At 34.2% G+C, this 288,358-nt stretch overlaps 9 protein-coding genes, 3 long non-coding RNA genes and 2 pseudogenes across 18 annotated transcripts; 7 read left to right on the top strand and 7 right to left on the bottom strand.

Moving 5' to 3' along the window:
- Positions 1-2,949: 2,949 nt before the first annotated feature.
- On the bottom strand, positions 2,950-4,420 carry LOC143573391 (peroxidase 16-like). Its single transcript, XM_077058283.1, has 4 exons — positions 4,036-4,420; positions 3,760-3,951; positions 3,419-3,584; positions 2,950-3,347 (listed from the first exon to the last, which is right to left on the bottom strand). Exons 1-4 carry the CDS (start codon positions 4,234-4,236, stop codon positions 2,950-2,952), a joined length of 957 nt encoding a protein of 318 aa, XP_076914398.1. The 5' UTR covers positions 4,237-4,420.
- Positions 4,421-7,358: 2,938 nt separating this feature from the next.
- On the bottom strand, positions 7,359-9,701 carry LOC143573390 (peroxidase 45-like). Its single transcript, XM_077058282.1, has 4 exons — positions 9,483-9,701; positions 9,206-9,397; positions 7,921-8,086; positions 7,359-7,829 (listed from the first exon to the last, which is right to left on the bottom strand). Exons 1-4 carry the CDS (start codon positions 9,681-9,683, stop codon positions 7,432-7,434), a joined length of 957 nt encoding a protein of 318 aa, XP_076914397.1. The 5' UTR covers positions 9,684-9,701; the 3' UTR covers positions 7,359-7,431.
- A 3,167-nt stretch (positions 9,702-12,868) lies between these two features.
- Positions 12,869-24,876, bottom strand: LOC143573389 (villin-5-like). The gene is made up of 22 exons (XM_077058281.1): positions 24,821-24,876; positions 24,606-24,705; positions 24,244-24,312; positions 23,892-24,101; positions 23,369-23,546; positions 23,141-23,276; positions 19,546-19,708; positions 19,300-19,447; positions 18,675-18,784; positions 17,908-18,063; positions 17,337-17,405; positions 17,187-17,255; positions 16,953-17,090; positions 16,466-16,594; positions 16,202-16,349; positions 16,075-16,085; positions 15,860-16,000; positions 14,876-15,001; positions 14,345-14,413; positions 13,899-14,220; positions 13,307-13,506; positions 12,869-13,136 (listed from the first exon to the last, which is right to left on the bottom strand). The coding sequence occupies exons 1-22, from the start codon at positions 24,874-24,876 to the stop codon at positions 13,023-13,025; spliced, it is 2,862 nt and encodes a 953-aa protein (XP_076914396.1). The 3' UTR covers positions 12,869-13,022.
- A 5,509-nt stretch (positions 24,877-30,385) lies between these two features.
- Positions 30,386-32,201, bottom strand: LOC143573388 (putative WRKY transcription factor 11). Its single transcript, XM_077058280.1, has 3 exons — positions 31,431-32,201; positions 30,909-31,037; positions 30,386-30,685 (listed from the first exon to the last, which is right to left on the bottom strand). Exons 1-3 carry the CDS (start codon positions 32,159-32,161, stop codon positions 30,520-30,522), a joined length of 1,026 nt encoding a protein of 341 aa, XP_076914395.1. The 5' UTR covers positions 32,162-32,201; the 3' UTR covers positions 30,386-30,519.
- Positions 32,202-64,268: 32,067 nt separating this feature from the next.
- Positions 64,269-65,146, top strand: LOC143573384 (uncharacterized). Its single transcript, XR_013142422.1, has 3 exons — positions 64,269-64,487; positions 64,678-64,770; positions 64,858-65,146. It is a non-coding gene; the product is annotated as an uncharacterized LOC143573384 (long non-coding RNA).
- A 6,432-nt stretch (positions 65,147-71,578) lies between these two features.
- LOC143573385 (protein LOL2-like) lies at positions 71,579-75,313 on the top strand. 4 transcript variants are annotated; one of them, XM_077058279.1, is made up of 6 exons: positions 71,579-71,836; positions 73,652-73,762; positions 74,123-74,229; positions 74,344-74,427; positions 74,856-74,927; positions 75,019-75,313. In XM_077058279.1, the coding sequence occupies exons 1-5, from the start codon at positions 71,719-71,721 to the stop codon at positions 74,904-74,906; spliced, it is 471 nt and encodes a 156-aa protein (XP_076914394.1). In that variant the 5' UTR covers positions 71,579-71,718; the 3' UTR covers positions 74,907-74,927; positions 75,019-75,313. The 4 variants fall into 4 exon arrangements, with proteins under 4 accessions (XP_076914394.1, XP_076914393.1, XP_076914392.1 ...); XM_077058278.1 differs by having other exon boundaries at positions 74,123-74,235; XM_077058277.1 differs by having other exon boundaries at positions 74,123-74,255; positions 74,358-74,427; positions 74,856-74,902.
- On the bottom strand, positions 74,111-74,417 carry LOC143573387 (uncharacterized). Its single transcript, XR_013142423.1, has 2 exons — positions 74,300-74,417; positions 74,111-74,260 (listed from the first exon to the last, which is right to left on the bottom strand). It is a non-coding gene; the product is annotated as an uncharacterized LOC143573387 (long non-coding RNA).
- A 1,054-nt stretch (positions 75,314-76,367) lies between the features above and the next one.
- On the top strand, positions 76,368-81,564 carry LOC143573383 (lipoyl synthase, chloroplastic-like). Its single transcript, XM_077058275.1, has 7 exons — positions 76,368-76,829; positions 78,504-78,667; positions 79,512-79,602; positions 79,711-79,868; positions 80,518-80,688; positions 81,248-81,362; positions 81,472-81,564. Exons 1-7 carry the CDS (start codon positions 76,449-76,451, stop codon positions 81,547-81,549), a joined length of 1,158 nt encoding a protein of 385 aa, XP_076914390.1. The 5' UTR covers positions 76,368-76,448; the 3' UTR covers positions 81,550-81,564.
- An 82,874-nt stretch (positions 81,565-164,438) lies between these two features.
- Positions 164,439-164,722, top strand: LOC143573382 (uncharacterized). The gene is made up of 2 exons (XR_013142421.1): positions 164,439-164,552; positions 164,668-164,722. It is a non-coding gene; the product is annotated as an uncharacterized LOC143573382 (long non-coding RNA).
- Positions 164,723-194,701: 29,979 nt separating this feature from the next.
- On the top strand, positions 194,702-196,821 carry LOC143573395 (protein MANNAN SYNTHESIS-RELATED 1-like). The gene is made up of 5 exons (XM_077058285.1): positions 194,702-194,800; positions 195,319-195,481; positions 195,568-195,641; positions 195,722-195,804; positions 196,134-196,821. The coding sequence occupies exons 1-5, from the start codon at positions 194,702-194,704 to the stop codon at positions 196,750-196,752; spliced, it is 1,038 nt and encodes a 345-aa protein (XP_076914400.1). The 3' UTR covers positions 196,753-196,821.
- Positions 196,822-203,259: 6,438 nt separating this feature from the next.
- LOC143573392 (uncharacterized) lies at positions 203,260-207,593 on the bottom strand (annotated as a pseudogene). Its single transcript, XR_013142424.1, has 7 exons — positions 207,482-207,593; positions 206,309-206,373; positions 205,573-206,232; positions 205,454-205,528; positions 204,433-204,522; positions 204,233-204,294; positions 203,260-203,373 (listed from the first exon to the last, which is right to left on the bottom strand). The product of XR_013142424.1 is annotated as an uncharacterized LOC143573392 (transcript).
- Positions 207,594-243,778: 36,185 nt separating this feature from the next.
- LOC143573381 (transcription factor bHLH35-like) lies at positions 243,779-248,390 on the top strand. 2 transcript variants are annotated; one of them, XM_077058274.1, is made up of 5 exons: positions 243,779-243,959; positions 244,084-244,270; positions 244,814-245,047; positions 245,132-245,302; positions 248,039-248,390. In XM_077058274.1, the coding sequence occupies exons 1-5, from the start codon at positions 243,865-243,867 to the stop codon at positions 248,126-248,128; spliced, it is 777 nt and encodes a 258-aa protein (XP_076914389.1). In that variant the 5' UTR covers positions 243,779-243,864; the 3' UTR covers positions 248,129-248,390. The 2 variants fall into 2 exon arrangements, with proteins under 2 accessions (XP_076914389.1, XP_076914388.1); XM_077058273.1 differs by having other exon boundaries at positions 243,780-243,959; positions 244,069-244,270.
- A 25,440-nt stretch (positions 248,391-273,830) lies between these two features.
- LOC143573393 (protein CHLOROPLAST IMPORT APPARATUS 2-like) lies at positions 273,831-276,402 on the top strand. Its single transcript, XM_077058284.1, has 3 exons — positions 273,831-275,419; positions 275,704-275,859; positions 276,219-276,402. Exons 1-3 carry the CDS (start codon positions 274,514-274,516, stop codon positions 276,264-276,266), a joined length of 1,110 nt encoding a protein of 369 aa, XP_076914399.1. The 5' UTR covers positions 273,831-274,513; the 3' UTR covers positions 276,267-276,402.
- Positions 276,403-276,442: 40 nt separating this feature from the next.
- LOC143573380 (uncharacterized) lies at positions 276,443-282,702 on the bottom strand (annotated as a pseudogene). The gene is made up of 5 exons (XR_013142420.1): positions 282,259-282,702; positions 279,786-279,889; positions 279,519-279,695; positions 276,809-278,459; positions 276,443-276,719 (listed from the first exon to the last, which is right to left on the bottom strand). The product of XR_013142420.1 is annotated as an uncharacterized LOC143573380 (transcript).
- Positions 282,703-288,358: the final 5,656 nt, after the last annotated feature.

The following is a 288,358-nucleotide window of genomic DNA, read 5'->3' as shown; positions in this document are numbered from 1 at the left end:
AAGTCATTCCCACTGTTAATGGCCTCTTTTTATCTCAACATGCTAATATTCAGAATTTGCTTACAAAGTTCCGAATGAATGGTGCGAAATCCGTGGCTACACCACTTAGCTCCACCGAGACACTAGCTCTTGTTGACGGCTCGTCAAAATTGATCCTACACCATATCGCCAACTTGTAGATTCTCTTCAATACCTTGCGTTTACAAGACCCGACGTGTCTTTCGCTGTTAACAGGCTATCACGATACATGCATGCTCCCATCGAACTTCATTGGCAAGCATTAAAACGAGTCCTTCGGTATCTCAAACGTACAATCCATCATGGCTTGTTTCTGAACCGTGGCTCTCGGCTTGATCTTCAGGCCTTCACCGACTCTGATTGGGGTGGTATTGCAGATGGGGGGAGATCCACTACTGCATACATCATCTATCTAGGGTCAAACATCATCTCATGGCGTTCATCACGCCAAAAGTCTGTCTCTCGTTCCTCCACCGAAGCCGAGTATAAGGCATTAGCAAATGGTGCGGCTGAACTATCTTGGGTCCAAAACCTACTATTGGAACTTGGTTTCTCTATGCCTAAATCACCTACACTTTTTTGTGACAATGCGGGGGCTACATATTTGTGTGCAAATCCGGTCTTACATTCGCGTATGAAACATGTGGCACTAGACTATCATTTTGTTCGCGAGAAAATTGCAAATGGATCATTACGTGTCCAACACATCCACTCTGAAGATCAACTAGCCGATGTCCTAACAAAACCTCTAGGCCGTGGCCCGTTTCTTTGTTTAAGATCTAAGATTGGAGTATCCGATGGCTCCTCCATCTTGCGGGGGCATATTAAAGAGAATATTATTGAAAATAATATGCATGTAAATTAGTAGTTTTCTTTTTATATTATGTGTATTTTTAGATAGGATTTGTGATGATTATTGACCACCGTATTATTTGCCTTGACTCTCTCAATCATCGGTCAAGGTTGTTGTAATTTGGCTTATTTAAGCTATTGTAAATTGTGAATACAATAACACTTTTAATCATTCAATCAATCTCTCATAGTAATAACCCTAATATGACGTCTCCAAAAACTCATAACCTCGAGTATGTCCATTGAGATGTGATAGTCTAGCAAACCATGTGTGATCTAATCATAAAAGTAAAGAGAAAAGAGCTTAAACCATCTCTAAATTAAGTTCTTATTCTAGGCCCAAAAGCGAGCTAGCTTAATCCAACTATGCTCCCTCAAGCCCCATTGTGGCATCGCAGTTGACTTATTGACTTCTCACCCAAATTATCACTGAACCAATAGTCCATTCATCCAATGAAATGAGTGTTGAAGTCAAAAAGAGGAGACGGGTACGGGACGACATGCCCTAAGCCCAACCCATTTGAGATTTTCTTGTTTAGTAAGTTACAAACCATTGTTTAGTCTCTATTTTGTATCACGATATCTTCTTGTAATCGTTGTCTAGACCGAACCACGTCAAATCATGTTCGTTTATTGCTCTTGTGTTTGGTTCATATGTGTGCAGATCCTAACAATGAGGGCCCCTCATTTTTTCACCAAAGTACCCAAAAAATTGTCAAATTAGCAGGGGTGGTGTTCCATGACTCCATCTATATCAAACAAAACAAATGTATTCCAACCAATCACGCGCACACACACACACACGTCATTCATTCATCTTTTGGAGATTTGGGTTAATGAATCCGTTTTCTAGATGTCCTTCACCAATTTGCTAGGGGCACTTTTAGGCGTTGGAGATGAAACCGATGGGGAACCCGAAAGGTGCCCTAGTATCCTTATTTGTATGTGTGAATGGGCTATCATTTAACAAATCGAATCGTATACGTATATAGTTATGAAAAATATATGTTTGGTTAGTATTTATATATGTAAAAAAAACAACTCAAATGAACTCATAGAGCTTACCTAATCTGATATTGTTCTCAAGCAACAGTCTGTCACTATCATTAGTTCACATCAAAACTCAAGTTAATTACCATAGAACATTAAAATACACAAACTTTTCTACTATCTATTTTATTGAATTATTAATGCATTATACGAAAAATACTGAAGTAAATGTTAATTATTAGTATATTTATATATCTTGCTGGGATTTATACATTAATAAAATGTGTATTAACTCTTTAATTGGTATATCTTCGCGAAAATGTTTTGACTAGCAAGTATGGTTAACAAAACGAGTTGTCATAGGATGAGAAGATCGAGAAAATGAAATAAGAAGAGTATGAGAATCGAGAAGTGGCATAATCTTAACTACGTGACAATAGGTTTTTTTTTTTTGGCAAATATTACTATTGCTCTACTTTACAGTTTACACCAACATGTCTAAATTAAATCATTGCCCATGTTTGAACCGAGGAGTAACATCTCCCCTCTAAGAGGCACGTGCTTCTATCAAGTGGACTAGCCTATTTAAAAAAAAATTTGAATGGCAAATTCACGCATTCTCTTACATTATTTCTAAATTACACATATTTTGACAATCACGAGATTTGAATCACTACCCCTTAGCTAGACAAAGCCTCATCCACCCCGTTGCTACAATAGGCCAAAGGTCTGGTAACTACTTGACAATAGGAGTTATGACGTATGAGATTAACAGAAAGAGGTCAACAGTTGAACAATGTCTAATAATAAAGTAAAAGTGATGGTCAGTTTGATTTTAGAAACTTATTGCAAGTTTGACTGGCAAGAAAATATTAGCATGTGATGTTATATCATTGACAACTTAAACCACCATTTACAACCTCAAGAACAAATATTACAATATATATAAAAAAAAAACTAAAACCAAATCAACATAACTGCCCTTCAAAAGCTACATGCATGTGAACATGAATTGTAGCTACTTATTTTAAAAATTAAATCAACATTTGGAATATAATTCACTAACAAATGGAAACAATATAATCCTTTTTAGTTAACTCGTGTGCAATCACGTCTGATCTCACCCTTGTTACCAGTCAAAACCCCAACACGACCAAGCTTAGTAATGGCGGACACAAAAGCTTGGTTAAACACATTGTTGTTAGACGCAAATTGATTGACTGTTGGCCTTGACCGAGTGTCCGTGAATAGAATTTGATCAGAGGTAAACAACCCCTTTCCTTGTTGAAGGTTCTTAAAATACGCGTTGTCAAAAGTTCGAGGGGTGGTGGGGTCCATGTTAATCGCTATCCTGGGGTCTACTTTTAATGGACACATTTGCCTTAGCTGAAGTGCATATTGACGGTTTAGTGTCTTGTCTATTCCCTTCTTTGAATAAATACGTGACGAGAATTTGCTACAATGTGAGAATCCAAGTGTATGTGCACCTATGAAAGGTTCAAACATAATTAAAATAAAAAACATGTTTGCAAAGAAATTTTTTAACCATAATATTTACCTGAAAGTGCAATCATGTCAGTTTGAGATAAACCATGCTTTGCAAACATGGAGTTAAGTTGGTCCAACTTAAAATCTGGATGTGGAAGACTATGTTGCACACTTGACTTTGTAGATATTCTTCCATCTCTTCTTCCCAACTCTACACTATATGATGGCCCACCTGCCTGTTTATTTAAACAATAAAAATATATAAAAGTATAAGCATAACCATAGTATGTAACAAAACATATATACATAAAAAAAACATTTTGTGTCCATATCTTTATGACATTTATTTTGAGGCACAAAATCAACTTTCACATCATAAAATGTAACAGAATATATGTGCATAGTTCATACCAAACCAATGACATCTCTAGTGGCAAGAGCCAATATATCCGCACAAGAAACTTTATTTCGGCAATTGGGATTGCTGTCAAGGGCACCTTTTGCTTTAATGACGGTGTCAAATCCGTCTCCTGCGAGTGATATGTCGTCAGGATGGTCCTTTTCGGCATTTGCATGTCCTAGAAGAACCGAAGCATCACATCCCTATAAATATATAAACATAGCATTAAAAATGATTATATTAACGTCTCACAATTACGTTAGAAGGTATGAGGGAATGAAACAAACCCGAACAAAACAGTCATGAAAGAAGAGGCGGAGAGTGCCCGGGATAGTGACAAAAGTTTGCTGGAATTTTTTGGTGACGGCTGATTTTACGATGGATTCGACATTTGGGCAAGTGTTTTTATAGAAGTTTTGTCTAAGTTGGGCATATGATGAGGCTATAAACAAAGAGAGGAACAACAAAGTTAGCATTTGCTTCTTCATTTTGCTTTATTTTGATTTTCTCTTTGTTGTATGATTATGGAGTGATGAAGATGTTTATATAGATACCCAACAAATATTATTATAATTGGTCTTGATTTAAAATATAGATACATATATGAGTATGCTTACTTTTGTTGATCATTGCCTCATTCAACCATGGAACAAGTTTGTTATGCTATAATTTAATCATCATTGGTTTATATGATTGGTTTACTTGTCAAAAGTAACATGTAAATATATTACATATACTTTTAATTTATAATGGGTTAACTAGTCAAAATCCATTAAATTTGATAGTTAAAGTTATGTGTATTTAAGATGCTAAACTATTATTAGATTTTCTTCTTAAAAAAAGAATGTTGTTTCAATATCATTAATAATAATATTTTTTAGTTTTGACAAGAATTTTGTAAAACCTCTTGAGTATCACGATTCGATTTTAACAAGTGTATGTCACAAATAGGAAAGAATAACATTGTTTTATGCTTTTAACTCAGGTAAGATAAGTTATATATATGTGGTAAGTCTTTCGAAATCTCTTCACATCTAGTTACACTAAAGTTGTTCAAAAAAATAGTAAAATATGATACAAGCACAATATATGCCAAGTTACCTTTTAGTTCAAGTTATAAATGGTACAAGAAACAGGAGTTCTAAAGGTGACATTTATCATTGCTAATATATCTCGTTGTCGCTGTTAGAGGCGTCGCTAATTCCTCGCTGATGATGCTCATATTGTCGTAGCTAATGCTTAGATGTCGACGCTACTTCATTTTTGTCGTCGCTAAAACTTCCTTTTAGCGGCGACACGTGTTTTATTACTAAAATTCTAAATTTTTATGTCTATAACATATAAGACCGTATCAATTTTCAATTAATATATTTGATTATGATTGTTTTTATATTCTATACATAATAATATGATTCAATTTCAAATATTTTACTAAAATTTATACTCTTAAAATATTTGAAACAGTTGAGAAAGCAAGTAGTTTAGCATGTTACTTTATGTTCTATCCGTTGAAATTACATTGTTTATTAGTTTTATTACTTGACACGTATTTCATAATTTTTATTAGAAACATTATCTTTTTTTCTTATAATGTATACAATTTTTTTATATCGGTAGCTATTTAAAATATGGTTGTATAAATCTCGACTAGGCGTGATTAATCACTAGACTCCACCCTATCGCCTGATTAGTTACTACAATCAGAGTATTTAAATAGTTTTTCTGATATTTCTTGCAAATATTTTCTTGATGTTTTAAGTGTAGAACACACAACTTAATGATTAAAAATATAAAAACTTATAAGAGAAATTCTAAAATTTAAAACTCTAATCAGTTGAATTAACTTCGATAAAAGGATATAATATAATAATATATTAAATAATATGATGGCTGAAATGTGAATGAAAGGTGGGTACATCAATGTCATAAAAAAACATTTTACTTTTGAGTTAGTGATTTTTATTTTATTTTTTAAAATTGGGGAAGGCTGGCATGAAAGTGATAGTAGGATTAGGCTGGACATTGATTGATTAACTCATGTGAGCCGATTTTCATATTTAAGATTGAGGTTGAGACGTTGAGTTATTGGCAATTTGCTACATATTATCCACAAATAAAAAATATATGTTGCTAGCAATTTGTAGAAATAATAATCTATGCTAATATAAATATAAATATAGACTATTACAAAACAAACTTTTATTAACAAAAAGCACCCCGGTGTCAAAATTTGTCTTTGATCACCGACGACAAAAATTGTTCGGTGATCACCAACAATATAAGCAATATACTAAAAAATCAAAATCCCAATCCTCAAAAGAAAACATACAATGCTAATTTTAAAATTATACTGTGATCTGTTGTAAAGCAAAGACGAATTTCTAATGATGGCCTACTAACATAAAAAGTGATATTTCTTGGTCTCGTAGATGATCGGTCGGTGATTTAGGGATCACCAGTGGAGATCTACGAATATGATTTCGTATAAGATAGAACATTAATGGGTAAGGGAAATTTTAAAAAAATGCTACACATATTAGTAAACGTATTAGATCAAATCTATTTGAGAAAAATTGTACTACAAATATAAAGTTCTCTTGACCATTCATATGAACCATTACATTATAAGTTATACCGTTAGTCTAGACATTAAACTCGGTCAAAGTAATCAACATAATAACTAAGACATGAATTAAATAAAATGCCTTGACCAAAACATTAACTTCGATCAAATTCCTTCGAGCCTACTTATTGTTTTTGCCTATTTTGGTTAGTTTTCAACATCATGACTATTTTAGATAAAATACTGGTAAGACATACCTATATTGGTAATTTCCCTTTCGTTTATCGATATCATATGCCTTATAATTGAACCAAAGCCCAATGCAGTAGGCCTAATCCATGTTAGTCCAATCTTAGTAGGCCTAAGCTGAAGTTGGTCCACTAAGGTTAGGCCCACCAGCCTCTTATATACAAGGCTCTTCTATAATATAGCACACGGTTATGAGTCATAACCGTGTGTTATATTATAGAACAACACTTATGAGGCCCTGACTATATTGATTATCGGAGTACCCGCTGAGTTGGAACTACAACCCTAGCCCTCTAACAAGAATTTTCAGTGGAGGGAAGCCGGCATAACATCACCATCATAATTGATCTGAACAAAAGCATATTGGCGAACCTCCTTCACCAGATATCTGTGGAGCATCTACCCAAAACTTCGAGTTACCGGAACATGTTTAACAATAATATAATTATAACTCTTAATTAAATAATGGTGTGACAACTTAGTTTAATTAATAATACTTAGAGAAGTTTAAAATACCCAACAAGAAGTAAAAGATATATGAGAGACCTTTTGCTACACCATAAAAGTTAACACACAAGACAACTAACAAGTAACAACAATCACATAAACTTTATGCGTCATATATATACCTAAAACTACAAATATAAATGTATACTTTTAACAGCCAGTCACTAGCTAAATATTTCAATAATATGCAACCAAAATGATAAATAGTTTGCAACTTATAAATAATATCACAAGTCACAAGAATCATTCATTATTCAATATATCATGAATTACAATCAACATTATTTTTTAAATAATTCGTCAAAAACTACTTGAATTTGAACAATTGTAGCTAGTTATTCAAGAATAAACATATTTAACTGTTCTAGTTAACTCTAGCACAATCACGTCTGATTTCACCCTGGTTACCAGTCAAGACCCCAACACGACCAAGCTTGATCATGGCGTTCACAAATGCTTGATTGAATGTGTTTCTATTTGAAGCAAAAAGATTAACTGTTGGCCTTGATCGGGTGTCCGTGTACAAGACTTGGTCAGAGGTAAACAAACCCTTCCCTTGTTGGAGGTTGCTATAATACACATTGTCGAAAGTTTGTGGGGTGGTGGGGTCCATGTTAATAGCAATCCTAGGATCCACATTAACTGGACACATTTGTCTTAGCTGAAGAGCATACCGTCGATTTAGTGATTGGTCTATTCCAGCCTTTGAATAAATACGCTTTGAAATGTGATTGCAATGAGAGAATCCTAGTGTATGTGCACCTAGAATACAATAGTTTAAATAAGTATGACTATTAAAGGCAAACTCGCACAACTTGATACCTTAATCATGATTATCAATTAATTAGTTTACCTGAAAGTGCAATCATATCGGTTTGAGATAGACCATGAGAAGCGAACATAGTGTTAAGTTGGTCTAGATTAAAATCTGGATGTGGGAGTTTATGTTGTACACTTTTTTTGGTAGAAATTCTGCCGTCTCTCCTTCCTAATTCTACCTTGTAAGATGGCCCACCTGTCTATATTTTTTAAAAAGTTAAAAAATATATTTTTTTAAAAATTAAAATAATGTCTAGAACAACAAAAAGCATCATAAAATATTAGAGTTGCAGATTTTGAGCAATTTTTTTTTTGTGAAGCATAAACTTCATTAACCCAAAAACGTCACTAGCAACTCCTCAACTAAAGGACCCCTAGAGAAAAGCAAGGTTACATCATGCCAAACGAGTATATATTTACACCAATCACAATTTAATCACAATTAATTTACAATTAAACTTTTTAATACGAAAAGAAAATCACTCAAGTTACAATATATGTAGCAATTTATGAAATTCTTATATAAATATTAAATTAACTTTAAAAAAGTTGAAGTAACATAAAGGAAACATATAAAGATAGTATTGGTTACTATTTAGTGATAATGTTTTTTTAAAATTTGACTTAAAGTAAACAATTGAGAAACTTGTCTATTATTTATTTATATATTGTTTTTTTTTTCATTAAGTTCAATTTAATTTGAAATATTTAGTGAAACATTTATTAAACTCTGCTACTGATCTGTATTTTACTATTTTATTTACATAAAACCTGTTGAGTTATTTTATCTACAAATTTAATTACGTCAACTGTCCATATTTTTATCATACATTTTTATGTCAACATTCAATATCTCAAAATATATATATATATAATATTTGAAAGTGTTTTAAGTAACAACCGATCCAGTGGCGAAGCTTGGACTGAGGAACTGAGGGGGCCGAGCTCAAAATGTATACAAAATTTCACAAACGAGGGGGGCCGGGCTCAAATTTTCGCCCGAAAAAGACTAAACTTACCTTGCGTATAAAAAATTTCGGCCGAAAACGGGTAAATTTACACTACTGTGCAAAAAAATAGGGGAGGCCGGGGCCACCCCGGGCCTCAATGAAGCTTCGCCCTTGAACCGATCCATTTTAAATCTCAAAAAAAAAAAAGCAAGCGAAACAAAAGAAGAAGAATACTTTTTGCTGTTGCCCACCACTCATTTTAATGTTTTATAATTAAAAAAAATGTTTTATACCTTTTAAAATCATTAAATTTGTTCAAGGTAAAAACTAAGTTTTAGAAATAACCAAAAGTCATGAACAAATACTCACCAAGGCTACAACATCTCTAGTGGCAAGAGCTAATATATCCGCACAAGAAACTTTATTCCGGCAATTGTGATTGCTATCAACAGCAGCCTTTGCTTTGATCACGGTGTCGAATCCGTCTCCAGCCAATGACAAATCATCATGATGGTCTTTCTCCGCGTTTGCATTTGCCAGAAGAACTGAAGCATCACATCCCTACATAACATAACATAAGTAATTTATAATATTATCGAGACAGAACTAACCAAAGTTCATAAGTGAATATAAAGGATGGACAAACCCGGACAAAACAATCGTGGAAGAAGAGGCGGAGAGTGGCTGGAGCGGTGGTAAACGTCTGCTGGAATTTTTTGGTGACGGCGGATTTGACGATTGATTCGACATTTGGGCAAGTGTTTTGATAGAACTTTTGTCTAAGTTGAGCATATGATGAAGCTAAAAGAAAAGAGAAGAACAGGAGACATAGCATATGCTTCTTCATTTTGCTTTTAGTTTTCTATGTTTTAATATATAAGATTGTGGGCTATGAAGATGATTAATATATAAGTACTAAGTGAAGTAGTACACAACTACACATAGATGCCTAATTATTATTCAATATAAAGATAGGAGAGAGATTTATACATATATGATATATCAATAATTGCGATAACATGAAAATAAAATTAATCCATATTTTTTATTTCAAAGTTTTTTAACAAAGAAATGATAAAATCACTATGTATTTTTTTTTCTTTTGTATATTCTGAAATTAAAAAGTTATGAACAAATTTTGTTATGTATATATAATGTATATGGATTGGTATCATTTAAGAACTCTAAAAAAGTTAAGAACTCTTAGGAACTCTATACAACCAAATATTTTTAAATATTTTTTTATATATTAACATTATTTAAGAGTAGTTTTATCATATTTTATATAAAAAAATTTGATTACATATATTAATCACAAGTTTACATATGTGTAAAATTTATGTACTAACAAATCTACATATGTGTAAAACAAAACATAATATGTATAAAAACTAATTTTCAAAATTGTAATCGTAAATATAGATATACAAAATGATAAAACTACACTCAAATAATATTAACATACAAAATATTTTATAAAAAACGTTAGTTTTCAAGGGTTTCTTCAAGTTCTTAAATAATTTATCAGTTCTGTAATGATACTCATCATAATGTGGGTTGGTATCATTTAAGAACTCTAAAAAAGTTAAGAAATCTTAGAAACTCTACACAACCAAATATTTTTAATTTTTTTTATATATTAACATTATTTAAGAGTAGTTTTATCATATTTTATATAAAAAAATTTGATTACATATATTAATCACAAGTTTACATATGTGTAAAATTTATGTACTAACAAATCTACATATGTGTAAAATGTAAAAAAAATAAAAAATGTAAGCCTTTAGATAAAAAGAAAAACTAAACGATTAAGTATTTTTTTATTAACATTTCCTTTTTGTTTTAGCAACCCTACAACTTAATCAATGACACATTTCTTAGATATCCTGTTTTTATTTTTTATATGATTTTATCATGTGTTTAATCTCCTTTTGAACACATCAATAACCTGTAAATTAATTTACTACACATACAAATAAGTCTGTAATCTCTATGTTAATTTACCATAGATACAAATAAGTTCTCATGTTATTTTATTATGAACCGTCAGGTTTATAAACACGAAGTAAGAGATATAAAGATACATAAATGTAAAAAAACAAGTGTAAAAAAACTTGAAACAGTACCGAGATACTGAGATTCCATCTCTTTTGATTTTAATATTTATGCATTATAGTAAGAATTCTTATTCAAGTATTCAACATGATTGCAATATAATATTTTAAAGTTGTTTTTATAATTGGTATAAGTTTAGTTTCACTAAAAGCAAATAAATGTGTTCGTAATGCACTAATACTTTGTTGAATATATATCTGGGTGCGGAATTATGTGGTTTCCTATATAAAAAGTTAAATTTGTATAGAGTTATATATAACTGGCTGCAGGCTTAAACTTTTTTTTGTAAAGAATCTCAAAAGTAATTCAAAAGTGCAAAAAGAGCATTTTAGTTCCTTTGGCAATTATTGATGTAACAATATTTTAACCTTGATATAGTTGGCAATGACATATTGACATAAAGGACAACACTTGTGGACAATTATTGATCAACTTATACATTCAAATTATATTAAATAATATTTTAAAAGTAAATATGAATATTTGTCGGATAAATAATTTCCCATTATATACTTAATTACTTGTTAGTAGAATGAAAACATAAATATTGTTGGTGTTCTTTAAAGGTATTTATTTGTGAATATCACATAATTTAAACAAATACTTTTTTTTTCTTTTGGAAATATATCCTTATAAAACATGAGTTTGGTTACTTGGTAGATAAATGACAAGACACTTGGATTTTCTAGTGGTTACTGATCTACCTAACATTCTCTCGGTATGTACGACCTTTATAAAGTTTTGCTTTTATTTATAACTATAAAAATATTATGTTTAACCATATTTCAATTAGTTTTACTTACGTGCAGTAATTCGTTTAATCAAATAAACAAACGAATAAACAATATTATAGTTATTAATATATGTGTTATTAACGTTTGAAATGCATAAATATTCCTTATTTTTTTAGAGTGAAAACAAATATTTATTGGGATAAAAGAAAATAAATGTTTCGTTTAACGGGTCAAGATACTAATAATTGATTTATTCAAAGTATTATTGACTTATGATTTAATAATTATAAAGATTCACTATTATCATTACAATAAAGATTAGTAAAATTAGTTTGGAATATTGTAAGAAGGGGTCACATTGGATGCTTGATATAGAAAGTTGTATATAATTATAGCTAGGTTTTAAATTTTAATGTGGTGCATGTTATGTTAAATAGGAATTAAACCAAGATTATTATTATATACATATGTAGTAATAATAATTTCTTTGTAAACTCTCTTTTCGTCACGTACGGTTCGACTATACAAAAAGAAAAATCTCAAGCGTGCTACTATTTTCGAATCGATTCTTTTAGGGGTAGACTATGTTTGAATCGGTTCTTTTAGGGATAGACTATGTTTGAATTGGTTCTTTCTTCCCGGCCATACCTCTCCCTATTGAGCTCTCAATCTCTCAGCTTCGTGTTGAATTGTATATATGCAAGAACAATGTGTCATTAGATTCCCACATGATAATATCCCAACCAGTTTTTTTTTATCAACGAAGACTTCTTGATTTTGTAGTACTTTTTTATTTTATAATTATTAGTCTGAATGGCAGTTTGTGCATTATTCAGACGGTTGTTCTAACCATAGTAAGTCAAACTTTGAAAATTATTAGTCAGACCGATAGTTTGACCAATATCCATACAACCTTTCTGACCATAGGCAGACAAACATTAAAATTTTTGATCCATTCGGTCGTCTGACTTTTATCCAGACAACCACTTGGAATGATGTGTGATTAGATGTCAAATTGTGTACGTATGGATAACCCGGCCCATTAATAAAAAGTTTTGATATCCCCTCATAATATGTTGTTGCACACATATCAACTTAGCCATGAGACAAATTACCAATGTATAAGTAAGCCTAATATACAAAAATGGGAGCAATTAACTCCTAGAAGAATGGAAAGCTATATAGCAAAGTAAGCAAACTAATACATTTGAATTATACACCTCTGCAACAGACATAAAATCTTTAGTTGGATTAATATATGGATTTTATGTATAGACTATAGACTAAAGTATTTTGTTGATTAATTTATGAACTTTTCTTTATATGTAGGAAGCTTAGAACAACTTGAGTGAAGTTTTCATCTTAATTTGTCTCCATTTTGGCATCTTGGAGAAAGCTTCTTTCGTCATATTAAATTTCTCCCTGAACTCGCTTTTCGATAGATACATCTGCATATAACATTCGAAAACGAAATTATTATGCAAATCTAAAACAGAAAATCAAGTTTATTCTATGTTACATGTTATTACTTAAATAACATAAATCTTGTAATCAGTTATGACACACTAATAATTTATGACACCATCAATCCGACCCAAATGGTTTTTAAAAAACGTACCTCTCGTCTGGTTACATCAATATCAGGAGCAGGGTTAGTTGATGATATCGTTAAACGATCATAAGGGTATATTGTGACCCCTTCATCAGCTTCAGCCTCGCTATCTTTCGAATCTTCCTTTATTGTTGGTGAATATCTTCTACTACTCATTGGGTTTACCCTAGGAGTTGACTCAAACTTTGGTGTTGGATCAGTGTTCACTGATAACATAACAAAATCATAGTATTAACAAAAAAAATATATAGAAAACCGAAGGCAATTAGCCAATGCGCATGGACGGAACTTTAAAGGGGCGAGGAGAGGTTGCTGCCCCTCCTATTTTTAGGCTCAGAACTTCTAAATATAGCTCATATATTTTCAATAATAATTTTGGACTCAAAAGCGGTAATATATGATTTTTTTGATAGCCCAAACTAAACCAACTAAAAAAATGGTTATCTTTTTTATGATTTATGATCTTTGTTTGGTGAAAATTATTGTTTTTTTAATGTGTAAGAACATAATATTAAATTCTAATATTTTTGACTCCTCTTATTTAAAAGTTCAAGTTCTGCCACTGCTAACGTGGGGCATTTAACGAAGAATATATTACCTTTTACCGAACGAGGCAAAAGTTTTTCTCGTATTGGTTTGTCAAAAGAGGCAGTTAGTGATGCTATAGCTTTAGACTTGGATATAGCTTTGGAGCTACCAAGACTGCCACCACCACTGCTACTACTAAGCTTACTACTTAGAAGTAGTGGTGGAGTTGAGAGATTCCTAACTCCACCTGGATTGTCAAACTTGGAAGCAAGAGCATTGAATGCTGGAGATCTGCCTCGGGCACGTGGTCGGTCAGAAAATGACACACTCCTTGACCGTGTTGGTTTTTCTGACGCTGATCTACCTCCAAATACAGGTCCCCTCTTTTTTCGCTTCTGTTGATGTAGTAGTATCACATTAGGAAAAATAAGTATGAACTAAAATGCAATGAATCAATATGAGTTGGATAAAAAATTATTTTTGTTTGAAGGAAATTTAAATAAACTGTCTCGCTACCAGATTCATGGTCGAACGACCTCCGTCTTTTATAAGAGACAACCTTCTTTTGAAAGAGTTCCCTTGCAACTGTAAACATATTAACATGTTAGGAATATGTTTAGCACATTAGGATATTGAAATTATGTTGTGTAACAGCTAGTGTAAAAAAGATAAGTTGAAGCTTGTGCACCCGATATTTTAAGGGCCAATTTTATTTAAGATTTGACTATGTTTGATTGGCATTCTATTTTTTCTTTCTGGTTACAACTCTCTTACATTTCAATGTCTCAAATCTTATGTTGATTCAACATTTTTTTAGAACAAAAATCATTTATCTGTAAAAGATTCTTTATTCACTATAATTATAAAAGTGTGAATATGTGCCTTTTAGAAATTGTATACAAAATATTTGTGTGATCATATTCCCATATTGTTAGGATTATAATTTTTTTTCTTTTTACGAAATTTGCCCCGATTTTTATAATCCGATTTAGGCTTCTAGAAAGGTCGAGCTGACTCTAATGCGATGTACTCCAAGTTATAACTTACTGAAGATTTCGTCGAATCCCACTTGAAGAAACGTGTGAAGAATGGTGGCTCGCTTCCTTCCGTTATGATAAATATTGGGGTTTGAAGATATAATCCAACAAGAAGAACATCACATTCCAGATATTTCTGTCAAATTCAATGTATAAAACAAACAAGAAACCTTTGTCAACAAGTGATACAGCTATTCTAATGTTTTAAGATATATTTACTTCAGTTTCTAGGGATGTTTTAGCTTGTCATTGAAATTCTTCTAGAATTCTTTTTTTTTCTTGAAGAACTTTGTAAATTGTAATAACCATTTTTTTGCTAACTGAGTGTCATTCTTATTAGACTATGCTATAAACGATAGTTATCTCGTAAATATTTTGTATACAAATTAGTGATCAGTATTGCTCCGATACCATGATAATTGGTATTGTAATTCGCTTCCCATTCTCAATAATCTCAAAACATATATATAATGCAATGTGATCAAATCCATATTAGGATATGATCACTAATTTTCCCTGTATGTAGCATTATGTAATTAGGTTTTCTCTTTGTTATAGAAGCATGAATTTCATCGGAAAACAAAAACAATTCTACGTGTCAAGTACGCTTTTTGTGTCCTTCACTCATAGTAAGAGCACCCACAACAGCGGGTCTAAACAACGTGGTCACGAAATCACTTGCTCATCTTGCCCGGGCTTTGCCCCTCCCAACCAAAATGTTTTTAGAAAGTTTTCTTTATCTACTTTTATGCAAAAAAATATATATATGTTTTTTTAATGTTTAAACCCAATTATCAACTCATATAAAGCCTATTTATATATATATATATAATTCACAACCCAAAACAAAACCAAGAAAGCTTATTTAAAAATTTAATTGTTTAAACCTAACAAGAAACTCTTTGACTTAAAGCCCAAAAAATGTAACGATTCTCGGTGACGGCCCTGATTAAATTAATCAATTATATATAGTACTTCAAAGAAAAGATCATACCTGGCCAATAGTTAGTGCTTGTGTCTTGTCTTTTGAATTAACCTCTTGTCCTACCCAAAGAAATAATTCTGTATGGCAATCAAGAATATACATATCTTCTGCCATCAAATCACCTTGACTAAAGTTGTATATCTCATACACCTGCATCAACAAATCCTAATCAACTTTTAAAAGCCAAAAAGAATTTATTCCTAACGTTCAAAGTTAATACTTACTCGCAGACCTTCTCCTGAACAAGCGGCGGTTTCATCAAAAGCAAAGACCGAAAACTTTTCGAGTTAGTAATTTTTTAAGCAAGTGCACTTAAAAATATGGTAAAGTTCATCTTAAAGCCGGTTAAACCTTTGGAATATGTGCATGAGAATAAATGAGGATCTCTTTCAGCGTCCCTTGGAATTTTTTGGTTTCCATATTCGGTTTTTCCACCTAAAATTTCCCAAAATTCGTCAGACTCGGCTCGTTCTTTAAACACTCTCGTTTGCAATTCAGGCTGCAACCATCGCGACGAAAAGTTGAATATTTTATTAATTATGATCAGTCACTTGTATGAAATAAGATTCATACTTTTATATATATGTTTAATTACAATATTGTTAAGAAGCATACTTTTATGACATCGAGATGCCTATCGGCAAGTTCATGGTCCTCTACTGATGTTTGGCTGCCCTTCCAAGTGAAGACAAGTGAATCTTTGTGTAATAAATAACAATAAGAGGAGTTCAAGGATGAAGCAACCTGAGCCAATTCAATAAATATATATAATGTCTTATGGGAAATTAAATGACAAACAAGTAAGATGGCTTCAAAGAAAATGAAAAAAAATTGTTACAAGAACAAAAAAAATTAAAAATGAATAATTCATTTTTTCAATACTAAGAAATTTAAAAATAAAAGAAAATGGTATACATGCGATGATTATTCTTTCTCGCTCCTCTCCTAAAATTTGATAAGAAAATATAATTATAAACAAATTAGCTTGATTGTTCGTTTATGTATATAACTTATACATGTGTAGGTATGTGAAAATACGGACCTAGTGATCAAAGTATTACACAATATAGTTGTCATTAGTGTTTTTAACGATCTCACTTACGGCTTCAACTTGAATCGATTGCATATTTTCTGGTCCATAGCCTTGAACTCGAAACAATGCAATTCCATCCTCTTTATAAGTCTCATCTGGTATTCCCTTTTCTGATATGTAATTCTTGTATCCATTACTGAGACCACCCTGAGAATATATTAAATATACTAAATTTTATAATATGAATGAAAAGAAAATTACAATGTTTTAATGTATTCTCCTCCTTCCTTAGTTGAAGCACACCTTGAGAACCACAAAGCTCTGAAATATTGCATAGAAAAGGAACGGTTCATTCCCTTCGTATACACGAGCCTATAAATTTATAAAATCAGATCATCAGTATATATAAACACATGCTAAAACCGTTAAAACAAGGTTACAACATTGACTTACCTGAGTAGCTAGAAACTTGACCGACTCGAGCATTTTGTACGCTTGTGCGAGAGCTGATTCCCTATCTTCCTACAAAACATGTTTTGTTAGATAAGTACATTAGTTACATACGGTTTTATTTTGAGTAAACTGCGGTTTTCGTCCATGTGGGTTGTCAAAATCTGCGGTTTTAGTCCAATAGTTTCAAATTTGCAATTTTCATCCCTGCAATTAAACCCGAATTCATTAACCTCGTTAAGTCTGGTTTTTAAACCCATCGGCATACCCTTCACGTGAGGGGCAATTTTGTCATGTTTTCCCCAAATACACCCAGCCCCTCACGTGAGGAGCCTTGCGAATTACGACTGAGGTTTATTGGGGAGAAAAAAAGACAAAAGGTTTAATGACCAGACTTAACGAGGTTAATGAATTTGGGTTTAACTGCAAGTGAAATGAAACCACAGGGACGAAAATCGCAAATTTTAAAGTATTTGACTAAAACCGCAGATTTGGACAAACCACAGGGACGAAAACCTCACTTTTTTATTTTTTAAACTCATGAAGCATTACAACATTTCCATAAAGTTATTACCTTAACACTTTGCTTTCCAAACCATGTCCCTAAAAGACATTCCTCTTGACCTTCGCCGGTATACGTATACTGAAAGATATAACAATCTCCGGTGTAGAATTTGCACTGATCAATGTCTGATAAAAGAGTCTTTTCTTTACCATTCACAAGCCACACCTACATAATCATGTTTAGAAGATATATTATAAAAATAAGGTCTATTGGGCTATTGGTCGTTGTCGGTCTCAACTAACGAATTGGTTGATAGCGATCCCACCTTTTATCATATTTGTTCTCAACGGTACGCAACTAACAAGATGTTAAGGCCGCTAGTTGCAGGTCCCGGAAAAACGTTTTTGAACGGAAAACTCGCATTTTTTCGAAAAACTCAGCATTTTCATCCCAAACATCTTTGTAACCTTATATTGGACCTTTAGAATCTTTTTTTCAGTACGTAAAACACCTAATTATTGGGACACTAGAATCCTAGAGCCATCTCGGTTGGTGGTGCTCAAGTGGTGGTGGTGGTGATGGTATTCAGGTTGAGTTTTCCGGTAAAAAATGTTACTTTTCTAGTCAAAAGAGTTTTCCGGCGACCTGCAACTAACAACGTTAGCATTCTGTTAGCCGCGGACAATTGGGAACAAATATGATAAAAGATGGAATCGTTATCAGCCAATTCGTTAGTTGGGACTAACAACGACCAAAAATGATAGTTGGGATTAATAAAAACCAATACACCTAAACATAACTATTGACCGAATCAAAGATAAAAATTATATAAAAACCTCCAAAGCTCCACTGCAATCAATATATGGTTGAGGTTCCTCCTCTTCTTCCTCTTTCGGAGCATTTTTAATCAGACCCTTAATATCGAGCCCTTGTCGTTTTAGAAGCGCTGCAAATCATTAATAACAAATAGTCAATAACTAGGCTTGTACCCGCCGTGTTGCGGCGTTACATTAAGATGCATTCGGTTAGTAGAAGTTCGTTATGATACCGACATTAAGAGGGTGTTCGCGAAACTAAAAAACAATAAAATATTTAAGACGTGTCACAAGTTGGTGCCGCCACTTGGACCAATGATGTTTGTTACCGTTGTAGAACAAAAGAAAAACAACGATCAGTAAAACCCAACCATTACGACGGAGTGTTGATCCCAATTTGGTTAGTTTCGGTTACGTTCGTTACGATATATGAACTGAAATTATAAAAAGTAAATAAATAAAACTGAATGATATGTCATCTGGTGCCGCACGTGGACCAATTACAGTCTTGCGGCACCAAACTTCTCAAATATTATATATAAATATAAAAATAATAAATAATAATTGCAAAACTAATTAACAAAGCTAAATAACAAGCTTAACTAATTAGCATAATTTTAGACTGAAAGAGTATGGTATAACTAACCAGCCACCTTGCCTCTACCATCCTGGGATGCTAGGACATCACTCGGTTGAGGCCAAAAATTAAACTTTGACCGAAAAGACACCGTTTCATAAAACTCAACTATGCGGATTATTTTGGATCTTGGTCTGTCTTGGTCACGTAGATATTCCTGTATGTTAAGATTAAAAAGGATAAGTTGATCCATATGTGATATCATCATAATAACAACCATGAAAATACATAATCATATTATATGTAGCAATGTACTTCTGCGGCTTTGCTTGCGGATTTTCTTAGTTCTATAGAGGTGCCGCGTCCCATCCACAGATATAGTTCTGATCCACAATCAAGAAGATAACAGTTGCTGTTTTCTAGTAACTTCTTTGTCAAGGAACCCGCAGCAACACGTTCTGGTTGCCCGTCCTTGAAGCTGGAATACCAAACAAAGGTTTTATCAGAACTGCTAATTAAATTATTGAACCAAGAGATCATTTGATAGAACCCCAAAACTTAAACAAGAAATTAAAGGATAGTTGACCCGATTCGAGATGGGCTAGTCTCCGGTTAGCCGATTCAAGATGGCAATTCTCCAAATACAAGGATATCAACCCCAATATTTTTATATTATAAACATGGATATCCATTAACTTAAAACATGAACACTTATATAGACACAATTTATTAATAAATGATGCGGTTACTTAGACCCTTCAGTGTCCTCAACCGTTTATCTTCCTTGACCCTTCAGCTTATGACGGGTTCGTATTAATACTTCCCAGCCGCTTAAACGACTTGTCCTCAATTCGATCCAATAGTTGTAGTGCCACGCGATCAACCATTCAATCATGGCCTGACCCGCTTCCTCTTCCTGAACCCCATAGCCATCTTGAACTAAACAAGGCTGATGTCGAACATGGACTAGATTGAACATTGAAGCATAAGGGAACGGATGGGGGCGAGAGTCTGTTAGGAGGGCAGGCTAACAAGTCACATGGACGACCCTACTGATGGTAAGAGGCATCCCTGGCAGTGGCTTATCATTGGCCATATCAAATACCAGGTTTTTCTCCAAATCTCCGTTCGTTGTATATAGGGGCAATACAATGATGTTCTGATTTGAAAATTCCTGATGGGAACCTTGTGTCCATTATTTAACACCTACCACCTGCTCAGATTGATCTTCACCATTGCTAGGGTTATCATCTAGGTCTTCCTCTTTAACCAGACCCGGTTGTGGGTCGTGAGGTTCCTCCTGGATTTTGAGAATGGATTGTGATGTCTGAGGTTTGGCAGGTGAATCAAATTTATATGATTTAATTTCCAGAATCTGATCGTGACCCTTCCAGCTATCAGAATTGACCATCTCATCCTTTTTGTCGGACATTAAACTGTCCTCTGCCACTGTGTTCTTCCGATCCTCAGTTTTTTCACGGTAACTGCCATCTCCGATCATCTGAGTCTTGATTGCTGCAATATCATCCTTCATATTTGCTAGGATGGAGTCTAATCGTGACACAATGGCTGATAATTGGGTAGCGATAACCAAATCCTGGGTTGTATGTGCCATTCGAATTTCCCGGCAATGGAACCAAATGATAGAACCCCAAAACTTAAACAAGAAATTAAAGGATAGTTGGCCCGATTCGAGATGGGTTAGTCTCCGGTTAGCCGATTCGAGATGGCAATTCTCCTAATACAAGGTTAACAAACCTCAATATTTTTAATATATTAAACATGGATATCCATTAACTTAAAACATGAACACTTATATAGACACAATTTATTCATAAATGATGCGGTTACTTAGACCCTTCAGGGTCCTCAACCACTTATCTTCCTTGATCCTTCAGCTTATGACGGGTTCGTATCAATACTTCCCAGCCGCTTAAACGACTTCGATCCAGTAGTTGTAGTGCCACGCGATCAACCATTCAATCATGGCCTGACCCGTTCCTCTTCCTGAACCCCATAGCCATCTTGAACTAAACAAGGCTGATGTCGAACATGAACCAGATTAAACATTGAAGCATAAGGGAACAGATGAGGGAGAGAGTCTATTAGGAGGCTAGGCTCACAAGTCACATGGGTGACCCTACTGATGGTAAGAGGCAGCCCATGCAATGGCTTATCCTCAAGGGGATTGGCCAAATCAAATGCTAGGCTTTTCTCCAAATCTATGTTCTTTGTATTTAGGGGCAATACAATCAGATTCAATTGATCACCCAAAATGCTTCGCTTTGATAATTCCTGATGGGGCCTGGTGCCCATTGTTTAAAACTTACCACCTGCTCAGATTGATCTTCACCGTTGCTAGGGTTATCGTCTAGGTCTTCCTCTTTAGCCAGGTCCGGTTGTGGGTCATGAGGTTCCTCCTGGATTTTGAGAATGGATTGTGATGACTGAGGTTTGGCAGATGAATCAAATTTATGGGATTTAATTTCCAGAATCTGGTCGTGACCTTTCCAGCTATCTGAATTGACCATCTCATCTTTTTTGTCGGACATTAAAATGTTCGATACTGTGTTATTCCGATCCTTAGTTTTTTCACGGTAACTGCCATTTCCGATCATCTGAGTCTTGATTGCTGCAATATCATCCTTCATATTTGCTAGGTCGATGTAGTCTAATCGTGACGCAATGGCTGATAATTGGGTAGCGATAACCGAATCCTGGGTTGTAAGTGCCATTCGAGTTTCCCGGCAATGGAACCAAATGATAGAACCCCAAAACTTAAACAAGAAATTAAAGGATAGTTGACCCAATTCGAGATTGGCTAGTCTCTGGTTAGCCGATTCGAGATGACAATTCTCCAAATACAAGGATATCAGCCCTAATATTTTTATATTATAAACATGGATATCCATTAACTTAAAACATGAACACTTATATAGACACAATTTATTAATAAATGATGCGGTTACTTGGACCCTTTAGTGTCCTCAACCATTTATCTTCCTTGACCCTTCAGCTTATGACAGGTTCGTATCATCATTTTAATGAACATGATCTAAAAGTATTAAGTGTTTTTTGACTTTTTTGTTTTTGGTAATCATGACAACCGTGGTCCGAAAACTCAAGGACAGCGTCAATACCCTGCTAACCATTGAGACCAGGTGAATCACAGCTTGCGTTGGACAAGTGGTTTTTAAGAGGTTATTGTAGGAAACAGTGGCAACAAGATTCAAACTTAAGAACTCTAGCTAGATGGGAATCAGGTGCAATTTATTGAATCAAGAGATCCTTCGAATGGACAGGATTTAAAAGTTTTTTTATTTTACGTTTTGGTAATCGTGAGAACCCAAGGACGACTTTGAAGGAGGGCTGGGTGGTCGACGGCCCCCAGCCCGATCACCCTGGGAAGCCCAAATATTTTTTTTTAACTTTATATATATATTTAAAGAAATATATGTATTTTTAATGTTTAAACCCAATTACTCAACTTATTTAAGCTCAAATAAAAAAAAATGTTTGCACAATCCAAATCATAATAAGCCCATTTAAACATATAATTGTTTAAGCCCAATAATATTTTTACTAAAGGTTTAAAATTTTTCTCGCCTTCAGCCCAAAATTTTAACGATTCTCGAGGACACCCGTGTGAGGAACTTTACCGGAAAATTCAAAGGACCCGCCAAGACCCAACTAACCAACGAGATTAGATAAATCGCAGGTTGTGCTGGGAAGGGGGCCTTCAAGAAGAGGTTATGGTCGAAAACTAGGAATATGGTTAAAGCAAGATTCGAATATGAGACCTCTCGTAAAAAGGAATCACTCAAATCAATTAAGTATCTAGCACTTTAGCTTATATAACATAACATTCGGCTAGTTTCAAGTAATAACATGATTTAGATGATCATATTACCAAAATAGTTGAGTAGGTACATCCTGATGACTAATTTGAGCCTCTTTTATGTTCGTTTTTCGTGGAAGCGGAGCAAATCCACCAAAGAACGTCCAGAATTCTCCAGCTTCAGGATCCGCCATCAGCCTCCCATCCTCTAAATAAAACCAGAAACAAAACTTCAGCTTTATTATCTCTATCATTTATTTTAATTTCAGTCTTTTAAATACTAAACTAATGTTTACTTACCAATGGCAGCTATATCACACTTTGAATCATGGTATGTATCACTTATATACTTCACAACATCTATTGCTCTAGCCCTTTCTTGTATTGAAGTATTTGATCCATTAAACTGGAATATCTTATTTTTAGTGTCCAATATAAAAATTGCATCATGATTGAGTGAGGATCGAGCACAAGGAACCTGCGTTCGATTAATTACTTAAGACTCAGAAAACATAAAAGACCCTCTTACTATATACTCCCTACGTCCCATTAGAAGTGTCATGGTTTGAAAAACACAAAGTTTAAGATGGATTGAATGATTACTTTTTTTTACTACTAAATGACAATAATGCCCTTGAAAAGTGTGTCCATTAATATTGTTTATTAATGTTAATTGGTGTGTTTAAGGGTAAATTTAGAAATTGACAAATAAATTTTAAAAGTGGACATTTGTAATGGTACAAAAAAAATATTGACACTTTTAATGGGACGTAGGGAGTAATATGTAGAAATGAAGCAGCAAAACATTGATTTAATTAATCACCTCTTCTACGCGCACAACTTGTTTTCCTTTGCAAACAAACATGCAGTTTTTGTGTTCTCGAGATTCGGCTTCTTCTGGCATAATGCATGGCTTAAAACAAGAAAGGAACCTTTCTGATTCATATCCTTGTAACTCTCGATACTGAACAGATCGCCCTCCAAGTGCTGCGTCAAGTTCGAGTGTTTTTGTGGCTGCAATGTCAGCTTCATCCTGTAATTATATGATATATGGAATTAAATGACTAAAGAAAACTAAATACATATTTGGTAACATATATATAACTTGTTACCCGTTACATGTATATCAGAAAATAAAATAAGTAACGAAGATAACGCGTTTGTGAGAAACTCACCTCACTTGAATCTTTACCTATCCAATAATGCATGTCGTAGCGAAAAGTGCCACCCTTTGAAGCATTTGTCTGTAAAAAAAATAAGTTAAGATTTAGGTATATTTCACACTTTTATTCTTTTGTGGAGCATCTTTGTGTAAATGTAACATTTTTTTTAACCATGAAAACCCGTAAGTAAAAACTCATGGCCCACCGATACCCTTGTTATGTTAGCCGGTACACGTAAAGTACAGCTTACGCTGAGCAGGTGGCCTTAATACAGAATACTAGTGAAAGTGAAAGTTGGATCAATGCCTAAATCTACTTTATTATATACATGACACACATACATGAAGCAATTGTAGTATGATTAGAGAACACACCTTTAAAACGATATAACAATCTGCTCTTTTAAATTTACCATGAGTAAACTCGGGAAGAGCCACGAGCTTTGAATTCTGAATTCGCCATACCTCGATTCCTCTAGAAATTGTTAAGGAAGATGTAAAGATTAACATCTATAAAAAAAAATAAAAAATAAAAAATAAAATAAAATAAAATAAAACTTTTCAAAAAATATATTTAAGATAAAGGATACACTTTATGTCCAACTCCTATAAAGGCTGGATCAATATCTCTCTTTTTAAAAGACATGGTGTTGTATGCTTCAGTGAACTCGGTTCTTTAATTAGCCCCAGGATCAAAATATTAGGATGGAATACCTAGAAACCACATATATATGCATCAGAAATCAGTATAATATGTAACTATAAGTTACTCTAGGTGAATGTTTTGTATCTTTAGGTGGTTTTGCTAAGGGGGCTACTAATACGACGTACGTCCAGCTCAATTATTCAGGCACCCTTTATACGACTCATATAGCTTATATGATTCGTACAAAAATTCAAATTTATCTCGTATAATCCATCTTGGAAAACGTGGTCAAAGGGAATCTGACAAAAAGTTGTCACCTCGAATGGCCATATACTATATTATGGCCTCAACTCGTATATGAAAACTCAACTTTATCTCGTATGGCTCAATACAACCGGTTTGCTTCAAAGTCGTATGGATCTTGTATAGCCCCCCCATACTACTCATATGGAGCTTGGTCGTTTAGACTGTCTCGTATAATGTGGTCAACAGAAACCTGACAAAAAGCTGCTACCTATATGAGTAGTATGAGTCTATACGACTCATATAGGCGGCTTTGGGTGTTTGAACAGCAAAATGTGCGTCCGGATAGCCAAATTAAGCCTTTGCTAATTACATGTAGAATTAGGTAAGTCTCGGTGTGGGAGTGACTTTGAAAAATCTTTGCTAAAAACAACTTCGCGGAGAAGTGAGACTTTGAGCTTCTAACTCGCTACCCCCGTTGCAACTTACCTAGTTCTATGTGTAATTAGCAAAATCGCGTAGAAATTAATCAAGATGGCGTTGCTAAACCGCCTAAAGATACCCAAAAAAAAATCTACCCCGGGGCATTGTCATACCTTGTATAATTATACTACCTTTTTATAAATAGATATTAACATTCATCGGAAGGCCGAAAATGCTTGAAAAACCTGCCTCCAAATTTCACATCTTCAATGTTCCAAGAATCAAAAATAAAAAGAATCAGACAAATGCATAACAAATAAAACCAAATCAAAACAATCTGAATATTACACATGCATTATATCCTGGACATGAAATAATAATATGTTATGATGAAACTAATATAAAACCTGTAATTCTGAACGTAAGGATCTCATGAATACGTGCAAAATACAGATGATCAAGCTTCTAATTGAGAAACAATAAAATAAAGATGACATTTGAAGATGATGAAAGAGAGAAAGAAACTTTCATAGAAAATTAGGCGACAAATAGGGGGGTGTTGAAGGAAACTATGAATTGCCATATAAATCGTTGGGTTTTCGTTTTTTATTATTAAACAACAAAAATTCATATGTTTATGTAAGTATGCATGCAAGCCCATGTTTTAGTCTTTTAGAACTTGGATTGCTGCAAGCCCATGCATTGTTTTTTTTTTTTTTTCATTTGGAAATTTCATATGTATTAGTGAATTACTATTTACACCATTTGTAAACTTAATAGTTTTAATTATATATTTTAATACTTACGCTATTTGGGAGAAGTAATGTAGAATAGTAGTTTATGTTTTTAATATGTATTTTAAAGGCGTTATCCAGTTCTTAAATTGGGTCTGGTCTGTTAGTGAACCGGTAAGACGTATGGTGGTTAGCTTGCTGGTCTGGTTATGAAGACATTAGTTTTTTATCATTCGTTAGTTCTCGCGGGAACAACAAAAACCACAATCTCGCTCTTTTCCTTTCTTCGGTACTACCTTTTCTTTCTAAGCGATGGGTTTGGGGTGTTTAGTAAAAAAGGGGGATGGGGCACTTAAAACTAAAGAATGATGGGAGGTTTTTATGTATGGATAATAATAGATAATGAATGATTATTGATTAGTGGGGGTTCTAATGCTCTAATAATAACCAAAGAATGATTGGAAGGATTTTTAATGTTTGGGTAATAACTAAGGTTAGCATTTTGGCATGGAAAACCGAGATGGATCAAGTGATGCTAACGGAGGAGGTCACCGAACATTGTTTCGTGACTTGCGGTTTGGCACAATCGATGTGGCAAGCGATCTCAATATGGTGTAAGATTCACAATATCTATGCTTTAGCTTTATGGACCAATATATTAAATCTTCATTTGTTCACTAGGTTTCCAAAGAAAAAGGCTAAGGACTTCCTTGCAGTTTGTCTTATCTCGTTATATTGTTTGTGAAATGCAAGAAATGATTTGATGTTCAATGACAAACCAACTACGGTGGTAGGTATTATGTGGGATATTAGAGCCTTTAGCTATCTTTGGATTAAAAATAGGTTAAATAAAACTCGGGCTTGTCATGGGAAGAAGATTGGATGGGTATTAATTTGTAATTGGGTGGGGTGGTGGTCTGCCGTATTCTGGTGGGTGGTGCCGGGGTTGTGGCTATCCGCTCGCTGGGCCCACCTTTTATCTCGTGTAATTTTGTAATATTGTTAATAAAATTTCTTGCAAGCAGTTGATGCGGTTATAGTCAAACCTAACAAATAAACTGTAGTAGATGCGGTTTTAGTCAAACCTAACTAACAAAATGAACATAGTCAAATCTATGTTAACATGTTTATAAAACGGTTCAAGTACATCTTCATTTATGATCTGTTATCCCACTTTTTTGACGAGACAAAAGGATGTTTCACCTTTAATAAGACTCCTTTACAATGTTTTAAAAAACTGTCGGTTAGACTTGTGGAAGTACAAAACACCTATTATTACATACAATTCTAGGTTACAAGTATTTGTAAGGTATCATAATACAAACTAATATAACAAATAAAATTTCTTTCTCTCTTATTTAAGTCTAAAATATGATATACTTTTATAAATGTACGTAACTATTATCAAAGCTAGATTCATACAATATGTGACACTGAAAGCAAGCTTTTGTCATTGTAACATGACAAATATATACAAGGACTATTATATGAATATAAACTATATAAAGTGGCCACCCCTGGCAACCACTATGTTCTCCACTTGCTTCTTCTGAAAGTCAAAGGGATCCTCTTTTAAAGTTTAAATTGCCAATGATGAGAACGTCACAAGACACAAGTTGCAAAAGTCGCATCAAAAGGATAACCTCATTAAAATTCCAATCCATCATATCATAGGGTTCAAAAACTCATTTTTTATATATCAAAAGGGACTACAGACGTCCGTGATTACATAGAGCACCGGCTATTTAAAACCGTATATTAGTAGATATCTAAATATACATATAATTACTGTAACACATCACTTAGGAAGTTTATTATTAAATATACAAATAATCATAAACATACCAAACGACTTTGAAATGGAAATCGTCAACACAACCAGTTAAATACTTTGAACTATCTTTATTTGAGCCAAATGGTTAACAATCCAATTGTTTGAATAACAAGTTGAATCATTGGTTGACAATCCAATTGAAGTCTGGCGGATATGTTACAGGATGCATTCGGGAGCGGCATATATAGTTTCTAAAGCATAGACAAAAGCATGGTTTAGGGTGATTTATACTACATGTTGGTTGATATGGAGAAGCATAAACGATATGATAATATTTAATAGGTTTAAGAAGTCGGGTGACAGGTATTCGGAGACATTAAAGAGATCACTTTTAATTAGGTGCTACATTAGTCGAATTAGATGTCCATTCGATGAAAAACGTAGTGTGAGAACCCATTTATTGCTTTTAATATATGTAATTATGAGTTAATGGGTTTTGTTGTTGGGAAAATGGCCATTTTGACACATTGAATTCCCTTTACTAGCCAACTAATTATAAAAATTCTAAAAATGACTATTTTCTATTATGTCAGATCTTGATTGGTGGGTAAACAACAACAATAATAATAATATGCAGCAGCGGTACCCTCAGGGGTTGTTTGGGATTCCTTATTTTTCCTGTTTATAATTTTTTATTAAATTAATAAGTTACAAAAGTGTAACTTAATTTGGAACTTTTCCTCTCACAATATAAGCAATCTCAAACACCTTATTACTTTTCAAAGTTTATAAGTTATAACTTATAAGTTGGTGAAAATAAGCAATCTCAAACAAAACCCCATTTGTTTCAAAGAACTACATCTTTATCTCCTCATGTCGAAGAACTTCATCTTCTCCAATCGACTCACCGTTGTCAGCCTCTTCGCCACCCTAACTACCACCCCACCGTCACTGTCTTCCACCACATTCTCCGCCCCTCCACCACCCTAACTACCACCCAAATCCCCCAAACTCATCGCAACCTCCTTAACTCACCTAACGTCTTCGCCAACTCATCATTCGACTCACCGAACACCTTCGCCTCCACCTCCATCTTCACCACCCGAACTTCCACCTCGCGCACCACCGCTTCCCTCTCCGCCTTTCCAGCCATCGACACCACAGGGCTGAGTGACGGCGATGGCGTCGTAGTTAGTGAAGCCACTTCTGTGTAGAATTTGAGAGAGTTGAGTGATTTGCTTGAACCGGTTTCTCTGATCACTACGACGACCGGATTCTAATTCACAGTGTTCTGTATCTTCTCTTCGAATTGTAGAATTGGAAGTTGTTTCGCCATTCAATTTAAAATCAGTTGACTCAAATTCGAAGTAGACCTTAATGATGATGATGATAATGGTTTGGATTTGAAACTTAGGAAAACATTATTGAAATTGGGAAAGATGAAGTTATAAAGTTTTAAATAAGTTGAGTAATTGGGGTAAAATGGTCATTTCACATTTTCTTTAACTGTCAACACAGAGTCAACTAACGGCAGTGATCATACTAAGCCCACCAAGAAACTATGTGAGTTTAGTACACGCAATTTAAAAATCAATAGTCTAAGGGTCTCCCAATTCACAAGGATGCAAAACATATTCTTTCCTATCTATTTGGTCACCTTGTATTTCTTGAACATCCACCTGATCAAAATTATCGCCCCTATCAACTTTAATTTAAGTTTACCTATAAGGCTATCCATAATAGGCGGCAATTTTGAGGCGACAAGAGCAACGTATATGCTCTCTCTCTCTCTCTCTTTCGGCTATGCGTATAAACTTTAATTTAAGTTTACCTATAAGGCTATGCATAATTTAAGTTTACCTATGTGCTCTCTGTCTCTCTCTCTCTCTCTTTCTTTCGCAAGTCGTCATCAGGACAACCAGTCACTACCTCCTGCCCGACACCACCCTTAGCCCTCGTCTCACGTCGATCTAGCCCTCCATCGTCGTCTACAGTTCCAACAAGCATATACCATTAATTAGGATGAAACACCACTCTTCTAAGATTCGAATAAATAATTATAGACGAATGATTAGCTTATCTGATTTTTCGACAAACGATTGCACTAAAACGTGACAACACTACAAGTAAGAAAAACATATTAAACTCCTAAATTATATTTTATTTAGGAATAAAGAGTGTATGTATTCCTATGTTCTCCAATAAAGTACGCAACTATCCTGAAACCATTGACTTTTGTCATCCCAACAAACACCTTTTACTTTTTTTAATTAAGTTTCTATAGAATATAATACTTTAAAAAAATAAATAAAGGAAGCAAAAGAAGAACAAAATTAATAATTTCAACAAAATCGAATCTTTCAGATATGAAGACTTCTTTCTTCTCATTTCTCTTTACACTTTAGTCCCTTCTACTTTAATTAATTACATAACACACCCTCAACTTTTCACATCTCATACTTATTGAATCTATAACTTGTTCAAACTAGACGGAAGGGGCGTCGGTGTGTGACGATGATGGTGGTGACGGTGTTCCCCGTCGTATGTAACAATAAGCATCTTTGAATTCGTTAGGGCTACCTCTACACACTTTCTCGCTCGACATCCTTTTACGGAATTGCACTTGTAGTATACTCTGCAAAATAAAAAATAAATTTCAATCTCCGCAATATTTAAAATAACAAACATTAATTAGGGTAATAAACTGTAACGTCCAACAACTCATGTACAGTAATGTAATAATCTAAATATTTATGATACTTTATTTATTTTCGATATAAACACTATTTTTTTAATATGAATTTAATTAATATTTAAAAAACAATAATAATAGATCGACTATATTTCCGGTTAATTACCTTGGAAACGGTGAACCGTCGGCCTTCTTCTCACCGTATTTCTTCCACGAGTAATCGTCCGCCGGAATACTTTCTACTTTCGATCCGATTATCGGAATCCTTCTAACTTCACGTTTAGATCCAGTTTTCCTGAACAAACAAAAATCGAACATTATTCAGTTATTTCAATGAGGCTAATAAAACACGTGTTTGCTAACGTGCGCCAGGTAACAGAAAATTATACATTTATTTTATACGGCTAGATCAACATATAAAAAATGAAACTGAAGCGTACGATAGACAAATAGAGCATGCATTGGCTAACATGCGCCAAATAACAGAAAATGATTTTGTTGCATCAACATATCAAAATGAAACTGAAGCGTACGATAGAAAAATAAAGCATGTGTTTGCTAACGTGCCCTAAATAACAGAAAAGTATTCTGTTACATCAACAGGTCAAATACGAAACTGAAGCGTACGATAGGCAAATAAAACATCCATTTGCTAACGTGCACTCTGTAAAGTGTAAACTGCTAATACCTTTTCTTACAGCAATGGCAGGCAGTACGAGATCCAGATCCTTGCAACGAAGCTGACGGCGTATCCGTACCTAACCGTTTCCGGTGAGACGACGGCAACGGCGGCTTCCTTGAAGAAAACGACGGCTCCGGAACCACCATACCTAACGCCGACAACTGCCTACCGTTCGAAACACTTCCTTCTACACTTCCTCCAACAAACGACGAGTTCATCGACTGATACGACACCGTTTTATTATTATTATTAATATTATTATTAGTTTCCGCATCCGCCTTAACAGCCGCAACTGATTTCACCGTACAGCATTCATTAAAAGCCGCCGGAGACTCAATTTTCGCTATATTCATCGACTGAAACGACGCCGTTGCATTCAAATTAACAGCCGTAACTGATTTCACCGTACTGAATTCATTAACCGCCTCTAGCGACTCATTCTTCATCAAATTCATCCACTGAAACGACGCCGTTGCATGCGTATTATGCGCATCTGCATCCGCCTTAACATCCGTAATAGATTTGTCCGTACAACGTTCCGGTGACTCATTTTCCGTCAAATTACCTTCCGATGGCTTAGAAACCGACGGTCCACGGCGGAACCGAGCGTGTCCGCTGCGTTTGAAGGCGGAAACAGCGTGTTTGAAGCTATCCGAAACGGCAAACTCGTGGTTGTTGAGGTTGAAGATGCGATTGAGGTGCTCTACAGCCTGAATTCCGACGAAATCAACCGCCATTGATGGATTAATTAAGAGGTTGAATGAATTTGGGAATTAGGGTTTGAAGTTGAAGATTTGGGGATGGAGACGGGTTATTAATAATGGAGTAAAGTCAAAGATGGGGAGAGTGATCGGACGGTGGAGATTGGTTTGACTTTCTAAGATTTATTAAAGAAAGAAAGACAAATGAGCAGAAGTATTATTTCTCATAAAGTCTAACAAGGACTATATTATTGTTATATTAAATATTGTATATTGTAAATATTAAAATGAAATATAATATATTATTGAGAATAAGGAAAAAAGTTGGAAAGCATATGTTAATATTAAATCTTGATTTCACAAATCTTGGTTGATATGTTTATGATTTTATTCATTGATTTGGAAAAATATTTGTTATTATGTGGTTTTAACAACGTTTTATATGTGAAGTTATTTTAATTTTTAACTGTCTAATGGAAAATTCTTAAAATAACTTATATGAAGAAAGAACTTCTTAAAATGGACTTTTTTTTTTAAGTTTTAATATATTCAGTCCTAACTCCATTTTCACGTTTAAATATGAAAGTGAACTAACACATTCAAACGACCCAATTAGAAATTGACATGTGGTTCCCGATGAGATTGAGGAGCTACGTGTCAATTTTTAATTGGGTCATTTGAGTCTAATCGTTGGCTTTCGAATTTATGCGTGAAGATATAGTTGGGATGGATTATTTTGGAAAATTTTCAAATAATGAGTCATTTTGAGAACTTCTCACTCCAAATAGATTATTTTGGGAATTTTTCAAATTTTAATCAATGAATCACTCAATCATCTTCATTTTATCATCAAGAAGAAACTCATCATTGGTGAGAATAGGGTTATCCAAACTGTTCGCCGCCCGTTTTCGTTCGCTCGAAAAATGCTCGTTCGATTTCGGCTCTGTTTGGAAGTGAGACGTTCGGCTTGGTTCGGTTTAAAAAAAACCCAAGCACAAGCAAAGCCTCGCTCGATTTGGTTCGGTTCGTTTGCTCGAATTATTTTTTATTTATTAGTTTTATATATAAACTTTATGTATATTTATAAAAGTATACTATTTTTTTTAAAAATTGGTAACTAAATAATAGATTATTCCTAATATAACAACTATATCAATATAAGCGGGATTAGTTATCACCGTTATCTCTGGTTTTTTAAGCTTGCTATAATAGTAGAATCCTGAGAATGCTGAAATATCAGATTCCGCATCAGCCAACTCAGAATCGAATTCTTTTGTGAGTATATCTGAAATATGAAAATTGAAAACATACTTACCACAATCAATTTGATCTTTGATTTTATGATATTCTTCCTCAGTGATTAAGATTCCTAGTTTTTAAAATGTCCCTTTTTCGTGTTGAATTCAAAGTTCAAATTTAAACCATAGTCGCTCGTTTTATATATGTTTCGTTGTTAATTTTGAGTTTTATACATTTTAAAGGTGAAAGTTTAGACAATTTAGAGTTGAAAGTCTTGAATTAATGATATTTTGAAATTTTAGAAATTTAAAATTGGAAATTTTGTACGAAATCAAGCAAAACCAAACCGAACCAAGCCGCGCGGTTTCAAAACCAAACCAAGTTCAAGCATAAAGATATTGCTCGTTTCTTTAAATTCAATCCGCTCGGTTCGGCTTGCTTTCAAACCAAACCAAGTATGAGCATGCCCGCGCTCAGTTTGATTCGGTTCGTGAACAGCCCTAGGTGAGAAAAAAGCCATAGCCAAACTTGGAACCCTCTATTTTTTTTGTCATAAGTGGGACTTGAACCAAAATCTCTTTTTTTTAAATGAAGTTTTTGAGTGGCTCATTTCAACCAATTGAGTTTTAAATATAAAGTGTGAATTTATAATTTTAATCAATTTTTATAAAACAATAAGAAGAGAGAAAAAATGGCATTTGATAGGTGAACTAACTTTAATTATGTGGAATTTGGTTTTAAGTAAATTGTATAGTTAATGATATCTAAATAAGAGTGTGAGTTGCTAAACCTCTCAACTATCAACTTATTAGTGTTTCCCACATCATTATTATCTTTTAGGCCACTTAACAAATATTGATTTAACTTAACTAATATTTTTAAGCTATAAATTTATTTTGAATTTACAACTAATGCATTGTACTCACCAACTGTGTAAAGTCTCTTGTGGACTGAATCCCAGTCGGACCAGTTCGACCGGCCGGTCCGGTCCAGTTTTAACAACACTGGTTTTAAGTTTTACTTAGGTTCGATTGTAGCAAGAGACATTCTCTAAGTTTAAGGCACGACAACACATATTAAATTGACTACAATGATTAGCCAAATTTTAATGGTTTAACTAAAAAGAAAAAAACGTCTCATCACACTACATCAGGTATACATGAGGGCTCTAGGGCTCCCAATAACTTTTCACTAAAAAAACGTTAAAATGTGATTGATAGGATCAGAATTATGGCCCCAACTTCTGAGCCCCCTTGCTCGTTAACAGTGTAGCCCCCAAAGGGGCTCCGTACATGGGCGTAATGGTTTAGCGGAGGTTTGGAAAAGCAAAATGTAAGGCCTCGTTACCGTGCCTCACTTTTGACGTTGGATTTACTCATTAACACAGTTCGAATATCATAATTAATTAAAAACTTTACGCGGAATATAAAACTTCAACCATAAAACATTACATAACCTTCAAATCTTGTCTTAGCAAACATTCATAGACATTTAAAACAAACATAGTCTTTTAAAACATCATAACATTTCCTTGAGATGCTAGTATCTTCAATTCCATGCCATGTGTCCTCATTAAGCGAGTTGCCTCATTCTACTCACCTGCGTGCATACTAAAAGTCAGCTACGCTGAGTGAGTTCTAGTTAATTAAGTAACATACAATACGTCCATACACATTCACATATACACAACAGAAGGTACGTATACATACATAGTTCTTTACTTTCCTTCGTACAATCATACTATCATACCTTCCTTCTTGTCTTTCATACGTACACATATACATATACCTCGTCCTAATATATTCGCAGATATTGTTAGGGTCTGTTCCCTACATTCGCGGATATTCTTAGGGTCCGTTCCCTACATTCGCGGATATTATTAAGGTCCGTTCCCTACATCCGCGGATACTGTTAGGGTCCGTCCCCTTTCTAATCATACCTTCCATACCTCTCTATACATCCGTATACATAACTTCCATACATACCTACATACATCATTTATATTTCATACATACATATCATTCATATCCTTAAACTATCCCTTGATGGTACATGCAATATACGAAGATCGTTCATGCATTGTCAAGCATTCATTCATATATAATCATATAAGACATACACTTACCACTTAAGGTAAGTGTATTAACAAATCACATCAAGTATGCACACAGCCCCGAAAACATAACAAGGAAGTGGGGCTAGAAACTCACCTGGATCCTGTTTGCGTTCGTCGTTAATTGTTATTCCCTTCTTTAATTGAGCACGACTAACTGTATATCAATTACACATATCAATTTAACTATCACTACTTATATCGTATTTCTATCTTTGCATAACCTACAACGAACGGGGGTCCGGGGGCAGCGCCCCTGGCAGCGGGGTTCTAGGGGCGGCAGCCCCTAGCGGGGTCCAAGGGGCAGAGCCCCTGGCTGGGGTTAAGCTGCCAGGTCAGTTTGGAAAAATTTTATTTTCATTAACTGTCTTAACACATTTTCCATTAGCATTTTAATTTGTTTTCTACGTTGGGCTTATTTGTTGAGGTAGATTATGGGCTTAGGTCAGGCCCAACTGTCCATTAAAGTACTTAGGCCCAACTATATTTAGGCCCAATCCCAACATAATGGGGTGGCCGAGAACTCCAAGCGGAGAACCCTGATGGGCGAAAACCTGTTCTTGCCGAGAACTCGGGTTTGACCGAGAACCTTGGTTGACCGAGAACCTTTGTTCCTGACCGAGATCCCTCCTGGCCGAGAACCCTCTGGTTTGACCGAGAGCTCTCAGTTTTGGCCGAGAACCCTCAGGTCAGGTGTTTTCAGCTCATCAGCCTATTTTCTCGTTTCTTTCCTTAGTCTAGTTAGCTGCTACAGGTCCATATCAAGGATTTTAACCACTCTTGTTCATTGTTCTCAACCGTTTAACCGCCCAATATCATCCCACTATCAAGATTTACTCGTTTATAGCATAAAGCTTTGACCTTTATCATAAAACGTTCTTTACGCTAGACCTAGGGTTTCCTTCATGAACCGTATCTAGCCATGAGTATATTACGTCCATTTTTAATCATCAAGTTGTTAACTTTATGTTTTATCTAGGCCCGATCTAGTCTATGTTCAAGTTTCATGGCTATCCGTTCATAAAAACGTAGGCTTTAGGATCAAGAACATACCTTTAATCGTTTGCTAGGTCACGGCTAGCTTGATACGTGGTCTTGGACTTGTTATCTTGCTTGTATAATCAAAGGTCTATCGTTGCTATGATCGGTTTAAGGTTTGGATGGCGGCCGACGGCTATGGGAGGTGTTTTAGGCTTAAGTGTGTGTTTTATGGTGTAGGCAAGAGTGTAGAATGGATGGAAATTGAAAGATTTAGGGTTTAAGGGGTATTTATACTCCCTTAAGCCCATGGACCTAAGGCTCATCTTTCCTTTTTAGTCCATAATTAACTCCATCTATTTAGCCTACTTATCTATCTTTCTTTATTATTTTATAATTCTCGCAATAACTCAAGTAAACATTTTCGTCATGACAATTAAATATAAAATATTATTATTATTCGAAATTTCAGGATGTTACAAGTATTCCCTCCTTAAAGAGGTTTCGTCCATGAAACCTAACTATTACCCAAACAGACTCGGGTAAAACTTGCGCATCTCTTCCTCGACTTCCCATGTAGCATCTGATCCCTTATGATGTTTCCATATCACCTTCACTAAGGGTATAACCTTGTGGTGAAGCTGCTTCTCCTTGCGATCAACAATTTCTATTGGCTGCTCGATGTAGTTCAGCTGCTCATCAACCTCGATGTCCATCAATAGCACGTGAGACGTGTCATCAGCTAGACACTTCCTCAGATGAGAAACATGGAAGGTTGAATGAATTCCTTCTAACTCATCGGGTAAATCTAGTTTATAAGCTACTTCACTCACACGATCTAAAATCTTAAACGGTTCGATGTACCTCGGACTCAACTTTACTCTTTTCCTAAAACGGATAATCCCTTTCCAAGGCGAGACCTTGAGCATCACATTGTCACCAACGTTAAACTCATTCGGCCGTCGCCGCTTATCAGCATACGACTTCTGTCTGTCTTGAGCGGCTTTCATTCTTGCTTTGATTTGATCAAACTTTGATGAGGTTTCTTGAACAAACTCTAGATTTCCCATCTCCTTCTGACCAATCTCCCCCCAACACACCGGTGTTCTACACCGTCTACCATAAAGCATTTCAAATGGTGGCATACCAATGCTTGAATGGTAACTATTGTTATAGGAGAACTCTGCTAGATGCAGGTGATCATCCCAACTTCCACCAAAATCTAACACACAAGCACGTAGCATGTCCTCAAGGGTTTGGATCGTCCTTTCAGACTGTCCATCTGTTTGAGGATGATACACTGTACTGATTTTTAGTCTCGTTCCCATGGCTTCATGGAACTTCCTCCAAAACCTCGAAGTAAACCGTGTATCTCTATCAGACACGATCGATAACGGTACTCTATGCTTAGATACAACCTCTTTGATGAACAAACTTGCTAACGTTTCTGACGGGATGGCCTCTGGTATAGGCAGAAAGTGAGCACTTTTGGTTAAACGGTCCACAATCACCCATATGGTATCATGATGCTTAGCTGTACGAGGTAGCTTAGTTATGAAATCCATAGTGGTGTGTTCCCATTTCCATTCTGGTATCTCCAAAGGTTTCATCTTCCCATAAGGCTTCTAGTTCTCTACTTTGACTTGCAAGCAGGTTAAAAACTTACTGACATAACCTACTACATCATTCTTAATTCCTGGCCACCAGTAATCTCTTTTCAAATCTTGGTACATCTTTGTAGCTCCTGGATGAATCGAATATCTTAACTTATGAGCTTCATCTATGATTCAACCTCTGAGATCTCCATGGCGTGGAATCCACATACGGTCAAATCTAGTCTTAACACCATGAGTGTTTTCCATCAACTCATCTTGTTGGCCGTAAATTCTTTCTTTCTTCACCAACCCTTCATCTACTAACACCTCTGACTGCACTTTGATGATTTCTTCAAAAAGACTTGAATTCATAATCAGCTGGTATGACTTCACTGTTGCAATGACTTCTTCATTCTTACGACTTAACGCGTCGGCGACCACATTAGCTTTACCGGGATAGTACTTAATATCACAGTCGTAATCCTTTATCAACTCTAACCATCTTCTTTGCCTCATGTTCAGCTCTTTCTGCTCGAAGAAGTATTTTAAACTCTTATGATCTGTGTAGATGGTACACTTAGTACCATACAGATAATGTCTCCATATCTAAGAGCATGCACTACAGATGCTAGTTCTAAATCATGCGTCGGATAGGTACTTTCGTGAACCTTCAACTGTCTGGATGCATAAGCTATAACCTTCCCTCGCTGAATCAACACACAGCCTAGCCCTTGATGAGAAGCGTTAGCACAAACCACCAGATCCTCGTCACAATTGGGTAAAGCAAGGATTGGAGCTTGCGTGAGTCTCTTCTTTAATTCTTCAAAAGCTTCCTCCTGAAACTTACCCCAACTGAATACTACCGACTTTCGGGTCATACCGGTCAACGGTGCGGCTATCTTGGAGAAACCTTCGATGAATCTCCTATAGTAGCCGGCTAACCCTAAGAAGCTTCGTTTATCAGTCGGATTCTGCGGGGTTTTCTAGTTTGTTATTGCCTCAATTTTAGTTGGGTCTACGGTAATCCCTTCAGGATTGATTACGTGACCTAGAAACTGCACTTCTCTTAACCAGAACACGCATTTCGAAAATTTAGCATACAACTTTTCTTCTTTCAACTTTTCTAATACTTCTCTTAGATGCTCAACATGATCAGACTCACTCTTAGAATAAATAAATATATCGTCAATGAAAACGATAACTGACTTGTCCAACATCGGCCGACATACCCTATTCATCATGTCCATAAATGTTGCAGGAGCATTTGTTAGACCGAAAGACATCACGAGAAACTCGTAGTGTCCATACCGCGTCCGAAACGCTGTCTTAGGGATGTCCGCCTCTTTCACTTTCAATTGATGATAGCCTGATCTGAGGTCTATTCATGAGAACCAATTTGAACCTTGAAGTTGGTCAAACAGATCGTCAATCCTTGGCAAGGGATATCTATTCTTTACCGTAAGCTTGTTCAACTCGCGATAGTCTATGCACATTCTCATGCTTCCATCATTCTTCTTCACGAACAACACCGGTGCGCCCCACAAGGAAACACTCGGCCTTACAAAACCTTTGTCGAGGAGTTCTTGCAGTTGGGATATCAATTCTTTAATCTCGGACGGTGCTAGACGGTAAGGCGCTTTCGCGACGGGTTGGGCTCCTGGTACTAGGTCTATCTGAAATTCTATATCTCGCTCCGGTGGCAACCCCTGAAGATCCTCAGGGAATACTTCTGGGTAGTCACACACGATAGGAACATCTTTCATTTCTTTCATCTCGGACATAGCGTTGACAACATACGCCAGGTAGGCACCGCACCCTCGCCTTAACAAACCCTTGACTTTTATCATCGAAATGACATTAAGCCCAGAACTTTCCTTATCACCATAAACCGTCACTACACTACCATCTAAGGATTTTAACCTTATCATCCTACTCTTACACACTATCTGAGCTTCGTACTCAGGCAACCAATCCATTCCAAAAACCACATCGAACCCTCCTAAGGTCATTACGTACAAGGTAACAGGGAACTCATGTCCCTCTAACTCTATCTTAGCGTCCTTAACCATTTTCATTATTTTAACCGAAGTGTCACTAGCGGTTTCTACTATAAAGGTTTTAGACACTCGGCATACTTTCATTTTAGCTAATTTACTAAATGGCGTAGCTACGAAATTTTTGTTCGCACCTGAATCTAATAATACAGAAGCAGAATTACCGTTTACTAGAAACGTACCTATCACGACATCCGGGATCTTCTTGGCTTGCTCTTGAGTCAGCATGTAGGCTCTAGTTCTTGGTCTGGCCTGATCAACATCCTTCTTTTCACCTCCTCCAGTTTCACCGCCCGTGCAAGCCCTCACTAGGTGGCCAGTCTGACCGCACCTATAACATGCGGGCTTTGCATGGCAGTCTTGAGCAAAATGTCCCACCTTTCCACACTTATAGCATGCATTTGACCCTAACCGGCATTCCCCACCATGGGATTTCCCACACTTATGGCACACATCAGAACCAGTGCCCCACTTACACTCGCCTCTGTGCATCTTACCGCAAGTCTTGCATGACTTCTTTTCCCACACCTTCTATCTTTTGTCTTTGGAGTTCCATAACTGAGTACCGGGTCGTTTGACATTGAACCACTTCTTATCTTTCTTCTCTTCATCTACCACAATATCGTCCACAGCCAGGTCTGCATAAACCATCTCTGCGAGCTCGACATCAGAGTCAAAGATAGCAGGTTTACTCGTCCTGACTAGCGTGCGGACTCTCTGTGGCAATCCTCTCACATAGCACTTGATCCTTTTAGCCTCAGTGTTAACCATATCGGGTACCAACCTAGGCATTCGGTTGAACTCGGTGGTATACTCACGATGTGTCATCGTTCCAGCTTTCAGGTTCAGGAACTTCATCTCCGCCCTTTCAACTTCGGCGTCAACACAGAACCTCTTTATCACTAACTCTTTCAGATCCTCTCACTTTAGAGCTTTAATCTCATCCCGGGTCTTTCTCTGCTCCACACTTTCCCACCAATACATCGCCTCATCACCAAAGGATTGGGTGGCATAACCGACAGCTTGGTCAGGACGACACTCGCTGATTCGGATAATTTTATCCATGGTAGTTATCCATTGAAGAGTAGCGATGGCGTCCCCCAAACCAGATAGCTTCGGCGGGTCACAGCTCTTAAAGGACTTATAGTTGCACCCACCTCGGCCTCTTTTCCTGTCATTGGCCTTCACTAACTTAACCACACTCGAAGCCTCCCTCTCACCTTCATCGTCTCTCCTACCATCTCCTTCCGCCCTTTCAGCAGTTCTTTCACAGTCTCCAGCAGACCTATCCGGGTTCATGTTCTTCACGGCAGTGGCTACAGCTTGAACGATAGCTGCTTGAATTAAGGGATCTAGTTGAACCCCTTCGTTGTTGTCAAGGTTTCTTCCAGCTGCGCTTCCTTCAGCTCCGGTGTTGGAAGCTGTTTCGTGCGGCCACGACGTCCCACGCGGCCTCCTGCTCCAACAACTGCCCTAGATCCAGCCATCGTATTCTGGAAAGGAAAACACAAACATCATCATTCAAGGAACTATTTAGTACAAGGATAGTAAGGCTAACAGGTAATGACAGTGGTCAGCTGAGATTAGCTGATCACGTTACTTTCCGTGTCCTATACACTTCCTCTTATGAGTCTATTTGTGCTAGTTCTACTTCTAAATAGTCAATCAATCAAAACAATTGATTAATCCTATCCCTAACGTTCACATATCCTTTCTTTAGCAATTAAGCTAACATTAACATACATTATTTAACCATACACTTTACCTCTACTGAGCTTGCTTGAGTGACACATAGCATTCTTGAACTGGCATCTTCTTTCTTTTCTTACTAAAATCCCATTCTCTGTTCGAGTCTAAGCATGTAGGATGCTTAAATCTCTCGAACTTTGCTCTGATACCAACTTGTAAGGCCCCGTTACCGGTGCCTTACTTTTGACGTTGGATTTACTCATAAACACAGTTCGAATATCAGAGTTAATTAAAAACTTTACGCGGAATATAAAACTTCAACCATAAAACATTACATAACCTTCAGATCTTGTCTTAGCAAACATTCATAGACATTTAAAACAAACATAGTCTTTTAAAACATCATAACATTTCCTTGAGATGCCAGTATCTTCAATTCCATGCCATGTGTCCTCATCAAGCGAGTTGCCTCATCCTACTCACCTGCGTGCATACTAAAACTCAGGAGTTGGAATTAGTCATAGAATTTCATGAAAAGTGGCTAAGTGCATATTACTTGATTGTTGTTAAAGTTGTGACTAGGAACATAATATAAACATTCTAAGTCTAACGAATTGGTCAAAAGTCATCAACGGGCTGTCGGTCACCATTTTGGTCAAAGGTCAACATTTTGGTCAAACGGTTAACAAAACTCAATTTTTAGTCTTCGGTCATCGAGACTTGGACTTTTTAGTCAACGGTTAACAACTTGGACCTTTTGGTCAAAAGTCAAACGAAAAGTCAAACTTTGGTCAAAGTCAACAAAAAAAGTCAAACTTTGGTCAAACTTCAAATAAACAAGAGAATTGTTTGGATACTAAGGATTCCAGGAATCGCTTAGCAAGTACTTATAGTGCTTGTGTGATTTAGGCACTAGAACAACATTGATTTAAGAAGTTGACTTTCAGTTTGAACTGCATTCGAGGTGAGTTTCACTACCCCACTTTTTACTTACTTCTTTTGGGGGGAAAGCATGCAACACACAAAACTGTTTTAGATATTGTAGACTTTTTAATACCTCATGGGTACATGGTGCACTTAAAACTGAAGTCCCCCATGCACATTGGACCGTTAATAATTGTACATTGGCTCGGTAATGAAAGGTAGTACTACTGGGTTTGACGAACCCCCTCTGGGCTCTCGATTGAGGGATTCGCCAGGCGTTTCATCTACTAGGAACGCAATATGCACTAGTCTTATATTAGACTCCGTGGGTGGCAAACAAAAATAACATGTCAGCCTCGGTCACAATGGAAAACACACTAATGTAACATGATTGCTAGCGTAATTAACTAGCGGTATTACTAATGCATACATTATCCGTACAATATCCATGTTTACTACTACACTGTTTACTTACTAAATGGTTGTTTGACAAACTTGTTTTTAAACTCAAACTGTGAACTCACCAACCGTTGTGTTGACCCGTTTTAGCATGTCTTTCTCAGGTCGCCGATAGTGCAAGGATAGGAGTTGCATTCATGATCACCAATAGACATTGCATCTTAAGCTGGAAACTTTTATTTAATAATGTTATGGCTTGCGCATGTTTTGGGCACCTTATACTATTTGGTTTTGTTTAGGGATGTTTCCTGTTATGTTACGCTTCTGCATATTAAAACCTTAAGACATTAACTCTGAATGATATCCCAAATATGGGGCAATAAAGTTTATTTAAAATATTTAGACGTTGGTTGTTGTAACTAATGATTGAGATCCTGGTTTGTCATGCGCCTCGCGGTAAAACCCCGCATGTGGAAATTGAGGGTGTGACAGATTGGTATCAGAGCCATTAGTTATAGTGAACCAGGTTGCATTCTAGTTAGTGATAAGTGAACTAGGTTGCATTCCTAACTATGACTGTACTTGTGAAGATAGTTACAACACACATATTGGGTACTTATTCGTGCACCCGCCTATGTTGCAGTATGTCATCATCCAACCCCGATCGTGCTCATGGAAAGGAACCTGTCACCGAAAACGACGAACCATTGTCACCAACTCATCCTTCATCGCCTTTGTCAGTAGGGAGGAAGAGGCACCGTACCGAATTACCGGAGGGAGCAACGTCTTTAGGTGAATCATCTCTCGAACGCTCACTTAGGAGACAGATGACATGGGACTGGTACCCAAACTATGTTTCTAGTCTCGTCTTGAAGGAGCATGTCCCACCTATGCCTAGTTTTACTAACCCTTCGTTACCTAATGATCCGACTGTCGAGCCTACTCTTCCTGTACTTCCGTGTCATGAATTGCAAGTTATGGCTGATGTGGTGTCTTTGTCGGAACGCCAGCGTAGTCAAATGGAAGAAAACAGTTTAGGGATATATTACTTGAGGAAAGACTTAGATATGGCTAAGATCAGGATTTCAGAACTGACAGATAGGAACAGACAACTTGGGGAATACCATCGTGGGATGGTACGAGCTTTTCACAAGGTGAGAACTGAGGTTGCTGAACTAGTTGGTAGAGTGCAGCATTTGACAGGCCATGTGGGTCTGGCAGTTGATCGGATTAGAGAGTTGGAGGAGCAGCATGGACCTGAAGAGGACCCTGAAGAGGAACCGGAGGAGGACCCTGAAGAAGGACCAACTGATAGTGCTGGGTCTGGGGTGACTCACTGATGATGGAAGGATTTTTTTTCTCTTATGCTTAGTTTTCATAAACCTAGATGGGGAGGCAACTAATACTTTTTGGATTTTGGTATTTGAACTTAAGTACTTTGTAAACGGTTTATACAAGTTATTTATTCAAGTATTATTGTCTGAATTTATTATGTTGTGGTTATATGATTGCATGCCATTTACTTTATACTAGAATAATGGTTGGGATTAGAGGTACTAACATTATTGTATTATGTGAATGTGAAGAATTATGTCTAGTCGTGGCAGACGTGGTAGTGGAAACCTTAACTTGACCCCAGCCGAGTTGGCAGCGCTAATTAATGAGCATGTTACGGCTGCGATGGCCGCGGCTCAGGCTCAAGGACAGCCACAGGGAGGTCAAGCCGGTTGTACTTTTAAAAACTTCATTGACTATAAGCCGCATGCTTTTTCTGGTTTGGAATGAGCAGTTGGGTTGCTACATTGGATAGAGAAAGCAGAGTCTATGTTCTCTATGAGCAACTGCCCGAACGAGAGTAAAGTAAAGTTTGCCACTGGGACTTTAGAAAAAGCAGCCCTTACTTGGTGGAGTTCCCAGGTGCAAACAATGGGACTTGATGCGGCCAACGCTTTGACTTGGGCTGAGTTTACTGAATTGCTGAAAGAGGAGTATAGCCCGAGAGATGAAGTGCAGAAGCTAGAACAGGAATTTTGGAATCTTCGCATGGATGGTTCAGAAGTTGAAACTTATACGAACCGATCGCATGAACTTGCTGTTTTGTGCCCACAAATGGTGAATCCTGCCTACAAGAGGATTGAGAAGTATATTGATGGTCTAGTACCACAGATCCAGGGGATGGTAACTTCATCTAGGCCGACTACGATTCAAGAAGCTATTCATCTAGCTCATAAACTAACCGAACAAGCTATCAAGCAAGGGGCATGACCAGCAAAGAAATCGACTGAAGGATCAAGTGAATACAAACGTAAGTGGGAGAACAACAACAACCACAGTTATGCGAACAAAGCACCATATTCAAACAACACTCAACCTCGTCAGAACAAACGATTCGAACCTACCCGAAACAACAATCAATTTAACCCTAACCAGAATCATGGGGGTTATCAGGGCCGACACCCTAGATGTAACAAGTGCAATCTGCATCACGTTGGACAGTGTGAAAAAGCAGTTTGTCAGCGTTGTGGAAAGCCGGTCATGAAGCGAGAGTTTGTCAGGGAGAATTTAAGAATAAGCAACCACAAGCTCAAGAGAAATCAAAGAAATGTTACGAGTGTGGACAAGAAGGACATTTCAGGACAGATTGTCCGAAGCTCAAGAATAAGAACTATGGTGTGAACAACAACACTGGTAAAGACAACAATGGTGGAAATGGCAACTCCGGTGGAGAAGGAAGAGGAAGGGCATTTGTGATCGGATCAGGTCAGGCTCTATCCGATTCTACTACTGTTAATGGTAAATTTATGTTGAATGGGCGTCCTGCTTTAACCTTATTTGACACCTGGGCAGATAAAAGTTTTATTTCTACTAATTTTGTAAACTAATAGAACACAACCCATCAAGTTTAGAGTCGAACTATTTAATTGAACTCGCCAACGGGAAAACCGTTGAGGTATCCCAGATTCTTAAGGAATGAAAATTAGTATTGTATACTCATACGTTCGACATTGACCTTATACCAATTGAACTCGGTAGTTTTGATGTGGTCATTGGTATGGATTGGTTGTCCGCGCATCAAGCAACAGTAGGTTGTCATGAGAAAGTAGTTCGTATCCCAGTCGCTAATGGAGAAGTTCTAACTGTTCAAGGAGAAGAAGGCGGTACTGCCATAGGTGTTATCTCGATGTTAAGAGCTCAAAAGTTGTTACGTAAGGGACACTTAGCAGTTTTGGCGATGGTGTCAGATACAAGGACGGAAGAGAAGCGAATCGAGGATATTCCTATCGTCAGGGATTTTTCTGAGGTATTTCCTGAAGACCTACCTGGTCTTCCGCCTCACAGACAGGTCGAGTTTCAGATCGAATTAACCCCGGAAGCAACTCCTATTGCTCGCGCACCCTATCGACTCGCTCCTAGTGAGTTGGAGGAATTGTCGAAACAATTGAAGGACTTGTTAGACAAGGGTTTTATTCGTCCGAGTTCATCACCATGGGGAGCTCCTGTTCTATTCATAAAGAAGAAGGATGGAACTTTCCGGATGTGTATCGACTACAGAGAGCTTAACAAGGTTACGATCAAGAACCGATACCCTTTACCCCGTATTGATGATCTCTTTGACCAATTGCAAGGATCTGGTTATTATTCGAAAATCGATCTTAGATCGGGTTATCATCAACTCAGAGTTCGGGAGGAGGACATATTAAAGACGGCATTTTGCACTCGTTATGGTCACTATGAGTTTGCGGTTATGCCATTTGGGTTAACGAACGCACCCGCAGTATTCATGGATCTCATGAATCGCGTTTGTAAACCGTATCTAGATAAGTTTGTCATTGTGTTTATTGACGATATCTTGATATTCTCAAAGACTAAGGAGGATCATGAACGACACTTACGGTTGATTTTGGAACTTCTGAGGAAAGAGCAAATGTTCGCAAAGTTTTCGAAATGTGAGTTTTGGATCCGAGAGGTTCAATTCTTTGGTCATGTGGTTAACGAGAAGGGCATTCATGTTGACCTAGCTAAGATTGAGTCCATTAAGGATTGGCCGATCCCAAGAACGCCGACCGATATTCGCCAATTTCTTGGTTTGGCTGGTTATTATCGGAGATTCATTGAAGGATTCTCAAAGATCGCACAACCACTCACTGCTCTGACCCAAAAAGGCATTTCGTACAAGTGGGGAGAGGAGCAGGAAGCAGCATTTCAAACGCTTAAGCAAAAACTTTGTAGCGCTCCGATTCTATCTTTACCAGATGGAGTCGATGATTTTGTTGTATTTTGTGACGCTTCCATCCAAGGTCTTGGATGTGTACTTATGCAACGCGAGAAAGTTATAGCGTATGCTTCTAGACAATTGAAAGTCCACGAGCGAAATTATACGACTCACGATTTGGAATTAGTAGCTGTTGTCTTCGCACTAAAGATTTGGAGACATTATTTCTATGGAACAAAGTGTACCATCTACACTGACCATAAGAGTTTCAGCATATATTCGAGCAAGAAAGAGCTCAATATGAGGCAAAGGAGATGGGTCGAACTTCTCAACGACTATGAGTGTGCTATTAAGTATCATCCGGGAAAAGCTAATGTGGTAGCTGACGCTTTAAGTCGTAAGGAAAACCCAAAGCCTCGAAGAGTTCGAGCATTGCAGTTAACTATACATACAGGATTGCCGGACAGAATTCGAGAGGCTCATATTGAAGCCTTAAAAGCAGAGAATTTTGATTTCGAAGCCTTGCATGGAATCAATGGAAAGTCCGAAGTCGAATCCGATGGAATTCGGTATTACAACGGCCGGATTTGGGTACCTCGCTACGGGAATTTGCGTGAATTGGTCATGGACGAGGCACGCAAATCTCGGTATTCTGTACACCCAGGTTCAGATAAGATGTACCAGGACTTACGAGAACTCTACTGGTGGCCTGGCATGAAAGAAGAAATTGCTAACTATGTAGCAAGGTGCTTGACATGTGCTATGGTAAAGGTTGAGTATAGGAAACCATCTGGTTTGCTTCAGCAACCAGTAATCCCAATGGGTAAATGGGAACAAATATCCATGGATTTCATAACTAAATTACCTAAGACTCCTAGTGGATACGATACTATTTGGGTAATAGTGGATCGCCTGACAAAGTCAGCACATTTTCTAACTATCCGCGAGACCGATAAGATAGATAGGTTAGCTCGGATATATATTAAGGAAATTGTCGCTCGTCATGGAGTACCAATTTCGATTATATCCGACCGAGATGCTAGATTTACTTCAAATTTTGGCAGTCATTACAAAAGGCATTGGGAACACGCCTAGATATGAGTACAGCTTACCATCCGCAGACTGATGGTCAAAGTGAACGAACGATACAAACCTTGGAGGATATGCTTAGAGCTTGCGTTATCGATTTCGGTAAGAACTGGGAAACTCACTTACCTTTAGTTGAGTTCTCCTGTAATAATAGTAACCATACGACTATAAAAGCGGCACCTTTCGAAGCTCTGTATGGGCAAAAGTGTCGATCACCACTCTGCTGGGCAGGAGTCGGTGAAAGTCAGCTAACCGGACCCAAGATAGTCCATGAAACGAATGAACGAATTGTGCAAATCAGAAATCGTATGGCAGCAGCCCGAGATCGACAAAAGAGCTACGCTGATAAACGTAGGAAACCTTTAGAATTTGAAGTTGGAGACAGAGTACTTTTGAAAGTGTCACCTTGGAAAGGTGTTATACGTTTTGGGAAACGTGGAAAACTAAATCCGTGCTATGTAGGACCATTCGAAATTATTAAACGAATTAGCCCTGATGCATACAAATTGGAATTACCAGATGAACTTAGTGGAGTACACAACGTTTTCCATGTGTCGAATTTTAAGAAGTGTTTGGCAGACGAAACTCTCATAGTTCATTTAGAGGAATTATAGATTGATAAAAAGTTACACTTCGTGGAGGAACCTGTTGAGATTATGGATAGGGAAGTAAAAACCCGAAGACACAACAAAACCCCTATTGTTCGTGTTCGTTGGAACTCGAGACGTGGACCGGAGTTCACGTGGGAGCGCGAGGATCAAATGAAAGAAAAGTATCCTCACTTATTCAAACCCAATGATAAACCTTAGGTACGATCTAAATTTCGAGTCGAAATTTATTTTAACAAGGGGATGATGTGAAAATCTGAAATTTTTTTTATTTTATTTTCCTCTCTTTCCTTTCCAGTCCTTGAGCGACATTTTTCAATTTTCGGGACGAAAATTCTTTTAACAAGGGGATGATGTGACAACTGCCAAATTTCAGGTTAACTTCATTAACTAAACACAGTTAAATCTTGTTGACTATGTCTGTAAACTCAGTTAGTTCTGTTAACTATGTTAATGAACTCTTATACATGTGGGGTCATGTATATGAACTCTTGTACATGTGGTGTCATGTATGCGTACATTTAAGTTAATGTGTCATTGGTGACTTAAACAAGAATAAGTGGCTAATTATAACTAGAATTATAAACTCGTCATACATGTTATGATAAACGTGTTATGAAGCATGTACTGTATATGATAAGTATAATGTGCTATGTGATTAATATGTTATATTATGGTTGATACATAATTATGTGATTTGTAAGTATGCTAGGTGATTAAACAAGTTACATTATATGTCATGTTATATGTTGGTTATTTATATGGAACCTTAGATTATAATACATAGAAAATGTTTATAAATTATGTAACATGTCACATATGGATTAATAAAAATAACTTAAGGTGTTATTATTCCATTAAATCATTAGTAAAGGATTTTTAATAACAATGAGGTTACAAACTATTGGATTTCAAAGCCTTTCTCTTTCCTTTCTCTCTCTCTTTGGCCGTGAACCACACACCCACACACACACACTCTCATTTTGTTTTGCAAACACTCTCTTTCAATATCATTTTCATACACAAAAGGTTTGGTGATTATTGGGAAGCAAGGGAAGTAAACATTTGGATCAATCAAGAGGGTAGGTATTTATGTTTTGTGTATAGATATGAACCTTGTATCCAAATGATTTGGATCATAAAAGGGGATGATCAAAGTTTGATGAGTCAAAAGAATTTGTATGTATTTTGGTCTAGTATTTTGAGTCTTTTATAAATATAATTGTTTTTACTTTTCTTATGAAATCAAATGGATAATAGTAAGACATGAAAATTGATTGAGTAAGAATGTTCTTTGATGATTTAGAATCATAAAGATGTAAAAATTATGATTTTTAGTGGATTGTGGTTTGAATCTGCTTGCTGGCAGACTTTGTGTCTTGGATTGTATGGTGAATAACTTGATGATACGTTTGTGTTTTTGATCGATTTTTGATTCTATGAACATTTATTTGAATCTAGTTTTCAGAAAGTCAGGAATCTTAATTTTTGGACTTTGTTTGAGTACTTTTTATTAATTTATAAAAACAGGATGCAAATCTGATTTAGAGGTAAAGTTTCTGAGTTGTGTTATAAATTGCATAACTTGATGTTGAAAATAGATATGGAGATAATTCCACTTCTGGAATGTTGTAAATTGAAATAGAAATCTAGTCCAATTGGTCTTGCATCAATTGGACAAGTATGGAATTTTTGACAAATATTTGTTTACTGCTGTGTTGAGATAGAGTTAAAAAGTTAGATTGATGTAGTGTGTGAATAATCTGTATGTTTTGGTAAATTATAAAATTATGAGAAAAATATATGTTATACCTAATACATGTGATATACGTGTGATTTATTTGGTAATTTAATTCCAAGTTTTGATTGATTAGAAAAATCGGTTTTTGAATGATTGAAATGTGTTAAGGGTGATCAATATATTGATTAGTTAAAATGTTTATAAATTGTAGTATATTGACTATGCTAATTGGAATTTTGACTTTGTGAGTCAACTTGGAACTACTTGACTAAGTGGTTAGTCTTACTTGTGAAATATTGAAAGTATTAGGAGTTGGAATTAGTCATAGAATTTCATGAAAAGTGGCTAAGTGCATATTACTTGATTGTTGTTGAAGTTGTGACTAGGAACATAATAAAAACATTCTAAGTCTAACGAATTGGTCAAAAGTCATCAACGGGCCGTCGGTCAACATTTTGGTCAAAGGTCAACATTTTGGTCAAACGGTCAACAAAACTCAATTTTTAGTCTTCGGTCATCGAGACTTGGACTTTTTAGTCAACGGTCAACAACTTGGACCTTTTGGTCAAAAGGCAAACGAAAAGTCAAACTTTGGTCAAAGTCAACAAAAAAGTCAAACTTTGGTCAAACTTCAAATAAACAAGAGAATTGTTTGGATACTAAGGATTCTAGGAATCGCTTAGCAAATACTTATAGTGCTTGTGTGATTTAGGCACTAGAACAACATTGATTTAAGAAGTTGACTTTCAGTTTGAACCGCATTCGAGGTGAGTTTCACTACCCCACTTTTTACTTACTTCTTTTGGGGGGAAAGCATGCAACACACAAAATTGTTTTAGATATTGTAGACTTTTTAATACCTCATGGGTACATGGTGCACTTAAAACTAAAGTCCCCCATGCACATTGGACCGTAACAATTGTACATTGGCTCGGTAATGAAAGTTAGTACTACTGGGTTTGACGAACCCCCTCGGGGCTCTCGGTTGAGGGAGTCGCCGGGCGTTTCATCTACTAGGAACGCAATATGCACTAGTCTTATATTAGACTCCGTGGGTGGCAAACAAAACTTACATGTCAGCCTCAGTCACAATGGAAAACACACTAATGTAACATGATTGCTAGCGTAATTAACTAGCGGTATTACTAATGCATACATTATCCGTATGTAAGGCCCCGTTACCGGTAGCCCTACTTTCGTGTTGGATTTACTCATAAACGCAGTTCTAAATATCAGAGTTAATTAAAACATTCGCGGAATATAAAAGCTTTCATAAAACATTTCATAACAAAACACATCTTGTCTTAAAACATCATATTGTCTTTCAAAATAAACGAAACATTAAACTTAAACGTCCTGAGTCTTCCGATGCCAGCCTCTTATTCAGTGCCACGTGTCTCCTCAAGCGAGCTGCCTCATCCTACTCACCTGCGTGCATACTAAAAGTCAGCTACGCTGAGTGAGTTCTAGTTAATCATACATTATACAATACACACAAACTTATACTCTTTCATTCATACTTTCATACTTTCATACTTTCTTTTGTATTAACTTGCTTTCATATCTTACGTTATAAAGAGCATTACGCCCTACATTCCTCGAGTATTATTAGGGCTCGGTACCCTCCTTCCTCGAGTATTATTTGGGCTCGGTACCCTCTTTCCTCGAGTATTATTAGGGCTCGGTACCCTCTTTCCTCGAATATTAGTAGGGTTCGGTTCCCTAGTTCTCGAATGTTAGTAAGGTTCGATTCCCTCTTCGTTACCATACAACCATACATCATACCTCGAGTATTATTAAGGCTCCGTACCCACTTCGTAACCATACAACCATCCTTTCCTTCTTTTATTAACTTTATCACATTCATACACATAAGCATACATATCATACTTACCTTATACATAGCGTTACAACCTGACAGTACGTGCAATATCCGAAGATCGTTCACGTACCATCAGGCAATCATTCATACATTTCACATTATTCACATAAGGCATACACTTATCTCTTAGGATAAGCATATTAACAAACATATTGAGTATGCACACAGCCCCGAAAACATAACACATAAATGGGGCTAGAAACTCACCTGAATCCTGTTACGCTCTCCGTTAATCGTTATTCCCTTCTTGAGCGGTGCACGGCTAACTGTATAATATTTACATGTATCAATTAACTACTACTACTACTCATGTTGTATTTCTATCTTTATCTAACCCACAACGAACGGGGGTCCGGGGGCAGCGCCCCTGGCAGCGGAGTTCTAGGGGCGGCAGCCCCTAGCAGAGTCCAAGGGGCAGAGCCCCTGGCTGGGGTCGAGCTGCCAGGTCAGCTTGGAAAAATTTTATTTCCATTAACTGTCTTAACACATTTTTCATTTGGTTTTTAATTTATTTTCTAATTTGCTAACTCCAGCGAACTTATCATTAAGCGAACTTAACAATAAGCGAACTTAACATTAAGCGAACTTAAGCATAGGCGAAGTTAGTGATCGGCGAAGTTAACCCTAGGCGAACATATGCCAGGCGAAGTTATCATGGGCGAACTTATCACCAGGCGAAGTTATCAGTTAGGCGAACTTGGCCTTAGGCGAAGTTATCAGTTAGGCGAACTTGGCCTTAGGCGAAGTTATCAGCTAGGCGAACTTGCATGAAGGCAAAGTTATGGCTTGCAGGCGAAGTTGCCCAGCTGCCGTCTCTGTTCAAACTAAATCACCAAAATCACCCTTATTTCATCGAGAATTTCTTGGATATTACGTTAACTAACTCCGCGATCATTCCCATGGCCTAGTTCGGGTAAAACTTAGCCCGGAAAGACATAAAGTTTGGAGCTTTATGGTAAAAACGTTCAATACTAATGTTAAGGGTTCATTAATCGAGACGTTTCCATTTTCGGGTTCATTACACTCGTATTTATCATCAAGTTTACAACTTTATGTTTCGTTTATACCCGATCTACTCTCGTTCTAAGTTTCAAGACTAAACGTTTATAAAAACGAAATCTTTAGGATCAAAACATACCTTTTATACGTTCGGTGTGGTCGTGGTTTGCTTGGTTATCTCGTATATTGAAGATCTAATAATGGTCGGCTTGATTTTTGGACTCGAATCCGCTCTCTCTCTCTCTCTCTCTCGGCCGTAGGAGGTGTAGTGTATGTGTGTGTTTTTGAGTGTGTAGAGGTTTATGAAATATGGAAATGATAGTTAGGGTTTTAGGATGGTTTAAGGGGATATTTATATCCCTTAAAGCCCATGGACCTAAGGCCCATTACCCTTAATCCATCTTAATTAATCTAAGTCCATGATCTTTTCCATATTAGACGTTAGTTAATATTATTAAACGCACGACAATTTAACGCAACTTTCTTTATTTATTAGAATATTTAGGATGTTACAACGTACAATATCCATGTTTACTACTACACTGTTTACTTACTAAATGGTTGTTTGACAAACTTGTTTTTAAACTCAAACTGTGAACTCACCAACCGTTGTGTTGACCCGTTTTAGCATGTCTTTCTCAGGTCGCCGATAGTGCAAGGATAGGAGTTGCATTCATGATCACCAATAGACATTGCATCTTAAGCTGGAAACTTTTATTTAATAATGTTATGGCTTGCGCATGTTTTGGGCGCCTTATACTATTTGGTTTTGTTTAGGGATGTTTCCTGTTATGTTACGCTTCCGCATATGAAAACCTTAAGACATTAACTCTGAATGATATCCCAAATATGGGGCAATAAAGTTTATTTAAAATATTTAGACGTTGGTTGTTGTAACTAATGATTGAGATCCTGGTTTGTATTAACAAATCACATCGAGTATGCACACATCCCCGAAAACATAACAAGGAGGTGGGGCTAGAAACTCACCTGAATCCTGTTGCGTTCGCCGTTAATTGGTATTCCCTTCTTTAATTGAGCACGACTAACTGTATATCAATTACACATATCAATTTAACTATCACTACTTATATCGTATTTTTATCTTTGCATAACCCACAACGAACGGGGGTCCGGGGGCAGCGCCCCTGGCAGCGGGGTTCTAGGGGCGGCAGCCCCTAGCGGGGTCCAAGGGGCAGAGCCCCTGGCTGGAGTTAAGCTGCCAGGTTAGTTTGGAAAAATTTTATTTTCATTAACTGTCTTAACACATTTTCCATTAGCATTTTAATTTGTTTTCTACGTTGGGCTGATTTGTTGAGGTGGATTATGGGCTTAGGTCAGGCCCAACTGTCCATTAAATTACTTAGGCCCAACTAGATTTAGGCCCAATCCCAACAGAATGGGGTGGCCGAGAACTCCAAGCGGAGAACCCTGATGGCCGAAAACCTGTTCTGGCCGAGAACTCGGGTTTGACCGAGAACCTTGGTTGACCGAGAACCTTTGTTCCTGACCGAGATCTCTCATGGCCGAGAACCCTCTCGTTTGATCGAGAACCCTCAGGTCAGGTGTTTTCAGCTCATCAGCCTATTTTCTCGTTTCTTTCCTTAGTCTAGTTAGCTGCTACAGGTCCATATCAAGGATTTTAACCACTCTTGTTCATCGTTCTCAACCGTATAACCGCCCAATATCATCCCACTATCAGGATTTACTCGTTTATAGCATAAAGCTTGGACCTTTATCGTAAAACGTTCTTTACGCTAGACCTAGGGTTTCCTTCATGAACCGTATCTAGCCATGAGTATATTACGTCCATTTTTAATCATCAAGTTGTTAACTTTATGTTTTATCTAGGTCCGATATAGTCTATGTTCAAGTTTCATGGCCATCCGTTCATAAAAACGTAGGCTTTAGGATCAAGAACATACATTTAATCGTTTGCTAGGTCACGGCTAGCTTGATACGGGGTCTTGGACTTGTTATCTTGCTTGTATGATCAAAGGTCTAACGTTGCTATGATCGGTTTAAGGATTGGATGGCGGCCGGCGGCTATGGGAGGTGTTTTAGGCTTAAGTGTGTGTTTTATGGTGTAGGCAAGAGTGTAGAATGGATGGAAATTGAAAGATTTAGGGTTTAAGAGGTATTTATACTCCCTTAAGCCCATGGACCTAAGGCCCATCTTTCCTTTTTAGTCCATAATTAACTCCATCTATTTAGCCTACTTATCTCTCTTTCTTTATTATTTTATAATTCTCGCAATAACTCAAGTAAACATTTCCGTCATGAATTAAATATAAAATATTATTATTTAAAATTTCAGGATGTTACACAAAAGATGGTGAGGTGGTTTAGGGCACCACCTCACTACACCCCGCCTAATATGTGAAATTGAAAAACATATACGTTATTGTTCTGAGTGAAAAGGGTAACCCAAGCATCTATGTGTTTACTATCTAGGGATCTGCCTTAGGAATTCTTTAACCTCCGGTGACGGATAGTTGAATCAAAGGACAACAATGACAATTTTGTGAGTAGGTTCTAGCGGATATGACAGCGGAGTCAGAGAAGAATATACTAGGGTTTCGACTTGCATGTTAGTTTTTCGATGGGTAAGGTAAGAGACAACTTTGTAACTATTTATGGCCGCCCTTTCATTTTCCAATGACTTATAATGTTTCAGGTGCTAGTTCCGGTAACATTTGGGTTGTGCAGATATGATATTGTCCATATATGTCTTAAAAAGAGATGCAGGTGGTGGTTAGCAGTAACGACAACTGGTTGAGGTAGACTCGACGGCCGAAAATGCTCGTCATTGACAGAGCAAACCAACAACCATGGAACATAGTGGTCGTGTTCTAGTATTATTTATTTATATTTTTGGAGTGATTTGAATATAAAGTCCCTTTATTATAAGAACAAAATAAATAACAGCTTCTAGGGCTATATAGTATACATTCACGTTTATAGTTAGCTCCACGTATGTACCACATCACTTACTTTATTCCCATTTTACTCCATCTCACCATAAGGTCATTGGATACACATTCACACTCCTTAACTCCACGTAGGCACCATATCACCTATTTTACCGCATTTCACTCAATCTCACCTTAAGGAAATTGTTTAGCCCCCGTTTACCTCTCTTTATTTAATGGAAATTTGATTATTGAATTATTGTGTGTAAAATATTATAAAGTTCGTTAATATTTTTAACTCACTTTGCATTTAACACCCCTTAACCCATGAAGGGAGTGATATACGACTTGTAAAATGTATAGGATCTGATGAATGGATTGTCTGCCTACCTGGTTATGCCTCTTTGAACCGTCTCCATTTGAATCGGTCAGTTACTAGTCGTGTGCGAGCCAGAGATTTTACCACGGTGGGCCTTTGGACGATGGATTTCCCCTGAAATTAGTGACATGCCAAGTCATCAATGTTGTATTCAATCGTGGGCGTGGTTGCCTTTTACCAATAAATATATCCGGGTTATATTGCTCGTTAAAATAATGTTAAAATTAAAAATACAAATATGTATATCTTTATTTTTTTTCATTATAATTCATAACTGGAAAAGTAAAGAATAGAAACTTCTAATAGAACTTGTCATTTTAATTTTTAGCTTCCCAATTTATATGTAGTCACGTTTGAAACTCACAATATTTTTATTGTTCTCATTTCTAATTTTCTAATAAAAAATTACAACATTTGAATGAGGGTCATATATAAAGAAACCCCGTTTAAGTGGGTATTAATATTTAATTGATGAAGAACTGAATACTATATAAAAAAACAAAAATGTATCTAAGTTTTGACAGTTTATTTTGATGATATTTTCAATTCAATACTCTAAACGTGTAATGTGTAAAAGTAAAAGAAAAGGCTACAAAATTAGTCATTTTATTTTTCTTAGATGCATTTTCTATGTAGTGATGAAAGAACAAAAATTGTATGTTGTCATAACATGTATCATATGTGTATTCGTGGTTGTGTATTTTCTTGGGTGTTGCTAAACAAACCCCCCCTTTCACCATTTTTACTAAATATACACCCTCCTTAACTTATTAGATAAATTAATATTACCCTTTAACATTATTTATATACATATTAGTCCCTACAACGTATTTTTCACTTAATAATCTTCACTACATATATCAAATTAAAAACTATCAGGTATTACTATTAATTTATTTTTTTAGTATTAATATTGTAAATATTTATAATATTTTTTTTAATTTTAATAGTATATATATTTATAATATCCTTATTTTACCTCTTTATCTTTTACAAAATAAACCCGAAACTCAAAAACCTAAAACCCTAAACCCGAAGCCTAAACCCTAAACCCTAAACTCTAAACCCAAAACCGGAAACCCGAAAACCTAAACCCTAAACCCGAAACCTAAACCCTAAACCCGAAACCTAAACCCTAAACCCGAAACCCAAAACCCTAAACTCGAAATCATAAAAAAAGCAACTTGTAAAAAAAACATGAAATCCTTGTTTTTGTGCTAATTTGGTAATTATATAATTTCAAGGGGTAATATTAAAGTTGGTTTTTCCAGGAGGTGGGTATGACAAGCAATCAGGAGGTACATTTAGCCTGACCCATTTTCTTTCACGCAAGAGACTTAATCCGGTATGTTATATCATTCGGTAATCACATTCTATATATCATGTTAATCATGTACAAACAGTTAGAAATGTATGGTGTGTTGGAGTGTTGTTAATATGTCATTATGGTGACATAGTGCAACTTAAGACTACCTTCTATATTCTCTCCCTGTAATGTAGTTATTAAGTTCATTAAAACGGTAATATAATTCAACCCTTTGTAAACGAGCCCTATATCTAAAGACACGTCCTTTTGGAGCATTGTGTCATGAACACTTACCGGCCACTACGACACGACGGTAGTTGTTACTACAAAAAAAGTCACCATTAGAAACTAAACTTTTAGGGACTGATTTTTTTATTGACTGATGTTAGGAACTGATAATCAGTCGCTTAAATTATTTGAGACTGAATTTTAGTCACAAATATGTATAGACAATATAAGGATTTTGTGAGCAACTTATTGGAAACTGTAATTCAGTCTCAAATAGATAACGAAAAATGGCGCATAAGTTTGGTAACTGATCTTCAGTCTCTAACAAGGGACGACGCATTAGAGACCGGAAATTAGTTTTTAATATTTCCAACAAATGTCGAATTAGGGATTGATATTCAGTTTTTAATGTATTTTGTATATAAAAAGATCAAAGAATGATTCTTAGTCTCTATTTGTTTGGAGCAAATTTTACATTTTAAGAAAACAAATATTAGGGGCAAAGAATCAGTCTTAGAAATTATGTAATATACATTTTCTAAGAATGATTTTCAATCTCTAAATATATTTGTTGATAAAATAATTAAGGACTAATATATAGTCTCCAACAACCGACACATGTAATAAACCTTTTCTAGGACTGATCTACAGTCGCTAAATATATTTGTTGATAAAGTAATTAGAGACTAACATATAGTCTCAAATAACCGACGCATATGTCCGAATTAGAGACTAAAAGCCATTCTTTGGAGACTAATAGTGAGTCTCAAAGGTAATGTAACTTTTCCAAGACTGATTTTTAGTCTCTGAATATTTTTGTTGATGAAGTTACTAGGGACTAATACATAGTCTCCAACAAACGACAAATATTATACTATTTCGAGGTAATTTACCAAAGACTTAAATTCGTTCTCTCATTTTTTTTTGAATTTAAATAATTATTTTAGCAAGAAAAACATATTTTGTTAAAAACGAAAGAAAACACGTACGACTATGAGAAGTAAACAATTTATGTTATGAATCGATCTTTGATTATTTGATATAGGGATAATTATTTCACATTGTGCCAATTTAATTTTAACATATAAGATTAATTTATAATTTCTTGTTAATTAATTAATTTTTTTACAATATATCATATGATGTTGTAAATAAAATTTATTTTTATAGCTGTCGTTTTTAGGGATGTGGACGAATCAAACGTTCAGCGAACAATTCATAAACTATTTGGTGAAAAGTTCGTTTACGTTCGTTCACTTTATAAAGAATCGAACACAAACAATAAATTTTTTTAGTTTAGCGAACAATTCGTGAACCGTTCATCGCTAATCGTTTCTTTTTTAAAATCCTTAAATATAAACAGAGGGTCTTACTCTTTTATATATAAGATTAGGCTTGGTTATTATTTAAGTTAAAATATGTTAAATAAATACACATAAAAGTTATGATACGAAAATTGAGGGTCTACTCATATTTTTTCGTTAATGAAATAATTATTGAAATAAGAAAACGTATATTAAATCTGTTATATATATTCCCTTAATTAGTTTATTTTTTTTTAATTGTTTATTTGTATATTAAAATTTACATAATTTTATAGCCATTAGTAAATAGCAACACCGTCCTTTCCAATATGGTGTAATGGTAACTAGTAGGAAGCATGGGTTTTTAAGTGAGACCCAAGTTTAATCCTCACTTACAACATTTTTGGGGGACATGGGTGGTTCAATGAAAGAAGACTGAGATATTTGAAATCTTCAGTTCGATCTTGAGGACGTCGGGGTTTTACCATCAGTGGGCCTCAGGCCGGTGGTTTTTTTCTCATAATTGGAGATAACATGGAGACACTTAAGGGATTCGTACGACTGGGTTGGGCTAGTTGACGGTGACCTTTTGCCATATTGCCATCATGTATGGAGTACCTAGACATTAAATGTTTGTTGGCCGTTGAAAAAAGGGTAAATAGCAATACCTTGTTATTATTTTATTTAGTAATTAATGAATTAGGTGTTATCAAATAAAATTAGAATAGAGAGACAAACACATTTCTTAAATACACCAAATTGGTAAATTTTCAAAGTACACCAAATTTGAAAAATAAAACTCCATAGTTATACGTAGTGAGAATATATTAGGTTAAAGACATCGTGTTCTTGATGACTAACTAGTGTTATTGGTTGTCAATTGGGGTTAGTGATGGTTGTTTAAGGTATTGGTGGTCAATTTCAGTTGATTACAACCAATTAGGGCCATTATAACGCTTAAGGCCCAATATTTATATAACTAATACAACTATGCATGACACATTATAATTTATTACGATGATCTATAATGTAATTGGTAGAGAGATGCACAATTAATCAAATTTTAACATGCTAAGACCTAATGTGATCTTCTAACGCCGATTATTCCTATGCATGAGTCATTCATGATAAGTCATGATCATCATTAATGTTAGGGCCCAAATTTTATAGTCGGATTTATGCTCAGGATCCCGAATATGCTCAGGATCCCGAATATGTTCAGGATTCTCGAATAAGTTTAGTATCCTGAGTATTAATGCTAATAAATAGATATTTCTCTCTTGGTGTTGATTTATAATTGCAGATATTAATTGTTGATTTAATCCATGCGAAATACACGGTTGGTGGTTACATAAAACGTGTGGAATGAGTTATAACCGCTGGGATTAAAGTCCAAGTAATGGTTAATGGTCAAATATTGATTATTATGCTGAAATCTCGCACTTATAGTTAATATTAACATGTGTGGGACCATATTTGACGAGTAACTCCCAAAAGAATCGGCCAAAGACGTGGAATGAACATTGAAGAACGTGGATAGACTCAAAAGAAGAGTTCCTCAACGACTATATTGGAAGAACTCTATTATTGTCAGGAATCATTTCTATGATTAAGGATTCTGGATTTACTAACAGGTTTTCAATATTCGGTATCCCCGATAATTGCTAACTGTTGTATTATCCTCGAATATTTGAAGTTATTTCGCAGATGGGACTATGTTTGACAAGTGACTTCTTAAAGAATCAGTCAAAGACGTGAGGAGTAACGGCTAAGAGACTTAACTTCGCATTTAAAGCCATTAAAACATGTAATCAAAGCATTAAAGACAATGGCGGATTTCCCGAGATAACAGTTGTAATCTTTTATTATATATATATGAGCTGATAATATCATTAGAACACACACTCTCACGACCTAGCTTACTGGCAATCACTGTAACACTTAGCTTTCGATATTCTATCAGCTCCACCACTTGTAATCACCTATTTTCGTTATTAATAATATCGACGGTGATAGTTTTCACCGTCCGGGGGTTTTTTGTGTCGGAGATCATAATAATTAAGCGTTAATTCGACCAAAAGTTAAGTTCATAATCTTTAACCGAAGTGATTCGGCTAAAGATTACATTGTAAACTCTTGACCGAAACGAAGATTATCATAATCAAGGGTTTTTTCCCTCGTAATCATATCGTTGTGTTCGATCTTATCATCAACAAACACTTCACCTCTCGCACTAATTTGATCAAAAGTTGTTTTGTCAATTTTTGACCGAAACAATTAACCAAATTTAACATGCTAAGACCGAATGCGATCTAATAACACTCATTACGCTCAGCTATGAGCCATTCATGATTAGTCGTGGTCATAATTAATCAAATATAGCATGTTTAGATACGATGTGATCTAATAATACCATTATGCATGTTTGTGAGCTACTATTTCTTAAGACTCAACATAAGTGGCCGAGAGGTGCTTAAGACTCAACATAAGTGGACGAGGGGTTCCTTACTTATAACTAGGGATGGTAATGGGTCGGGTTTTTGGTATTCCCAAACCCATACTAGGTTATTAAAGCTCGTCCCAAACCCGTCGAGTTTTAATCGGGTAATTACACGTCGGTGGTTTCAGGTTTTCCCATCGAGTTTCAGGTTTCCTATAGGGTTTTGATAAAATACCTGTCGGGTATACCCGGCTCAAACTCGTCGGATTTCTACCGGGTGTTGACAAAATTTAGCTAATCGATTACAAATATGGTTACCATAAAAATAAAATATCTCAAATAATTGACATAAACAAGTTTCGACAAATAATATAATATAATATAATATAATATAATATAATATAATATAATATAATATAATAATAGACCGGGTATATAATCGGGTAAATGGGTCTATGTTTTTGGGTAATCGGGTCAGTTAATCGGGTATAGTAGAAACCCCAAACGCGTTCCAAACCCGTGAAAAATTTTAAAACTAATCCCAAATTCAACCCAAACTCTAATGGGTCTGGTATTACCCGTCCCATTTATGTCGGGTTTCGGGTTGTCCCATCGGATGCAGGTTTCATTTCCATCCACTTATAATAAGTTATTATACGTTAGATTTAAGCAGGTAAACAAGTTGTAAAGAACGATATATGTAGTAATTAATTTTTGAGACTTGTACTGTTAATAATAATAATAATAATTCATACCAGTTTTCAAAAGTTTTTAATTATAATCGATGGTATATTATAACCATAAAGTAAACAAAATAAGCTTATTATCTATTTTGACCAATTAGTCAATGTTACCTTAAACTGCTCAACAAGAAAATCGGGATGTCAATACCTACGTTCCCTCCAAATCATTCGTACCTCAATTACGCGCTCTCGAAAACATCTACTCCCCATTCCTCTCTCGCTCCGTCTGTGCAAAGAACAACCGGAAAATTCAGTCTTTCGTAGGCATATTTGAGGTATCAATTGAACTATTACAAGATTTAAGCAATACCTGCATCTTATATATGTTATCTGATAGTTTGAAAGTGGTTGATAAACCCTAATTAGATTTTAGGTTAATTTGTTGATTCGTGTAAATATCTGAAAGTTCTGATTTCCCTAGGATTGTTATTAATTGATATTTGTAATTAATATTTGTAAAATTGCAGCTTGCATCCAAAATGTGTGAATATTCATATTAGTATTTGTAAAATTCCACCTTGTGTTCGAAATGTGTTTTGTGAAAGTATGTATGCATATACAAATATTATATAAAGAATCACCAATCAAGAATTTTCTTTATTAAAGAATTCATTTTAAACATGATGCACAGTAAGTTATTTTCCTTTCGGCATTAAAAATGTTTATGTCCCAAACATAACTAATTAGTCATTTGCCTTTGTTTGAATTTTGAAATAATCTTAGTGTAAACAATCACTATTAGCCGTATTCATTATCTATGCTAGCAGCCAAGTTACAATCAATTCAGACCTGCTTTTTATTTTTTACAATCCAACTTATTCTAATTAATATGTGCAAAATGTTAAATTCTTGTTTATGTATATTTGCTGTTAAGTAGAATTTTGCAATGAATTTGGATAAGAGCTGGACAAAAATCACGAATATGGCTTAGCTTTTGAAATAATATTGATTAACACGCAGATCAACCACCGGTAGATGAACCAAAAAGGTGTGGTCGAAGTATAAACCGTAGTGCTATAAATGCTTTGGAGACCTGCCTGAAGGTTCTAAAATTTCTTTGACCATCGCTCCTGGTACAAAAAACTTCGTTGAGACTTCAGCCACACAATTCGCAACTGAGTGTGGGATTGTAATCCGTAGTGTTTGCCCAATGAAGTACCATAAATAGGATTTAGTACCACAAGATGTGAAAAATCAAATGTATGAAAAGTTACAAGTAAGTTGTTTATATTTTACTTTTAATTATCTAGAAAATATTAAGATTTATATTATCATTTATATTATTAACATATGTGTTAAATGCAGGTAAGATTCAATTTGTTGCGAGAAAATAATGTTTTTATGGCACATGTGGATTCTCAACTACATGCCCAATGGAAACGCACACGAGGTACTTTAAGTGACTACCGGAAGAGTAACGGAGGATACACCAATATGGAACTGGCGAGATCAAAAATGAAACCCGGCTGTCGGAGTGAGGAAGATTGGAAAGATATGTGCGATTATTGGGAGTTAGAATCAACCCGGGTATGTGTCATTTTTATATAATCAAATGCTTACTTCTTATATCCTTTATATAAAATAGTTGTAGTAATAGTATGCTTTAATTGGGCTCTCGGATTGCATTCTCGGGTCCCTGGATTGTTTAGCTCAAATACACATCATAATTTTTTTAGTTTGTGAGTTCTAACATGTATGGAGAATATTGCTTATATAGAAATACAATAAACAAATGGAAGTTAACCGAAGTAAACAAGTTATCACAAGTAGAGGAGGCTCCCGCTCAATAGCCAATCATGTATTCCAGATGGTAAGATTTAAACCTTACAAGTTACAGTTTTTTAGATCTATCAAACACGGGCTGCATTCGTTATTATTATGCTTTATATTATCATAGACAAATCAAGAGACTCAAGTAGCGCCTACCCCATTTGAAGTTTATTATAACTTGCATTTCAACGCTAAGAAAAAAGGATGGTTAAATGATCACGCGCGTGCAGAATATGTAAGCTACTTACTCTCTTTTATGGTTCGATTTTTCTACCGTGTGGGTTATCATTAGGGGTGTTATGGTCTGGTTATCATGATTTTTTGGTCAAACTTTGAGCCTAACCGTTAGGAACGGTTTTTTTATATTGAAAACCAAAACTGAACAACTGGGAATCAAAACCAAACTAAACCAAACCGTTACAACGGTTCTATCAGGTTTGGCTTTGAGCTTTATCGGGCTTTCATAAGAAAATGCATAAGTCAAAAAATAAAAAAAAGCTATCCTAATACAAATAAAACAAACTATCTAAAATTGCATAAAATGATCGTCTTGATATTAATAATACATAAACTTGTACACTAAATGCATAAAAATATTTAAAACAAACAAAATGTCTTGATATGATCTCACATTAATCGTACTCAGTATATCCCACCAATATCAAAGCTATAGTAGGGTCTGAGGAGGGTAAGATGTAGACAACCTTACCTCTACCCCATAAGGATAGAGAGGCTGCTTCCGGTGAGACCCCCGGCTCGATAGTAGTTTTGCATCAAGCCTTGGACATAAGGCACATAGCGCTCAATCATCTAGACACCGGCTGATCGGTGCATGTACCCTTGTCTTTCGGCTATCAACGCCACTACATGATGCCTGATTAACCGTCCGTCACTTTTAACGTTATTTTCACGAGATTAGTAAAATAACGTCAAAATTAGTGCAATTTCACTTTTGCCCACCCGAGGGTTCACACATATATACATCATATGTGTGCACCGCAAGCAGGGCTACTTGATATGATATCAATTAACATATATTGTTGTTATATAAAACGAAAATGATTGTTGCTAACATTTGTTAATTCATTAATCTAAAAAATACATATAGCATAATAATATATAGAATTAGTTTAATTAAACAATAAAATAATTTAAAAACAGATAAACATATGTAGTATAAAAAAATAGTAATTAAAATATACTCAAGATTTGCGGTCCGGTCCGGTTTTATAAAGTTGGTTACCGTAAATTAAGCCCGCTCACAGTTTTAAACCGAACTGTTGACACCTCTAGTTATTATTAGTTTTAACTATTTGTTCGTATCATCTCTTTTGTTAGGAAAATATTCTTCGCCATAAGGACGAGGCAATGGATAAGTTAACTTCAGAATGGACGACCATAACCCTTGATATGGAACGTGAGCTAGAGAAAAAGGCAATTAAAAGTGTGTGTGCTAAAAAGCAAACAATAAAATCTGCATGTGAGGTGGGCGTTGGACCGGTACTGAGGAAAAAGGATCATTGGATGATACCAGATTCGTCTCAACCACCTTCAGTTGAGACCGAAAATCTTCAAAATCAGGTTGTTGAACTCAAGGAGGAACTGAAACAAAACAAGGAGAAACTTAGACAATGCAATGAACAGTATGAAAGAATGTCAATGTTCATGAGTTCAAAGTTTCCAGATTTTGAGAACGTGGTAGCTGCATCTACAAGTAATGGAGGAAATGGATCAAGTGGACAACTCAATGAAAGTGATAGTGAAGACCTGATCTAGCTATCGTGTTAGTTAAGACTTTGTTTATGGTTTATTTATTTACTATCGTTTTAATGTTTGGAAATACTGAACCAAGTTTTGTTTTTTTTATATCAAGCATTGCAAAGTTATGATATTGTTGGTTTAACATTGAAGCCTGGCTTTCAGAATCTGATTAAATGTGAAGACTGGTATATTTCGTTATAAGAGACTGATATTTAGTCTAAATAAAAACATATTTGTGACTAAAATGATAAAACATTTGAGATTAATTTTCAGTCACTAAAAACATATTAAGGACTGAAAAGACATGTTATTAGAGAACAATTTTTAGGTTCTAAAACACTTATTAAATACTGAATTATCCTAAAAGAAACGTATTAATGACTAAAATATTGTGATATTAGAAACTAAAAACTAGTCTCTAATACACCTTATTAGGGACTGAACTAGTATGGAGTTACAAATCTAGTAAACGCGTTAGAGACAAATAGACATGGCTTAGAAGACTGATCTTTAGTCCCTAAAGAAATGCATTTGGGACTGAAATATCAAACTACTAGAGACTGATTTTTACTCTTGGAAGATATGAATTGGAGACTGAAATGTTGTGGTACCATGGATCAGTTTAAGGACTGAATTTATGTGTATTGGACACTGAATGTCAGTTGTGGTTGATTCCATGCAAAGGGGACTGATTTTCAGTCACTAAAACTACTATCTGGGACTAGGAATAGGGGACTGACCGGGGACTGAAAAAATCAGTCCTTGACGACCATTAGGGATTGATTTGTAGGTATCAGTGACTGATTCTTTAGTCCTAGATGCCTATCCTTTTTGTAGTGTGTGAGCTAACCTTGTGGAAAAGTTATAAATGTTGCACACTACCACTCGCATGATTTATTTTATGGATCAACCACAAACATCGACAAATCTCATGATTCTAGAAACCTTCTAAATGTTTTGGACCACTCTCATTGATAAAATAGCATCTCTGTAGAATGAGATTCTCCATATGTGTTTAGATGAGTTATGAGTTAGTGATCTTCGTTATCTAAACTTTATGCATAAATAGCAAAACTCCAGTTTTGTGTGGCCATTCCGCTTTAGATATGCAATGAAAGTGGCTAATATGCAAGTCCATGTATAGTTATGTTGGAATATTTTCAACCGAATGCATGTTTGATGTGTGTATGAGCATATGCTAACACACAAGTGGTTATTCGCACATGGTGTATATGCATTTTAGCCTTGATTTGAATAGAGTCAAAATATGTTAGAGAAACTATACCCGACCATGGATTCACGTATATGACCGTAGCCACAATTTTCTTTTGACAAACAATAGAGGTATAATATATCTGGAAAAAAAAACAGAGACTATTTTTCTAATTTTCTCTAACAGAAGAAAATAACACGCGCGCGCGTGCACACATGTGTGTATGTTTGTTTAACCTAAGAGTTGTCCATTTAACATATCTAAAATAATTTATTTTAAACTTATCGGAATTGGGCAAGCAATATCAAGATGTGTTCCGATGATTTTCAAAGCATTAAGTTTAGAATTTTGTTTTCGAAAGGTAAGAAAATGTATATGATTTATATTAAAACAATTTCATATCACCGATTTGAAAATGTATATAATTTATTCATTTTATATGAAACATTCCCGTTAGAGACTTGGCCTAACATATCATGCATACTTTAATATACACACGTAATATCAAACTTGATTGCTTTAAATAATTCAAATGTATTAGGTTTGACGTTACATTTGTACATCATTTTGTAAACCATTAAAATTATAATAATAAACATAGTGTATTTAATTTCCCCAAATATAGTTTCAAAGATTTCAAATAAAATATGCATGGAAAATAGAAGTCAAAAGATGACGACCAAATTAAGGAAAACTAGTGGTTATTTTTTAATACCAACATGGAGGAGTGGATCACCAAATGAGACAATTGGTGTTTGCCATTGCATTGCATGGCACACTTGTCTTAAATTATGATTGACCCCCCACCCTCTAATCTCGACATTAAATGTTAAAAGTCCACTATCAAAGTTTGACATTTTATGGTATTTAGATTATGTAAAAGACTTAAATGATATTTAAAAGACTCGGTTATAACTAGTTGTTTGCATCTACGCGTTGTGACGGGGACTTGTCACCTGTATGTATAGAGTGAAAGAAAACCTGCATGTTGTGATGGCATGTATCAGAACTTAATTTGATTGGTATCGCTTTGGTACCATATTGAAAGCTTGTAGGGATATTTTTGAAACATAATAAACTTGAGGTTACCATATTAAAAAGTTATAATGTAAGTTATGTAACTTCATGAAACTTATGGGATAATAAATTTAAAACGTGGTGATACAAATTCAAAATTGCCAAGTTAATTAATATATAGTATAATTTATTTTTTATAGAAATTTATACTACATGTTTAATATGACTTGAGTAATTACATAAAACGTCATTTATCTTTATACCTACTTGCATGTGTGATTTTTTATATTTAATAATAACGTTGGACAATTTTTATTTAATATGTTAGGTCATTTATGTTAACTAGACTTAACTTTTAAGTTTTTATGTTAAATTAAGGACAAATTTGGGATACCTCTTAAAGCACGATTTATGTAATTTTAGAACTATTTTCTTTTATTATGTAATTAGTTTATCACATTTCTAATAGACTAGTTATGTTGTGTAATTATCTTTTAAATTACACAAGTAGTTCTTTAGGATAAAAATACGAAATTGCCATTGACTTGACATAAAAAGTTAACTTCGGTTCAGGGCCGGCTCCGAAAACTGAAAAAAAAATTTGGACCGAAGGCGAAAAATATTTTGGGCCTAAAGTAAAAAGATTTTTTCTTTTTTTGTTTAAACAATTTAATTTTAAATTGGCTTCTTTGGTTATGGTTTGTTTAAAAACTAATGTGTTAAAATAGACTAAAACATGTCTCAAATAAGGCTAGAGCTCATAACCTTTTGATTGGGAGTCATATCCCCTTTGTCACTAGACCAAGTTGATTGTTATGTAATATTATTAAAACATTAAGTATATATATAGTTTTTTTTATTAAAAATATATATAATTTAAAGAAAAAAAAATCCGACCCTAGCGGGTAGTCGGGCACCATCGACTACCCTGCCATATGCCATGGCCGGCCTTGCTTCGGCTACACAAAAGATGTCCAACGTAAGATGATAAATGACCAAACATGCAAATAGGTATAAAAATAAAGAACGTTTATTTTAAATGATTAATAAAATCTAATATGTAATACTAAAGCTGTAATAATATATGTTGAAAGTTGGATTCAAAATGGCAAACAAAAAATTGAAAAGTCTTGACATTTAAAAAAAAAATACAATACTCAAGTTTCAAAAACACATTAGTTTTGACTTTCTAGAAGAGGACATATGACCTTAGTTTCTTTTCTTTTATGATTTGTATTATTATATATTATTTACAAACAATTACTTTACATACACACCTCAGTACATCACTCATATACATGCATCGTCATACGTACATATATATATACATATATATTTATACATTTTTATAAAGTATGGTTTAAATCAAATATAAATAAAATTAATATGCTATTGTGATAATCAAATAGAGTAATTATGTAATTACGTCATAGAATGGTTACATAATTATTCTATGATTAACTACATAAGTACTCTATTTGAACGCTAATTTCAAATTAGCACGTACGTATATATACACATACATATTTGTACACCTTTATAAAGTAATATCCGGTTTGATTTCTTGTTTCACGATGGCTATCACTTATCATACATAAGAAAAAATGATAATGAATTGACTATTGAAAATTTGAAACGTATTTTGAGAAAAAAAAATAGTTTGTTTTTTTAATCATGGGCCGAGCTTCATATCTAATGGACTAGTGAGTTGAAACTTGAAACGTGTTTATTGAACATTCATCTTTACATGGACACTTTTGTGGGCCGGTTAAAGTCCATTTTCTCTTTTCATACTGAATGTATCATATTTTGAACTGGCTCTTTTTCTTAACATTGAATAACTACACCATAAATAAATCAATGGTCGAAATGAATGGTTATTTGTGTGTCAAGAAGAACATATTACCAACATACAACTGTTATTTCCATTGTGTCGTTTCACTCTTGATCATTTGTTAATTTAAACAACCAAAAATATGAGCATCACGCAATTTGTAAGTCATATATGCAACTCGTCTATCAGTAGAGTGATTGTTTACAAATTCACATATATCACCATTCACGCGAGTATTTATAACCATATTACATTCCAACCACGAGCACTAACAACAACCCCCCCCCCCCTTCCCCCCAAAAAAAAAAAAAAAAAATCAACCAACACACACATGTAACCATGAACTTTTGAGAGCTAAGGTGAGATTTGATAATCTCAAAGAAGTTATTCAACCCATGCTCAATCTCAGCAAACAACACTTTGCATGGATGACTCAACGTAAAAGGACTAGTATATTTGTGATTTCAGGATCGATCTTGAGAACGTCCAGGTCGTTTGAATAAGTAACTTTTCACTGAACTAGAAATAATTTGGAGTTATTACTTATTAGTTTGCCATTAAAAAAAGGGGCAATTTTATATAATAATAACTAAATTTCAAAAATGTTCCAACTAGGTAACTCAAGTTTAAAAAATGTTACAATTAAGTCACTTACACTTTTATATATTTATTAAATTGAAAGTTTTAACATGTCTGCTAGTGTTGGAGTGGTAAGAAAGAAACTTGGTGTTCCGTGTGACCCAGGTTCGAAACCCACTCACAACATTTAGTATCAGAGGCACCAGAGTGATGGTGAGAGACTGGACGAGTATGTGGCTTTCACTAGTTAGATCCTTGAACTGAACGAGTTTTATCTCATCGCATTACCGTGCCTTCAGGCAAGTGTTCATGAGCGTTGGCTATAGGTGAGGGTTTTTCCCGGATCGAAATACGAGTGTGTCTCGAAACGATAATTTTGCCAGTAGTCTATTTAAAGGATTTGTAAAATAATAATAATAACAAAAATGTTCACCCAATCAGCATCACAATCTGAAGAAAGTAAACAATAAAAGCTTGGTTTTACTTTTACCACCACAATCACAAACCTACCTCTCTTTTCAACCGTCATCTCATCGGAACCTACTCATCCTCATCACCAATTCATCCTTAATAATAATAATAATATGCAGAGCCAAATAGTATGCAGTGGTTGCAGAACCATATTAATATACCCTAGAGGTGGAGGAGCTTCAAACGTCTGTTGTGCGTTATGTAACGCCTTTACATCTGTACCTCCTTCTGGTACTAATCATTTATTTATTATTTATTTGTTATTCTAATTTTGATTAGTGATTGAATCAGTATCTGTTAAATTAGTGTAAGTTGATGATTCTAATTTTTTAAATACTAATAATGAATTTGTTGAACAAGTCAAAGTATAATATATACAATTATGACACGTAAATGAACTGTCGTGTTGAATAAGTAATAATAACATGAAATAAACACTGATTTGAATGGATAAATGTTAGCTTAAGAGGTAAGATTATTATTATTATTATTATTATTATTGAGTTGTTATTATATATTATATATGTATATGTTATTATGTTTTCTGTACAGTAGAGATTTTTAAGCAATCTATAATATTTATAATAATTCGACGATTTCTAGTGGATTATTCTTCTTATTGTTATCTCTTTTGTAAGTTATTGTTATTATTATTTTTTTGGCTCTGTTTTTGTGATCATAAGATTAATACGTGTAACTATTTATCGAGTTGCAGATTGCTGAAATGTAATTGGAAACACAGAAAGTTATTTTTTTTAATAATTTTGTTTTGTTGATTCTAGAAACTAAAACTTGAAGTTAATTTCATGAATATTTTTTACTCTGGCTTAAATATAGTTCGGTAATTAAAGTTCTTTTTTGAGGTGAACTAGACTACTAGAGTTTGAAAACCTGATGTTCTTTCTGAGTGTGAGCTGAATCTGAACAACGATCTTAGCTGAGTGCGTAGTTGTCAAAGACACAAGGCGCAAAGGTTGAGCCTTAGGCCTAGGCGCAAGGCTCTTAAAACGCGAGGGCCCAAAATAAGCATGGCTCATATCATAAGCATAACATTTTTTTGGGGTTTTAGGCATGTTTTAGGCTGGTTTCAGGCTATTTTTCGATGTTTCAGACCAGTTTGCTCGGAATTTTCAGGCTTTTGCCAGTATTTTTAGGATTTGGCCGAAATCTCATGGAAATCTGACCAAAATCTGGCCAGAATCTCGCTTGAAAGTTATCTGATCGCCTGAATGGCACCGAGGCGCTTTCTCTGCGCCTCATCTCGCCTCGCTTGTAGGCCTAGGCGCACGCGAAGGGATTTTGACAACATAGGCTTAGTGAACTAAAGGTCATTTGGATTGCTTATTAAAACTACTTATATGGCTTGTGATGATAAGATAATATGTGTAATTATTTAACTTGTTGCAAATTGCTGAACTGTAATTGAATTTCAGTTTTGTTGATTCTAAAAATTGAAACTTGCAATTAAATTTATAATTTTCTTTTACTCTAGGTTAAATATAGTTTGGGAATTTAATTTTTTTTATCGGTGAACTAGAGCTTGAAAATTTTATGTTCTTTCCGAGTGTGTGCCAAATATGAACAATGATCTTATTTGAGTAGTTTGGAATAACGGGACTGCTTATTAAAACTGCTTATTGATTATGTTTTCTGAATGTTAAGAGATTGCTTATCCAAACTGCTTATATGGTTTATTTTAGGGATTATGTATGCCAAAGCTGCTCCAAATGTTTATTTTAAATTCTTTACACTAAAAACTGTTGTCAAGTATTTATATATTGTACAGCACTATTCAGCAAACTATTTGACACCAAGACAGTGTAGAGGTTGAAGCCTCATTGGTAAAAATCAGTAGTAAATTATGATCTGCTTACTAGCGCTTTAAATGAACAATTTGTTTTGAATATTAAAACACAATGATGATAAGTAGAGTTTGTTTAAAAGCAGGCGTTACATAAGCTAGTTCTTCGTGCGTAATGCTTTCTTGCATTGAAATAAAATGATCTCTATGTATAATATTTTTTAATTTTATGATTGTATTACCAGGCATGGAAATGGATCGACTGATTTGTGTAGGTTGTCGCACATTGCTGATGTATACACGTGGCGCTACAAGTGTCAGATGCTCCTGTTGTCTTACTGTTAATCGTGCGTTAGGTAATCGATATCGTCAATATATATCCAATTAATCATTGGTTCACCGAAATAAACAATTTTGGATCGTTAATCGATCAATTTTTTACTTTTTTTCACGAAAATCGTTTTTGAGCGTTTAAGTTTTTGGCTGAGCGTTTTAGGGTTTGGTTGGGTGTTTTTGTATTTTTGCCTTTGAGCGTCTCGTGTACCTATCGTACGTTAAGGACTTAAGGCATTATTGTATAGTATCTCGTCCCATGATATATATTCATTTATTTTAAAATGGTTTTGTTATATCAATGCTATGGAGAATGCTTAATATTACTAATTAAATGATTTTGAAGCACAAGTAAACTCGGTTTTTGTTTATTGGTTTTACAGATGCCAGTCAGGTTGCTGAAGTACGTTGTGGAAATTGCAGAACAATGCTGATGTATCCGTCTGGTGCTCCATCAGTTAAATGTGCAGTTTGTCACTACGTTACAAATGTTAATGTGAGTACAACAAGCAATTTGTTTTCTTGTTGAGAATTTGCAAAACCTAGGATACAAGATTTACCGTGGTACAAGTTTTATTCGACTTATACTTTAAATTTTTGGCAGATGAATAATGAAAGAGTTCCGGTTCCGGTTCCCGTGCGACCTAATGGAGCTGCAACATCAGGACCAATGCCCCCTGTTACAACAGTGAGTTGCCTGCTTCTTTTCTTTTATGCCAAATTAATTAAGTGTAGGTTAAAAATGAAAAAAACAACGCTTGTTTGACGATGTAATACACAGTTTTACATTAATCAGAAACCCGTTTACAGTTATAGTTTATAGTTTTTGTGAAAAATTTTTTTTAGTTTTTGAGTTATATAAAAAGGTTTATTATTATTAATTTATAATTACCTCCTTCATAAAAACTATGCATAAAATAAATAAAAAAGAGCTTTATAAGTATAGTTAATTGCTGTTAATCTGTTAGTTAGTTCAGAAATTTTTATCAGGTTTTTATGTTAAATCTTTTTAAAATCTATAAATTATGCTAAATTTTTGTTAGTGCTACCTATAGCTGTTAAAGTGAACATCATGCTGGACAAAAGCTTCGATTTTAAGTTTGATGTTTTATGCAGCCAACGTCTCAATCTGATTACCTAACCATAATCGTTGAGAATCCCAAGTAGGTTGACGAGAGTGGAAAACTGGTATCGTATTCTTCGTTACTAGTAATTTTTTTTTCATATTTTTATCCAACTGTGTGTTCTTTAAACATGGTTTTGTTTTGTAATGATTAAGGTAAGCAATGTTGTTGTCGGGGTAACACCTGAGAAGAAGGCGATCAAGTAAATAAATGACGAATAATGGCGGCTGCTTTTGATGTAGTAATGTGAATAGTAATATAATAGAAAAATGGTCATGTTGTTTTGGAGTTGTTGTAACAGAGGAAAATGCAAGGTTTCAATGTGTTTTAAGTCCCCCCCCCCCCCCCGGGGGGCACACCTCTGTGGGTCGGGTTGCTTGATAATTTCGTTTGTTAAATGGTTGCTAGCTTTTTAACAATACGAGTTTGTTATATATTATGGGTTAATGACATTGTGTTAATTGCATGATGGTTCCTAAATTTATTTGTGCATTATATTTTAGCATTTGTTAGAAATGTTCATTAGAACAAGATATCAGAAAACTCATGGGACCTGTCAATGCCCTGCTAATTAATGTGCATGTAAACCGCAACTTGTGAAGTTGTGATGGGTTATGCGGCCTTACAAATTATTGACTCAAACACGTTAGGTTGTGAACAAATCAGTGAATTATGTCAACCCGTATGGTTGTGGAATATAACATGATTTGTCTGTTTCGTCCACAGCTATACGATTGAGGCCATGATTATGAATATTTGTTAGTACATCCATGATTCTAAATTTATTTGTTAGAATGGTATTAACAAGTCCATTTATTGAGATGGAACGCTGGTTTTAAGAATCAGTTAGCGTCCTTGGTATTAAGTAACTTTAGACATTCAATATATATATAATTTTAATCTTTTCTTCTTTTAGCCTATATGTTGTAATATCAATCAATAATCATAGTCATCCTAACATTATCATCATCATCCATTTTTCTTAATCATATAATACTCAACTTATGTTATACATATCAATCACCTTTCGTAATTTTTATTAAATACTTTTCCAAAAATAGTATCAATTAAACTTTAAACATTTCCTTACTAAAAAAATAGAAAATATAAATAAATTTTAATACATAAGGTTATGACAATAAAGGTAAGAACTAAGCTTTATTTAGGGGGTTACCAATTCATATCCAAGCCAAAGCAAATGTTTTATCCTGCATGCCTTACGTCAGAAGGTTGGTGGTGCAACTGATCCGGGTAGAAAGTTCCTCTGAGGACACAAAAAGGACCCGGAAATAAGGAGTTGCGCAAAGAAACTCTCGAGAGGTTCAAAACCCGGGTCTACCGCAAGCCGACCTACGACCACCCAGTCATACTAGTCAACATTCTTAAAAAAAGCATAATAAGGTTAATAATTAAAACTTCTTGTTAATAATAATAATAATAATAATAATAATAATAAAAAATAAATACCATTAAATAAAATTTACACCCATATTGTTGATCTACCAAAGGCAAACATCCACCTGCCTACTTCCTAGTTTACATCAAACTCAAACACAAAAACACAAACACTGACACAAACACAACGATGATGATCCAACAATTCAATCCTCAAACAATCTACTCATTCCCATCAAACACTTCCAATCATATTAATATTATCATTCACAACCCACCATCTTCAATCAAATGCAATTCAAACACCAACAACATTAACACCAATCTAACTTCTTCATCTACAGAACCAACAAACACAAACCCATCATCTTTACTCTCATCTTCATCAACCCCACCTCCGTACCCGGGTGGTATGGGTCCGTTTACGGGTCGGGACCCGAGTGTGAAGAAACCGGGTTGGCTTAGACAAAAGGCCCCACAAGGGGTTAAGTATCAGGAGGTTAAAGAGTCATTGTCTCGGCTTAAACTCAACACTGTTTGTGAGGAAGCTCAGTGTCCTAATATTGGTGAAGTATGTTTGATTTAACTAATTTTATGTTATTATTATTATTATTATATTTAGTTGCAAATTGAATTATATATTTTTTTTCACTAAAAAATAGTGTAGCCATTAGGTCTATAAATGAACCAAACGTTCGGTGGGATGTTCGTTTATGTTTGTGAACATTCATTTATTTTTATTTACAGCGGTGCTTGGGATTGCTTATTTTCACCAACTTAGGCTATCCGTGGTGGGGGGCGAGAAGGGCGACAATTTTGGTGAACACCGCCCCCAGGCGATATTGGGGCGATTTGGGGGGGGGGGGATGAATTTATGTCCTGGTTTTGGTTTTGGTTTTGGTTTTGGTTTTGGTTTTGGTTTAGCTTTATTATTATAATAATAATAATAATAATAATAATAATAATAATAATAATATGTGTGGGTGGGTGATATATATATATATATATATGGGGCTACAAAACCATTACACCCCTAAAACAAAAACCCACTCTTTGCTGACTGGGCGCCACATGGCACAAGTCGCCCATTTTGTAGCCCCACCACTACATATAGCCTTATAATTTATTAACTTTTTAAAAAGGAATAAGGTGTTTGGGATTGCTTTTGGTGTGAGAGAGAAAAGTTAATAAGTTATACTTTTGTAACTTATTGAAAAGTTATAAGGAGGTAACATGAGGAATCCCAAACGCCTTATTCCTTTTTAAAAAGTTAAATGGTATCTTGAAGAGTATCTACTTAATGGATTTATATTTGTTCATTTAAGTGTGTTCGTTCATGTTCAATTACATTTGCTCATATATGTTCATTTATGTTTGTTTATGTTCGTGAACTGTTCGTTTAGAACTTAAAACAAACGAACATAAACGAACACGACCACAAAATATGTGTTCGATTAAGTGTTCGTGTTTGTTCAAAGTTAAATGAACGAACACGAACATGACCTGGTTCGTGTTCGTTTACAGGCCTACTAGCCATCGATAGAGAAGGCAAACGGGCAACAAGCTGTCCCGCTGGCCCTTTTGGATAGCAAAACTAAGTCGTTTAAAAATAACATTCATAGAACGTGGGGTCATGACATTACTATTCATGACCCGTTAGACACGACTGAGTAGCTCTATAGCCTCATCATGGCTTATTATTAGGGAAAATTACCAAAATAGATAATGCTGACCACTTCTTTTTAAAAAAATAAACGCAAGATTTTTGCATACAACTTTCTATACATTTATCTTCTAGACGAATAAGATCGTATCACATCGGACTAGCCGGCCTATGTTGGGCTCTGAAATTGTAAAAAGTAGGTGGGACCCACCTTCTGATCAACCAGGAGTTGACACTGTCGTTTTAGCCTACAAATGCATTTCCTTAGATTTCTATTTTGTAGGTTGGGAAAAAACACATGGGCTCGGCTTGTCTCATCTTAGCCTACCGAAATATGACGGCTACTAAGAGAGAAGTCAGCTTAGCCGGTGTATTTTTTCTTAGCCTGCAAGACAGACATTTAAGAATATGCATTTGTATGCTAAGCTTAGCCTACAAGTGACACGTGTCAATTCCTGTTTGGTCAGAAGGTGGGCCCCTACTTTATATAATTATGAAAAGTGGTTAATGTTGTCTATTTTGGTAATTTTTTTATTTACTATGACGAGTGTTATTATTATGAAGCAATGATGTTAATTGCAGTGTTGGAATGGAGGTGGTGATGGAATTGCAACCGCAACCATCATGGTTCTTGGTGATACCTGCACCCGGGGCTGCAGGTTTTGTGCTGTGAAAACCAGTAGGAATCCGGCGCCACTTGACCCTATGGAGCCACAGAACACAGCCGAAGCCGTAGTTAGCTGGGGGTGGTATTTTCTATAAACATTTTCAGTTTTCATATCTAGATAGTCAAAGGTTCAAACTAGGAGAAAATTACTTAAATAAACTACCAATTTTATTATTATTATTATTTTTATTATTATTATTATTATTATCATTTTTTATTTTTTCCAAATTGGTGATTAATATTTAGCCTACAAGATCAACAGTATTATTTTTGTTTTTATTATTATTATTTATTTTTTATTTTTTCCAAATTGGTGATTAATATTTAGCCTACAAGATCGATAGTCATCGATGATTCGCTCCAATCAGAAGCCGCCAAATCAGCTCCGCTGGCTGAGTCAGAAGTGGCTAAGCCTTAGCCGCCGTAGCAGCCAGCGTAGCTGATCTGGTGGCTTCTGATTGGAGTGAATCATCGATGACTATTGTTCTCGTAGGCTAAATATTAATCACCATGTTTGAAAAAAAATAATAAAAAATTGGTCAGCATGTCTGTTTGAGTAATTTATATAAATAATAGGCTCACGATCCAGCTTGAGCTTGGGCTCGTTTATTAAACAAGCTTATTTCTAGGTTTGAGCTTGTTTAAGCTCGGCTCCATTCGAGGTTTCAGCAAGCCAATCTCGAGTTGCTCACGAGTCACGAGCGACTTGGCTCGTTTGCACCCCTAGTTTTTTGTAGATGTAAGCCTATTTATTTCAGTATTTATTATTATTATTATTATTAATTTTTATTTATTTATTTATTTTTGCATCTATGCGCCTTTGACTAGCCTTTGACAACATAGTTAGTTATACGTAGAATTTCATGTGTTTGATCATCTGTATCATTATACTATAAATGTATGTTGGATTTTAACTCCTGCAGCGTGGATTATATTGTTCTAACAAGTGTGGACCGGGATGATCTTCCGGATGGTGGGAGTGGTCCTTTTGCAGAGACTGTTAGAGCAATGAAGGTATACAAATGCTCTGGATTCCTGCATATTATTTATAACGGTTCGCTTCAGGTTATGTTAAATATTAGTAGTGTTTATATATATGTGAACTTTGATTTGTCTGAACAGGACAGGAAGCCTGAGATTATGGTGGAGTGTTTGACTTCTGATTTTAGAGGCGATTTAGAAGCTGTATCGTTGTTGACAAACTCAGGATTAGACGTTTTTGCCCATAACATTGAGACCGTTAAACGGTTACAAAGACTTGTAAGTGATCCACGAGCTGGGTGAGTATTATTCAAGTTTTACGCCATTATGATTAATAACTAATAAGGTACTATTAACTCCCGGGCTTGAGCTTGTCTCGGCTCGTTTAATATATGAGAGCTCGAGCTTGGCTAAATTAACTTATGAGAGCTTGAGCTCGGGTTTTGTTTATTGTTCATTGTATGTTAAATTATATTATTTATTTACACATAATTTTTCTTATATATTTTTTAATGCAACTTTATATTACAACAAAATATATATTATTTAGTTAATTTTATCATAGTTATATGTATAATAATATTTTTTGCAGTGTTGTAAAACTCGCTAGGAGTACTCGGACATGATAAATATAACATAAATTAATTATTGGATATTATATATATGTTAAGATAAGCATAATTCACGTCAAAATAAGCATAATTAATATGAAAAAAAAACATAATTCAAAAAATTCATGTTTTGTTGTTATTTTTAATTTTTTTACTAAAAAAATAAATAAATAAAAAATTGGTGGCCGAGTTGACCTTGGAGGCCGAGTAATCCCGAGTACTCCAACTTTTGGCTGAGTTGGACCTTGGCGAGTAATGGTGCCCGAGTTGGGAAACTGCGGCAAGGTTGATATTATCTAGATATTATCTGAGATAAGAAGTTTATGGTTTGATGTAGATATGAGCAAAGTTTATCAGTCTTGAAACATGCAAAGGCTAGCAAGGATGGAATGATCACTAAAACTTCGATAATGTTGGGACTCGGTGAAACCGAGGTTGAGTTAAAGGAAGCCATGAATGATTTACGCGCCATTGATGTTGATATATCGACTCTTGGACAATATTTACAGGCAAACTTTTTTTATTTTATTTTATTTTATTTTCCCTTTTCTCATTATTAAATTTAGAGTAAACTGCGGTTTTCGTCCTTGTGGTTTGTCCAAATATGCGGTTTTAGTCCAATAGTTTCAAATTTGCAGTTTTCGTCCTCGTGGCTTCATTTTACTTGCAATTAAACCCGACCTCACTAACCTCGTTAAGTATGGTCGTTAAATCCATCAGCATGCCATTCACGTGAGGGGCAGTTTTGTCCTCCCCCCACCCCAAATACAACCCAGCCCCTCACGTGAGGGGGCTTGCAAAATAGGATTGAGATTTGTTCTGGAGAAAAATGGACAAAACTGCCCCTAGCGTGAGGGGCACACTGATGGTTTTAACGACCATACTTAACGGGATTAGCGGGGTCGGGTTTAATTGCAAGTGAAATGAAACCACAGGGACGAAAATCGCAAATTTGAACTATTGGACTAAAACTCTAGATTTGGACAAACCACAGGGACGAAAACCATAGTTTAGTGTTAAATTTATGCGTGTTTGGTCATTTGATGCTAATATTAACATATACGCGTGCAGCCGACTCTTTTGCATCTTACTGTGAAAGAATATGTGACACCTCAGAAATTCTCCTACTGGAAAGATTACGGAGAGTCCATCGGTTTTCGCTATGTAGCAGGTGGACCTTTGGTACTTTTCTTATTTTTTATTTAATAAAGATTTATTATTTCTTGAAAGATTAAGTTAAAACGTGTTAGAATGGTTGAACATGACTGATTATGAATGTGAAATATCGCAGGTGCGATCGTCGTATAGGGCAGGAGAGCTCTTTGTTCAAACCATGGTGAAAGAGAGGACCAAAAACATATCAAAATGATTTGACTGCAATCTTCGTCAAAAGGAAATGAAATATTTTAATTTATATATTTTATTTGATGTTTTGGATATTAATATAAGCAAGTTTATTAAATGGTATTTTTGGCCCTGGGTGACCAAAAACACATCAAAATTATTGGACTGTATTATGTGACTAGAGTTTATTAAGCCCACGGGTGACCAGATTACTAATAAACTCTAGTTTGATAATAAAGTCCAATATTACGGGTGACCAGATTACTATCTGGTAAAGTTGTTAAACACGAGAAAGCTTGTTTAGATAATCAACATGTCTTTCTACCATTTGCCTTTGATACATTTGGTTTTCTTGCCCAGAGGCTGTGAAATTTTTTAGTAGGGTTCAGCGAGTCGTACACGGAACCTCTTCAGCTTTTAGGTCCCAAAGTTTTGTTTTTAGCAGGATTGGCTTTGCTATTCAAAAGGGGGTTGCGGCGCAGCTTGTTGCCCGTTTACCTGCCACTTTATTGTAATCGTTTTATAGTATATTAAAAAACACAATTATTCAAAAAAAAAAAATTTATATTTAATAATGATCTATCATAACTTGTCAATTTATATTTAATAACGATCTATCATGACTTAATATTTGAATGTGCTTTAATGTTAATCCTTTTATCTTTTATTCTTTTTATAAGAAGCTAGCTTTTTTACCTGGCGCATTACACCGGACAGGTGGGATAACGCGTCGGGTAGGTCGAATATGTTTATTTCACATTGTAATTGTGTATTACTGTGGGTTTGGTAGATTAGCATATAAAACATTAAAATATGAACAACGCCATTTATTCGGTCGGTAAAACCCAAGCGTTGTAAATTAATAATTTTTATAAAAATAACATAAAAATAAGGGATCACAAAAAATAGGGGACATGACATCATAAGTTTAATAAAAGATGATATAGAAATAAGGGATCACAAAAAATAGGGTGTATGACATAATAATTTCTATACAAAATGACATAAAAAGAGTGCATCACATAAAATAAGGACATGACATAATAAATTTTTTTAAATATGACATAAAAAATAAGGGATTAATAATATTTTGTATATTTTTAAATATTTTTTAAATAAATCAGATTACCGCTAAACGAGAACGTGACGAGTTAACTAGTAATAAACTATTCGTATAGGAATTTACCAGAAGAACTAGTCGTTAACCAAGATATACTCGTAATGATTAATTAAGCTTTCAAACTAACCGGTTCGATGTATTTGGTAAACAAAACAACTCGTCATGGTTACTTTAGTAAACTACTCGTGTCTCGAAAAGTTGCAATCTACGCGTTGCTACAAAAAGATTTATGCAGTACTCTTGGGCGTTGAATACGAGGCATGCAACTTCTTTAGTCGGGGCGACTAATTGATTAGTGAACGTGCTCGAAACGGTTAGTTTATGGCCACGTGGCATGTTTTAATTGACTCTGCAAATTAATCGTGTGTTAACGTAATTTACTCGTTACGACTAGTTTATAATACCTATTATTGGAATTTTTAGAAAACGATACCTAAAACTTGAAATTTGTTTTCATCAATACTTATTTTGGGAATTTTCCATATTTTTATATATTTTTAAATAATTTTTAAATAAATCGGATTACCACTAAAACGAGAAGCCACAAGCAGATTGTAAGGTCAAACTAGTCGCGACGAGTTAACCAGTAATAAACTACCCGTATAGGAAATGTTTAACGGAAGAACTAGTCATTGACCAAGATCTACTCGTAATGACTAATTGAGCTTCAAACTAACCGGTCCAGTTAGTTTTTTTTTGTGAAAGTAACCGGTTCGATGTATTTGGTAAACAAAACTACTCGTCATGGTTAGTTTAGTAACTATTTGTGTATCGAAAAGTTGTAATTTACTCATCGTGACTAAACGTTTTATGCAGTAATTGTGAGCATTGATTACGAGGCATGCCACTTCTTTAGTCGTGGCGACTAACTGATTAGTAAACGTGCCCGTCACGGTTAGTTTATGGCCACGTAACATGTTGTAATTGGCTTTGCAAACTACTCGTGTGTTAACATAACTTACTCGTCGCGACTAGTTTATAATACCGATATCTGAAATTCTTTCGAAATAATACCTAAAAATTGAAATTTGTTTCCATAATACCTATTTTAAGAATTTTTCCTTATATAATACCATAACCATTTTCGATAGGCCAATATGATGTGATATGGTAAATGTAATAATTATTGAATTAACATGAAATAACACTAAATGCTATATATCGTTTGTTATAATAGGATACAATATAATAATGGGATGATTTTATATATGTGCTTCGATTTGAAATGATAATAATGATATTATTTGACATGATACTGTAAGATGTTATAAGATATTATTTGTAAATAAAATAATTATTGTTATTTTGTTAAAAAAGATGAGTAGTTATATACATTGAAACAAAAAACACGTCGTTTTCTGGGAGATTTTCGTTTTGGCTTCTTCTATACATTGAAAAAAAACTTGATAAAAAGCAAATGCAAAACTGATTGTAACAACTAATTTCATAAATCAAATTTGCAAACACATTAAAACGTCATTAAATTCTTGTATTTGTACATTAAAACTTAGATCACTTCCTAAAAGAATCTCTTCATTCCACATATCTTGAGTCTTTGTGTTAATTTTTTCCTCAATTTCTTTTACATCTTTTAGGCACCCTGGTTTCATGCTTTATACTTGAAACAAGGCCCATTTACCATCTTTCCACGCAAACTCTCTATACCAATTGCGTGTCCGCCAATCAAAGTGTGACACATTGCAATCACTGCACCAAAGAGTTTATTAGATCTAAAGTACATGATGGATATGTTACGACCATAATATGTGAAATGCCGCATTAGTTTCATAACATTGAAGAATAGGTATGACAAAAATAGATGTTTGAAATTCAAAAAAATTCAGAAACTTACAAATGCTATGAGCAATCAACATGTTATGATCCGATCCTCTTAAACTGGAGAGAGATTAAAATGGTCAGAGCCATAATCTTAACCTATCAAAGACACAGCCAAATATTAGCGGTTTAAAATTATCTAAATCAATAACATGATATTAATAAATTTAAACGGATACAGAAAATTTCTTACATATAGAAAGAGCTCTCATCTTCTGGAAGTTAACACTTAACAAGTTAGAGGCGATGAATGGATTTTAGTTTTAGAGATGAAGTTAAACATGCGTCCATTATATAGAACAAAACCTAGGGTTACACTATACCCTAATCTAAAAGTCAACACGCTAACTGAATGTCAGCATGAGAAACTACAAGCAATTAGCATGGGTTTCTGAACAAGAAATTGAAACGTATGCAATCTGCTTCACGTTCCTCAATTGCTGCTTGAAACAACTTCCTTCTCGACAAAATGCAAACCATCAAACCTGGTTACTTGTGATGTGAGATTCAACTTTCTTACCATCCTGTAGTTTCCACAATAATATACATTAATTAACAACAATAACACTTATATATAAAAGGAAAATTGGTTTTAAATACTCCCAACTATCATGTGTTGGCAAATAACGGGCCCAACTTTACATTTGGCTGGTGATAGTCCCAACCAAAGACCTATTTGTTTTTAACAGGCTGCGACTAACGGATTCATAACTCCGTTAGTATTATGCTGAGTTGGCCATCCAACTGTTAAAATCCATCTGACGTGGAACGATTACGTGGCCATGCAGCTCTTTATAAATATCAGGTGATGTAGTTGAACAAAATCATAACCCTAAAATCTGCTGAAGAACCCTAAAACACCAAATTGATGGAATTGAGCTCCAAATCGTCTTCTTCATCTCGTTGGAAGAAAAACCCTAAAAGGTTTAAGCTTGATTTTGATGAAAACGTCTACTGTAATCACGACATACTTGCAATTCCTAGAGTTGCTGGACGTAGAAGTGTTCGTAATGGGGACGAATTCTATGGGTGCTCTTTATGGCCGGTAAGTTCACCGTTTAAGTATACTTTCAAAGATGATTTGATTAGGTTTTTTATATATGTTTAATGTAGAATGAGGATTGTAAATTCTTCATATGGAAAGAAGATATTGATGAATTCTTGAAGACACATCAACGATGCAAATGCAGTGCCAAAAAACAACAAGACCTTGAAGATATGAAGAAGGAAAATTTGAAGTTGCAGAACTTGCTTTTACAAGAGGAGAACAAGAAATTGAAAGACCAGTTATTGAAAAACAACAATTGGAAGAATCAAAGTGTTTTGGGTTTAATAATTGTTACTATAGCAGCATGGTGGATATTATATGTGTGATCTTTTAATGTTTGTTGTTAAGGTAGTTGTCAATGTTTGTTGTTGTTATTGTCAATGTATTCAATGAAAAGTCAATGATGTTTTTTGAACAGTATGGATTAAAAACATGTTTGTTGTTTGTTGTTGTCATTGTACAGATTGTGTGTTATTGTTCAGAGTGCCTGCAACATTTTGTGTCTGCAACATTATGACCATGTTAAGTATAGTGTCTGCATAAATGATCATTTTGTGTCTGCAACATTATGAACATTTTGGGTCTGCAACATAATGCTCATTTTGGGTTTGCAACATGCCAAAGACTTTTGCATAAATGACCATGGACATAGTTTTTGACCAAACATAACCATCACTAATTCAACAAACAAAAAGACTTTTGCATATATTACCAATAAGCAAACACAACCATGACTAATTCAAACATTTGACCCTTCTGCATTTACCAGCTGCACCAGCTATATGACCACTTTACCCTTATGCATAAATCACTATTTTGACACTAACCATGACTAGTTCAAACAAAATAAGCATGAACATTTTACCCTTCTGCATTTTAACCAGCTACACTAGTGAACAATGTTAACAAATAATATGACCATTTCACCTCGGTAAAATGACCATTTTACCCTTATGCATAAATCACTATTTTGACACTAACCATGACTAGTTTAAACCAAATAAGCGAACAAAATAAGCATAGCATGACTAATTTAAACATTATATATAAATTCAAACAAAATAAGCATCACATGCTAGGTTTACCATCATACATACCGTTCAAAAGCTAAGTTTACCATCATACATACTCGTTCAAAAGATAAGTTTAACAAAATACATAATAGTCCAAAAGAAAACATTAAGCATCATTCCCTTAAGCAGCCTTCCCTTTGACATTTTCCTTTGTGCTTCCTCTTGTCCTTCTAGATGGAGTTGACTGTTGTGGTTGACTTGATTGTGTTGGTTGAGTTGACTGTTGTGAAGCTTGGGTTGACTTTTTCTTTGCTTGATAGAACCTGCCCTTTGGCAATACCCTTGGCCTCTTAGAACCTGAAAATTGTTGTGTTTCTTATGTTGACTTATTAGAAGCTTGTGTTGACTTTTCAGAATCTTTGGTTGTCTTTTTAGAAGCTTTGGTTGACCTCCCCTTTGGCCTTCCCATTGACCTTTTATCACCACCATCTTCAACATTAGATTTACCTTTACCCTTTTCAGGGCACCTTCTTATGTTATGTAGTGTTGACTTGCAATAACTACAACTCATCTGAACTCCATGCTTTGTCAGCTTTCCCGGCCTCTTGGGATCTTCATGTAGATCTTTCTTTCTATTTTTCTTTGGTCTTCCAGGCATAGCTTTGACTGGAGGTGGGTCAAGAGGATAATCAACAGATGGCCAGTACTTTGCACTAGGCAAAGGTGGGATTGTGAATACATAAGACTTCAAGTACTGTTCCTTAAGGTAACTTTCATGAACAAACTGTTCTGAATTACTCCCAATAAACCCTGCCACTGCACAAACATGCTTACATGGTATACCAGATAAGTCCCATCTTCTGCAAGTACATGTTTTGTTAACCAAGTCTACTGAAACATCATCATAATCACTTACTTGGAACACAGTAGGGGATGATGGGTGTACTCTACATTTGTGTGCCCAAGTTTTCTGTTTATCAAGCTTCAATTGTGCCCTAGGACACACAACCACATCTTTATTCAACATTTCTGTGTGCCTTGTAGTCAGCCTACTCATAATAGACACCCTTATATCCTCTAGCATGTCAATGATGTGTTTTGATCTAGCTTGAACGATTGTTCCATTGAAGGTCTCTGCCATGTTGTTAACTATTACATCACACTTTGTTTGAGTGTCAAGAAAACACCTTGAAAAACATTTAGGGTTCTGTTTGATGGAAGCATCCAGTGCATCAGTTGACAATTCTTTCATATCCTTGATAGCATTATTGTAATCAGCTTCATTATAAGCCCCCCCTCCAATAAACCTCCTTATACGCTTCACCCTTATACTCTTTTTTCCAATTTGCATAAATATGCCTTGCACAATTTCTGTGCTCAGCATTCTTCCACACCAAATGTACAACATTAATCAGTCCGTGTTACATTAAAATTGTTAGAATATATGTAATTGTGACACTTAAGATAATATAGACTTACCTTCTGTTGGTCTGAGATAAGTGTATAACCTTTTCCACCATCTGTGACCTCTAAAGACTTACCTAACTGATCCATAAACCACTCCCAACTGTCATTGTTTTCTCATTCAACAATTGCCCATGCTAAAGGATACATTTGGTTATTTGCATCTCTTCCTATAGCAGCCAACAACATACCTCCTAGAAAGGTTTTAAGGAAACACCCATCTAAACATAACACCTTTCTACAACCCGGTAGGAATCCCTTCTTCACACCATCAAAACACACAAAGAACCTGAAAGATGAATTTGGATTGATGAAGATGAACATAAAAAGTTATCTAATAATCATTTTGATGAATATGAACCTGAAAAAAGTCTCTAGTGAAGAAGATGAATCTGGATTGTCACTAACAAACCCTGGTGGGACAGTTAGGAGTTCAAATGTTGATGATGGGTTTGCATTCCTTAAGGCTGCTATGTATGACCCAAGTTTGCTGTAATGATCTCTCATTGACCCATGAAGCTTCTTATATGCACAACTTTTAGCATTATAAGCTATCCATTTATTAATGATCACCTTATATTTTTCTCTAACAGCTTCTTGAATGTTTGCAGCACGCCAGTTAGGTTTTGCTTTGAACATTGGCAAAAATTCATTAGCTATAAAGGTTGAAGTAAATTGCCTATTCCTTGTCATGTTCCTTTGGCAACTGTGCTTGCTTTTTTACTTGTTTAACAATATAAAAACTTTTTCCTTTATGATATGAGCAAAACAAAGAGAATGGACACCCTTTGACACAGCTGATACCTACTCTCCCACCTCTGTTATTGTTACTGGAACTAATGGACAGATTTCTACCATTTGTGACAGCATATCTCCTAACAGCCTCTTTAAAAGCATCCCTAGTAGGGAACCTTATTCCAACAACCCACTTGAAATTAACCCACTCAGTTTGGTTATCTACAACTGGAACATGTTCTTTATACTTTTTCCCTCTTATGTTATCATCTTCACTCTCTCCAGGTGAGTGAACATCAGCATCAGAATCCTCATAGCTACTATATGTTTCTAAATTACCAGCTGCATCACCAGATCCTATTAAACAATCCTCAACCAAATTACCAACAGAGTCTTTCAAACACTCATCAAGCACCTTCTTTTGTGATGCAATAGTTTCTTCATTTACTTGTTTTATTGTAGCAACTGAAACTCTCCACTCCTCATCATCACTATCATATCCTTCATCATCATCATCCAAATTTACTTTATATGATTCATCATCAGAATCATCACAATCTTCATCGGAATTGTCATCAATTGGTGGCACTTCAACTTTGGTAGTTGGTGGTACTTCAATTTGTGGTACCTTTTTTCTTGCTGTAAGCTTGCTGTACTTCACAGGGCTCAAACCAAACTAGATCCAGATTGTCTTATGCAGGTGATTGGTTGGGATTGAGGGTTAGTATGCACTTTGGATGAGATAGAGGGCTAGTGGGCTGAATAATAGATTGGGCTTCAAGATTATTGGGCTGGGTACTGGATTGGGCTTTATTGGGTTGAGCTTCAAGGTTATTGGGCTGGGTACTGGCTTGGGCTTCAGGATCAATAGACTGGGGTTTAGGTTTTCTTAGCTTTTCTGTTTGAACGTATATAACAAGAGATTCATCAGCACCAACCAAAGATACCATCTCATGTAATACTCCATCACTATTTATCGATTTCACCCGACCATCACCAGGTATGAAGCAATACAAGAACATATCTTCCTTCTTTTGATTTTTATATGAATCAAAGTCCATTTCATAACCTAGTATCTCAAAATACGAAAGCTTGTCAACATCTAATCCTAATGATCTTTTTCCCCCAACATACCTTAATTTCGGAGGATTAACATCAAATTTCCCATCGATATAGAAGATGATGTTGATAATATCTCCCATTCCAGCAGAGCGAGAGAGAGATTGATTGGATTTAGGGCTTGTTCTTCTTCTGGTTAGCTGATCGATCGATTGGATTTAGGTCTTGTTATTAGGGCTAAAAGATAATAAAAATACCAAAATTATGTCACCTGATGTTTATAAACAGATCACCGCCACGTAATCGTTCCATGTCAGATGGGTTTTAACAGCTGGATAGCCAACTCAGCATAATACTAACGAAGTTATGAATCTGTTAGTCGCGGCCTGTTAAAAACAAATAGGTCTTTAGTTGGGACCATCACCAGCCAAATGTAAAGTTGGGCCCGTTATTTGCCAACACATGATAGTTGGGAGTATTTAAAACCAATTTTTCTATATAAAAACATCTAAAACAATGATTCCCATGTCATCCAAAGTGGATCAATTATAATTCGTTAAAGGACCAGCCCAAAAAGAACTTACAGGGGAAATGATGGTTCATGGTAAATGATTATCCAATGCCAAAGAAAGTGATTAACTTTAGCCCAATGTAAAGCTCCCTCGTTAAATTGGCTATTCATCAGTTGATCTTTCTATGATTCTCAAACATTCACGTACTTTAATTGATCTTTCCTAATTCAAGAATTAATACTTTTGTTATTTAAAGAAGAAGACAAAGATAGTATAAACTGATAACAACGAAAACTTATCTAGAACTGAAAATTGAACAATTCTAATCCAAAATGATTCACCAAAGACGATGAACCACTGAGATAAGAATACATACTATATAGACTTAAAACTCAATGCTAACAATGATCAAAATAGAATCATTGTACCACGAACTCTCAAAATGTAAGAAGAAGGAAAAACAAAACTCAGATGAATAAGACGGACGAAAGCAAAACGGCAGCGGCGCAATGGAACCCTAAAAGTTACGTTCAACAAAATCCACCGATAGCGATGATTATATACTCCTCACATTTGAAGTTGACATAAAAAAACCTTCCAGTCCTCTTAAATAGCTACAAGAGTTCTCCAACTTTAACCTTGTTACAAAACTAGAACAAAATACAACAAATTATGTTTATGTATAACATTTTGCAAACTTGGTGTGCAAAATGGGCTGTACTTTGTGCTTCATTAATATATTAAATTTTTTTAATCTTTTTTTTTCACTTTTAACCCCTATACTTTTCATCTTTTACAAGTTTGTCGAAAAAACATTTTTCATTTTTAACAACTGATTTTCTTTTCAAACTTTGCCTCCAATACTTTTCATATTCTAAAGATTTTTCATTTAACGTTTCAGTCTAAATCTTATGAGTTAACACGCTGCAACGCGCGTGTGTTGTTCAACATTTTTACGTTTATTTTCCTCGTTTAACTGCTTCATCGTAACGTGCATGCCCAAAGTCAACTTACTTATTCTTTTCAATATATTATGTTTCTATCTAATTTTTGGGCGTTAACACACTTCAACGGGTGTGTGTGGTTGAACCTTTTTACGTGTTATTTTCGTTTGTTTTAGTCCCATCGCAAAACGTGGGTCCAACTCCCCTTCAATATACATGTTTGATAAAACATGGTCCTTTAATACACTGGTTCTATAAAACATTGTGTTCTTTTGCGCTCCCATCCCAACGCGCTTAGGTGAGGGTGGCTTAATACTGGTTAATAATAAAAACAGTGTAAAACTTTTACCGACAAAATCAATATGAGGTGGATTTTTGTATCCTTAAGAGCGCATTCTAATCAAAACCCTTATCTTGTGGTGGAATGTCGTCGCCACCACATCACCGCCCCCTTGGATCCTCAAAAGGAACCTCGCAACAGTAAGTCAGTCGCGGGATAAATATAGGTAAAAGGAGCTAAATATACATGTGTCACAACTTAAAATAGATGTAAGCAAAGATGGATGTACAACAAATGTACAACAACAATAACGAAAGTGTAACATGTATAGCATGTTTTTTTGTCAACCAAGTTGAAAATTAATATGTATATAAATATAAATGTCTATGTATCATATGTAAAAAAATAATTTGTTCATGAACTTTATTTTTATTTTATGCATTAAACATTTATCTACTTGTGTATAAGTATGTGTAGGAAATATATTTATACAATATACACATAATCTTATGGGTAGATTTTATTAATAAAGTCACTCTATTTATGTATTGTTTTTAATGTAAAAAAATGAACATAAATGATTTGTTCATTTGTTTTTTCTCTCTCTCTCTCCTCCACTTCACTCTACTCTATTTATCTCTCTTTTTTCTTGTCACTCTTATCATTTATTTTTTTTATTATTTAAAAAATGGTTCAAGGGTAAGAAAGATGAATACCAAATACAAATACTGGAATAAAATTGATAGAAAACATGTTATATGACGTTGATGTACGGAGAAAAGAGAGCTTAGAGATGGGAAAAATGGATATCCCACTCATATAAAAAAGAGATATATATCTTGAAAAGGTATTGAATGTGTTAATTTTGTATTTAAAACCCAAATTATAAACTATGTATAAAATGTGTATATTTATTCAAAACTCAAATGATAACGTGTTAAGGGACTATGTAGAATCAAACTCGAAATAAGTTTAATAACTAGTGTTCTGACGAATGCCATTTGAAAGTCAAAAGAACGTATTTGACTCCATTGACATGTGTCGTAAAGTTCGAGACAGCGTGTCCTACTTGGTCATTATCACGCTACATAACCTTCTAAATGTAGTATACCCTCACCGAGTCATAAATAAAGCTCTAACAAATTTTGCGGCAATGTTTAATGATCCATTACCTATTATAGAGAAATCAAAACCGTATGATGAATCTTGCCAGCTGTTTTCATCTTCGCATACCAAATATAAGCTTCGCCAGTTTTGTTCTCCCCCACTTCCACCCTCTCTCAATCGACATTCTTAGAATTCCCTATTTATAGACCCGGAAGTAACATAAAGTAAATTCACATACATGTTATATACGGAAGAAAGCAGTCGCTATTCACACATAGCAATAGGAAGGAGAGAGCCTTGGTTCTTAACCTTTAACTATATGCTTTGATCTTGTCTTTTAGATTTGTTTCTGTTTTCAAATCATAAGTTGAAAAAGGTGTGGTAGCAATGGATATTAGGGAAATAATGGGAGCAATTCTTACAATTTTCATGTTTTTTATGCTTGCCAATATGATCAAAAGGGATCATTTTGATGGTGATGTTTTGGTAAGTGTATGTATCTAATATCATATATCTATTAACAATTGATATTCTTTATTTGAAACATTTTTAAGGGGGTTATTTTTTATATTCATTGTCTACTTATTTCATATTTTACAAGCAATTTATTTACTTATTTAATTCTTTTAATAACGTTTGGAACCATCTCTAATGCCTGTGTGAGCATTCCCGAGACAAGATGTTACTGTCTATACTGATTTTGACACTTTATACCTGACTTATCAAGAACACAAGAACACCATCAAGAAGTGTCCCTCCTCCCCTAACACCCTTAGATAACAGAAAAACATATTTTAGTTTACATCCAAACACAATATCTAATTAAACTTATAATAAATTACGATTTAGCTTGGTCAGTTTTCCTCAAATAAAATTTAACCAAATCCAAAAAATTGGGTTTCAAGAGACTCAAAAACTATTCGTTTTTCGTTTAAGTCAGTTTTATCTCAAAGTTTGCTTCATTTTCGGTTAATTCGTTTATTTGTACAAACTTTTGGTTTTTATGTCATAAGATGCTAAAAAAGTTACAAGTTTAACTAAACTTTTATTCTATGAAGCACGGGGACGACACTGGTGATGTGGTACCCGTCCCGGGGACGGTTTGGGGAAGGAAACGCGACCGAAACGCATTGGAAACGTTTCTTAAACGAATCTGGTTAACGGGGACAGATCCAAAACCGTATCAAGGACGTTTCTGGCGACCCTATAGCTAATTCCGGCGCCAAAGCTATAGTTTCTGTCGGAAAATCATGAAGAAGAAGGGAGAAGAAGAATAGCGGCTGGAACATAGTTTTAGGTTTTTAGGGTTAAACAAGTTTAGTTTCTATAAGAATTAATCCTTTTATCTTTCATATATTTGCATTTAGCCCCTAAAACTTTTAAATTTTGACATATAATGTGTTTTTTTCTCCAATATCTATTTTCTCTAAGTTTGTGTATTTAATTTATAACCCTAAGTTTAACAATAACGTATTCAATTCTTAAACAATATATATCTATTTTTGAATATGTTTAATATATTTTTATTTTTTATATTTTTTTGACGTACCCTTGCCGTACCCGTATCTCGAATTATTAATTTTTACCGTTTCCCGTATCTGTAACGTCCCCGTATCCTGATCCCGTACCCGTTCCCGGACTACTTAGCTTTTATTGTGATTATTATTATTTTCATTTGTCCAAAAGATTAATGATATAAATGTAACATTTATGTTCTTTAGCAGCTGAATGTCCCTAGTACAACAACATCGGACCCTAGTACAACAACATCGGATGTATATATGTTAGATGTTCAATTATTTTATTTGCATACACATATAACTACTCTTAACTAGTTTTAGTTATAACTTTGAATTTCATGAAGTATATATTATTTAGTTAATTTTATTATAATTATATATATATATATATAATAACTAGTTTTAGAGCCCGTGTAACACATGGATTATTCAAAATATAAAATTACAAGTAAAAAAAATAATTATATAATATATAAGAAAAAACATTAAATCTATACTTGTATCTATACTATGTGTATATAAATTGATTTTATTTATATCACAAAATGATTTTTTATTAAATGAACTTAATAAAAATATGCGCGTGCAAAAACCTACCCGAGAACGCTCCTTTTATTGAAACTTTCATTGAAAGTATCATATGTGTATAATTGAAAGTTTCCAGAAATAAGACTTCTTATACAATAGTCATACAATAGTAGTTCTGACCATTAAGGCTAAATATTGAAGGAGCGTTACCTTTATTGATATATTTATCAATTTACAACCCATAGGAGGAAAGAAAAACATTAAATTATAATGACAAATATTCTTCAAGAACTATGATTTTCAGAGCTAAACCATGAAAAAGATTTTGATAAGTTTGACAACATAAAAAATAACATGTTAACTCATTCAATTGTGAATATTTTGCTTCATTTGAGCATAGTTTTGCATGACATGTTTCCCATACAACGTCGTGATCACCATTGAAGGAAAAGTTAATGCTGACACAAATGTTTCAAATTTGATGCAAGTTAGAAGCATTAATAGGTCTGGGGGTGGCATGTTATAAGTGTTCACCATCTATTCTTAAATTTTAATAGTCGAGAGAAAAATAATCAAATAACCAAATCCCGAACCTTTTGAACCTTTTGAGGTTTTTCAAAAATGTAATTGAAAATAAATTTGAAACCCAAATCATGTTTAAAGTTCTATCTTTCATCTATTGACATTTTCAAGTCAACACTTTGAACGCGTAACAAATTTGACAATAAATCTATCTGCATTCTCAAACTTTTAAAATACTCAGATTTATCATTTTTGACCCATAACAAATTTTGAAAGTTTGTACCAAACAATCTATTTACCAATTTTTTTATTATAAAATCCATATTTAAGTTTCACAAAATCCGAAACAATCATTGATAAAAAAAACCAAGAAATTAAATATGATAAACTTTGTTATACATAAAAGTGATTGGTATATATTTACTAAATTAACCAAAAAATATATAGTTTACTAAATGTATGTATTTATAATTTATAAATTTATATGATAATTTACAACAACAACAACAACAATAGGTAAACAAATTGAATTTAAAAAAATGGATCAACTTTTAAGTATAGATTTATGATTAATTAAAAAAATTACTTTGTAAAATGAAAGCATGTTCGAGTTTTGTTTTTATTTATAATCTTCAACAATATACATATTCTTTTCAATCTTAAACAAACATGGTTTGTTGTTAATTTTGGATTTCACCAAGTATTTTGGAATATATAGTAAAATAATATGTTAATATTTATTTTTATAAAAATGTATAAATATAATATAAATAAAATTTAAAAGGAAAGTGAATATGGACATATATTATGGTCAATTAAGATTTGGAGGAAAAAATTTGTGAGACTTAACCACAAACTGACATATGTCACAATTATTTTACTTTATTAGAATAAATAGATTCTTATTGTGTAATAATATTTTTTATTCAAGGAAATAAAAGTATCCTATATTTATATAAATGATAAGCTAGTTTAGGTTCGCCGCTCGCTAGCCTTATATGAAGCTCGAGCTCGTTTATTAAATCCGCTACAAGTTAGGCTCGAGCACAGGCTCAAGCTTGGCTCTATTCAAACTTTTAGTGAACCGATCTCGACCAACTAACAAGCAGCTTGACTCGTTTACACCCTCCAGATAATTATTATCTAAGATAAGAAATGTATGGTTTGATGTAGATATGAGCAGAGTTTATCAGTCTTGAAACATGCAAAGGCTAGCAAGGAGGAAAATGATCACCAAAACTTCCATAATGTTGGGACTCGGTGAAACCGACGATGAGTTAAAGGAAGCCATGAATGATTTACGCGCCATTGATGTTGATATATTGACTCTTGGACTTTTATTTTATTTTATTTTCGCTTTTCTCATTATTAAATTTAGAGTAAACTGCGGTTTTCGTCCTTATGGTTTGTCCAAATATGCGGTTTTAGTCCAATAGTTTCAAATTTGCGATTTTCGTCCATGTGGTTTCATTTTACTTGCAATGAAACCCGATCTCACTAACCTCGTTAAGTATGTTCGTTAAATCCATCAGCGTGCCATTCGCGTGAGGGGCAGTTTTGTTCTTTTTTTCCTCAAATACACCCCAGCCCCTCACGTGAGGGGGCTTGCAAATTAGGAGTGAGGCTTGTTTTGGAAAAAAATGGACAAAACTTCCCCTAACATGAGGGGCACACTAATGGTTTTAACGACCATACTTAACGGGATTAGTGGGGTCGGTTTAATTGCAAGTGAAATGAAACCATAGGGATGAAAATCGTAAATTTGAAACTATTGGACTAATACCGCAGATTTGGACAAACCATAGGGACGAAAACCGCAGTTTGCTGTTAAATTTATGCGTGTTTGGTCATTTGAAGTTAATATTAACATAAACGCGTGCAGCTGACTCCTTTGCATCTTACTGTGAAAGAATATGCGGCACCTGAGAAATTCTCCGACTGGAAAGATTACGGAGAGTCAATCGGTTTTCGCTATGTAGCAAGTGGACCTTTGGTACTTTTTTATGTTTTATTAAATAAATATTTATTATTTCTTGAAAGATTAAGTTAAAACGTGTTAGAACGGTTGAATACGACTGATTATGAATGTGAAATATCGCAGGTACGATCATCGTATAGGGCGGGAGAGCTCTTTGTTCAAACCATGGTGAAAGAGAGGACCAAAAACATATCAAAATAATTTGACTGCAATCTTTATAGTAGAGGTAGCGGTAGTAGTAGCAACAAGACACTAAACTATCGGGAAAACGAAAAGAATAAACCTAAATTGTTTAATATTTTTTCAATCAATGGTTCATAACTTTAGAAACGTTAATACTTAAACTCGTATCATATGTAACTTTATATTTTATCTTATGTTTGTATCATGATTTATCTATTTTGTTAAGTAAATTTGATTTGTATACATATTTTTTTTTACTTTTTATTAATTTTAATGTTTTTAAATTAAATAATTTATATTTTAAATAAAATAATTTTATCTCTAATTTTTTTAATAGAAAATTGTTTTTGTTGGGTTTGTGGTGATTATCTTTTTTGGACACATGTCATTTTTCTATTGGTCAATTTCACTAATTTTCGTAAATGCTAAGTATTCTTAGAATTTCGTGCTAATATAATAATTCAAAATTAAAATAATATTATATTTATGGAAGGACACGTTTTATAATCGATCTAACCAATTTACCCATCTTATAACCCAGAATTCATTTACTTCTTTCTAAACCTATCTAACCCATAATCATGTTCCCGACATTTTTTAGCTAGTTAGGTTAACTATGGCAATATTTAAATTCATATTTCAACTTTTCATAATCAAGAGATTTAATTTAGGTTAACTTGAAACTAATGTCAATGAAAGTGCGTCAACTATTATTAATATCATTTAGTTCTTTATATTAGAAAATGTATAAATTAAGGGTTTTACTCTAAAATAACAATAACAATAATTGGCAAGTTCAATTTTCGTCATTTCTATAAATAAGCTTAATTTCGTTTAATAACTGATCAATTTATATTTAATAATGATCTATCATAACTTAATATTTGAATGTGTGTTAATATTAAGTCTTTTATTCTTTTTACATGAAACTAGTTTTTTTTACCCGGCGCATTGCATCGGGCAAGTGGGATAACGCGCCGGGTTGGTTGAATATGTATATTTCACGTTGCAATTGGGTATTACTGTGGGTATGGTTGATTAACATTAAAAAAAATTTAAAATATAAAAAACGATATTTATTCGGTCGGTAAAACTCAAGCGTTCTAAATTAATAATTTTTATAAAAATAACATAAAAATAAGGGATCACAAAAAATAGGGGACATGACATAATAAGTTTTATAAAAGATGATACAGAAATAAGGGATCACAAAAATAGGATGTAAGACATAATAATTTTTAGGGAAAATTCTCAAAATAGGCGTTTATGAATACGTTTTTCAAGTTTCAGGTGTCATTTCAAACAAATTCCCAAAATAGGTATTATAAACTAGTCGTGACAAATAGTTTATGATAGTCCACGAGTAGTTTGTATAACCAATTAAAATTTGCCATGTGTCTATAAATTAACCGTAACGACCAGTTTCACTAATAATCTACTCGTAAAGATTAAATAAGTTTAAAGCGTCGTAATCAACTCCCACGAGTAACTAAGGTATCCTTTAGTCGCGACGAGCAGATTATAAAACCTTAAGAGTCGCGAGTAGTTTATCAAACTAACCATGACGATGAGTTTGAATACCAAATGCATCGAACCGGTTTGTTTATCAAAACACTAACCGGAATGGTTAGTTTGTTTGGTCAACTAGTCGTTACGAGTAGATATTGGTCAACGATTACTTTACGGTTAGTGTTTTGATAGACAAACCGGTTCGATGCATTTGGTATTCAAATTCATCGTCATGGTTAGTTTGATAAACTACTCGCGACTCTTAAGGTTTTATAATCTGCTCATCGCGACTAAATAATACCTTAAGCGTTGATTACGAGGCTTTAACTTATTTAATCTTTACGAGTAGATTATTAGTGAAACTGGTCGTAACGATTAGTTTATAGACACATGGCAAATTTTAATTGGTAATACAAACTACCCGTGGACAATCATAACTATTCGTCACGACTAGTTTATAATACCTATTTTGGGAATTTGTTTGAAATGACACCTAAAACCTGAAAAAGATATTCATAAACACCTATTTTAGGAATTTTCCCTAATTTTTATGAAAAATGACATAAAAATAGTGCATCACATAAAATAAGGACACGACATAATTAATTTTTAAATATGACATAAAAATAAGGGATTACATAATATTTTTAAATATTTTTTAAATAAATCGGATTACCGTTAAACGAGAAGCCACGAGTAGATTGTAAGGTCAAACTATTCATGGCGAGTTAACTAGTGATAAACTACTCGTATAGGAAATATTTACCAGAAGAAATAGTCGTTAACCAAGATATACTCGTAATGATTAATTGAGCTTTCAAACTAACCGGTTCGATGTATTTGGTAAACAAAAAAACTCGTTATGGTACTTTAATAAACTACTCGTGTCTCGAAAAGTTGCAATCTACTCGTCACGACTAATAGATTTATGCAGTACTCGTGGGCGTTGAATACGTGGCATGAAACTTCTTTAGTTGGGGCGACTAAGTGATTAGTGAACGTGCTCGTCATGGTTAGTTTATGGCCATGTGGCATGTTTTAATTGACTCTGCACATTACTCGTGTGTTAACGTAATCTACTCGTTACGCCTAGTTTATAATACCTATTACTAGAATTTTTAGAAAATGATACCTAAAACTTTAAATTTGTTTTCATAAATACTTATTTTGGGAATTTTCCATATTTTTATATATTTTTAAATACTTTTTTAAATAGATCGGATTACCACTAAAACGAGAAGCCACAAGTAGATTGTTTGGTCAAACTAGTCGCGACGAGTTAACCTGTAATAAACTACTAGTATAGGAAATGTTTAATGGAAGAACTAGTCGTTGACCAAGATCTACTCGTAATGAATAATTGAGCTTCAAACTAACCGGTCCAGTTAGTTTTTTTTTGTTAAAGTAACCAGTTAGATATATTTGATAAACAAAACTACTCGTCATAGTTAGTTTAGTAAACTATTCGTGTATCGAAAAGTTGTAATCTACTCGTCGTGACTAAACGTTTTATGTAGTAATTGTGGGCATTAATTATGAGGCATGCTACTTCTTTAGTCGTGGCGACTAAATGATTAGTGAACGTGCTCGTCACGGTTAGTTTATTGTCACGTATCATGTTGTAATTGGCACTGCAAACTACTCGTGTGCTAGCATAATCTACTCGTCACGACTAGTTTATAATACCTATTTCTAAAATTCTTTCGAAATAATACCTAAAAATTAAAATTTGTTTTCATAATACCTATTTTGAGAATTTTCCTTCATATAAAACCATAATCATTTTCCCAAAATAAGCGTTTAAGAAAACGTTTAAGAAAATGTATTAATTATGGAAAAATTTCCAAAATAAGCGTTTAAGAAAACGTTAGGTTTTAGGTGGCATTTGCAAAAAATTTCTAAAATATGTATTATAAACTAGTCATGAAGAGTAGTATATGATTACATACGAGTAGTTTATAGAACCAGTTAAAACTTGCTACGTGCCCTTAAACTAACTGTAACGAGCAGGTTCACTAATCATCTACTCGTCACGACTAAATAAGTTTCATGCCTCGTAATCAACGCCCACGATTAATTCATAAGTCCTTTAGTCGCGACGACTAGTTTACCTGGTTTACATTCCCTACACGAGTAGTTTATTAGTAGTTAACTCGCCACGGCTAGTTTAACCTTACAATCTACTCGTCGCGACTAAAGAAATTATGAATTAATCGTGAACGTTGATTACGAGGCATAAAACTTATTTAGTCGTGACGAGTAAATGGTTAGTGAATCTGCTCGTTAAGGTTAGTTTAAAGACACGTGTCAAGTTTTAATTGGTTATACAAACTACTCGTCACGACTAGATTATAATACCTATTTTGGGAATTTCTTGCAAATGACACTTAAAACCTGAAAAACGTTTTCGTAAACGCTTATTTTGAGAAATTTCCCATTAATTATTGATTTAACATAAAATAACACTAAATGTTGTATATCGTTTGTTATAATAGGATACAATATAATAATGGGATGATTTTATATATGTGCTTCGATTGAAATGATAATGATGATATTGTTTGACATGGTACTATAAGATATTATAAGATATCATATGTTATTATAACATGGTTATTGTTATTTTGTTAAAAAAGATGAGTTTGTTAAATGCCACTGTAACACCACATCTCAAACCCTATAAGTTTTAAACTTTAAAATACTAACTTAGAAATTATAGGGACCAAAATTGTAAATTCTGAAAATCTTCTCCCATCGCGTACCGCGACGGGGTAACAATCAACCCATCGCGTAGCGCGATGGGCTTGCTGAGTCAGTGGACACGTGTCCAACGACGTGTAAACGCGTGGCACGTTGTGACAGGCCACGTGTCACCACCGCATAAGGCGGCGTAATATTGCGGCGCAATATTGCGGCGCCGCGGTACGCGATGGGTCTCAAGGAACCCATCGCGTACCGCGATGGGGTCCTATTTTGGCTATAAAAGGGGGGGTGACGGGCATGAGCTCCATTCATCCCAAACACACCTCTCTTTACACACACATAGCATTGGAAAGCGTGCCCTATCGCCGTAACAAGCCAACGTGCTGTTTTCTCGAAGTTCATGCAAGAAACGAAGTCATAATCAAGTAGCAATCACATAAGCGAGTAGATCAAGATCCTGCCTTATCTTATTATCAATCTAAGTACCCGCATTAAGGTAGGAGTTATGTTTAAGTTATTTGAATTATAGCTTAGACTGTCAATCGAGGCTATGGTCTTTAACCTTGATCGTATTTTTCAAATCATTCACAATCGTGTTTTTATAAACGTTACTTCATGATGAAGTAATGTTAAACAAAAGATATATTTTGACGGACATGTAGTAACTTGAAGGGGGATATCACTAGTAGTAAGTTTCTTGCCTAAGGAAAAGTAATTCGTACAAATCCCAATCAACCGAGGGACCCGTTTACTTACCTGGAGAAACTTACCAACATGATAGAACCTATTAGGCCAAAGCATGCTATATCAAACGTCACATAAAAATAAGTGTTTTCATTCACAATCAAAAATAAATGATTTCAAGGTTAAGCTTACAATCATAGCTTAACATCGTTCAAAACATTCATACGAACCTATTTATATATAGGTTGAGTAACATTCTCAATCAATCAATCATTCAAGGTTTACAATACCGACGGTACAGGTGAATACGTTAACCTTTTTGATCAGTCAAAAATATTTATACTCAATGAGACGAACGGGTGTTTGTCTTAACGAATCAATCAATGTTTACATGAGGTTGTATGATCTCTAAAACGTTATAATACAAAGTAGAGAATAAAAAAACTTAGACCGAATACACATGTGTCTGGATCCAAACATAACCGTTCAGCCTAATCATTCAAAGGCTACGTGGCCGTGGGCTAATGGTCATAACTAGTCTCCCAGTAAGGGCTACGTGGCTCGGGAAAAATTGTGTGTGTAGGGCAGTGGTACATAGACCAGAAGTAGAAATGCTTCTGCTGAGCTTTTAGAGAAAACTATATTTGTATTGTAATGTCATTCAAATGTTTTATTGAGTCATACGTGTTCACCAGCATATAGCTGACGTATTTTTCCAACCCATTGCAAATAATTAAGCATTAGTAGCATTAGCAAGGATTGGAGTCTTATAAAGATAGAAATGCGTACAAGATGGCTCCGTTTTTTATAAACAAATCCTTGTATTATGAAACATATATTTTGTAAACTATACTTGGGTATTTAATTACCAAGTAAATTTTCAATGTAAATTAATATTATATTCAGCCTAAAGTCTTTCGCTAAAATTAACCCATAAACTCTGATATATTTACAAAACAGGTACCAACTTGTGGTCACACGCCTAGGCCCTAAGTCGGGGTGTGACAAGTTGGTATCAAAGCCATCGGTTTTGGCGAATTAGGTATTAAACTTTAGTACCTAAGATTTAACCATTATTATTGTTGTTATTATTCATAGGGATAAGATAGGATTGGTAAACCTCCTATTCCTAAATTTAACTACATGCAGATGTCTTATACAAACTACTTTGGTCATGGACACCGAGTAGCCATTCGAACAAAACCGACAATCATTCATGAACTTTCTGATATGGAGAGTAGCAATAGTTATTATACTAGCTTTTTCAATCACAATCAACCAATCAACCCGGTGATACCCTATGGAAGCCAACCCGTGTATCTCCTAGGTAGTCAACAATTCTCAATCGAAATTTCTGATGACACCATTGAAGACATTCCAACGTACTATCCGTCCGACATCCCAATATATCATCCTTCTGAGGAACCAGAAGTGCAGAGCAAGATCAAACAGGAAACCGAATCGGAGTCATCAAGCTGGATGAATTGTCACTCAGATCAAAGGAGATGGAAATTTGGATCTCCATCACTAAACTACCAATACCAGATCCCACCGACCACCGCTGAACCAAGTCGAAAACCAAAAATGAGGGTAACAATGCCCCATGAAAAGATAACTTTTCAAGCACCAATCAAAAACCTTTATGAATCCGGCAAGGATCCTGAAGAAGAGGATCACGAGGAAGAGGAGAACGAGAATCCCGATTTTCCTCCATACTTAGGACCGAGACCATCAATCTCCCAATAAGCAAAGGAGATTCGAGAAGAGGCAAATCTCATCGAGGAGTTTTATACTAACAATATTCCCGATAAAGAAATGCATGCATACGTTGCTAATCCGAATCTTTATCCAAGGGAAAATGCTTATCTCTTTCCAGCCGCATCTGCACCAACGGGATATCCGAACCTGCCAAATTCAGTGATGGACGAGCTGAGGAACGAGAAAGTTGACAAAAATAAAATAGGGAGAAAGATTGCCAATAAATGTGACGAGATGAAGAATCTTGTTACAAAATGGATTAAGGATTAGAAATCATAGTTGTGTACTGTTGTTGTAATCCTTTTTCTTGTAAAATAAAAAATGTAATATAAAGTGTGTCTTTTCTAAATCTTGTTTTATTCATGTAACATCATGTCTAAAGCAAACAGTAATCCAGAAATTCAAGTAAACAATAAAGGAAAGACAATTGAAGAAATAATACAAGAAAAAGCTACGGTGGAAAATATACAAGCCATACCACAAAATTATGTGCTTGGTATCCACGATTTGATAAAAGAGGCTGTAAATCCAATCTACGAAATTCTGAAAAATGATCCAAGTAGAACCGCCTCACAATCTAACAAAAGAGCAAGTCGAAGTGAAACGGTTAATTCAAAAAGAGAATCAAAGAAAGAATCCAAAAAGGAATCAGAAAAGAAGGAGAGTAAGAAAAAGGAAACCGAAAGAAAGAAAGAAGTGAGTGATGAAAGCTCCACTGCTGAAAACGATCTCCGCGAGAAAACAAAGAAACTCAAAATACACGAAGGTTGTGATTTCAAGGTATTCAAAGTGTATAACCCCAAGGAATTTCACGGGGATAAAGGAGCAATACATACCCTCCGATGGTTGGAGGAAATGGAATCAATTGTATTGATTAGCAAGTGTACGGAGAGTGAGAAGGTACAATATACTTCCCAAATTTTCAAAGGGGAAGCATTAGAATGGTGGAATACTCTGATTGGAATCAAGGGTAGAGAGAATTTATACAACTTGGTTTGGGCAACATTCAAAGCCATGATACTAAAGAAGTTCTACCCGATAAACGAAATGGATCAGATTCAGACTAAACTGTGGAACCACAAGGTTGTAGGGACAAACCTCAAGGAATATAACACTAAGTTTCTTGAGTATTGTATGATCGTGCCTCACTTGGTCACTCCTGAAATTAACAAAGTGACGCGATATATTTACGGCTTAACAATCGAAATCCGTGATTTAGTCCGTTCACATATGCCGTCTTCGACGGAATCTGCCATGGAGTTGGCCGGGTATTTGATGGATGGGATGATAAGGAATCGGGACGAGAAAAAGAAAGATGATGGCAATAAGCTAGTTGGAGGAAAAGTGAGGAAAACTGAGAATAAAAGGGAAGGGGCATTTGTATATAGTCGCCCTGTGTGTAAGTCATGTGGAAGGAGACACTTCGGAAGATGTCTTCGGCCAAACAACACGGTCACATGTAATTTCTGCAAGAGACCTGGTCACCTAGAAGCCGACTGCACAAGGAAAACAGTAGAATGTTTCGTATGTGGTGAAAATGGACATTATAGCAATGAGTGTTCGAAAAAGAAGAAACCAATGACGGTAACGGTTGGTGCATGTGGTAGCGGTGCAAAGGCCGATGCCAAGAAAGGAAACACTCGTGTCTTTATGCTAGACACCCAGAAGGAAACAGATATATCGGACGTGATCACCGGTACGTTTCCTATAAATAATGTTTATGCTAGAATATTATTTGACTCGAGTGCAAACCAAAGCTTTATAGATTATAAATTTTGTAGTCTATTAAATGAGCGCTTAGTTAAATTAGATAAACATTATGAAGTAGAAACTGCTAATGGAGGTGTAAGTAGAATAACCGAGGCTTTAGATAATGCCACAATTTCTTTAGCCAATCATGTCATACCTGTACGATTGTTACCCATGACATTAGCAGGTTTTGATGTAGTTTTAGGTATGGACTGGTTATCGTTTAATCAGGCCCGTATCCTATGTAACGATAAATCCATCGACATTCGAACACCTAATAACAAAACCATTCGTATAACCGGAGATAAAGAAGGAGGAAAGGTAAGAGTCATATCCAAGATTAAAGCAAGTCATTGCATAGGTAAAGGATGCCTCGTATTCATGGCCTATGTAACCAAGGAACCCGAACCCAAGAAGATGGAGGAAGTGCCGATCGTGTCTGAATTCCAAGATGTATTTCCTAACGAGTTACTGGGAGCCCCGCCTAACAGAGAAGTAGAATTTAAGATCGACCTTATGCCAGGAACTTCACCAATTGCCAAATCACCTTATCGCCTAGCGCCTACGGAAATGAAGGAATTGAAGAAGCAGTTAGATGAACTTTTGGAAAAAGGATTCATACGTCCAAGTTCGTCACCGTGGGGAGCTCCAATTCTGTTTGTAAAGAAGAAGGACGGATCAATGAGAATGTGTATAGATTACCGAGAATTAAACAAAGTCACGATCAAGAACAAGTACCCATTATCTAGAATCGACGATCTGTTTGATCAACTCCAAGGAGCAAGTTGTTTTTCCAAGATTGACCTAAGGTCGGGTTACCACCAATTGAAGGTACAAGAAGAAGATATCCCTAAGACAGCTTTTAGAACCCGATACGGACATTATGAGTTTACCGTTATGCCTTTCGGACTCACTAATGCTCCAGCAGCTTTCATGAGCATGATGAATCGGATTTGCAAGTCATACTTAGACAAGTTTGTTATTGTCTTCATCGATGACATCCTTCTTTACTCAAAATCCAAAGACGATCATCAAGTTCATCTTAAGATCATACTTGAAATCCTAAGAAACGAGAAATTATACGCCAAGTTCTCCAAGTGTGAATTTTGGTTCTCCGAAGTACAATTTCTTGGTCATGTTATAAATGAGAAGGGTATTCAAGTAGACCCAGCAAAGATCGAAGCTATAACCAAGTGGGAGAAACCCAAGACACCGACTCAAGTCCGAAGTTTTCTAGGCTTAGCCGGATATTACCGACGATTCATTCAAGACTTCTCCCGAATAGCTGTCCCATTAACTTCACTCACAAGAAAGTCAATTAAGTTTGAATGGGAACCGAAGCAAGAAGAAGCATTCGAAACACTCAAACAAAAGTTAACCAATGCACTATCCTGACCTTGCCAGAAGGATTGGAAAGCTTACCATATACTGTGATGCTTCACACACAGGAATGGGATGTGTTTTTATGCAAGGAAAGAAAGTGATTGCATATGCTTCAAGACAATTGAAAGTTCATGAAAAGAATTACACCACGCATGACCTTGAATTAGGCGCTATAATTTTTGCTTTGAAGTTATGGCGACATTACTTGTATGGTGTAAAGTTCACAATATATACTGATCACAAGAGTTTGAAACATATATTTGATCAAAAAGAGTTAAACATGAGGCAAAGGCGTTGGATGGAAACGCTCACTGACTACGACTGTGAGATCTTATACCATGAAGGGAAAGCCAACGTTGTGGCTGACGCCTTAAGTTGAAAAGAACAGGAAAAGCCCAAGAGAGTCCGAGCTCTTAGATTAGAACTTAAAGTTGATTTAGTAGGACAAATTAAAGAGGCTCAAAAGTTGGCACTGGAAGAAGGAAACATTAAGGCCGAAAAAGAGAACGGCACAATTGATCAATTGATTAAAGGAAGTGACGAAATTCTTAGATTTGGTATAAGAATTTGGGTATCAATGGTCGGAAATCTAAGAGATAAGATTCTCGAAGAAGCACACAAGTCAAAATATATGATGCATCCGGGAAGTGACAAAATGTATCACAATTTGAAGGATGATTACTGGTGGATCAGTATGAAGAAAGATATTGCATTATATGTAGCCAAATGCCTAACATGTTCCAAAGTAAAAGCCGAACACCAAAAGCCGTTAGGATTGCTACAACAACCCGAAATTCCGGTATGGAAATGGGATATGATAACTATGGATTTCATCATGAAGTTACCTAAAACTTCACGTCAAAATGATGCAATCTGGGTTATTGTAGATAGACTTACCAAGTCTGCTCATTTCATTCCAATCCAAGAAATGTTTAGTATGGATAAGTTAGCACATTTATATGTCGAAAACATTGTATCCTTACATGGTGTGCCACTATCCATCATATCCGATAGAGATAGTCGTTTTACTTCAAATTTTTGGTCAAGCTTTCAAAAGGCCATGGGGACTCGACTAAACCTAAGTACTGCTTACCATCCCCAATCTGATGGCCAAAGTGAACGTACGATTCAAACATTAGAAGATATGCTTCGTGCCTGCGTTATTGGTCTAGGAGGAAGCTGGGATACCCATCTTGCTTTAATGGAATTCTCGTACAACAACAGTTATCATACGAGTATTCAAGCAGCACCATTTGAAGCTTTGTATGGACGTAAGTGTAGAACACCTGTATGTTGGTCAGAAACAGGTGAGAGTCAGTTGTAAGGACCTGAAATTGTTCAAAGAACCACTGATCAAGTTATACAAATCCGTGAGCGATTGAAAACGGCAAGGGATAGGCAAAAGAGTTATGCAAACATTCGCCGCAAGCCATTAGAATTCAAAGAAGGCGATAATGTGTTATTAAAAGTATCGCCTTGGAAAGGTGTAGTAAGATTCGGAAAGAAAGGAAAATTAAGTCCACGATTCGTCGGACCATTCAAGATCCTCGAAAGGATTGGACCAGTTGCTTACCGACTAGAATTACCCGATGAAATGAAAGGCATTCATGACGTATTTCATGTATCCAATCTTCACAAGTTTTTAGCCGATGAAACTTATGCTATACCATTAAAAGATGTCAAGATCAACGAGAAGCTTAAGTTTATGGAACAACCTATCCAAATAGAAGATAGTATGATCAAGTTTCTCAAACACAAACGACTCAAGCTCGTGAAAGTCAGATGGGATTCAAGACGAGGACCTGAGTATACATGGGAACTCGAGTCAGAAATGAAGAAGAAGTATCCCTATCTATTCCAATAAATCTCGAGGACGAGATTATTCAAAAGGTGGGAAGGATGTAACACCACGTCTCAAACCCTATAAGTTTTAAACTTAAAAATACTAACTTAGAAAGTATAGGGACCAATATTGTAAATTCTGAAAATCTTCTCCCGTCGCGGTACGCGACGGGGTAACAATCAACCCATCGCGTAGCGCGATGGGCTTGCTGAGTCAGTGGACACGTGTCCAACGACGTGTCAACACGTGGCACGTTGTGACAGGCCACGTGTCACCACCGCATAAGGCGGCGTAATATTGCGGCGCCGCGGTACGCGACGGGTCCCAAGGAACCCATCGCGTACCGCGATGGGGTCCAATTTTGGCTATAAAAGGGGGGTGACGGGCATGAGCTCCATTCATCCCAAACACACCTCTCTTTACACACACATAGCATTGGAAAACGTGCTCTATCGCCGTAACAAGCCGACGTGCTGTTTTCTCGAAGTTCTTGCAAGAAACGAAGTCATAATCAAGTAGCAATCACATAAGCGAGCAGATCAAGATCCTGCCTTATCTTATTATCAATATAAGTACCCGCATTAAGGTAGGAGTTATGTTTAAGTTATTTGAATTATAGTTTAGACTATCAATCGAGGCTATGGTCTTTAACCTTGATCGTATTTTTCAAATCATTCACAATCGTGTTTTCATAAACGTTACTTCATGATGAAGTAATGTTAAACAAAAGATATATTTTGATGGGCATGTTGTAACTGGAAGGGGGATATCACTAGTAGTAAGTTTCTTGCCTAAGGAAAAGTAATTCGTACAAATCCCAATCAACCGAGGGACCCGTTAACTTACCTGGAGAAACTTACCAACATGATAGAACCTATTAGGCCAAAACATGCTATATCAAACATCACATAAAAATAAGTGTTTTCATTCACAATAAAAAATAAATGATTTCAAGGTTAAGCTTACAATCATAGATTAACATCGTTCAAAACATTCATACGAACCTATTTATATCTAGGTTGAGTAACATTCACAATCAATCAATCAGTCATGGTTTACAATACCAACGGTACAGGTGAATACGTTAACCTTTTTATCAGTCAAAAATATTTATACTCAATGAGACGAACGGGTGTTTGTCTTAACGAGTCAATCATTGTTTACATGAGGTTGTATGATATCTAAAACGTTATAATACAAAGTAGAGAATAAAAACAACTCAGGCCGAATACACATGTGTTTGGATCCAAACATAACCGTTCAGCCTAATCATTCAAAGGCTACGTGGCCGCGGGCTAATTGTCATAACTAGTCTCCCAGTAAGGGCTACATGGCTCGGGAATAATTGTGTGTGTAGGGCAGTGGTACATAGACCAGAAGTAGAAATGCCTCTTCTGAGCTTATAGAGAAAACTATATTTGTATTGTAATGTCATTCAAATATTTTATTGAGTAATACATGTTCACCAGCATATAGCTTATGCTGACGTATTTTTCCAACCCATTGTAGGTAATTATGAATTAGTAGCATTAGCAAGGATTGGAGTCTTATAAAGATAGAAGTGCTGTTTGATCCCTTTATTTCACTCGTTCTAATCGATATCTTAGATCTAATCCAGATCTTTACATTGATATTAATTAAACGGATCTAACTCGTTTAATACCTTAGCTTGATTGTTAGTAGTATATATATTATCAATAAGATTAACGTGAAGCTTGAGAGAGAGAGAGAATACTTTAAACTTTCTGAATAATGTTAATTCTCTCAAAACTTCAACTCTTTACAAGTGAACAGTGGTTCACTATTTATAGAAGATGATCTGGTTCGCTAACATCCCCTAGCGAACCAACATCCCCTTCGTTAAATAACTTAACTTAACGAACCACCCCCTGATTCGTTAACATCCCCTAACGAATCAGGAGGGAATACATTATAAAGTCCTAGTTCGCTAACATCCCTGGAGAACTAGACTTAACCTTAACGAACTAGTCTTAGTTCGCTAACATTCCTAGCGAGCTAGACTAAACATAACGAATTAGATAAATAACATTAAAATATTACATAAAAATAATCAAATAAACATTAATGATAATTACAAAGACTCGAGACGCAAAACCGTGCACTAACAGACACCCCCTCGTCTTGAGCTCTTTGTCTTTAACTTATTTGAAACGCTTTGTCTGCCAATCTCTGCAACTATGAATCCCAGGTTCATGGCATACACGAACGACACGTTGGAATTGCATAGCCAGGTCGTAATCTTCTTGGCGTTCAAACAAAATCTGCTTCCTGTGTAGCACGTCATTGTCTGTCTCTGATAAATTAACCAACCACATCGGATCGATTATCTTGATGAGCTCAGTCTGTAGTCCTCGACCACGAACAATAACGGCCTCGCCAATACGATTGTCATAGTACCAACGGTTGAAAGACAGATGGATATCTTGAGGCATTGTCTTCACAGGAACCCTTCTCATTGTCTTTGGTGGCTTCACTTTCAAAACAAGTTTCTTCCAGCCGGTCCTCGGATCAATCTCATCAGTACGTTTACGTCTTGGGACCTGGGGCTTGAAGAACTTGAAGCCATGATTTACCTCGAACAGTAAGTGTTGATGAAACCACTCAGTAGTTCGGTTTCCCCCACGATTGATAAATGGACGTCTCGCGAGGGTGCGTACATCCCAACGCGGTAGTGTTAGAACATCCATTATTCTCTCGTAATATTGCACACCTTTTTCCCATTTAATAATACATACCTTAAGGTCTGAATCATAGAGCCAGGAGACAATATCACCATGTACCTTAGAAAAAGTCTTGAAGGTAATCATCTGATTTGCCTCAATCCAAGCAGCAGCAGTATCCTTTCTTTCTTTATCTACATACCGAAAAGCACTGATGATCTTACCCACTTTCTGGCGTTTAAACCATCTTTCAATGTCATCGTCAGTCACTTCTTTGAGTGAAGGAACCGTTCGCTGCACAATCTTCTCCAAATCATCCTCAGTCTCTTTAATTACGTCTTCATGAAATACCGGAGCACCTTGATCAACATTTGCGTGTTGATACAAGTCCGGGTACTCTTCAGCGGTCACATCCTCCATTTCAATCTCCTCATTCTCATAAATAAAATCCGTATCCATAAATAACGGATCATCTTCCATTTCGTTCTCATTAATCACTTCGACATCGGGCTCAGTCTCTAATGCAGTCAGCTGATCGTCATTTAGCCCAAGTAGAATCGAGATCTGCTCCCTTGTCAAAGATCTAATCACAAACTCACCGATGTGTATCTCATCTCTGTTCACCACACTTCTTACCATCACCAATTCATCAATAAATATCACCGTGTTAGCCTCAATCATTTCTATCGGCTTGGCAGCTGTTGGATCTTGATATGAAATTATCTGTTTGTTCGAATCATCAGCGCCACTAACACCAGCACCAGAGGATGAACCGTGTGATTGTTTAGGCTCACCTCCTGCATCAGACTCGTCAGGATCATCATCATCATTTTTTAGTTTCTTGAGGGCATCTTCTTTACAAGTTAATTGTAAAATTAACTCATCTTGTTCTTTTAATTTCACCCCCTGAGACTCAACAATCGCACGCAACGACTTGGTCTCCTTCTGACAGAACGAAATGTAACTCATCATTTTTCGTTGATTCTCCATGAGTCATTCTTGATTGAGTCGGTCAGCTGCCATTTGATTTTCATATAAGTGTAACAGATTAAGCAGCATTTTCGTTTGACGTCCAGGTGACAAATTATATACAGATGGATGAACTGGTTGAATAGGTCCCTGAGGCCGAGTGATTCTCATAAAAAAGACATCACTAGGCAGAGGCGGAGGAAAAGTAGTTGTTGGCAAGGAGGAGGTTCCATTGTAGTGGTGGAAGAAACAGTTGACAGCACAGCAGGAGGCCTCGGCATCTCGGTCAACGCCGTTTGAGGAATCAAGCCGAGCCTCTCATGTGACACCATCGTCATTGTCAAGGTGAGCATCGGAGTGCTAGTAGTTAGCGGCACCGCCGAGCTTTAAGTAGTTGATTGACGAGGTGGTGGTGCACCAATAATTACACCAGCCCCAGAGGACACACGGGGCTTCTTTGGTGGCTCATCAGTAGCTACAGCCTTACCCTTTCGTTTTCGTTCTTGCTGAGCTTTCATGGTGGCAGCCAGAGCAGCATCGACTGCATCTTGTTGTTCTTTCAGAGCTCGCACACCAGCTCCATCATCACCATTGTTATCATCATCATCCCCACCATCATTGTTCCCACCTTCTCCCCCTTCACGCTCGGAATCCGAATCATCATGGATCCAGCGCTCATTAGGAGGACATACATAATCTGGATTGATTATATGACCAATCATCCTTTTGTCTTGTGGCTTATCCTTTCGATAAATCAACATCCGATGCACTGTTTCAGCTTTCATATGTTCCATATCAAGAACATCGTTCACCAACGATCGATCAATCACCAAATACGGTATCAAATCTTGAATAATTAATTGTAGAAAGCGTGGATACATCAAGAACTTCTTTGTCGGTAGAGTTTGCTGAACTTGCTCTTTCAAATGATCAAAGATGAGTTCAGAATAGTTAAATGGCTTGTTCAGGATTAAAGCAACAAATGCCGATTGTAGGCTCAGTCTACATTCATCGAAACCACCACGACGTCCACTCAAGCAATGAAGCAAGACATGCAACAAATACTTGTAAGGTGGACACAACCCATTCTTGTTCAACATTGATCGACGAATATCACCCCCATAATTTAATCTTGTGAATAACCCCCTAACCAGCGTCCTGCCAAATTCACTCGGGTAATCGTCACTGTCGTCAAACTGAAGTACCCGACGAATGACCTCAACATCAATCGTGATCGGAAGCTGATTAATTGTAGCTTGAACCCAATTACTTTCCTCAACATATACTGCTGTGTTCCAGAACTGCCTGATTATACTCAGATACACCTTAGGTTTAGCAGTGATTGCATAATGTATCTTCGACCGGCGTAAGAAATTCAACATAGCTCCGAACGTCCTTAAATCAGCCACATCATGATCGACATAAGCACATATGTTGTGCTTCTTATCGAACGGTAATATAATCATTTCGACTTGTTGAGCTTGTAGTGGTGGTTGTCCTTGTGGTTGTTCCTGTGACGGTTGTTGTTGCGGCGGTTGAATTTGTTGTTCTTGATCAGCCATTGTTACTATATAAATTAAAAACCGTATATAAGAATATATAAGACGCAATATAAAAAAATATATGTATTTAATCTAGTTACGCTTATTAGACGATTTAAATCCTTTAATTAAATTAATTGAATATTCAATTTAGTTAATTAATTTTTTTTTTAAATGTCATTCGTTAACAATCACACTGATTCGTTATACAAAGATAACGAATCAGGCGATTCGCTATCAAGTAAATAACTTAACGAACTGGACCTAGCGAATCACTAATTAAGTTAACGAACTAAACTCTAGTTCGATATATTTTAAGCGAATCAAACTCTGATTCGTGTGACGTCTTATTCGCTAAGCTCGTTCGTGTGAAATCTTAACGAATTGGACACGAAACAGTTCCAATTCGCTAAGACTAACGAATGGTCAAAATTAAAACTTTTTCTTTGACTTTACAAAGTCAAGGTCAAAATTATCAAGAACAATAATAGTCAACATCTTAACCCAGATTCAATTCGGCCATAATCATCGTTGAACTATCACGATAATCGGCTCGTTGAGCTCGGAAACACATTCGTTAATGTAGGTGAATGAGATTGAGACTCATTACCTAAGTGTACTAAGGATCAACGAACCAACAGCAATCATCAAGAACACACAACAATAATTAACCCAGTAAACAATAATCAAATATTGATTAGAGTCTACCAAGGGTATCGGAAAGGGATTCCGATCAAAATTATATCAAAATCAGACAATTAAAAACATAAATTATACACAAAACGGTTTCAGAAGTTCAAAACCCTTAAACCTCTAAAATTACATAATTAAACAATTAAATCAATGTCATTGTTGACGAAAATGATATCGCCAAAGACATGTATACCTTAGAAACTCAAATTAATCTTTGAAATGTTCAAACACAAAGATCGAAAATATCAGAGAGAATTTGAATAGTTTCTGAAAGATGAAGAAAGAAGACGAACAGTGAAATGCTTATTCGTTATCTTGTTTTATATAGCAGTGCACGAAATCCTAGGTACATCTTGCACGAATCAGACGATTCGTTTAACATAAAGTTAGCGAATTAGCCCATTCGCTAACACAATTCGTTACCTTATGTTAGCGAATTACAATGTGATTCTTTAAATTAAAGATAGCGAATCAAGACACGATTCGTGTCATGATTCGTTAAATATGTATAACGAAGAGATGATTCGTTACAGAGTGCGGAAGCGAATTAGGTTAGCGAACCAGAAGCTAGTTCGCTAAAGAATCATCTAGTTAGTTAACCATAAATAACGAATTAGATTTTAGCGAATTAAACCCTTTTATTTAATTTTAAATTAAAAAAATGAATAAATTAATGAAATAAATCAATAAGTTAAATTAAATCAATAAGTTAAATTATCGAGAAACCCTTATATACCGACAACCTAATACGTTAAAATTGTTTCAAATTAACGAAACTTAACTTAAAAATTATTTAAAAAAAATTAGTATAAAGAAAACGAAAATATTTTTGGTATTTTGTAAAAATTAAGGAATTAAAAAATGTATTTACAGAAGAATATCCGAACTAAAAAAAATAGACAATCTTTTTGTAATTTTCAAAGATTTTATCAAAAGCAGTACATATTTTTGTAATTTTGTCGAGTTTGAGCAGAGAATCATATTGACCAAATTGTCTTTCCATCACAGTTTTATTTCAGCGATATTATGACTGGCGATAAGTCGGTCATTGGTATTGTTGTCCACATAAATCTAATAACACACATTCAAGTATTTTTGTGATATGATTAAATAGTTCAATTAGAGCACAGAATATCAAAAATTATCAGCCTCTAATCTCGGTTCAAGCTTAATTTGATTTTTGCCAAATCACCCCAACTTGACTTAAACCATTATATTGTTATCAAAAATTTTGATACCAATTGAGAAATTTTAAGCAATGCATCACGTTTCCTTTACTGTGAGTGAGTATGCACGAGTCCATCTGTCGGCTTACATACATTGTATCCCCTGGGGTCCGTTTCTTAATGGTATTAAGACGCACACAAGGGAGGAACAATTGTATGACTAACAGCGGATTTTGATCAAGTCAGTAATGTAAATTGTACGAGGTACAGCGGTGATCAAGTTTAATGACTTTGGGTTTGCTCTAGAAAGCGAGTGAAATATTCATGCATATGAATACCCAGATGGTTAAGCCGCATAAAGACTCACAAAGTTCAGAATCCTAACGCTTGTTATTTGCTTTATTTGATTTTTGGGTGATAAACAAATATAAGGCTTGAGTATAACTGGTTATTACAATTCTGCCATCCTCACCAAGACTTTTGCCAGAGACTAACACCCCTTTCAATTTGGCGTTTCTTTATGTTTATATTACATACTTTACTCTACTGGGTTGTTTTAATACCTACCAATGCACCAATGCAATTAAGCACGCAGTCTTTTAAGCTTACTTTTTGCTGAACTTGGGGTCAAGAAAATCAATGTACTATCATTTTCTCTTTTTGCTTCAAAAACTCAAAATTTTGAGGAGCATAAAAACAAAATAAAGATAAATTTAATCGCCCCAGTTAACTTAAGAGAATAAATTAATGGCTAACCTTCAATTCACAAGTGAATCATAGGACCAAGACATGCAAGCATGCTTCACAAACTTAAATAACCGACATAATTTTCAGCGAGAAAATAATCTAAAAATCTTTTTGGTTTTTCTCTGTACAAACTTTAAAAACACAATATTTTTGTCTTTTTCAAATTTCCTATAAACAAAATAAACTTCACAATCCTTTTGGATTTTCGGATTTTTCTGTACAAAAACATAAATCACATTCTTTTTGGATTTTCAAAATTTTTAAAATGTTTTTGATTTTTCTGAATTTTAAATGAAAAGACAATTTAAGAACAGAAATCACAATATTTTTTTTTTGAAATTTTTTTTTAATATTTTTGGATTTTATCTATACAAGCTAAACACACATTCTTTTTGTATTTTCTAGAATTTTTCACCCCCTAAAATCTAAAACATAAAAAAATAAGACTAAATCTATAAAGCGATTAAAAAAATAATTATCCTAATTTTAGGATCTCAGCAAGGGTCTTCAATCCATTTAAACCAAGCGAAAAAGTAAAACGTGTTTTATCAAACGCTTTGGTAAATAAATCGGTTTTTTGAAAATCTGTGTGTACTTTCTCAAGATCAATTAATTTCTTTTCATAACAGTCCCGTATAAAATGATATTGAATCTCGATATGTTTCGTTTTAGAATGTTGTACGGGATTCTTGGTGATACTCATAGCAGCAGAATTATCAATCAAGATGGGAGTAGTAAGAAACTTCAAACCATAGTCGCGAAGATGTTGTATCCACAGAACCTGGGAACAGCAACTCGAGGCTGCAACATATTCAGCTTCGGCGGTTGAAGTAGAGACCGTTGTCTGCTTCTTACACTGCCAGGAAACAAGCCGGTTTCCTAAGAATTGACATCCTGCAGTCGTTGATTTGAAGTTGATCTTGCATCCTCCATAATCTGAGTCTGAATAGGCGGTAAAATCGAAAGTATTATCTTTGGGGTACCATAACCCGATGTCAGGATTTCCCCGAAGATATTGTAAAATACGCTTGACCGCTGCCAGGTGAGTCACTCGGGGACTTGCTTGGTACCTAGCACACACACAAACAGCAAACATTATGTCGGGTCGAGAAGCAGTTAAATACATTATAGAACCAATCATAGCACGATAAAGGGTCGGATCAACGGTATCCTCCAATTCATCCGGTGATAAATTGTGACCCACTGGAAGAGGAGTTGAAGGGATTTTTACGGCAGTTATCTTGAATCGGCTCAAGACATCGTTCACATATTTAGTCTGATGAATGAAAATTCCCTTATCAGATTGATGAACCTGCAGCCCTAAAAAGAAATTCATCTCTCCCATCGAGCTCATTTCGAACTTTGTTTGCATGGACTTCTCGAATTCCTTACATAAAGTGTCGTTTGTAGACCAAAAAATAATATCATCAACATAAATATGGACTAGAAGAAGATCATCACCAACAGTTTTATGAAATAAAGTGCAGTCAACAGTTCCTCGTTTGAAGCCATTATCAGTCAGATGGTCGGCGAGCGTGCCATACCAAGCTCTCGGGGCTTGATGTAGACCATACAGGGCCTTGTTTAAACGGTAAACACGATCTGGATAATCAGGATCTTAAAAACCAGGTGGTTGTTGAACAAACACTTCCTCATGTAGTTCACCATTGAGAAAAGCACTTTTAACATCCATTTGATAAACCTTGATATTCTTGTTAGCAGCATAAGCCAGGAAGATTCGAATCGACTCTAATCTTGCAACTGGAGCATATACCTCAGTATAATCAATACCCTCTTGCTGATGAAAACCTTGCACCACTAGACGTGCTTTGTTTCTGACAATCACCCCTCGATCGTCCTTTTTACATTTAAATACCCACTTGGTTGGAATAGCTTTCTTGACCCTAGCAGGCTTGTCTATTAAATCCCAAACACCCAATCGTGCAAATTGCTGTAATTCCTCTTGCATAGCTTCTACCCAAGAAGGATCTTCAAGTGCCTTACGAGCTGTCGTTGGCTCAACTTGAGATAGAAAGCAATTGAATTTAGCAATATTCACAATTCTCGAAGAGTGTAAATTAGTTTAAGCACACAATACGTTATTGTCGCTTGACGAAGCAACTTGATGACGTGTACGGACGCCCACATCAAGTTCTCCAATGATATTGCCCTGTGGATGATATCCATGAATCCGAATAGTAGGATTTTCAGGAACAACAACATTATCAAATAAATTAGTGTAATGTTCACCCAACTCGGGAGATGAAGCATTATCACTATCAAGATCAATAACTTGAATCTCAGCTTGATCATCATCGGAAGAGGTAGAAGCACTATCAATAACAACTGGAGGAACAACTTGAGATTCTTCAGATGTAGCATCTGGTTGAACTTCATCTGCATTAGAACTTGAAGAGCTTGGAATGTTCAAGTGTTCTTCAAAGTATGCTCTAACAAGATCTTCATCAATGTGATCAGTCGAAGGAGTAAAATAATTAAATAAACTATTGTAGTCAAACATCCAGTCTAGACCTTTCCCTTGAGGAGGAGTTGTGTACTTTTGACAGTCCACATGGTACCATTCTTCAACACAGCCAGATGTAAAATTAAATATTCTTTTCTTTGGAGACGCATATCCCAAGAAATATCATTCAATAGCCTTTTCCTCAAATTTACCCGAATCATTCTTCAATATTGTACACGAACACCCAAATGGTTCCAGGTACTTTAAATTAAGTTTTCTGTTATTTAATATTTCGTAGCTTGTCTTCTTGAGTCGTTTTACTGTTAGAACCCGATTAAGTGTATAACAAGCTGTGTTCACAGCTTCATTCCAAAATTGAATAGGAAGCTTTGAATCAGCAAGCATTGTACGTGCAGCTTAAATTAGAGTTTTATTTTTCCTTTCAGCAACACCGTTTTGTTGTGGTACATAAGGTGCACTATATTCTCGGTGAATTCCCTTTTGAATACAAAAGAAATCCAAAATAGTGTTCTTGAATTCAGTACCATTATCACACCGGATTCTCCTCACCTTTTGTTTGTACAGTGATTCAATCTTAGTAATAAGGTTTTGTACCAAAACAGGTGTTTGATCTTTTGAACTCATAAATAACACCCATGAATATCTTGAATAATCATCTGTCACTACAAGACAATACCAGTCACCAGAAATTCTCGCACGATTCACTGGACCAAACAAATCCATATGAAGTCGTTCAAGAGGAGTATTAATGGAATTCAATAACTTAGAAGGATGTGTCTTCTTCTTCTGTTTGCCCTTCTTGCATGCAACACAGTGATCAGATAACTTAAAGTTCTTTAACGAGACACCCTCAACTAATTATTTGTCATTAAATAATTCATCTTTCTAACATGAATGTGACCCATTCTTCGATGCCATAGAATCGAGTCTTTCTCGGTTGCTTTCGAGACAAAACATGTTTCGATCGATGTTGATATCTTAAAACTCATGTTTAAGACATAAATATCATTTGATCGTGGTGATCGCATGACAACCATGTCCTCGGGAATAGTAAAACCCGGTTTCAAGATAAGACACTCTTTGTCAGTAAATATTGTAGTGTACTTTTTATCACAAATCTGCGATACACTCAATAAGTTATGATCAACCTTGTCACAATAACTTACTTTTTCAAATGTAATATGACCATTTGAAACGTCACCCTCTTGTGTGATCATGCCCCTAGAATTACCAGCAAACGCTACATAACCTCCTTGAATATTTCTTACGTTGGTTAATAGGTCGAGATTTCCGGTGATATGACGAGAACATCCGCTATCCATGATCCAGTTTTCACCAGAAATGGTCTTGGATGAACCCTACGCATAAAAAAAAGTGATTAGTTCAAAAAGGCAGCCTAGGCCTCAATCTTGGGCACCTTTTGGTTTTCTCTATGATCATTAACTTTAACAGTTTTCAATTGTTGTTCAGCCACTTGTGAATAAGTAACAGGCTTCTTAGACTTTCGTCTTAAGTATGCTGCTTGAACAATGTTTGAATTCCTGTTTTGACATATAGGTTCAGTTGGAATGAATTTTGGTTTCACTTGACCGTGTGTCTCATTGATCTGAAACACCTTCCGAGGATTCACATCAGAGAACAAAATATGAGTATCATCAGTAAACGACACTGGTCATTTCAGAATCTCCTTAACCACTGGAATTGGCTTAGATTTGTCCTTGATAAAAGGATGAAGATTCTGATAGTTCTGTTGACTGCAATTTCTCACAACATGACCTTGTTGACCGCATAAAAAACACGTTTGCATGTCCACATGATGATGTTTAGAAGAAATTGGAATAGATGATTGATGATGACTCGCATTTTTAGTCATGCTCTTAGCAAATTCATCAGATAATTCAGATTTCTTCTTTAAATAAAAATCTAAATTAGAACTGTTTGAAAAACTTTTTACTGTATCTGTTCCAGTTGACTTAACAAAGTTAATCTTCTTAGCTTGTTTTAAAAAATGTTTTGCCTTAGTCAATGGATCACACTGAACTAATGTTTTCGTTTGAGCATACACACGTTCAAGTTCTTGAATTTTTGAAGTTTCAATGACAAAAACACTCTCAATAAGTTCAGGTTTGATAATACTTATTGGAATGTCTTTTTCAGTGAACATTGTGTCCATTCCTTTTAACTTAAAAACTCTAGCAGCAGATGGCTTCGAACTAGAAGGATTAATGAAACGCATTAGATCCTCATCAGAAATTTTCGGTTTAACTGACTTCTTTGCCTTTATAGAGTTCACTTTCTTTGAATTTTCCTTTGTCGCTTGAGGTTTGTGTGAACCATACACTGCTTCCTCAAATTCGTGAGGTTCGCACAGAATATGATTAGAACTGGGAATGTTCTTATTCTTGTGTATAATCTCTGGTTCAAACACATCCTCGATAATGACCTCGTCATTGTGTTCAACAAACACCTTTTTGCTTTGGACATGAGATTTTTGAGGAGCAACTTGGGGTTTAACAATTTCAGGTTTAATCATTTTAGGTTTTTCAGAAATCACAGATTCCTTTTGAATCAAATCCTCTTCTTTTCTTGCAAAAGGATTAATTTTATAATCATTATGAAAAGGTGGTGGAATTTCAACAAAACCAATACCTTTCTTAGAGTCTTTTTGTTTTCCAGAAACTTCAATAATTTCATTCAATAAAAATGAAGAATTTCGAAATTTACCCAACTTGTTCTTCAACTCAAGAACCTCATTCTCAAGCTCAGTTATTTTAGACCGATGTTTCAAGATTTCCTGAAACTTTTGGTCATTAATGGTCATTTTCACAGATAACTCGGCTTTGAGATCATTATTACTTGTCGACAATGCTTCAATCTTTTCTCGAGATTTCATTTGAGACTCAAGAGATTGTCGATAAGTGTCCTTAAGAGAAGCAATTTCTCTTATAAGATTATCATTTTGACTTTTCAAAGCTTCTAACTTAGAGTTGTTAGATTCACAGTCAACACATGATGCTTTAACAAATGAAGTAGAAGAAATAGAATAACTAACCTCATTGATCTTAGCCATGCAAGCAAACGTTGATTCAGAAGACTTGTCGCAAGAATCGTCAGAATCAGATCCAGAATCATTATCTGAAAACATCACACTAGCCGTAGCATCTTGACAATCTTCATGTAACCCAAACATAGCTAAATTTGCTTGAACATCATTGCATTGTAGCCGTTGTGACCAATCAGTTCCGTCTGCTAACATTGCTTGTGTTGTTGAAGAAGATGGTTTCTTTTCAGCATCACTTCCCCGTGGTGAAGAAGCATTTTGACTTTGACCACGAGGTCCAATGTATTCTTTTCTTGGTTTGTCACATTCCTTTGCGAAATGCCCGAATTCTTGACAATTATAACATTTCACCTTCAATTTATCAAAACCCAACTTCTTGTTTAACGCTGGAAGATCTTTTCCAGTTTTCTGCATGAATCTTTTAACTTTACGAATGATCATGGCCATATTCCATTTCAAATCCATGATCTCTAGATCATCTGGATCTATCTGATCATAATCCTCATCTGTTAACTCACTTGTGGCAATTTTACTACTCACCAAGTTTTCATATGAGGACATAAATGCCATCAGAAAAGCAAAGTTTTGTTCAGCTTCCTTCATATTCACGCTAGGTGGTGTAGCAAATGGATTAGTACTAGTAGAACTTCCTGAACCACCTGAATTACCAGCAGAGTAGAAACAAACTTTTGGATCATTAAATATAGCAGATTCTTTTTCATTTGCGACATGAGTAAGAAAAGCAGTGATAGGTGAAATCGTTGAACTCAGAGGCATACTTCCACCATAGAAAGCCGGATCTTGATTTTCTTTGAAAGATTTTTAACACTTAAGATCATATTCTCTAGCTTCGATCTTTTGTAGAAATTCAAGTGCTGTCAAATCTTCATTCAGAAAATAATCATTCTCTTTCAAAACCATGAGAAATGTTGAATAGGAACTAGGAAGTACACTCTTGATAGTGTCAATTTTATCTCTTTCAGAAATTTCCATTTTCATTTTATCCATTTCAGCAATTAAGTGACTAAATCTTGTAGTCATCTCTTCAACTGTTTCTCCTTTCAATAAATTAAAGTTTCGAAATTGAAACTTGAGCATCACTTTCTTACTCTCAGCTGTGTTACCCATGCTTCTCATACGCAGATGTTGAAACAAAGATGCACATCTCTTGATACTTCCAACTTGATGAAAAATATTCTCTGGTAAAGCCATAGTCAAAGTAGAATATGCTTTTATCTCGATTTCTAAAGCTTTCTTCTCTTCTTGTGAGTATTGAGAAACAGCTTTAGGAGTATACCCAATAGTATCATCACCAATCATAGGTGCAACATAAACCTCATCAAGACAATATGAACAGTCAGGATGAACAGATCCCAAATGTGCACGAAACCGAGGTTCCCATTTGGCAAAGTCACTGAACTTCATCAATCTTGGACATTTAGAATGTGAACCTATCTCGGTATCAAGTTGCAACATTTGTTGCATCAACATATTTTGAGACGCCAATGCATACATACCAGCCATCTTTGAAAACTAATCAAATAATAAAATATCTTAACGAATCAGTGAATCAGCAATAGCGAACTGTGAACAGTTGTAGCAAACTGTGAATAGTGTAGCGAATTGAGTTTTAACGAATCAAATCTTAACGAATGAGGTGAGTGTGTTAGCGAATCAACAGTCAACCTAGCGAGTCAACTTAACGAATCACAAATAAATTTAACGAATCACCCAAATGGCGAAACAGATAACGAATGTGATGAAGATTTAACGAATCACAAGTCAACTTAACGAATTGACCAAACGAATTGACCAAGTCAACTTAACGAATTGATCAAGCGAATTGACCAAGTCAACTTAACGAATTGATCAAGCTAATTGACCAAGTCAACTTAACGAATTACTAAGGAGAGCTTAGCGAATTAACTATAACGAATTATAGCGAATTAAGATAACGAATCAGCTACAGTGTATTAGCGAATCACACTATAACGAATTATACTATAACGAATCAGGTTGTTACAATCGTTTGTAACAAACTTGATTCCTTTCTGCCACGTGGCAAAAAGTTGTTATGACACAAATTCCAAGATAACCACGTGTCAAACGAATCAGTTATCTAGTTAACGAACTAGATAGCATGAATTGATTAACTCACACGAATCAGTTAGCGAACTGATTAGCGTATGGCAAGAACTGATAGCGAATCAAGTTAAAGACATAGCGAATCGCATGAAACTTTATAACGAATCGCATTCATCTTCAAATCTTCAAACATTCAAGAACAATTTTCCAGAAATATGAAGATCAAACCCAGAAACTTATCAATTCCAGATCTGTAATATACACTCAATTCTTAACCAAATTTAACAAATAATATACCAAACTCTTCGTAATCACAGCGCGAATTCAACTCGACTCATCTCGTAACCGATTATCACACTATACGAACCAATTTCAATCAAAATCAAACCCCTGTTTACGGACTCAAACCGAAAACCCAATACACATCACAAATCAAATCCACAATCCAATTCCACTCAATAATACCTTAATCGAAATCAGATTCACACTAATCAATCCAGATTCAATCCAAAACAACCCAAATTGATTCAAATTCAATCCAAACATAAAGTAAACACAAAAACTATATCAATAACAATCAAACCAAGCGAATTGAGCCCCGAAAGCTCTGATACCACTTGTTTGATCCCTTTATTTCACTCGTTCTAATCAATATCTTAGATCTAATCCAGATCTATACATTGATATTAATTAAACGGATCTAACTCGTTTAATACCTTAGCTTGATTGTTAGTAGTATATATATTATCAATAAGATTAACGTGAAGCTTGAGAGAGAGAGAGAATACTTTAAACTTTTTGAATAATGTTAATTCTCTCAAAACTTCAACTCTTTACAAGTGAACAGTGGTTCACTATTTATAGAAGACGATCTGGTTCGCTAACATCCCCTAGCGAACCAGCATCCCCTTCGTTAAATAACTTAACTTAACGAACCACCCCTGATTCGTTAACATCCCCTAACGAATCAGGAGGGAATACATTATAAAGTCCTAGATCACTAACATCCCTAGCGAACTGACTTAACCTTAACGAACTAGTCTTAGTTCGCTAACATTCCTAGCGAACTAGACTAAACATAACGAATTAGATAAATAACATTTAAATATTACATTAAAATAATCAAATAAACATTAATGATAATTACAAAGACTCGAGACGCAAAACCGTGCACTAACAAGTGCGTACAAGTTGGCTCCGTTTTTTATAAACAAATCCTTGTATTATGAAACATATATTTTGTAAACTATACTTGGGTGTTTAATTCCCAAGTAAATTTTCAATGTAAATTAATATTATATTCAACCTAAAGTCTTCCGCTAAAATTAACCCATAAACTCTGATATATTCACAAAACAGGTACCAACTTGTGGTCACACGCCTAGGCCCTAAGTCGGGGTGTGACGGCCACAAAAGTTGTATATACATTGTCAACATTGAAACAACAAACAGTCATTTTGTGGGAGATTTTCGTTTTGGCTTCTTCTATACATTGAAAAAAAAGAAAGAAACTTGATAAAAAGCAAATGCAAAACTGATTGTAACAACTAATTTCATAAATTAAATTTGCAAACACATTAAAACGTCATTAAATTCTTGTATTTGTACATTAAAACTTTATATAACTTTTTAAAGAAATCTCTGAGAGTCTTTGTGTTGATTTTTTTCCTCCATATCTTTTTGCACCTTTTAGGCACCCCGGTTTCACGCTTTATACTTGAAACAAGGCCCGTTTACAATCTTTCCACACGTACTCTCTTTACCAATTGCGTGTCCGTCAATCAAAGTGTGACACATTGCAATCACTGCACCAAAGAATTTGTTAGATCTAAAGTACATGGTGGATATGTTACGACCATAATATGTGAAATGTTGCATTAGTTTCATAACATTGAAGCATATGTATGACAAAAATAGATGTTTGAAATTCAAAAAATTCATAAACTTACAAACGCCATGAGCAATCAACATGTTATAATCCGATCCTCTTAAACTAGAGAGAGATGAAAATGGTCAGAGCCATAATCTTAACCTATCAAAGACACAACCAAATATTAGTGGTTTAGAATTATCTAAATCAATAACATGATATTAATAAATTTAAACGGATGCAGAAAATTTCTTACATATAGACACTTAACCAGAGCTCTCATCTTCTGGAAGTTAACACTTAACAAGTTAGAGGAGATGAATGGATTTTAGTTTTAGAGATGAAGTTAAACATGTGTCCCATTATATAGAACAAAACCTAGGGTTACACTATACCCTAATCTAAAAGTCAACACGCCAACTAAATGTCAGCATGAGAAACTGCAAGCAATTAGCATGGGTTTCTGAACAAGAAATTGAAACGTATGCAATCTGCTTCACGTTCCTCAATTGCTACTTGAAACAACTTTCTTATCGACAAAATGCAAACCATCAAACCTAGTTACTTGTGATGTGAGATTCAACTTTCTTACCATCCTGTAGTTTCCACAATAATATACATTAATTAACAACAATAACACTTATATATAAAAACATCTAAAACAATGATTCCCATGTCATCCAAAGTGGATCAATTATAATTCGTTAAAGGACCAGCCCAAAAATAACTTACAGGGGAAATGATGGTTCATGGTAAATGATTATCCAATGCCAAAGGAAGTGATTAACTTTAGCCCAATGTAAAGCTCCCTTGTTTCTATGATTCTCAAACATTTACGTACTTTCATTGATCTTTCCTAATTTGAGAATTAATACTTCTGTTATTTCAAGAAGAAGACAAAGATAGTATAAACTGATAACAATGAAAACTTATCTAGATCTGAAAATTGAACAATTCTAACCCAAAATAATTCACTAAAGACGATGAACCGCTGAGTCAAGAATACATACTATATAGACTTAAAAATCAATGGTAACAATGATCGAAATAGAATGATTGTACCACAAATTCTCAAAATGTAAGAAGAAGGAAAAACAAAACTCAGATGAATAAGACGATCGACAGCGACGCAATGGAACCCTAAAAGTTACGTTCAACAAAATCCCTATACTTTTCATCTTTTACAAGTTTGTCAAAAAAGCATTTTTCATTTTTAACAAATGATTTTCTTTTCCAACTTTGGCCCCAATACTTTTCATATTCTAAAGATTTTTCATTTAACGTTTCAATCTAAATTTTATGAGTTAACACGCTGCAACGCGTGTGTGGTTTAACATTTTTACGTTTATTTTCCTCGTTTAACGGCTTCATCGTAACGTGCATGCCCAAAGTCGACTTAGTTATTCTTTTCAATATTTTATGTTTCTATCTAATTTTTGGGAGTTAACACACCTCAACGGGTGTGAGTGGTTGAACCTTTTTACGTGTTATTTTCATTTGTTTTAGTCCCTTCGCAAAACATGGGTCCAACTCCCCTTCAATATACATGTTTGATAAAACATGGTCCTTTAACACACGGGTTCTATAAACATTGCGTTCTTTTGCGCTCCCATCCCAACACGCTTAGGGGAGCGTGGCTTAATACTAGTTAATAATAAAAACATGTAAAACTTTTACCAACAAAATCAATAATTATTATATTATACAATATCTTTTCAAAATCATATCATCATATCTTTTCAAAATCATATCATATTATATTCAATCAAATCACATTTTATAAGTTATTTTATCTTATTATAACGTATTATAATATATCATATATTAATTAACCCAACTTTTGTTGGAAAGTAGCTTTTTAAAAACTTTATAAATTTGTTATAAGATAAAAACGTAAATAAATCTCAAAATGTTTGGTTCTATCATGAAAGATCGAGTTCCTACTACATATATGAGTCAATTTATTCTACAAAAAAGGAACAAATTTGAGAAGAATGAAAAAAAATTGTGGCGGAAAAAAAAACAACTTAAAAATATAATAAAATTAGTGATAACTCAAAATTCCATAAACTTTGCATATAGTATGGAGGAGGTTTTTTCGTAAGAAGAAGTAGGGTGCCGGTACACACATGACTTTAGTGTGTCCCCTTTTCTAGTTTCTAGATTGCGGAGTTTGGTTCTCATCTTGGATGAGGAAAATAACGGATCATTGCATTTGACTTAATCTTTTTATCAAACAACCATTAACTTTTGTTTATAATTTTTTTTATAGAAATTCACGCTTGGCATGAAAAGCCCATCATTTCACGCCAATGCGGTATACACTTGGGCGTGAATTATTATATTTCTCAAATATATTATTAATTTTATATTTTTTATTGGAGAGGGTTACATTTATAGGAAAAATATTTTCTTTTTCATTTCATTTTTTATTTTATTTATTTACTATTCTTTTGAAAATATATGCCTTAATGTTTGCTAAGTTAAAATTGTTAGTATTTATTATTATAATCTAGATTTTTGATATATTAAAATTGAAAAAATAATCATTTTGATTTTTCTTTAAATCAAGCGTGAAAGAATAAAATAGTAATTTTTTTATATTAGAGGCGTGAAACTCCCATATGTTCACACTGGGATGGCATGAATGATGAATCTATTACAAAATTATTTTCTTATTATTTGTTTTTTATTTTTGTCGTGAAATTTTCTGTTTTTCATGTCATATAAGCGTGAATATGACACTTGGGCTACTATTGGTGAAATAAAACTGCAAACCCATAATTTTATAAGTTGATTTGGTCAAAATGCTAAATTGGTAATTGTCTGTTTTGGATGGGGTATGTTGGTTTATATGGTCAATCATTTTGGTCCATACATGGTTTATTTCTAAGCAGTGAGGGCCGGTCCAACCCAATTGAAGGCCTATAACTACAAGATAATTCAATGCCTTTTTCTAAGTTTATTGTTATAAAGTAAAACCACTAACCACGGATATATTTATCTTTTTCAAATAATTTAAGAGTTATTTTCATCAATTATAATGTTTTTGATCTAGTTTTCATTATTTAATATTTTTGGTCTAACTTTAATCCAATTTAAAGGCTTTAGTTTTCATTATTTAATATTTTTGGTCTAACTTTAGTCCAATTTAAAGGCTTTATCCAACAGAAGGCCGAACGCCCTATGTTGTTTTTGCTCCCCTAGACTTTCTAACAACATATTTTCAGTAGATGATCTTCATATACAGTTTTTCACATATACCTATGAAATTAAAATAAGAAAAATAGTTTTAGAACTTTAAAGAATAACATATACATAAATAAGGAGAATGCTTTTGGTATTTATGGATGTTAAAAAGAATGAGAAATGGTTTTATTTATTTTTATTTTTATATATTTTTTTATATGCAAGATGTGTTTGGATTTACATCAATTAAAACCGAAAACACCTCTCCATTAAAGGGATCAATTATAATCCATGTATATACGTCTAAAACATTGATTCATTTGTCATCCATAGGGATCAATTATAATCCATTAAAGGTCATCACAAAAAGAACTTATAGGGATCAATTATAATCCATTAAAGGTCATCACAAAAAGAACTTACAGTGTGTTCATGGTCAATGATTCTCCACCACCAATAAAGGTGAATAACTTTTGCCCAATGTAAAGCACAATCATTAAATTGGTTATCCCCCGATTGATCTTTCTACGATTCTCAATATTCAAGTACCTTGACTGATCTTTCCTAATTTGAGGAAACGATACTTCAGTTAATTCAAGAAAAAGGCAAATATGGTATAAGTTGATAACATTGAAAAATTATCTAATCTGATAAGTGTGAACCATAACCCTAAACAACATGATATATCTTCAAGAGAGTTAATATTATGATTACTACCGAAAACCTTAATCCAAAAAACCCAAAATGATTCACAAACGACGATAAACCACCGAGTCAAGAATACATACTAAATAGACCTAAAAAACAACGCTAACAATGATCGAAATCAAATCATCATACCCCGAACTCTCAAAATGTGAGAAAAAGGAAAAACAAAAATCAAATGAAGAAGACGGTCGAAAACAAAACGATAGCGGCATAATGGAACCCTAAAAGTTGTGTTGAACAAAATCCACCATTATATACTCCTCACTTTTGTAGTTGACATAAACAAACCTTCCGGTCTACTTAAACAGCTACAAGAGTCCTCCAACTTTAGCCTTCTTACAAAACTTTAACAAAATACAACAACTTATATTATAAACATATATAACATTTTGCAAACTTGATGTGCAAAATGGGTTGTACTTTGTGCTTGATTACTATTTTTATTTTTATTTTTTATTTTAATTCTTCTTTTTTTATTTTTAACTCCTATACTTTTCATGTTTTACATGTTTATCGACGAAACAATCTTCGTTTTAACCACAAAAGTTTTTCTTTTTCAGTTTTAGTACTCAATACTTTTCATATTTTATAAAATTTTCATTTAACGTTTCGGTCTAAATATTCTGAGTTAATACACTGTAACGCGCGTGTGTGATTCAATATTTTTACATTTATTTGCTAATGTTAATGCAGTTCACACTTGTTGGTTACCACTTGTCATCAACACCTCATCAAATTGAATATAAAAATTCTAACCACATTTGATATGTGATGAATTGAATTTTTTTTTTATTTAAGTATGAATATTGTTTGATTAATCAGTTTAGTGATTGAGTTAAAAGATGTTGCAGTAATAGTGAGCAAAGAAATGTAATCTGATAGACTTGATTGCGGTTTACAGGTCATGCATGATTCATAAAACCACATCCACTTTTTGACTGAGGGGTGTGGGGCTTCAACGGGGGCGCTAGAGCCCCTCCGCTCGCGCCCCCAGGCACTAACACCACACCACCAGGGCGCTAGCGGGGGCGCTAACGGGGCGCTAACGCGAAAAACAATGCAGGCGTGAGCCGGTTAGCGGGAGAAGAGAGGGCTGCACGGGATTTGAGGGTTTTTTGACCGTTGGGAGCCGAAAAAAGCCAAAAAAAAAAAATTCGCTAGAGCCCCTGCTGGAGCCCCTCCACACCAGGGCCAGGGGCTCCAACGGGGGCTCCAACACCCCCCTTATCCAGTTTCTCTCTCTGCCACACGTCATAATATTATTGGTTGGAGCCCCCATTAAAGCCCCCACACCCCTCAGCCTTAGTATGCCAATAAGACGTGATATGATAAATGTGTTATAATTTGATATTAATAATTTAACATATCATGACACCATGTGTTATCGTATGTTGTAATAAGATACAATATGTCATAATATGATATGATTTAATATGATATGCTCTGATCTGAAGTGATGTGACTATATCATTTGACATAATACTATAACATATTGTATTTAATAATAAAATAATTATTGTTTAAAAGATAATTTAAAGTTAAATACCACAAAAGTTGTAAACAATGCGACAGACGACCAAAATAGATATCTTTTACATTTTTTTTCGAACGACAACTTTCATAACAATAATGGATATATGATGGTATAGATTTAATTATAACATAATTAAAAATTTTCTACAAATCAGAGGATATTTGATGATATCTAAGAGATTTAAAGTTTAGGGGTACAGTATATGACTTATAAAACCTAACTACTAATTTCAATTTAAAATGCTAGTTCCGTTCACATCTTATTATTACAAAGCGGAAAACAACTCATCTGTACTTCTCCAAATCACGAATTCAAAAAATTTCGGTCGATAGGAAATCGAGTTAAAACTATTTTGTTGTTAACTTTGTTAATTTTTTTATTAGTTCTTATGGAAATATTGGTATATGCAATAACAAATAAATAAAAAGCAAGTTGCTTGCAGGGAGATTTTCATTTCGGTTTCTTAACACACCGGTAAAAAATAAATAAATAAGCAAGTGCAAAACTAAATGCAACATTTAGTTCCACAAATTAATTTTACAAATACATTAAAACGCCATCAAATTAATTGTTGTTTTGTATTTGTACAATAAAACTTATTTGACTCCCTAAAGATCTATTGAGTCTTGGTGTCTTTCCCACAATATCTTTTACATCTTTAAGCATCCTGGTTTCATGGTTTATATCCAAAATAACCTGTTTACGAGCTTTCCACATAGACTCTCTTTATTACAACCAACTTGGGCAATCAAAGAGTGGCACGTTGCACTCGCTGCACCAAGAAAATTAATTTGTCAGATCTAAAAGTTCATATACAGACGTGAAATGCCACATTAGTTTCATAACAACTTAACAAGATAAGGATATCTTGATTGTGGTCTTATAAAAATAAACATTTTTTTACTTAATAAAATAAAAAAATAAATAAATAAACTTTCTTTTATTAAATAAACTATAATAGTTAATAACCGATCAATACCCTGATACCCGCACATTTTAATTTTGAATGATTCAAGTTGGCGGGAAGAATATGTGAATCATACATCTCTCTATAGCTTATAAATTTAAAGGTTCGGTCTTATATTCACTTGCAGAGGGTTGTGAAACCATAGCGGAATACAAAACAAAAAAGAAATGACAACTATAATCAGTAACCAAAAACTCACAACATGGTGCTTAAATACCAAAAAAAAATGTGAAACAAATTACTCGAGTCACATATCTCTGACATGGCTGCAATATAGGCTGCCACACCACTCATCATAGCCTAAAGATTTAAGCGACAAACCAAGAAGTACATAAAGCAGCCACCGTCACCACCAAAACAGTAAGAAATGGCACTGGCATGCAAATGCACTGACGCCTCAACAACCAACAACAAAGCATCACATCAATTGTTCGTTTAGAAACAAATAACCAACCGTTGAGATGAGATATTGGTGTGATTGCTCGTTAGACACCACTTAGGGTTTCTTCTAGCATGTAGTTTGTGATTCCAGATTTGAAATCATGATTATGAGGTGAATTTTTGTATCCTTAAGAGTGCATTCTAATCAAAACCCTTATCTTGTGGTGGAACGTCGTCGGCACCACATCATCGCCACCTAGGATCCCCAAAAGGAACCCGTCAATAGTAGGTCAGTCGCGGGGTAAATATAGGTAAAAGGAGGTAAATATACATGTGTCACAACTTACAACATATGTAAGCAAAGATGGATGTATAACAAATGTACAACAACAGTAACGAAAAGTGTAACATGTTTAGCACGTTTTTTTGTCAACCAAGTTGAAAATTAGTATGTATATAAATATAAATGTCTATGTATCATATGTAAAAAAAATAATTTGTTCATGAACTTTATTTTTATTTTATGCATTAAACATTTATCTATTTATGTATAAGTATGTGTAAGAAATATATTTACACATTATACACATAATCTTATGTGTAGAATTTATAAATAAACCCACTCTATTTATGTATTGTTTTTAATGTTAAAAAATAAACATAAATGATTTGTTCATTTGTTTTTTTTTCTCTCTCTCTCCTCCACTTCACTCTACTCTATATATCTCTCTCTTTTTTCTTGTCACTCTTATCATTTATTTTGTTTATTATTTAAAAAATGGTTCAAGGGTAAGAAAGATGAATACCAAATACAAATACTTGAATAAAATTGATAGAAAATATGTTATATGACGTTGATGTAGAGAAAAGAGAGCTTAGAGATGGGAAAAATGGATATCCCACTCATATAAAAAAGAGATATATATATATATTGAAAAGGTATTGAATGTGTTAAATTTTGTATTTAAACCCCAAATTATAAACTATGTATAAAATGTGTATATTTATTCAAAACTCAAATGATAATGTGTTAAGGGACTATGTAGAATCAAGCTCGAAATAAGTTTAATAACTTGTGTTCTGACGAATGCCATTTGAAAGTCAAAAGAACGTATTTGACTCCATTGACAGGTGTCGTAAAATTCGAGACAACGTGTCCTACTTGGTCATTATCACGCTACGTAACCTTCTAAATGTAGTATACCCTCACCGAGTCATAAATAAAGCTCTAACAAATTTTGCGGCAATGTTTAATGATCCATTAACTGTTATAGAGAAATCAAAACCGTCTGATGAATCTTGGCAACTGTATTCATCTTCGCATACCAAATATAAGCTTCGCCAGTTTTGTTCTCCCCCACTTCCACCCTCTCTCAATCAACATTATTAGAATTCTCCATTTATAGAACCGAAAGTAACATAAAGTAAATTCACATATATGTTATATACGCAAGAAAGCGGTCGCTATTCACACATAGCAATAGGAAGGAGAGAGCCTTGGTTCTTAACCTTGAACTATATGCTTTGATCTTGTCTTTTAGATTTGTTTCTCTTTTCAAATCATAAGTTGAAAAAGGTGTGGTATCAATGGATATTAGGGAAATAATGGGAGCAATTCTTACGATTTCTATGTTTTTGATGCTTGCCAATATGATCAAAAGGGATCATTTTGATGGTGATGTTTTGGTAAGTGTATGCATCTAATATCATATCTTCTATTAACCATTGATATTCTTTATTTGAAACATTTTTAAGGGGGTTGTTTTTTATATTCATTGTCTACTTATTTCATATTTTACATGCAATTTATTTACTTATTTAATTTTTTTAGTAATGTTTGGGTCCATCTTCAATGCCTGTGTGAGCATTTCTGAGACAAGATGTTACTGTCTATATTGATTTTGACACTTCATACCTAACTCATCAAGAACGCAAGAACACCATCAAGAAGTGTCCCTCGTCCCCTGACACCCTTAGATAACGGAAAAACATATTTTATTTTATATCCAAACACAATATCTAATTAAACTTATAATAAATTACATTAGACTTGGTCAGTTTTCCTCACATAAAATTGAACCAAATCCAAAAAATTGGGTTTCAAGAGACTCGAAAACTATTCGTTTTTCGTTTAAGTCAGTTTTATCTCAAGGTTTGCTTCATTTTCGGTTAATTCGTTTATTTGTACAAACTTTTGGTTTTTATGTCATAAGATGCTAAAAAAGTTAGTTTAACTAAACTTTTATTCTATGAAGCACGGGGACGGCACCGATGATGTGGTACCCGACCCGGGGACGGTTTGGGGAAGGAAACGTGACCGAAACGCGTTGGAAACGTTTCTTAAACGAATCTGGTTAACGGGGACGGATCCAAAACCGTATCAAGGACTTTTCCGGCACCCTATAGCTAATTCCGGCGACAAAGCTATAGTTTCTGCCGGAAAATCAGGAAGAAGAAGGAAGAAGAAGAATAGCGGCTGGAACATAGTTTTAGGTTTTTAGGGTTAAACAAGTTTAGTTTCTTTAAGAATTAACCCTTTTGTCTTTCATATATTTGCATTTAGTCCCTAAAACTTTTAAATTTTGACATAAAATGTGTTTTTTTTTTCTCCAATATCTATTCTCTCTAAGTTTGTGTATTTAATTTATAACCCTAAGTTTTACAGTAACGTATTCAATTCTTAGACAATATATATCTATTTTGGAATATGTTTAATATATTTGTGTTTTTTATATTTTTTGACGTATCCTTGCCGTACCCGTATCTCGAATTTTTGATTTTTGTCGTTTCCCGTATCTGTAACGTCTCCGTATCCTGATCCCGTACCCGTTCCCGGACTATTTAGCTTTTATTGCGATTATTATTGTTTTCATTTGTCCAAAAGATTAATGATATAAATGTAACATTTATGTTCTTTAGCAGCTGAATGTCCCTAGTACAACAACATCGGACCCTAGTGCAACAACATCGGATGTATATATATTAAATGTTCAATTATTTTATTTGCATACACGTATAATTACTCTTAACTAGTTTTAGTTATAACTTTGAATATCATGAAGTATATATTATTTAGTTAATTTTATCATAATTATATATATAATAATTCTTATTGTGTAATAATATTTTTTTATTCAAGGAAATTAAAGTATCATATATTTATACAAATGATAAGCTGGTTTAGGTTCGCCGCTCGCTATCCTTATATGAAGCTCGAGCTCGTTTATTAAATCCGCTACAAGTTAGGCTCAAGCTCGGCTCTCTTCAAACTTTTAGTGAACCGATCTCGACCAACTAACAAGCAGCTTGACTCTTTTACACCCAACAGATATTATCTAAGATAAGAAATTTATGGTTTGATGTAGATATGAGAAGAGTTTATCAGTCTTGAAACATGCAAAGGCTAGCAAGGAGGAAAATGATCACCAAAACTTCCATAATGTTGGGACTCGATGAAACCGACGATGAGTTAAAGGAAGCCATGAATGATTTACGCGCCATTGATGTTGATATATTGACTCTTGGAAAATATTAACAGGCAAACTTCTTTTATTTTATTTTATTTTCATTTTCATTTTTCTCATTATTAAATTTAGTGTAAACTGCGGTTTTCGTCCTTGTGGTTTGTCCAAATATGCGGTTTTAGTCCAATAGTTTCAAATTTGCGATTTTCGTCCATGTGGGTTCATTTTACTTGCAATTAAACCCGACCTCACTAACCTCGTTAAGTATGGTCGTTAAATCCATCAGCGTGTCATTCACGTGAGGGGCAGTTTTGTTCTTTTTTTCCTCCAAATACACCCCAGCCCCTCACGTGAGGGGGCTTGCAAATTAGGATTGAGGTTTTTTATGTAAAAAAAGGACAAAAATGCCCCTAACGTGAGGGGCACGCTGATGGTTTTAACGCCATACTTAACGGGATTAGTGGGGTCGGGTTTAATTGCAAGTGAAATGAAACCATTGGGACGAAAATCGCAAATTTGAAACTATTGGACTAAAACCGCAGATTTGGACAAACCACAGGGACGAAAACCGCAGTTTATTGTTAAATTTATGCGTGTTTGGTCATTTGATGCTAATATTAACATAAACGTGTGCAGCCGACACCTTTTCATCTTATTATGAAAGAATATGTGACACTTGAGAAATTCTCCTACTGGAAAGATTACGGAGAGTCAATCGGCTTTCGCTATGTAGCAAGTGAACCTTTTGTACTTTTTTATGTTTTATTAAATCGGCTTTCGCTATTATTTCTTGAAAGATTAAGTTAAACCGTGTTAGAACGGTTGAAAACGACTGATTATGAATGTGAAATATCGCAGGTGCGATCGTCGTATAGGGCAGGAGAGCTCTTTGTTCAAACCATGGTGAAAGAGAGGATCAAAAACATATCAAAATAATTTGACTGCAATCTTTAAAGTAGTAGTAGCGGTGCTAGCAGCAACACGAGACTATACTATCCTGAGAACGAAAAGAATAAACATAAATTGTTTAATATTTTCAATTAATGGTTCATAATTTTTAAAACATTTATTTCTTAAACTCGTATCATCTGTAATTGTAACTTTATATTTTATCATATTATGTTTGTTAGATGATAAATCTATTTTATTAAGTAAATTTGATGAGTACACATATATTTTTTTTCTTTTTATTAATTTTAGTGTTTTTAAATTAAATAATTTATATTTTAAATAAAATAATTTTTTTAATAGAAAATTGTTTTTGTTGGGTTTGTGATGAGTATCTACTTATACTATTAAAAGTTTAAACATCTTTTTTGTATACATGCCATCTTTCTATTGTTCAATTTCACTAATTTTCATAAATGCCAACTATTCTTAGAATCTTTGCTAATATAATAATTCAAAACTAAAATAATATTATATCCATGGAAGGACATGTTTTATAATCGATCTCACCAATTTATACCTATTTCTGAAATTCATTCGAAATAATACCTAAAAATTAAAATTTGTTTTCATAATACCTATTATGAGAATTTTCACTTATATAAAGCCAAAACCACTTTCGGTAGGCCAATATGATGTGATATGGTAAATGTATTAATTATTGAATTAACATGAATAACACTAAATGCCATATATCGTTTGTTATATAATAGGATACAATATAATAATGGGATGATTTTATATATGTGCTTCGGTTTGAAATGATAACGATGATATTATTTGACATGATACTATAAAAAATTATAAGATATATCTAAATAAAATAATTATTGTTATTTTGTAAGAAAAGATGAGTTGTTAAATGCCACAAAAGTTGTATATACAACATTGAAACAAAAAACACGTCGTTTTATGTGAGATTTTCGTTTTGGCTTCTTCTATACATTGAAAAAAAAAACAAACAGAAACTTCATAAAATGCAAACTGTCTGTAACAACTAATTTCATATAATAAATTTGCATACACATTAAAACGTCATTAAATTCTTGTATTTGTACATTAAAACTTAGATCACTTCCTAAAAGAATCTCTGATTTCATTCCACAGATCTTGAGTCTCTGTGTTAATTTTTTCCTCAATCTTTTTTACATCTTTTAGGCACCCCGGTTCACACTTTATACTTGAAACAAGGCCCATTTACAATCTTTCCACGCAGACTCTCTTTACAAATTGCGTGTCCGCCGATCAAAGTGTGATACATTTCAATCACTACACCAAAGAATTTGTTAGATCTAAAGTACATTGTGGATATGTTACGATCATAATATGTGAAATGTCTCATTAGTTTCATTACATTGAAGCACATGTATGACAAAAATAGATGTTTGAAATTCAAAAAATTCAGATGCTTACAAATGCTATGAGCAATCAACATGTTATAATCCGATACTCTTAAACTGGAAAGAGATTAAAATGGTCAGAGCCATAATATTAACCTATCAAAGACACAACCAAATATTAGCGATTTAGAATTATCTGAATCAATAACATGATATTAATAAATTTAAACGGATATTGAAAATTTCTTACATATAGACACTTAACTAGAGCTCTCATCTTCTGGAAGTTAACACTTAACAAGTCAAAGGCGATTAATGGATTTTAGTTTTAGAGATGAAGTTAAACATGTGTCCCATTATATAGAACAAAACCGAGGGTTACACTATATCCTAATCTAAAAGTCAACACGCCAACTGAATGTCAGCATGAGAAACTGCAAGAAATTAGCATGGGTTTCTGAACAAGAAATTGAAACGTATGCAATCTACTTCACGTTCCTCAGTTGCTGCTTGAAACAACTTCCTTCTCGACAAAATGCAAACCATCAAACTTAGTTACTTGTGATGTAAGATTCAACTTTCTTACCATCCTGTAGTATCCACAATAATATACGTTAATTAACAACAATAACACTTGTATATAAAAACATCTAAAACAATGAATCCCATGTCATCCAAAGTGGATCAATTATAATTCGTTAAAGGACCAGCCCAATAAGAACTTACAGGGGAAATGATGGTTCATGGTAAATGATTATCCGATGCCAAAGAAAGTGATTAACTTTAGCCCAATGTAAAGCTCCCTTGTTTCTATGATTCTCAAACATTTAAGTACTTTGATTGATCTTTCCTAATTTGAGAATTAATACTTCTGTTATATCAAGAAGAAGACAAAGATAATATAAACTGATAACAATGAAAATTTATCTAGATCTGAAAATTGAACAATTCTAACCCAAAATGATTCACCAAAGACGATGAACCACTGAGTCAAGAATACATACTATATAGACTTAAAAATCAATGCTAACAATGATCGAAATAAAATCATCGTACCACAAACTCTCAAAATGTAAGAATAAGGAAAAACAAAACTCAGATGAATAAGAAGGTCGAAAGCAAAATGACAGCGGCGCAATGGAACCCTCAAAGTTACGTTCAACAAAATCCACCAATAGCGATGATTATATACTCCTCACATTTGCAGTTGACATAAATAAACCTTCTGGTCCTCTTAAATAGCTACAAGAGTCCTCCAACTTTAACCTTGTTACAAAACTAGAACAAAATACAACAAATTATTTTATATGTATAACATTTTGCAAACTTGGTGTGCAAAATGGGCTGTACTTTGTGCTTCATTAATATATTAAATTTTTTTAATCTTCTTTTTTCACTTTTAACCCTTATACTTTTCATCTTTTACAAGTTTGTCAAAAAAAATGTTTTTCATTTTTAACAAATGATTTTCTTTTCAAACTTTGCCCCCGATACTTTTCATTCTAAAGATTTTTCATTTAACGTTTCAGTCTAAATTTTATGAGTTAACACGCTGCAACGCGCGTGTGTACATTTTTACGTTTATTTTCCTCGTTTAACGGCTTCATCGTAACGTGCATGCCCAAAGTCGACTTAGTTATTCTTTTCAATATATTATGTTTCTATCTAATTTTTGGGCGTTAACACACCTCAACGGGTGTGAGTGGTTGAACCTTTTTACGTGTTATTTTCGTTTGTTTTAGTCCCATCGCAAAACGTGGGTCCAACTCCCCTTCAATATACATGTTTGATAAAACATGGTCCTTTAACACACCGGTTCTATAAAACATTGCGTTCTTTTGCGCTCTCATCCCAACGCGCTTAGGGGGTGGCTTAATACTAGTTAATAATAAAAACAGTGTAAAACTTTTACCGACGAAATCAATAATTATTATATTATACAATATCTTTTCATTTAATGAAAAATCAAATCATCATCTTTTCAAATCATATCATATTATATTCAATCAAATCACGTTATATGAGTTATTTTATCTTATTATAACGTGTTATAATATATCATATATCAATTAACCTAACTTTTGTTGAAAAGTAGCTTTTTAAAAGACTTTATAAATCTGTTACAAGATAAAACGTAAATAAATCTCAAAATGTTTGGTTCTATCATGAAAATCGGGTATCTACTACATATATGAGTCAATTTATTCTACAAAAAATGAACAAATTTGAGAAGAATGAAAAAGATTTATGGCGGAAAAAAAAACAACTTAAAAATATAATAAAGTAAGTAATAACTCAAAATTCCATAAACTTTGCATATGGTATGGAGGAAGTTTTTTCTTAAGAAGAAGCAGGGTGCATGCTGGTTCCCGTCAAAGTCTATTGAATTTTGAAAGAAAATGTTATGATATGACACATGATTTTAGTGTGTCCCCTTTTCTAGTTTCTAGTTTGGTTCTCATCTTGGATGAGGAAAATAACGGATCATTGCATTTGACCAAATCTTTTTATCAAATAACCATTGACTTTTGTTTATAATTTTTTTTATAGAAATTCACGCTTGGCATGAAAAGCCCATAATTTCTCGCCAGTCTGGTATACACTTTCACGCTTGGCCGTGAATTATTATATTTCTCAAATATATTATTAATTTTATTGTTTTTATTGGAGAGGGTTACATATATAGGAAAAATATTTTCTTTTTCGTTTCATTTTTTATTTTATTTATTTACTATTCTTTTGAAAATATATGGCTTAGTGTTTGCTAAGTTAAAATTGTTAGTATTTATTATTATAATCTAGATTTTTGATATATTAAAATTGAAAAAATAATCATTTTGATTTTTCTTTAAATCAAGCGTGAAATAATCTTTAAATACTATTAAATCAATACAATTGTACACATGGCACTCAACTAGGGCATCCACATAGGATGCTACCTAGATGACATGTGGACAATTACCACATAATAAACTCTTTTATTTTAATAACAAATCTTACAAAATTCACGGACCCAGATTTTTGGTTTATAACCCTATAATCCGTTTGTCAATTTCTCATTAGATTATAACATTCACATTTAAACCCTCTCAAAATCAAACCACCATCCTCTGCTACCAGTTTCTTGACGAACACTTCCAAACAACATCAAATCTTCTTCATAATTAATCTGTTCAAATCAATCGCGGACCTAAGAAGCCATCTGACTAGATTCGACTTCATCTTCGCATCTTTCTGTCGCCGCTTCAAGATATACCCTAAACATCATCTCTTCATAATCAGATTTCTTTTCGTTGAGGATCTCAAGATAATCCATAGGTTTGATTCATAATTCCTCCACGAAAAACCCTAATCTTATGTTCTCAATCGAATTTTGATTTCAATAATTATGTTGTGATTTAATTTTTAATATTGTTTTCCTAATCCTAAGAAGCAATGGAACAAACGAAGCCACTCTATGAAGATTTCAAAATGGGAGGAAGGTATTCTTTTTGTAGGAATTGGCTACAATACTTCGTTCTCCAAAATCATTCAAGTATGTTTTGAGTTTTGTTTATTGAATTTTATGTTGTTGATTTTTCATATTTGATTTACCTCCATGTGTTACACATCGTTTTGGTAAAACTGAAACAAATAATTTACAAACAGTTTTTTTTTTAAATTTTAGTTTAGTATTTTTTATAATCAATATGTTATTTTTAGAGATAATTATTTACAATAAACCAGTTTATTATATTCAAACTTATGTTCAGAAAGTTTCTATACATAATACGTTTAACAAAATTAATATTATCTAATCCTACTATGTTTTAATTTTTGGTCAAAATTTTGAATTTCAAATAAGAACAAATTAAATTCTTAATTGTTTTTACAAACTATTTTTGTTAAGCAGTCAATAAATTAGTTTAAAACGGATTTAACATTTACATAATAACAAATTATATTTTAAAACTTTTTAGAGTTAAATACATATTTTTAATGGGTCAGCTTTGGTTTGATTTTCCTTTTAACACTCACACACACACACACATACACACACACACACACACACACACTTATTTAGCAACCGATTTTATGATAAAGTTAATCTTTCCAAAGTCGACATAAATTTAAACAATCTTGCCAAAGTTATTTGAAAATTCATTTATTATAAAACTTTTTTAAGTTTTGCAAGTTTAACAAAATATTAATGTTAGTGATTTAACAAAATATTAATGTTAGTAATTATAAATTTACTAAGTTTTTATTAATATTTAATAAATTATAAATACACTAAATTTACTATATTATAATATTGATCTTTAAAATACATAATAAAGTATAATATTGATCTTACAAATATAATTTATTCTAGAATTTTCTAAAAATATAAATGTACATTAACTTAATCCGTTATTAGTTGACCTGTTTACTATAATTTGAAATTCAAATTATATTTAAAGCTTTGATTATAAAAACGATAATTAAGGAAATAAGTTTTGTTTTTATTATTGTTATTATTTGATTCCTAAATTACTCAATGTATTATTATTTAATATTAACTGATTTTCAAAAAACCTTAAACATGGAAATATTAAATATTAGAATATAATACATTCTAATAATATTTTTTTTTATAATCAATCGGTTATTTTTGGACATGATTATTTGAATATAATTTATTTTTTTAATTTATAATATTCAATGTATAATTATTATAGTAATAGTATGTTTTGTATTCAATATGTTATTTTTGTAGATAATTATTTACAATAAACCGGTTTATTATATTCAAACTTATGTTTAGAAAGTTTCTATACATAATACGTTTAAAAAATTAATATTATCTAATCCTAATATGTTTTAATTTGTGGTCAAAATTTTGAATTTCAAATAAGACAAAATAAATTCTTGATTGTTTTTACAAACTATTTTTGTTAAGCAGTTAATAAATTAGTTTAAAACGGATTTGACATTTCCATAATAACAAATTATATTTCAAAACTTTTTAGAGTTAAATACATATTTTTTAATGGGTCGGCTCGGGTTTGATATTCATTTTAACACACAAACACACACACACGCACACACACACACACACACACACATATATATATATATATATATGGCAACCGATTTTATGATAAAGTTAATATTTCCAAAGTCAACATAAATTTAAACCATCTTTCTAAAGTTATTTGAAAATTCATTTATTGTAAAACGTTTTTAAGTTTTGCAAGATTAACAAAATATTAATGTTAGTTATTTAAAAGTTTGTTACAAGATTGATCAAAAATCAAAAATAAGTGTTTAAGATGAGTTTCTTTTGGTAGAATGTTTGAAGAAGTTTAACAATTTATTCTAGTAATAATATTATTTATTATAATATATTTAATTTGGATGTTATTGTTCTATTATATTTTCAGGTGGTGAAGCAAAATGAGTTTTTTTTGGTAGAATGTTTGAAGAAGTTGCCGGCGGTTTAATATGAAAGAACATGTTTATGTCTTTTGTGGAGATGTTTTTTATTTGTTCGGCAAACATTAACTTATTGTAATTTTTAACTTTTAATATCTAGACAATGTAAATGGTTAACGTTTGAAGAAGTTCAGTGTTGCTTGAATTTATTGTTTAAATTTATTATGTTTGTTGACATGTATTTCCATCCATGTGTAACACGGGTTATACCCTAGTAAAATAGTATTTTTTTAATATTAGAGGCGTGAAACTCCCATATGTTCACACTGGGATGGCATGAATGATGAATCTATTACAATATTATTTTCTTATTATTTGTTTTTTTTGTTTTTGTCGTGAAATTTTCTGTTTTTCATGTCATATAAGCGTGAATATGACACTTGGGCTACTATTGGTGAAATAAAACTGTAAACCCATAATTTCAATGTCCATTTATATAAGTTGATTTGGTCAAAATGCTAAATTGGTAATTGTCTCTTTTGGATGGGGTATGTTGGTTTATGTGGTCAATCATTTTGGTCCATACATGGTTTATTTCTAAGCAGTGAGGGCCGGTCCAACCCAATTGGAGGTCTAAACTACAAGAGAATTCGATGCCTTTTTCGAACTTTATTGTTATAAAGTAAAACCACTAATCACTTAAATATTTGTCTTTTTCAAATAACTTAAGAGTTATTTTCATCAATTATAATGTTTTTGATCTGGTTTTCATTATTTAATATTTTTGGTCTAACTTTAATCCAATTTAAAGGCTTTAGTTTTCATTATTTAATATATTTGGTCTAACTTTAGTCCAATTTAAAGGCTTTATCCAATAGATGGCCGAACGCCCTATGTTGTTTTTGCTCCCCTAGACTTTCTAACAACATATTTTCAGTGAATGCCTTTTTTCCCCTATTTGTCTATTTCAAAAACGCATTCTCATTTTTCCCCTCACCAAAAGGCAGTGTTTGAATGCCTTCGGGCTCCTCGGGCTTAGGATTTTCTAACGGCCATCCTCATTGAAGGATTAGGCCAACGTATGTCGGGTTTGGAGTATCGGGCTATCCTTAAGTACCAGTTAATGATCCCTATGTTCCCGACTGATGAGCCTTGCCCAATTTGTCGCAAGGTCTGTTTGGATTCCTTTGGTGACCATGTGGTGCATTGCAAAGAATTGTCTGGCTTTAAATACAGACATGATTTGGTAAAGGATGTTCTGTGTGATGTTCTTAAGCGGGTAGGGATTTCTGCTAAAAAGGAGGCCCTGTTAACTTTCTCATGGATCCTCTTGAAGGTAAGTCTACTTTACGACCAGCTAATATTCTTGTGTTCGGGTGGGCAGGGGAACACGCCAATGTGGATTTTACAGGAGTGTCTCCTCTTGTTGGGCTCAGGGACCGTGGGTTTGTTGTGGGTCAGGCTGCGTTGAAGGCTGAATTAGGCAAAGTTGTTAAACACGAGAAAGCTTGTTTAGATAATCAACATGTCTTTCTATCATTTGCCTTTGATACATTTGGTTTTCTGGCCCCAAAAGCTGTGAATTTTTTAGTAGGGTTCAGCGTGTCGTACACGGAACCTCTTCAGCTCCTAGGTCCCAAAGCTTCGTTTTTAACAGAATTGGCTTTGCTATTCAAAAGGAGGTTGCGGCACAGCTTATTGCCCGTTTTGCCTGCCACTTTATTGTAATCATTTTATTGAAAATTATATATTAAAAAAAATTACCGCAAAAAAAAAGTGAATAATCTTCATATTCAGTTTTTCACATATACCTATGAAATTAAAATAAGGAAAATACTTTAGAACTTCAAAGGATAACATATACAGAAATAAGGAGAATGCTTTTGGTATTTAAGGATGTTAAAAAGAATGAGAAATGCTTTTATTTATTTTTATTTTTATATATTTTTTTATATTCAAGATGTGTTTGGATTTACATCAAATTAAAACCGAAAACACCTCTCCCTTAATTAATAGACAAATTTTAAAGATATAATATATGCATGTTAAAACTTGTTACCAAGATCTATCATCTGTAATGAAATGATGATAGCTAACATATTCATTGATTTACTTCTTCTTTTTTGTAACAAATTAATAGCAATTATTTTATTTTCATATTATATCATAATAACAGAAATCACAATATACATCACAAAACAAGAACAGAGATGTAAATCAAAAGTTTGAGTTATATTAATTGCATATGAAAACATATGTATTTACATATCAATTTGGAAATCACAAGGATACAACTACAAGTGTATAACATTATATTTATTTCAATCACCATCCAATTCTAGGCTATTTGTTGTTGTCCATGATATCACCTAATGTTTGGATGAAGGCATTTACCATTCTACTATGCTGCTCGGCTGACCTCAAACGGAACCATGTTCAGAGTTTAGACCCAAGTTACTAGGTCCTCCGTCATGGGCCTCTATACTAGCTGGCCTCTTTCTTGACACTCTATCTAATTACCAAACATCGGGTTCCATCTTTGATTCAATACATCCAAGTACATGCTATGAGCAACCAACATGTTATGTTCCGAGTCTCGTAGAATGTATACTGTAAAATCACATAATATGGTTAGAATGAGATAAAATCACAAAACAAGAATTAAACTTATCAAATACAGTTGGAGCCAACCAGAAAATGATTTAGAGACCAGGTTAAACTTGCCTCCCCTTATATAGAACACAAACTAGGGTGTCCAAAACTTGCATTACAACCTTTGAAAAGTGTATGTATTTACATATAAAGACCTTTTTATGTTTGATTAACATGATACGAAACCACTTTTAGTAAACTTATTATCATATGATATTATTGATTTACATGATATGACATATGTCATTGTAAGTTATAATAAGATACAAAATGTTATAATATTATATGATTTAATATGATATGCTTTGATTTGAAGTAATATGGCAATATCAATAAACATGATACTATAAGATAGTTATAATCAGTGGCAGATCTAAAAATTTTTTCAGAGGGATTATTGTTTTTAGATGATCCAATTTCATATGGTTGGATATAAAAAAATCGGATCAATTCGACGGTTTGGGTCGGATAACGTTAATCACATGAGAAAGAAAATAGGATACAATAATCTTGGGTTTAGTAGTACCTTTATTAATTCATCAAACAAGCGATGTGCAGGCTATGTCACACGTTTGAAGTCATTTTGTAATCCTGGGGTTAACGTACGTGTTTGTCTGACAAGTTAAATGAGCTTGGATCAATAACTCTGTCTGAAACAAAAAAGTCGTTTAGTCTAACATAGTAATTAATATTGTTTTAAAAGTTTTTTTTATCAAAGCTTTACCTTTACTAATGCAGGGTGGTGTTTAAAAAACTTTGCTTGCTCTTGTTTAATACTTTTAGAATTTAATTCACTTCTAACTGACAAAAATAATTTCTTTAGGCATTGTGCTTCACTCCAATGCATCGGAATCTCTGGAAAAACGTTTTTGCCCGGTAAAGTCATTTTTTTTGCCGGAAAACACCACATGGACACCGCCACCACCACCAATTGACTCACCGCCAACTAACCACCATCACTTAAGCACCATCAACTGATTCCGACGATGGTTCTAGGGTTCCGGCAAACTCAATAATTGAGGCTTTTACTAGAAAAAGGATCCTAAAGGTACGATACAAAGTTACCATGATGTTTGGGACAAAATTGTTGAGTTTCAGGAAAAAATGTGTCTTTTCCGGGCTAAAACGTTTTTCCGACATGAAACTAACGACGTTAAAATTTTGTTAGTCGCGGACCGTTAGGAATAGATACGTCAAAAGTTGGGACCGTCGGCAGCCAATTCGTTAGTTGGGACCGACAGTGACTAAAAGACGATAGTTGGAACCAATAAAAACCAAATTTTCTTAATAATTTAACATGATATGACACCATGTGCTATCATATGTTATAATAAGATACAATATGTCATAATATGATATGATATAATATGACATGCTCTGATTTGAAGTGATGTGACTATATCATTTGACATAATACTATAAAATATTGTATTTAATAATAAAATAATTGTTGTTTAAAAAGATAATTAAAAGTTAAAATACCACAAAAGTTGTAAACAATGCGATAGACGACCAAAATAGATATCTTTTACATTTTTTTCGAACGACAACTTTCATAACCATAATGGATATGATGGTATAGATTTAATTCTAACATAATTAAAAATTTTCTACAAATCAGAGGATATTTGATGATATCTAAGAGATTTAAAGTTTAGGGGTATAGTATATGACTTATAAAACCTAACTACTAATTTCAATTTAAAAAGCTAGTTTCGTTCACATCTTATTTTTACAAAGCGTAAAACAACTCATCTGTACTTCTCCAAATCACGAATTCAAAAAATTTTGATCGAGTTAAAACTATTTTGTTGTTAACTTTGTTAAGTTTTTTATTAGTTCTTATGGAAATATTGGTATATGCAATAGCAAAATAAATAAAAAGCAAGTTGCTTGCAGGGAGATTCTCATTTTGGTTTCTTAACACACTGGTAAAAAAATAAATAAATAAATAAGCAAGTGCAAAACTAAATGCAACATTTAATTCCACAAATTAATTTTGCAAATACATTAAAACGCCATCAAATTAATTGTTGTTTGTATTTGTACATTAAAACTTATTTGACTCCCTAAACATCTATTGAGTCTTGGTGTCTTTCCCACAATATCTTTTACATCTTTAAGCATCCTGGTTTCATGCTTTTTACCCAAAATAACCTTTCTACGAGCTTTCCACATAGACTCTCTTTATTACAACCAACTGGGCAGTCAAAGAGTGGCACGTTGCACTCGCTGCACCTAGAAAATTAATTTGTTAGATCTAAAAGTTCATATACAGACGTGAAATGCCACCTTAGTTTCATAACAACTTAACAAGATAAGGATAGCTTGATTGTGGTCTTATAAAAAATAAACATTTTTTACTTAATAAAATAAAAAATAAATAAATAAAACTTTCTTTTATTAAATAAACTATAATAGTTAATAATCAATCAATACCCTCATACCCACACATTTTAATTTTGAATGATTCAAGTTGCGAGTAGTAGCGGGAAGAATATGTGAATGATACATCTCTCTATAGCTTATACATTTAAAGGTTCGGTCACATAATCACTTACGGGGGGTTGTGAAACCATAGCGGAATACAAAACCAAAAAGAAATGACAACTATAATCAGTAACCAAAAACTCACAAAATGGTGCTTAAATACCAAAAAAAAAATGTGAAACAAATTACTCGAGGCTCATATCTCCGACATGGCTGCAATATAGGCTGCCACACCACTCGTCATAGCCTAAAGATTTAAGCGACAAACCAAGAAGAACATAAAGCAGCCACTGTCACCACCAAAACAGTAAGAAATGGCACTGGCATGCAAATGCACTGACGCCTCAACAACCAACAACAAAGCATCACATCAATTGTTCGTTTAGAAACAAATAACCAACCGTTGAGATGAGATATTGGTGTGATTGCTCGTTAGACACCACTTAGGGTTTCTTCTAGCATGTAGTTAGTGATTCCAGATTTGAAATCATGATTATGAGGTGAATTTTTGTATCCTTAAGAGTGCATTCTATTCAAAACCCTTATCTTGTGGTGGAACGTCGTCGGCACCACATCATCGCCACCTAGGATCCCCAAAAGGAACCCGTCAATAGTAGGTCAGTCGCGGGGTAAATATAGGTAAAAGGAGGTAAATATACATGTGTCACAACTTACAACATATGTAAGCAAAGATGGATGTATAACAAATGTACAACAACAGTAACGAAAAGTGTAACATGTTTAGCACGTTTTTTTGTCAACCAAGTTGAAAATTAGTATGTATATAAATATAAATGTCTATGTATCATATGTAAAAAAAATAATTTGTTCATGAACTTTAAAAATAATTTGTTCATGAACTTTATTTTTATTTTATGCATTAAACATTTATCTATTTATGTATAAGTATGTGTAAGAAATATATTTACACATTATACACATAATCTTATGTGTAGAATTTATAAATAAACCCACTCTATTTATGTATTGTTTTTAATGTTAAAAAATAAACATAAATGATTTGTTCATTTGTTTTTTTTTCTCTCTCTCTCCTCCACTTCACTCTACTCTATATATCTCTCTCTTTTTTCTTGTCACTCTTATCATTTATTTTGTTTATTATTTAAAAAATGGTTCAAGGGTAAGAAAGATGAATACCAAATACAAATACTTGAATAAAATTGATAGAAAATATGTTATATGACGTTGATGTAGAGAAAAGAGAGCTTAGAGATGGGAAAAATGGATATCCCACTCATATAAAAAAGAGATATATATATATATATATATTGAAAAGGTATTGAATGTGTTAAATTTTGTATTTAAACCCCAAATTATAAACTATGTATAAAATGTGTATATTTATTCAAAACTCAAATGATAATGTGTTAAGGGACTATGTAGAATCAAGCTCGAAATAAGTTTAATAACTTGTGTTCTGACGAATGCCATTTGAAAGTCAAAAGAACGTATTTGACTCCATTGACAGGTGTCGTAAAATTCGAGACAACGTGTCCTACTTGGTCATTATCACGCTACGTAACCTTCTAAATGTAGTATACCCTCACCGAGTCATAAATAAAGCTCTAACAAATTTTGCGGCAATGTTTAATGATCCATTAACTGTTATAGAGAAATCAAAACCGTCTGATGAATCTTGGCAACTGTATTCATCTTCGCATACCAAATATAAGCTTCGCCAGTTTTGTTCTCCCCCACTTCCACCCTCTCTCAATCGACATTATTAGAATTCTCCATTTATAGAACCGAAAGTAACATAAAGTAAATTCACATATATGTTATATACGCAAGAAAGCGGTCGCTATTCACACATAGCAATAGGAAGGAGAGAGCCTTGGTTCTTAACCTTGAACTATATGCTTTGATCTTGTCTTTTAGATTTGTTTCTCTTTTCAAATCATAAGTTGAAAAGGGTGTGGTATCAATGGATATTAGGGAAATAATGGGAGCAATTCTTACAATTTCCATGTTTTTGATGCTTGCCAATATGATCAAAAGGGATCATTTTGATGGTGATGTTTTAGTAAGTGTATGTATCTAATATCATATCTTTTATTAACAATTGATATTCTTTATTTGAAACATTTTTAAGGGGGTTGTTTTTTATATTCATTGTCTACTTATTTCATATTTTACATGCAATTTATTTACTTATTTAATTTTTTTAATAATGTTTGGGTCCACCTCCAATGTCTGTGTGAGCATTCCTGAGAGAAGATGTTACTGTCTATACTGATTTTGACACTTTATACCTGACTATCAAGAACACAAGAACACCATCAACAAGTGTCCCTCCTCCCCTAACACCTTAGATAACGGAAAAACATATTTTATTTTACATCCAAACACAATATCTAATTAAACTTATAATATATTACGATTCAACTTGGTCAGTTTTCCTCAAATAAAATTTAACCAAATCCAAAAAATTGGGTTTCAAGAGACTCGAAAACTATTCGTTTTTCGTTTAAGTCAGTTGTATCTCAAAGTTTGCTTCATTTTCGGTTAATTCGTTTATTTGTACAAACTTTTGGTTTTTATGTCATAGGATGCTAAAAGAGTTACAAGTTTAACTAAACTTTTATTCTATGAAGCACGAGGACGGCAGTGATGATGTGGTACCCATCCCGGGGACAGTTTGGGGAAGGAAACGTGACCGAAACGCGTTGGAAATGTTCTTAAGCAAATTGGTTAACGGGGACGGATCCAAAACCGTATCAAGGACGTTTCCGGCGACCCTATAGCTAATTCCGGCGCCAAAGCTATAGTTTTTGCCGGAAAATCAGGAAGAAGAAGGGAAAAGAAGAATAGCGGCTGGAACATAGTTTTAGGTTTTTAGGGTTAAACAAGTTTAGTTTCTATAAGAATTAATCCTTTTATCTTTCATATATTTGCATTTAGTCCCTAAAACTTTTAAATTTTGACATAAAATGTGTTTTTTTCTCCAATGTCTATTCTCTCTAAGTTTGTGTATTTAATTTATAACCCTAAGTTTTACAGTAACTTATTCAATTCTAAAACAATATATATCTATTTTGGAATATGTTTAATATATTTGTATTTTTTATATTTTTTTGACTTACCCTTGCCGTACCCGTATCTCGAATTTTTGATTTTTGCCGTTTCCCGTATATGTAACGTCCCCGTATCCTGATCCCGTACCCGTTCCGGGACTACTTAGCTTTTATTGTGATTATTATTATTATTTTCATTTGTCCAAAAGATTAATGATATAAATGTAACATTTATGTTCTTTAGCAGCTGAATGTCCCTAGTACAACAACATCGGATATATATATATATATATATATATATATATTAAATATTCAATTATTTTATTTGCATACACATATAATTACTCTTAACTAGTTTTAGTTATAACTTTGAATATCATGAAGTATATATTATTTAGTTAATTTTGTCATAATTATATTTGTGTAATAATATTTTTTATTCAAGGAAATTAAAGTACCATATATTTATATAAATGATAAGTTGGTTAAGGTTCGCCGCTCGCTAGCCTTATATGAAGCTCGAGCTCGTTTATTAAATCCGCTACAAGTTAGGCTCGAGCACAGGCTCAATCTTGGCTCTATTCAAACTTTTAGTGAACCAATCTCGACCAACTAACAAGCAACTTGACTCGTTTACACCCTCTAGATATTATCTAAGATAAGAAATTTCTGGTTTGATGTAGATATGAGCAGAGTTTATCAGTCTTGAAACATGCAAAGGCTAGCAAGGAGGAAAATGATCACCAAAACTTCCATAATGCTGGGACTCGGTGAAACCGACGATGAGTTAAAGGAAGCCATGAATGATTTACGCGCCATTGATGTTGATATATTGACTCTTGGACAATATTTACATGCAAACTTCTTTTATTTTATTTTATTTTATTTTCGCTTTTCTCATTATTAAATTTAGAGTAAAGTGCGATTTTCGTCCTTGTGGTTTGTCCAAATACGCGGTTTTAGTCCAATATTTTCAAATTTGCAATTTTCGTCCCTGTGGTTTCATTTTACTTGCAATTAAACCCGACCTCACTAACCTCGTTAAGTATGGTCGTTAAATCCATCAACGTGTCACTCACGTGAGGGCAGTTTTGTTCTTTTTTTCCAAATACACCACAGCCCCTCACGTGAGGGGGCTTGCAAATTAGGAGTGAGGTTTGTTCTGGAAAAAAATGGACAAAATTGCCCCTAACGTGAGGGGCACACTAATGGTTTTAACGACCATACTTAACGAGATTAGTGGGGTCGGGTTTAATTGCAAGTGAAATGAAACCACAGGGACGAAAATCGCAAATTTGAAACTATTTGACTAAAACCGCAGATTTGGACAAACCACATGGACGAAAACCGCAATTTACTGTTAAATTTATGTGTGTTTGGTCATTTGATGTTAATATTAACATAAACACGTGCAGCCGACTCCTTTGTATCTTACTGTGAAAGAATATGTGACACCTGAGAGACTCCTTTGTATCTTACTGTGAAAGAATATGTGACACCTGAGAAATTCTCTGACTGGAAAGATTATGGAGAGTCAATCGGTTTTCGCTATGTAGCAAGTGGACCTTTGGTACTGATTATGAATGTGAAATATCGTAGGTGCGATTGTCGTATAGGGCGGGAGAGCTCTTTGTTCAAACCATGGTGAAAGAGAGGACAAAAAACATATCAAAATAAAATAATTTGACTGCAATCTTTATAGTAGCGGTAGCGGTAGTAGCAGCAACAACAAAAGACTAAACTATCGTGAGAACGAAATGAATAAATCTAAATTGTTTAATATTTTTTCAATCAATGGTTCATAACTTTAAAAACATTCATTCTTAAACTCGTATCATCTGTAACTTTATATTTTATGTTATGTTTGTAACATAATTTATCTATTTTGTTAAGTAAATTTGATGAGTATACATATATATATTTTTTTACTTTTTATTAATTTTAATGTTTTTAAATTAAATAATTTATATTTTAAATAAAACAATTTTATCTCTATTATTTTTAATAGAAAATTGTTTTTGTTGGGTTTGTGGTGAATATCTTTTTTTGGACACATGTCATTTTTCTATTGGACAATTTCATTAATTTTTATAAATGCCAAGTATTCTTAGAATTTCTTGCTAATATAATAATTCAAAATTAAAATAATATTATATCTATGGAAGGACACGTTTTATCTAACCAATTTGCCCATCTTATAACCCAGAATCCATCTACTTCTTTTTAAACCTATCTAACCCATAATCGTGTTCCCGACATTTTTTAGCTAGTTAGGTTAACTATGGCAATATTTAAATTCATATTTCAACTTTTCATAATCCAGACATTTAATATAGGTTAACTTGAAACTAATGTCAATGAAAGTGCGTCAACTATTATTAATATCATTTAGTTCTTTATATTAGAAAATGTATAAATTAAGGGTTTTACTCTAAAATAACAATAACAATAATTGGCAAGTTCAATTTTCGTCATTTCTATAAATAAGCTTAATTTCGTTAAAATTTAACTGATCAATTTATATTTAATAATGATCTATCATAACTTAATCATAACTTATTCTTTTTACATGAAACTAGTTTTTTTTTACCCGGCGCATTGCACCGGGCAAGTGGGATAACGCTCCGGGTTGGTCGAATATGTATATTTCACCTTGCAATTGGGTATTACTGTGGGTATGGTTGATTAACATTTAAAAAAATTAAAATATAAAAAACGATATTTATTCGGTCGGTAAAACCCAAGCGTTCTAAATTAATAATTTTTATAAAAATAACATAAAAATAAGGGATCACAAAAAATAGGGGACATGACATAATAAGTTTTATAAAAGATGATATAGAAACAAGGAATCACAAAAATAGGATGTAAGACATAATAATTTTTATGAAAAATGACATAAAAATAGTGCATCACATAAAATAAGGACATGACATAATACTTTTTTTTAAATATGACATAAAAATAAGGGATTACATAATATTTTTGTATATTTTTAAATATTAATTAAATAAATCAGATTACCGCTAAACGAGAAGCCACGAGTAAATTATAAGGTCAAACTATTCGTGACGAGTTAACTAGTAATAAACTACTCGTATATGAAATATTTACCAGAAGAACTAGTCGTTAACCAAGATATACTCGTAATGATTAATTGAACTTTCAAACTAACAGGTTCGATGTATTTGGTAAACAAAAAAACTCGTCATGGTTACTTTAATAAACTACTCGTGTCTCGAAAAGTTGTAATCTACTCGTCACGACTAAAAGATTTATGCAGTACTCGTGGGAGTTGAATACGTGGCATGAAACTTCTTTAGTCGGGGCGACTAAGTGATTAGTGAACGTGCTCGTCACGGTTAGTTTATGGCCATGTGGCATGTTTTAATTGACTATGCACATTACTCGTGTGTTAACGTAATCTACTCGTTACGCCTAGTTTATAATACCTATTACTGGAATTTTTAGAAAATGATACCTAAAACTTGAAATTTGTTTTCATAAATACTTATTTTGGGAATTTTCCATATTTTTAAATACTTTTTTAAATAGATCGGATTCCCACTAAAATGAGAAGCCACAAGTAGATTGTAAGGTCAAACTAGTCGCGAAGTTAACTGCTAATAAACTACTAGTATAGGAAATGTTTAACGGAAGAACTAGTCGTTGACCAAGATCTACTCGTAATGACTAAATGAGCTTTAAACTAACCAGTCCAGTTAGTTTTTTTTGTTAAAGTAACCAGTTCGATATATTTGGTAAACAAAACTACTCGTCATGGTTAGTTTAGTAAACTATTCGTGTATCGAAAAGTTGTAATCTACTTGTCGTGACTAAACGTATTATGTAGTAATCGTGGGCATTAATTACAAGGCATGCCACTTCTTTAGTCGTGGCGACTAAATGATTAGTGAATGTGCTCGTCACGGTTAGTTTATGGTCACGTATCATGTTGTAATTGGCTCTGCAAACTACTTGTGTGTTAACATAATCGACTCGTCACGACTAGTTTATAATACCTATTTCTAAAATTCTTTCGAAATAATACCTAAAAATTAAAATTTGTTTTCATAATACCTATTTTGAGAATTTTCCTTCATATAAAACCATAACCATTTTCGGTAGGCCAATATGATGTGATATGGTAAATGTATTAATTATGGAAAAATTCCCAAAATAAGCGTTTAAGAAAACGTTAGGTTTTAGGTGTCATTTGCAAAAATATTCTAAAATATGTATTATAAACTAGTCATGAAGAGTATTATATGATTACATACGAGTAGTTTACAGAACTAGTTAAAACTTGCTACGTGCCCTTAAACTAACTGTAACGAGCAGGTTCACTAATCATCTACTCGTCACGACTAAATAGGTTTCATGCCTCGTAATCAACGCCCACGATTAATTCATAAGTCCTTTAGTCGCGACGACTAGTTTACCTGGTTTACATTCCCTACACGAGTAGTTTATTAGTAGTTAACTCGCCACGACTAGTTTAACCTTACAATCTACTCGTCGCAACTAAAGAAATTATGAATTAATCGTGAACGTTGATTACGAGGCATAAAACTTATTTAGTCGTAACGAGTAAATGGTTAGTGAATCTGCTCGTTAAGGTTAGTTTAAAGACACGTGTCAAGTTTTAATTGGTTATACAAACTACTCGTCACGACTAGATTATAATACCTATTTTGGGAATTTCTTGCAAATGACACTTAAAACCTGAAAAACGTTTTCGTAAACGCTTATTTTAAGAATTTTCCCATTAATTATTGATTTAACATGAAATAACACTAAATGTTGTATATCATTTGTTATAATAGGATACAATATAATAATGGGATGATTTTATATATGTGCTTCGATTGAAATGATAATGATGATATTGTTTGATACGGTACTATAAGATATCATATGTTATTATAACATAGTTATTGTTATTCTATTAAAAAAGATGAGTTTGTTAAATGCCACAAAAGTTGTATATACATTGTCAACATTGAAACAAAAAACAGTTGTTTTGTGTTTTGTGGGAGATTTTCGTTTTGGCTTCTTCTATACATTGAAAAAAAAAAGAAAGAAACTTGATAAAAAGCAAATGCGAAACTGATTGTAACAACTAATTTCATAAATTAAATTTGCAAACACATTAAAACGTCATTAAATTCTTGTATTTGTACATTAAAACTTATGTCACTTTTTAAAGAAATCTCTGAGTATATTCCACAGATTTTGAGTCTTTGTGTTGATTTTTTTCCTCAATATCTTTTTCGTCTTTTAGGCACCCCGGTTTCACGCTTTATACTTGAAACAAGGCCAATTTACAATCTTTCCACGCATACTCTCTTTACCAATTGCGTGTCCGCCAATCAAAGTGCGACACATTGCAATCACTACACCAAAGAATTTGTTAGATCTAAAGAACATGGTGGATATGTTACGACCATAATATGTGAAATGTCTCATTAGTTTCATAACATTGAAGCATATGTATGACAAAAATAGATGTTTGAAATTCAAAAAATTCAGAAACTTACAAACGCCATGAGCAATCAACATGTTATAATCCGATCCTCTTAAACTGGAGAAAGATGAAAATGGTCAGAGCCATAATCTTAACCTATCAAAGACACAGCCAAATATTAGCGGTTTAGAATTATCTGAATCAATAACATGATATTAATAAATTTAAACGGATACAGAAAATTTCTTACATATAAACACTTAACCAGAGCTCTCATCTTCTGGAAGTTAACTCTTAACAAGTTAGAGGAGATGAATGGATTTTAGTTTTAAAGATGAAGTTAAACATGTGTCCCATTATATAGAACAAAACCTAGGGTTACACTATACCCTAATCTAAAAGTCAACACACCAACTAAATGTCAGCATGAGAAACTGCAAGCAATTAGCATGGGTTTCTGAACAAGAAATTGAAATGCATGCAATCTGCTTCACGTTCCTCAATTGCTGCTTGAAACAACTTTCTTCTAGACAAAATGCAAACCATCAAACTTAGTTACTTGTGATGTAAGATTCAACTTTCTTACCATCCTGTAGTTTCCACAATAATATACGTTAATTAACAACAATAACACTTATATATAAAAACATCTAAAACAATGATTCCCATGTCATCCAAAGTGGATCGATTATAATTCGTTAATGGACCAGCACAAAAAGAACTTACAGGGGAAATGATGGTTCATGGTAAATGATTATCCAATGCCAAAGGTAGTGATTAACTTTAGCCCAATGTAAAGCTCCCTCGTTATACTGGCTATTCATCATTTGATCTTTCTATGATTCTCAAACGTTCACGTATTTTTCTTGATCTTTCCTAGATTGAGAATTAATACTTCTGTTATTTCAAGAAGAAGACAAAGATAGTATAAACTGATAACAACGAAAACTTATCTAGATCTAAAAATTGAACAATTCTAACCCAAAATAATTCACTAAAGACGATGAACCACTGAGTCAAGAATACATACTATATAGACTTAAAAATTAATGGTAACAATGATCGAAATAGAATGATTGTACCACAAACTCTCAAAATGTAAGAAGAAGGAAAAACAAAACTCAGATGAATAAGACGATCGACAGCGACGCAATGGAACCCTAAAAGTTACGTTCAGCAAAATCCACCGATAGCGATAATTATATACTCCTCACATTTGCAGTTGACATAAACAAACCTTCTAGTCCTCTCAAATAGCTACAAGAGTCCTCCTAACTTTAACCTTGTTACAAAACTAGAACAAAATACAACAAATTATGTTATATGTATAACATTTTGCAAACTTGGTGTGCAAAATGGGCTGTACTTTGTGCTTCATTAATATATTAAAAATTTTTAATCTTCTATTTTCACTTTCAATCCCTATACTTTTCATCTTTTACAAGTTTTTCAAAAAAGCATTTTTCATTTTTAACAAATGATTTTCTTTTCCAACTTTGGCCCCAATACTTTTCATATTCTAAAGATTTTTCATTTAACGTTTCAATCTAAATTTTATGAGTTAACACGCTGCAACGCGTGTGTGGTTGAACATTTTTACGTTTATTTTCCTCGTTTAACGGCTTCATCCTAACGTGCATGCCCAAAGTCGATTTAGTTATTCTTTTCAATATTTTATGTTTCTATCTAATTTTTGGGGGTTAACACACCTCAACGGGTGTGAGTGGCTGAACCTTTTTACGTGTTATTTTCATTTGTTTTAGTCCCTTCGTAAAACGTGGGTCCAAATCCCCTTCAATATACATGTTTGATAAAACATGGTCCTTTAACACACGGGTTTTATAAAACATTGCGTTCTTTTGCGCTGCCATCCCAACACGCTTAGGGGAGGGTGGCTTAATACTAGTTAATAATAAAAACATGTAAAACTTTTACCAACAAAATCAATAAGTATTATATTATACAATATCTTATCATTTAATGAAAAATCAAATCATCATATCTTTTTAAATCATATCATATTATATTCAATCAAATCACATTTTATGAGTTACTTTATCTTATTTTAACGTATTATAATATATCATATATTAATCAACCTAACTTTTGTTGAAAAGTAGCTTTTTAAAAAACTTTATAAATTTGTTATAAGATAAAAACGTAAATAAATCTCAAAATGTTTGGTTCTATCTTGAAAGATCGGGTTCCTACTACATATATGAGTTAATTTATTCTACAAAAAAGGAACAAATTTAAGAAGAATGAAAAAGATTTGTGATGGAAAAAAAACAACTTAAAAATATAATAAAATAAGTCATAACTCAAAATTCCACAAACTTTGCATATGGTATGGAGAAAGTTTTTTCTTAAGAAGTAGGGTGTTGGTACCCGTCAAAGTCTATGGAATTTTGAAAGAAAATGTTATGATATGACACATGACTTTAGTGTGTCCCCTTTTCTAGTTTCTAGATTGCGGAGTTTGGTTCTCATCTAAGATGAGGAAAATTAACGGATCATTGCATTTGACTAAATTTTTTTTATCAAATAACTATTAACTTTTGTTTATAATTTTTTTATAGAAATTCACGCTTGGCATGAAAAGCCCATAATTTTACGCCAATGTGGTATACACTTTCACGCTTGGGCGTGAATTATTATATTTCTCAAATATATTATTATTTTTTTTTTTGAGAGGGTTACATTTATAGGAAAAATATTTCCTCTTTCATTTTTTATTTTATTTATTTACTATTCTTTTGAAAATATATACCTTAATGTTTGCTAAGTTAAAATTGTTAGTATTTTTTATTATAATTTAGATTTTTGATATATTAAAATTGAAAAAATAATCATTTTGATTTTTCTTTAAATCAAGCGTGAAAGAATAAAATAGTAATTTTTTTATATTAGAGGCGTGAAACTCCCCATATGTTCACACTAGGATGGCATGAATGATGAATCTATAACAATATTCTTTTCTTATTATTTGTTTTTTATTTTTGTCGTGAAATTTTCTGTTTTTCATGTCATATAAGCGTTAATATAACACTTGGGCCACTATTGGTGAAATAAAACTGTAAACCCATAATTTCAATGTCCATTTTTATAAGTTGATTTTGTCAAAATGCTAAATTGGTAATTGTCTCTTTTGGATGGGGGTATGTTGGTTTATATGGTCAATCATTTTGGTCCATACATGGTTTATTTCTAAGCAGTGAGTGCCGGTCCAACCCAATTGGAGGCCTAAAACTACAAGAGAATTCGATGTCTTTTTCGAACTTTATTGTTATAAAGTAAAATCACTAACCACGGATATATTTCTTTTTCAAATAACTTAAGAGTTATTTTCATCAATTATAATGTTTTTGATCTAGTTTTCATTATTTAATATTTCTGGTCTAACTTTAATCCAATTAAAGAATTTAGTTTTCATTATTTAATATTTTTTGTCTAACTTTAGTCCAATTTTTAAAGGCTTTATCCAATTGAAGGCCCAACGCCCTATGTTGTTTTTGCTCCCCTAATCTTTCTATCAACATATTTTCAGAATTTCAGTGAATAATCTTCATATTCAGTTTTTCACATATACATATGAAATTGAAATAAGGAAAATACTTTAAGAACTTCAAAGGATAATATATACATAAATAAGGAGAATGCTTTTGGTATTTATGGTTGTTAAAAAAAATGAGAAATGTTTTTATATATTATTATTTTTATATAATTTTGTTATATGCATTGATGTGTTTGACTTTACATTAAATTAAAACTGAAACAACTCTCCCTTAATTAATAGACAAATTTTAAAGATATAATATATGCATGTTAAAACTTGTTACCAAGATCCATCATCTATATATAATGAAATGATGATAGCTAACATATTTATTGATTTACATTTTTTTGTAACAAACTAATAGTGTAATTATTTTATTTTCATATTATATCATAATAACATAAATCACGATATCAACACAAAACAAGAACAAAGATGTAAATCAAAAGTTTGAGTGATATTAATTGCAAATGAAAACGTATGTGTTTACATATCAATTTGGAAATCACAAGGTTACAACTACAAGTGTATAACATTATATTTATTTCAAGCTCTATACTAGTTGGCCTCTTTCTTGACGCGTACATCCAAGTACATACTATGAGCAACCAACATGTTATGTTCCGAGCCTCGTAGAATGTATACTGTGAAATCACATATATGGTCAGAATGAGATAAAATCACAAAACAAGAATTAAACTTATCAAATACAGTTGGAGCCAACCAGAAAATGATTTAGAGACCAGGTTAAAGTACCTGCCTCCCCTTATATAGAACACAACCTAGGGTTACAAGGTAGTCCAAAACTTGCATTACAACCCATGAAAAGTGAATATATAAAGACCTTTTTATGTTTGATTAACATGATATGAAACCACTTTTAGTAAACTTATTATCATATGATATTATTAATTTACATGATATGACATATGTCATTGTAAGTTATATGAGATACAAAATGTTATAATATTATATGATTTAATATGATATGCTTTTATTTGAAGTAATATGGCAATATGAATAGACATGATACTATAAGATAGTAATAATCTGGGCGGATCTATTTTTTTTTCAGAGGGATTATTGTATTTAGATGATCCAATTTCATATGGTTGGACATAAAAGAATCGGATCAATTCGACGGTTTGGGTCGGATAACATTAATCACATGAGAAAGAAAATACGATACAATAATCTTGGGTTTAGTAGTACCTTTATTAATTCATCAAACAAGGGATGTGCAGGCTATGTCACACGTTTGAAGTCATTTTGTAATCTTGGGGTTAACGTGTTTGTTTGACGAGTCAAATGAGCTTGGATCTATAACTCTGTCTAAAACAAAAAAGTCGTTCATTTTAACATAGTAAATATTGTTTTAAAAGTTTTTTTTATCAAAGCTTTACCTTTACTAATGCAGGGTGGTGTTTAAAAAACTTTGCTTGCGCTTGTTTAATACTTTTAGAATTTAATTCGCTTCTAACTGACAAAAATAACTTCTTAAGGCATTGTGCTTCACTCCAATGCATCGGTATCTTCACAAATCTAATGAAAGTTGCATAAGTTTACATTAAAACAAATAAACATATGCAATATAATAATAAGAACTAAATAATCTATCTCCTATATATATATTTATATTTTTTTGACGTACTCTTGCCGTACCCGTATCTTGAATTTTTGATTTTTGCCGTTTCCCGTATCTGTAACGTCTCTGTATCCTAATCCCGTACCCGTTCCCGGACTACTTAGCTTTTATTGTGATTATTATTATTTTCATTTGTCCAAAAGATTAATGATATAAATGTAACATTTATGTTCTTTAGCAGCTGAATGTCCCTAGTACAACAACATCAGACCCTAGTACAACAACATCGGATGTATATATATTAAATGTTCAATTATTTTATTTGCATACACATATAATTACTCTTAACTAGTTTTAGTTATAACTTTGAATATCATGAAATATATATTATTTAGTTAATTTTATCATAATTATATATATAATAATTCTTATTGTGCAATAATATTTTTAATTCAAGGAAATTAAAGTATCATACATTTATATAAATGATAAGCTTTAGGTTCGCCGCTCGCTAGCCTTATATGAAGTTCGAGCTTGTTTATTAAAATATCTGCTACAAGTTAGGCTCGAGCAAAGGCTCAAGCTCGGCTCTATTCAAACTTTTAGTGAACCGATCTCGACCAACTAACAAGCAGCTTGACTCGTTTACACCCTCCAGATAATTATTATCTAAGATAAGAAATGTATGGTTTGATGTAGATATGAGCAGAGTTTATCAGTCTTGAAACATGCAAAGGCTAGCAAGGAGGAAAATGATCACCAAAACTTCCATAATGTTGGGACTCGGTGAAACCGACGATGAGTTAAAGGAAGCCATGAATGATTTACGCGCCATTGATGTTGGTATATATATATTGACTCTTGGACAATATTTACAGGCAAACTTCTTTTATTTTATTTTATTTTATTTTTGTTTTTCTCATTATTAAATTTAGAGTAAACTGTGATTTTCGTCCTTGTGGTTTGTCCAAATACGCGGTTTTAGTCCAATAGTTTCAAATTTGCGATTTTTCGTCCCTGTGATTTCATTTTACTTGCAATTAAACCCGACCTCACTAACCTCGTTAAGTATGTTCGTTAAATCTATCAGCGTGCCATTCACGTGAGAGGCAGTTTTGTTCTTTTTTTCCTCCAAATACACCTCAGCCCCTCACGTGAGGGGGCTTGCAAATTAGGATTGAGGTTTGTTATGGAAAAAAAGGACAAAACTGCCCCTAACGTGAGGGGCACACAGATGGTTTTAACGACCATACTTAACGAGATTAGTGGGGTCGGGTTTAATTGCAAGTGAAATGAAACCACAGGGACGAAAATCGCAAATTTGAAACTATTGGACTAAAACCGCAGATTTGGACGAAAACCGCAGTATACTGTTAAATTTATGCCTGTTTGGTCATTTGATGCTAATATTAACATATACGCGTTCAGCCGACTCCTTTGCATCTTACTGTGAAAGAATATGTGACACCTGAGAAATTCTCCTACTGGAAAGATTACGGAGAGTCAATCTGTTTTCGCTATGTAGCAAGTGGACCTTTGGTACTTTTTTATGTTTTATTAAATAAAGATTTGTTATTTCTTGAAAGATTAAGTTAAAACGTCAAACGTGTTAGAACGGTTGAATGCGACTGATTATGAATGTGAAATATCGCAGGTGCGATCGTCGTATAGGGCAGGAGAGCTCTTTGTTCAAACCATGGTGAAAGAGAGGACCAAAAACATATAAAAAATGATTTAACTGCAATCTTCATCAAAAGAAAATGAAATATTTTTATTTTTATTTGATGTTTTGGATATTAATATAAAAAAGTTTATTGAATGGTATTTTTGGCCATGGGTGACCAAAAACACATCAAAATTATATTACGTGACTAGAGTTTATTAGTATAAGCCCATGGGTGTGATTCTGGTGCTGCACCAGATTACTAATAAACTCTAGTATGATAATAAAGTCCAATATTACATGTCAATTTATATTTAATAATGATCTATCATAAGTTGTCAATTATCTATACAGAGTAAAAGAGACTTTTGATGCTACAAAAGTGAAAAATGTCATGATTTAATTTTTAGATATATTAGACTTTTATGAAGTGTAGGCACAAAAGTCAGATCTGCATCGGTGGTTGTGTTTGTTGGTTTGATGCTGTTGTACCCAAGTGCTCTGGTTTGAAACTTGCAGAAGACATATCAATATTGGGATTTTTTTCTTTATGCCAACTATATATCAATTATATTTTCTTGCATTTTTTTTGTTTAACCGATCGAATTCACGTACTTTGATCACCTCAACGTCCGGTACCAATAATTCTTGGATTTCAACAACGCTCAGCTATAGTGATCCCGCCACCCCGTTAGTCCACCGCAATTTCTATATATTTTTCTCGTTAGTTCCGGTATCATGACGAATGTAACCGAACGAATTTTCTTTTAGCGCCGGTACCGTAATGAGCATGACGTAAACCGAACATATTCATGTAGATTCGCTGCCTCAACGATCGCGACCAACGACGCTCGGGTTTTACCAACACCCGACTTTAACGACCTACGCCACGCCACCCATTGGTCCACCTCAACTTTTGCTTTTATTTTTTGTTTTAGTTTGGTACCATAATGAACGCAAGCGAAACCGTGACAGACATGACGGAAATTGTCCGAACTCACCACCTTAACATCCAAGACCGATAGCGCCCGGGTTTTACCAACGTTGCTTATACCGTAACGAACGTAACCAATACTAATCGAATTCACATCGACTCATTATCGGGTTTTACCCAACGTCCATGCATACATTTTTAAGCATGTTAATTTAACGAACTTAATATCCACCAAATTCACGTTCACTCTCCTCTACCACCCTCGGGATTTACCGATTGATTTCCCCGTGCAACGCGCGGGTAATTTATTAGTTTATATTTAATAACGATCTATCATAACTTAATATTTGAATGTGCTTTAATGTTAATCCTATTATCTTTTATTCTTTTTATAGGAAGCTAGCTTTTTTACCCGGCGCGTTGCACCGGGTAGATGGGATAACGCGTCGGGTAGGTCGAATATGTTTATTTCACGTTGCAATTGTGTACTACTGTGGTTTTGGTAGATTAGCATATAAACTATTAAAATATAAAAAACGACATTTATTCGGTCGGTAAAACCCATACGTTGTAAATTAATAATTTTTATAAACAATAACATAAAAAAAAGTTATCACAAAAAATAGGGGACATGACATAATAAGTTTTATAATAGATTGTTGGTACATGTGTGTCAGTAGTTCATAGTCTAGCATTTGTAATTGAGTCTGTAATGTAATTATGTTTATGATTATATTTATGTTTTTGTACGTGCGAAGTTGTCAACAAGTTCGCTCAGGCGGTTGAACCAGCGAAGTTATTGACAACTTCGCCTATGGCGAAGTTGTCGTGTATATAAACTGTTCAGCGGAACAGTTTCGGTGTTGGTTTTTTAGGTTTTCGTTTCAGTTGTTCAGTGAACGAGTTACGTGTCAGTGTCTGTAATAGTGACCTCGAGTCACGTGTTCGGTTATCAATATAACGTGTGCTTTCATTGTTCGTGTGTTTGTTTATACATATTCTGCACTCGTATCTAACTACGCAGGGATTTCGCTCCTGCGCAGATAGCGACATCCCGTGTACGATCCGTCCAGGAGCCTACAATTGGTATCAGAGCCATCGGCTCGATTGTGAGGTTCGGGATTTCACGCGGGTGTAGAAAACGTCTCGTTTGACCTATTCGCGAGACGTGTTTTTGTTGGGATTGTGTTTTACTCGTGTTTGACAGTCATTTTCAAGCCATTACATCGATCGGAAACTGCTAGATTGACGAAATCAGATCTGAACAGTTTCCTTGTTCATCGAGCGAAGTTATCTCTTCAGGCGAAGTTGCCGTCACCGGAAATAGGGTTTCGGCGAAGATATAAGGATTAAGCGAAGTTAACCACAACTTCGCCTATCCTCATAAGTTCGCCTCAGCGAAGTTATCCTCAACTTCGCTCACCTCCCAAGTTCGCTTACCTCCTAAGTTCGCTCATTCTAAGCGAAGTTATTCTTAACTTCGCCCAGTCAAGCGAATTTCAGACCCAGCGAAGTTACACTTTCCAGCGAAGTTAACTTTCAAGTGAAATTATTCTTAACTTCGCCTACTGTGCTGTTTGGAAGTTTTTTTAAAAAAAATTTTCGGATTTTCGTGTTTTCGCAAAGATGTCGTCAATTAACATCTCCGATTTGGTCAAGATGGAAGTAGAAGCGGGGTCAGCCACTAAGGCCCCGAGGTTGATGAAAGGAACTGACTTCGTAGCATGGAAGGACAGATTCATCCAATACATTAAATACCAGGATGCAAAAATGTGGGTGTGCATCCAGGATGGATATATCCCCCCAACTATGAAATACGAAGGTCGTGATGTGGTTAAGAAGTATAGCAAAATGGAGGACGAAGAAAAGAAAATGTATGAGGCCGAGAGCAAGGCCCATGCTGCGATAACAATGGCACTTCCTCAAGAAGTTCTCCATACGTTCCGAAAGTACACTTCTGCGAGAGAGCTTTGGGATGCTCTTGAAAATAGATTCGAGGGGAATGTGGGTATCCGTGCATCGAAGATTAAACTTTTGAAGACCCAGTTCTCCGTCTTCAAATTTTTGAAGAACGAATCACTGGATGATATTATCACTAGATACTATCATCTAATGACAGAGCTTAGCAATTATTCGATTGCTTACCGAGAAGAAGAGATCGTTGAAAAGCTTCTCGATGCTCTCCCACCGAAGTGGGAAATGTACACCGTTCTTATGAGGGAAGACAGAGACTTTCCAAATTATGATCTGGAAACGGCAGTAAACAAGCTCAGAACTTATGAGCTTAATATGGTTCGAAAGGAAACACCAACAGATCAGATACAAGACCCTGGTATGTATGGTGCAAAGGTTAACTCAGGCTCAAGTTCGAGGCCTGAATCTGCTGCTTATTACTCAAAAGGGGAGTCAGGTTCTGACTCTTCTCATGAAGGAAACGTTCCTGTAAACTCGAATGGTGATGTCTGTTTCATTGCTGGAGGATCAAGTACTTCAAAGCCTCAAGCATCCACAAGTGGTTTCTCTGCAAATGCCTCAAGAAATAATTATTCCAAGATGCCTATGAGTGTAAAATCTGCTGAAGAGCAGTTTGCAGTCTATGCATCATTTATTGCTTCCTACGAAAACTACATCCAGGGGAAGATTGTGGACCCTGCTGTTCTGGATGAGGATTACGACCAGATCGATGCTGATGATCTGGAGGAGATGGATTTGCAATGGCAAATGGCAATGATTGTGAGGCGAGTAAAACGGTTTATGAATAAAACTGGGAGAAAGTTTGTTGGTGGTAGGCCTGGATTCGACAAAACTAAGGTAAGGTCTATAATTGTCAGCAATACGGGCACTTTGCCAAAGAATGCAGAAATGAAAGAGTTGAACGTGGACAAGGTCGGCCTACACAACACTCTGGAGTTAATAGAGAGATTAATGCCATGTTGACCAGAGAGGCAGGTGAATACAACTGGAACCTGCATTCAAATGAATCTGGTGAGCAAGCGAACATGGCTGAGGCTGAAGTTAAAGAATGTGAGAATGTTGATGGAAATGAGAAAGCTACTGAAGAAGAAACAGCTTTCATGGCAGATGACAAGGACACTCGCTCCGAGGTAAGTAATAAGAATATTTGTACTAATTGTGAAAATTTGTCTGAGCAACTAACAACAATGACTGATCAGTACGTCCGTTTAGATGCTGATTTTAAAACTATTAAAGAAGATCACCATTTTACGAAAGCAAGAGAAACAAGTTATAAAATTAAAATAAAAGCATGTGAAAAAGACATTCAAAGCTTAAAAACTAAACTTGCTGAGAAAATTGAAATAATTGATCTTAGTTATGAAGTTTTAGAAGAAAAAACTAAAGTGATTGCTGATCGGGATAAACAGATTGCTGACCACCAGGTGAAGGTGGTGGAACTGAACCGCAAACTTGAGCAGTTCAGGAATTCCTCGGCCATCCTTGATCACCTCGTGAGTGATCAAGGTACCTCTGCAAAGAGGGGAGGAATCGGTTATCACGAAGTTCCACCACCCTTTAACCACAACTATACTTATAATCCGAGTGTTCTGAAATCTGTTGATTTCGAAGTTCCTCAGACAACTCCAATCAAGATTACAAGTGTAGAACCAAGTGTTAGCTGTGGCGAAACTAGTTCGCCTGTTTCTAGTGTGAATATTTCTGTTTCGAGTCCAGTCTCATCGGATTCGGATAAGTTGTCCGAATCTGGTCAGACAAAAGAGAAGGTAGGGTTACCCACCGATGGAGATAAAAATAAAATTTCTAAAAAGAGTTCTCCACTCAATCCGTACGTCCCACCTTATGTGAGACGAACGGCTGGTAACACTGCCTCTACATCCAAACCAACATTTGACAAGAAAATGGAGAGTCGATGTTGCTTTAGATGTAACAAGTTAGGACATCTAGTTGCAGATTGCCCTTTGAAGCCGAGATTCAGAGGTGTGAAGCCAAATAAAACTGAGTATAAGCGTCATTTTGTTACTGCTAAAAATGAAAACTTTACAAAATGCCAAAATGTAACGAATTCAAGTTCTCATAAAAACAAACCTCAGTTTTACAACCAAACCACAAGATATAACACTTACCATTCACAAAGGTTTGGGAGGCTTTACCCTCAATCTGTAAGGAGATTTCCTAACAGGACTTACAGAAATTATCCTGATGCTAACTTGAGAAAGCCAGGGTACGGGACGTATCGATCCAAGACCAATTGGTCTTGGGTCCCAAGATTCTAACTCTTTGTTTTATTGTGCAGGAACAGTTGAACAGGGCTGCCAACAATCTCTGGATTGTAGATAGCGGCTGTTCCCGGCACATGACGGGCAACAAACACTTGTTGCAAGATTTAAAACCTGTTCAGGGAGCAAGAGTTAGTTTTGCTGGTGAGAGCGGTGGTAGGATTACTGGTAGAGGAACAGTGTCGAATAGGAGAATGACACTTGAGAATGTAAACTTTGTGGAGGAGTTAAAGCACAATCTGCTGAGTATGTCGCAGATTTGTGATAAAGATTACACTGTCCATTTCACGAAGAATGAAGCGATAGTATTGAAGCCTGGTTTTCAGATACCAGACGAATGGATAGTAATGAAAGCTCCACGGGAAACGAATACATATGTGATGGACATGAGGTCTACTGAAATGGACACCGGAGAATCTTGTTTAATGACAAAAGCAAGCGAATCAGAATCAGAATTGTGGCACAGGAGAATGGGACATATTCATCTTCGGAAGATGAACTTCATTGTCAAAAATGGGCTTGTGATGGGCGTTCCCTTAAAAAGTTTTAACTTTGAAGACAAATGCATAGCCTGCAAGAAGGGAAAACAACACAAGAAATCCCATCTCACCAAGAAGATCAATTCAATTGCCGATACTCTAGAACTACTTCATATGGATCTCTTCGGTCCCGTGAATGTAAAAAGTCTATGTGGTACTTCTTACTGCTTGGTGATAACTGATGACTACTCGCGATACTCGTGGGTATATTTTCTGAAAACGAAAGACGAGACGGCTCAGATGGTGAAGAATCTAATTACAAAAGTTGAGAACGTCATGAGTAAATCAGTTAAATACATCAGAAGCGACAATGGGACAGAGTTCAAGAACTTTGAAATGGAAATCTTCTGTCTTCAGAAAGGAATTGAACATCAATACAGCGCTCCGTATACTCCGCAACAGAATGGAGTGGCTGAAAGGAAGAACCGAACGTTAATTGAAGGAGCCAGAACTATGCTGGCAGACTCGAAGCTTCCTGTGATGTTCTGGGCTGAAGCAGTTGCTACAGCCTGCTATGTTCTGAATAGGGTGTTAACCGTTAAGAGACTTGGAAAAACTTGTTACGAGCTTATGCATGGAAGGAAGCCCAACTTGTGCGGTCTAGAACCATTTGGGTCTCCTTGTTCGATTTTGAAGACTAATTCGAAATTTGGTGAAGTAGCCGATGAAGGAATCTTAGTCGGTTATGTAGTTGGGACTCCCAACAGACGGGTCTTCAATACTTCGACTTGCAAGGTGGAGGTGGTTTGTAACACCGACATTACTAGTTACCAATCGCCAAAACCAAGCAATGGACCTGCTGAGCTTTTCGACTATGTTAAGCTCTTTAAGTCGTTTAACGTACCTGATTTAGAAATTTCTGAAGAAGACGAAAGAGCTGTGACGAAGATGATATTTGATGAGAAAGAGAATCTATTGCAACGACAGCTGATTGAGAAATCTCAACCTTCCACATCAAACACTATTGGTACCCCTGCTGCCTCAACTGAAGATGAATTTATTAATCCTTTTCACTCTCAGCCAGAAACAACCATAGATGAGATCTCTTCAAATTTGGAAGATAATTTGCATGTCGGTGCTGTTCCGACCACGAGAATTCACAAAGATCACCCATTGGAGAATATTATAGGTGATGTGTCCTCCAGTGTACAAACCAGAAGTAGCTTGAATGAGCACACCTGTGTTTATACAAGCATAAAAGAAACGGGTATAATGAATGAATGTTTGTACTCCTGCTTTATAAGCCAAATTGAACCAAAGAATTATCAAATGGCTTTAAAGGACAGCTCGTGGGTCGAAGCCATGCAAGAAGAGTTGGCTCAGTTCGAGAAAATGGAAGTTTGGACTTTGGTTGAAAAACCAAGGAATGTGCACGCTATAGGCACAAAATGGGTGTTCAAGTGTAAGAGAGATGATAAGGGAATTATCGTAAGAAATAAGGCGAGGCTGGTTGTTAAAGGTTTTAATCAGCAAGAGGGTATTGATTACAATGAGGTGTTCGCTCCTGTTGCCCGGTTAGAAGCTATTCGATTGTTTTTGGCGTTTGCTGCATTTAAAAAGATGAAGGTATTTCAGTTGGATGTGAAGAGCGCGTTTCTAAACGGGAAAGTTGATGAGGTTGTGTATGTTGAGCAACCTCCGGGTTTTCCTGACCCAGACTTTCCTGATCACGTATACAGGTTGAGCAAGGCGTTGTATGGGTTACATCAGGCACCTCGTGCCTGGTATTCAACGTTATCAGACTACTTGCTGGAAAATGGTTTTGAAAGGGGATTGATCGACAGTACGTTGTTTGTGAAGAGAGAAGGATGTGACTTCCTGCTGGTTCAAGTCTACGTGGATGATATCATTTTTGCTGCATCAAGAGTATCCATGTGTCAGGATTTTGAGGCTGTCATGAAGAAACGATTCGAGATGAGTGCTATGGGTGAACTAACTTTCTTTCTAGGATTGCAGGTTGATCAGAAGAAGGACGGGATGTTCATTCATCAAACGAAGTACGTTCATGATGTGCTGAAGAGATTCAAGATGGAGGACAGCTCTCCATATGACGCTCCAATCTGCGTCAATCACAAATTGGGTGTTGAAACAGATGGTGACGCAGATGTGGACCCAACTCTGTATCGGGCGATAATAGGTTCATTAATGTATTTAACTGCTTCTAGGCCTGATATAATGTTTGCTGTTTGTCTTTGTGCACGTTTTCAGGCAAATCCGAAAGAATCTCATTTGAAAGGTGCAAAGAGGATACTACGGTATCTCAAGGGCAAGCCGAAGCTAGGGTTGTGGTACCCAAAGGGAGGAGACATTGAACTGGTGGCATATACAGATTCTGATTATGGAGGATGCAATCAGAGTCGGAAGTCGACAACAGGAGGCTGTCAGTTTCTTGGAGGAAGATTAGTTTCCTGGCAGTGCAAGAAACAGACATCAGTTGCAATCTCAACATGTGAAGCTGAATACATGGCAGCATCCAACTGCTGTTCTCAGGTTTTGTGGATTCAGCAACAATTGCGCGACTATGGTCTGAATTTCTTACTCACTCCTATTTTAATTGATAACACTGCCGCCATCTCAGTAATTAACAATCCCGTGAAGCACAGTAAAACTAAGCATATTGACATTCGTCATCACTTCATACGAGATTGTGCTGAGAAGAAACTGATCAAGATCGAAAAGGTTGATACGATGGAAAATTTTGCTGATCTGTTTACAAAAGCGTTTGATAAATCCAGATTTCAAAACCTAATTGAGCTGAACGGGATGATCAATCCCGAGTAACCATGTCTTTGTATCATTGTTAAAAAAAAAAAAAAAAAAAAAAACGTCACTATTGCTTAAAATTAGTCGGTTACCTCCGTTTGACGGACATATCCACGGATATGTTTTGGTCCTCGTTTCTACTTAGAAAATGAGGGTCGCCATTAACCAGATGACTGAAAGTGACCGGGGCAGTTATGATGTGTTTTCTTTAAGTCGCTGAAAATTAGTCGGTCATACATAGTTAGAAGGACACATACTGGTATGTGGTCGGTCCAGTGGATCCATTGGATCTTCAGGATTGCCGTTTACCTGAAGACTTTGACTTGATCGGGGTGACTGAAGTCAAAAGTTTTGTTAATGGGAAATGAAATTACTTTTCAAGTCTATTACTTCGTATGAAGTAAATGTGCTATGTTTAACAGAAAATAGATCCAACCTTGGAAAATGATATATATACTGATTGTGTGTGCTTAACTAGTGAAGTTATTAAGCTTAAAAGGCTTTAGAACAGTCATTGTATGTCATGGTAATTTTTATGGTGCGTAAAAGTGTATGTGATACTAACTTAAACTACTCGATTTTACGTGGAAACTCCTTAAGAGTGTTGAATGTCTTCATACATATCTCTCCGAATGATAGGCAGAAAAGCGACTACCCAGTCATACACGAGCCCGTGAGTGTTCTGATTCCCGTAAAGAAAGCATTTCAAGACACTGCAGTGATCCAGATTCGGGACTTGCAGTGGTTTAGTACTCCGAAGTCTATAAGTATGTGTGGTAAAAAAAAAATGTATATATTTTTCAGTACTTATGAGTCATTGTAACAATCCAGACTTCTTATTGTAGAGTAAGAAGAGAACGGGAAGCAGACAACGAGTTCTACAAGTTAATCAGACACTATGGGTCGAAGTCAATTCGGGATGACTTGGGTATAGCCAAATACGCTTTGAGAATAGATAGAAGGCATCATTATCTCTGAGTTGTTGCCTACTTAAATTTTGAGCTTAACTGAACCTTAATCCGTATCACAGAAACGATGAAAACCATTTAAGTTATTTACATGCCTACAACCTGTTTCTCTATGTCATAATACAGCTAAACACGGATCCAAGTGACAGTCACGCAGTTAGTATGATTCCTGTTCGGATCTTTTCTAAAAACGTAGTGGTCCCTGACTAGACTGAAATTTGATCCCTTATTTCGTAAATTTTTATAAGTTTTTCTGTTTTTGTAGTTGTGTTATTGTAAAACTGGTTACTTGGACATGATCATTTTTGTTTAACTCTTTTTGGAAGCTTCTAATGTTAAGTGCAAGATTCTTCAAACTTAAAGGGTAGATTTTAAAATTACGGGCGAAGTTGTTGAATTCGGCGAAGTTGTGCTTAACTTCGCCTAGGCGAAGTTAAGCGTAACTTCGCCTGAACAGAATCTGCCCTATATAAGGACTTTAAAACTGGAACAGTACCATTTTTTCATAATTCCGGCGAACTTATAATCAAAAACAAAACGGTTATTCCGGCGATCTTGTTTACTTTTCGATTTCGATCTTTGTTTCCAGTTTCTTGTGTTCATTGACGGTATGTGTTGTCAATATCTTTCCCAAACATACTCGTTCGTTATAGTTTTACCCGGTTCGAGACCTCGGGTCGTCGAACCTTCAAAACCTAGTTTTTCAACCGTGTATTACGTGTTCATGGACGACCTTTTCGTCTCAAAACCATTAATATAAGCTGTTCTCTACTCCTGGATCGTCAAATCGTTGCGAAAACATCGGATCTATGCCCTTTGAATCTGAACAGTCGCCGTTTCAGATTCAGGCGAAGTTAAGGTTTAGGCGAAGTTATCCACAACTTCGCCAGGAGATTAATTTCGCCTGTGGCGAAGTTATCCGTAACTTCGCCTTGAACTCAAGTTCGCCTAAGGCGATGTTGTGATAAGGCGAAGTTATCATCAACTTCGCCTATACCAATTTACTTAACAGTTCTAAGACGAACTTACAGATGAAGCGAAGTTGTTCCCAACTTCGCCTCACCGTTAAGTTCGCCTATACAGGTTTACTCACAACTTCGCTCGTGGTACATAGCGAACTTGTGAGTTGCTTACACATTGTCTAACTTGTTTTGTTTTGTGCAGATATGGCTGCTATTGGCGGTGCCGGTGGTGACGACGGTGATGATCAACGACAATTCTTTCCGGCCCATAATCAGTATATCATTTTAGATCCAGACGCAAGAGGCGTAGAAGACTACAGGGAGATAATCACATTTCTCCAGCGATCAAGAGTCTTTCATGCGATCACAAATACACTGCCCATTTCACTGCCTAACATTGAAGACTTTTGGCAGACAGTGTACTATGATTGCAGGCCTGAGCCTCCGGTGATGCGAGCAACCGTAAATGGTCATGACATACAGTTTTCTTCGGAAGATATACGGTTGGCTTTGCGGTTTGGGGAAGAAACAAGAGATGACCCAACGGAGTTCGTAGCTCCTTTTCGTGATGGAGCGTTTTTGAGGATGGGTTATTCGGGTCCACTGGGGGACTCGCAGAGGAGGAAAGGGTTTTTGCTGGATCAGTGGCGCTTCCTGATGCATGTGTTGATTGTATGCATGTCTGGGAGGAAGGCAGGAACGGATGGGATGGGCGCGACGATGCAGTCTGCCATGGCTGCACTGACGTACAACCGACGATATTCCTTTAGTCAGATGATCTTTTACGAGATCGATCGTCAGAGAAGGGCTGTGGCGCGCGAGCGATTTATCATGTATCCTCGATTCTTACAAATGATTCTAAATCATGTCGCTCCGTCACTACCGCAGAGACGCCCTATTAGATACATCGAATGCGTGACGAAACGTATCTTTGCTCAGTGCCGCACTTCGAGCACTCGTAGCAAGCCTGAGCTGCGTCCCAGGCATACTCCATTATTCGGGTATCTCATCAACCCGGGGTATGTTCCTGCAGGAGGGGACGAGTTCAGAGACCCACAGCCACATCAGGCGGCAGCACCCCATGCTGTACCAGCTGCGCCTGCTGTATCTACTGTGGTTTCTGCTGCTGTGCCAGCTGCTGCATCTCCTGCTGTGCCTACTACTGAAGATGTAGATCTTGATGCTGCTTTTAGTGGACATGGTTTGTTTGATATGGATGTATCAGTTTCTCAGGTCATGGATGTTACTAGAGCAGTTACTTCGGTAGCTGATTCCGATCTTGACGAAACGTTTGCTGAAGCGAGACGACTGATGGTGTCTCGGGAGAGAACTACGGGAAAGAGGCCAAGAACTGTTGATGAGGATGATGAGGAAGTTGATGAAGAGGAAGCAGTTCAGATTGTGCTCAGACGTTCAAGAAGAGAACAGACAGGTATGGGTTCGGGAGCTGGAGAATCTTCGAGGCTGGTACGTTTTGCTCCACCTGCCTTGTCTGGTATGTCTCTTATTCCTACTACAGCACAGGTTACTGCTGTCGAGACGTCGGCCCCAGCAGTTGTGTCTCTACCACCCCAATCGCTTACTCCACCGGTGGTAGTTGCACGATTTGTTGAGTCGACCGTCACCACTACTGCAGGGTTACCAAGTGTACCACCTGCGGTCACTTCTGCTGCTGATGTCCCGCCAACTCCAACGCCTACTTCTGACAACGAAAGGATTGCATCGCTAGAGCGGATTGTTACTGAACAGTCAAAGACCATTCAAAGCCTAGTGGAATCCAATCGACTACAAGCAGCCCTCCTGGTTGAACACGGACAAGTAATAGATGCCTTCAAGGCATTCTTGGCATCTCAGGGGGAGAAGACTTGTAGGGGAGATGAGTTGAGGACGAAACGGAGAGAAGATCATGACGATGATCCCAATGCACCGGAAGGTGCAGGTGGTGAGCTGCCAAGAACCTCTCAGGCTCTTGGGGCTTCCACAGCTGAGGGGGAGTCTACAAGTGCAGCCGGTGACGACGTTGTAGATGTGGATGATGATGCTGATGTTGAAGATGTTATAGATGCGTTGAAAGAGTTGGATGAGGAGGATGATGAGTTTATGAATGAAGATGATGTGCTGCCTGTTGATGAGATCGAGAGGATCGGAGAGCAGATTACTGTTGAAAACGTGATAGAGGAGGGTGAGATTGTAGATGACTCCGTGGAACACGAGATTCCGGAGGTTGAGAGACCAAAGTTGGGTGATGAGAGCGTGGTGGAAGATACTGAATGGGAGGAACAACCGAATTGGAAGGAGAGTTGTGCTCACTGGTTCATAAAGACGAAGAAGCCGGCGGTCCCTAAGATGTTCAGGAAAAGTTACAATATTAAGGGATACGCAGAAGCTAAGAAAGGTATTATCTGCTGGTTATATGACGAGCAGCTGCGGCTCTTCGTGATCAAGAGATACGATGGCATTCAGTACTTCAGGAGAACGTTGAGATCTCTAAACACACTGCCAGAATGTGAGGTAAAAGATTTAGCCAGACTGGGATTGAAAAACAGAAGTGAAGACAACATGGCTAGAATCATCGGGAAGATCGTGTGGAAAGAGTGCGTTAAAGAGAAAAAGTTTGAGCTACTGAAACCACAAAAGGGGAAACTTGTCGAAGACAAGGATAGAGGTCTGAGAGTTGATGGAAAACCTTGGATGGTTATGAAATATAAACCGATCCGGTGCCTTAAAGAAGTACCGATGAAGCTCATGCCCAAGGACGTGCTCAAAGACCTAAAATGGTGGTTCGTGGACTGTGAGACAGCGGAGGCGGTTATGGAAGATGAGGATGAACAAGAAGTGCTTAGGGTTTACGACCCGATGCATCTTGTTAATCTATCGCAGGCTGATCTGAAAATGCTCAACGAGAAGAAGATCTTCTACATTCCTGCTTGGAAGGATCAAGCTAGGAAATATCAACGGGTGGTGTCGGTATGTGTTAGAGAAGGAGCGCACGCGTAGAGATGCAAGATTACAAGACTCAAGATTTGAAGATCAAGATATGAAGCTACTGCCAAGGGGGAGTCTGTTGGTACATGTGTGTCAGTAGTTCATAGTCTAGCATTTGTAATTGAGTCTGTAATGTAATTATGTTTATGATTATATTTATGTTTTTGTACGTGCGAAGTTGTCAACAAGTTCGCTCAGGCGAACTTGTTGAACCAGCGAAGTTATTGACAACTTCGCCTATGGCGAAGTTGTCGTGTATATAAACTGTTCAGCGGAACAGTTTCGGTGTTGGTTTTTTAGGTTTTCGTTTCAGTTGTTCAGTGAACGAGTTACGTGTCAGTGTCTGTAATAGTGACCTCGAGTCACGTGTTCGGTTATCAATATAACGTGTGCTTTCATTGTTCGTGTGTTTGTTTATACATATTCTGCACTCGTATCTAACTACGCAGGGATTCCGCACCTGCACAGATAGCGACATCCCGTGTACGATCCGTCCAGGAGCCTACATAGATATATAAAAATAAGGGATCACAAAAAATAGGGTGCATGACATAATAATTTTTATGAAAAATGACATAAAAATAGTGAATCACATAAAATAAAGACATGTCATATAATTTTTTTAATGACATAAAAATAAGGGATCACGTAATATTTTATATATTTTTTAAAATTTTTTTAAATAAATCGGATTACCACTAAAACGAGAAGCCACAAGTAGACTGTAAGGTCAAATTAGTTGCGTTGGGTTAACTGGTAATAAACTACTCGTATTGGAAATGTTTATCAGCAGAACTAGTCGTAGACCAAGATATATTCGTAATGACTAATTGAGCTTTCAAACTAACCGGTCCAGTTAGTTTTTTTTTTGTAAAACTAACCAGTTCGATGTATTTGGTAAACAAAACAACTCGTCATGGTTAATTTAGTAAACTATTCGTGTATCGAAAAGTTGCAATCTACTCTAAACGTTTTATGCAGTAATCGTAGGCATTGATTATGAGGCATGCCACTTCTTTAGTCGTGGCGACAAAATGATTAGTGAATGAGCTCGTCGCGGTTAGTTAATGCCACGCAACATGTTGTAACTGGCTCTGTAAACTACTTGTGTGTTAACATAATCTACTCGTCACGACTAGTTTATAATACCTATTATTGAAATTTTTTCGAAATAATACCTAAAACTTGAAATTTGTTTTCATAATACCTATTTTAAGAATTTTCTCTAATATAAAACCATAACCACTTTCGGTAGGACAATATGACGTGGTATGGTAAATGTATTAATTATTGATTTAACATGAAATAACATTAAATGTTATATCTCGCTTGTTATAATAAGATATAACAGAATAATGTGAGATTTTATATGATGTGCTTCGATTTAAAATGATATGATGATATTATTTAACATAATAATATAAGATATCATATATAAATAAAATAAATATTTTTATTTTGTTAAAAAAATGAGTTGCTGTTAAATGTCACAAAAGTTTATATACATTGTCATGAAACAAAAAACACGCCACTTCTTGGGAGATTTTCGTTTTGGCTTTTCTATACATTGAAAAAAAAAGAAAAGAAACTTTATAAAAAGCAAATGCAAAACTGATTGTAACAACTAATTTCATAAATTAAATTTGCAAACACATTAAAACGTCATCAAATTCTTGTATTTGTACATTAAAACTTAGATCACTTCCTAAAAGAAGAATCTCTGAGAACATTTCATTCCACATATCCTGAGTCTTTGTGTTAATTTTTTCTTCAATCTCTTTTACATCTTTTAGGCACCCCAGTTTCACGCTTTATACTTGAAACAAGGCTCATTTACAATCTTTCCCACGCAGACTCTCTTTACCAATTGTGTGTCCGCCAATCAAAGTGTGAAACATTGCAATCACTGCACCAAAGAATTTCTTAGATCTAAAGTACAAGGTGGATATGTTACGACCATAATATGTGAAATGCCGCATTAGTTTCATAACATTGAAGCATATGTATGACAAAAATAAATGTTTGTAATTCAAAAAATTCGAAAACTTACAAATGCTATGAGCAATCAACATGTTATAATCCGATCCTCTTAACTGGAGAGAGATTAAAATGGTCAGAGCCATAATCTTAACCTATCAAAGACAGCCAAATATTAGCGGTTTAGAATTATCTGAATCAATAACATGATACTAATAAATTTAAAGAGTACAGAAAATTTCTTACATATAGACACTTAACTAGAGCTCTCATCTTCATCTTCTGGAAGTTAACACTTAACAAGTTAGAGGCGATGAATGGATTTTAGTTTTAGAGATGAAGTTAAACATGCGTCCCATTATATAGAACAAAACCTAGGGTTACACTATACCCTAATCTAATAGTCAACACGCCAAATGAATGTCAGCATGAGAAACTGCAAGCAATTAGCATGGGTTTCTGAACAAGAAATTGAAGCGTATGCAATCTGCTTCACATTCCTCAATTGCTGCTTGAAACAACTTCCTTCTCGACCAAATGCAAACCATCAAACTTAGTTACTTGTGATGTAAGATTCAACTTTCTTACCATCCTGTAGTTTCCACAATAATATATGTTAATTAACAACAATAACACTTATATATAAAAACATCTAAAACAATGTTTCCCATGTCATCCAAAGTGGATCGATTATAATTCGTTAAAGGATCAGCCCAAAAAGAACTTACAGGGGAAATGATGGTTCATGGTAAATAATTATCCGATGCCAAAGGAAGTGATTAACTTTAGCCCAATGTAAAGCTCCCTCGTTAAATTGGCTATTCATCAGTTGATCTTTCTATGAATCTCAAACAATGACATACTTTGATTGATCTTTCCTAATTTGAGAATTAATACTTCTGTTATTTCAAGAAGAAGACAAAGATAGTATAAACTGATAACAACGAAAACTTATCTAGACCTGAAAATTGAACAATTCTAACCCAAAATGATTCACCAACGACGATGAACCACTGAGTCAAGAATACATACTATATAGACTTAAAAATCAATGCTAACAATGATCGAAATAGAATCATCATACCAAAAACTCTCAAAATGTAAGAAGAAGGAAAAACAAAACTCAGATGAATAAGACGGTCGAAAGCAAAACGACAGCGGCGCAATGGAACCCTAAAAGTTACGTTCAACAAATCCACTGATAGCGATGATTATAAACCCCTCACATTTGTAGTTGACATAAACAAACCTTCCAGTCCTCTTAAATAGCTACAAGAGTCCTCCAACTTTAATCTTGTTACAAAACTAGAACAAAATACAACAAATTATGATATGTGTATAATATTTTGCAAACTTGGTGTGCAAAATGGGTTGTACTTTGTGCTTCATTAATATATTAAATATTTTTAATCTTCTTTTTTCACTTTTAACCCCTATACTTTTCATCTTTTACAAGTTTGTCAAAAAAACATTTTTCATTTTTAACAAATGATTTTCTTTTCCAACTTTGGCCCCCAATACTTTTCATATTCTAACGATTTTTCATTTAACGTTTCAGTCTAAATTTTATGAGTTAACTCGCTGCAACGCGCGTGTGTGGTTTAACATTTTTACGTTTGTTTTCCTCTTTAGCGGCTTCATCGTAACGTGCATGCCCAAAGTCGACTTAGTTATTCTTTTCAATATATTATGTTTCTATCTAACTTTTGGGCGTTAACACACCTCAACGGGTGTGAGTGGTTGAACCTTTTTACGTGTTATTAATTTTCGTTTGTTTTAGTCCCATCGCAAAACGTGGGTCCAACTCCCCTTCAAATACATGTTTGATAAAACATGGTCCTTTAACACACGGGATCTATAAAACATCGCGTTCTTTTGTGCTCCCATCACAACGCGCTTAGGGGAGGGTGGCTTAATACTAGTTAATAATAAAAACAGTGTAAAACTTTTACCGACGAAATCAATAATTATTATATTATACAATATCTTTTCATTTAATGAAATATCAAATCATCATATCTTTTCAAATCATATCATATTATATTCAATGAAATCAGATTTTTTGAGTGATTTTATCTTATTATAACGTATTATAATATATCATATATCAGTTAAACTAACTTTTGTTGAAAAGTAGCTTTTTGAAAAACTTTATAAATGTGTTATAAGATAAAACGTAAATAAATCTTAAAATGTTTGGTTCTATCATGAAAGATCGGGTTCCTACTACATATATGAGTCAATTTATTCTAAAAAAAGGAACAAATTTGAAAAGAATGAAAAAGATTTGTGGTGGAAAAAAACAACTTAAAAATATAATAAAATAAGTCATAACTCAAAATTCCATAAACTTTGCATATGATATGGAGGAAGTTATTTTTTTAAGAAGCAGAGTGCTGGTACCCATCAAAGTCTATGGAATTTTGAAAGAAAACGTTATGATATGACACATGACTTTAGTGTGTCCCCTTTTCTAGTTTCTTGATTGTGGAGTTTGGTTCTCATCTTGGATGAGGAAAATAAGAGATCATTGCATTTGACTAAATCTTTTTATCAAATAGCCATTGATTTTTGTTTATAATTTTTTTATAGAAATTCACGCTAGGCATGAAAAGCCCATAATTTCACGCCAATGTGGTATATACTTTCACGCTTGGGCGTGAATTGTTATATTTCTCAAATATATTATTAATTTTATTTTATTTTTATTGGAGAGGGTTAAATTTATAGGAAAAATATTTTCTTTTTCATTTTTTATTTTATTTATTTACTATTCTTTTAAAAATATATACCTTAATGTTTCCTAAGTTAAAATTGTTAGTTTTTTTTATTTCTAATCGATATTTTTGATATATCAAAATTGAAAAAATAATCATTTTGATTTTTCTTTAAATCAAAGCGTGAAAGAATAAAATACTAATATTATTTTCTTATTATTTGTTTTTTGTTTTTGTCGTGAAATTTTCTATTTTTCATGTCATATAAGCGTGAATATGACACTTGGGCTACTATTGGTGAAACAAAACAGTAAACCCATAATTTCAATGTCCATTTTTATAAGTTGATTTGGTCAAAATGCTAAATTGATAATTGTCTTATTTGGATGGGGTATGTTGGTTTATATGGTCAAATCATTTTGGTCCATACATGGTTTATTTCTAAGCAGTGAGGGCCGTTCCAACCCAATTGAAGGCCTAAAACTAGAAGAGTATTCGATGTCTTTTTCGAACTTTATTGTTATAAAGTGAAACCAATAACCACGGATATATTTGTCTTTTTCAAATAACTTAAGAGTTATTTTCATCAATTATAATGTTCTTGATCTAGTTTTCATTATTTAATATTTTTGGTCTAACTTTAATCTGTTTTATTTGTTCAAATATGTTTTATTTTATTAAAATATTGATTGTCCAATTAGATTATGAGTGAGAAAAAAAATAATTAATGAACACCTTTTTAGTAATTACTTTTAAATCAACACTAAATTGGTAAATACTTTTCTTCACAACACTTATTTGGGAAAAAACTCTTTAAAGGCTTTAGTTCATTATTTAATATTTTCGATTTAACTTTAGTCCAATTTAAAGGCTTTATCCAATAGAAGGCTGAACGCCCTATATTGTTTTTGCTCCCCTAGACTTTCTAACAACATATTTTCAGTGAATAATCTTCATATTCAGTTTTTCACATATACCTATGAAATTAAAATAAGGAAAATACCTTTAGAACTTCAAACGATAACATATACATAAATAAAGAGAATGCTTTTGGTATTTATGGATGTTAAAAAGAATTTGAAATGTGTTGTGAAACAAGCCTAATAGCCAAACATGTGAGAAAGAGATGTAGGGCGAAAGATGGAGATTTCATTAATCATGTGTGTATTACAATGAGATACAATAAGATGTATATATAGGATTGGAAAACTTGGGGAGAAAGCTAATCCATATTAGGTATTGATAACCATAATATTAATATATTTATAACACTCCCCTTGGTTATCAACTTAATACGCTTAGAGATGCTGCCTCATTAAAAACATTGCTAGGAAACCCAGTGGGACAAAACCATAGCTAAGGGAAAAAGAGTGCAACGCGTATTGTCTCCCCCTGATATATATATATATATCCGTTAAAATTGTAGATATCGATCTTCTGTGAACGTTACCCAAAACTGTTGTAGTCAATTATTTGCATCTTCGTCCCTTGACATTTGAATCTTTAAGTTGAATAATGATGTATTATCTTCACGTGAAAACTTCTATTGCTTCATTTGGTAAACCCTATGATCCTGGTAAACACTATGATCCTGTTGTGTTTCTCTGCATCAACAAGACTGTCCAAACTTGTTTTGATGGGTTAGTAAAATATAAACACATATCTTTCATACCTGGAATATATGTTTTAACCCATTCTGATATCTCCTAGCAAGACACATGCCGATAAATGTAAATAAATAAAACAATAATCTATGTAGCTAATAGTACGACATAATGCACATATGCATTTAATTATGGAATTTTCGAACCAATAATATTCATATTCAGATAGACAATAATATAGAGTCATTGTTAGACATCCTCTAACATGCTAAAAGAATTAAATTTGTCCATAGTAAAATGTCTCAACATTTTCTAGATGCACTTTGATGGATTTATATAATTACGCATATACTCAAACTATAAGTCGAGCAATATCATACCGTGTCAAGATCTATCAAAAAGAATTCTCTCTTTAAAATCTCATAAGTTTCTCTCGATAATGTGTTTATCAACATTGTAAATTGTGATTATAATGAACTTTTAAGAATGGAATTTTGATAAAAATATGACTAATCGTATCCAACTTATCTCCCTCTTTATCAAAATATCTCTTGAGTTGTGCCAAGCTCAATCCGAATAATTTAGTTCATACGCAATAAGCATAAATCCTTGCATTTACCAATCTATCATGGACTTCTTTTCAACTTGACAAATTATGCATATGCATTCACTTTTTAAGAATTTTTGTTGCATAAACTTGCTCATTAACACATCATTTTGTATCACATATCAAAAATCCATATTGTACCATATCTCTGTTTATTGAGTTATTGTACTCATAATGTACATTCCCTTCTATGTGTATGCTTATTGATGCACAAGAATTCCATCATAAAGATGTATCAATTAACTTTTCAAGTATTCAACTAACTTAGGAAACTCTTCAGGAGTTCCATTATGTTCAACAAATTCAATAATTGTAATGTATTCAAATATGACTCTATACACAACAATCAATGTGTTCTCGAGAACTTACTTAATTTACACGATTAAATAATTCAAATCCTTCAGAGTCTTTCTTGTAAACTTTCAGTATCAACTGAATCACAATATTTTATTAAATGCATATAAATTCTCTCTTTGTATTACCAGACTATTTATGTATCGGAAAGTCAATGATTCCACCATTGGAGAATGCGTCTCCTTATAATCAATCATGGGTCTTTGCAAAATCCTTGTGCCACCAATTTTGGCTTATACTATTTAATTGAATTTTCATAACTTATATAAAATACCTGTTTGTATCTAATACATTTTACAACTTTAGTTGTACGGACTGCTAGTCCAACAAACTTTCCATTATTTAGAGAATTCAACTCTGCCATGTTTGCATCTTTCCACTTTGGCCAATCATTTTATAGGCAGATTTAGAATCTTGATCCTCATCATCATCATTTCAAGCGCTAATTATATATATATATATATATATATATATATATATATATATATATAAAAGTATAGCGACGTCGACTTTATTTCGATTCCATATATCTTTGTAGACATGATACAATGTAATTTATTGAGAGCTCTTTGTTTTCATGTACCTAAGGTTCTTCAAGAACCATCATGTATAATCTCTTTCAAGAGACCTTTTACTGCACCTCGACTTGACCATCTTCATTATTTGCTCCAATTTTCGAGGAAATTTTGTCTTTGGAATCGATCAGTCTACTACGCTACACGGGTGCGTTACACTTATTATCAATATGTGTTGTCCTTCCGGGACATTTATTAATTGGAGCATTAGCATTTCGTAAATGTGTCTTAGTTGGACACTCTTTTTGGTCAGTGAATCGTCCGGTAATTGATTCACTAATATTTATACATGAATTATCCTTTTAACTTTTAGTTCATATAATATAGTTTGAGGATCAATGATAATTCATTCCAACTAAATTCGTTTTCCAACTGCTTTATTTCTTCCCCTAATGTTGGGAATGCTGATTCACTGAAGTGAAAACTAATGAGCTATAAACAAATATCACATTAACGACTCTAAGTATATAATTATAGATATCGACATAAATTCCCAACTTCCTTTGTGGCCTCATCTTTGTGTCTTGTGGTGGATTAATTTCAGTATATAACACACATTAGATGAGAAATACTTGATTACTGACCAAAAACCAATTACAATGGGAAGGAAGTATCATAACTTGCTGGCTTGATGTGGATTAGTATTTAAGACATGTAAAATCATATGTACTTAAATACAAACATGAACATTGCTCTCGTGATAATTGCCTTTGCAACCAATTATAGACGTTAAGTAATCGTCTTAACAAAACAATTTATGTAAGAACATAATTTGTTATGAAGTTCAACACTTATTCCAATGATCATTATTAACTTCGGAATCAAATTCATTATTATAATCGAATGTAAATATACCAATCTAGAATAATATGCTTGCTATCTTATTAGCTAAGTCATAGATCATGCAAACATGAAGTTGCAATCTTGATAACCATTTAGACGATGCATCGATTTTGAAAATACTAAATGGTATCATATTAGATTCCATAATATTTAGGGATTTACACCCTATGTAATTTTCACTGAGAGCAAACTTTTCATGTTTAATCATCATGAAGAATCTCATGGTTTTTCAATATATTTCACATCATTGACTCGGTGTGGTCTAACCGGTCATGTCATTAGATAATCATGATTCATAAACTTCAGGTTTATGATCGTATATGTATCATGCTTCTTTAGTACAAGATTGTAAATATGAGTGAACATTGTATTATCGTTTCAAACGATCATGTAATTTCACTTTTGTATTTCTAGATTTTGTTCTCATATATGATCAATATCTTTGCCACATGTGGTGATAGATCTCATTATTAGCATGACCAACATTATAATTTCGATAGCCGATCTCATTATTAATATAATCATTATTACAAATTTTCTATTATGTCCATGATCGCAATAATTAGTGCGTATTCACATTCACTTTGGGGAATGATATCAAACCAAACACTTTTCATGGTTTATTCATAATTTTCTCGGACATAGATACAAATCACTTCAAACATTTCATATGCTTTAATGATATGCTACTTTAGGAGCATACTTGAGGTCTGACTAATGAAAAATTGTCGTTTCTGATTTTTCCTCATAATTAATCTTCTCTTAATCATCTCTTCATATAACAAGTATTGTGAAGTAACTACATGAATGAGTCATATAAGATTTATCGTGCTAATATTTTATAACCTTCGATATTGAGATCTAGAGAGAATGGCACTTCAGGTGCCATATATAAGCACATCTCTTTCATGAGAGTGATAATAAAATACAACTTTGGTTAGTTGTTTGATTGTATACTATCTATATTAATAAGATATAGAATACAAAGCATTCACAAAGCTAAATAATAAATATATGACTTTATAACATGATATCATATAAAATGAGTTATAATATAACTCGACAATATAAGAGTTTTCAACACTTACAACCAAATGCATATAATTGTGTGCCAACCACCTATATAACAATATAACAAACAACAAATATATCTTATATGCGAGCATTTTCATTGTAGGTTATCATCACAAAATATATCCATATAGTTCCAACTTGTCACCTTTTTTTTATAACAAATGGTATAAAGTCAAATTCTATTGAAAAGAAACCTATATCTTGAGCTAAGGCTCAAATGAGATTCAATAGCAAAATTTGTTGAAACTAGCTGTCATAATGCAAAACCTGAAAATCATTCATGTTTATATAAATATTAAATACTTTTTAATGATTTAAAAATCAACTAATTATCAAGAAAACGTTCTCGTCACTTTTTGAAATGAATAGATCTTCATAGACAAACCAATGAGATCTAACAAAATTTTGTGTAGCAGTTATTTTTTAATATTATTCTTCAATAATAAACATATTGAATCAGTAATTTAATATATCACAATATTGCTTCCCTAAGATAAAAACCAAAAAAAAAACAAATGTGTACTTATCACTTTAATTAATACACTTGTATCAAAGAATTATAGCATCTTAACAAGCTTTTCATTGTCCAATATTCGTCTTACACTCATAGCAACACATAAAAAGAAATCGCAGCTTATGGTATATTGCTAACAACAATACATAATTCACTTATTTGGATGTTTGATCACTTGATGTATCAGTTCATAGTAGAGTCAACTAATTGTTCATGCTTATTCAAATTCAACAGAATGTATGCATTAATGTATCTTCTAAAATAATGCCTTATCATATTATACGTCATATCCTAAAATATCAGAATCAATATATTATATAAACATTTTATTAATTTGTAATCGTAGTATCTGTATGATTGATGATTCATATTATTAGACTCTTTTAACAAACTCCATAAAGTATGGCATATCCACAAATGCATCTATAATATCAAATCAATCTAATTTGAAACATAAGGATATAGTTTATTCAAATTCCCGCAAGTATATAAAATAATATGTTATATATAGAGATTTTTTTCTTTTGAGTTCTAACAAACTGTTTAATCAAATATCTTTTAAGCCATTCATACATAAATAATGAATAATATCTATTCGGTGTATTTACAACTATATGTTTTTAAACTATGAGTTAATAAAAAGAATAATTTCAGTAAAGAAACGAATTAAGAGTAAACCTCAAAATAATACTCAGTTTTAACCCATGGTCCGTCCCATAACTGCCTAGAGTTATTTTCATATGCATATATAAAAATTATAGGTGTGTGGAACCGCCAAATCGAGTGCTAGTGCCATCTCTAAAGATAAAGAATATGAAATAAAATAAGAAAATCAAATATTATAAGATTAGAGTTAATGTACCTTTGCTTTAGCTTTAGTGGCAAATCAAAACCGAATGGAGGGTGTAGGAAATTCTTTTGACGTGTGATGCATATTTATTAACTCGTGTTGATTGTGAAACAAGCCTAATAGCCAAACATGTGGGAAAGAGATGTAGGGCGAAAGATGGAGATTTCATTAATCATGTGTGTATTACAATAAGATACAATAAGATGTATATGTAGGATTGGAAAACTTGGGAAGAAAGCTAATCTATATTAGCTATTGATAACCACAATATTAATATATTTATAACAAAATGCTTTTATTTATTTTTATTTTTATATATTTTTTATATTCAAGATCTGTTTGGATTTACATCAAATTAAAACCGAAAACACCTCTCCCTTAATTAATAGACAAATTTTAAAGATATAATATATGCATGTTAAAACTTGTTACCAAGATCTATCATCTATATATAATGAAATGATGATAGCTAACATATTCATTGATTTACTTTTTTTTTGTAACAAATTAATAGTAATTATTTTATTTTCATATTATATCATAATAACAGAAATCACAATATACATCACAAAAGAAGAACAAAGATGGAAATCAAAAGTTTGAGTTATATTAATTGCAAATGAAAACGTATGTGTTTACATATCAATTTGGAAATCACAAGGTTACAACTACAAGTGTATAACATTATTATTATTTCAACCTCTACTCTAGCTGGCCTCTTTCTTGACACCCTATCTAATTACCAAACATCAGGCTCCATCTTTGATTCAATACATCCAAGCACATGCTATAAGCAACCAACATGTTATGTTCCGAGCCTCGTAGAATGTATACTGTGAAATCACATATATGGTCAGAATGAGATAAAATCACAAAACAAGAATTAAACTTATCAAATACATTTGGAGCCAACCATAAAATGATTTAGAGACCAGGTTAAACTTGTCTCCCCTTATATAGAACACAACCTAGGGTTACAAGGTAGTCCAAAACTTGCATTACAACACCTTAAAAGTGTATGTATTTACATATAAAGACCTTTTTATGTTTGATTAACATGATATGAAACCACTTTTAGTAAATTTATTATCATATGATATTATTGATTTACATGATATGACAGATGTCATTGTAAGTTAAATAAGATACAAAATGTTATAATATTATATGATTTAATATGATATGCTTTGATTTGAAGTAATATGGCAATATCAATAGACATGATACTATAAGATAGTTATAATCAGTGGCAGATCTAAATTTTTTTTAGAGGGATTACTGCTTTTAGATGATCCAATTTCATATGGTTGGACATAAAAAAATCGGATCAATTCGACAGTTTGGATCAGATAACGTTAATCACATGAGAAAGAAAATAAGATACAATAATCTTGGGTTTAGTAGTACCTTTATCAATTCATACAAGCGATGTGCAGGCTATGTCACACGTTTGAAGTCATTTTGTAATCTTGGGGTTAACGTGTTTGTTTAACGAGTCAAATGAGCTTGGATTAGTAACTTTGTCTGAAACAAAAAAGTCGTTCAGTCTAACATAGTAAATATTGTTTTAAAAGTTTTTTTTTATCAAACCTTTACCTTTACTAATGCAGGGTGGTGTTTAAAAAACTTTGCATGCGCTTGTTTAATATTTTTAGAATTTAATTCACTTCTAACTTACAAAAATAACTTCTTAAGGCATTGTGCTTCACTCCAATGCATCAGAATCTTCACAAATCTTCAAGTACTTCACAAATCTAATGAAAGTTCCATAAGTTTACATTAAAACAAATAAAAATATACAATATAATAATAAGAACTAAATAATTTTTATATAACAAACGATTCAACTTTCTTACATATTACGATTATAAAAATGTAGATTTTTATTTTATGGACAATGAGTCAAAACTTAGGTAAAGTCAAAGATCGTCGCCTTCCCTTAAGGCGATTTGTTAATGAGGTAGGGGTTCACATGTTTAGACAATGCTAGCACCAATTACCATGTATATTGCATGCCTGCTAATTCAGCTGCATTGGACCACCTTCTCGACAAAATGCAAACCATCACACTTAGTAACTTGTGGCAAAACATTGAACTTTCTTACCATCTTGTAGTTTAAACAACAATCTACGTTAAAAACAATATAACTTACAGATATATACATCTATAACAATGATTCATTTGTCATCCAAAGGAATCAATTATAATCCGTTAAAGGGCCATCACAAAAAGAACTTACAGTGTACAATGGTTGTTCATGGTTAATGATTCTCCGCCACCAATGAAGGTGAATAACTTTAGCCAAATGTAAAGCACAATCATTAAATGGCTATCCCCCGATTGATCTTTCTACGATTCTCAAATATTCAAGTACCTTGACCGATCTTTCCTAATTTGATGAAACGATACTTCTGTTAATTCAAGAAAAAGGCAAATATGGTATAAGTTGATAACATTGAAAAGTTATCTAGATATGATAAGTATGAACCATAACCCTAAACAACATGATATATCTTCAAGAGAGTTAATATTATGATTACTACCCAAAACCTTAATCAAAAAACCCAAAATGATTCACAAACAACGATGAACCACCGAGTCAATAATACATACTAAATAGACCTAAGAAAACAATGCTAACAAAGATCGAAATCGAATCATCATACCACAAACTCTCAAAATGTGAGAAAAAGGAGATACAAAACTCAAATGAAGAAGACGGCAGAAAACAAAAGGATAGCGGCGTAATGGAACCCTAAAAGTTGTGTTGAACAAAATCCACCAATAGCGATGATTATATACTCCTCACTTTTGCAGTTGGCATAAACAAACCTTCCAATCCTCTTAAACAGTTACAAGAGTCCTCCAACTTTAGTCTTTGTAATTTAGTCTTCTTACAAAACTCTATTAAATATTTAGCCGGCTTCACTTAGCCGTCTTTTTAGCCGGTGTAAATTTAGCCCCCAAAATTAAATATTTTTATCTACTCGCTTAATTATTTAGCCGGCTTCGCTTAGCCGCCAATTTTTTTCCTAGTCGGCATGTTTTAGCCATCAGCAAGAAATAATTTACCTACCCAAATTTAATTTTTCACCAACCATTTTTATAAAACTTTTTTACTTACTTTCTTATCACAAGATCCTCATTTTAAAAAAAAAAATGTTTGTTAACGTCGTCGTATACTCAGATCACATTGTAGGCTTTACTTAGCCGGTTTTTTTATGAATGAATTAACTTGGTTTATTTTGGGGCTTTGTTGGTCAACCTCCGCTACTGAAGGAGGTATGGACGGGAAGAAAAACTTTTTGGGTTTGATAATTCTGACAAATATATGTAGCCCAACCACACCACACTGGTCAGGCGGAAAATTAGGGGGGTATTTGCTTGTATGTTAATGGAACATTTATGTTTTGAAAAACAGCCAGACAAAATTTACATTCGGCGTTGTCGGCCTACCATCGAGTAGATTGTAATCTTTATTTAGTATGCTTTGTTATTATTATGTTTCTTAATTTTTATTATTAATGAACATTTTCGTGTATTACTTTTTTGTTAGTATTTTGTTAGTATCTACATACATAAAATAATTTTAATTAAATAAACCAAGTTAATTTATTCATAAAAAACCTGGCTAAGTAAAGCCTACAATCTGAACTGAGTAAACGACGATATCAACAAACATATTTTTTTAAAAAATGAGGATCTTGTGATAAGAAAGTAAGTAAAAAAGTTTTATAAAAGTGGTTGGTGAAAAAATTAAATTTGGGTAGATAAATGTATTTATTGTTGATGGCTAATACATGCCGGCTAGGAGAAAAAAATTAACGGCTAAGCGAAGCCAGCTAAATAATTAAGTGAGTAGGTAATATTTAATTTTGGGGCTAAATTTACACCTGCTAAGAAGCCGGCTAAATGAAGCCGGCTAAATATTCAATAGAGTTGGTAAGGTCGGTAAAATATTCAATTTTGGTGGCTAAAATTAGACGGCTAAATGAAAAAAAGAAAGCGGCTAAGTGAAGCCTTAGCCTACAAGCCGAGTTGGAGCCGGCTAAGAAGGAATATTTGGAGCCGGCTAAATAAATAGACACGTATCTCGAAGCCGGATAAGAGTAAAAGATGTCGGCTAAATAACCATAGGTGTAAGCTAAGTTTAGCCGCCTTTGACACGTGTCGAATTTTTATTGGTTAAAGATGGGACCTGTTTACTTTTCATAAAATTTTGTGCTCATAAAGTGACGGCTAAGGCATAGTCGGCTTCGATGACGTGCCAGTTGTTTATTGATCAAAAAACCAATGATTGGAGAGAAGTAGACAAAATATACATGTCTATTTTGGTAAAATCTTGGTCAAACATGTCTATTATGGTAATTTCCTAAATATAAATGTCTATGTATCATATGTAAAAAAAATAATTTGTTCATTAACTTTATTTTTTATACATTAAACATTTACCTACGCGTGTATAAGTACGTGTAAGAAATATATTTACACATTATACACATAATCTTATGTGTAGATTTTATAAATAAACTTAAACTCACTCTATTTATGTATTGTTTTTAGTGTTAAAAAATCAACATAAATGATTTGTTCGATTGGTTTTGTTTTTCTCTCTACTCCACTTCACTTTACTCTTATCTCTCTCTCTTTTTTCTTGTCACTCTTATCATTTATTTTGTTTATTATTTATAAAATGATTTAAGGGTAAGAAAGATGAATACTAAATACAAGAATAAAATTGACAAAAAAACATGTTATATGACGCTGATAGAGGAAAGAGATCATAGAGATGGTGGGAGATGGGAAAAATGCATATCTAACTCATATAAAAAAGAGAGATATATCTTGAAAAGGTATTTTATGTGTTAAATTTTGTATTTTAAGCCCAAATTATAAAACTATGTATAAAATGTGTATATTTATTCAAAACTCAAATGATCACATGTTAGGGGACTATGTAGAATCAAACTCGAGATAAGCTTAATAACTAGTGTTCTGATGAATGCCATTTGAAAGTCAAAAGAACGTATTTGACTCCATTGACATGTGTCGTCAAGTTCGAGGCAACGTGTCCTACTTGGTCATTATCACGCTACGTAACCTTCTAAATGTAGCATACTCTCACCGAGTCATAAATAAAGCTCTAACAAATTTTGCGGCAACGTTTAATGATCCATTGCCTATTATAGAGAAATCAAAGCTGTCTGATGAATCTTGCCAGCTGTATTCATCTTCGCATACCAAAGATAAGCTTTGCCAGTTCTGTTCTCCCCCACTTCCACCCTCTCTCAATCAACAATCTTAGAATTCTCTATTTATAGAACCGAAAGTAATAGAAAGTAAATTCACATACATGTTATATACACAAGAAAGCGGTCGCTATTGACACATAGCAATAGAAAAGGAGAGTGCATGGGTTCTTAACCTTGAACTATATGCTTTGATCTTGTCTTTTAGATTTGTTTCTCTTTTCAATTCAAAAGTTGAAAAAAAAGTGTGGTGGCAATGGATATAAGAGAAATCATGGGAGCCATTCTTACAATTTCCATGTTTTTGATGCTGGCTAACATGGTAAAGAGAGATCACTTCGATGGTGATGTTTTGGTAAGTGTATCTAGTATCATATGTTCCATCAACAATTAATATTCTTGATTGGAAACATGTTTTTAAGGGGTTATATTTTATATTCATTCTCAACTTATTTCATATCTTATAACCAATTTATTTAGTTAATTTTTTTTACAACGTTTAGAATCACCTCCAATACCCATGTTAGCATTCCTGAGACGGGATGTTAACTGTCTATGCTGATTTTGACGCTCCAGACCTGACTCACTAAGAACACCATCAAGGCTTGGTCAGTTTTCCTCAAATAAAATTTAACCAAATCCAAAAATTGGGTTTTAAGAGACTCGAAAACTATTCGTTTTTCGTTTAAGTCAGTTTTATCTCAAAGTTTGCTTCATTTTCGGTTAATTCGTTTTTTGTACAAACTTTCGGTTCCTATGTCATAAGATGCTAAAAAAGTTACAAGTTTCACTGAACTTTTATTGTGATTATTATTATTCTCATTTGTCAAAAAGATTAATGATATAATTTGTAACATTTATGTTCTTTAGCAGCTGAATGTCCCTAGTAAAACAACATCGGACCCTAGTACAACAACATCGGATGTTTACCAAGACTTCACAAAAATGTCTAGACGCTGGCTTAACGAATTGCCGAGTTACGCATCGAAAACTTATGGTCAACGGTTGAAGCTTTGTTGGAACAATTCTTCACCTTGTAAGTAGTTATTGTTAATGTTCTTTTGGTAGTTTTATGTTTCCTTTGGTTATGACTAGTTATCATATTGTCGGATTTTATTTTAGCGAAAGAAGAAGCTCCGTCTAAAGGTTTTGTTACGTTTTCGTTAACTGATGGCCCTGAATATCACGTTTCACAGGTTTGATAAATTTCACTTGTTTTTTTTTTTGTTTTACGTTCTTTTGGGTTGTTATTAATTGTGTAATGTGGTTTGCATAGGTCGCTAATGCGGTATTGGTTGCTAAACATCTTGGTGCGACTCTTCTGCTCCCGGAGATCACTGGGAGCAACGGTGAAAAAAGGTTGGTGATTTTAATACTAACACTGCTTTCAGTGATTAAAATTTTAATACTTTTTAAAGATATTATAAAAAGATATTTTAATACTTTTTCAGTTATAAAGATATTTTTATAAGGGTTTTTTTTTATTTCTTTTTTTTTGTTTTAAACTATGTGTTAGTGATTAAATTTTTAAAAATTTTAATCACTGACACGTAGTTTAAAACAAAAAAAAACCTTTAAAAATATAATTTATAACAATAATTCTTCTATCAAAGATCCATTGGTAAATCCATCGGTGAACCTTTACCGATGGTTTCATCAGTCTGTCGTTGCCCTGTGCTTTTGTAGTGAACGTCTAGTTTGATATGTTTCAGGGCTTTTGAAGAAATCTACGACATTGAGAAGTTCAAAACAACTATGAGCGGTGTGATTCAAGTACAAACACGCAAACCCAACGACACATCATCACAAGCGCCCGTCGATGTAAAAGTTCCCTACCATGCAAACCACAACTACATTATGAACAATGTTGTGCCAATATTCCAAAACACACAAAATGTGCGGGTTATAAGCTATCTTCCTTCATCAGCGGGAGAAGTCGACAACCATATGAACCCTCACTCGTGTTGGGCGGTATTTGAGGCTCTTAGTCTGAAACCCGAGTTACAAAAGAAAGTGGACACTGTTGTCAGGAACCTAAGAAGTCGTGAACCGAATGGCCAGTTTATTGCGATTGATTACAAAACCGACGAGTTGGGAGCAAGCATTTGTGGAAGTAGTGCAAATGAAGAGATGAAAAATTGTTACACTACCATGGAGCTCTCAAGTTTTTTTCAAAGAATCGGATTTCTACAAGACTCGACGTATTACATCACTCACCCGACACCAGATGATAGCCTTCGCCCGTTAAAGGATTTATACCCCAAAACATTAACAAAGGTAAAAACTGACTCGGTGTCTTATAAATGAGTTGATTTGGGTCATTTTTGTATTCTAACCAATTTTTTAAAAACCGGTATTTTACTATCAGATTGGGCTAAGAAATGGTACAACCCGTTGAACCAGGTTATACCGGGAGGTTCAACCGGTTGAATAGTTTATCTTAAAATTTTCTATAAATGCAACTTTAATCCAAAATAACCCAAAAGTAATTATTCCATAACAAAAAATAGTTCAAAAGTTAATCCATATTAAAAAATATTTAAAAAAAATAATACAAAAGCACTCAATTTTTTTAACAAAATAGTCAAAAAGTTACACGTTTGAATGTTAATTGTTGAGTTAAAAGTAATTTTGAAAAAATACGGGCCGCAAATATATAAAATTTGTCGGAATTAAAACAGTTAAAAACCGGTATTTTAGAAAAAAAAAAAGAACCGGCGGTACGACTTTCTAGCAAACTGGCCAAAAATACCGGACCCAAAATACCGGTCTGTTATGCGAAATCCGGTTTAACCTGTTCAACCAACTGGTTTGGACCGGTTTTTAAAACACTAATTCTAATGCGTCAAATCAAAATATTTACCCAACAAACTAATGGGAAACAGGTCAGACTGCCAAAATCCACTTAAAAAATATCTTAAAAGCGTACGACATCCTAAATCGTTTTATTAACGTTAACAGGAAGAGATACTGCAAGATGCCAAGATAGGTGAAACCTCGGAGCTAGAAAAGGCTATTATCGACTTTTATGTGTGTTCGGTTAGTGAGGTTTTTGTGCCATCAAAGTCGGGTTTGTTTTATGCGAATGTGGCAGCGAATAGGATCGCAACTGGCAGGACTAATATTCTTGTGCCGGCTCAGATAACATCGAGCTTAGCACAGGATCACGTGTCATCGTTCATAGGAAAAAAAGACCATCCTGTGCAAGCCTGTTTCTGTGAGTGAACAAGCAACAAGACAACAAGTTGTGTAGGAGTTTAATAAGTTTAATAAGTTGAATAAAACGATTACAAGTTCGTCAAGCCAAGTGTGTAACTGAACATAAAAAGTTTAATCAAAGCATCGTTTGTTTGTTTGTTTGTTAATGTTTGCACGCCCTTTTAGTCTTTTCGTGCCTAAAACTAATACATACAACATGAAGTAAAAAGGTTATGGGTTGTCATATTTAACCTGCTTAGCAAACGGGTCTTGTTTGGGTTACCATGTGTAACAAGTTAATAAAACAGATTGACCTGCCAACATGTTTAATTAAACAAGTGCACACACCAACATGTTTATGACATGATGTCTAACCTATTTTCACAACCCACCAACACGATTTCTATGTTTAGATAAACAGGTTAAATAGGCCAACTTCTCGGCATCAGATATTTGATGTTGATTCAAAGATAAAATCACCCCTAAATTTGATATCTATATTTGTTACGTGTTGTAAATTATGGATTACAATTTGTAATCTCAACGACAAATATGTTATGTTGTTTTTAATATCCGGCGCCTAGGAAAAAGTGTACTATATTTTGGCAGGTAGGATTTCTTCAAATTATAATCTTTTTTTATTATAACAGAAAAAACTACTGGCATTAATTTTCAATTTGTAAAATAAAAATTACATCATGTTAACTAATCTACCATGGTTAACTTTGTCTTGTTTTTTACCCATAATTATAACGTGTTTACCTCTATAAAATTTGAATATAAATGGTTTGTTACGGAAGGTTTTGTTATTTCGCACTCTCCAAATGCACTAACAAGTTATAGTACCGAGGTGATCAATAATTCAACCAATAATCAAGAACATAACAATATGAAGATGCGTGAAACCCTGAAACAAATTTTATTAATCGAACGAGACACTAACACTTTTACATATGAGATTGACATCATATATAGCTAGAAATACAAACGACGCAATGTTTAGGATATGAATGGTTCAAGTTAACTGTCACGGTATCAAACTATGACTTACGAATAATTACAAATCTGGTCTGTAACTTCGTATCAAACTTGATCACACAATTAAGGCTAAAAAAATATCGCATGTGTCAATTTCTTATATGGTTTGGGTTCTGCTTATTTGAATACCGCAGGTATATATATCTTCAACTTATCTATACCATGATTCTGTTTGTGACCTGATCAATCTTGCAAAAGAAATGAGACAAGTTCGAAGGTGGTCACGGCCACAGTTAACTCATAGCGTTTCACATGAGGGGGCGTGCTTCATTAAATAATCGTGAATCGGTGAAATCATCTTCTTTTGTTCTCGTTTTTGGAAGTTGTTTTTAAGCATTATGGTTTGTTGATTTTGTCATAGTTTTACTTGTGTTTTATTGATGCATATAAGGTGTCATCTCTCCTGCTATAGTAACTAGTTTTAAGTGGTGGTACCATGTACCCAATGTGGAGTAACAAGTGGACTTCCGACCGTTTGACATCGTTAGTACCAAGAGTGCTTCAATTGAAAGCTTTAAAAGATGAGAGGGTAACTTTTCATTCGATCTTTTATCTCGTACGTTTTGCTTATGTTTTACTGTTTTGAAGGGGCACTCATGGGTACTATCCATTCACCGGCCAATCATACACCATTATTTTATTTATACCCTCAAGTACCCACAAATCAAAATGTAACTGGAAACACCTACCCACAAGTACCTTAAAACTTTTTTTGTTTTTTGTTAAAGTTTAAAAATAAATAAAACAATTAAATATAATTAAAATTTCATTAAAATTAAAAATATTACATAATTGAAAACCGGAAAAATAAAAATATGACGATCAAAACCAAAAAAAAAATAAAACACTAACATCTAAACTAGATGATCCTTCGGCCAATTATATCTTTCATTACCTTTTTTGCGATCACGTCGAACGATATTTTAGAAATGTGTGATGAAGTTGTCGTGTCTTCTTCTTCGGCTTGCTCGATGAGATCTTTGAAAAAGCGTATGCTACCATCATTTGAAAAAATATCATTATTTGAATCGTTCGGCGGTATAAATAGATTTTCGTTTGAGAAATTAGTCATCAGGGGTTTGGGTGAATGGAAACGGTGAAGGTTGAGTGAATAAATATGGTGAAATGTTTGTGTGAATAAAAATGGTAAAGAGTTAGTGATATTATATGTAATAAATTGATTATTAATGAGTGTTTTAATTTATTCAAAAGTCTCTAACATTCATATAAGCACACGGTAAACCTTTGCCACAAATCATAATTTGGCAAACTACCTATATAGATAGGGGTGGGTTTGTCATGTGGTAAACTACCCATAAATCTTACCCACACTAGTGCCCCGGCAGCTCTTATATATAACTTGGTTGTTTTTCTTATTGTTCTTAATTACATTGATGGGAACTTGGGATACCTGAAAATTCAATTACAGGGGTTTGGGTTTCTATGTTTTGAACACTTATCTACTTGATTATAATGTAAGTGGTATATATATCGATTTTACTTAATGTGAATATGAAGGCTATCTAATGATGGTCTTGGACAAATGTGGAGAGTTCTAGTTTGCTACTCGTAACACATGGTCTTATTTGTTTGTCGTGAAACCAGAGTCTCTCTAAAACTAGCCTCTCTATCCTCATGGATTGAGGAAAGGGGTGCTTAAATCTCACCTTCCGCAGATCCCACCAATAGCTTGAGGAAAGGGGTGCTTAAATCTCACCTTCCGCAGATCCCACCAATAGCTTTACTATGTGTGGGATTACCACGTACAATTGTTGTATACATGTTACGCCCTGTTTGCGGTGCGCGCATATAATGTATATATGCGTGAACCCTCAGGTGGGCAAAAGTAAAATTGCACTAATTTTGACATTATTTTACTAATCTCATGAAAATAACGTTAAAAGTGGCGGAAGGTTAATCAGGCATCATGTGGTGGCGTTGATAGCCGAAAGACAAGGGCACATGCACCAATCAGCCGGTGTCCCGATGATTGAGTGCTATGTGCCTTATGTCCAAGGCTTGATGCAAAACTACTATCGAGCCGGGGGTCTCACCGGAAGCAGTCTCTATATCCCTATGGGATAGAGGTAAGGCTGTCTACATCTTACCCTCCTCAGACCCTACCATAGCATTGCTATTGGTGGGATATACTGAGTACGATGATGATGATGATGATGATGAATTGTTGTATACATGTCATATTGTTTCTAGAATTTCAATCAAACGAATTATCTGAGTTACGAGTTGCAAGTACACGCAAGTTTTGTCATGTTGAACATACTTTTGTTGTTGTTGTTGTACCCTGGCAAACACACGCGAATAAATACGCAGTCGGTTTTACGTTAGTGTCAAATGCTAGCTTCAATCAAATTCACTTCCCTTCCATTTTAATTTTAGACTGCTATTTTTTCAATTTTAGATGGAAACTTGTGTGACAACCAATACAAAAGCCGACTATAAGTTTAAAAACTCTAACGGCGTTACCAATGACGACGAGCACTCAAGTGGAAGCTAACACATTTATGAGGCATATCCAAATACCTGAAAGATTTTCTGGTTTGGACATCAGATTATGGCAACAAAAGATGTTCTTTTATCTTAAGGCACTAAACCTTGAAAGATTCATAAGCGAGTCGCCTCCTCAACTTAATAATGGGAGGATCGATACTCAAGCAGCCATTGCGATAGATGCTTGGAAGCATTCCGACTTCTTATGTCGAGAGTTAGTGTTAAACGGCTTGGCGGATCCATTGTATAATGTGTACTGCAAAGCAACGACTGCCAAAGAGCTATGGAAGTCTTTAGAACACACGTACAAAATAGAGGATGTTGGGATCAAGAAATCCGTGGTTGCCCGGTTCTTGGACTTCAAAATGGTTGACTCAAAGACTCTAATCAGCCAAGTGCAAGAACTTCAAGGTATGTTACACGATATCCATCTTGAGGGTATGACACTTAGTGAGACGTTTCAGTTAGCAGCTATAATTGAAAAGTTACCTCCGAGCTGGGTAGATTTAAAAAACTACCTTAATAATAAACGAATGGAGATGACTGTGGAAGAGCTTGTTGCGTGTCTTCGTATTGAAGAGGAAAACAAGTTGGCACAAAAGAGTAGTTTTTTGTGTTCGTCGGCTAAAAGAAATGTTGTCAAATACGGTCGATCTTTAAGGATTAACAAAGGAAAGGGTGAGATGAATAGAATAGGTAAAAGAAATGCAACTATATAAAAAAATCCAAATGTTCCGAGGAATATACTGCAATTCTGACCAACCAGGTAATCGAGCTACAAAATGCACGTCAACTAAACAAGAGAATACGAGCCACACAAACATGGCAGAGACAATGATGGATGATATGAACCATGTAGCCAGGATTTCTGACATCACGACAATGGTATCTAAAGTTAACTTGGCGGGAAACGGCACTAAAGATGTCAAGAAAGTTGAGAAGTCGTCTGCTGCCAATTCAGCCACAACATATGTTGGTAAGATATCACACTAAACATCATTTTGTTGGTTGCCAATATTCATAAATATCTCATGTCGGATGGTTGTTTAACAAGTTTGGTTTTCAGTTAGCATTTGAATCTGATAAAGGCGCGGTAAAGAATAAAACTTTTGTGGTATGCTAAAATTAAATGTAACGGTTATCAATAATGACATAAATAAAAGTGGTACTCTTTGTGCTTGCATTTGTCATGGATTTATAAATGAGATTGCATACTTGTTAAATAATAATCAAGCATCTAATGGACAACTATAATTTAGTTAGAAGGAAGTCAAGCATGTAATGGACAACAAAAGTTCAATCTAAGTATGTGTTTATGTTAACGTTAGCATGCCGAAACTCAAAATTAAGAAAACACATGGTTATTAAAAGCGTTGTGCCTTGGCGCTTAGGCGATTTTTAGGGCGAGTCGGTGTTATAGCGACTTCCTTTACCAAAAGCACAATTTCAGGAGAAAAATCAGCAACTCAGATTTTTTAGTTCTTTTTTTTATGTTTTAGCATAATTTTATTTGGTTTTCTTTAATCACAAAGCAAGATCTATTGACTTTTGTTTTAATACTTGTTATTTTATGAAATTTTCATTTTTAAATATGAACAATTTGATTATTTTGGGATTTCAAGTATGAACAATTTGGTTGTTTTGAGGATTATAGTTTTAAAATATTTTGGTATTTGAAAAAAGTGATATTTTCCATTACACTTTCCGTTTCCAATTTTAGTGCGCTTACCTTTTTTAGGCCCACGCTATGTTTGCACCTAGGCCCTCAAAGAGGCCTGTGCGCCTAATGCATTTGATAACTATGAGAAAACAAAAAAACCATAAAATCATAGTTAACAAAACAGCAGGATTGTTCATTAACGTTTGTACGTGTTTCTTTTAAAAGGGTACAAAAATACGGCAAAAACAAAGAATTGTAGAGCTTTGTTCACAGCTATGGAAAGTGTTTCTGCAAAACTTGAATGAAAATTGTGGCAAAATACATACGATTACACTTGAAACTCAATAATCGGGATTGATGGATAGAAAATCGATCGGCAATGCTTCAAGAAACATAGACCTTAGCAATCTCTTAGAGATCACTCTTCATCAGAGTAATTGAATTTTACCGAGTGTGACTGTAAATCTATTTGACCCCCTCTGTAACTTCCTCGCTTCTTTTTCGTCTTTTCATGCCTAAAACCCCTGCATAGAATTTAAATGAAAAAAAAATTATAACTTCTTCACTGAAAGTGATTATGTGATATTAAGTGGTTAGCCGTTAGAATCTGATAAGTGCGCGGTTTGAGCTTAGGGCCGTCCAAACCGTTCGACGCTCGAACTCGCTCGCCGTTCACTCGGAAACTGCTCGGAAAATGCCCGTCCGTTTTTTTGCTAGATTGTAAACGAGCCGCTCTGCTCGGTTCGGTTTGTAAACGAGCCAATCAACGAGCAAAGGTCTGCTCAGTTCGGTTCGGCACGCATATTTTTAATTTAATTTATATATAATTATATATGAACAAATATATAAATATATAGAAAACAAACATAAAATATAAGGTATACATATATTTTAAACCCTTTTAATTTCTTCCTATTCCATCAATTTTATAGCTTATTAGTTCGATTCAAGTTTTCAGAATACTAAAAGTTTTTTTAAATATTCATTATATCTCACTTCAAACTTCTTTATCCTAAAAATTTACATTAATTTGTTTACAAAATATATTATTTACAGCCTTTAAATTTGTTTATTATTGAAAATTTTAAAGTGAAAAAGAAATAGATAATGCTCGAAATCGCTCAATGTTCGGTTCAATTTTGGCTCGTTTCTTTTTTCGCTCGGTTCGAATTCCAGCCGTTTGGTTCAGTTCGGTTGTAAACGAGCCAAGCAACGAGCAAGCCTTCGCTCGGTTCGACTCGTGAACAGCCCTACTTGAGGTGGTAGTAATTGGATAATAAGATACTTGAGTGTTTTAACAAATTTTTAATTATATAAAAATAATTAAAAAAAGGTTGTTAATTGATTATCTTTCTTGCAATTGAAAATGTAAGATTATTATACCTTCCTCTGACTTGACCGAGAACTTCTTGTGCTTTAGCACCGTAACCAACATCTGCACCATCCTGCAGCGTTTAATTTAAACATAAGTCTCTATATATTATAAATTAACAAAACCATTAAATTAGCTGTTACTCATTTCCATTTCACAAGTCGAATTCACATGTGAAAAAACGAGACACAAAATGGAAACAAGATCATACCTTTGCCCAATATGAATTATCTTGCAATTTCTCATCAGCAAATTCCACTTGATCAATCTTCACCCTTTGGAATGCTTTTGCAGACGTTGGCTGCACAAACACAATCAATCAAAAAGTGTTTCCTTATTAAACCATCCCGACAAAACCCTTCGGTTGTTTTTAGCAGGGGTCGCAATTTTGAACCGTCTAGTTATGAGCAAAACTGATTTTCATTAATGTTTAATCTCTCGCAATGAAACAAATAACAATATGTCAAGAAAAAAGACCAGATGTGTTTTGACTCTATGGGTGCAAACGAACCAAGCCGCTTGCGAGCTACTCCAAATTGGATCGTTAAAAACCCAAATCAAGCCTAACTTAAACGAGCTTGAGCCCCTGCTCGAGCTTAAAAATAAGCTTGTTTAATAAACAAGCCCGATCCAATGGTTCACTTATCAAGTTTGAGCTGGTTCAAAAGCCTAAACAAGCATGTTATTTATATAAGTTCATTTAATATATATAATATAAACAAATGAGTTAAGCCAACACTGAAAAACTACCCACCAGCCGAGTTCAAGCTTTGAAAATAAAGCTCAAAAAGAGCTGAGCTCGAGCTGGCTAACGAGCCTAATAATTTATATAAGTTTATAAAACACATTTAATATATATATAATTATAAAATATTTATTATTATGTATAAAATTATGATAAAAATAACTAAATAACATATATTATATTAAAACATTTTTAATTACAAACATATATATAAAACAATTAAAACTGCATAAAAATTAATAATTAAATAACAAACGAGTCAAGCCAAAGCAAAACTTGAGCTTGAAAAACTTCTCACAAGTCACAAGGCTTGACTTGTTTGCACCACTAGTTGACCTGTCAAAACTCAAAACCCCTGAAAAGTGTTTCTTCTCCATTATTATTTAAAAATTAAAGTTTCTAACAACCTGACCCATTTTGACCCGTTACCCGACCCATCTGACCAGATGTTGTACCAACTTTAAATAAAAATAAATAAAGCACGAACCTCTGCTGAACCAACACGTTGCTTTTTCACAGATTTCTGAGATTCAGACTTTTCTACTCCATTTATCTCCGGTTTCTCATTTTTATGTTCTTCTTTTCATCAACCTCAGTTTGTTTAGCAGCTTCTTCAACAGTTTGATTCTTTTCAGTCTTGTCAGAATCAAGCCCGTTTTCATTTTCATCTGACGACAATCTTTTCCTTTTCTTAGAACTCTTCTTTGTATCAACATCTCCATTTTCTGTTTCTTCTTCATTTTTCTTTTTCTTCTTATCTTTATCTTTTGTGCTTTTCTTTGACTCGTTTACCTCCAAACCGTTCACAGCATCATCTACAGGCTTCTTTAAGTCATCTGACTCCGTTTCTTTAATTTCATTTTTCTTTTTCTTCTTATCTTTTGTTTTTTCTGTGACTCGTTTACCTCCAAACCGTTCACAACATCATTTGCAGGCTTCTTTACTTCAGCTGGCTCCGTTTCTTTAATTTCATTTTTCTTTTTCTTCTTATCTTTTGTGCTTTTCTGTGACTCGTTTACCTCCAAACCGTTCACAGCATCATCTGCAAGCTTCTTTACTTCATCTGATTTTGTTTCTTTAGTTTCATTTTTCTTTTTCTTCTTATCTTTTGTGCTTTTCTGTGACTCGTTTACCTCCAAACCGTTCACAGCGTCATCCGCAGGCTTCTTTACTTCATCTGATTTTGTTTCGTTAATTTCATTTTTCTTTTTCTTCTTATCTTTTGCTTTAGTTTCAGCTTCAACAACCACATTATCTTCAGTTTGACTGCGTAACACAAAAATCCAAAATTTTTATTAGAGCCATACTATGATGTTTATAAAATTATATTAAGTAATCATACCTGGAACTTATGTATTTGCTGTAGATATCCTCCAAATTAACCGAAGAATCCTTCCACATGTCATCCTGCAAAAAAAAGGTATCATTAAAATTTCCGGGTTAGTTAGGGTCAAACCAAACCAAATCATTACAAAAATATAGTGCAAATGAAACATGAATTCTTACTAAAATGCATAAAATAAACACATTCAAAAATCCAGTGGATTAAAAATCAAAATTAGTACCCAGTAAAACCCAGTCAAAATAGGTGAAAATCAGTCAAAATATGTTGAGCTAAAGTGGTCAAGATTGGTCAAAAGAAGTCAAATTCCGGTCAAAATCTTTGAAGTATTTGAAAATTTACTCATTTTGAAACATTATATATCAAATTTTGAAAAAAAAAATTATTGTAAATGTATTTAATTTTGAAAAATTACATATAAAAGTCCAATCTGATTAAAGGCTAGTCGGTACCCCCACCGCCCGACTAGTGCCTGGCGAGTTCTACAGCACCGCCAAAATTTATAAAACTTGATGCCAAAATTTGCTCTTGGGAGTTTGAACTTTGAACCATATATTTGCAGCTTAATTCATAAATAACTATAGAAATCAATCTCATAATATCAACTAAAAATTAGCAAACATTTATATCTATCTTTTTTAACAAAGAACTAATTTTGCAGTCACATTTCCATCACGATTTCTACAAACTTATAATCAACAGTTCAACACCTACTGCATATGCACCAACCGACAACCGTAATCATACAACACTTTACTACATCTTAAGAATACAAACGAGCCAAGCCGCTCCCAAGCAACTCGAGATCAGATTGATAAAAGGCTTGAAACGAGCCGAGCCGAGCCTCAAATAAAGCTTGTTTAGTTATCGAGTCCAAGATCAAGCCTTGTATGGCAAGACCGCAAGATCGGTTAGGCTCGTCAAGCCCAACGCTTGCACACCTGAGCTCAAGCCAAGCTTATGCCATTAAAGTTTTCCTTAAAACGTATAAAAACAATTACAAATGTATATAAACTAATTAATAAATAAATAATAAACGAGCCGAGTCCGAGCTCGAGGCTAAGTTCAATCAACTTAAATATGATTGTACCTAAAGCTTAATAGTTGGCCTAAAGTTTCACTCTCATATCAAACAACCGTAAATTTAGAATAAGTATTATTATTAAAACGAACCTGAATATTAGCTTCGGATTGAAATCGTTTGAATGATTTGGAGAATCCATTTGTGATGAAGGTAATGAAGAATTGATTGATGCAGCATTGCTTTTGATTCCGGAGCTGTCATATTGCTTATTCTTCGTAATTTTAGGGTTTGGTTTGTACGGGCCGCCGACCAAATAATAACTTATTCGGGTGGGTTAATAATTTTTGTGAATGATCCATGAATAAAATAAAAGTTTGGTTATTCGGGATTACCCAATATTAAAATGTGGCCGTGATTGTATATGGTGTTGGATAGCTTGAGCCCACCATCTCTAGTTTTGTTGAAAACATGCCAACCGAAGATCCATTATGGCAAAACCTGATTGAGAACGATTCAAAATTGAGATATTGGAGGTCTCCAACCTAAATATTTACTTTCTATCTAATGTCAGTTAAGTTTAAACTCGTTGGCTCAAGTTAATAATTAGTTTATGGTATTAAAATATATGTGGCTGATTAAAATAAGATAAAAGAAAAATAATTAGTTTTTGATTTAATTATTATTATCTTTTTATAAAACAAATTCACAACTTGTAAAATTCAGCATATAAAAATTCTTTTATGTTAAACTGGACTTAAATTAACAATTTTACATTTTCTTTTGGATCTCTCGTATCCTTTTATCTTGAAGTGTTTTGCTTGTCTAAACAGCATATTGGACGACGAATGCATTATGCAACTTCCTTTGAATGATCGTGTATCTTTCACATACTCAACTTCAAATTAAAGTTAAAAATAAACTCCTTAATTGATCTAGCATCACAAGTAAACAAGTGTAATATGCATCATATCCTTCGACGACAAGAGATATGGTACGTTGGTGAGTTGGCATGTACATGAAGCCAAATGAGTATGTGAACTTGAACATTGTGTTAATGAAGTATCCGATAACGATAATATAGATGATGAAGAGTTTCTTTTAAATCAATAAAAGGGTAAACCTGTCAATAATTTGCTTAAGTGAATGTGGAAGAAAAACTCACGTGTCCTATCACATAAGATGTCATCAAAATCGTTGTTGATAACGGTAAAAATGATGGTAAGAATGCTAGTGATGAGAAAGAAAAACTTAAGGGCACATATGATAGTGTCATTTCGTAATGGGTGTGGTGCAGTATGTTGCTACAAAGGCGGGTATGTTGTCATTTATCAATAAGTATTTCAAGTTATATATACTTTACTAGAATTACTTAGACTGACTTGACTAATAATACTTCTTTCGCACTTCGGACAGTTGATACACAACTCGACTGTAGTATCAACCATGGAGCCCGAACCTAATACTTTCCAATTATCAGTTATTTGTTTCAATTCATAGACCTTTATACGGTTTAGTATTTCTTTATTGATTTGTTTAAACTTATGATCCTTTTAGACATTATTATTGATGATTAAAGAATGTATCACATATCATGAGCATAACTCTATTAGAAAATCATTTAATAACATGTAACCATAAACTATGAATGTATCAACATCCTATTTTTATACTACATTAATTTATACTTTGCAAAGAGCAAGAGAGATGATTTGCAAAGATTTACACATGACACGACATGTACAACCTAGATAAGAAATAGTATAATACCCACAAAAATAGTTTGTGGTATTGTGTAACACGTAACCATGTATGTATCAACAATAATACTAGATAAGAAAATGTATAATACCCATAGCAATACTTACACACATCTATACAAGATACATATATACGAGTTAGATAAGAATATGTATAACACTCGTAGAAATACTTTATGATATATTAAAATACAAATCACCGATTATATAAGTAGGAATAGTTATATATTAATGAGACGAGTGTGATTAGAGAACGCTCCCTAGTCATCAATGTTGTCGTTACGGGGACGAGAATGGTTGTCCTTTGTTGGGACCATGATTTAACTTGTGGGGGCTAGAAGAGTGCAATGATATAAGATAAGGGTGATCTAAAGAGAGAAGCAAGAACACAAATGTCCTTGGCTTTGTTCCAATTTTCACAAGATTGCAAAATATTATATTATTCGGGTATCGAATATGTACTCTAGTTTTTTTTTCATAATTACTTAAGATTTTACATGTTTAGCGCGCCAAATTTGATATAAACTTGAAAACTTTACATGAATTCGTAAACCATGTCAGACATATACCCGAACACTCTCCATTTAACCCAAATTTATTCTTTTTTATGTTATTTCTTTGCTCATTTATGCTATAAAATAACAAAATTAAAACATATATAAAAATACTAGAACAATAGCATTAAAATTATAAACTTAATGGCCATTTCTTTATTAACTTTTAAAGTTTAAGAAAATGGCTTGCTAGTTTAAGTTATAATGCAAAGCATATTTTTTTTAAAATATATATATATATTAAAACCAACAAATGTATTATAACGACTATTACGCGGTTGTTCAAAGAGAAATTTATGACTAACAAATATGTCGACTTGTTTGCCAAAAAGTTAAATCAAATCGGTGAACCCCTCTCGGTTAGTATACTCTTTGTTTTTATCAGACAAGCTGATTTTTATCGACTTTATACAATCTACTAGAAGTCCAACTTATATCAAGAGTTTTGTATTGTATTGGATTTTCAAATGTGACCGAAATCAGTTACGTAACTAATATAGAGATTCTTACATAAACTTATCGCCTTGTTCTTGAGTTTTTTAATCAATGAAAGAAAATGAAATGAGAGAGAAGGATAAGAAAGGGAATGGAAGGAAAGGAAATTTTTTTTAATTAAGTGTGTTCGTGAGTTAGAAGGAAATTAGAGGAAAAAAAAGGATAACTATGTTAAAAAATAGTTATCCTTAGTAATCATCCCATTTTTGAAAGGATAACTTATTGGGAAAATACATTAATTTAATCCCTCCTAACTCCTGATACTCCTTTCTTTTCCATCCTAAAAAAAACTTAAAAACACCCATTTTTAACTATCTTTAGTTTTCCTTTCATTTCCCTCCTTTAAAAAAACTCAAGAACGGTAGGGATAAGATATAAATTCATCAACTTATTTAATTTTTTTATCACGATCACTTACACATTAAAACTAATTTGTATACCACTTGATTAGAATATGGTTTCTTTCATGTCAAAACATGAATATGATTTTTTTTTCATGTCAAATATAACAAACAATCGGCCCGATGGTGATAACACATGCAATGTTGATGGAGATAGGCTTCAAACCTAACACACGCTATTTGGTATGGCCTCTAATCGCATAAGAGGCCATGATTATAAAACCTTTCTGCACGCTACCAATTATATGCAAAGTGCAAACCCTTGACCTCGTCCATGGCATGGAGAGGGTCTTATCAGCTACTGAATCACTTCTTTTGTGTTTAAATCATGGATATATCAATTACATAATAACAAAAAAGTCTTTATATATGTGAAACTATTATGATATTAGCTCTAATTATAACAAGATTATTGAAGTAATAATTGAACTTTATTATATCAAGAGAGTGAAGAGATATATGGGAATTGTTAGTTCTACCGGGATGGATAACTTCGTTACAAATACATGCTATTTATAATATCAAATCTACTATTCAAAAAGTAAATCTACCGACAATCTCAACTATTATATTTCATTTGGAGTGTTCGTGTGACTAAAGATGTTTGACAATTGTGTCATCCATCATTCATCAATAATTCATAACACTCCCCCTTGGATGACACCATTTCAAAACGTCGGGGTCTTGAAGTACTGCCTCATTAAAAACCTTGCTAAAGGAAAACCCAATGGGAAAAAACTTTAGCTAAGGGAAAAAGAGTGCAGTATATAGCTCCCCCTCAAATTGCAGGTCGTTACATTGTTCGTACATGGCGCATGCCAATATCATGAACATGTTTCCTAAATGTTGCTGTGGGAAGTGCTTTTGTGAAAAGATCAGCTGAGTTGTTGCTGGACTGGACATATCTCATTTCAACCTGATTGTCTTTAATAAGGTCTCGAGTATACTCAAAGTATCTTGGTGGTATATGCTTTGTTCTGTCACTTTTGATATATCATTCCTTCATTTGCGAGACACAAGCTGCATTATCTTCATAGATAGGAGTTGGAATTCGATCTTTCTCTAGTCCACAAGATATCAATATGTGTCGTGACATAGATCTTAACCATACACATTCTCTTGAAGCTTCATGCAATGCAATGACTTCAGCATGATTTGAAGATGTTGCAATGAGTGTTTGTTTCTGAGAACGCCATGAAATCGCAGTTCCTCCATTCTTAAATACATATCCAGTTTGAGATTTTGCTTTATGGGGATCAGATAAATAACCTGCATCTGCATAACCAACTAACCCTTCTTTTGAATCGTTAGGATAAAATAAACCTAAATCAACAGTTCCTTTTAAATACCGAAAAATATGTTTAATGCCATTCCAATGTCTTTTAGTAGGGGATGAACTGAATCTTGCCAATAAATTAACTGCAAAAGAAATGTCAGGTCTTGTACAGTTAGTAAGATACATAAGTGCTCCAATTGCACTGAGGTATGGTACTTCGGGACCAAGAATCTCTTCATTATTTTCGCAAGGACGAAATGGATCATTGTCAACATTGAGTGATCTAACAACCATCGGTGTACTTAAAGGATTTGCTTTGTCCATATTGAAACGTTTTAAGAGTTTCTCAGTATAAGTTGACTGATGCACAAGTATCTCATTATGCATATGCTCAATTTGTAAACCAAGACAATATTTGGTTTTTCCAAGATCTTTCATTTCGAATTCTTTCTTTAAAAGAGCAATTGCTTCATTAATTTCTTTTTGTGTCCCAATTAAATTTAGATCGTCAACATACACAGCTATGATCACATATCCTGATGTTGTCTTCTTGATGAAGACACATGGACAAATAAGATTATTTGTGTATCCTTTGCTTATCAAATAATCACTCAAACGATTGTACCACATCCTTCCAGATTGTTTCAGTCCATACAAGGATCTTTGTAATTTGATGGAATACATTTCCTTAGGCTTTGAGCTTATTGCATCGGGGAGTTTAAATTCTTCGGGAATTTTCATATAGATGTCACTATTTAGTGATCCATACAAGTAAGCTGTGACAACATCCATAAGGCGCATCTCTAAATTTTTAGAGACTGCTAAGCTGATTAAATATCTAAACGTAATAGCATCCATGACAGGAGAATACGTTTCTTCATAGTCAATTCCTGGCCTCTGAGAAAAACCTTGAGCTACAAGTCTTGCTTTATATCTTGTAACTTCAGTTTTCTCATTTCGTTTTCTCACAAAAACCCATTTATATCCTACAGGTTTCATTGACTTTGGTGTAATGACAATAGGTCCAAAAACCTTTCGATTGTTTAGTGAGTTTAATTCAGCTTGCATAGCATCTTTCCATTTGTTCCAATCTTGTCGATTTTTACAATCATCTACAGATTTTGGTTCAGGGTCATCATTTTCTTCCATGATATCGCTTGCCACAGAATAAGAAAATATATCATCAATATTGTTCATTTCATCTCGATCCCACATTATATATGATTTACCATAGTTTATTGACAATTCTTTATTGGAATCATTTATTTCTCCCTGAGGAAATGTTATATCATTTATTCTTTCCTGAGGGAAGGTTTTGTCAATCATTCCTTCCTTAGGGTCAGTATCCTTCTCAGAACCCTTTTTTTTTCGAGGATTTTTATCCTTTGAACCAATTGGCCTTCCACGTTTTAAACGTTTTTGAGATTCATGAGGTGCATTATTATGGTTTTGCTTGCTTGTAATCTCAACTCGAGCTGGAGCATTAGCAGCTGGTATATGAGATTTAGTGACCCTGTTTATATCAGTAAATGCATCATGTAACTGATTTGCAATTTCTTGTAGATGTATTATTTTTTGAACCTCTGTCTCACTTTGTTTTGATCTTGGGTCTAGGTGTAACAATGATGGCACACACCATGATATATCTCTTTCTTGCTTTTTCATTTCTCCCCCTAATGTCAGGAACATTGTCTCGTTAAAATGACAATCAGCAAAACGTGCTGTAAATACATCACCTGTTAAAGGTTCAAGGTATCTTATGATGGAAGATGTTTCATATCCAACATATATTCCCAACCTTCTTTGGGGACCCATTTTTGTGCGTTGTGGTGGTGCAATAGGAACATACACAGCACAACCAAAAATTCTAAGATGAGAGATATTTGGCTCATTTCCAGAAACAAGTTGTGTGGGAGAGTATTTATGATTTGCATTTGGTCTCACGCGGATTAATGATCCAGCATGCATAATTGCATGACCCCAAATAGAAACAGGGAGTTTTGTCCTCATTATTAATGGTCTAGCTATTAGCTGTAGGCGTTTGATCAACGACTCGGCTAAGCCATTTTGTGTGTGTACATGAGCAACAGGGTGTTCTACAACAATCCCCACAAACATGCAATAATCATCAAAAGCATGTGATGTAAATTCTCCCGTATTATCAAGCCTTACTCTTTTAATGGTATAATCCGGAAAATGTGCACGTAATTTGATAATTTGAGCAAGAAATTTTGCAAAAGCAACATTACGAGTCGATAATAAAGAGATATTAGACCATCTGTTGGATGCGTCTATTAAGACCATGAAGTATCTAAATGGTCCACATGGCGGATGAATTGGTCCACATATGTCACCTTGAATTCTTTCAAGAAACATTGGTGTTTCTTTATCGACTTTTAATGGCGAAGGCCTTGTAATTAATTTTCCAAGAGAACAAGATGTACATTGAGGCATTTTATCTATTTTGTGGATCTTTTGACCTTTCAATGGATGCCCATGTGTATTTTCAATGATCCTTTTCATCATTGTGGATCCTGGATGGCCTAATCTGTCATGCCATAAGTTTATGATACCAGAATCGCAACAATTTTCTTTGACTGCCATATGTGCTTGAGGCACATTTATATATGTATAATGCAAACCAGAATGGAGCATTGGCAATTTTTCCAATATTTGATCTTTGCTTATGATATGCAAATATTTTTCATTACTAACAGTCCTTGACTGAGTATCATATCCATTATGATATATGTTTCTGAAACTCAACAAATTTCTTGTTGATTTTGGGGAAAATAAAGCATTTTCTATTTTGAGCTTTGTACCATTTGGTAATGCTAAATTAGCTTTTCCCACTCCTTCTTTCAAGTTTGTAGGACCTGATATTGTATTGATGATCCCTTTTGTTGGTTTCAGTTTATAAAAATATTTTTTAGATCTAAGTATAGTATGCGTGGCTCCACTATCCGCTATACATATATCTTCTTCATTTGTTTGATCTTGTGCTCCGGTGATTTTCATTTTAAATCTTGAAAAATATTAAGAAAAAAAATAAGTGTATAACGAAGACATATGATATTTTAATAAGAACTTTATTTAATTGAAACACAAGTAGTACATGAAAGAGGAACTACATAATTAAAGATAATGAGAACACACTTAATAATTGCATCTAATTATAGTAGTCAAGCAACTTTGTTTCAAAGTTCCACCCCAAAGTCTTCAACGCTCAGCTCAGCATTGATATTATTAAAGTTATCAACATGGTTCACTTCTTTCTCTTTTCCTTTTAGAGAAGCTTGGTACAGTTCACACAGATGTGGAGCTGTGCGACAAGCCTTTGCCCAGAGGTTTGTACTTCCACATCTAAAACATGAAGTGTCATTGTTTTCGGACCTACCAGCTTCATTCCATTTATTTTGGTGGTTGGAATTGGTATTGTGTGGGACATGATAATTATTGGCTCTCTAGTTACGACCACGACCACGGCCACGACCACGACCGTAAGAGTTATTGTTCCATTTGAATGGATGCTTACGATCATTAAAATGCCTTTTGTCAAAATGACCACGTCCACGTCCACGGCCTCGTCCTCGACTTTGTTCCCATTTATGATCAGAATTTTTATGAGAACTTTTGTGAGCAACATGTGCTTCTGGTATTGCTAATGAACCCGTGGGACGAGATTGATGATTTTTCATCAATAATTTATTATTTTTCTCTGCTACAAGGAGTAATGCATTTAGATCAGAGTATCTCCTAAAATTCTGCAAACGATAATGTGTTTGCAAGTTTATATTTGATGCATGAAACGTGGAGAAAGTTTTCTCTAACTTTTCTTCCTCTGTTACGGGATACCCACAAAATTCTAGCTTTGAACAAATTCGGTATAAAGCAGAGGTGTAATCATTTACCCTCTTAAAATCTTGGAACCTAAGACTGTTCCATTCATCTCTAGAAGTAGGAAGTAAAACTTCCTTTAGATGACCGAATCTGCTTTTCAAATCTTCCCATATCATATATGGGTTATCATAATTAAAATACTCATGCTGTAATAATTCATCAATATGTTTATGGATGAAAACATCAGCTCTTGCTTTATCCTGGTCAGAGCAATCATTGTATTCTTGGATTGTGTCTAACACATCCATAGATTTTAAATGTCTTTTGACATTTGCTGTCCAAGACATATAATTTTCTCCAGAAATGTTGAGTGCAGGGAATTCGAGTTTTGCTATATTTGATATTTTGTTGCTAAACATAATAGAGCAAATAATAAAATAAATATTAGAATCCATATATATCAATCAACAATGAGATACAATACATTGGTAGAGCTATAAACATATAAAAGAAAAAGAAAATTCCGAAATCTTCAGATGGGAGATTAAAAATTAGAATGAGAAGTACTATAAGCATTACAGTGACCAACAGTAAAACCGGGTGAATCATTTTGAGAACTTTATCTTGGATAAATTTAATAAGAAGAATGTTTGTTGTAAATGAAATGGGGTTAATGATTGGTTATTTATAGTGAAAATTTATAACCCTTTTACAACGGTTATATTACCGTTTTATAAATTTAACATTACCGTTTGTATGTGTGTGTGTATATTAATTATTTTAAAGTAAGATAATAAATAAGATATTAAATACAGTTTATTTTATAAAATATATAATTAGTATGCACAATAATAAGAATAGAATTGTTAGTGTAAATAAATCTAACTTCTAAATGAGATATTAGTGTGCATATATAAATAAAAGTTAGAATAGTTATCAAATTTTAATAACAATGTTTATACACATTATTGCTATTACTTAGTATATTAGTTAGTATATGTATATACATAGATATATATCTAATGTACATAATTAAAGAAGTGTTTATGATGCTTTTGTAGATACCTTTGTGTCTATTACCTTTCTTGGTTAGGATATAAGCGGCTCGTGCTGATAACGTGTTATGATATTAGCTCTAATTATAACAAGATTATTGAAGTAATAATTGAACTTTATTATATCAAGAGAGTGAAGAGATATATGTGAATTGTTAGTTCTACCGGGATGGATAACTTCGTTACAAATACATGCTATTTATAATATCAAATCTACTATTCAAAAAGTAAATCTACCGACAATCTCAACTATTATATTTCATTTGGAGTGTTCGTGTGACTAAAGATGTTTGACAATTGTGTCATCCATCATTCATCAATAATTCATAACAGAAACAAGTTAGGCCCCCGTTTTGGACTTTTGGTGTTGTGTGGTCACCTACCCACACACCCTCAGGGCTGGCCCTTACAATAGTTGATCAGATGCAATAAATCACCGTACGAAACTCACACGATAAGGGGTTCATTTATTACACCCCAACCACTTCACGAGAAGCCGCTATAAATACCTGCCCAACCACCATAATGTACGACATTCACACGCCTTTATTCTCGTATTATTTCACTTATTTTTCACTTTTGAGGCTGATCACTGACATAACTTCCTGTGACAAGGCTAATATCTTCTTTGCTTGCAGATAAATGAAGTGTGCATTACCAAGCTTTATGCCACAATAACAAAGCAAGTTTTCTACATGTTTATGATAACATAATCGAATTCGTAAGTTAATTTTGTTTTGTCTAGTTGAATAGAACTAGTTCACTTAAGTAGTGATTAGTTAACTAATAGTGTACTTGTAATTCTTTCTATGGAAAATACCATAAAAAACCAACATACTTTCTGCTTTTGTTCGTTTAAGTCCCTCAACAATTTTTTGCATGTTAACGTCCCTCAACATGTTAAATTTGAACAAAAATGTGACATGACTCATAAAAACAATATGAAACTTATTTTTTTTGCTTATGTGTTATTTTTTCTTATGTAATATATATGGGAAAGTGTATATGTGGCTTTTAAACATCTAACTCATATGCGGAACCCATCAAAGCCATGTTGTTTTGATTAAATATGACTAAAAAAGTTAAAATTATCAAATTCTTTTAGGGTTCCATTTAATACAACGTGAAAACCGGAATTGACAAGAACTCTGAACAGTGACATCGAGCATAGCAATTGAGTTCAACATCCCACACAAACTTCATAGCCCATATCCAAATCAATCCATCCCTAATTAATCAAAAAAAAATTATACTGTTAACTCCATTATGTTTTCTTTCTATTTTTTATTTTACTTTTTTTACGAAACTTGAATTAAGATGATTGGTAAATCATTCTAAATTCCTAATACTATAACCAATACTTTAACATGTTCTAGCTTGCAGCAACGCACCGTAAATAATTCAGATTCATAGTGCTCCATTTTGATACAATGATACTTGTGATGTAATTGTAATAATATATGTGATCCACCATCAAAAGAAAAAACTCACACCATGTGATCTTGAGTAAACAATTCCATTGCAAAATTGAGGATTCGTAATAGGTTCTTGAGATTTGTCAGAATTATCAACCAGGAAAAAGAATATTATTTATATACTCAAATGTTTTTATAAGTTATGTCACATTTTTGTTCAAATTTAACATGTTAAGGGACTTTAACATGCAAAAATTGTTAAGGGACTTTAACGAATAAAAACAGAAAGTATGTTGGTTTTTATGGTATTTTCCCTTCTTTCTAATTAGCTTCTTGCTATTCTTTCTAATTAGCTTCTTGCTAGTTGTCTATCATACGGTTAAAAAAATAAGGAACAATATGAATTTTGTAGATCCTATTTTTTTACCACCTTTTATTACCCTTAGTCCTTTACAGTTTTACCTGGACACCATATGGTCCCAATCTTTATTGTTTGTACAGTGTGGTCCTCATCCAGATTAATTCCCCCACATTTGCAGTGTGCCAAAACTTCAAAGATCTATTTAAATTACAAATTAATTTGATTTTCAAATGATCATAATATATATGTAACTAAAAACGTATGTATATAATACAGTATATAGAAGGTGTGATGAGAGCAAACATTTTATTTATCTCACGAGATAAAAATACAGACTGTTTTTATTGAGACCCTCAAAATCCAAATTTCTTTTTCATATAAAGTAGATGAAGCTAATAATATAAAATGTAGCTAAGATGATTATATTAAAAAAGCACATGAAGTACTAAATAAGAAATAAGAATAGTTGTACAATACTGGTAACATATAGAAGTGGTGCAGAAACTATAGTAGAAACCAATGTTTTAGTAGCCCGACTGGATATTGAACTGGGCGTCTTTCTGGTTCACTGGTCGGACCGTATTTAATAACCAAGTAATGTCATAATTATTTTGAAAATGTTCCAATATTACATAAAATTTGAATTCTTTAATAAATTAAACAGTTTAATACAGCTTTGTTGTCATATATGTTACTTATAATTAAAAATAATAATAAAAGAAGTGTATTGATTTCTTAGGAAAGACTTTGAAAGCATTTTTAAAAGAAAACAAAAAAGAATTTAAAGTATAGGGTGTTAAATTCATAATTGTAAAAATGAAATACAAATATGTCGTTTAAGAAGAATTGCTAAGTGCTTTTACATATACATGAGAGCTCTGAGTTTAAATTTTATAAATTAAGATGACATTCTAGTTCAAATATCACAGGATGTTTGTTCAACATAGTGATGATATGAAAATGTAAAGATGTTTGTAGAGACACATAGAATCATAGAAAATAAGTGTTTCTGAAATATTAATGAATATTTGTTGTAACAATGGATTTGTGTTTCTACTTTAAAGATCTGTATCAAAGTATGTTATTACACACATTTAAAGTGTAAATCGAAGTTGTTCTTTCACATTAAAGCTACATTTAAAATTTAAAAAAGAAAATAAATACAAATAAGCCTACTTATCATCATACATATTAACACACATGTGATCATATTAACACACATGTGATCATATGTCACATGATAGCAATATTTGTAATATCATTATCAAAACCATACATCAGTTTAACAAGCAAACAATAAAACTTTTAAAAACCAATTCAAATTAGAATCATCATAAATTACACAATGCAATATTATTATCATGCCTACTTATAATATAACTACTAGTTAATAGTATAACTAGAACAATATTAATCAACTAAGAATACAAAAACTCCAAGCGTTTGGAACAACTTGAGCATTTGTAACTTCTTTTAATGATATTACAAACCGGCATGAAGCAAAACCTCCATTTATGAGCGCAATCGACGGCCTCCACTTTGCCACCGCAATGAGGGCAGGCTCCAGGAGCGTCTTGGCGGCTTAACTCCTTCTCTTCTACATTGCAAACATATAACAGTCTCATTTAGCCGTGATCTATACGCTTGACGCACGTATAGACTCGAGTTAGGTGGCTGGAGCTTTGGGAGAATTATGAGTGTGTGTTTGGCTTTGCCTTAAATTTGGCTTTTGACATGATATTTAAAGAGATAGATGATCATAGAGGTCCGTTGCTTCATTCAAGTACAATTTTGTTTTTACCTTTGTTATTATGAAATCTTTTTTTTTAATTAATATGTAGCATTGTGTATTTCTATTATAGCATTGTATATTTCTATTATAGTATTGCATTAATATGTAGCATTGTATATTTCTATTATAGTTACTTTTAATCTCGAATAAAATACGTTATTAGTTGTTTAATTACAACTTGTTTGTAAAATGGAAATCAGGTATTTATTTTCATACGGACTTATTTCCATGTACGTACGAAAAAATGCCTAACGTTACGTAATTTTCTTTATGATTTGGTTAAAGTTACTCGAGCGTTATTTTAGCTTTATAAACCGGTCGTGTTTATAGAAACATTCATGGTTTAGACTGAACTGGTAACTAAGCAGAAGTAATATTACTACTAAGTGTATATTATAGATAAGATATAGAAAAAAAGTTTAGTGTCACAAAAACTTTTTAGCACTACCTTTTAACCTTTTAAGTAAATTGTTTCACAAACTAACCAGTCTTCCTGTTGTTGTCTAATGGTTGAACTTGTGGAATTGGATATGTATATTTGTTACATTTATGCGTTGACGAATTTAATTTTTGGTTTAGTTTCGGTGTCGTAACCTGATAACGACTGATTTGGGTCGACTCGCAGCTACATCACACGAATTTTACCATTGTCCATTCGACTACAAGTCGTTTCAATATTTTTTTTATCATAAGCCACACCGCACATTGTCTCTTGTACACGTTGCTACAATTGACATGTTTATGTCGTCGTGGGCGCTGCATTTGTTACCACTGCATTGGCATTACGACTATTACTACTACTACTACCACTAATGTTATTGTCAGTGTTGTTGCGCACTAGTCTAGCACTCTCAGTTGCTTGCCATATTCATAGTCATAACTCATAAACTTCACCATTTCTAGCCCCTTGATCGGTTTCACCACTACCATCTTACATATGTTGCCTTAACAACCCGTGTGCACTGCTAATGATCTTCCATCATCAGCCACCTCCATGGTCCCTAAAGATTCATAAACTCATACCTAAATAGATCATAAGTAATTTGTTGACGTTATAATACTTATACCATATAAAATTAAGACGACCAAATCCATACTTTAGGGTTGTTTGGTAGTCTCTTAATGATACCATTAAGAGAGCACCTCTTAATCAGTCATAGATAGATTATGGCTCACTGAACATCTTGACGATTAAGTTTCATAAACATGTTAAATGATTCAGAGAATACCTCTTAATCAATCAGACTTCTTATTGATTCAACACTAGATTGCCAAACGGTCCCTTACCCTATTGGTGTTTACAGGGCTATCTCTGAGAATTCCTTAAAATTTCGGGGCTCAAGACGAGCATAAAAAAGTGTCTTTGAAATCACATTTTTTATTTATGTGATAAGCAATTTGACAATTTTACTAATTTGGTTACATTTTCAAAGCCCAATTTGAACCAAAGCAAAATATAATAATAATAAGTTACTAAAGTAATCTATATAACACACAAAGGAGAGTTTATTCTATAAATATAAAAACGTCACCGATGGAAACTGAACCCATAACCTTTAATTCCATATACTACAACTCTTTTCATTGCGCGCACTAGGAGTCATTTTGGAAATATGTTTTAAAACAAAATTTTATATAATTTGTTTTAACAATTATGACTTATGTGTATACTAGGGGAAGGGTCTGGGTCACCCTCCTTGACCCCAATTTGGGTCGGTTATGGGTGTTTGTCAGTAATCTATCGTTGTTATCATCTTATTTATATCCGTCGATAATTAGCAACGTACGATACAACGGTTGTATATATTTTTCCTTTTCTCATTTTTAAATTTTTTTATGTTACTATTTTGCGCTTTTCAGAGTTGATATTATTATTATTTTTTCATTGTACGGTGTCTTTCTTCCAAATGTGAGATTAGAAATTTAAATCTTTGTAAATGCAAGGTGAAAATGGTATCTAGTAACGTCTTGAGCTAACAAGTAATGTGATAATTTCTTATTATATATAAAAAAAGAATTGTTCTCTCATGATATGTGAACCGCTCAAACACATAATGTGATAATTTCTTATTTTGTGAAAAAAAAAAGAATTGTTATCTCATGATATGTGAACCAGTAGCTTAGTATAGTGATAAATATGCATGACCTTTAAAAATAATATAAAATCATAATATGTGAATTGCACTACTCTTTTATTTAAATACATTTGACCCTCTCCAACCAAAAAGTGATTGAAAATTTGAAATAATGTGAAATGATATTTTACATTACGACCAAAATTAAAGTAAATCGATTACAACCTCAATTGTTTTCTTCTCGGACTATATGGTAACTCTTCCCCATTGGCAAATTCCATGTCCACCTCCAAAAGATACACCTTTCTCCCTGTTCATCAGTATCTTAAAATTTGTTTTTATAAAGACGATTGAGAGGTTTAACAAAAATTTTATTGTGGCAATCGTGATTTTCGGGTATACAGGACAACAATACTTGCCCCCTATTCGTCATATGTGACGCACCTGCATTTGTATATTGTCGCTACCAATATCTCAAACCATATACAAACACATCATAACTATTTAATTTCTCTTGTTTACTAAAACCTTAAACTAGTTTGTGTTTCATAGCAAGAAACTTTAAACATGACTGATGTAAGTATTGGTTTATGTGATTTTATGTTGGTATGAGTTTATGAAATTTTTGTTGTACCAATTTATGGTAGAGGGGACCATGGAGCTTGCGATGGATGATTATTAACGATGCACATGGGTTCGTGAATCATGACAAGAATTATATCTTTATATAGAGAAAGAAAAAAACTATTTTTCTACCGCAATTCCTTTCATTGTTTCTATTTTTATATTAGGCAACAAATGTAGGTTGGTAGGGGCGAAACCGGACAACAAGATATAATTAGTGAAGGTCATGACTATGAAGATAGCAATCAATTGGGAGGGTGATGGCTGTGGACTTGTGGTGGTGACAGTAATGACCTTCGGTCAATAATGATCATTTGTGACCATAGGTAAACATAATTCGGAAATGATGCTAAATAAACAACTATAGCAAAGCTATTAGCAGTGTCTGGGAAATATGACTTGTTTCAGGTCAATCTATTTATTGTTATTTGATAATACGAGTAATATCCTATAACAACAATATAAGCAACTAATTACTTCACTTCTTTTTGTAACTCGCTTCATTTGTTTTTCTTTCTAGTTTCTTATATCTCCTATTCAACTAACGAACTAAGTTTATATATTTAGCTCGAGATCTATGAAACCAGATAATAATGATTGAATAATGAGGAAATGAGAATATATAATTGGAAGTGATGAATAAAGTTGCTTAGATGGATTAACGGGTGGATAGAGTAACTAGATGAAAATAGTCATACTCAGTTAAAAATCTCACAAGTAGCAAAGCTATTAGCAATGTCTGGAAAATGTGAAATGTAAGTAAACCGTACCTCCATTTCAAATAATAAAGAGGTTGCCATTAGAAAATGATGCTAAATAAAGCAATACTAATTTTCCTATTTTGAATTATATTATGTTAACGGTACATTCTCTCGTATATATTCTTACTTTACTTTTCATTGTTAATCCATTGGTAATTATTCAATGCTAAAATGCTAGTGAAATTGACATATTAACATTCGCTACTCGCCGTCTGGGTTCCATGACTAAATATACAGTCGGTGCTATGGTGATACCCACCGATAATTCATCGAAAACCACATTACCCACAGTCCCACACTCTGATTTCCTATGGAGTATTTTCAACAAATTATTGCCAGTACCATCTTTCATCGATGTATTTTCGGATAGTCGTTCACTTTATAGTGATTGTTTACATGTTCCATGGTTTATGGCTCTAAAAATATGATTGCAAGATAAAAGTTTATGCAATGACCTAATAAGATAAAATTCAAAAGATGTTAGTACTTGACATGTAACACTTTATGTAAAATACTTATAATAGTACCATCCTATTTTATTCTAACCCCAAATAATATAATAAACACCTAATAAATAAGTAAATCTCTATATTACCATGTTTTAAAATTTTGTGAACCTAACCTATTTTTCATGGTTTTTTTTATTTAACCTTTCATTTCATTCATCCAGACGTAATATATAAACTTACAACTTGCAAAGTTAAAAAACTTATCTTTTTCTTACCGACTTACTAGCCGGTTTTTAACCTAGTATGTGAATAAGATGTCCTGAGGAAGAAGGACGAAGAAGGTTTGCCTATGTTTATGTAATATGTGTTGGGACTTTAAAAGACACTCATAAAAGATGTGGGGGTGTTTCAAGATAAGAAACAAACAAAAGTCCTTTTTTGTGTGTCCACTTATTTACGACTAAATGTTTAGAAACTTTATCTTTAATATTGTTAGGCGATTTATATTTTCTATCGTACCATTTGTATTGACAATGTCTAATTAATTAAGCTTTTAAATTTAACATATGCTTTTTAAAACATATTTTTTTTCATGAAACCACCAGTTATTTTCATCAAAAATGATTATAATAAAGTGGCAATAAAATTGACAATCAAGTTGTGCTGAAACTCACTTTTGAATAGCAAATTTGATCATAAAAATAAATCTTCTGGTCTTATAGTTGAAAATTTACTATGTACGACCCGCTAAACCTTATTCATAAACTCCATAGCCACGGAGGCTAGAAAACCAAATGCAGTGGCGGTCCAAGGTTTTTAAAGGCCTCAAACTAACTATCAAGTTGGTCCAAATGTATCGAAAACAAATGATAAACATGTGTTGTTTCTCCAAGCACGCTGTCTCGTGTTTAGCAATTTTGCTTGTTTTACACCTTCAACGCAACCTGACTCCCAAAGCTCAACCAAAGTGTGCATTCTTGTAGATTCAACACTTCCACTATAGTTTAAAATATATAAACTAACTATTAAAAATGAGAGTTTAGTGGGTGTTTTGTGATTTCTTATTTTACCTCCTTATCACTTTTTCAAAAAGTTAATAAGTCACATCATCGTGACTTATTAACTTATCATCTCACAACATAAGCAATTCTAACACAACTTTTAATTTTTCAAAAACTTGAAAACTTGATAATTAAATTATAAGCTGGTGAAAATAAGCAATCTCAATCACCCCCTTAAAATCAAGGTTTTATGTTGGTTACTATTTTATGTTGGTTACTTCCATCTACTAGCAAGTTATTGATACCAAGGCAATAATCAACTAGCTAATGGTTTTATAGTTGATCTGTCCGACTATCAACGGTTTTAACCTCAATTGACTTACTTTTTCATTAAGAGTTGTGACATTTCAATAAAACATTATGATGGCTCGCCAAGTATAAAGACAAATCCATGTCACTTTTGGTACAAGCTTTCATAACATATTTTGATACCCATTCTTTAGTTCTCTTTTAATTACATGGTTGGATACACAGGCATGACCAGGCTATCAAACGTACAACTTCTAGTGATTCTTATTGTGTGTAAGGCAATAAAATCAGTTTTAACCAAATTGGAACCTTGATGGATCAACTTGCACGGTTCACTAAACCATATATCGAGTATCGAGTGTCGAGTTTCAATAAAAACATCTAAACGATTTACAATGCAGTGGCAGGTAAGCGGGCAAAAAGCTGTGCCACAACTCCTATTGATTGTATTGAAATTTATAACTTTAGTATACCATCAATAATGCATCATACTTCGTTTTTTGTTAAGGAAAATATAAAATTGACTACATTTGCTTTTCTGTTATCCATTCATGAATTTTGAAAGTTGGTAAAATAGAAAATTGTCATTTTGCAAGAACACCCATGTGAGTTTTGATCACTTACCGTACTGCTTTTTTATATTTTTTTCCAAAATGACAACACTGTACAAAGTAGAAACTAGAAAAGCATGATGATCCATTTATATTTTTGTTTTTTCTTTCATAAAACAAAATACCTTTTTTATTACCATGTGAAACGTTGCAAATGAGTCGTTAGTTTTCTTTTTATTTTCTTTTATCAGTTTTCAATCAATCATCACTTCAGAAGTACAAAAATAATAAACAAATAATTAAATTTGTTAGATTTTTATAAAACCGAAAAATATGTCGGTGGAGGTCGTAAATATTTTCTTCCCTTAAAATTGTCTATGTGTTACCAAATACTGACGACTAGGGATGAGCAAAACATGTATTGATACCAATTTAATACCGTCGATACCAAGTTTTGAGTTTTCAGTACCGGTATTTCTCGAATTTTGCCTTCAATGCCGTTACTAAATGGAACATTTCTTTACGGAAACCAAGAATTTGAGAAAATCGGTACCTATACTCTCTCATCCTTACTGATGACCTCTTTTGATTAACTTTGTTCTAAAGCTTAGTTTTTTAAAATTTATGATGCAGTTTTCTTCTTTTTATATTTTAGTTTTAATTTCCCCACTGAATATTCATTTACAATAATAAAATAAATTTTCTATATACACAATTCACCAATTATTTTCATATGGTTACTCTATTCACCCGTTAATCCATCTAGGCAACTTTATTCATTACTTCCAATTACATATTCTCATTTCCTCATTATTCAATCATTATTATCTGGTTTTACAATTCTCGAGCTAAATATATAAACTTAGTTTTTTAATTGAATAGGAGATATAAGAAACTAGAAAGAAAGAAAAAATTTAAGTGAGTTACAAAAAGCAGCACAATAAAGTGAAGTAATTAGCTGCTTAAATTGTTATAGGATATTACTCTCATATTTTCAAACAAACATTAAACAGGTTGACCTAAAACACGTCACGATTTGATCAAAGCGTGTCCGGTTTAGTGGTGATGTGTTATAAATAAAGTACATCTTGCTAATACTTAATCCATGTTTTCATATTGACTTATAGATTTTATTTGATACCAATTCCGTTTAGACGAAAATAACTCATTGCAAAACTATGAGTGACTCTTAAATTTCTATTATAAATGCCACTTATAAGTGAATTTTTACATGTAATATTACGTGGACTGATTCCGACATTATATGTGAACTTTTTACATATTAACATTTTTTTAGCACACGTAGTTTTATTATTATGGGCTTATGGTAGCCGGTGGCCCGGTGCACTTCATTGACTTAAAGAGGCACAGGTCTGAGCCAGCCCATTCTCTTTAAAAAAGAAACAAGGGCTTTAGGCCCAAAATTTCAGGGATTCATTACTCCACTTTCTGTTATGTTTTTGTTGCCCAATTTTATTTTTTATTTTATTATTTACTCTTTAAAACAGCTAATATTCCCCCACAACCTTTTGGTTAAGGATCATACGTATTTGTCACTAGAACAAACTAACGGTTGTTATTATTTACTATCTAGGTTAGTACTTAGTAGGGTGGACTAGAGTTCCAATTGATAATCATCCATTGTTTATATGGTCTTTCTCTACATGTGGCTAAACCATGTAAATCTTAAGTGTCATTTTTCCTCCCTTCGTTTTCTTTAACTAAAAAATTGTACGAATTAGTATAGTTAGATATGAGGAAAGAAGGTGGTATTCGAATTCAAATTTATTACACAATTGGGAAACCATCTTAGGATGATGGATAAGTACGGATATCTATTTAAAAATGTGTTTTTACGAGTTTTCCTCTTGAAAATAATGTGTCAAATTGTTTCTTGTTTGCTGATGAAAGTATGAAACAGAAGATTCTTGGAGAAAGGTAAGGTATATGATATTCATTGTCACGATGTAGATCAACATGCTTGAGACTTAAAAGGTTGGTCATATGTTAACCAACTTGGGGCAAAGTACTTGTTAAAAGTGTTTTACAAAACATGTGCTTAAGCAACTTTAGCGTTTTACACATCGGTCTAGTGGTTAGATACTTAAGGAGCTTAATAAAATATTTACACAAGTCTTTTACAAGATATTAGTGGCTAGTCATGTGCTGATTAGTTAACAAATTTAATTACATTTCTAAAAACTTAATGCTTATTTGTATTGATAAGAGCTATACTTATGTTTAGTACACAACAACAAAACAACTTTTGTCAAAGAAAACATTTTTTTGAACTTCAAGTTCAAATCTAATCAAAAAAATATTTGAAATTTTGAATTCCCTATTCACCAAATAAATTTATTTATTTTACACAAAAACTTTAAACTCAGACCAAAACCTCATGAGTCATGACCATTTAAGTTACTACACACAAGTATACAAGAATATCTCACAAGTAAAAATAACGTAAAACATCTATAAAAGGAACACTTTTTTTACTTCTACACATAGTATTGTGTAACAACTGTTGCCGTTCACGGCACAAGGATTTATTTCACCAATCTTGAACTTACGTTACGGTTATATATGTCACTTATTACTTTACAATTCTTGACTTACATTAAGGTCGTAGTAGGGTGCCTTGACGTTACAGAAACTAATCTGAGAATTAGTGAGCAAATACTAAACTAGCAAAAAAGCAAATTTGAACATGTCATGTTAACATAATCTACTAGCATTCAAATATAATTTAATGAATATGATAGACAATTGTGCTTGTCACACACTCTATCCTACTAGTGTTTGTACGTATTCCAGTTCGGGGATCTCATGATAACTCATCTTTTTATTGGACATATTCAACAAGAAGGCACTACAATTTAAGATAAAACTTTACTTCTTTTTTTAAATCTCATTTATAAGGAAAGACATATGATTACTTTTCGGCTATAATTGGGCCAGAACAGGGTTTTTAACCAACCCGGTTTCACTTATAGAATCCCTGAACCGGTGCCAAATTGTCGGGTTGGGTTGGAAACTAATAGGTCTCGGTCAAACCGGTTTGAGGGTAATGGCAGGTCAGATCAGAAACCGGTTAGGAGGGCGCAAACCACTTTTTTGCCCACCTCTAATTCAAGACCTAAAAAGGCCTGGAATTTAGAAATGAAATTTAGAAACCACATACATCTAGAGTCGAGTGACGTTAAATTTTTAAATAAAAGAAAAGTGGGAACTCAAAGCGAATCTGTACCTGAATCTGCTACGATGAAGACATGATTCTAGTGACATTGAATTTTAAACAAACTGAGAAACGAAAATAAATGGATGGGCATCTACAACTTAAGCGGTGATTCGGTATCCATGATTTTTTTTTAACAAAAAATTTTTCCAATCGAAATTTTTAAGCTTGCACTTGCAAGAATTTAAATTCATTCGTCACCTCCCTATGTAAGTAAAAAAAATGCCAAAGTTGGGAAACTAAAACACTAGTTTATGTTCTTTAACAAGAATGTGTTGTGAAACTTGTTTCTCCACTTATAAAAGTATTCTAGATGTAACTTTTGAACCGTTGACCGAGGTCTTTACTCTTTTGTAGTCAACAAATTATAAAAACATATACGTCAAAAATAATAACAAGGCAATCATACATCTCACCCAATACATGACATGCATCTAGTACATGTCCTTTTATTTGAACGAATCTAGTACATGTCCTTTAATAACGTGTTTAAACTTTTGACCTTTTTTTCCAAATACATTGCTTTTAATAAAATGTGTATACGATGAATATGACACTGATTAATACTCATTGAGTCGTTTATGTAGTAAGACAAAAAAAAAGTAAATGAATTAAATGAAAATTATAAATAAGGACAATGTTGACGCTTGAGTCATCTCTCAACCATATTTTGTTTAGTTTCACGTGTCCTGATAAATACACGGTTGACCAAGACTTTATGAATAGCGTTGGCTATTTACTTTTTCATGGTTATTTGGATAACGGTCCACTAACATACACGATTATTTCCTGCTACAATCAGAAGAAACCCGTTATGTGTGAGAAAACCTCTTAGTGCAACCCGAAACTATATATATTTGTCACATGTGAGATTTAAACTCAAGACTTTCATTCTTTAAATTGAATTCTTTATCTGCCTCAATTAACCCGCTTGGACTGGGAATCATTAGTTTGATTAAAAATTTAGGGTTGTTTGGTAGCCTCTTAATGGCCATTACATAACATCTTAACTAGGGCCGGCATATCGTGTATACCCGTACACGATAAGACACGAAACACGAAATGTGTATACCTGTACACGACACGAAAACTTATCGTGTACATGTATCCCAAACACGAACACGAACACGAACATGTTACTACCTGGTATATACGAACATGTTACTACCTGGTACAACCTGTTTAGTGAAACAAAAGCCGAAGAGGGAATGTTCGTGAGTGGTGACGGCTGAGAAACATAGCGTGAGAATGTTTTAGGAATTTAGGGTTTAGATAACTTATAATTATATATATTTAATTATAAAAATCTAACCATGTACTTAACATTTACTTAGCAGGTAAACATGCATTTTACCTGTTTAGACACGAAAATTAACAGGTAATTTCATGTCTACCTGTTTAGTACACGAAACCTGTTAAGGTCTTACCTGTTACATGTTAAAGTCGTGTAGGTACGTGTCGTGCATTTGTGTCTCGTGTATAAATTGCCAGCCCTACTCTTAACGTTTAAGAAGTAGCCTCTTAAGGTTATTTCTTAACCATTAAGAGATTATGAACCATTAAGAGGTAGTCTCTTGATGGTCATTAAGAGACTACCAAACAACCCTTTAATGTAGATTATATGAATCTTCTTCGCGGGTAAGTGTAATCTTGCCTTGTTTATATTCATATTTTTGACTTTTACATTGTTATCTTAGAAATTTTAATCTCTTGTTGGGATGGTTTTACGCGAGTCAAGATGAGTCAACTCGTTTATCTTACCAAGCAAAACATTGAGTTTTAGCTCCGCCAGTTTTTAAAAGTTCATGTGTGTATTAATATTCTTACCTTAATTTAAGCGAGTCAGACGAGCAAGTCAGCTACCGAGAAAGGCAGCAACGAGTTTTTATCTTGCTTTGGGCTCGGTTTGTTTACAGACTGAGTCGAGTCGGCTCGGCCCCTTTACAAAACAAGTCGGCTTTGGCAGAGTTTATTTCAAGTTGCGAGCTTTTTGAACTAGTGATGTAACACACTAGCAACTCGGTTATTTATTAACATTTTTTTAATAACTACTCTAACCCGTTTATTATTTCTAAAATACATAACTAGTTTCCTTTTTAATGGTTTGATAGAAAAACAATATTTTGTTTAGAAAACTATTTCTAAAAGATTCTAACCGAACTGGTTATCCAACCGTTCATACTATTGGGCTACTTTTCAGATTGGTTGAACCGTTGAATCAAATAATATCATAATTAGTTTATAACATTTAGATATTACATAAAATTTAAATAGGCTATACACTTAAAAAGTTACGAGAAATGCATTATTTTATTTTTATTTTTATTTTTATTTTTTTTAGGAAATTAAGAACTTTAAGTAAATTAATATACCGATCTTATGATATTTAGAAATATAATATTTACATCTTTTTGGATCAGTGTTGACACTTTCATATGTTAATTGGAGTTACTAGATTCAAATCTCATTATCCAAAAAATATATATTTTGTATGAAAGTGTTTTAGAGGAGTTGGTACGAGGATGATTAACTTAGATTTCAAGAAATATAATATCAATATTTTTATAGTAAATTAAATGGCACATGGTACATAAGACGTCACAATTTTAAATATTATAATCTAGAAAAAGATATTTTATTAAAATTATTTTTTAAACTTAAAATGGGTCCAATAATAAAATAAGGTTACTAGTTTAACCACTAAAAATTTAGTTGGTCTAACTAGTGGTAGTTCAATCAAGCAAACCAACCCAGAAAGGGGTCTTGGTTTTAGGTCTAACCAACCACATCTAGTCCTGTTTAACAACATTGTTTGGGGCATAAGGTTTTGGACCTCCTATTTAATAGTAAATTAAATGACACATGGTACATAAGACGTCACAATTTTAAATATTATCATCTAGAAAATTATTAAAATTATTTTTTAAACTTAAAATGGGTCCAATCATAAAATAGGGTCACTAGTTTAACCACAGAAAATTTGGTTGGCCGTCTAACTAGTGGTAGTTCAATCAAGCAAACCAACCCGGAAAAGGGACCGGTTTCGGGTCCAACCACAGCATCTTAGTCCAATTTAATAAGATTGTTTGAGGCATAAGGTTTTGGACCTCCTATGTAAGTTTAAAGGATGACAATTCTCACAACACTGTGAGAGTACGAGTTTAGCGTCGGTCATAATGATAGATTATAAGGAAATTCTTATTATTTCTGAACTCATGTGGCGAATCTCGATGTTTCATTAAAATGATCTTAATTTGATATCTCACTAAATGAAAACTCAACTAAATTCCTTTGCAAGAGATGGAGAATAGTGAGGGACTAATACTCGAATAACTATTGTTTGGGTTGTTGCTAATGTATAACAGAGGTGAAGAAATGTGCACATAACCTATGAAAAACCACCTTTAAAGTTTTAACACCATTTTATTAAATTTCGGATATTATGTATTTAAGATCCTAGTTAATGGGTTGTTTCCTTTAACCCGGTTTAATGTTTCGGTTACCATAATCGTCCCCCAAATAAACGATTTGTTATAATGTGTTATAATGTTTGGAAACAACTCTTGAGTAATGATGATAAAACTTACTTCATTTGAATCTATCAAATGTTTTTTCATATATATAATATTTAAAACTATCAGTTTAATTTTGTTTTGAAACTTGACACAAAATAAAAAACGTGAATCTTATTTTTATTGAATAAAATAAGCAAAAATGTGAAAAGTGACAATATTGTTTGGGAGGGTGGACATGTTAAACATGTGGGCCACAAGGCCCATGCAAAAACACGGTGAGGAAAGACAAGCACGTGTTATTTGAATAAAATAAGATATGTTGATTAATCATGTACAAATTTAGGGGATTGCAAAAGTAAGCCCTTGATTCTTCAATAATATACGAGTTGTATCCTTCAACTTATAATTTCAACTAACATAATCCTGATGTAAGTTATGTTTAATCCCCAAGGCTAAAACATAGTTTAGGGTTGTTCAAGATCAAACTTATAAGTTTGGAATCGAGTTCAAAACTATATGAGTTTGCCCGACTCTCTTAAAACCTCTTTATCAAGCCGAGTATTAATTGCCAACTAAGTTATAATTCGAGTCGGCTGACATTTTGGTCTTTGGATGGAGTGGAGGGAAGCATGCATATGTGGAGCTAACAGGGGTATCCTGCTTGTGGGTTTGGGGAGTAGTGATTTTACGGCCGGACAAGTTGCTCTAAGCATGAGAAAGCTTGTATTGACAACCAACATGTTATGTCTCAAAGATCTATCAACGTAGTTTTTTAAAGATTCAGTTTTGAAATTCAAAAGGAGCTTGTGTCATAGCTTATTGATCATTTGTCTTCGGTCATGATGTAAGCACTAATTTTTTTATCTTACAATAATGATGTTATTATAATATAACAATCAATACATTTATGAGAGTCAAAAGGAGATGCTCATTTATCGGTTAATAAGTCTTAGGGTTGATGGTCAAGTGGCAGAGACAAAGTCCCTCAAATACCTAAATGTCATGGGTACGAGTTCCACTGAACAAAGATATTTACCTTTCAATTTATTTCTTAGGTTGGTACATAAAGCCGAAAGGAGCGACTTGTGTAAAATAGCATTACAATGTTAATTTAAAAGGGCGTCACTAATGTTCACCACTTAGCTCGTGAGGTCTCAAAGAGTCAGTACAAGATGAATGCTCAAATCTAGGAGTGGATAATCGAATATAAGGGCAAACTAATCAAACGAGTGGCATTGAAGGAGGAGGGAGACATAAAGGGTGGTGGTGGTGGTGATGGTGGTGAATGGTGACAATGGCTAGTAGTACTAGGCGGAGACAATGGGCTTTCTGTCTAGGAGGGAAGAAGAGATAATATGGTCTATGTGTAACATGTTATTTGTGTGTGCAAGACTATGGAAGTTATTCTCATTTAACTATATATTTTTGGTTGTATTAGATAAGTTTATGACTTTGATAGAATACGGCTCCAAATCAATATGAGCAATTTGGCCTAAGCTGATTCTTAGTGAGTCCTTTCGAGCTATTTTCGTGCATCTTATGAGTCACAAGCATTGTGAAGTGTGAACGACCCAAATTAAGACCATTCGTAAGGCTGGGGTTAAAGCAAGATACAAGCTGGTATAATTGACAAAGAAATCGTAGTTATAAAGTAACATGATTATGTACTTTTTATCAGGGCTTCGCATCATGTCACCACGATAGCATGGTCCAAAAAGGTTGGTGACATGGAAAGGCAATACACTATGTAAAGACGACGACAAAAGGGTGCACAAACATGATCATTAACATGTGGTGACATTAGAAAACTACAATAGTTGGCCCTAATAAATAACAAAAACTATAGCTTGTATTCTTCTAACTTGAATCTAAAGAATAATGACATGGTCATATTTTGACATGATGTGAGGATAAATGCACACTAGATTGTGAAATAAAAAGGGTGTGCGACATGGGGTATAAGCATGGGCCGGAGAGATACTAAAGCACGGTTGTGTATTTCATACACATGAGCAAGTATGAAGATACACACGACTAGCGTTGCAATAACTAGTTGCAGTAACTAGATCAACATCATAATACGAATACATGTTGAAAAATAACCCCATAGTTGTGGATACACAAGCTATGACATGGTAGATGGCAACCGAATCATCATGGGCGGTAATAGAAGAGTTGTGTCGGCAACGTTTAGAGAGCAACAAAAAGATTCATAGCAACAAGGAGCATGACCACACGAAGCAATGTCGGCTACACTCGTAAACACACGAAACATGAAAATTTTTATAAGAAAGCGTCGCATGGTCCAAGTTATAGATTTATTATATTATATAAAACTAACACAATAAATTTCACCAAGATGTTTTCTTAATGAATACTGAAAACACCCTAATTAAAATTTATTAAAACACCCAAAATATATTTAGATGACTACCTTAATTGTAATTTATGGCAACCTTCACACGAAGATGCAGTAGTAAGCACCTTATTCCATTTGGTAGAGGTCTTGATACGATCCTAAATATTTATTATGTTTAATATATATTATTTAAGTTAATCTACTATTTAGTTTCCTTATTATATCTTTTCTTATTTTATGTGTTTTCTTTTCCTATAAATTGTAATCGTTTCAAAAAGAAAAATAATAAGAAAATTGTTTCAAGTTTGGAATCTCTTTTTCTCTTTTGTTCTTAGAGCCTAACCCACTCTACGGGTATATCGGGAGATTGACCATCTCGAATCGGTCTCTATCAGGTCTCAAGTTTGAATCTTAGTTCTGTTATTTTCTACCAAAACATAACCCTTTGAAGGTTGACTATCAAGCACAAGTTGCGATTTGTCTTGGTTAGCGAAATATTGCAGGGTAACAACCTATTACACTTACCTAAAATGATTATAATGCATATCGTAATAGTTATATGAATTGGATAAAATGTTTGCATTTTATGAATTATACAAAGACACATTTTTCTGTAGAAATGTTGGAAAGTTTAATGACTATCCTACAAGACAATGTTCACTACTAATAAAGTAATAGATATTGCAAAAGAAAAATGGAACCCCATATCTATTAGAGAAGAGAAATAATATCCGACCAAGTTCGTCTGTAGAATCTTCGAGGTGACAGGTCTTATCTAAAAGTAGTATATACATCTATACATAAGACAAACATGCAACAAACGGGCAGGATCAAATTGGATTCCTGGTTCACTCAACCGTGCTTCCATCTTGACTCACTAGCGAGGATGTTGCTAATGTGATTAATTAACTTAGAGCAAAAATGTACTAGGGTAATAGTTGAGATGTGAACTTAATTTATGCATATTAATTAAGAAAAAGAAGAAATATTTAGGAGAAAGCTAAGAAACAAAGAAAACCATGTGGTTTTAATCTTATCTCTTACCTTTTTTTAGTGTCAAGTCACGTGTCTCAAAAACAAACATATATACGTGTGGACAAATAAGTCCAAAAAGAATAAATACAGAACTACAGAAGAGGCATTAGATTCTTTCTTTAACTTTCTACTTATATATATTTAAATTAATACACTGTTATGGAGGCTGAAGTAGTAAATAGTTGGGACATAAAATTTTGCTTACATGAATAAGATTCAAGAGTAGTAAACCGGATTGGTTATATGTACGGTTTCTGCCCGACCAATTCTTACATCCATGACAGTTTAAGTAGCCATTCTAGTTAAGTTTTCACCTGACTGTTAAAAACAGAGTGGCACGTAACGGAAATAACTTACACACTAGCGCAAGCAAAAATCACGTAGAAACAAAAAAACAACAAAGGACATACGAATTTTAATATGGTTCACTTCCAACAGGGGATCTACATCCACGTGTTATTTCATTATGCTCAAAACTATCAATTACAATTACATAGCTTGGTTTATATAGAGATTAGCTAGGGTTATTAACTTAGGAAACAAGAAACATAAATATCAACCCTAATTCAATCAATTAGAACCGATCTTCTTTGCGCTTCTACCCATCGACATCCATGAGTCCAAAACCGACCCAAATCCAAACACTTTGTACTCTTTTCTTTTTCTTGAAAGCTCATTAAAATGTCCTGTTGTTTAAACTATTAAATAATAATAGGAGCAAAGGAATTTGGTTTAAAAAAAATTTACACCCATGATAAACATGTGGAATATGAGCTCAAAAAATTACACCCATGATAAAGTGCTTTGAAACAAAGAGAAACTTTACAAATGTTTCATTCTAGTCTTGCCGAGAATGATTTGGCAATCCCCTTTTCAAATGAGAAATGGGAAATTATCAATGACTTATCGACTTTTCTTGAAGTTTTTAAAACATCAACTACGAAACTATCGGGAACGTATTATCCGACAAGTCCCTTGGTTCTTTCGGAGTTATTTTTAATCGTTAACAATCTTAAAGAATTTGAAAATAAAAGTCCAATGTTTTCAAACATCATATTACCAATGAAGTTTAAATTAAAAAAATACTTTCTTGAATTGCCACCGGTTTTTACTTGCGCCGCCGCTTTAAACCCAATGTTAAATGTTACGGGGGTTGAATGTGTGATAGACGAAATTTTTTCAGCCTTAGATATGCATGAAGTTGACCCAAACTTTTCAACAGAGGCAAAAAATGATTTTAACTTGAATTTTAAATTTATGTATGACTTTTATTTAAATAAATATGGGTCAAATATCCACATGCCTATGCCGGGGGGGTCTTCATCAAGTTCAAGTGCTACTAGAGTACGAGATCCCATGATTAGCCTTATGAACACCGTTCGCAACGTAACGGCTAAAAAACAAAGGGGTAACACCCCTTCAAGCGAACTAGGAAGGTATAGTCGGTTTATCCGAAGAGGAATATGGCACTTTTGATGTTTTGGCTTGGTGGAAGGTAAAGGAAACCGAGTTTCCGATTCTTGCCACCATGGCCCGTGATTTACTAACCGTCCAAGCTTCTACGGTAGCTTCAGAATCCGCTTTTTCTCTTAGTGGCAGGGTAATATCGGTGAGAAGAACAAGACTAAATTCGGAGTCGGTGGAGATGTGCATTTGCTTAAAGGATCACTTGGACTCAATCGATCGTATTCAACACGTAACCACTCTCGAAGATGAAACACCACTTGATGTTCGAGTGCACGACGAACAAGAAGGCATTTCTACAAGTAATTCCGAGGAAGAAGTCGCCAGTGGCAACCTTCAGTAGTTGTCAACTTGTCATCAGTGGCAACATTCAGTAGTTGTCTTCAGTGGCAACCTTCAGTAGTTGTCTTCAGTGGCAAACATCTTCAGTAATTGTCTTTTCTTCATCAGTTAATTGTTTATTTTTATGTTAATTGTTTTTTTTATTTTTCATGTTATACAAATACGAATCGCAGTTTAGAATCCAAATCGCAAACGAAAAACGAAAAAAAAAAAATTTTACACTGTAACCGGTTGGAACCGGTTACGGTACAGGAACCGGGTTTGGAACCGGTAAGAACCGGTTAGATAGGTTAGGGGTCCGAGGGTGGGAGAACCGGTTCGGTTCCCTAACCGGTTCGAGCCTGAAACCGGTTTAAAAGGGGGTTTTGAATATAAGAACCACCGGTTCCGGTTCCTAGTCCCAAGCCGTTTTGAACATGCCTAAATAGCACGTGTTACTTTCTTGAAGATGGACAAAGTTCCACATGTCTTATAAAACATATAAAGTTTTCCATTTTAGTAATTTCATTAATGTTTTGGTATCTAGCTTCTTCCTAGGTTCCTCTTACACATATAATATCTTTTGTTGTTATAACAAAAATGTAATTTCATTATTGTTATTACTTGGTGCAAACGAGCTAAAATGTTCGCGAGTCACTCTAAATCGGATTGTAAAAAGTCTCGATCAAGCTTTAAAGTAAACTCGTTTAAAAAACAGTCTCGGTCCCGATCTTTACATGTTGAGCTCGAGTCAGCGAGCCTCAACGAGGCTACTTTTTTATAATTTTTACTATATATATATATATATATTAAATAATTATTAATTAATATTTTTAATGTTAAAAAGCTAACTAAATAATATATATTATATTATATATAAAATTTGGATTGAAAAAAATACAAAAACAATTATAAATATATAAAAAAGTAAATAATAAATAGAGACGAAAACGAACCGAGCTCGAGATCTGTGTAAGTTAAACAAGTCTCATCAAGTTTGGACTCAACTCAGCTCGTTTGCAACCCTAGTTACCAGCGCCAAAATTGTAATTAGTTTTGTTACTACTTTAATAGATAAAGATATATCTTGGGAGTGATTGCTAATCAATTAATCACATATTTTTTAAGAATTTGTACCGGTCTAATTATGAAGCCACACAAAATACCATTCTAACCAATAAATTCAAGTAAAGTTAAAGTTACACTATACATGTTGCGTCAAAGTGGTTACAATAAGAAAATCAATAAAAACTTTATCCGATCGAACTTCATACATCTTCAGATCTTCTTGAATAGTTAACCACTTAGCGATGGGTCATCTTTTGCAAGTCAATACAAGTCGTAAAATAAAAAAAAGGTGTTTAGCTGTTAAAAAAGAGAAGGGTGAGAAAGAAATAACTGAACCGCTAACCGAAAACTGACGAAGCAGAACCAAAATTAACCAAAAAGTGAATTTACCGACGATTAGTTATCGGTTATTTTTTGTGCCCTCGATGTAATTAACTGAACCGAACCAATCATTTTCATATATTTCTAAAAATTTATACATCCAGTTCGTGCATTTAATGTATTTATACATTTCATTTAATGTATTTGTACATATATTACATGTGTTTATACCTCTCTTTATGTATATACATCTCCATTTCATGTATATATAAGCAAAAAAATTAGCTCAAATTTGGTTTTCGTCATTAACCGAAATTAATTAAACCGGACCAAAAACTAACAAATCAACCGAATATACTAAACCGAGTTAACAAAAAATTAATTAGTTAATAAAATTAGTTAACTGATGACTTCGATTACGGTTCCAATTTTGACTAATAACCAAACTAAACCGTTCTCACCCTATTAAGTATGTTTTTAGTTATTGTTTAGTATTTTCATTTTGCATAAATAAGAGTTATTTCATGCCTTTATGACTTTATGCTTTTGATTATTGATGGTCCATATTGTTTAAAGTGGTTTTGACACGTACACCACATTGTCTTAACTGGAAACAATTAATGGAATGTGACAAAATACACGTGGAATAAATAATCCGTTAACCGAAACCGGACATTTGGTTTTGTCGAAATACAATGAACACAAACACAAGATTGTACTTTGTACTTCGTAGATATCAAATACTAAAAGTCAATAAATAAAAGACCCAAAAAATAACTAAAATGTAAATTGATAACGCAATTGGACTTTTGGCTCAACGCCATGAGGTTGATGTTAAGGACTTGGGATTTTTGAGGTCTCAGGTTCGAAAATGTTTCAAGGGGGTTTTCTCAGAATGATGAGTTTCCTCATTTACGATGTTCTTGGGTGAGTCGGAACTGGAGCGTCAAAAATATAATGATGGTGTTTTTGGGTGAGTCAGGTCTGATGAGTCAAAATCAATGTAGACGGTTCCCGTCTCAGAAAGGCTCACTCGGATAATGGGGTAGATTCAATCGTTATTAAAAAAATGACCGATAACAAAATTCATACCGTTGAGGGGTGTGTGTACCGCTTGTGACGTAGAAGGTGAGGTTTTTTGTGTTTTGAGTTTATGTATCATGTTAAAACGAGAGTGTTGGGACTCCTAACAGCTTGATTGAGTGACATATTAAGATTAAACAAACCGTTAGTCTCATCGTAGAAAGGGTCCCGTGCAATTTACACTTACATGAGAATCAACAAAGGGTTCTTTGAAAAATTGAAAGTGTTGATAAAAGAGAGAGTTGACGGTGAAGAGTGGTGTGTTTTATCTTTTAACAAATCTTATTGTATTTATAGTAATTTTTCGTGATGGCAGAGATGCCCCAAGTTCTTCTTGTTGAGAGGACCGGGGGGGGGGGGGGGGGGGGGGGGTATTCGAATATTGGACTTTCTCTCACAAAAGTTGAATTGAGCTCGTTATCTCTTCCAAATAAATGACTTGATTCTCATAGAGTTGTAAATTGTAATTGAAATCATGTATAGTTAAGTTGATGACTTATTCTCACATAATTAAAATCATTTGTAATTATACTAACTGTTGAATATCATTATAAGATTGCACAAATTTTGGTTAACAATCATATATCTATCTATACTATATATAATATATGCTTTTTTTAAGTAATGTACAACACTTTATGCATAAGTTACAACATCAACTAGGGGCAAAAATGTTGCAATTTTCTTAATATATTTACAAGTTCCATCCATTAAAATTACAATATTGGTCATTAGTCTTTTACTGATATACTATTTTATTTTCACTTTTAACCCAACTACCCTCACGGTTTTTAAACAATCATAATTTTTTCGTACGTTAATATTTTTTAAAATAAATGGCATCATAAAATCAAGCATTTTATTATCTTTAATTTGAGTATCATATTGCTATAGTTTTTGAAGTAAAAAAATTTGGGCAAAAGTGTTTATGGTTTGCTTTTGATGGTTTTTAAATTAAACAATGAGTCAACTTTACACGTTTTTTTGTCGTCGAAAACCGAAACTAAATTGTATTTAATTAAAACCAAACTAAACCGAACCATTGCCAATGATTAGGTTCCGATATAGTTTGTACTTCGATAAAAAAAAATTGAGTCAAAATTTAAAATAAGAATTATTACTCAGCATATACCTTAACTTCAAACTAAGTATCAACTAATACGTTATTAAGAGAATCATACTATGAACAAAGATAACTTTGGTCACATAAATAATATACCTTATTAGAATAAATAGAAGGCGAAATCATAACAATAAAAGATATTATAAAAAAACCCCTGTAAATTTGGCTAAATTAAAATTTTTAATAGATGAGTTTGCTCGTATTAAATAAAACTTTGGTTAACTATATTTAAACTATGTCTAATATATATTATATCTAATACTAAATAAGTAAATAATTAATATTTAAATATGTACGGCCAACTCCGGTTTCAACCGTGAAACAAAACTGGTGAACGGTCTCACAGTTTCAAACGAAATAATGAACACCTAAAAATTTGTTACATGATTATTTTCAATTAAAATAGCTTAAAATGCAAAAGTAATAGAAATATAGAATAGATTTTGGTGTTTCACATATTTACACGGACCTTAAAAAACATATCCTTTGTCATTTGTTGGAAAGTCTACGTGGAAGCATAATAAATTCATCACATTGTGCACGTGGGTCAACCTTATTAATAATAATTAAATTATAACCCCTCTATTCGTTGTAGGTCCAGTAGTGTTCACACATTCTGAACGATTTGTAAAAAAATCAATTACTTCACATGTCGTGTTTATAAATGTCGTTATACTTTCAGAAAAAAACAAAAACTAAAATTAAGTGATTATTATTGGTAGGAAAATATTAAAATACGTTTATCACGTGAGTAATATTATTTGATCGCTAAAACTAAAAAAACGTTAAATGAGAAGCGGACAATATTTAAGTGACGGTGATATGACGTACAGAACGAGTCATTCTCATTGGGCATGATGACTGCTTGGATGGCTAGAGATCCAAACGAGGGCCAGATAGGGAGTGGGTCCCTCTCACACATATAATAAGTATTATATTTTCAAAAGAGTTTTCGAAGGTTGATGTTTCGTTTGAGAGAAAACGATGTGTTTGAAATAAGGATGGAGATCTCGTGTAGCAATTGACGTGATGCATTGTAGATGCTCTTATAAATATGATTTTAAGCAAACCCTATCATCTTTTTCTTAATAAACCGTTACACCAACTACGAAAAAGTAAGAACATTTTGAGTAGTTAATAATCATGATAATTATATATGCTTAATTTTATTATAAACTACTTAAAGTAAAAAAGTTTTAAATAGTCTGAAAGTGAACACACTTAAAATTGTATAAACTGAAGAGGACCCTTATGGGTTGAATTTTCAAAATCAAGTTGTAACATGTTGTTGAGTTGTAATAATTGACTTCATGAAATATATATAACTCTTATTTTTCATTTTACGTTTGACAGAATGACGCATCAATTTATTTCATTTAATGGGTTAAATAAGTAAACTTAACCCCTAAACTTTTCATAATGACTTCATGTCGTGTCTAAATTGGTGTCAAGAATTTTCATCCCTTAAAACTACCAAACTCATAAATTTGATTATAGTTGATACACACATAAAAGGGAAAAATATGTAATTAATATGATCAGCATTTAGAAATTAACCTATGTTAAACGTGTCTAGTAATTTTTATGTGTTATTTTGATTTGTACGTGACTGTGATTTGTGTATAACTATCTACGATATTAAACATGATTTACGAACAAAATTTACCAAGCACACCTAAGAGAGAGAATCAATCGAGATGAATGAGAGCGCTTGTTTAGTTTGTGTAAATTTGCGTTATATGAGAAAATAGATATCAGGTAGCGAATCATATAACCTTTCTTCTTTTAATACTTTCCTCAATGGTGATATAAACAATGATCGACCATCACGACTATAAATGTTCACATACGTTTCAAATAACCTATTTTTGATAAAATCCCAACTTAAATTGACACTAAACTTTGTACAATATATACTCTATTCTAGTACATAAAAACCACCTGAGCGGAGGATATGCTATAATACTACAAATGATATTATTTTAGTCACATAGAGTCATGATGCTTAACATTAAAGAAATTAAACATGTGTAGAATTTGTAGACCCTTGTAAGTTTCCTTGTTAATTCACTATAAAAAAATATCACTTTTAGAATATAAACATTTAATATTTATTAAATAAGAATATAAGGTACCACAAAAGCATCTTCAATATTACCCCCCCCCCCCCCCCCTCACATCACTATAAATACACCACATGTGCAAATTACAACAATACAAAATAACCTTTTCTCACTAAATCTCTCTCTCAATCTCCATTCAACCATTTCAAGCACTTCCCAACCGGATTCAATGGAAGATATTGGAGATGACTTCTATTACATCGGAGACGAGTATCATAACTACATGGAAACCAACATGTTTCTACAATCCGAAGAATTCGAAAGGTAATTAATTAATAGTTACTTATTCTGTCACATCTGTTTCGATGTAAACACTGCCTTTTCTTAACTATAACTAGAAATAAATAATATTATACCTATACTAATTTTTCAGTTTACCAACTCACAGTTGGAATGGATTCGGTGACACGGTTTCTAGTAATTACTATGATTCGAGTTCACCAGACGGTCCACAATCGTCGGATGGTCCACAGACATCGCCCGCGTCGAAAAACATTGTTTCGGAGAGAAATAGGAGGAAGAAGCTTAATGATAGGCTGTTTGCACTTAGAGCAGTGGTTCCCAACATAACTAAGGTGTGGACTTCAACACTTAATAATATCCGGCCATCACCACTTTGGTGGGATGGTAAAGGCTTTGGCCTTTGGGTTAATAATATCCATAGTTAGTGCACTGTCGAGTCATGTTGTTTTGAGTAATTTACACCATTGGTCCTTTGGTTTTTGTAAAGTTAATAAAGAGGTCATAGCTATTGAAATTTGTATGAGAGAACTAGCGGTGAAATTGGGGTGGGTGACTGGTTCAGGTTGAAATTGGGACTGACTAAAATGAACTCGAATTGAAATTAATCGTCTTGAAAATAAAATATGTTTACAAGCTGTATTTTCAGCATAATAAACAGTGACAGCTGCGAAGGTAACATTTATATACGTTTTTATAATTTTAAGTTTTTTAGAAAAGTATCTCAAAATAAGTTCACCTATAGTATTTTCAATATAATAAACAGTGACAGCCAGCAAAGGTAACGGTCATATGCCTTAATAGAATGTAAAAGTTTTAAGTTTTTTAATTTTTAATTATTTTTGATGGCTTACATTTACTTTTACTTTTGTTTGTAGATGGATAAAGCATCTATTATTAAAGATGCAATAGATTATATTCAACATTTGAATGATCAAGAGAGAAGTATTCAAGCGGAAATAATGGAACTCGAGGCTCGAAAACCAGAATCCGGGGAGTTTGATTTTGATCAAAGCTCAGTGATCATGTCAACCGAAAGAACAAAAAAGAAAAGGGTCGATCAATCTTTGAATTCGGGTGAATATAGGTCATATCCCGTAGAAATTATTGATGTAAGTTTTGAATTTCTTAATTAATAGGCTCATATTAAACACTTATATAAATTAGCTTAATTCTATATGTTATGTTATCAACAGTTAAAAGTGTGTTATGTGGCGGAAAAGACAGTGTTGGTAAACTTGAAATGTAGGAAAAGAAGAGACACAATGGTCAAGATTTGTGAGATTTTTGAATCATTGAAGCTTAATGTAATCACAGCCAACGTCACTGCTTTTTCTGAGATCCTTTTCAAGACCCTCTTTATTCAGGTCACTCTACATCTCTCTCATTATATAATTATAATGTTGTTACACACACACATATATATATATATATGATGAGTATCATTACTGAACTGTTAAATTATTTAAGAACTTGAAGGAACCCTTGAAAACTATCGTTTTTTATAAAAAATTTTGTATGTTAACGTTCTTTGAGAGTAGTTTTATCATTTTCTATATCTATGTTGTTTTGTTTTACACATATGTAAATTTGTTAGTACATAAATTTTACATATATGTAAACTTGTGATTAATATATGTAATCAAGTTTTTTTATATAAAATATGATAAAACTACTCTTAAATAATGTTAATATATATTAAAAAATTGTTTGGTTTTTAAAGGTTCCTGAGAGTTCTTAACTTTTTAAAGTTCTTAAATGATGTCAACCCTATATATATATTCAATTTTAAGTTTTAGAACATGTTCAACAATAGACAATTTAAATTTATATATATAAACAAGCACCTATTTACATATTATATATATATATATATATCACATACACACGCATGTGTGTGTGCACGTGTGAGATAGATGTGAGAGTGGGTAGAAGAAACTCGTCTAGTCTGACGCGTTTAAAATTTTGAACGCAACCCATCCCAACATCTCACAAACAAGGATTACAACGGTCGGTCCGTTTATACTTTATATTGTCCATCTCTGTTTTGAATACTGAAATTTCAATATAAGTATATTGTTATGTTTGTTATAAGTAAAAAATAAAATAAATATATCAGTGTTAAAGAAAAAATAAAATTAATTAATTTACTTTCGGAAAATAGAACATGAAGTGTATATTGTATGTATAAATAGAATTACAACTATAATGTATATTTTTAAGAGTTGAGAATGATTTTTTTCATTTGTTTTTAATCTTTACAAATAAGACGATTATGTAATTATTACTTTTCTCACTTTTTTTCTAACTTATATTAAATACCGTGTGCCAATGAATGATGTGGTTATTATGCTTGTCGCATTGTATTAAAGACACTTGCATATATGTAGGGACAGAAATACACGATTAAATGTCGTTGATCATAGCGACTCGATCATATAGATTAATCATTTTTTATAGACATGATTGATATGATATGTTATATTAATAAGTTAGTTTAAATGATATGTTTCTTGATGTCATGGTATCTATGATGAAACTAGTTTTTTATTTTGTTCTTTTGGATTCTTGCCTGGGGTTTTATTGTTCAGATAAGTAGTAATGATAGAAAATAATGCATTAAAAGATAAGCTAAATATTTACTAATATTATTCAAGTGAGAATTGAGTACCAATGAGTTCATTATAAAGAGAATAATCCAATGTTATTTATAAATCGGTTTTGATTAGATGTGGTTGTCACCAAATGTGAGATTATGGGTGAAAATCATTGCAAATGAAAGATAAATGTGGAATTTTGTTCTTAAAAAAAACAAACTCATTTCTTAAAACTTGTTTTAAATTTGGTTATTATAAAGTAGAAACAGTTTTATAAGTTACCGAACAACCACTCACATAAAATAGTATTATATTTCATATCTTACAATAATAGAATTAAATGATTACATTATTTTGTTAACCAATCATTTCTAATTAAAATATAATTATTTCTCTAGAAGTCACCATATAAAGAATATTATACTTGGATGGGATTAATTTTTATTTAAATAAGTGGTCAATAATTGATAAGATATTATGTCATCAACATTAGAAATTCGTGGTTCGATCACAACCATACCATTTTAATTTAAGTTGGATAACGTATACTAGTTTTATATTATGAATGTGAATCAAATATAAATGACTCTTATAATGAGAAATGAAAAGTGTATAAATAATTAAAATAATTATGTTAAAATTAGGGTAATTATTTTAACACAATAACTTTTGAACTAATGAATTGATTATTACACTATATTATTTTTTATAACATAATTACTGTAGTTATTTGTATGTTTAATATGTTAATTTATTTGTATCGAATCTCAACCCTTATATTATTATCCATTTAGAGTGATATTCTCATATTAGATAACTAACTTTCATAGGTGTATAGACGTTTACACCCATTGTTATAAAAATCATGATTAAGTATCGATTGATCGCCAATAATTTCGATTAATTCTAATTAGTTTAGATTAAATCTCAATTATTATTACTTATCAGCTTATAGTCCAACTAACAACTAGCGATTACTACACCATTGTTTACACTTAATGTTTTAAATATGCTAGATAATTAAATACATTTCTTTCTTTTTCCTATTATATTATGTTATCTATAATTTAAGGCAATGGTTATTCATACACCATTTTAACACACGTTTAAACCCTATATACACCCTATAAAGGGTGTATGAATAACACATCCCTAATTTAAAATTATTTTTTATCAAATGCGGCTAAATATATAACCTATACATAATAGATTTTGTTTCTTCAAAAAACGGGTTATTGTGTTATATCAATTTGTCTTTACATGATTTTTTTAATTTATCTATTTCTTATTTATATTCTCAATAATGAAAAGTCCAATTAATAATATTATATTCTCATAAAGTGTATAAAGGGATCGGCACAACGTATATATTAAAATTAAGTTATTGAATAGTGTTATCCTTGTCATTTTTCAAATAAAAATCTTTATACAAGTCACATATCACACATGCTTATTAAAATTTATATAAAAAATATTTTTTAATATTATTTTATTTTATGTGTACAGGCTAACGAGGAAGAAATAGATTTCTTGAAGATGCAAATTCATAATGCTGTAACAGCCCTAAATGATCCTTCAAGTCCAATGAGCACCTAATTATGTCCCTTTTATGAATTTAATTTTCACCTTTTTAAAAATAAAATTTGGACTTCACCTTTTTTGCCCTTGATTATGAGTTATATATATATATATTATATGGAGAGTGTTTTTCTTATTGATTTTTCCTGGTTTAATTTGTTTCCTCAAAAGGGTATTTTGTTCCAGAGCTATCAATCACATAATCCTTTTTTAAGTGGGAGTGTCATGTATAAATTTATAATTATATATATTATAAGAATGTAATGAATAATTTGTGTTACTCATTGGTTCAGATAATACTTAAGATCGGCTCGTTAAAAGCTCGAATTATTTTGAGTTTAAAAATTCACTCATTTAGTAAAGGAACCAGACTTCATATACCGAACTTGGTAGGCCAGCGAGCATAAACGAGCATTTTATGTAGATCAATATAACAATTTTTACTAATATAGTAAATATATTACACAATACATATAGTTAGATATATATAACTAATTAACTATAATAAAAGTTACTAATTAATATAAGAGGATTGTTATTTATTATTTGACTCAAAACTTGGTTGGATATATGAAGTGAAATAAGCTTGAATAAAATGTTTGATTATGAAAAACCAAAAACTAAAACAATATTGTCACAGGTTTGTTTTTTGCCATAAGAACATGCACACAAATTCTCTTAAAAACAACTTAATTAACAGTGAAGAATTTGGTTTACTGAGGTTCCACTTAGAATGTTGACACGTCGAATTCAAAAAACGAGTGCTCGACGAAGTAAAAAAAATGTCCAAACAATAGTCCCATAAATTCAAAAAACGAGCGTTCGAGTGGGTTTTGTTGGAACTCGTCGGCTCATATAAATTACCGAGTCAAGTTTAAACGTTTGTATGAAGATGAGATATATATATTAGTTGGCCACAAAGATGAGATATATATATTGTATTCAAACACTCTATATATATGAAATTGATTGTTTTAAAACATTTTGTTATTAACAATAAGAGTAAAATCAGTCTTTAAATATTTAAATAGTTATATAACTATAAGTTTGTAATGGACTATGCTATATATGAGGTTCACCTATAATAACACCAACATCTTGGACTGCATCATGGACTTCACCTATAACGACACCAACATCATGGACTTTATCTAAGTACAGCATATATTAAATCCCACCTGTGTGTTAAATGATTAGTTTTCAAGTTTAAAACAAGTTTTATGTGTCCAAGCTATTTTGTATTTACAGTATTATAGGTATTGAATTGTTATTTTTTTAGAAAGTGGGGGGTTTTTGAGAATTATTTATAAAACTAGTGAATCTGATTTTTTATTCTTCTTTTTTTGGGTTGGGCTTCTCTTCTGATTTGTTGGGTCAATTAACAATATATGTTCAATTGTTCAAACAAAGTGTGTGAATCAGACTTGTGTTGTAGATTATTTAAAAAAAAAATTATGACTTTAGTTGACAAATTTTGTTTTAAAATGCCTTTTCCTATTGTAATAGATATTTATGTTAATGAAAACTATGGATACATTTAATCACACAAATGATTATAAAAAAAACAAGGAAACACGCACTTGCAATCAAACACAAACACCAAACCGATTAGGTTCTAAATTTGGTTTCAAGATGAATGGCTAAGAGTATCATCGGGCGTGGTTGTGAATCATAAGGAGATGTGGACATTGAAGATGATAGTCGTTGGAGATGGAGGTTAGCTTAAGCAGTCGGGGAGGCATTGGGTCGAGTTGGCCAAGAAGGGAAGGTGTCATTAATTTTCAAAGAATTAATTATGTATACCATTTATGTAAATGCTTTGGTTGATTATATATATATATATATATATATATATATATATATATATATATATATATAACTAGTTTGAGACCCGTGTATTATACGGATAATTGATGAAAAATTTTAAACTTTAACCATTAAGTGAAATAGATTCAACAAATTGATCATATATTGTTAATACAATTACAATTAACATTAAAATTACAGAAATTATATAACTAAGGGGGTGTTAGGCCTAGGTTTTTTAACCAAGCTTATAGCTTTTTTTAGTTTTTTTTTTATATAAAATAAGCTTAACTTGGTGTTTGGTTTAGCTTTTTAAGCTTATGCTTATTAGCTTATATAAGCTCATTTGAATAAACTTATTTGAAGATGATTTTTTAGCTTATTTGATAGAAGCTTATTTGTTTTACAGTGTAAATTACTCATTTGTCATCAAATGGTGTGGATTAGTAATTATTACTTTAACAAATTAAAGAATGTTGGATTTAACAACTTGTTAAGACACATAATTAACTTGTAGAATATAAGTTAATCTAAACACTTACAAAGAGCTTATCAAATAATAGAAAAAAAAAACTATAAGCTAATTTTATATATAAGCATAAGCTTAAAAATAAAAGCTAGGCCAAACACCCCCTAAGATTACACAAATATGTTACAAATAAGTAAAAATTTTCTTTTACACTACATTTGTGATTGTTTTAGTAGGTATACATTGTTTATCAAAAATCAAAAATCAAAATCTTTAGTCCATGTCTGCTTGTAACTCTTAGTCCATGTCTGCTTGTAACTCCTGATATAGCCACGTATAGCATGTCCATGTGACAAAAAAGGTTCTCCAAATGCAAACCAACTCTGATAAATGATAATATATATATGAAACTATTAAAAAATATTCATATACATAAAATATCATAGCTTTTAATCAATTAATATAATGTCATTTGAGAACATATGCTCATGTTTATAAAAAAAATATGATTATCCCAAAAGTCATATTACCTACACTTTGATGTTATAATCATCCTTGGAATATTTAGAATTTGAAATTGATTGATCGTGATAAATTTGTTGTCATTAATATTATGTATATGACAAATTTTTAATTGATTTTATATTTTACAATTAAAAGTTGTATAATCAAGTAACATAAAAACCGAAAATTAAAGTATAACAAAATGATTTGTTTCATTTCATATGAATATAATTGTCAGAAAAATGACAACTACATGCTAACCTTTATAACTATGTTCAAATAATAATGATTATTCTTTGTTAGAAGAATTTAGAAGATTTAAAATTGCATTAAGTGAAGGTAACGATTCTTATATATAATAATTGGATGTAGGACTGTCACCTTTACCCGTAACCTGAAACCCAACCCAAGAAAACCCGTACCCGAACCCAAACTAACCCGACTCGAGAAACTCAAACCCAAGAAAATAATAACCCGAACCTGAACCGAAGTAATTCGGGTTGATTCTTGGGTCAGAATTCTAGGCTAAGCCTTAGTCGCTGGCGTTATCAAGATTTAGTCCAAGTCTATTGTTCTCATTCCACATATAATGAATCGATTGTTTATTTTTTATTATTTTGAATATAAACCATAATAAACACTTTATTTTGGTTTAAAATATCAAATGTTTTTAATTAAGTAATTTATCTTATAAAACATATTAAATTAAATATATTTGAATGCATAGAAAAAGTATAAATCAAGTCATAAAACATATATTTCTGAAGTATTTTGGTTTGAGTTATGAAAGAAAATATTGAAAACTAAATTGGATCTTCTTATTGTTAAAACTCTTTATATTACACAAAAAATCATATAAATAGATGACAGATAGTTCATAGAGTAAATATTTATACATATAGATTATAATTATACTATTCAACTTCAATGATTTAATGCTAAACACCAAGATATATATATATATATATAATTGGTATTCTCCATGTTTGTAATATTTATACAAAATGTTTGCAGAAAATTAAAAAATACACATTTCATGAGTTCAAATGCATATGAAAAAATTTTAAATCCAAATTTGAAACCAATCTTGTATAAAAAATTATGCAATGCTATTCGAATCTCTACTTATATCCAAATTTGGATTTAAAATCCAAATTTAAAATCCAAATTTGGATTTATATGGTAAACAATTTGTAGTTTACCATATAAATCCAAATTCTTCGACAATAGTGCAACTTTATTTTTTTTAATTTGCAATTACTTGTGATTTTCAAATTTTATTCTATAGGTCTGTATTTCAATTTTGATATTTCCTTATTTCACTATTAATGTTAATAAATAAATCAGTTAGTATTTACATTTAATAGACATAAACTTAAATTTATATATTGAAATGACATAAAAATAAGGACCATATATGCAAATTTGCTGAGAAAATGTGAGGAGAGCCATGAGCTTGACAAGTGGTAAAAGTTGTATTCTTTTATTAGAATAGATAGACTACTATTAATAAATGAAAAAAAATATAACATCTATCATTATAAAATAATTAAGGATGTATCACATTTATATTTGTGTTAGGTTGGCTATCATCTCTGATTGCACCGGGTCACATAAAAAAGATACAAAGTCTATTCTAGTGACTTTGATAACACAAAAAGAGTATATAATATCACATTAAGACAAAAATAAAAATACATCATTGTATATCTTTCAATGAAAATGAAAATTTTATTGTTTTAAGTATTGGGGGGACGGGGCATCACGTGATGGAGCTCCCATCACGCGTGGTGAGCCTCTCCACACCGCCACCGCCCCTTTGTCACGCGGAAAAAATGGAATTTACGTGATGGCTGTCACGCGTGATGAAGGGTGGATTCCAAGGAATTGTAACGTTGGGATGTAGCCGTTGGGAGGGGGGGTTTAAATAAAAAAAAACCAATATAAAACCAAAACAAAAACATAAACCAAATCCAAATCCAAATCCAAATCCAAATCAAAACCAAATCCAACTCAAAAACACTCTCAAACTTCCCCTTCATTCACAACAAAAAAATATGGAATTTCCGAAACACTCGATGCCCTTAGATACCGATAGCTCTTCGTCTTCGGACGATGACATTCTCGAATGGTTCCCGTTGCTATATAAAGAACTTGAAGGCCCGAGCCGTCCAAAGAAAAAAGTGGTGGTGCGTGATCGTATACATGCCCACGACGTGCTAATGAACGACTATTTCGTGGAGGAGCCGAAATACAATGACGAGACGTTTAGGGAACGCTTTCGTTTGCCGAATTCTTTATTCTTAGAGATTGTAGGCGACGTCGAAGCAAACGAAGAATGGTTTCAAGAATCTTACGACGCGAGAGACAAACGAAGTTTTACGGCGCTTCAAAAATGCACATCCGCTATTCGTCAACTAGCGACAGGTAACCCACCCGACCAATTCGATGAATACTTACAAATGTCTGAGAGAACTTCACTTGAATGTCTACAATTCTTTTGTAACGCGATTATAAAATTGTATGCCAAAGAGTTTCTACGAAAACCAACAAGACACGACATTACACGTCTTTACGCCGCACACGAGGCTAGATGGCATTTTTCAGGGATGCTCGGTAGCATCGATTGTACACATATCGAATGGAGGAATTGTCCACGGGAGTTGCGAGGGGCGTATGTTAGGGGTGATATCAAACGACCAACCATCTCACTAGAAGCGTTCGCGTCAAATGATTTATGGATTTGGCATTCTTATTTTGGTGTTCCCGGCTCAAACAACGACATCACTGTTCTGTACACATCACCGTTGTTTCAGAGCGTAACAGATGGCACCGCACCTTTCTGTCCGTATTTTGTCAACGGGAGATATTACAGACGTGGCTACTATCTCGTCGATGGTATCTACCCGCACTGGTCTGTTTTTGTGCAAGCCTTTTCGTTTCCTGTCGAGACCAATGAAAAGGCGTTCAAGAAGTTGCAAGAATCGGCAAGAAAAGATGTCAAGAGAGCTTTCGGTGTTTAAAGGGTAGATGGTGCATACTTAGTCGACCGGTTCGTGCAATGAAAAAAGCCACGATCTCTAGTTACGTGTATGCATGCATCATATTACACAATATGTTAATAAAAGAAGATGGAAATGCAATTTCTCCAGATTGGGTACCGGATCCTCCAACTCAAGTTCCTGTTCCCGATGATGTCCAATTAGATTTGCGGGATGAAGATATTCACTATCGGTTGAGATGGGATCTAGTTGAGCTTATAGGTTCTTTAGGGTTGGAATTCCCGGATTCAGACGACGAGTAGACGTTTATTGTAACTTTTAATTTTTTAATTCTAATTTTTAAGTTGAATTATGTTCTAGTAACTATTGTTTTTATTTTTAAGTTCTATTAAATATTGTTTTAATTTTTTAAGTTACAAAAAAAAAAATAAAAAATAAAAAATTCCATCACACACTATCACACGACACCACCACCCCTAGTAAAAAATCATCACATGTGATAGATTTTGGGTTAGTGATGTGGCACCATATAATTGGGTGGGGTGTGTGATGAGTGATAACCCCCCCCCCCCCCCGATTTATGGTTAAACATGTCAATTAATAATATCAATTAACAATTATTTTACAATTAAACATTAAACATACTAACCTAATTTAGTAATCTAAAACAATAAATCGTTTAACCATACAAACCTGATGGTTTAGTAACCCCGAAAAAACGCTAATTGACGGGGAAAACAGGCATGGATGTGAAGACATATTTCTTTTTTCTATTTTCTTTTTAGAATTGATACGAAACATAATTTTCAGTTATCCATACTATTTTATTTTTCTTAAAACCAATTAAAATATGTGTTTTAATTAAAATGTGTATACGAATAAATTATGTTAATTAGAGGCGCAAAAATATTTCTCCTTATTTTTTACTTATATTTGGTTTACTCAATTTATATTGTTTCCATACTTAGCAACAAAATTAACAAATTTAGTTGTGCTCCATATAAAAAAATCAATTTTTTGGTTTTTAATTAAGATCATACCAATTATTTTTTTAGATTTTAATTTGAACTAAAATTTTCAAAAACACATTATGCTAAATAAAATCAAAAGACCAAAATTATTTTGACTCATAGATTGGTTCAAAAAGTCGATGTGACAATAATGTTACTAAGGAATATGAATCAGAAGAACGGTCTGTGTAATGGAACTAGATTAAGAGTAATTAAGTTGGGAAATGTGTAATGGAACTAGATTAAGAGTAATTAAAAGTTGTATAATCAAGTAACATAAAAACCGAAAATTAAAGTATAACAAAATGATTTGTTTCATTTCATATGAATATAATTGTCAGAAAAATGACAACTACATGCTAACCTTTATAACTATGTTCAAATAATAATGATTATTCTTTGTTAGAAGAATTTAGAAGATTTAAAATTGCATTAAGTGAAGGTAACGATTCTTATATATAATAATTGGATGTAGGACTGTCACCTTTACCCGTAACCTGAAACCCAACCCAAGAAAACCCGTACCCGAACCCAAACTAACCCGACTCGAGAAACTCAAACCCAAGAAAATAATAACCCGAATGTAACACCCCGACCAAAGGCGGATTATACATCGGGGCGCCACATATTGTTTCATTACTCGTGACACTATTGGGTGTCAATATTTAATAAATACATTCATTCGCGCACGCGCAAAGCAAACACAAATAATATAAATCAACATAAATCAATATATTATAAATCATAATATCCGAACAGCAATAACTTGTCTTGATACATTTTAATCTAGGTCAAAAGTAAAGAAAACTTCCTACGTGTCCACAAGCTCCAAAACAGCTACTGCAAACCTGAACATGTGTTAAAATAAAACGTCAAACACTTGCGTGTTGGTGAGAAATCAAGTTTAATACAATACATAGATAACAATAAATCTGCGCGCAACATGTGTATGTCTGGGTTTCAACAAGGGTGTAATCAGATCGGGACCAACTCTAAGAGACAAGACTGCCAGTGCTCACAATTGAGCTCACAAACAAGACTAACTGTGCAAGTGTAACAAAAGAGAAAATCATAAACGATAGTTCTCCCTTGTTCATCTAATGGTACCATGAAAACTGCGGAATAGACCGACAAGACGGTTAATGATCCCCACATACAAATAAACAGCCAAGTCTACATCCTCAACACATGGGATACTGCGCGACTAAAGTTCATAAACAAGTTTAAGACTCTAAGTTTTGTATGAACACATGAACATCCCAAAGCATTTAAAATAAAAAGGGATTAGGTACGAGATTACTCACTTGATAAAGATGCGATGATAGATAAAGCAAGAACCAAACAAGCAAGTTAACCTATAAGTAAAGATTATTGTTTTAACGATCGGTTTTAAGTCTTGATTATAAGTTAGCATAATTAATAAGTAAATTATTATATATATATATTACCGGAAAAGCAGGGCAGAACAGGGAGGAAGACGGAGGCAAGAGAGGAGGGAGGCGGCTGAAGAACAACGGCAGAGAGCAAAAGGGAGGAAGAGAATAAGTGTAGTGTGTGAAGTGTTAAGAAAATAGTACTATATATAGGCAAACCCTAGAAAAGATCTCCAAAAGTAAAAGAAAAGATATCAACAGTAAAAAGTTCTGAAAAGTAAAGATATCAAAAGATATGGTAGCAGGGAAAAAGAGAAAAAGGCTGACAGGATTCAGAAAAAGGCATGGGAGAGGACAGATAAAGTTACTGGTCAAGCATGGCAAAAGCAGATTCTCAAAAGATTATGTCAGTCACTTTATCTGTCAACCAATGGGGTTGGTGCGCATGCTGCGCCGAAAGTAACTTTTCAGACATAAAGCAGATTAGGTCAACAGCTCAAAAGATAAGACAACTCAAAAGCAACGGCTAGATTAAACAGAAGAAAACTCAAAGGGGTTTAGCGCGAGAAGGCTCGAGCGCGAAGGCAAAAGTGCGCGAGCGCGAAGGCAGACAGAACCAACCTTAACGCGTCGCGGGAAGAATCACATTTCTTAGCGCGCCGCGGGAGGAACTAAAATTCCTAGCGCGCCGCGGGAAGAACTATAATTCTTCGCGCGTCGAGGGATGAACTACGATTCTTAGCGCGCTGCGAGAAGAACTACAAATCCTTAGCGCGTCGCAGGAAGAACTACCGTTCTTAGCGCGCTGCGAGAAGAGTTCGTCTCGCGAATCGCTGTACAGGTGGTCTTCACGCAGGATTCCTTGTAAGGGAGTCTGGCGCGTGGAGCTGCGCAGACAACCTTAGGCGGGAAGGAACAAAGGACAAGCAAAGAGTTAGAAGAAAAAGAGGGAAACAAGGCGTAAGGGCGGGACGGCGACAAGAGGGAAAAGAAGGCGGAAAGAGAGAAGGAGAGGGACGGGACGGCGGAAAGAAAGAGAGAGAAAGAGGCGGGAAGGAAAATATATATTATTATTATTAAAAGTAAAATATAAGTATAAATAAATATTAAATCATAAAAGAAAGAGATCGGGTCAGAGAAACGGGTACCTGGGTCGGGTCGGATCGGGCAGATGTCACAGTCTCCCCTACTTTAAGAAATTTCGTCCCGAAATTTATCTCGAAGTAGGTTGCGCAGAGAACAGGTGCGGGTACTTGATCTTCATTTGATCTTCCCTTTCCCATGTAAACTCGGCTCCGCGCTTGGACTCCCAGCGAACTTTCATGATAGGGATACGACTGCGCTTGGTTTGCTTAACCTCGCGATCCATAATCTCAACAGGCTTCTCAACGAAATGCATAGATTCATCAACTTGAACTTCATCAAGTGGAATGTGAAGGTTCTCGTCAGCTAAACACTTCTTGAGATTGGATACATGGAACGTTGGATGCACATTACTGAGCGCGGGCGGCAGGTCAAGTCTGTAGGCAACTTTTCCCACACGCGCGAGAATCTTAAATGGACCAACATAACGAGGAGCAAGCTTACCTTTCTTCCCAAAGCGGACAACACCCTTCCAGGGCGACACTTTGAGGAGAACAAGATCACCAACTTGAAATTCGAGAGGCTTCCGTCTACGATCTGCGTAACTCTTCTGTCGGCTTCTGGCAGTCAACAGATGATCACGGATTTTGGCGATTTTATCGGTTGTCTCTTGAACAAGTTCGGGTCCTGTGATTTGAGCTTCTCCCACTTCGCTCCAACAAATCGGGGAGCGGCACTTACGACCGTAAAGTGCTTCAAATGGGGCCATACCGATACTGGAATGATAGCTGTTATTATAAGAGAACTCGATCAAAGGCAGGTGTGAATCCCAATTACCTCCAAAATCAAGAACACAAGATCGGAGCATATCCTCAAGAGTTTGAATAGTTCGCTCAGACTGACCGTCAGTCTGGGGATGATATGCCGTACTCATGTCCAAGCGAGTTCCTAGCGCAGATTGGAGAGATTTCCAAAAGCGAGATATAAAACGGCCATCGCGATCGGATATGATGCTCAAAAGAGTACCATGGCGGCAGACAATATCCTTGACATAAAGCTGCGCGAGTTGCTCAACACGGTAGTTTTCACGAATGGGCAGGAAGTGAGCAGACTTAGTCAAACGATCCACTATTACCCAAATGCTATCATGTTTGCTTGCTGTCAAAGGTAACTTGGTAATAAAGTCCATCGCTACACATTCCCATTTCCACGTAGGAATTTCTGGTTGTTCGAGCAAACCAGATGGGCGTTGGTGTTCAGCTTTTACTTTAGAACAAGTCAGGCATCTAGCTACGAACACAGCAATATCCTTCTTCATACCGGGCCACCAATAAGTAATGCGCAAATCCTTGTACATCTTATCAGCGCCAGGATGAATAGAATACCGAGATTTGTGCGCTTCACTCAGGATATCAGCGCGAAGATTCACATCAAAGGGAATCCAGATGCGATTGAGATAGCAGAGAATTCCACTCAGATTAGGGACAAAGAGTGCTTCCGCGCCACACGCTAACTCGGCGCGAAGGTTACCATTACTGATGGATGCGCGCTGCGCGTCACGAATACGCGATTCAAGGTTGCTTTGAATCGGCGCGAAGTGAAGCTGGGTGCGCGGCAAGATACAGTTAAGCTGGCAGGGTTTTCGGCTGAGCGCATCGGCTACCACATTAGCCTTACCAGGATGATACCGGATCTCACAATCGTAATCGCTGATGAGTTCGTTCCATCGGCGTTGCCTCATGTTAAGTTCCTTTTGATCAAAGATATGCTGAAGGCTTCTATGGTCAGTGTAGAGGATACACTTAGTACCATAAAGGTAGTGTCTCCAGGTCTTCAAGGCAAAAACAACTGCACCAAGTTCGAGATCGTGAGTTGTATAATTCTTTTCATGAACCTTGAGTTGCCTTGATGCGTAAGCGATAACCTTGCCTCGTTGCATAAGAACACAACCGAGACCTTGGTTGGATGCATCGCAATACACGACAAAATCATCATTACCCTCAGGTAGCGCAAGAACAGGAGCTTCACACAACAAACGCTTGAGCGTTAGAAAGGCTTCTTCTTGCTTCGAGCCCCAAATATATGGTTTACCTTTGTGCGTTAGAGCTGTTAAAGGCAAAGCGATCTTTGAGAAGTTCGAAATGAAGCGCCGGTAATAACCAGCTAAGCCCAGAAAGGAACGGATCTCAGAAGGAGAGGATGGCATAAACCAGTTCTTGATTGCTTCAATCTTGGATGGGTCGACATGAATACCCATCTTGTTGACAACATGACCAAGAAACTGTACTTCATCAGACCAAAATTCACACTTGGAAAGCTTAGCATAGAGTTGTTCAGCTCTAAGCTTTTGCAATACCAATCGGAGATGTTGCTCGTGCTCGGCCTTGGTCTTAGAATACACCAGAACATCATCGATAAACACAATCACGAATTTATCCAGGAAGGGCCTACACACCCGATTCATTAGATCCATGAAAACGGCGGGTGCGTTGGTTAGACCGAAGGACATGACCAAGAATTCAAAATGGCCATAACGAGTTCGAAAAGCAGTCTTCGGAACATCTTCATCGTGGATGCGCAACTGGTGATAACCAGAGCGGAGATCAATCTTCGAGAAACAAGAGGCACCTTGGAGTTGATCAAAGAGGTCGTCAATACGCGGTAAGGGATACCGGTTTTTAATGGTGAGTTTGTTCAACTCGCGGTAATCAATACACATGCGAAACGATCCATCTTTCTTTTTAACGAACAACACCGGAGCACCCCAGGGCGAAGAGCTAGGGCGAATGAATCCTTTAGCAGTCAACTCTTGAAGTTGGCTTGCCAATTCTTGCATCTCAGCGGGTGCAAGACGATAAGGAGATTTAGCTACGGGGGAAGCACCAGGGACAAGATCAATACGAAACTCGACTTCACGAGCGGGAGGGATACCAGGAAGATCATCAGGAAAAACTTCAGGGAAATCACGCACAACAGGGATATCGCGAAGCTTCTTCTCTTCAGCAGGTTTAACCACATGGGCTAAGAATGCAACATACTTCTTCCGCATGAGTCGTTGGGCTTCGGCGCAAGACATAAGTTTAAGACCGCGGGAGGGTTTTTCGCCGTAGATGTGAAGATCACCATTTTCTCGAGGAATGCGAATCAACTTCTTGGCGCAAATAACTTCGGCGCGATTCTTCGAGAGCCAGTCCATACCAATGATAACATCAAAGCTTCCAAGAGGCATAGGGATGAGGTCGATTAGAAAATCGTTTTCGTTAAGGTTAAGCGTGCAATCTTTAATCACCGAGTTAATTAAAACAGTTTCACCGTTAGCCAATTCAACTGAAAAATTTTCTTTTAAATCGTTGCGCGGTCGCGCAAGCTTCTGCTCGAAGGCGCGAGAGATAAAACTTCGATCGGCGCCAGTATCAAAAAGTATAGAAGCATAAAATCCGTTAAGCAAAAATGTACCATTAACTACGTCATTATTCGCTTGCGCTTGGTGCGCGGTTATATTAAAAGCTCGTCCACGCGTCACTTGGTTCGAAATCTGGTTCACCGGATTCGCTTGTGTGATTTGCACTTGTAGTCTCGGGCACGCGTTCCGGAAATGACTGGGATCACCGCAGTTAAAGCACGATCTGGGTCGTGGGTTTTGGTAGATTGATTGTGGGTTCTGCGGGTAGACTGGTGGTGTTGGCGCAATTGGATTGGCGGGAAGGACTCTACAGTTCTCAGCAGTGTGACCAGTACGGCCACATCGGTTACAAAGTCGACACGGGGTTTGGGTTGGGTGGTGAAATCTACAGGTTGGGCAGAAGGGATGGTTTCCTGTGTAAGGTTTCTTAGTTGGTGGGGCAGGGAGTGCTGGATTGGTTAGGGCATAGTTGTGAACTACAGGGGGAGTTGGGTAGGCTGACAGAGGGTTAGGCGTGTAAACTGGAGGTTGGTAGATGGGTTGCTGGACAATGGGCGGGTTGGTAAGCGCATAGGCCTTGCGCCTGCGCTTGAGGTTGTTACGGTTCGAGGGTTCAGGTTTGGTTTCTGTTGGTTCAGGGGCAGTCTTGGTGAGTTTGGTCTTCTCAGCTCCCCGCAGGAACAGGGTTCCTGCTCTGACATGGTTGTCGCTGAGCACAGCGGCCAACTCAATGGCGTCTGAGAGGGTTACTGGGTTCCTGGCCCATACAGAATCTTGAATTTCCATGGGGAGACCCCCAAGGAATTTCTCTATGGCTCGGCGGGAAGGGGTAACAAGGTGAGGGACAAGCAGGCTTAGTTCATGGAAGCGCGTCGCGTACTCGCGCGCTTCACCGCTGTACTGCTTAAGATTCCAAAATTCCTCCTCCAGGCGCTTAACTTCGTTGGGAGGGCAGAATTCTCGCGTAAGAATTTCCTTAAATTCCTCCCAGAGCATGCTGGAAGCAGCTTCTGCGCCACGCGCATGAGCTACTCCATTCCACCATGTAAGCGCTCTGGATTCCAGGACACTGGAAGCATATAGGGTTCGTCTGTCTGAGGGGCATTGGGTATGGAGGAAAGTGTTTTCAATCTTTTCGAGCCACTGGAGCATCACGGTGGCTCCTTCAAGACCTGTGAACTTTGGAGGGTTACCCGCGTTAAAGGACTTAATGTTATAACTCGAGGTATTGTTTTGGCTCAAGGCTTGGGCTATCGCGGCGGCCATTTCCTGGGAACGTTGCTGTCTACGCATGCGCGAGGCTTCTCTTCTCTGAAATCGGCGAGATAGCGGAGGCATTCTATAAAAATTTTAATTTTAGTTAATATCTTGGTTTTAGCGCAAAGTATAACCTCGAAAAGCTTGGTTTCACGGAGTCAGTTACTGTCAAAAGTTAAAGTAAAATAAATGACCCTAAATGCAGACTTAATAAAGGTAACAAATTCGAATCAAGAATCGACAATTCATGTATCACCATGACTTTCCGAATTCCCAATTTAAAATATACGAGCAAACGAGTATTGGAGATTGACGATTCATGTATCACCATGACTTTTCAATCCTCAATATAAAACATACAAGAAAATGAGTATTGGAGGTTGACAATTCATGTATCACCATGACTTTTCAAGTCTCCAACCTCAGAACATAATCGTAAATGGAAATTGAAAATCAACTATTCATGTATCACCATGACTTTTCGGATTTTCAATCCCAACAAACGAATATGTAAGAAAAATCAATAAAATCGAAATTCAACAAAAATCGAAATATCGCGAAATAAAACATAAAATCATATACTGCGCAAGCGCGAGCATATTCATAAATAACGAGTAATTAACAATAAGCGCGCAAACATGAGATTTCTCTCATGCGCGAGAAGGGACTCTTAGGTATTCTAGGCCGTTACGTCTAACCACCTATCCTAAAGTCAACGAGCTCTGATACCAATCTGTAACACCCCGACCAAAGGCGGATTATACATCGGGGCGCCACATATTGTTTCATTACTCGTGACACTATTGGGTGTCAATATTTAATAAATACATTCATTCGCGCACGCGCAAAGCAAACACAAATAATATAAATCAACATAAATCAATATATTATAAATCATAATATCCGAACAGCAATAACTTGTCTTGATACATTTTAATCTAGGTCAAAAGTAAAGAAAACTTCCTACGTGTCCACAAGCTCCAAAACAGCTACTGCAAACCTGAACATGTGTTAAAATAAAACGTCAAACACTTGCGTGTTGGTGAGAAATCAAGTTTAATACAATACATAGATAACAATAAATCTGCGCGCAACATGTGTATGTCTGGGTTTCAACAAGGGTGTAATCAGATCGGGACCAACTCTAAGAGACAAGACTGCCAGTGCTCACAATTGAGCTCACAAACAAGACTAACTGTGCAAGTGTAACAAAAGAGAAAATCATAAACGATAGTTCTCCCGTGTTCATCTAATGGTACCATGAAAACTGCGGAATAGACCGACAAGACGGTTAATGATCCCCACATACAAATAAACAGCCAAGTCTACATCCTCAACACATGGGATACTGCGCGACTAAAGTTCATAAACAAGTTTAAGACTCTAAGTTTTGTATGAACACATGAACATCCCAAAGCATTTAAAATAAAAAGGGATTAGGTACGAGATTACTCACTTGATAAAGATGCGATGATAGATAAAGCAAGAACCAAACAAGCAAGTTAACCTATAAGTAAAGATTATTGTTTTAACGATCGGTTTTAAGTCTTGATTATAAGTTAGCATAATTAATAAGTAAATTATTATATATATATATTACCGGAAAAGCAGGGCAGAACAGGGAGGAAGACGGAGGCAAGAGAGGAGGGAGGCGGCTGAAGAACAACGGCAGAGAGCAAAAGGGAGGAAGAGAATAAGTGTAGTGTGTGAAGTGTTAAGAAAATAGTACTATATATAGGCAAACCCTAGAAAAGATCTCCAAAAGTAAAAGAAAAGATATCAACAGTAAAAAGTTCTGAAAAGTAAAGATATCAAAAGATATGGTAGCAGGGAAAAAGAGAAAAAGGCTGACAGGATTCAGAAAAAGGCATGGGAGAGGACAGATAAAGTTACTGGTCAAGCATGGCAAAAGCAGATTCTCAAAAGATTATGTCAGTCACTTTATCTGTCAACCAATGGGGTTGGTGCGCATGCTGCGCCGAAAGTAACTTTTCAGACATAAAGCAGATTAGGTCAACAGCTCAAAAGATAAGACAACTCAAAAGCAACGGCTAGATTAAACAGAAGAAAACTCAAAGGGGTTTAGCGCGAGAAGGCTCGAGCGCGAAGGCAAAAGTGCGCGAGCGCGAAGGCAGACAGAACCAACCTTAACGCGTCGCGGGAAGAATCACATTTCTTAGCGCGCCGCAGGAGGAACTAAAATTCCTAGCGCGCCGCGGGAAGAACTATAATTCTTCGCGCGTCGAGGGATGAACTACGATTCTTAGCGCGCTGCGAGAAGAACTACAAATCCTTAGCGCGTCGCGGGAAGAACTACCGTTCTTAGTGCGCTGCGAGAAGAATTACAATTCTTAGCGCGCTGCGAGAAGAGTTCGTCTCGCGAATCGCTGTACAGGTGGTCTTCACGCAGGATTCCTTGTAAGGGAGTCTGGCGCGTGGAGCTGCGCAGACAACCTTAGGCGGGAAGGAACAAAGGACAAGCAAAGAGTTAGAAGAAAAAGAGGGAAACAAGGCGTAAGGGCGGGACGGCGACAAGAGGGAAAAGAAGGCGGAAAGAGAGAAGGAGAGGGACGGGACGGCGGAAAGAAAGAGAGAGAAAGAGGCGGGAAGGAAAATATATATTATTATTATTAAAAGTAAAATTAAGTATAAATAAATATTAAATCATAAAAGAAAGAGATCGGGTCAGAGAAACGGGTACCTGGGTCGGGTCGGATCGGGCAGATGTCACACCGAACCTGAACCGAAGTAATTCGGGTTGATTCTTGGGTCAGAATTCTAGGCTAAGCCTTAGTCGCTGGCGTTATCAAGATTTAGTCCAAGTCTATTGTTCTCATTCCACATATAATGAATCGATTGTTTATTTTTTATTATTTTGAATATAAACCATAATAAACACTTTATTTTGGTTTAAAATATCAAATGTTTTTAATTAAGTAATTTATCTTATAAAACATATTAAATTAAATATATTTGAATGCATAGAAAAAGTATAAATCAAGTCATAAAACTTATATTTCTGAAGTATTTTGGTTTGAGTTATGAAAGAAAATATTGAAAACTAAATTGGATCTTCTTATTGTTAAAACTCTTTATATTACACAAAAAATCATATAAATAGATGACAGATAGTTCATAGAGTAAATATTTATACATATAGATTATAATTATACTATTCAACTTCAATGATTTAATGCTAAACACCAAGATATATATATATATATATATATAATTGGTATTCTCCATGTTTGTAATATTTATACAAAATGTTTGCAGAAAATTAAAAAATACACATTTCATGAGTTCAAATGCATATGAAAAAATTTTAAATCCAAATTTGAAACCAATCTTGTATAAAAAATTATGCAATGCTATTCGAATCTCTACTTATATCCAAATTTGGATTTAAAATCCAAATTTAAAATCCAAATTTGGATTTATATGGTAAACAATTTGTAGTTTACCATATAAATCCAAATTCTTCGACAATAGTGCAACTTTATTTTTCTTAATTTGCAATTACTTGTGACTTTCAAATTTTATTCTATAGGTCTGTATTTCAATTTTGATATTTCCTTATTTCACTATTAATGTTAATAAATAAATCAGTTAGTATTTACATTTAATAGACATAAACTTAAATTTATATATTGAAATGACATAAAAATAAGGACCATATATGCAAATTTGCTGAGAAAATGTGAGGAGAGCCATGAGCTTGACAAGTGGTAAAAGTTGTATTCTTTTATTAGAATAGATAGACTACTATTAATAAATGAAAAAAAATATAACATCTATCATTATAAAATAATTAAGGATGTTTCACATTTATATTTGTGTTAGGTTGGCTATCATCTCTGATTGCACCGGGTCACATAAAAAAGATACAAAGTCTATTCTAGTGACTTTGATAACACAAAAAGAGTATATAATATCACATTAAGACAAAAATAAAAATACATCATTGTATATCTTTCAATGAAAATGAAAATTTTATTGTTTTAAGTATTGGGGGGACGGGGCATCACGTGATGGAGCTCCCATCACGCGTGGTGAGCCTCTCCACACCGCCACCGCCCCTTTGTCACGCGGAAAAAATGGAATTTACGTGATGGCTGTCACGCGTGATGAAGGGTGGATTCCAAGGAATTGTAACGTTGGGATGTAGCCGTTGGGAGGGGGGTTTAAATAAAAAAAAACCAATATAAAACCAAAACAAAAACATAAACCAAATCCAAATCCAAATCCAAATCAAAACCAAATCCAACTCAAAAACACTCTCAAACTTCCCCTTCATTCACAACAAAAAAATATGGAATTTCCGAAACACTCGATGCCCTTAGATACCGATAGCTCTTCGTCTTCGGACGATGACATTCTCGAATGGTTCCCGTTGCTATATAAAGAACTTGAAGGCCCGAGCCGTCCAAAGAAAAAAGTGGTGGTGCGTGATCGTATACATGCCCACGACGTGCTAATGAACGACTATTTCGTGGAGGAGCCGAAATACAATGACGAGACGTTTAGGGAACGCTTTCGTTTGCCGAATTCTTTATTCTTAGAGATTGTAGGCGACGTCGAAGCAAACGAAGAATGGTTTCAAGAATCTTACGACGCGAGAGACAAACGAAGTTTTACGGCGCTTCAAAAATGCACATCCGCTATTCGTCAACTAGCGACAGGTAACCCACCCGACCAATTCGATGAATACTTACAAATGTCTGAGAGAACTTCACTTGAATGTCTACAATTCTTTTGTAACGCGATTATAAAATTGTATGCCAAAGAGTTTCTACGAAAACCAACAAGACACGACATTACACGTCTTTACGCCGCACACGAGGCTAGATGGCATTTTTCAGGGATGCTCGGTAGCATCGATTGTACACATATCGAATGGAGGAATTGTCCACGGGAGTTGCGAGGGGCGTATGTTAGGGGTGATATCAAACGACCAACCATCTCACTAGAAGCGTTCGCGTCAAATGATTTATGGATTTGGCATTCTTATTTTGGTGTTCCCGGCTCAAACAACGACATCACTGTTCTGTACACATCACCGTTGTTTCAGAGCGTAACAGATGGCACCGCACCTTTCTGTCCGTATTTTGTCAACGGGAGATATTACAGACGTGGCTACTATCTCGTCGATGGTATCTACCCGCACTGGTCTGTTTTTGTGCAAGCCTTTTCGTTTCCTGTCGAGACCAATGAAAAGGCGTTCAAGAAGTTGCAAGAATCGGCAAGAAAAGATGTCAAGAGAGCTTTCGGTGTTTAAAGGGTAGATGGTGCATACTTAGTCGACCGGTTCGTGCAATGAAAAAAGCCACGATCTCTAGTTACGTGTATGCATGCATCATATTACACAATATGTTAATAAAAGAAGATGGAAATGCAATTTCTCCAGATTGGGTACCGGATCCTCCAACTCAAGTTCCTGTTCCCGATGATGTCCAATTAGATTTGCGGGATGAAGATATTCACTATCGGTTGAGATGGGATCTAGTTGAGCTTATAGGTTCTTTAGGGTTGGAATTCCCGGATTCAGACGACGAGTAGACGTTTATTGTAACTTTTAATTTTTTAATTCTAATTTTTAAGTTGAATTATGTTCTAGTAACTATTGTTTTTATTTTTAAGTTCTATTAAATATTGTTTTAATTTTTTAAGTTACAAAAAAAAAATAAAAAATAAAAAATTCCATCACACACTATCACACGACACCACCACCCCTAGTAAAAAATCATCACATGTGATAGATTTTGGGTTAGTGATGTGGCACCATATAATTGGGTGGGGTGTGTGATGAGTGATAACCCCCCCCCCCCACCCCCTTAAGTATTTCAATATGGATATATGTAATATAATAAATTGTTTTTAAGAAGACAAAATGAAACTCCTTGTGCATAAGATGAATTTTATTCACCATTTACTCATTATTATGGTATAGTGACCATCATCCTTTCTTGAACCGGATCGCAGACAACATACACAACTGCTTTAGTTGAATATTTTTAAACCACCTTCATATCGCGCCGTTGATTATGACACCAGCTGGTTGAATTAGTGGAACGAATCACTATTTGGGTTGGATTTTAAAATAAAATTAAATAGTTGTTTTTCATGAAAAGTTAAAAAAGATCTAATTACAAAAAAAATACATGTTAGCAGACAAAAGCCGTCTCGCAACCCCCTTTGGAAAGACAAAGCCAAGCCTACTAAAAATAAAGCTATGGTTCTTCGTTGTTGATAAGCAGTGACGGATCTAGGAAATTTTCTTACAGGGGTCGGAAACTTTTTAGTCGGTATTCAGTTGGCCATCGTTACATAGTTTTTTTCTGATCTGGTTCGGTCGCTCGTGTCAAGTAATCAACATATAACATTTTTGGTCCGGCTGGGCCACTCCGATTGGCTAGAATTGGGTCGGCTCGAGCAATATAGAAAAAACATAATCAAACAAAAAAAATACGTGAAACTTCATTATAAATGTATAAATAAAATGCCATATGTCTAAAATTGTTCTTACGGGTTTTCAATTTTTGAAGCTTTAACAAAAACATCATATAGTACGCATGTCTTTTTCAATAAAGCAAATATAACTATTGTTTAAATTCTAATCACCCATTATATTACGCAAATCAGACTTCACGTAAAAGTATTTTTAACATTTGTAGTTGCGACGGGTAATACGAGAGAGAGCCTCAATAAACGATAAACCAATACAAATGAAGTTGGTGAGCAAACGAACGAATGTAGGAAATCAAAACACTTTATTTGAATATTAAAGCACTTATAATCCGTTGAACTCACTTAAATAATACTTGCGTCGTTGTAACCTTTTTTAATAAGTTAAATGCATATCGGGTTGAGAGTTTTGGGCTTTGACTTAAAACTTAGGAATATACTGATTGTGCATTTGGGCTAAAATTTGTTTCAATTAAACTCAAATTTAGTTATTTATATACATTTATATAATTATAAATGTAATTTTGTAAATTTATTTTTTTTATTATGGCCGGTCTCAAAATTTCATGGAGGTCGTTCTCGAATTTTCACAAGGTCTTTTTGTCGTTCACAAAATTCCGTAGGGGTCGATATCAAAATTTCACAGGGGTCGGTCGAGATTTTAACACATATATACCACTAAAAAATAAAATTTCACAGGGATCGGCCGACCCCCTACTCTAATAATAGCTACGCCCCTGTTGATAAGTTACTGCGTATGACCCGTCGAAATTCTTTCAGGAACACAATAGCTTTTTGGGCAAGGGGCTCAAAGTATCAAAAACAAATTGAATGAAAACATGTTCATTCTTAGCGTATGTTTTCTCACGCTTAGTAGCTTTCATAGATTCATTTATCAAAATCTTATCTACTTATTCATTTACTAATCCAACTTCTATAGTTCTATATGTATCAATACCAGCTAACACATATTGTTTATATTATTTATATTCGTTAATTTATGATATTATCTGTTTTTTTAACCAACTAATTTTATAGACTAGTAAAACGGGCATTTGAGTTTCTGATGCGGCTACCAAAACGTTACTTAACATCTTCTTTTCACTCTAAAGTCGCTGTCTGTTCTAGATAAATTAGATAATTTCATACGATTATAATTTACAATAAAGTGACTACGGTAAATGATAACAAGCTATATCACAACCCTTTTTTAAATAACAAAATTGATATACTAAAAACCAATTATTGGATGTTTTATATGGAACAATCATGTCTTCAATATACTTCCATAATAATAAAGATCTCGGTGGACACTAATAATCAATCAATCAATCATGCCCAGTAAAATCCCACCGACAGCAAAGCTATAAGTAGGATCTGGGGAGGTGGGATGTAGGCACACCGTACCTCTATCCAAAGGAATAAAGAGGTGGCTTCCAGAGAGACCCTCGGCTCTAAGTACATGTGTATGAAGAAAAATAAAGGAAATCAAAGTTTAACAGTTATATAAAAACTACTACTAATTATAATAATATTAATAATAAGATCACAGTTTAACAGCTATATAAAAGCTAATAATTACAATAATAATAATAATAATAATAATAATAATAATAATAAAATATGTAAGGAAATACCATTATGGTATGTGACCTAAATAAGTTAAGTCTAAGCCCTAAGGTATTCAATTCTCTCTAAAAATCCTTAACTTTAATTCTACTTCTCCACGATTTCCTATCCTCAACCATGTCCTCGGAGAGGTTTAGGTCTATCAAATCATGCCTAATCCTCTCATCCCAAGTCAATTTCGGTCGTCCTCTACCCCTCCTCCCCTCTATAGTAATGTTTTCTACGGATCTAACAGGATTCGTCGTCTGTCTTCTCTTTACATGTCCAAACCATCTCAATCTCCACTCTCTTATCTTGTCTGCTATGTTCGCCACCCCTAATCTCTCGCGAAACACAACGTTTCTTATTCGGTCTAGCCTTGTGTGCCCACACATCCAACGTAGCATTCTCATTTCTGCTACCTCCATCTTCCGCACTTATGCTTTCTTGATGGCCCAACAATCTGTTCCATATAGCATTGCAGGTCTAACTGCCACCCTATAGAATTTTCCCTTTAGTTTAGTCGGGAAACTCTTGTCGCACAATATACCTGTGGCTGCTTTCCATCTACACCATCCTACCTGAACTCGGTGGGTCACATCACTGTCTAATTCCCCATCGCTCTGTACAAATGATCCTAAATACTTGAACTTCGTTACCTGCGGGACCACCTGCCCTTCAATTGTGATCTGTGCGTCTTTATTGTCGTTTATCCCACCAAAATCACAGTGGAGGTACTCCGTCTTAGATCGGCTAATCTTTAAACCTTTTGTCTCTAAGGTTGTTCGCCACTCCTCAAGCCTCATGTTTAGATCTTGTTTTTTCTCAGCAAGTAACACAATATCGTCTGCGAACATCATGCACCACGGGAAAGTCCCCTGAATCGACTTTGACAACTCATCCAAGACTACTGCAAAAAGAAACGGGCTCAACGCTGACCCCTGGTGAAGACCTACCTCTACAGGAAAGAAATCAGTATCCCCCACTGGCGCACGGACACTTGTTTCACTCCTGGTATACATATCCATAATTATCTCTATGTATTTCCTAGGCACTCTTCTACCCTCCAAGCACTCCCAGAGCACCTGTCGTGGCACGCTGTCGTAGGCCTTTTCTAGGTCAATAAACACCATATGTAGATCACGCTTCTTCTCCCTATACTTTTCCATTAATCTTCTTATAAGGTGTATTGCCTCTGTGGTGGAACGCCCCGGCATGAAGTCAAATTGGTTGACCGTAACCTGAGTTTCTCGTCTAAGTCTAACCTCAATCACTCTTTCCCATAGCTTCATAGTATGACTTAGTAGTTTTATTCATCGGTAGTTACCACAACATTGGGCGTCTCCTTTGTTCTTATAGATAGGAACTACAACGCTGCTCCTCCACTGGTCTGGCATCTTACCTGATTTGAGAATACTATTGAACAGAGTAGTTAACCACATGACTCCTTCCTCCCCCAGACACTTCCACACCTCGATGGGTATGTTGTCTGGGCCAACCGCCTTAGACCTTCCCATCCTCCTAAGTGCATCGTTCACCTCTTCTCGTGTGATCCGTCGGCAGTAGCAGTTATTCGATTGTTGTCGTTGAAAGTTTGTGTTGTCATGCTCTTCTTGGTAAGCTCTCCCATTGTTAAAAAGATTGTGGAAGTAGGTTTGCCATCTTAGCTTGATGTCCTGCTCCTTGACCAGTACATGCCCATCTGTATCCTTTATGAACTTCACCGGTCCTAGATCTTGCCTTCTACGCTCCCTGGCTTTGGCAATCTTAAACATAGCATGTTCCCCCTCTTTTGTTTCTAGACTTTCATACATCCGTTTAAAGGCCGCCTTCTTTGCTTCCGCCACTGCCTTCTTCGCCTCTATCTTGGCCGTTTTGTAGTTGTCCCTCAATTCCACTCGCTCCTCCTCATTCGTGCACCTCATTAGCTCCCTAAAACATCCTTGTTTGTCCCTTATCTTGTCTTGCACTGCATCATTCCACCACCAAGACTCCTTATGCCCACTTGTCTTTCCTGTTGTGACCCCGAGAGTCTCCTTTGCTACTTGGATGATCTTTGTCTCCATAGCTTCCCATATAATGACATTATTATATTTATATATAAAAAATAATTTTATTAGTGTTACATAATGATTGCAACGTACGACATGAATCTACCACACATCTTATTCATGTCATCCTAAGATATCTATGACAACCAATCAGCTTCTGCCATGTAAGCAGATAATATTACTCTTTATTGGGGTTAGCATGGGGTGACATGTACCTAATGTATTCGAATCTGGTTATCCCAATGTCCTGTCATAATTTTGCATGTGGCCCATGATTAACGACTAAGCTTTTTTTTTGAACCTTTTTGCTATAAAATAATAATTAATTTTATATTATTACTATTTTTTTTTCACTTTTTTAACGGCATACCCTTCTAAGATATCCATCAGATATCCGAATTTTCAGATATTTTGAATACAGATTCATATTATTTTAAACAACTTTCTAGTATAATTTCTTTTATTTTGTTGGTTATTGATTCGTTAATTATATCCTTTTAGTAATTTAAAAATAACACGAAAACGTTTTTCGTATTAAATTGTTAGTTTTAAAGACAATAAAACTTATGTTTTTTTTTTCATTAAGGTGTTAGGCTACATGGGATGCCATTCGTCTTCATCCTGCAAAGCACACCTAGCAAATTGGGTTCCTTAATTTTCAAATGAATTTGGTTTCATGAACCCTGTTTTGTTGAGAAGAACGAAATGATTGTGTTGTGACTGGTTGGAACACGTTGGCTTTATCCTCCATCATCTCCTTGGGTGCCTCTAATAAACCTCCATAATCCTACGGATTTAGATAACTTTGAAGTGGCAATCCCTCATTGATTGGTTTCATTCTCTATAATCTTCATACACCCATAAAACTGATAGTCTTTATTAAGCATTGTAGACACTTTTGCATCTAAATTAGAGGTTGTGTTGTAATAGTCCAAACTAGTATCAACTCAGTGACTATGGATGTTTAGCTAATCAAATTTCTAATACTCGAATCAATCATATATAATTATTCGAAGTTAGAAGTTTTGAAGCTAGATTCGAATCGAATTCGTATTTTTAAGTTTTTCAAATCCAATTCGAATATTGAACACCCCTATAAGAAGATTGCTTACAAACTATGATTTAGCACTTTTCTTTCGTATTATAAAACTAAAGGGACTCGAAATCTAACAAAGTAACAAGCTAAATGACATCAAAATCAATGTACATAAACTCTATTTGTTTGTATTTTGTGAAAGAGTACTATAATTATAATAATCAAATACATAAGTTTCCATACATAAATTATAATAATCCAAACTATGACCAAATGACTGATAATAATTCACACTTACAATTTCACTAATGCCAACCCTAACTTTCATTTTTATTGCTAAGAGCAGTCCCGATTACATAACTATCATAAAATTATACTTGATTTCACTCGATTTCTCTCACGATTACGATCAAAATGAAAATCGTAATTCGTACATGCGAAATCAAGTATAAATCGAATGTAAATCCTGTATGATTTATATAATAACTACGCTACTGGGAGTTTAACATCGAAAGTGTGTCGATTATTAAATCTAATTTTCTTATATCTTTTTATATATTATATATGTTTTCTATTGACAATAATAAGTTCACAATAATTTGAGTCTCAAAATAAACATATAAGCAAAAGCATGACAGTGGTCCAAACAACACCATTCCATCGTCTCTTCCTCTGTTTTCTTTCACCCCTGTTTCCCAATTCCATTCTTCACATAATATCATTTCAAAATTACCAAAATACCCCCAACACCCACACACACACATATAAACATATACATATATATACACATATAGTGGAATTATATCTTCTCCAACCCCGTGACTCCATAAATCTTGATCTATATTAATGTTACATATTATTATTATTATTATTTTATATGTCATTTGTCACTTAAATGTGTTTACCTCTACCTATATCTATATGTTTACTTTCCTGATCTAGCTAAGTGGTTACAAGTACACTGTTTCTTACGCCTATGACACATTCCTGTACACCAGTTCGGTGAATCTTATGTTGATTCTGTTTCTTTTATTTTTTTAGATTTTTATTTGGATTTTTCCTCATTTGTTTATACACTTATATCAGCACTTTTTAAGGTTTAGTGTTCTTGGTCTTTGCAAGATCTGTCAGCCAGGGGTTTCATTGGAAGCGGTTTTTGTTTTCTTTTTATCTGGGTACGTTTTTGTTTGTTTAATATTTACAAGATTTTCGAGCCGCGATTTTTTTAATTCGGGTATGTTTTATTTGTTTGATATTTACAAGATTTTTCTATAATTCTTGTGAATTTTTTTGGGTTTATAAATTTATCACATTGGATTAAATATTTCATCTCAAAATGTCATCTTGTATAAGTGGAAGAGCTTATGTACTTGATCTTGAAAACATTGTGAAATCATCTTCATCATCATATGCTACTTCAAGCATATACTCAAATTCCAATTCATCTTCACCGTCATCGATTTTTTCCGAATCAAGCAACTCGTTAATCGCGGTCTCGACTCGAAAACCTCGAACACCGAGAAAACGACCGAACCAAACGTACAACGAAGCCGCGGCTCTTCTCTCGACCGCTTGTCCCGCCATTTTCTCGGTTACTAAAAAATATACTAACCAAACCGAATTTTCCAACCCACATTCTTATTTATTCAACGAGCCGCGGGAATTATTGTTATTTGAAAAACCGAAGGAGATCGAGTTTAATGGGAGGTGGACCCGAAGCCCGAGTTTGAGCTCATTAAGTGAAGAATATCGAGACGATTTTGATACCGAATCGTTACTTGATGAGGAAATTGGAGAGGGGATTGATAGTATTATGGGAAAGTCGAATTCGAATACAAATACAAATACGAATTCAAATGAAAAATCTTGTTACGGGTATCCGGTTGGATTGGGAATTGGGGGGTATTTAGAGTGTAATTTCGGGTTTGGATTAAGGAATGGAGTGAGGGCATTGAAGAATGTGGATGAAGGGAATTGGTGGAGTTATCCCGTGGTTAATGTGATGAATGTATCGTCGCTAGCGATGAAGAAAACGGAGAAATGTCGGGTTGGAAAGAAGAAGAAAGTGGCGGATTTGATGAAGTCGGTACCGGAATGTTCGATTGGAGATGAGGGGTGTGAGAATGGGACTATGTTAATGTTGAAGTTGGATTATGAGAAGGTGTTGAAAGCTTGGTCGGATAAAGGGTCGCCGGTGCCGGAGGGAGTGTCCGGGTCAGAGTCTCCGGGAAGTGATATTCACGTAAGTCGTTTCTCTTTAATTCTAATAGATAATTAGAGTGTGTGTGAGTTTGTCGTTTTATAAAAATTAAAAAAAAGGTTAAGTTTGATAATGAAATAAAATAGATGTAAAATTATTTTATGGTTTTCATGTTTGCAACTATATATTAGGTACAGGGTTATAATGGGAAAACGTTAACACAACAGTATGTTAAATTTTTATATGATGCAGATAGATGTATATCTAATGTCTTGTCTAAAGTGAAAACACAAACATAACTTATTGTCTAATTCTATTTTTGGTAGGCAAGATTAGCTCAAATAGACCTATTCTCGGAGAACGGAGGAGTTAGAGAAGCTAGCGTGAATCGTTATAAAGAAAAAAGACGTACACGGTTCTTTTCCAAAAAGATTCGATATCAAGTTCGAAAAGTCAATGCCGATCTACGACCTAGATCCAAGGTACACGTCTTCATCTATTTTCATCTTATCATGTTAAACGTACGGTTTAATAATCACTACATAATACACAAAAGGGATCTGGTTTTCATACACCATTTAGCAAAGAGACACACAAAAAAAATGCATTGTAAACAGTTGTTTATCTTTGTATATACTACAGTTTAAACTCAAAAGGCGGTATATGATTCCTAAAGATGGTGTATAAAACCACAACCCGCACATAATATTATTTACGAGGTTGCTATAGCAGTTAGAATTTGTATTATTAAAATCATTATGACTTGGTCTTACTTGTCTCACTAGCATTGTTAAATACAAAAGATTTAAATCTTGTCACAATTTGTCTGTTGTTTTTGCAGGGGAGATTTGTTAGAAGGCCAAATTCTCCAACTTGTGAGGAGTCATGAGCAGCTAGACATTACAGTTTACTCCAACTTTTTTTTTTTTTAAATTTCAACCCTTTTATTATTTTTTGTACACCACTTGCATAGTGCTGCTGAGTTGAGAAATGAGAATAGGAAAGAAATAGAGTCTCCAAAACAATTTTGTTCTCAATCAATAATACATTTTTTGTTGCTTTATTATTATATAAATAAGTAAAGAGTAAAACTATATCAATATTCTGCAATGCTCAATGATTTGTCTTTATCAAAACATTATACAATTGTGAACAAAGAGATCTGTCACTTTAATATGATACATTTGTGTGTGTGTACATATATAATTTGTATATGCATGTTATATACAAAAAAAAAGAAAAGAAAATCATATTACCTCTCTGCTAATATGTTCCTGATCTTTCTAAGCCTTTTGAGAGCTTTCGAGGCGTTTTCTGACAAGTTCTCATCAGATTCAATCACCTGAATCATACATCAAACAACACGTTAAAAGTTAAAACAAACTCGACCTGTTTAGGCGTTTAACAATAACCATATGTCAAACATAATACCTCAATATTTTCAAGCATAGATTGAGCAAGAATCTTCAAATTATTATAATCAACACCTTCTGGCAGTGCATCTTTCTGATCAAACTCGGTAACAGAAGACGTTGCAGCCTCGGGTTGGTACAATGGGTCCTTGGGCCCGGGTTTTGCAAACTTCCATAACCATTGAAACTTTCCTGATGGTGAACTTGTATCTCCCAAATCGGTCATGGGCTTTTTTGTAATTTCTTCATTCTCTACTTCCTTAAAAGTCAAATCTTCGGTGGAATGTGAGACTGGTAAATGTGAAAAAACGTCTTCGGTTGATCTATACAGGCCTGATTCAATGCTCGGGCTTGGGCTCAGGAACCGCTCCGAGCCCGGCTCGTTTCTGTTAACTGAAGAATTGGATGCTACACTGCTAGTCTCAGTTTCATTATTACTATTAGCATTATTATTATTATTATTATTATTATTATTATTATTATTATTATTACTGTTATTATTATTATTATTATTACTATTATTATTACTAGAATTAGTGTTTTCTTCTGAATGGTCTGTTACATCATTCACCACATTTCTCCTAACGGTTGACCGGGCTACCCTTGCCAAACGGGCTTTGACTTTCACTGACCAACCCCTGATCCTATTCTGAACTTGTTTACTTATTCCGGCTTGGTTCTGCTCTTCTTCTTCTTCTTCTTTATTCATAACTCGCCACTGTTCTTCCCAGTAGTTCTCGCGAACCACTGTGTGCGGGCCCGCCTGCGCAGTCGAGTCAGATGACCGACTGTGACGGTGACCTCCCGGTTTTCCAGGCCCACTAAGCGGGTCCAAAACTGAGTTAACAGAATCAATTGCAATATTTATCAAACTTTTGGCTTTCTTTATCAAACTCTCAAGATTCACATCTTCCGGAAAGTTCAATAATCTTTGAAGACAAGAAGTGGCGTTTTCGGTTGCGAGAATCGAAGACCGTAAGTAAAGTATCATTGAAACCGCGAATGCTGAAATAAACGCCCCACGTAACGAATTAAAGACTTTAAATTTTACTTCATACTTTTTAGAACTAGAATTAGAACCAACATTTAGTTTGTTATTATCTAATGCAAATATTTCATCCCAAATGACCAAAAGGTCCTTGAGGGCAAACTCGCGTCCAAACAAAACTCGTAACCAGCGAAGCGCGAAATACTGAGGTTCAACTCCTAGCTTAACTAGATGACTGTATAAAGAAAAATCAACGGCTGAGAGTAACCGATACAACGCAGATGATGCTTCAATGACAGGTGGCACCACGTTTTCGGGTGAAAGAGAATGTGAGAAGAAACTAGCCATTGCAACTGCGTCTTCGTTTCCGTTCATTAAAACATCGAATACGCGTCGTGTTCGATAAATTTATCGGATAAGACGATTCCCAATTCGCCCTCAGCACCAAATGAAATTATTGTTTGTATGTTGGGATCGAGTTCGTTAAGGTGGTGAGGCTTTACATTATCCTTTTGGTTTTTGATATTGTCTTCATCGGAATTGTAAGAAGAATCGGGTATGTTAAACGATAACCCGTCGAAATTGTCCGTTAAGTAATCGGTGTATAGTTTTCTCACTTCGGAAAGACGCTCTAAATCGGCCTGGAGAACATATAGAAGTGGAGCTAGAAGTTCATGCATCCCTGATAAACCAAAAAAACAAATGTATTTTTGTTAGAATATATTACAGTTAGCAGTCATCAACATTAGGATTCTGTTGGAGCCTTAGAGGTGTGTATAGATCGGATTGGGGCTCAAACTGAACCGTAAAGGGTTTTTGAAAACCGTTCGGTTTTTTGGTTTTCGGTTCGGTTTCGGTTTGAAACTTTTTGGCAAACAAAAAGGCCCAATACAAAGAATTTGGGGTATAATTTTTTTTAATAAATTACCTAACATTCAAAAAACAAAAACTATAATCCATTAAATCAATAAGAAAAGTCATTGTTTTCGGTTCTTACAAGTTTGGTTTTTATGATTCGCTCTGATTTTTTCCATTTTCGGTACATGCAAAACTGAAACGAACCGGAAATCCGGTTTTAAAATAACATAAAACCAAAACGTTGGTTATGGGTTGGGTTGCGTTAGGTTATGCCCTATTATTTCAGTTTCAAGCACACCCCTAGGTTTTGTAATCTATCACTCTATCTGCATTTACCCGTGGATTATAAGATACTAGATATCTCAATAGAACTTAAAAAAACTGTGGCCAAACTTCAAACTTCAAAGTACAAAAGTTTTCTAATCGATTACAACAAACAAACAAACAAATTTCTTAAAAAAATTACAGCCAAACTTCAAATTACAAAATTTTTGTGCTCAATATATATAAAAGTGAAAACTATACTATTCATAAGTTGTTATTGTAAAGAAAACTTTATGACCAAACTTTAATGTAGAAAAGTTTTGTGGTTAATCTATAAAACTTGAAAACTGTATACAAAAGTTTTCAGGCCATTCTATAAAACTTGTAAACTTTGTTGCCAGTCTATAAAACATTGAAACTATACTATTCATAACTTGGTTTTTGTTTTTGTGACAAATCTATAAAACTTGAAAACTTTGTTGCTGGTCTATAAAACCTGAAAAGTATACTATTCATAACTTGGTTTTTGGCTTTTTGACCCATCTATAAAACTTGAAAACTTCACTATCCATAACTTGGTTATTCTAGTTATAAACAAATAAGCATATAAATAAATTACCTTGCCTATACCCGTAGTTTGGATGTCGAATACACCAAAGCAACAATATTCTTCGCAAAACACCTTGTCGCTCGGGCGTCTGAAAGTAACTACCATGTTCAGGATATAACCGAGTCAAATCCTGGTCAACCATTCGCTCTAACTCGGCTTTATGAAAAAACTGTCCCCACATGCTATCTACATTAATATTAGCCTCATCATTCAACATTTTGGTTCATCTTTTTACTTACAATTGATCATGCTTTCTTAATATTAATTAGAATATACCAGGGTTTTGTGACAGTGGGTTGTCCATAACAAGACCGCGATAATTCCGTTCCTGTCTTGACATTGGAGGACTGATCAAAATCTTCCTTCTTAAAGCAGCATAACTGGAATTACAAAATTTTATTTGATGTTAAAAATGTGAAGATCTTGTATCTGTTGGGTTTAATGTGGAGGCTCGATTGGGCCCCATTTAGAAAATTAAAGAAGCAGCCAAATTATTTGTTTTATTTAAGCCCATTTCAGTTTTCCTGTTGTTGTAACCCCTATATCTATCTTCATATATTCTAATCTCTCATCACTAGGTGTGTAAACTAGCCGAGCTGAGATTGTTAAATAAACAAGCCCAAGCACGGGCATTTTAAAATCTAGAATCTATAATAAACAAGCCTAAGCATGAGCTTCACTTGTCAAGTTCGAACAGGCTCATGAGCCTAAACAAACCTATAAGTTATTTAATTTTTATTTAAAATAATAAATATATATTTTATTACATATAAAAATTGTGATTAAATATGTAAATTATATGCATTATGTTATATATAAATATTATAACCTACCTATATATATAGTCTAATAAAAGAAAATAACTGGGGACACACGTCACTTGGAGATTCATTCCTAGACTAAATTTTCCGCTCAAACTATTCTTCTATCTTAAATAAAACATATTTATGTCAGTTTCATCAAAACATATGAATCCAACCTTTAATCAAATAACCAATTACCTAAAATTATAGGGATTAAAAATATGCGGGTGTTTATGTCAATATAATTTAAATATTTATACTTTTAATGAAAATCAGATCTAACTTTTTTTTATTAAATCAATTTATATATACTTTTGAGTGTAGGAGATGAATGAGGTAAAGTCAATGTACGATATTTGTAGGTCTAAGATGATAAAGACAAGAAATTATGAATGAGTAGCAATTTCATTCTCACATATTCATTCAACCTCTATGGATCCATGGACTTTTCATCCATCTCTTTCAAAACTGTAATACAAAAGTGTGTTTTATATTACTAACATCTTATCACCTTGTGTTATTCCATTAAGAAATATAATTACAACTTATAAAATCACTATGTGCATCTTTTTCGTGACTACGAAGAAATTGCGTGTATCACCAATTATACGTATGAATACTCCATTAGAAAATATAATTTGAACTTAAAAAACCATTTAATTTGATAAAAAATATAGTTTTTTTTAAACTAATCATTTAATTTCTATAGCGCAATTGTATTCCTTTAAAACATCCCGTGCATCACATAGGTTCTAAAGCTAGTTAGTAATATACAAAACTAAACATAAATTAAAATAATAAACAAGTCAAGCCTCAGCTAAGCTCAAACTTAAAAAACTACTCACGAGCTCGATCTTTAAAAACAGAGCTCAAACGTGCCCGTGCACGTGATTGCTATAACCGAAGAGCCTAAGGGGGTGTTTGGTACAGAGAATGGAAAAGGAGAGAAAATAGAAATGGAAATGGAATTGTAGAGAAAGAGAATTGGTATGGAGAATGAGAATCATTTCTCTTGTTTGGTACACGAGAAAATAAACAGAGAACTCTACCATACCCAACCCCACCTCCACCCAACCTGACACCACTCACCACCGCAGCCCCACCACCACAGCCCCACCACCACCAGCACCACCACCACAGCCCCACCACCACCACCAGCCCCACCACCACAGCCCCACACCACCAGCACCACAACCACAGCCCTTTCTTCAACCACAGCCCACCACCACCGGCTGCCGCCACCAAATCCCCTTCTTCAACCACAGTACACAAGAAATTAAAAAGATTCAAATTTTTGGAACATAAGATATAGAAAAAGGAGGCTCAGATCTGTCATCACTGCCTCTTTGGCGATTTTGTGGTGGTGGTTGTGGTGGCGATGATGATGATGATAATCAGAAGCCACCTGCGACCACCGCCGATTTCCACCACCACTGTCACCCACCTGCGACCACCGCCGATTTCCACCACCACTGTCACCCACCTGCGACCACAATCACCCGACCATCTGAAAACCCTAACCTACCACGAACCACCACTTGAAACCCTAATCTCCGTTCACCCGTACCACCTGCAACCTACAACCGGTTACCATCTCTGTGTTCACCACTGCGAACGGCGGAGACGGGGTGGGGGTTGCAGACTTGGAGACGAGGTGGCGGTTGCAGACTTGGAGACGAGGTGGCGGCCGGAGACGGGGTGGTGGCCGGAGACGGGGTGGTGACATGCTATGAGGAGGCTGCTGAGAAATGGATTTCTCTTTGTTTTAAAGAGAAATGGAATTCTCTAGTTTTAGAGAAATAGAAAGAGAAATAGAAATGAAAAGTGGAAAACAAACAAAAGAAATATTTCTAATTCCATTTCTCCCCAATCAAATCCCTCTACCGAACACCCCCTAATTCCTATTCCTAACAATACATCATATAAACTCAAACCAAAGTCAATACCTTCGGCGGGAATTAGCGGTTACACGTCGAAACTCATCGATCGTAGAAGACGAAGACGGCAAAATCCCCAAATCTATACGCCATTGAACGCCTCGAAGATCACCAAAACGGCGATCACATGACAATTCACTCGAAGATGATGATTCCGGTAATGAATTCATCTTCGCAGGTGACATAGCAGCTCAATTCGCCCCAAATTGAATCCACAAAACCCTAGGTGTTTCAATCCTTGATTCTGGAAGCTAGTATCACAATGTAGGATCGATTTGACCGGAAATTAGCCGTCTGGTGTGCATAATTACATGTAATTGCATGATTTAAACATTCAATTGCTATAAAACTTGATGAAGAATTGATGAATGTATGAACGGAAAGAGGGAATGATTAGGATAATATTATTAATATTAATTATTAATTAATGATATAATAAGATTCCTTAATATGCTCCTTATGTCATAATTAAAAGTGTTAATAACTTATTATTAAAGTGAGTTAGTAAGGAAATTTAAATAAAGTTATAAGGCGGGCCTGGTTATACTTTAAAGTGGGGGTGTTAAAGGTAATTTGGTAAAGTTTAATGAGTGGGACACCATGCGTTAAGTGACGTTTAAGACAAGTTAAGTTGACCTGGGGTCATGCGGGATGTAGGGGTGGGCACGGTTCGGTTTGGTTATTGGGTGAAACTCAAACCTAAACTTAAGCTATTGGTTATTTTAGAATACTAACAAATCGGTTTTCGGTTATTCGATTATTCGGTTTTCGGTTATTTTCGGTTTCGGTTTAGGTTCTTTTCGGTTTTTTTTATTGTGAGTCGACACTAAAAAAAACAAATTCAAAAAAAACAGAGTACCTCGTACATATTGAATTCAAAATACAAAGATAGACACGTGTTATGTGGAACCAAACAAATACAAAGTTGTTTGAGTAGTAGAGTTTAAAATTCAACAACGCTCTTAATAAAAAAAAACTAAAGGTTTCCCGAATCTTCATTTATTGTCTTATTCATCTTCAAAGTTTAGACCCAGTCTTGATCATCTTCATCATCATCAATGGTAGATTCTTTTGGTGTTATGTTATTTGTCATAACATCTTAAAAAAACATGTAGAAAACATAGGTTCGATTTCGGTTCGTTTTTTTTAAATGGATAACCTAACCTAAACCCAAAAATCGGTTTTTCGAAAAACTAAAAATTTAACCGTCGATTAATACTTCGGTTCGGTTTTTTTCGGTTCGGTTTTTTCGGTTATTCGGTTTCGGTTCGGTTTTATGCTCACCCCTAGCGGGATACCTTAATACAGCGGGAAGGTGACGGCACAAAAAACTCGAATTTGGAACCGGACTCGAAAAAAATACTCGGAATCGGTTTCATTATACCCGGGTTTTTAATACCCGGACTCGTACCTGACCTTATCCGTAGGGTAAGGATAGGGTATGTATTTCAGACCAAAACCCGTACCCGGAACCGGACCCAATTTATACCCTGTAATACTCGAAAACCGGAACCGGTTATGGTCAACCGCTTCCATACCCGAAACCGGGTTTTTCCAATACCCGAAACCTGGTTTTTCAAATGCCCGATCTATACCCGAAATTACCCAAAAAATAACTGAAAAGCACCCGAAAATACCTCTAAAATGTGCAACCCTTTAAAAATCCAATCTATACCAAAAAAAATATCCAAAAAACCCCCGAAAATAGGGTTTTTTTAAATACTTGGAAATAAGATATTCAAATACCCGGTTTTAGAATACTAGGTTTTATACCCGCATCGAACCCGATGCATAGGGTATGGTTTTTAGAGACAATACTTGGACCCGAACCCGGACCCGACCCGTTATTGCCAATACCCAGTTTTCCAATACACGGTCATACCCGAAACTAGTTCCATCCCCGAAACCGGGTATTTGAAAAACACGATTTGTGCACCTTTAGGCGACGAACTTTGAGCTAACATGGAGGGTGGACGATGAGTTTTGAGCTAACAAGGCTGAGAGACGATGGGTGGCGGGGATGCGGCGAGCTAAGAAAAATGTTGTCTCAAACTTCTAACAAAGAAACAACGATGAAGATGAGTTAGTAAATAGACAAAAAGGGAATTTGAAATTTTGATGAACATATTTAGATTCTAACATAAAAAATGTGACATTTTAAGAATTTTTCTAAACTTAATTGGAACTCCAATATGGGCCTCTTGTTTTCTTCTGGGCTGTTGAAATAAGTCCACTTACATCAAAGATCAAACAATTTAATTTAAAGTATGGATTATCTCATAGAATAGTAACTAACTTTTGAAAGTGTCTCTATCAGGTCATTAGTGTAATTGTTTGTTTTATTTAGGTCAATAAGTTTTGTTTTATGTTTCAATAGTAGGTTTTTACCTAGATAGGAGGTATTCAAGTTTCCTTTTTTCAAATTAATAGAAAAATAACATAAATAAAAACAAGTGGCGATTCATGTTGCAGCTACATCTCCCACCATCAAACCCTACCATCGATCCTTAAACTATCGGCGTTCAATTCCTACCACCGAAACAAGTTGGTTACTAATCAGGGTAGCAAAGTATTATTTAAATTAGACCAGGAGTGTTTGCATGTTTGGTTTTGATTTGCGGCCGGCTAAAAACCTATTATTGCATTGGTTCTGTGTTTTAGTGTGGTGATTAAAGAGTTTTAAAATTGTCACCAAAAGTCAAAGGCTTAAATTGGTTGCAGCAGGTCTCAAAAGTAAATAAGAAACAAGTTTTTTTTTGTGGTGATTAAAGAATTTTAAAGTTTCTTTTCTGCTTTTACGTTTTTCAATTTCATAACATTAAAAAAAACTTAAATAAAATAATACATAGAATGGATGACTTGTTTTTATTTATGTTATTTTTCTATTAATTTGAAAAAAGAAAACTTGAATTACCTCCTATCTTGGTAAAAAACTTACTATTGAAACATAAAACAAAACTTAGTGACCTAAATAGAACAAACAATTACACCAGTGACCTAATTGAGACACTTCCAAAAGTTAGTTACTATTCTATAAGATAATCCCTTTAAAGTATAGTTAAACATGAGTATGATGTAATACTAGGTTATATAAAATTGTTATGATGTTATATTAGGTTATAACAATGAATTTATAAGGACGTTAAAGACACGACCAGATATATTTATATACAAATTTATTTTTAATTGTTTTGTAAGATTTAATAGTCTAAGCATTATAAACAATTAACAAAGATTATTTTGTCAATCCTATCTGACTTGAGTTGAGTTATTTTACATGAGTAGAGGTGTATAAATCGGTTTAAAACTCAAAACCGGTTTGATTGAAATCGGTTCGGTTTGGTCAACACAACTCACAAGTTTTCAGCTCGATTTACAATTCGAACCGAGCTGATTCAGTTCAAAACCATAGTCGAATCAAGTTTGCATCGGCTCAACTCTAGTCGTGCTAATAGTCCTAGTTGATCATGCTACATGTTCACTTTCTTATAGCATACTTGCACTAAGATAATCCTAATTACATATTGTTTTTCACACATTGTGCTTCCTTATTCAAACATTGACATGTAATTAAAACTTTTAAAAGTAATGCATATAACTTATTCCTACATATATATCATACATTCATACGTCACTTTAGTGTCTTCAAATAAGATGCATTGGTGTTAGTCAGTGAAGTTAACATGGCTTTGCCACGTGTTCATCCTAGCAGGTTTTTGACATAAGATCTTAACACGTGAAAATTTACTGTGAGGTCTTTGAATGCCAAAAAAATGTATAAAATTCCGGCCGCCAAGACTTGCTTGTCTTCAAAGATGTACGGCCTTGGTAGGCCTTAGGTGTTTTTATTTATTTATTTATTTTTTGGGCTGTTTTGCAGGAAATAGAAAGATTTTGGATATTTTGTTATATATATGCATGTATCCGTATATTCATTATTGTGATTAACATGGTTAGTTGCGCAGTAAATGCTTGACATAGTTAGTTGGTGAGTATAAATATATTTAATACAAATTGTAGGTGGTTGTTGGCCATAGTGCAAGTTATTCGTGAATACCATTTGAATCACTTATTTCATTGTATATACTACGTAGCTTTGATTACATAACATTCTTTGATTACATATCTATGATATTTGTAATATTCACATGTTTTTTTTGTGGGTCACTATATTGTTTCATACGGCTTTGAAATTTAATAAATTAAAGTGTTTAATAATGGTAAATTGTTTTAAATAATCTCTACTATATATGTTTTATCGGTAAATAATTAGCCCTAACCAACCACTTTGTGACAATCTCAACTAAAAGTGTATTTGTTTTCAATAGTCCGTAATGGATAGTTAATTCTGTTAGTTTGATGCTGAGGTGACACACACATGCTTACATACTTGTAGTGTAGGGATGGCAATGGGTCGGGTCTAGGACGGGTCTAGGTACTCCCAGACCCGAACCCGATTATAAAAACCCGTCCCAGACCCGCTGGGTTTTTATCGGGTAATTACCCATCGGGTATCGGGTAAACCCTCAGGTTTTGGGCATGCCCGTCGGGCACACCCAAATTAAACCCATCGGGTTTTGACATACATACACACACACACTAAATATTAACCTTTTCAATGTTACGATGACTTTAAGTATATACTCCCTCCGTCCCATTATAAGTGTCCTAGTTTGATTTTTCAAGTCTTTCTTGTTTAACTTTGACCGACAATATTTTTGTTTGTGTTATATAATACTTGATGTAAAATATATGAATGGATAGAGTTTTAAATGTATTTTACATTGATATAATTTTCATCAAGTATTATATGACATGAACAAAAATATTTACGGTCAAAGTTTGCAAAAGAAAGACTTGAAAAGTCAAAATAGGACGCTTATAATGGGACGGAGAGAGTATATAAGTTTAGATATATGTACATCAGTACGTGTAGCATTCGATATATATAAACATATATATAACAAATATATAAAAGCATATATAACAAACGCAAACAAATATCTAAACATTCGAATACTTATCGGAACTAACAAAAGCAAACAAATATATTATTTTTAATATTATTATATACTAAACACACACATATATATATATATAACAAATATATAAAAAATTATGCCAGGTATATCGGGTAATCGGGTCGGGTAACCGGGTATATATTTTATAAATCCCAAACCCGTCCCAGACCCGCGAAAAATTTCGAAACTAATCCCAAACCCTAATGGGACGGGTAATACTCGTCCCCAAACATGTCGGGTTTTGGGTATTCTCATCGGGTCCGGGTTTAACTGCCATCCCTATTGTAGTGTGTGTTTATCGTATTGTAGCATGCTAGGATTGCTAGCATGTTGAAGAAGTTATGTTATAAAAAATGCATGCCGTAGTTGAAAATGTTTAATGTCACTCTCTTAACTCGAGAAAATAAACCCTCTAGTCTAGACCACGGCTACACTACGTTAAACATCGGCATGTGTGACCCATACCAAAGCCAAAAGAGTCAAACGAACCTAATCGAAATGAATTATCACATCAACAATTTATTGTACATCTATGCTATAGATGGGTGGATTTCACAAGACCATTATTCCCCAATTTGAAAGTTTCTCTGTACAATTATTCAATGACCATCTTCACTGTAGGGCCATGGTTATGATTTATGAAAGGGAAATGAAACGTCAATACAAAAACAATTAAATGTCACATGGTATGAATCTACGAATACTAGAAGCTATGTATGATTTTTTAAATTCATATCTTATATATCTAGTAACATTAACTATAAAAACTAACCATATGTTGTGTTGTATGATAATAAGATAATTATATTATGGAGAGTAGCTGACTAGCTGCCCCATTTTTTTATGTGGTACTTAACACACACATTAGAAAACTATATAAATGCTTTGTGGAATAGTTGGCAACGTTCTATATATAAATATATCGAGTACAAATTTTAACATAAACAATTTTTTAAAAGTAAATTATTTTAATCTGTTAAATACTTTATCTTGTCCTAAAAATACGAAAATCTAGAATTATCTATATAGAGTAAGTGAGACATGTCAATGCCACAAGATTCATTTTTGATTATTTTATGTTTTTTTGT

The sequence above is a fragment of the Bidens hawaiensis genome, unplaced genomic scaffold, assembly GCF_021521415.1.
Source record: "Bidens hawaiensis isolate Kalapana, Puna unplaced genomic scaffold, B.hawaiensis_p1.1 tig00026403_1, whole genome shotgun sequence".
NCBI classification, from domain to species: Eukaryota; Viridiplantae; Streptophyta; class Magnoliopsida; order Asterales; family Asteraceae; genus Bidens; species Bidens hawaiensis.
Note: the sequence above shows the minus strand (reverse complement) of the source record. Positions and strands in the feature narration are given on the sequence as shown.

What these genes read in the sequence shown, in the direction of transcription:
- LOC143573391 (XM_077058283.1), bottom strand. Translation starts at nt 4,236, where the DNA reads ATGAAGAAGCAAATGCTAACTTTGTTGTTCCTCTCTTTGTTTATAGCC. An exon ending in TTCATGACTGTTTTGTTCGG is followed by an intron (nt 3,952 to 4,035) that starts GTTTGTTTCATT and finishes ATATATTTATAG; the next exon opens with GGATGTGATGCTTCGGTTCT. An exon ending in CTAGAGATGTCATTGGTTTG is followed by an intron (nt 3,585 to 3,759) that starts GTATGAACTATG and finishes TTAAATAAACAG; the next exon opens with GCAGGTGGGCCATCATATAG.
- LOC143573390 (XM_077058282.1), bottom strand. Translation starts at nt 9,683, where the DNA reads ATGAAGAAGCATATGCTATGTCTCCTGTTCTTCTCTTTTCTTTTAGCT. An exon ending in CTAGAGATGTTGTAGCCTTG is followed by an intron (nt 8,087 to 9,205) that starts GTGAGTATTTGT and finishes TAAAAAATATAG; the next exon opens with ACAGGTGGGCCATCTTACAA. An exon ending in CGATATGATTGCACTTTCAG is followed by an intron (nt 7,830 to 7,920) that starts GTAAACTAATTA and finishes ATTGTATTCTAG; the next exon opens with GTGCACATACACTAGGATTC.
- LOC143573389 (XM_077058281.1), bottom strand. Translation starts at nt 24,876, where the DNA reads ATGTCTTTTAAAAAGAGAGATATTGATCCAGCCTTTATAGGAGTTGGA. An exon ending in GTACCTACTCAACTATTTTG is followed by an intron (nt 19,709 to 23,140) that starts GTAATATGATCA and finishes TTGGTATTCCAG; the next exon opens with CTTCAAGGACGGGCAACCAG. An exon ending in GGCATCTCGATGTCATAAAA is followed by an intron (nt 16,350 to 16,465) that starts GTATGCTTCTTA and finishes CGATGGTTGCAG; the next exon opens with CCTGAATTGCAAACGAGAGT.
- LOC143573388 (XM_077058280.1), bottom strand. Translation starts at nt 32,161, where the DNA reads ATGGCGGTTGATTTCGTCGGAATTCAGGCTGTAGAGCACCTCAATCGC. An exon ending in TGCCATTGCTGTAAGAAAAG is followed by an intron (nt 31,038 to 31,430) that starts GTATTAGCAGTT and finishes TTGTTTGTTCAG; the next exon opens with GAAAACTGGATCTAAACGTG. An exon ending in GACGGTTCACCGTTTCCAAG is followed by an intron (nt 30,686 to 30,908) that starts GTAATTAACCGG and finishes TTTATTTTGCAG; the next exon opens with AGTATACTACAAGTGCAATT.
- LOC143573385 (XM_077058277.1), top strand. Translation starts at nt 71,719, where the DNA reads ATGCAGAGCCAAATAGTATGCAGTGGTTGCAGAACCATATTAATATAC. An exon ending in TACATCTGTACCTCCTTCTG is followed by an intron (nt 71,837 to 73,651) that starts GTACTAATCATT and finishes TTGTATTACCAG; the next exon opens with GCATGGAAATGGATCGACTG. An exon ending in TACTGTTAATCGTGCGTTAG is followed by an intron (nt 73,763 to 74,122) that starts GTAATCGATATC and finishes TTGGTTTTACAG; the next exon opens with ATGCCAGTCAGGTTGCTGAA.
- LOC143573383 (XM_077058275.1), top strand. Translation starts at nt 76,449, where the DNA reads ATGATGATCCAACAATTCAATCCTCAAACAATCTACTCATTCCCATCA. An exon ending in AGTGTCCTAATATTGGTGAA is followed by an intron (nt 76,830 to 78,503) that starts GTATGTTTGATT and finishes TGTTAATTGCAG; the next exon opens with TGTTGGAATGGAGGTGGTGA. An exon ending in GTAAGTGATCCACGAGCTGG is followed by an intron (nt 79,869 to 80,517) that starts GTGAGTATTATT and finishes GGTTTGATGTAG; the next exon opens with ATATGAGCAAAGTTTATCAG.
- LOC143573395 (XM_077058285.1), top strand. Translation starts at nt 194,702, where the DNA reads ATGGATATAAGAGAAATCATGGGAGCCATTCTTACAATTTCCATGTTT. An exon ending in TTGGAACAATTCTTCACCTT is followed by an intron (nt 195,482 to 195,567) that starts GTAAGTAGTTAT and finishes ATTTTATTTTAG; the next exon opens with CGAAAGAAGAAGCTCCGTCT. An exon ending in CTGAATATCACGTTTCACAG is followed by an intron (nt 195,642 to 195,721) that starts GTTTGATAAATT and finishes TGGTTTGCATAG; the next exon opens with GTCGCTAATGCGGTATTGGT.
- LOC143573381 (XM_077058273.1), top strand. Translation starts at nt 243,865, where the DNA reads ATGGAAGATATTGGAGATGACTTCTATTACATCGGAGACGAGTATCAT. An exon ending in CAATCCGAAGAATTCGAAAG is followed by an intron (nt 243,960 to 244,068) that starts GTAATTAATTAA and finishes CTAATTTTTCAG; the next exon opens with TTTACCAACTCACAGTTGGA. An exon ending in TCAAGACCCTCTTTATTCAG is followed by an intron (nt 245,303 to 248,038) that starts GTCACTCTACAT and finishes TTATGTGTACAG; the next exon opens with GCTAACGAGGAAGAAATAGA.
- LOC143573393 (XM_077058284.1), top strand. Translation starts at nt 274,514, where the DNA reads ATGTCATCTTGTATAAGTGGAAGAGCTTATGTACTTGATCTTGAAAAC. An exon ending in CTCCGGGAAGTGATATTCAC is followed by an intron (nt 275,420 to 275,703) that starts GTAAGTCGTTTC and finishes TATTTTTGGTAG; the next exon opens with GCAAGATTAGCTCAAATAGA. An exon ending in ATCTACGACCTAGATCCAAG is followed by an intron (nt 275,860 to 276,218) that starts GTACACGTCTTC and finishes TTGTTTTTGCAG; the next exon opens with GGGAGATTTGTTAGAAGGCC.